General features: G+C 45.6%; 3 protein-coding genes, 1 long non-coding RNA gene and 1 pseudogene across 9 annotated transcripts; 3 read left to right on the forward strand and 2 right to left on the reverse strand.

Moving 5' to 3' along the window:
- Positions 1–47,479: 47,479 nt before the first annotated feature.
- DAPK1 (death associated protein kinase 1) lies at positions 47,480–236,210 on the forward strand. Of its 3 annotated transcripts, none has more exons than XM_047103057.1 (26): positions 47,480–47,561; positions 48,870–49,039; positions 147,186–147,407; positions 175,671–175,809; positions 177,763–177,892; positions 178,079–178,127; positions 178,215–178,241; positions 178,939–179,091; positions 179,458–179,503; positions 180,674–180,763; positions 182,136–182,228; positions 184,485–184,604; positions 185,050–185,148; positions 185,901–185,999; positions 187,333–187,431; positions 188,415–188,612; positions 190,446–190,643; positions 195,115–195,213; positions 202,359–202,436; positions 215,156–215,378; positions 222,680–222,868; positions 224,751–224,948; positions 226,128–226,266; positions 227,683–227,803; positions 230,614–230,802; positions 233,713–236,210. In XM_047103057.1, exons 2-26 carry the CDS (start codon positions 48,978–48,980, stop codon positions 234,943–234,945), a joined length of 4,293 nt encoding a protein of 1,430 aa, XP_046959013.1. In that variant the 5' UTR covers positions 47,480–47,561; positions 48,870–48,977; the 3' UTR covers positions 234,946–236,210. The 3 variants fall into 3 exon arrangements, with proteins under 3 accessions (XP_046959013.1, XP_046959009.1, XP_046959004.1); XM_047103053.1 differs by lacking the exon at positions 47,480–47,561 and adding an exon at positions 47,661–47,741; XM_047103048.1 differs by lacking the exon at positions 47,480–47,561 and adding an exon at positions 47,769–48,016.
- On the reverse strand, positions 146,179–147,251 carry LOC124529212 (uncharacterized). Its single transcript, XR_006966293.1, has 2 exons — positions 147,159–147,251; positions 146,179–146,889 (listed from the first exon to the last, which is right to left on the reverse strand). It is a non-coding gene; the product is annotated as an uncharacterized LOC124529212 (long non-coding RNA).
- A 24,973-nt stretch (positions 236,211–261,183) lies between the features above and the next one.
- Positions 261,184–264,275, forward strand: LOC124525152 (procathepsin L-like). 2 transcript variants are annotated; one of them, XM_047097684.1, is made up of 7 exons: positions 261,184–261,313; positions 261,611–261,726; positions 261,823–261,969; positions 262,151–262,375; positions 262,549–262,711; positions 263,579–263,696; positions 264,176–264,275. In XM_047097684.1, exons 1-7 carry the CDS (start codon positions 261,184–261,186, stop codon positions 264,273–264,275), a joined length of 999 nt encoding a protein of 332 aa, XP_046953640.1. The 2 variants fall into 2 exon arrangements, with proteins under 2 accessions (XP_046953640.1, XP_046953635.1); XM_047097679.1 differs by having other exon boundaries at positions 261,184–261,309; positions 261,604–261,726.
- Positions 264,276–279,416: 15,141 nt separating this feature from the next.
- Positions 279,417–283,497, forward strand: LOC124525165 (procathepsin L-like). 3 transcript variants are annotated; one of them, XM_047097691.1, is made up of 7 exons: positions 279,417–279,542; positions 279,835–279,954; positions 280,055–280,189; positions 280,588–280,839; positions 281,555–281,717; positions 282,345–282,462; positions 283,179–283,497. In XM_047097691.1, exons 1-7 carry the CDS (start codon positions 279,417–279,419, stop codon positions 283,276–283,278), a joined length of 1,014 nt encoding a protein of 337 aa, XP_046953647.1. In that variant the 3' UTR covers positions 283,279–283,497. The 3 variants fall into 3 exon arrangements, with proteins under 3 accessions (XP_046953647.1, XP_046953654.1, XP_046953664.1); XM_047097698.1 differs by having other exon boundaries at positions 280,594–280,839; XM_047097708.1 differs by having other exon boundaries at positions 280,615–280,839.
- A 4,228-nt stretch (positions 283,498–287,725) lies between these two features.
- The window catches only part of LOC124525177 (60S acidic ribosomal protein P0-like), a 1,105-nt pseudogene continuing 1,088 nt past the window's right edge, over positions 287,726–287,742 (reverse strand).

Here is a 287,742-nt window from a genome sequence, read left to right on the forward strand (position 1 = left end):
GTTTATTTTTCTCACTAAATAAGACATCCAGAGGTAGGAAGTCTAGAGTAGGTGTCGTGAATTGGGAAAGCCACCAAAGACCTAGGATCCCCCTTTCTCTTCCACCATCCTTTGCATGAAGTATTCATCCTTCTAGTTGCAAGATGACATCGTGATAGTGTTCAGGCAGGAGAAAGGGGGACAGTCAATGGGCAAAAAGTTCATGCCTATGAAGTCTTTCTTTTCTTCAGGAAAAGAATAGCTTTCCAGAAAACACTACCAGTGGATTTTCATATTTATGTCCCATGGCTATTGCTAGGGAGCCTGAGAAATCAGGTGATTTGGGACACGGTCACATGTTACTCTGAACAAAAGTTGAGTTATGTTAGTAAGAAAAAAGAAGAAAATAGATATTGGATAGTGGAAGATTGGAGTCCCTTCTGGAGCCCCGACCATCAGACCTAACCAGCTGTAAAGCCCTTCTGTAGAGGTCAGAGTTTCCTTCTCCAGCCACAGTCCTAGTTATTAAGTAACCCTTTTCTGGTACTCTTATCTGATTCTGTACTCCCACAGATAAATAAGCCCACCATGTCTTGCCTCTCTGTTAGCTTTGGTCAAAACCCAGAATATAAGTCCCCTCTTAAGCCTAGAGTCCCCTACACTAGACTGTGCTCTCCCAATGCAAATCTCACTCTTTTCTTCTCTCCTGGAACTTTTGGCAGTTCCGTATATCCAGAACATCTTTACTGATTATTACCTCCACCTCCATGCCCTTTCCTGAGGTTGAGGGTGTCCTATGACCTTCTCAAGTGAGGGTACTCTTTATCCTTTACCCAGAGAAGCTCAGGACACTTCCCTTAGTTCTCCCCAACCATCCAAATGAGAAATAAAATTTCTCACATTCTGGGCCCATTCAGAGAAGGTTGTGCCTTCTCTAGACCTCCTTGTCCAAATCTAATCTTTCTCTTTCCAAACTGCTGATCATCTGGCCAGAATCGCCATATAGACCCATATCACTTCAGATAATCCTCCCTTCCAAGAAAGTGGACAAAGAGATACACTGTTCAAAATTCTGCCCACTAGGAAGATTTTCCTTCCTCACTACCCTCAGTTGAAATGCTCTAATTGTCCATTTCTGGTGGAGGTTGGCAAGTCTGGGAGGAACATCTGTGTACAGGATCAAACTGTTTTGTTTTGTTTTGTTCTTTTTTTTATGAATCTTCAGTCATGGGAGCTTTCAATGTGGTTACCAGTGTGGGCTGAAGGAAAGACAGACGAGTGGCAGGAGTAGGCACAATGAGAGTGTGAATTACATGGTCATGCAACCTAGTAATGACTTCAGGGACTACTCAGGCCACTCCTATGATGGCTTCTTATGCTTGAAGACTGAAGACCCGACTTCATGGCTGGGTGAGTCAGACAGTATCTAGGTCATGATCATGCATTTAGATCAAAGCACAGTAGCATCAGATAATATCCAGGTCATGATCATGCATTTAGATCAAAGCACAGTAGCAAGTCAGGAGCTGTTTCTCAATGGAGAATCTGTGCTCCGCCACAGATATTTCAAGAACTGTTGAATGTTCTGAGCCAAAAGAGAAAAACAGGATCAGGCTTATTGTAAAGTCATATCTTATTCTGGGCTCCATAAAAAGCTGACAGCTTTGGAAGCCACATGGTAAATTGGCCCAAATAGGACACCCAATACCCAAAGAGGCTCATTATGTATCCTGCCGCTTTTGGGTGATGGGAGACATAATATTAAGTAACATGTGTTTCCTATTGAAAAAGATAATGACCTGATATTCCCCAGATTATAGGAGCTCCAGAAATGATGTTTAACTTATATCTCAGAACAACCAGAACAACCAGAGAATCTGCTACTTCCTATTCCCCAGCGTCCATCAACATGATGTCATCAGTGCAGGCAGTAGTGATATACAATAGAATGATGGTTTGGGGACGCCTGGGTGGCTCAGTCGGTTAAGCGGCCGACTTCAGCTCAGGTCATGATCTCACAGTCCATGAGTTCGAGCCCTGCGTCGGGCTCTGGGCTGACAGCTCAGAGCCTGGAGCCTGCTTCGGATTCTGTGTCTCCCTCTCTCTCTGACCCTCCCTCGTTCATGCTCTGTCTCTCTCTGTCTCAAAAATAAATAAACATTAAAAAAAAAAAAGAATGATAGTTTGGTTCCAATTTTTATGAGCCAGATTGTGGCACTGAGTCAGAGTCGATACATCGCTGAGGCAAAATGGCAAATGTATATTGCTGACCCTGTCAGGTGAAAGTAAAATATTTCTGGTGTTCTCCATTTATTGAAATAGATGAATACCTGTCCATCAGTAAAAGATCTTCATAAATTTATTAATTTGTTCCAGGAATAAAAGTCTGTGTGAATGAGCATCCACAACGGAAATTACCACCTAGTTATGTTTATAATTAAACTGTTATTACATAGGATCAGACTGTTTCTGATTTTTTGTTTTTGTTTTTAATTTGCCAAACTGAAAAACGCATCAGAAAGCCATAAAGAACCATTAGCCATTCATATTCAAATGTTTCATTGTATCATAATCTCTGAATTTCCCCCAGAAACAGAAATTTGCTTTCCATTTACTCTTCAATGGATTTGGCCAATTATTGTGATCAGCAAACTACAATGTTATTCTATATCACTAAGAATTTATTTAATTTTGGTTTATAATATTTTCCTCAATAAAATAGTCACAGTTACTTTGAGGGGATTCCAGAAAACTTCTTAGATACATGTAGTAATATAGCACAGCTTTTTACCCATGGTACTCAGTTTCCCCTTTATTCAAGAGGCTCTAGATTTTTTAACTGACTCACATTGTGGAGTTGTATAAGAAGTCTTAATTCCTAATATAATAATTCGAGTCAAATTTCTCTTTCCTTCCATTCATGGGCTGTCTGTGGATTTCATTTCTGAGGACCCCATAACTTAAAAACCACAGCCAGATACTTATGCATGTCTGATAATCTCTTACATTCTTCACACCATGTTTTCCCTGCTGCATAATGAAATGATTATACCACTTTGTCTCTGCTGTCATTTGGATGCAGGCACTCTGAGCTTCTTTCAACTACACTGAGATCAAGGAGCCCTATAAGCATTTTACATCAACATTTTTGATCTTTCAGCAACAAACTGTAAAGCTCTTTTTAAATATTGTGTTACTTCTTTCATCAACATGTCTTCATAGCAAAAGTAGAGTTCTCCCTTTTCTTACCCTGCTTACATATAATGTACTTTGATATTCTATTATATGTTATTTTTAAACTTGTTTTCTTTTAATTTTTTAATGTTTATTTATTTTTGAGAGAAAGAGAGAGAGTGAGCGTGCACAAGCAGGAGAGGGGCACCGATAGAGAACACACAGAATCTGAAGCAGGCTCCAGGCTTTGAGCTGTCATCACAGAACCCAATGTGGGGCTTGAATCCATGAACCATGAGATCACGACCTGAGCCAAAGCTAGAACTCAAACTGAGCCACCCAGGCACCCCACTAGTGGTTTTGTTTTAATGTTTATTTTTATTTTTGAGAGAGAGAGAGAGACAGAGACAGAGAGACAGAGAGTGGGGAGGGGTAAAGAGAAGGGGAGACGGAAGATTCCAAGCAGGCTCTGCTCTGTCAGCACAGAGCCCAACACAGGGCTCAAACTCACAAAACACGAGATCATGACCTGAGCTGAAGGCAGACACTTAACCAACTGAGACAGCCAGGTGCCCCTAAACTATTGATTTTACCAACACAATAATGGGTTTCAACCACAATCTCCTAAAAATTCTGAATTTTATGTTCATTTCAAAGTTCAATACAGCTGTTAAAATATCCAGTGGTATTAGGAACAACCATTGTACACTTGTGCTCTCAGTATTTCTCATTCTCTTCTTGGTTATTTCTAAAGATATAATAAGTGGGCCAGTGAGGCAAACATGACAGATTCAGTTCAGCCTCTGTTAAAAAATTCTTGAAATTATTACTCTTGCATTATAATAAAAACTTTATTGGTCTTTCTGTGTCATTAAGTATGAGCCAAAATTTAATCCAAAATTATGTGAGTTAAGCAAGAAAAATGTTAGAATCACAGCTGGTTAGCTAAACCTAGCCCAGTTCATGCTGAATCTCTAGTAAATATACCCATGTAAGTAATTTGAGTCCCATCCCTGGAGAAATATGCTCAAAATTCATCTCAAAACATTTGTCTAGGGGCGCCCGGGTGTCTCAGTCAGTTGTGTGTCTGACTTCGACTCAGGTCATGATCTCCCTGTTTGTGAGTCCAAGCCCTGCATCAGGCTCTGTGCTGACAGCTCAGAGCCTGGAGACTGCTTCTGATCCTGTGTCTCCCTCTCCCTCTGCCCCTAACCCACTCATGTTCGCTTTCTCTCTCTCTCTCTCTCTCTCTCTCAAAAAATAAACATTATTTTTTTTAATTTTTCTAGATTTTTAATGACAGAAATTCACAAATCCTTTTAAGTTCATGACATCTGAATTTTGCTCTGCATCTTCCTGAGCATATTATGTATAAATCCTGATTATCTTGAGAGCGTCAACAGTATATAGAGCATGTGGAAAATTGCTCTGTCTTCTACATAGGAGATGTGACTTCCTCATCTGCAGACAGCATTTTAGAAAGTTCTGAGTATCTGAAAAGCCCATCAAATCTTGCCATATATCCCATTCCAGTCACTAGGCCTGGTCAAAGTCTTAATTTTCAGTTAGAGACCTGGTCAGATTGTGAATTAAACTGATGCATAACTTAGCAACCTGCAAAGTCAGGCTGTGATTTTCTTTTAGCTATTTTAGCTCCACATCTATAAGCCCAAAGCAAGTATAAATGGTCAGTGTTTTTTCCAGCATTTTTGAACATAACCTACATTATCAAGTAAATTTTATATCACAAATGAATTCACATATGCATACAATTGAATCAAAGATTATATGAAACATTTCTTACCCTGACCACATAGAATGTACTTTGATATTTTCTCTTCTCTTCTATGTTATTTTCAAACTGTTGGTTTTAACTACACGATAATGGGTTTCAGCCACAATCTCATAAAAATTCTGAGTTTTATATTTATTTCAAAGTTTGATACAGCTGTTAAAATATCCAGTGGTATTAGAAGAAGCCATCCTCGTCTTGGGCTCTCAGTACTTCTCATTCTCTTTAAAATGATTCCCAGGGGCGTCAGCCTAGCTCAGTTGGAGGAATGTGTGACTCTTGATCTCGGGGTTGTAAGTTCGAACCCCACATTGAACATAGAGATACTTAAAATCTTAAAAAAAAAAAAACTGATTCCCAACCATACCTACCTACTCCTGAAGAGCTTCTCCCTTAGTGGTGCTGTGTGCCCTACCTGAACACAGGTGATAATTAGACTAGCAGTTTTCCAGACCATACCTTGCCTCTATATATTTTGGCACATAAATGGGAACATCACCATATTTTCCCCATACACATTCAATAGCTAATTCTAATAAATCACATTTTCTTGAGGATCTACATCCTGCAAACCATTCTTTCTCTTGTCAATGTTCATATGATCAGGGTTCTTGGAATGCAAATAACGAAAATCAATTCTGGCTGAGTCAACTAAAGAAAACGTTTTTTGAGAGCATACTCAATACCAGGAAATCAAAAAAAGAAAATTATAACAACCAAACTTTGGAGAAAGTGAGAACAGTAAACTTCAGGAACCTCAGTTTCATGAATGTGTAGACTCTGTCCTTCAACCATATTTACTAATGATTCGAATTTGTGACAAAGAGAGTCTAGATGACCCAGCTTGATGTGACACGCCAAGCCTCTGCTGGGCATGGTAATAGGCTTTCTGATGGGCAGCTGTATCAGAGCCACATGGATCAGGAGGAATATGTCCCAAAGGAAGAGACACTCCCAGACACAAATAACAGATGTTCTCCACAGTCAATTGTAATATCAAGGTAGCCACCCAGTTTAGAACCAGGGTTCAAGGAAAAGTCTAATTCAGCAAACTGTACATCCCTTCCCAGCAACTCAGACAGATCTTCCCATTCTCTGAGCAGAGACTCCTCAATGACAGAGCTCTGGGATTCAGGCACTGGTAGACTTCCATATATTCCAGTATTCCATCTTCCAGCAGGCACTGCTACCCTGGGTGGGTTAATGGGAGTTGGGATGGGTAGCATTCTCCATGCTAGGTCTCCCTTGGTTATTTGTAAGATGAGAACGAAGCATTAAAAAAACTTCCCACATTACTCAGAAATGCCTAAAAGCAGTAGTTTATAACACCGAATGCTCCCCAGGATGAGCCAGGATGGTGTTTCAAAATATGCACAAGCATAATACAGCCTCAGAGATTGTGAGGAAACCCAGATACATACATTTTGAACAGAAAGATATTTTGATCCTCGAGCACAGTCAGAGTTAAAACTCACTGACTTGGAAATCAGAGCGGCCGGAAGCCTAGAGGTGAGGAGTTGTCATTTGACCCAGCTCTGAAAATCACAGGAAGGGAGAAAGGAGGCTAACAAATCCACAACACTTGGGAGAGAAGGTGACATCCAGCATGGGGCTCTTTGTTGGAAGCGTATTTACCTCATAATTTCTCCTCCTACACCCCTACACACATCTTCAGATCACCACAGTTACCTGACATTCTGTCATTAGTAGTTTCTCACAGAAGTAACCCTCTCATTCTAAGCCCTCAAGCCACTAACATGTTAGCCAAAAAAAAAAAAAAAAAAAAAGAAAGTCTAGAAAAAGAGCTGGAAATCAGAGACAGGTCAGGTCAGGAAACCTTTGATACGGAGTAGGGAGACGTAGGAATGAAAGCTAATAATGAGTGTGGAAGTGGCATGTGGAAGAGATCACTAGTTGCCCATGCAATCCCATTTTCCCTTCCTCCTCACTAACAGAATGGTATCATAGCCTAAAGACTACATTTCCTAGATTTCCTTGTCACTAGAGGTGGCCTGTGAGATGTACAGGGAGTCCTTGAGTGGTGCTCCCATGCTCCTTCACTGGGAGGCTGACTCAGTTGAGAGGTGTACCCTTTCCACCCATCCCCTTCTCCTTCTTGAGACCACACTCAACTCAGATATGGGGGCTGAAGCTTAGATCCCATTCAGAGCCCTGAAATAATGAGCATAGAGGCTGCTTGCTGAAATTGGAGGAGCAGAAGGAATGATGGAGGCTGGCTACCTCCAGAACCTTCTTAGGTAAGGCAGAAACATACCCTTAGTTTGTTAAGTTGCATACATGCATGTAACTGAATCCTGGAAGAGAATCTGGAATGTAGTCCTAGGCCCAAAGAAGACATTTTCAGGAAAGGCTCTCAAAAAAGAAGGCTCTGAAAGTCTTAATGTGTAAAAAAGGAATTTTAAACTTCCATCAAGTGGAAAGGAAAAGCAGCCTGTGGTCTCTTATTTGTGGCATGTCCAACCCACAGCATAGGACAGGCACCCACACTCACCTCAGCAGGTCACCCATCCCTTGCCAGCACTCGTCTCCCCTCTCACTGGTCCTTCCTGCTCCCTGGTCCCCTCAGACCTGGAGCTCCTGAAGGTCATCCCAGGTGTGGCTGGCTGTTCTTCTCAACCACTCATGCTGCTTTGCATGAGTGCCTGCCCAGCCTGGCATCTTCCCACCTACTCGTGGCACAAGACCTGGACAATATTCAGCAAGAAAAAGTGAGGGTGGTCCTGGATGAAGAGCCACAGATCAGAGCTGACTTATTCTCTTCAAAAGCTTAGAGCTGGAATTAGATTCTATAAGTGAAGATCTTGACGTTGAAACAGTATTTTTGAGATCATTGTTTTGTTTGTTTTACATGTTCTTAGGTATCTTTCTCAAGGTCACATCCTGTAGAAGACAGTTAGGAAAATGTCCAAGATGGTCGGAGGTTTAGTACTAAAGAGTTAAGTTATTAAACTTAAAGAGTTAAGTCATTAAAGAGTTAAGTGATCAATAATATAATTCTGTTGCTAACAGTTGTAAGTCCCAGTCTCTTCTCAAATGTTCATGAGAACCCAGCCATTGACCTCGCAGCCAGCAGGGTCCAGAGATCGTCCTATCTACACAAGGAGCAGATATCCCTGAAAATGGACAGGGTGGCAGCTGGACTGGCAGGCATAGTCATGTAATCCCTTGGGTATGTGGGGTTCCTCAATGTCCCCATCTCTGGCACTATGAGAGGGCCCCTTTCTCGTGTGCTTGCCAGTCCTGTTTCCATGGCTGGGCTCTATTTGCATTCTTCATTGTCCATCGGATGGATGCATAACCAAGACTCTCTTCATGCCCAAAATGTTCCACAGTCTTTCTCTACACCTCTGCAGTATAGCCCCTAATCAGTATCCCACCACCACACAAACACAAATGCCCAACTCCCTGCTCTGGCTCTCAAGGCCTGTCTGAATCTAGCCTTATATTTCTGCACCTCTACCTCGGGTCTCTACCTCTGCTCACATACCCCCCTCCCACTCCTGAAGGTCTGACTACGTTGAGTGGTATTGACTTTGGCGTTGTCCAACTGGGGGAACTTGAATGAATCCCTTAGTGCCGCCCATCTCAGTTTCTTCATCAGAAAATGATGGGGTTCTGGGGCATATGGGTGGCTCAGTTGGTTGAGCATCTGACTCTTGATTTGGGCTCAGGTCATGATCTCAGGGTCATGAGATCGAGCCCTGTGTTGGGCTCCACGCTGGGCATGGAGCCTGCTTGGGATTCTTTCCCTACTTCTCCCTTTGCCCCTCCCCCACTAGCACACAAACAGGAGGAAAGGAAAGGAAAGGAAAGGAAAGGAAAGGAAAGGAAAGGAAAGGAAAGGAAAAAAGAAAAGAGAAAAGAAAGAAAAGAAAAGAAAAGAAAAGAAAAGAAAAGAAAAGAAAAGAAAAGAAAAGAAAAGAAAAGAAAAGAAAAGAAAAATGATGGGGTTGAACAGTGAACTTAAAGATCCCTTCCAATTCTAAAAGCCTGCCATACTTTGTACACAGGTTCTCCCGTGCCAATATCCTTCGTGATTAGGACTATTGATAATAACAGTATTAGCTGACATGTACAGAGCACCTGCTATGCACCAGGCATGGTGCTAAGTGCTTGACAAGTGTTTTGCTATTTGACTGCTCCTAACTAACATGTAAAACTTGAACAAGATAACTCTCCCTGTTCTGCATCAAAGAAAGACCAGAATGTTAGCATAATATGCCCAAAGTAATGAAGACTACAACCAGGACTAGACGTTGAGGCTGACCCCAGAGCTCACAACCACTGCGCTATTCCAAGGGAGCGTCATGAGCCCGATGGTGTTGCGTCAGTGCCAGAGCCTTAGGTTCAAACTCTGACATCACCATTTACAAAGACAGTTTGGGAAACAGTGTCAGCACTTAGTAAACAATCAATTATTATCAGCTGTTACTCTTGTTGCTCCCAAAATTCTTTCCTAAGAAAGGAGCAACAGATTCTTTTTGGCTACAGGATACAGAGATCACCTCTTAAAAACGAACACTTGGTCCAAAGCACACAGAAGGGAGGGCTCCATGAGAAAAGTAACACTAAGTAAGTCCTTGGAAGAAAAATTCTTATTTCAAATCTTGACGGAATTCGAAGAACGGATTTAAGAAGAATTTGATTTCCAATTACTAACCCTGCGCTGGTAATAGTATGTTCTGTAGATAACTGCGCTATTGGGTAAGGAAGTATAGCACCGCTGTTTCTAGGCAACAGACCAGCAGCAACACAACTAAGCAAACAACTCAAGCTCAAGGGCTGTGGATTCCACCTCTCACTTTGCTTCTGTGATCTAGAGCAAGTAACCCCCTCCACGAACCTTCTGCTCCTTATTATGGGGATAACAAGTTCAACCTGTACGCAGAAAGCCACTTCTAAAAGCAACCTGCCAATAAAATGCATAATTAAAATGTGTAATAGAATGTTATTTAGCCATTAACCTAATTGTCTATCCATTAATATACATGTGTGGTCTTGGCTTTCATGCATTAATTATTAAGAATTCTTCAATCAGAATCTGCCTGAATATAAATTGGGCCAAATTTGTGTTCTATATTAAGATTGAAAAATATGTAAATCTCAAGGGATCCTAGGTCTGAGAGCTATAATTTGTATGAGGACAAATAGCTTTGATGTAATTGTTCCACTGTCTATAGTTATTTCAGACTAAATTAGCTTTAATTCAGATAAATCCTGAAAGCTATTTAACATCTCAGCAGGAAGGGTGACCTCTTATGCCTTAAGTTTCATGTATCACTCCTGCATGACTAATTATTATCATCATCCCTATTATCAACCATAAAATAACAAAGACCTAACTAATTACTTAATAGAGTAGTTGAGCGTCAGTAAACATTATTTGATTCAGCAGTGAACATAAAGTTCAACCTCACAATACATCTGCTTTCATTTGGATAGAGATGAAAGGAAAAAAATTCCGCCGAAATTAGAGATAAGACCTGCAGACTTCCTGCCCTTTTCGTCTGAGCAATAGCCGTTGTAAAGCCTGCACGGGGTTTGACCTGGTTATTTCTGCATTTGAGAGACTGGAGAGGAAAGACACTGAAAATGATCCAAAAGAAAACATTGATCCCTAAAGATGAATGGCTAGCTTATCTATTTCCTTTAGTCACGGGAGTAACTTGGATTTTCTTGGATTCCTCCTCCTCAAAGACACATGTGGTGCTTAAAAGCACCTTTGGAAAAAGACTCTCAGGCAGGATGTTCACCTTAAAATAGATGGTTGAGTGGGATCACCTCTGAATAGCGATTGAGAACAGACTGTGCCAGGAGTTCATTTCCTGTACTCATTTTGTTTGTTTGTTTCTCTCTCTCTCTTTTTTTCTTTTTTTCTTTTTTTACAAAATGAAGCCACACTGATTTGGAACGCAAATCAATACGCAGCCTGGTATTTGGAGATTTCTCACTCTTCATTCTAAAGATCTCTCTGGTGAACAGAACGCTGCTTAAATCAAAGCAGGGAGGAGAATGTTAATTATTATTAATGGAGCTGTCCCTTCAGTTACCCAAATATAATTCATAATGGCCACTCAAAACAGATGCTCTGTCATTAGGAGGTTAGTAATATATATGCTGGAGGTATCAAGTTGAACAATGAAGTCAATATTTGTCTTAGTTTACACATCAAACTGGAAAACAAAGCAAACAACTCCTGTTATATTAAGTGAATTGGTCTTGGTAATTTTGTTACGCTATTTTGTTAGGGGTCGGTAGGGCCCCAGAGGGTATTTGCCAAAGAAATCATATACAGACAGAGGTAATACCCTTTTCATAAGACCGCAAGTATTAAGAGTACATGATGCATTACAATCTGCAATCCAAACATCCCATTCTTTAGGTGTCGACAGAAAAAGACAACCACAGTGTATCTAAGGACTGAGGCCGCTGCGCCTGTTTACCTTCAAGTACAACGGGTGATTATTTGCACGCAGGTGGAAGCAGGTATTTCTAGGAGTTGGCGTCTGTCTCCGAGAGGGGGAGCTGAGTTACCTCCCCGGAAACGTCCGCCTGGCTTTCTCCCTTCCGAGTGCAGACTGACCTCATGAGATTAACTAGTGTTCAGCTAATGACCTTTCCCTATAGTGAAGGCTCTTGAAAAGACTCACTTTGCAAAGAAGCAATTCCTCTTTTTCCTAACAAATTCGCTCAACATAACAGCTCGGCCCAAGCCACATTCGTGAGTTTACCCAGAGACTCTCAGGTGGGAGGATTTAGGATCGTGCAGCACTTTGGGTGACCTTGAGACATTTTGCTTTGCCTGGATATGTCAAGCAAAGGACGAAGGGGATAATACTTGATATCCTTCCTCCACCTGGGGTGCACAGCCGCTATCTCCAGGTGTTTCCCCATAGCATTTTGGATTAGTCTCCGTTTTGCCCAAAAGATGTTTTTCTAAGCTATCCCTCTATTTTCCTGTGCATTCTTTTTAAAAGTTTATTTTTTTGTTTTGAGAGAGAGAGAGAGATTGAGGAAGGGAGAGAGAATCCCAAGCAGGCTCCCCACCATCAGCAGAGTCCAACTGGGGCTTGATCTCACAAACTGTGAGATTATGACCTGAGCTGAGATCAAGAGTACAGGTGCCCCTCCTGCAGCTTTTTTAATTGAAGCGTAATTAACATAGTGTTATATTAGTTTCAGGTGTACAATTTAATGATTCAACAATTCTGTACGTTGCTCAGTGCTCCTGAAGATAAATGTACTCTTAATCCCCTTTATCTTAATCCCTTTATCTTGATCCCACCCACCTCCCCTCTGGCAGCCAGCAGTTTGTTCTCTGAATTTAAGAGCCTGGTTTTTGGTTTTGTTTTTTGGTCTTTTTTTGTCTTTGTTTTCTTATTTGTTTTACATATGAGTGAAATCATATGGTATTTGCCTTTCTTTGACTATTTCACTTAACGTTATACCTTCTTAGTCCATCTATGTTCCTGCAAAGGGCAAGATTTCATTCTTTTTTTTATGGGTAAGATCACATCTTCTTTATCCACCCATCTGTGAATGGACACTTGGATTGCTTCCATATCTTGGTTATTGTAAATAATGCTGCAATAAACATAAGGATGCATATCTCTTTCAAATTAATGTTTTCATTTTCTTTGGGTAAATACCCAGTAGTGGAATTACAAGATCGTATGGTAATTTTATTTTTAATTTTTTGAGGAAGCTCCGTACTGTTTTCCACACTGGCTGCACCACTTTGCATTCCCGTCAACAGTGCACGAGGGTTCCTTTCTCTCCACATTCTTGCCAACATTTGTTATTTCTTGTATTTTTTATTTTAGCCACGCTGACATATAAAATATCTCAATGTGGTTTTGATTTACATTTCCCTGATGATGAGTGATGTTGAGCCTCTTTTCATGTGTCTATTGGCCATCTATATGTCTTCTTTGGAAAAATGTCAATTCAGGTCTTCTGCCCATTTTTATATTGGGTTGTTTGTTTGTTTGTTTTTCCCAGTGAGTTGTATCAATTCTTTATATATTTTGGATATTAACCCCTTATTGAATATATCATTTGCAAATATCTTCTCCAATGCAGTAGGTTGCCTTTTTGTTTTGTTGATGGTTTGCTTTATGCAAGATACTCATGGACCCCAAATAGGTTGAAAAGTTGGTGAACAAAATGGGCAGAATAAAAAATATATATTCCAGCATTCCCAAGAAAACTTTCTGGTGTCTCTCCTCCATCAACCACCAGGAGCCATCACCTTTTCTTCTTTTTGAAAAACCATAAAGCTTTACTCTCCATGTATAAACTGCATTAATAACCTTGACATTTTTCTTTAGAACCCATATAAAAGTATCACTGTTCAAATGAAATGCTTTTCTACCTGTGCATATTGTTTAAGCATCGTGGCCCTGGCCTGGAACACACTCTAATTTTTCCTATTAAAACTAATGGATTTTTTTTTTCACTTCATAGTTTTTCACTTAACAGCGGGATTTTCAGGAATGAATGATACTAAGTGAGTCTATATAAATGCATTCTTGTACCTCCTCAGTGGAATCTCTTCTGTCTAATCCCTGACCTGGTATCTTTCATGGGCTTCCCCAAAATGGCTCCATTTCCCCTGCTTCCTTCCCTTAGTTAGGTTATTCCTGTTCCCTGGAGTTCTCTTTCCTTGAGAACACCCTATCTGAATCATGCATGAATAATACTGAATTATCCAGTAGGGTAATCAACCTTACCCTACTGGAATGCCTCTAATGGCCCCTGCTTTCTCCGGCATCCTGACTGTCTTATTGGCTGCACTATTCATTTTCTTACACAAGCACATCTTGTGAATATTTCCAGAAACCCAGAGCACAGCTCCAAGTCCTACCCCCAGTTAGACTTCAAATTCTAGTGTTTCCTCTCCAGCAACAACCCTCCCAACCCTGCCCCGCCATCACCACCCACCCTCATAATACCCAGCAGGGAGCTGGACAAAATATAGATGTTCAATAAATACTTATTGAATTGGAATTCATTGAAAATATTCTCTTTTTTTTAAGTTTATTTATTTATTTATTTATTTATTTAAAGACAGAGAGAGACAGTACAAGTCGGGGAGGCAGAGAGAGGGGGAGAGAGAGAATCCCAAGCAGGTTCCCTGCCTTCAGAAGGAAGCCCAATGCAGGGCTGGATCCCACGAACCCTGAGATCATGACCTGAGCCAAATCAGAAGTTGGATGCTTAACCAACTAAACCACCCAGGTGTCCTGAAATTATTGTTTTATAGTGCTGCATACAAGAGAAGCCAAATCTATGCATACCCAAATCATTTTTAAAGAAGTGCTCTGTTGTACTTCCAGATAATCTGAAACACGCAAAGATATTTTGCCCTATAGACATTGGCAAGGATAGTAATAATACAGTGCTTGAGTGCTTGGCATTGGAGATGGCCCTGAGTGTGAAACCTGGCTCCCCTACTTACTAACTATGGGTCATTGAGCTACTTTTTTTTTTAATTTTTTTTAACATTTTATTTATTTTTGAGACAGAGAGAGAGAGAGAGCATGAACAGGGGAGGGGCAGAGAGAGAGGGAGACACAGAATCGGAAACAGGCTCCAGGCTCTGAGCTGTCAGCACAGAGCCCGACGCGGCACTCGAACCCACGGACCGCGAGATCATGACCTGAGCTGAAGTCGGCCGCTCAACCGACTGAGCCACCCAGGCGCCCCTGAGCTACTTTTTAAGTCTAAGTCTCAGATCCTAAATTCACAAAAGAACAAAATGACACTTCCTTTCCTAGTTATTGTAAGGTTTCGATAAATGCTTGTCCTTCCTCTGTCTCTTAATTTGAAACATACTTACGTTAAAGTCGTTTTTGGATTGCTCCATTATTTTCATGTCCTTAGGAGCAAATTTCTCACACAATTGTTGAGAGTATTCCCCATCCTTTTTAGTGTCAGCTTTTTTAATGTGCCTTGGAGCACACAGAGAGAGAGAGGGAGAGTGCAAGCAGGGGAGGGGCAGAGGGAGAGAGAGACACAGAATCCGAAACAGTCTCCAGACTCTGAACTGTCAGCACAAAGCCCGATGTGGGGCTCGAACTCACAAACCGTGAGATCACGACCTGAGCTGAAGTCGGACACTTAACCGACTGAGCCACCCAGGCGCCCCAGACTTTTTTTTTTATATTTGTCTTTCCTTCTTTCTGGTTTGCCTTCTTTACTAGCAGTTTTATGGTATCTTCCACAAGCCACCTCTGTTCTCCCAGGGAGATCCAGATCTTGTAGGAGACTCTGAGGGCTCCTGAATTAAGATGGTAGTGAGGGTATTATAGAGGCATGGCCTGAGCCACCTCTAAGCAGTTGAATCTGCTTCCTCCCGCCACGAAGGTGCAAAGCTTTATACACACTGCCCTTCTAGACAGTATCAGCACTTCCTTCACCTCTGTTTGCAGGCCAAGGATTTAATAGAATTTCTCAGTTCTAGGCAGTGTGCCTGATTCATTTTTCATTAGGTATTTTGGTTGCAATTACTCCACTGACGTTAAATTGTTCTCTCATACCCGCAGACCAGTCGGCCTGTAGTTTCAGCCCTCCTCACTGCTTTGTATATCTGTCCTGTGTTCAGATCTAGAGAAGTCTTTGTCTTGTCTGCGGGGAGAGGCATGTCTTTATTATTTATTTGTATACTTAATAGTTTGATATTTTCATGTATCACTGGTGTGCATTTGAAGCTAGAGATAGAATGAGACAGAAAGCCAGGGGATCGTGGATGTTTGAAATCACAATGTGACCTTTACCTGTAGGAGTACCAAGAAAGGTAACCTAGAGATGTCCGCTGAACTGGGCCTGAGACAATGGATTGCCAGTGATGAAGAAGGACGAGAGCCCAACACTGGGAAGAGCCATGAGCTCCAATCTGTAGGAAGAAACACATAAACCATATGTCAGAGAGGGTAAAGAGATTCATTTTAGTTGGTACACTGTGTGTGTGTGTGTGTGTGTGTGTGTGTGTCTGTGTGTGTGTCTGTGTGTGTATAAGGGGTTGTTGTGCAAATTTAGCCTGAGAAGGGAGACAAGAGGAAACAGCAAAGCCCGAAGAAATGAAATGACCTACCCCAGGTTGTTGAGCTCTGTCCCCCTGTAGGCACCTGATTTTGAACAAAACCACAGCAAAACCATGGTGGAGAACAGACAGCCCTACAAAGAGGAAGAGAGGCAGAGGAAGAAGCAGAGGAGGAGAAGAAAGAAGTAGAGGGCAAGGAGCAGAACAAGAAGGAGGAATAGAAAGAGGAGTGGGGAGAGCAGAGGAAGAGAACCAGAGCAGTACTCTTTCTGCAGGGACCTTAGCCTTCAGAGCCGAATGGGCAACATTCATAAACAGGATACATGCAAGTTTGATTCTCAACATCTTTTACAAGCAACCAATGGTGATAAGAAAACTGCGATAAATCATGTGTGGGGTGGGGTGTGCCGGGAAGATGAGAAGGAAAAGAACAACCGCCAGACATGTTGGAGACCATGGACTCTCACCTCCTTACTTTATAGCTGCAGAAACTCAGACCCAGAAGGACAAAGTGACTTGCCTGAGGTCCCACAAATTCAGACCTAAGACTAGCCTCCCAGATTCAATATTTGTGCATTTTTCTTCTCATTTTATCCTCAGGGGGGAGTGGGGGTAATTGAGAAATACTCATGTGAACAGATATGTTTTAAACCAAATAAAAGGAAGCAGCATTTATCATGTTGGCTTTGTAGAATACTAAGTTGGTGGGTCTAATGATTTGTAAAATGTAATTGAAATGTCTTTTGAGCAAATAAAATACATTCTGTGTGAATACTCTGTATTCTGGTAAATGGCATAATGAGAAGACTTCATGAAATAAAAATGGGATGGCAAGAAGCCATCCCTAGTCACAGAGAATCAATCATTATGGTCATGAGTAATGATAGACCAAAAAGGCAGTTAACTCCTAACTGGTTTCTGACAACCCTACCTTGGCTGTTGACCTTTGGACTGATCTCCTGAAGAAGCAAATTAACTTCAAAACCAGACCTTGTTTTCCCCTCAAATACAACCTTCTTGAGTAGATAGAGAATCTTTTTGCTTTCTGATCAAAAGCTGACCTTCTCTACAAAGCTTTTATTCATCGAGTGGTATTGATTTTTGACATTTCATTAAACTTTGATTTGGTTTCTAAAGCAAAATTCAACACTTAACACCTCCTTTAGGAGACACTAATAAAATAAAAGAATTTGTTGCCCTGTCCTATCCTTGCTACATTTCTGGAAATAGTGTTATCAAGAGAATGATCTTTTCCCTGGAAAGGCTGTGTGATTTTTGTCATTTTTCAAGTTCTATTTTTTTTTTTAAAGAAAGAAGTTTAGGTATTTGAAGGTAATAATTATGTTTCTAGCAATCCTAAGGCAACAACCAGAAACTCAGATTCATATACAGATATACTCATCACTTAATCATCTATCATAATAAAAAATTAAAATCAGTCTAAATGTCAAACTATAGTATAATAATGATATTATCACATTTACAGACACTGGAATATTAGGTGCTGTGCAATCATCTTTTGAAGAATATTTAAGGACATGAAACGATATCTCCTATAGAACATAAGCTCCATGAGAACAGACACCAAGTCTGAATTTGCTCAATATTGTATTCCCAATCCCTAGCACAGTGGCTCAATGAATATTTGTTGGATGAATGAATAGATGGATGAAAATAATTAAGTGCAAAACGAGAGAAGAATTCAAAGCTATGTGTATATTGTAGATCATACTATTTCTTCTCAAATAAAAGATTCCAAAGAGACACTGTCACTATTATCACAAACAAAAGCAATATTACCAAAAGCATTTCCATCTTGTGGCTTTGTACCATGTAAACATAATAAAAAATGTGTTTGCTTTTGAAAGCAGAAATATGTTTCTTGGGTGCTCAAGTACAGTTTTGATGCATACAATAAATAAGTTGAGACTAAAACAAAAGACGGTCTTTTTTATCCTAATCAACTTTTTTCTCCCCTAATTCTATTATATAGAACCTTATTTTTCAAAATTTGTTCTTTGTTGCCATAGTGATCAGCTCCCAAAGTGAAATTATATCACACTGGCTTTCTTTCAAGTTTCAATAACGTGCTGTCTCCACCCACTTCATTTTCAAAATGTTCAAATCCTCTAATCTCTGAGTACCTTAAGAGCCTTACTTTTGGGGAGTTCAAGTGGAGCTGGGGGGCGGGGGTGGTTAGGAAAGGGTTATGTATGAAGAATGAGAACAAAATGAAAAGAAAAAGTGAGATTTGAAAATAAATGAACTTAACATATAAAATAAAGTTTGACCTTCTCCATATAGTGATCTACTCTTCCCACTTTCTTAAATTTCCATTTTATAAATGATATACCAACAGAGGAAGGGAGCCTAAATTTAAATGAGAGTAATTTGATAATAAAGGTATGTGGTCTGTATTAGAATTTATAGGTTATCCTTAATATAGAAAGAGTTTTTACAAAGCAATAAGAAAATGTTTTCCAATAGAAAATTAGGGGAAAGATAGAGATAGGTAATTTACAAAAGAAAATAATAAATGCTGAATAAGCACATAAAACTATGTTCCACCTTGCTAATAGTCAAGTAAAAATTAAACAAAATGTTACCTTTTGCCTAGCAATTGATAAAAATTTAAAAAGATGATAATGCCAGTATAGCTGGAGTTCATTGGAGAATTGGGCATTTGTCTACACTATGGTAAGAATGTAGCCTTTCTGAATATCTTTTGATTTTTTTTAATGTTTTTATACATTTTTGAGAGAGAGAGAGAGGGAGCAGTGGAAGGGCAGAGTGAGAGGGAGACACAGAATCTGAAGCAGGCTCCAGGCTCTTAGCTGTCAGCACAGAGCCCGACATAGGGCTCGAACTCACAAACCGTGAGATCGTGACTTGGGCCGAAGACGGGTGCTCAACTGACTGAGCCACCCAGGTGCCCCTTTAATATCTTTTGAATTAGGATTTCCACTTCCAGGAGTTGATCTTAAAAGGGGAAAAATGGAGAAATAGGAAATATATTCACAAAGACAGATATGCAATGATACTTAGCTTTGTTTTCGTACAATAAATGGAATCAAACTCATGCCTATCAATAGGGTGTAGTTATTCCAAGCATGATTTAACTATGTACTGGAGTGTTCTGAAGCCATTGAAAATGATGATGCAGATCTGCATTTGTTGACATGAAGTTTTTTTTTTTAACGTTTATTTATTTCTGAGAGACAGAGAGAGATAGAGAATGAGTGGGGAAGGGGCAGAGATAAAGGGAGACAAAGACTCTGAAAAAGGCTCCAGGCTCTGAGCTGTCAGCATAGAGCCCAACGCAGGGCTCGAATTCACAGACTGCGAGATCATGACCTGAGCCAAAGTCGGATGCTTAACCTACTGAGCCAGCCAGGGGTCCCGACATGAAAAGTTTTCATATTGACATGAAAAGATATCCACATAGTATGTGCTGGAAAAAAGGGGGGGATTTGGAGGCCTTCTCTATTTTTTTTTAATTATTATTTTTATTTTGGAATGAGAGAGCAGGAGAGGGGCAGAGGGAGAGAGAGAGAATCTGAAGCAGACTCCATGCTCAGTGCAGAGCCCAATGCGGGGCTTAATCCCATGAGCCTGGGATCATGACCTGAGCCGAAATCAAGAGCAGGGAGGCTCAACCGACTGAACCACCCAGGCACCCCTGGAAGATGTCTGAAAATACCCTAAGAAGAATAAATGCGAGAGTCTCCTCAAAAACAGGTTGAGATGTTGCTACACCAAAATATGGATTGTGATTATTGCTGAGACAGATGTTTTCAAGTGATTTTTATTTTCCAAATTTCTGTGTTGTGTGAATATTTATAATTGGCAAGTTGAAATCAGGAGAAAACAATAGGGATGTTTCTACTTTCGTTACACACCAAGTAAGTTTCTTACAGAATTTTTGAAACCTAAGTCCCCAGACACATAAAGCAGTTAGGACTGAAATGGACCTTGGAAATAGAGATGGCCCTGAAATGAAATAATGATGATTGGGTTCGGGAAGGTTTGTGGAAATGCCTGGCAAAAATCTGTGACTCAACAAATAGTTATGGAATTAGAACCTGAATTTAGCCCCTCATTTAACTAATGCAGGAAGCCCAGGCTCAGAAGCATGAAGGTGCTGTCTCCATCCAGGTCACCAATGAGTGAGAGAGGAACTCAGGTTTTCCCCGTTTCTGGGTCTTTGGTTTTCCCACCCGGACATGCCAATCCCACTACATAAACTGAAGGTGCCCTCCATTAATTTCAAGTGTCTGCCTACTTTGCATAGCAAAAGATGATTTTTTTTTTCTTAGTAGTATGACAAATCTTGAACAAAGAAAGATACACAGCATGACTCAGTGAGCTGAGTTTACATAGAAATTATAGGCTGTGCTGCTGTTTGGTAAGAGTTTGGATCTAATTGCAAGGTATTCCCAAAACAACACCTCTTTGGGTATCATGTGCATTTCTGAAGATTTCCTTGGCTGACTGCTGGCCAAGAGCATTTCCTCCCTGAAAATCCAAACATTGCTTGTTTATTGTTATGCTCTAGTGCAAGACTTCTAGGAATGTTTCTAGGAGCCAAAGACTTAAAAGGATGTGTAGTCTCTCACCACTGACCTGCCCCACTTAGGGACCTATCTGGCTAAGGAAGCATTTCCATTGCTAGTATAAATCACCATTTCTGAATCCAAGTGATTCCAATTTTGCTGTCTTGAACACATGAGATGAGTATAAATGGAGTCATATTAATGAGAAAAGCCCACATTTCTGCAACTCTTGACCTGACCTATACTAGAGACTCTCAAAGGATATGTTTGAGTGTCCTTGACTAGTGGCTTGACTTTCTCCATATAGCAATCTACTCTTCCCACTTTCTCATATTTTCATTTGGTGTCTCTTCTGGGCTCCCAAACCTGACCCTCAGCTACATCACTCAAGGCGGACCACCTTCACTTCTTCCTCTCTGCCTGGTCTCTCCTCTGATGCTCTCTGGCCTCAGAGACCCTTGCCCCTACTGTTAGTGCCAACCAGAGGAAGGTCAAAGTCCATTCTCTGGCTCCCTCTGGATGTTGCCTACTGTACCAAACTTCACTGGGAGTCTGATGACATATTCTCTGAAGATTGAGGACAAAACATCACAGACTCTGGGCCACATTTTGTCACCAGGAGCTGAAGGGAGCCAGTTCATTCACCAATGACTCCACAGGTCAGCAAGGTGAAGGCCTGGCAGGCACCAGACCATCCTTCCTACATTTCTCTCTCTCCCCTAGGCACACCAGAATCTGCCTCACCTCTCCCGAAATAAAAATCAGACCCAGTGCAGGTCACCTCATGCAAATCACCTCTTAATGATCAGTCCTCTGATCTTCAGAAAGGTCTGAATCTTGTAATGGGCTCAAGAAGGGACCTTGGCTACATGCACTTCTGTTGTCATTTTAGACTGCAAAACAAAAAACCTGTTTGGGGAAAATAAAACCAGTTTCCATGGTGCTAAAAAAATTTTGGCATCCAACTACTCTAGAAAGGTCTATTGGTTCGAGTACAGTTCATTGGGAAAGAAATGCAAAGCAAAACACGCACCCAGGAATGTGAAAACCAAGAAAGGCCTAAGAACCAAACAATGAAAACATCCCTTCCTTTTTGCTTAATTTCCTCTTTTGGCTTCAATCTGTCACAGTTGTCAGAGCAAATCAAATCACTGTTTAGACAACTCTTAAAAACTTAGCAGCAGTTTAAGCTCAATTTTATTTCAATTTTCAAAGTGAACTTAAAAACTGCCTTCTGGGGCTCCTGTGAGTGGACGGAGCACTGAGCACGGCCAGCGGCGGCTGAGAGAGAAGGCCAGGCTCCATTCGGAAGATGTATGGTTGGGCCCTAGCGAAAGCACCCAGATCAATCTCAAGCACCAGAGGTCATCTACGCAAACACACAAAATTTAGCACCGCTGAATTTGACCACTCAGACATAAATGCAACTGTTCTCAGAGAAGATCAATGTTTATAGCCTTAAATTCATTCAATATTGAATTTAAATGCAAGCTAGTTAATGCCTGAAGCCAAAGCCTGATATTTCAGGGGTTTTTGTTTGTTTGTTTTTTGGGTTTTTTTTTTTTCAATGTTGATAGGTCAACCCAGCAAAAAGCATCATGCAAATTCCCAGGTGCTAAGGTGTCGGGGCCTCAAGCACAGGACCCACCTGACCAGAGGGGCCCAGGAACAGGGTGGGAAGGCACACCCACATATCTGACCTGGTCGTGGAAAGCCTGCTCACTGGCAGGGCCAGCTGATTGTTTCCTCTGCTTCCCTCCTCCCGGCTGGGGTCTCTTCAGGGGGGCCTACGGGGCCAGCCTTCCCCTGGCAAAGACAGGAAACACTCAACCCACCATTCAATTCAAGGCCAAGTTAAAGACCAAGGAAAACATTGCCAAAGAGCAGAGCAGACATAATTGGTTGAAAACCCAAAGTGGAAGTGCTCCTGCTGCCCACCCCCCACCAAAACATCCAAACAAATCTAGATCCAACTGGTTTTTTTTTTTTAAGTTTATTTATATTTATTTTAAGAGAGAGCATGGGTGGGGAAAGGGAGAGGGAGAATCCCAAGCGGGGCTCAAACTCACAAATCATGACCTCATCGCCTGAGCCGAAGTCAGACATTTAACTGACTGAGCCACCCAGGTGCCCCTGGATCCAACTCTTCCATTCTTTCATTAATTGTGTTTTGTTTTATTATCTTGCATTTCAAATGCTGTGCACTCTTATCACCAAACATTCGGAAAACAGAGACAAGCAAAAAGAACATCTTTGTATTCATTACTTGCGTCTCCTGGGATTCTCCCTGGTGGGCACACATATATAGAGATAATATTTTCTGCAAAACTGAACACCTAAATTATGTGCTGTTTTGTTACCGCAATTTAGGTCAGTGGTGCTCAAACCTAGCTGCACATTATAATCTTCCGGAGAATCTTTTAATGCCTAGATAGACAGGCCTCACTCTTACCACCAAATTAGAATTTCTGGAATGAGACCTGGGCATCAGTATTTTTAAAACTCCCTAGGTGTATCCAAGGTATAAAGAAGTTTGAGAACAACCGTCTTGTGAAGGGTAGCAGCCTTTACCACCCCTGGTACCATATGTATCTCTGGCATAAGGATTATTTTGAGAAAGTGCAGACACAGGAAAAGCTTTGCAAACAGGGTAGAAGTTACTTTTCACTAAGAAAGTAAAAGTAAAAATGTTACTTTTGTAGGGGTGACCCCCTCACTGTACCAGGAAGAGCTGACTAACCCGAATGACTCTTATCAGTGGACAAAACACCCTTGAGATCTGCATAACACTTAGTGACCCTTCACTAAGCTTTTCCTGGTAACCCCCCATAACCAGCTCCCTTCTGGCCCTCGTCCCCACCCCCAACATCTTTCTTTTGTCTTTAAGATGGTATTGAAGGTGGTGGCTTGGGCCACTGTGGGGAGAGTAACTCAGCTTTCATGGGTCTCTCCCGTGTATATGTGAGGTACGCATGTCAATAAACTTGTCTGTTTATCTGTTGTTAACCTGTGTTTTATTACAGGGGTACACAGCCAAGAACCTATAAGGATTGGGGGAGAATTCTTTTTCTTCCCCTACAATCACATGAAGAGCTAGGAGTGAGAAGATCAGGTTTGGGGCAAGGTAGGGCAGTGGTTGTCAAACTTTGCTGTGTATCCGGCCCCCTGGGGAACCTGGTGAGCATGTGCAGTCCCTGGCCAGCTCCTACCTGCATGAGCCTTGGACTTGTGTTCTTTACTAGCCCTCTGGGCAACTCAGATATACACCAACTTGGACAACCATCGGTTTAGGTGACCACTCTTCTATTGTGTGATTACCTTATAGGTGACATGCTCCTTCCTCCTCCTCACCGGACTATAAGCTTCAGGAGCTGCTTTCCTGTATGGTGGGAGCTTCTACCCATGTGTGGCAATGGAACACTTGAAACCGTGGCTGGTGCACATTGAGAGGTGCTGACAATGTAAAAAGAACACTGGATTGCAAAGTTTTAGCATACATTGAAATCACGGTATTTTTGCTGCATTGGGTTCCTTTCTTTTTATTTCTATTTTCAATGTGGCCACTAGGAAATTTAAACTACACATGTGGCTCACTTTATATTTCTTTTTTTTTAATGTTTATTTATTTTGCGAGGAAGAGATAGCGCGTGTGTGAGCACGCGCACAAACAGGAGAGGGGCAGAGAAGGAGGGAGACCCAGAATCTGAAGCAAGGTCCAGGCTCTGAGCTGTCAGCACAGAGCCCGACACAGGGCTGGAACTCAAATGCCGTGAGATCATGACCTGAGCCGAAGTCAGATGCTCAACCGAATGAGCCACCCAGGTGCCCCTCACTTTATATTTCTATGGGACAGGCTGCTCTAGGGGACAGGATCTATGTCTGTTCTCCGCTGTCTTTCCTGCATGTAGCTCATGTAGTGATGTTGCATCAAATAGGCACTCAATCACTGTATTTCTGAAAGACAGAATGAGTCGATGAATGAATGAATGAGTGAGTGAATGAATGAATGAACACAGACATTTGGCAGACCAGGCACTCACAGTGTGATTCCACAAAGGAGAAACTTTGGGAGAATAGTTCCTATTTTAATTTGGATTCCCCCAGACAAGGGCAGTCTGCAGTCCCCAAGACAAGGATTCCAGCACACGTGATCTGTTCGGGGAGGGATCTTCAAAACCCCGAGAAGGGGTGAAACACCATGAAGAACTGGGAAGAAGGAGCAGTGTGTTCTTGAGCCAGTTACCACTGTGGGCGACTGCAACTTGGTCCTGCAGGGAGAATTTTAGGGAACAAGACAGCATTTGTGCCTCAGGGTGGTCTCCCCCACCAGAGTGAGGGAGCCAGGGTTTCTGTGCTCCACTTCTCATCAGTCATTAATTGCAGTCTGCGGGGAGGGCTGGATGTGTGAATCCCAGGCACCCTTGTCTCACTGTGTCGAGCAGACAGAGAAAGCCTGCCAGCAAAGAGCTGTCAGTGCTCATCGTAGGTGGCACGTGCTAAAATGCGATGGCTGCGGGGACCGGGGCATAGCCAGTCACAGCTAATGACAGTTCCTTTATAAGCAAGCCTATTCATTGCAGCATCTAATAATTAAAACTGGCACCATCATCACACAGGTCTACACCTCCCTCAAGGTGGTCAGTAAAGCCCTTTTGGGATTATTAGCCAACTCCTTCCTTGTTGACCCCACTTTCTGCTCTCCTACCCGATGCTAGAGGCGCCTAACATCTTGGGGAGGAATCTTCCAGCAAGGAGCCCAGGGTGGCTTAAGAGTTGCCCAAAATGGGGCATCTTGGGTGGCTCAGTTGGTTGAGCGCCCAGCTTTGGCTCAGGTCATGATCTCACGTTTCGTGGGGTGGGTTTGAGCCCCATTCCAAGAGCTATCCTGACAGCTCAGAGCCTGGAGCCTGCTTCAGATTCTGTCTCCCTCCCTCTGCTCCTCCCCTGTTTGTGCTCTGTCTCTTTCTCAGAAGTAAATAAGTATTTAAAAAAAGAAAAAAAAAAAGGTTTCCCATATTGGCACCTGCATGCCTCAGTTGGTTGACTGTCCAGCCTCATCTCAGGTCATGATCTCACGGTTCATGGGTATGAGCCCCATGTCACCATCTATGCTGTCAGCATACAGCCTGCTTCAGATCCTCTGTCTCCCTCTCTCTCTGCACCTCCCCCCCTTCATGCTCTCTCTCAAAAATGAATAAACATTAAAAAAAAAAAGAGTTGCCCATATTGATTAAAGGTGGCCCCATCTCCTCTGACACCGAGGTCACAGTTTTACCCTTCATTGCCTGTTCGTTAACCCTAGATGGAGGCTGCTAGGCAATTTTCCTTCTTCTGGTTTCTCCATTTTGATGCAAACTCACCCAGGGGTGTGGCTGGCCCTTGTCTTTGAATTGGCCAAAATACTCGCACGCAGGCCTGAAATGGTGGCAGCTGCGGGTTTGAATAAAGCATCTCAAATTTCTAGTTTCAGAAAATATAACTTCATATTAAGTCATTTCACAGAAACCAGACCATAGCAGTTCTGTTTGGGGAGGTTAATTCAGTCTGGTTCTAATTTGAAAGGAATCGGGAGAGGCTCCAGAATAATTTCATTAAGCACAGTGAAGCAAGGCTAATAAGCTTGAAGAGGTAGTAAACAAAATGTAACTGAGAAATGGTTGCTGTTGGACTCAAAGTAGTCCTGAGTTTTTACAGCAATTCAAGGCCTTGATTTCATGCCGGTGGGACCAAATCACTGTCACAACGTGTCATTGCTGGCGTTCTACATTCAAGGCCGTTGCCCCAATCTAAGATTCCGGTGTTCACTTTCTCTCTGGAATTCGGATAATACAAATAGTTAGGTTATTTAAGAAAGCATTTAGGTTATAAATAAGTAGGTTCTTTAATTTAGATAGATGATGGAGGGAGAGAGAGAGAGAGACATGGATGGAGAGATAATCTTAGAGTTCTGCCTGTAGTCGGGCCACCACAACTTTAAAAAAAGCAAACCTATGGGGCGCCTGGGTGGCGCAGTCGGTTAAGCGTCCGACTTCAGCCAGGTCACGATCTCGCGGTCCGTGAGTTCGAGCCCCGCGTCGGGCTCTGGGCTGATGGCTCAGAGCCTGGAGCCTGTTTCCGACTCTGTGACTCCCTCTCTCTCTGCCCCTCCCCCGTTCATGCTCTGTCTCTCTCTGTCCCAAAAATAAATAAACGTTGAAAAAAAAAAAAATTAAAAAAAAAAAAAAAGCAAACCTGGATATTCCAATAAAAATATCACAGGGGCTCCTAGGTATCTCAGCTGGGTAAGCATCTGACTCCTGATTTCGGCCGGGGTCGTGATCTCATGGGCGTGGGACGGAGCTCCAGGTCGGACTCTGCCCTGACCGTGGGTGGCCTGCTTGAGATTCTCTCTCTTCTCTCTCTCTCTCTGCCCCTCTCCTGATTGGGCGTGCCCTCACTCTCTCATTCTCTCAATACATAGATTAATTAATTAAATTAAAAATATCTCAAAAATAAATGAATCCCCCGCTCCTTTTTTGTTTGTCTTAACAAACACAATATGAAGCATCCAAGGGCGGCAAACACAGATGTCCATAACTGGGTATGTTGGATAACAGCTCTTTCTGAGCAAACAGCCCCCATGAAGTTCTACCCAATTGTTGCCATGAGGAAATATGAGCCCCCAAATCTACTGACTTTACAAGAGAAGCCAAACCCTCAAATTTTTATCAGAAGTCTTTTTTTTTTTTTAACATTGACAACTAATTTTTTAGAATGTGTAAATACTGTAGAGACCCAAAAGAAAAGGGCTGGGCAGAGTTGTGACTTTGGATCTACCGTGGAGCAGATACAGTGCTAGGAACCCACTGGGCCAGATACAAAGATCTGCTCTCCAGGAGAATGGATGTCACATACAACTAAAATGTTTATACAAGATTAAAAAGGTAGGAGTGGGGTGGGATGTATTAAGGTTTTCCAGAGAAAAAAACACACACACAGACACATGCATAGATGCAGGGGAGGGAGATTAAGATTTATGCTTTATGCTTTATGCTTTATTTCAAGCAGCTGGAGCAAGGACTGGTTAGCTTGAAATTTATAGGACATTCTGGCAGATTGGAAATGCAGGTAGGAGTTGATACTGTAGTCTTGATGTAGAATTTCTTCTTTTCCAAGAAATTTTAGTTTGCACTCCTAAAGCCTTCAACTGATTGGCTGAGGCCCACCCATATTATCCAAGGTAATATCTTTACCTAAATCAACTGATTGGAACTCTCAGCCACTTCTATAAAATACATTCAGAGCATCACCTAGACTAGTGTTGGACTGAAAAACTGGGTACCATAGCCTAGCCAAGCTGACACACATAAAACTATGCCACAGAATAAGAAAGGTACAAAAAATTACTATAGGAGTTCAGAAGAATGAAAAATCAGAGAACTATAGAAGGTTGAAAAATAATCCCCATGGTAAAAGACTAAAAAAATATGGACTTCTCAATAGGGAAGACCAATAAGAAATAATATTAATCAATAGTGGCCAAGTTGTGGGGCGCCTGGGTGATTCAGTTAAGTGTCCGACTTCAGCTCGGGTCATGAGCTCGCTGTTCCCTAGTTCAAGCCCCACATCGCACTGTGTGCTGACAGCTTGGAGCCGGGAGCCTGTTCCAGATTCTGTGTCTCCCTCTTTCTCTCTCTGCCCCTCCCCAACTCATGCTCTGTCTCTCCCTCTAAAAAATAAGCATTAAAAATGTTTTTTAAAAAATAGTGGCCAAGTTGTTATTATTTATTATTTCATTTACTCACCTCAACTCATTGTAAGAGGGTAGCAATGATTGTTACTTCTGTTTAAAAAAATTTTTTTAAGTTTATTTATTTATTTTGAGTGAGAGACAGTGTGCTTGGGGGAAGGGCAGAGAGAGAGGGAGAGAGAGAATCCCAAGCAGGCTCTGCACTGCCAATGCAGAACCCAGTGCAGGGCTTGAACCCATGAAATGGTGAGATCATGACCGACCTGAGCTGAAACCAAGAGTTGGACACTTAACTGACAGCCACCCAGGTGTCCCTTATTACCTGCATTTTATTTGTTTATTTAAAAGAAATTTTTTTAATGTTTATTTATTTTCGAGAGAGAGAGAGAGGCAGACTGCAAGCAGGGAAGGGGCAGAGAGAGAGGGAGAGATGGAATCGGAAGCAGGTTCCAGGCTCTGAGCTGTCAGCACAGAGCCCAACGTGGGGCTTGAATCCATGAACTGTGAGATCATGACCCGAGTCGAAGTCAGATGCTCAGCAGACTGAGCCACCCAGGTACCCCAATTAGCTCCATTTTATAGATGAAGACACCAATTCAGTGTTTTCAATATCTCACAACTAAGAAGTAAAGGAGATAGGGCTCAGATTCAGGCAGTTTGAAATCTCTGGAGCCTTAACCACTACTTACACTGCCTCTTCAGTGAACTCATACCCCATACACGACCTCATTAATGCTCACAAAACCCCCATGGGCTAGGTATTGTTATTTTCTCCATTTTACGAATGGGGAAACTGAGGCTTGGAGTACACCTGGCAGTGGGTTGGAACCCACTGCATCTGGTTCCGACCTTGGGCTCGGCTCTCACTACCCCCAGCACACCGCACACCTCCCTCCTCAGCTCCAACTATACAAAGAATGTGTCAGAGGGTCTAGTTTATCGTCAAATGTGACCTGCAAATGGGGCTTTAAATTCAAGTAAGAAAAAGTGTTAGGAGAACATTGGGAAGTAATTTCCTGATTTTCCGAAGGGAAAATGCCTACCTTAGCTGGAGAAAGATACGTTTACCTTGGAGATCCTGCTGCTTTCAACATTAAACTCCCCAAAGACCAGGGAGATTTCATTTAATGGGAATGTGTATGGAGACTCCGAATTTTGGTTATTGATTGGCAAGAATAAAAACACAGCACTTTGCACCCACACAGAAAACAACAGCAAAGTTGGCTTCCCTTAAATGAAAATATTTCCTTGGCTTCCTCTTAACTACATATTTTTAGCAAAAATTAAACATACACTGCAAATCATGCCTTCGTTTCTTGGGTAGGGAATAGACTCATCGCAATTGAACTTCAAAGGAGCAGCCGGAAGACTTTTCTTTCCTAGCCCACTTTGAAACACTCCCACTCTATTTTATCCTTTCCCTCTGTGACTTATTTTTTTTTCCCCTCCACAGAACGTAGAGTATGTGAGAAATCTGTACTGTTCTATTTTTGCTGAGGAATGAGTTTTGAGCTCAGAAATTGTTAGCTATTCGATTGTTATTTCTTCTCTAGACCTTTATATCAGAGTCAGTGCCGGTCTTTCCTCTTCCTGTGATTGTACCAAAAACGTGAGATACAGCATAAAAATTTAGCTGTTGTCTAAGACTAAATGATGCCCTGTGACTGTAAATATCATTTTTTATCTTGATTATATCTCTGGAAGAGTAATTATCTAACCCCACATAATTTTGTGTGGCCATCATGACATCACAGAGCAAATAATAAAGATAAAAGCTATATATAGTAAGCCTTACTCTGTGCCAGGAGTGGGCTATCCATACCATTAAGACTCACATTAACCCCATTAGTTAGATGCTAATAGCTGTCCCTATTTGTCTAAGGAGAAATCTAAGGTACAAAGGACTCAACATGGGTATCCTGCCCATGTTTACACAGGGATATTGCTGAGATTTAAAGCTGCAGAGACCATCTGTGGTTCTAACGATGTGAACAATTCCCACTAAAAATGGTAACGTTTTCTTTTCCAGTTTCACTTTTCCTTCTTGGGAGTTCAAACAACATTCTATGGAGATAGACCAAATAAACACAAATGTTCCAAAGGGAAATGCTGAGATCAAGTACATGACCTTGTCCATCATTCAGGGGAGATGCCAGCCACAAGGTTAGCCATGAATCTACTCCTGAGAATAAGATGCAAGGTGGGAGGTGCAGACTTGGGGGGTCCTTTACTCAAACCACCAAACCTTATTGACCCCAACAACATTTCTCTAAGGTAGCAAACTTTATGAGAAATCATACACACAGAATTTGACACCTGTCTTAGTCCGTTCAGGCTGCTATAAGAAAACACCAAGACCAGGGGGCTTATAAACAACAGGAATTTGTTTCTCCCAATCCTGGAGGCTGGAAGTCCAAGGTCAGGGTACCAGCATGGTGGGGCTCTAGCGAGAGCCCTCTTTCAGGTTTCAGAATGCCAACTTCTTGCTGTGTCCTCACATGGCGGACGAGAGGAGCTTTCTCAGACCTTGTACAAGGGCACTAATCCCACTCATGACCCAAGCACGTCCCAAAGGCCCCTCCTCCCAATACCACCGCCTTAGGCATTAGGACTCAATGGTATAAATCTGGGGGAGAGGACACAAATTTGAGTCCATAGCAACACTCCACACAATTCCCTCTTTTTACCAAAGTAACAACAAAGGGCTGAAGTAGGGAAGAATCACAACGTTTTTGGCAAGACTAGAACCACTTATCCATGTAACCAATTTCTCTGCATCTTGCAGCTCAAGTTAGACAACAGCGACAAGAACATCAGTGTACCAGGCGTCCACCTTCTATGTGGCTTTAAAGCAGGTTTCAGCAAAATCTCAGCACCTCTAAATCTCTGGTAACAGGAACTTCTTTTTTTTTTTTTAATGTTTATTTATTTTTGAGAGAGAAAGACAGAGCATGAGTGGGAAAGAGGCAGAGAGAGGGAGGGAGGCACAGAATCTGAAAACAGGTTCCAGGCTCTGAGCTGTCAGCAGACAGCCCTCCGCGGGGCTAGAACTCACAGACCGCGAGATCACGACCTGAGCTGAAGTCCGACGCCCAACTGACTGAGCCACCCAGCCACCCCTGTTAACTGGAAGTTCTATAAAAGATGCTCATAAATTCTTCAAGATCTCACGGTGCTTTCTGGATCATTACAGGAAAGATAAAATTGTGGTCAGTGCCATTTTGCTGTTATGCAATCTATTTTATTCTGTCTCTCCATATGGCATTTTATTTTGTATCTCCTAAACTCCAGAATGTACTTATTAACCACAGCAGTCAGACTGAGCAGAAGCGGTTAAAAGTCGACAGAGCTGGGGCGCCTGGATGGCTCAGCAGTTAAGTATCTGACTTCGGCTCAGGTCATGATCTCATGGTTCGTGGGTTTGAGCCCCATGTCAGGCTCTGTACTGACAGCTCAGAGCCTGGAGCCTGCTTCGGATTCTGTATATCCCTCTCTCTCTGCCCCTCCCCTGCTCTCTCTCTCTCAAAAATAAATAAAAACATTAAAAAAAAAAAAGTCGACAGAGCTGGGTCATCTTGTCGCTCCAGAAAAGTCAGAGGGTTCTAAGTATAACTGAAAGAAAACTGGGGCAAAATAACAGAGAGAAAATAGCTGTAATACAGCATCAAGATCTCTCAGGCAAAAGAAATATTATGATTTCTGCTTTCATGCAGGGGGAAAGCTTCCTTAAGCTTTTACATGAAGCCTCAACAAACTTACCTTCTTTTATAAATGTAAACCTGCAGAACCCAGTCCCATTTCAGGAAATACTTGGAAAGGAGGTGGCCAGAACCTTGTAAGAGAATCTAGGCGGCTCAGAAAACATGAAACCAGATAAGTGGAGGTTGTCATTACAGGAGCCCTGGAGGCCCAGGTACAAGGTCTGGGGCAGGTCGGATCCCCCTGGACTCTGAGCGGAGGAGATTGGCCTGTAGGAGGTCAGTTAGTGGTGCTCTTGGGGTCAACATCTGAGGAAGGGAAGAGTAGGAGATGGGATTGGCAGAGAGGGAGATGATCATGGGCCACAGACAACCCCATTAGGAGATCTGACGCTGGGGTAACAGGTTTAGAGTTGCAGAATGGGCCTCTGTACCCCACCTCCAGTGGTCACTGAGTGTGCTCCACTCCAACTAGGGTCAGGAGGCTCTCTTTAGCCTAGGAAAGTCCCCCAGCGGGCTGCCTGGGCACTCCCAGCAGCTGAGAAGGGTAGTCCCCCACTCCTTGAAGAGACACCTGGGGTGAATCACTGCACTATCCCAGGGCCATGAACAAGCTCCTCTCCTAGGAGCAGGGCTTTGCAAGACCAGGCAAGGGCATCAGGGCTGCTCTCCCGAGATAGAGGTCAGGTAACAACTTCTATCTCAAGAGAGAAGGCAGGGCAGGTGGTACACATTGCATGGGGACTGGAAAATGAACCCATGTTTCACAACAAAGCACACGCTAGACTCAAGGCCAGGCCTGTGATAGGACCAACCCAGACAGGAGGGTGCCAACTGGGGGCTATGTGAGTGCTGGGGGTGCAGCATGGGTCCCCTGCCCTGCTGCCCTCTCTCTTAGGCCAGCTTGGTGATAAGGAAACACACAGAAGTCCCTGGAAGCTTGGCAGGACTGTCTGGGCCACACAGTCACAGGTTGGGGAGTGCAGCTAAATCCAGAGGTACAAGGTGATTTACTGACCCATTGGATGAGGAGTGCAGTGAGCTGGGTGGGGCGGGGGTGTGAGTGGGGAAAATGAGGCAGGTACCTCAGTTTCATCACCTTTAAGGGAAATCAGGAAAGCAGAAGAAATCTGGCCAGGGTGGAAAAATAAGGATTGATAATACTGTACCTATGCTGGGTATTTTACAGCTTACAAAATTCTATGTATGAGAGAGATCCCGCTTTGCTAGTTTGCTCTGCCCGGAGAACGTTTAAAGAACCACTTCGAGTGAATGCGATAAGTACTTGTATCACAGCCGGTCAGAATGTAGCAACCTCACCCCTCACTCCCTCTCTCAGGCCTCCAGGGGTATGAGCAACACCCTGGGGCTATAAGCAACACCCCGGAGCGTGTGGTTTTCATGGTGGCTGAGCCTCTGTAGATCTCCTTGGCTGAGTGCCCATTCTTGTCCAGGAAGACACCCCCAGTAGCCTTTCTTTTCTCTTCATCCTTTTCATTCACAGTGGCGTCACCATTTCTTGGAGACTCACCCAAACTGTGAAGATGACAAGACCATGTCACCATTTTAACGATGATACCGCTTTCCTGTTGAACCGAACTGGCACGGTGCGGTAAGGCCCTTGGAACAACCCTCCGATGTGTCCCCTTGCGTCCAGCCCGTAGGACTGAAATAAGCATTTCGTGGAAGAAAACATAAAACAAGGAAAGAAGAGACCTCAGTAGTTGTCACTGCTAATCAAATGTTGACTCTGCAAGAGGTGTGGCTAGAAGAAACTGAATGGCTACTCGTGTCCTCTTGTTGTGGGGCCAAAGCATAGAGTAAAAGGCAACTCATAGGTTGCCTATTAAAATTAAGGGGTTGCCACACCCCTGTCACTACAGAGTGGTTTGAACACCTGCAGGGAAGGCAGGATGATGGAAAATCATCTCCACACGGCCCGGCCGACGGATGGGGAACTTCCATTGCTAGCTGCTCACGAGTGGGTCTTTGAGGTTCACACCCCTATTATCTTAACAGGAGGGACATAACCCTTCAGTGCCAATTAACAAATGCTTTATTCAGGTGTTTCATGCTTGTAACTATTGAGGAATGTCCTTGCCCAGCAGCTTCCTGCTGTCTATTTTTAGGTACTTAATTAATGGCCTTGCTCGGGGATAAACACATTGTGTTTTCAATAAAATGATGAAGGTTTCTTAAAAAAAAAATGTGTCTTGCATGCCATTATACTTGAAATTGTCCTTCAACAGAAAATTGTGAACAATTATTTTTAACAAAACTATTGTAGTCACAATTGATGAGGATGTTAATTCTGTACATTCTCTGATGACTAATTCAGCCATACCTAGCAGATTTTAAGAAGATGTTTGTACTTTAGGGGCACCTGGGTGGCTCACTAGGTTGACCATCTGACTCTTGATTTCGGCCCAGGTCATGATCCCAGGATCGTGGGATTGAGCCCCAAGTCGGGCTCCGTGCTGAGTGTGAAGCCTGTTTAACATTCTCTCTCTCTCTCTTTCCCTCTGCCCCTCTCCCCCACTTGAACGCTCTCTCCCCCTCTAAAATAAATTTAAAAAAAGAAGAAGAAAATGCTTATATTCTAAATTAAGTGCAAGATGGTATGTTCTATCATATCAGAGCTGTGTTCTCAATACCACTCTGGATAAAATCATGCAACTTTATTGAAATTCCCTTGTTTTCAGCGTACAATTCAATGATGTTTAGTACATTTTATGATTCCTTTTAACAGTGATTATCCCTCATAAAAGCATGTATTGAGTTTTTCCTAATCATGTGAATCATTTCCAATTCAGGTATTTTGGTTGCTCCTGTATCTAGGTTACTCATTTGTACAGAACTCACAGTTCTTGCTGGCTAGGAGATGGAAAGGCCTGGGTTTCCCTGATGACAGATTTTAAACAAATATCTGGTTTGTTATATCTGCATTGCAATGGGAAAACTGAGAAATCTGCCTGGCTGATGCTATTTAACATCACAAAACACTCTAAGGGCAGGGCATGTTATATTAAACATTTGCAATGCTGTGTATAAGTCTGTCTCTTGCAATCATATTTTAAAATGGTTTATTCCATTGTCAAAATACAGTGCATTTAGTTGTCATTAAATACATTTTTCTCTGCTATTTTGGCTGCTGTACAGCCTATTGATCATTGGGAAAGAATGCCATGATGCATAATTTAATGGTTCTGTAAAGTTTGCACCTTAGGAACACCTGTGCATTGGTGTGCTTAAACACCTTGCAATGTGTATTAGAATCCAGCTGATCTAATTTTACACTACTGTGATCCACTTGGAAAATAGGTGGAACTGTGATGCTTTCAATTAACATATATTTTATCCAAAGGGGAAGGAAGAAAGGCAGGAAGGCAGGAAGGCAGGAAGGCAGGAAGGAAGGAAGGAAGGAAGGAAGGAAGGAAGGAAGGCCTAAGAAAGAATTACTGGACAGTTTTAATTAAAAATCCATGTGTGGGCCATGTGTACAATACTCAGCAGTAATACAAGGCACATTCCTAAAGACATGAACCCTACTGAGAGGTGAGATCATCAAACATGGGATAATGAAGGCTATCAAAGGAACACATATTTGGGGGTAAATTGCATAGAAAAAGCTAAAGGGTCAAAGCAGCTTAGAGAAAAGAGATCAATGTAGATAATCAATATCAAGGAAAGTTTCATGGAGGTAATAAGCTATGAGCTAGACCTAAAGAATGGTTAATATTCTTAACAGAATGTTTCCAAATTTGGGAATACTCTGGTATATGTGGTCATAACTTTGATAGATTGTCATAACCTATATTTATATCCACCTCAATTGACTTAGAAATAGCACATAAATAAAAATATATCCATATGGTTATAAACACAACAATGGACCTGAAAGATATAAAAAGTAGTTTGACAACATCTGGTGTTCTGATGATCTGGGCAAAAACGGGGGTCCAATCACTCAGGGACTCCTGGCTCAACAAATTCCTGACTTGGAGCACACCCCACACATTAAGATATTAAAGTTCTGAGAAGTTGTGCTGAAGAGAAACACTTTAGCTCTGTTTACTTGAGAATTCCCCACGCTCACCTGACCAATGCCCTTTCTCACAGAATGTACATGTCAAGGAACTCAACTCCATGGGAAATGGATTGGGAAATCGTAATCCACAACAACAAAAAACAAACAATCCAATGTTTAAAATGGGCTGAAGATCTTAAGAGACACCTCACCAGAGAAGATGTATGGATGACAAGGAACATATGAAAAGATGTTTCACATCGTACGTCATCAGGGAAACACAAGTTAAAACAACAGGGAGATACTGTTACACACCTATCAGAATGGCCAGAACCGAAAACACTGACAACATCAAATGCTGGTGAGGATGTGGAGAAACAGGAACTCTCATTCATTGCTGGTGGGAGTGCAAAACGGTACAGCCACTTTAGAAGATAGTTTCTTACAAATCTAAAAGAGATCGAGCAGCTGTACTCCCTGGTATTTACCCAAGTTGTTAAAAACTTATCTCTACACAAATACCTGCACATAGATGTTTACAGCAGTTTTATTCATAATTGCCAGAACCAGGAAGAAACCAAATGACCCTCAGTAGGTGAATGGATAAACTGTTGTGTATCCAGGCAATAGAATATTATTCAGCATAAAATGAAATGAATTAAGAAGCTATGAAGAGATATGAAGGAAACTTAAATGCATCTTACCAAGTGAAAGATGCCCATCTGAAAAGGCTGCATACTGTAGGATTCCAACTATATGACATTCTAAAGAGGCAAATCTATGGAGACAGTAAAATGATCAGTGGTTGCCAGAGGCTGTGAGGGCAGGAAGGTGGACAGACGAAGCGCAGAAGATTTTTAGGGCGACAAAACTATTCTGTATGATATTATAAAGGTGGATACATGTCATAAATTTGCCCAAATCCATAGAATGTACAACACCAAGAAATAACTCTAATGTAAACTACGGACTTTGGGTGACAATGATATGTTAACGCAGAGTCACTGATTGTAACAAATGTACCACTCTGGTGAGGGATGTTTGATAATAGGGGAAGCTGTACATGTGGTGAGGACAGGGGGTGTCTGGGAAATCTCTGTACCTTTGCCTCAATGTTGCTATGAGCCTTAAAATACTCTGAAAAATAAAATCTATTAAAAACATGCAATTCAGTCAGGCAGGTATTACATTCTAGTGGAATCTGATCTCCCTGCCCCACCCCCCCACATTTTGCTAGTTTGCCTGTCTAATACAAAACTTTGTTTAGAACAAAACAAAACCAAAAAAAAAAAAAAAAAGGAAAAATTGGCATTGAGAGATATTATATGACTTTTTTAATGGCCCAGTGAGCAGTTGAACCCAAATCTGCTCAGTTATAGTCTTGTGCTTGTTCTACAAAGTTCTATCTTACAAAAGCATCCTTATCTACAACCTGAAACCCTCAGAAGACTGATGAACAGATTGAAACAATGTCACAACTGACCTTGGGAGGAAAAAAATAGAAGCCTAAAGTTTAACCTACTCAAATGTGGCCAAATAGAAATAAGGTTTTTTTAATGATGAAAGGAAAATGCTTTATGGTTATAAAAATGTCAATATTGCTCAAAGGCATAGAGATGGTTCCATAGGAATTTGCAATCATTAACCAATTCTGCAAGGATTTCCAGTCTACTTTTTAACCATACAAATCTGTTGTTTCTCCTTAAAGATTGTAACACTTTCACCCAATTCTTACCTTGAAATAAGAGACATTAAAGAGTTGTGGTTGAATGAACACAGTATATGGAGAAAAATCCAACTTAGTCAAACATATATAAGATGTACAGCTCCAGTGTTTCACCTTTTCTTCGGTTGAAGTCCTTGCATTCCATACTGCCTGTCACCTACCAATGCTTCTCAATGTGTGTCTTTGATCATTTTTTTTTTTTTAAAGTAACCTCTATGTCCAATGTGGGGCTTGAACTCACAACCCTGAGATTAAGAGTCACATGTTTTACTGACTGAGCCAGCCAGGCACCCCGTCCTTGATCATTTTTAAGTTTGATTTTTTTGTTAATGTCTTTCCTTATGTTAAATATTGTTTTACTGTCTCTATCCAATTGTTCTGTTATCTGAAGTTCTTGGGAAGGAAGCTATCCCTGTTATGTATGAAATCTGATGATTTGTGATTATGCTGCATTACAGTTTTCAATTGTGAGCTCTTCTTCAGTGGGGTTTAGTATTCTCCATGGCATGGGACAAGAGCAAGTCCCTCCAGAGGAGGTACAGGGCCACTTTCCTGGTATAGGTGATACATGAAGTATCAATTTTAAAGTCAATTCCAGGGGCGCCTGGGTGGCGCAGTCGGTTAAGCGTCCGACTTCAGCCAGGTCACGATCTCGCGGTCCGTGAGTTCGAGCCCCGCGTCAGGCTCTGGGCTGATGGCTCGGAGCCTGGAGCCTGTTTCCGATGCTGTGTCTCCCTCTCTCTCTGCCCCTCCCCCGTTCATGCTCTGTCTCTCTCTGTCCCAAAAATAGATAAACGTTGAAAAAAAAAATTTTTAAAAATAAAAAAATAAAAAAATAAAGTCAATTCCATTTGAGAAGAAGGCCTGAAGTTACAAATTCTCATGCACTTTATGGTAGATCAGCCTTTTGTCATTGGCCCATGTAAATGGTTGATTTTTATCCAGTCCAGCTCTTACTGAAAGTTTGATCTCTTGGAGAGAGTTTGATTCAGAATTGCCAAAAGTCTCAGCTCCTATTGAAAATCCAATGCCTTATATTTCTGAAGCTGACACCCATCCCCAATGCTGTCAAGATCCACTTGTATTTTCTTAATTTTTTTTCTTTGGTTATATCTTCCTTACTCTCTTTTGGGTGCAGATGTGCATTTAAATGGTGTTTGTTATATGTTATTAGTGTTTCTAGTACCTCACAGCTAGAGGGTTTGGGGGTTCCTTATTCCATATGCTGCCGGGTTCCAATGCCTTTTGGCCTTCACTGCATGACTTCTGTCAGAGACTGAGGGAACAGCTCAGGTTGGTTGGATTTTGGTATAGGCCTTGCTTGGCAACTCTGAGAATACATAAAACTACTGTTAAGTTCAAAGTTTTCCAATGAACTCGGAAAAGCTGTTGTGTATTCTTTTCTGGGAGCTTTTCTTACATATCATAATAAAAAGCACTTGTAAATTAATTGAGGAAGCAGCAAACAGTAAAGGGAGATATTTTTGGTCAAATTTGAGATCCTTTATAAAAAACTTCTCTGCGCAGCAACCCTCGATGTCAACAAATAATATGTGTTGAGTACCTCATACAGTTCTTTGAAGCAGGACTGAAGAATTACAAAGACTCTCGTTGCTTTAAGGAACTTTTCTAAAAGGTAAAGGGGAATCAGCTCAAACGTCCTCAGGCAGATATTGGAAACCTGGCCCTTGCCAGTTACCCCCAAAAGTCCTTCCAGACTCTTATTGTCTCTTCCACACAATTGTTAATGATGAACTGTGCAAGCAATGCTTATTTTACTCGCACACAGTTTTATCTAGACTTTATCTGACTGTAACATTGCAGTTTGTGTGATATTGTACACATGTATATGCACACATGCGCACAAAACCTATAAAAATGGAGTGCTGTGGCAGACATGTGCAGTGCATTTATGCCTATTTTTATTAGGCTTGGAGCAGAATTTTACTGTTTTGTATTTTCAGCGTTATAGATGCTGAGCCTTGGCTTTTACGACATAGTTGTGTTTGCTGCCATTATTTATTTCATGCCTGATTCTTGGTCCGGAATGCAACCCCGAATTACCTCGCTCTTCCCATGGAAAAGTGCCATTCTACCATGGGCTGTATGATGCTCTAGTTCCCTGGGATGCATTTTGGCTAAAAGCAGACACTGTCTGTCTATCAGAACACATTGTAGCTAATTCATTACCCTAAAAGGTAATCAATCCAGGAGAAAATGTTCACTGAGCTCTACCATGTGCCTAGCACCATGCTTTTTTAGTATGAGCTTTTTGAGACATTCTAAAAGATGTAGAACTTGGATTTCTAACACTCGAGGCGCCTCCAATTATTTTAAAAGTTTATATAAATGTGGCTTGTAGTCAAGTACCTCATCAAACACCATTTTCGAAGACATGCTAATGTCACTTCAGACGTATTGAAGCCAATTAAAATGCATTTTTTAATATATGGAAGAATCTATTTAGTTAATATTTGAAAAAGTAATCACTTCTGCAAAAATCCCCCATCATGGCTGGGAAATCTATGTTTTTTAAACCTCAAGAGTGCTTAAAGGGAGGGAGTAGGTGGAGGAGTGCAGGACAGGTGGGAAATGCATTTTTAGCTATTTTGCCTTTTTTGGGTAACCTTGATTAGGGACTATTTTTATTGATTGTGGTTGGAAAGCTACATTCAAGGATTTCTTCTAGGAAACCAGCAGGAAATAATAGGAAACCCAAGTAGATGTTTCTTTAAGAGAATTCTAAAGAAATGGAAAATGTGGCTCCTTCTGAATCATCACTGCCTGAGTCTATCTTACCATTATCATTATCAAGCAATAAATAATTACATTAATGGTGAACATTATACTATTAGAAGTAATTCTGGATTTCTAAGATCTTATAAACCCAGTGCAGTGTTCTTGAAGGGTATTTTCACAGAAATTTTCATCATCTCAAAATTTCTTAAAATTGAGAGAAAATTCCAGAAATACTTAAGCAGCAAATTAAATTACACCCATTATTCTTATATAGTTTTTTTTTCAAAGAGTAAATTTAGACTTACTAAATCTATATAAGCAGAAAATACCAATTTTATAGGCGTGTCAATTTAGAGTTCTTGTTGGGAGAATACAGCATTGAACGGGTCAAAGATTACTGCTCTATTTGCAAATCTTCAAACTGACAGAATCTTCTGGAAAGATTTATGACAAGTTTGTCTTTTTAAAAAAGCAACGTTTCTATAAATCCTACCAAACTGCTATGAATAAGGCTGTAAATCACTTCACTGACTTGAATAATGGGACTTGTGTCTCATGAAACCGTGCCAAGAAACCTAGAGGCTTTCATTGATATTGAATCTTCTATAATATTTAATACCTATCTGCCCCTGAAAAGATGAATTCTGATACTGACTGAAAATATTTTTTACCATAAGTTTTGCTGTAAGGAAAAATAAATAGAAATCAATGGCATTAAGTCTGATGGTTTTAAGGAGGTTTATCAGTCACCGGCAGAGAAAAAAAATTAGAAGCAATAGAAAATAAATATAATGCATTCACTAAATCAGTGTGCCTATAGTTTATCTGCAATCATGATTGGTACATCCAGTTCTACTGGTTGATTGATCTTGAGTGTTTCTGAATGACCTTTTTCTTTTTTTTTAGTCTTGCTTTAAATTTGTTTGATGAAAGAGAAACTCCTTTGAAAGTTCTACTCTTTTTCCCAATTATAGCCACACATTCTCTTAGGGAAATGTAGAATCTGGTAACTAATTGCACTAAAAACCCACTAGCAGGTAAACTCCTGTGGGGAGAGAAGGGTACATGTCACATGAACTCCACATTTGCATATAAACGATCAAGTGAGCGAAATGTATATTGCCTAGCGGCAGCTCCATGTGCCTTTAGTTAGGAACCTGACTGCCATTCTGGGCCATGACTTTTATAAGTGTTGTAAAGTGTTACCAATCTTTGTTTCAGGCAGCATCAGAACCTAGAAGAAATTGGGCTGGGCACAAAAGAAATCCTGCTGAGGGCAAGAGTAAACTTGTAACCCCAGAGGCGTATAATGTCCTGTGGCCTTTCAGATACTGGTCAGTGATTTGCAAGTGTTTATTTACGCCCCAGTTGTCTTCACAAGGGATTTGATGAGGGTCAGAGATGCATTCAATACTTCAGGGTACAATAAATGAAAATTGAAAAGAAACTGAGTCGGAGGGAAAGTAGGGGTAGAGGAATAGGCAAAATCTATGCCATGGGGTCTTAAATCTGCGGTCACATAGTCCAGCTCGGGGGACCAGTGCGGTAAGGTGAAGCCCCAATCTTTAAACCCATGCACTACAAAAAAGGTGAGTCTGGAGCAACGGTGGGAAAAGGGGTCAGAAAGTTGTCTCCAATAACTCACAGAGCAGAAGAACGTGTGTAATGTGCATTTGTTCTTGTGTTTGTAAATATTTAATTCTACTATAGAAAAGAAAATAAATGGGATGAATCAAATTCACAAGATGTATTAAGCATAGATAAGGAAGTTAGTAACCTATTAGACCAGGAAGACAGGAAATATTCATGATGCACTATATATATAGGCAGGTAAGGCACTCAATATTCACAAGGTCTTAATTCACTACCCACTGGTGATACCCATTCTGGCCCCAAGAAACACAGGTAAAACCCATACTGCTCATCAGGCTAGTTGTCAATCTATAGCTGCTGGCCAGGCATACTTGCTCCTCTGTATTTGTTTGGGTTAACATCTTATGTTCCCAAGAGTTCTGCCTCTCATGCTCTTTCTAGTCCTGTGTCCTGTGTCTAGGTGGCCTCAGCTACTTCATGCCTTGGTTCCTCTAGTATATACCAGAATCACCCTTGTCTATCTCATGGGTCTCCACCTCCCCTGGACATCATCTAGATGCCCATGGCACCTCAAACTTCATATCTCCAAGACTGACCTCATCTTCTCTTCCCCCAAACAAGTTGTCCACCTATATTTCAGCCTACAAGTCAGCAATATCTATCTAATCACTTAGCCAAAAATTTGGATATCACCCTGACTCTGTCCTTTTCCTCAAATGCAAAGACCTGTGATTTCTACCTCCTTAAGGTATCTCATTCTTGTTCTCTACCTACCATCTCTGAACGTGTGCCAAATTAATGACAACCCCTAATGGACAAGCTTGTCAAAGTCTATGTTGGTTTATCTCTCCACTGTTATCTAAGTCCCGGGCATGATGGAAAAGACCCTTCTTTCTCTGTTTCTACTTTTTGCCATTTCACTGCCTGAGTTCTATTGCTTAGAGATGCCTGCATCTGTGATTTTACCCTCACTGTCTTCCTCTGTCTAGATGCCCTCCTCTCTCACCCCTGGCACCCTCCAATCCTTCACCCCATTGCCCACCATTTTATTCTGCCAACTCTTAATTTTTTTTTCATATGTTTTATCAGGATGTCAGCTCCTCCAGGAAACTCCCCTAAAGCCCTAGGCTCACCCCTATCATCATCCTCCTTTCTTGGTCTTTATCAGAATTGAGTGCCCTCCCTTTGTGTTTTCACAGCAGCCTGAGATTCTGCTCTCATTACACTAGCAATCAGGGTCTCCAAGGAAAGAGATGGCACACTGTAATTAGGATGATTCAAGGAGGTGTGGGGGAACCATAGGGATAGGGTGGGAACCCTAAGGGATGGGGTAGGAACCCCAGGTTAGTAACAATTGATCTGGTACCAACTAGTCCAAACAGACAAGATGAGTGACTGGTTACCAACAGTCTGAACAGAGCAAATCATGCAGAAGAGGTTATCTGATGAGGAGCAGTGACCTTTGTTTTACAGTGACTGAGGCAATCTTTCTGTGAGGAAAATAGGAGAGTGATTCTCCTGGCTTCATTTCTCCTCCCTTCTACTTGACTTCATGCCAGGGTTTCCCAACGGCCAAACCAACCAGCGGGCAGAGGACAAGGAAGTGAATTAAAATAATCTCACAGCCAAGTCTGCCGACCTGTAAGGTTGGAGAAGCACCAAGACTGGCTCTAGAGAAGTGAATGGATGATATCCAGCAAAATCACGCTGTAACAGAACTCTTTACTCATCAGGCTCCCGCATTAGACTGAGTTACTTGAGGACAGAGAATGTTTCTTTCATCTCTGCATCCTCAGTATCTAATATATACTAGATAATAAATGCTTATTGATCGATCCAGAGAATATCGTGAGTTGGACATTACTAGGGGGACTATACTTTCTGAGCTTGCCACATGATTTTTGGAATCCAGGGAAAATGGAAAACAGAATGAACTTTATGATTTTCACTTTCTGAGAAAAAGAAACATAATTTGTTCAAGAGAGACGAGTTAGCTTAGTGCTCAGTACTGGGAGGGACTGGATTCAGTCATGTGACTTCCTACATAAGAGGCCTTCAGCTGCATAACGGGCAATCCCTCCAAGGAAAGCCACGGGTGCAGAAACGTTTTTCACGGGGCTGTTTAAAAATATAAGTGCCTGTACACCTGAAACTAACATAACACTGTATGTTAACTATGCTGGAATTAAAATTAAAAAAAAACAGGCCCTTGATAAAAGCCAAAGACTTGTTATTAAAGAGTAATCCAAAGGTGAACTGAACTAATGTGGACCAATCTGATAGATCTTAGAATATCTTGCCACCAAATGGTTAAGCCTTAGACTTCAAACCTGACCCCCTAAATAAACCTTCAGTGTAGTCTTCTCTGGATTCTCTTTTCTCTTATCAGCCAGCAGAAGAAAAGGACCGACGAAAAAGCTCGTGTGCACTGAGGGACAATGGATCAATCAGAGGGCAGAAACTTGGATCCTTGAGTGATTATGTGGGACCAAGCTCTCTGTCTACCTCCTGCAGGCCTCTGTGCTGAGAGCAAGAAATAGACTTTTAATTTGTTAAAACTCTTAAGTTTTGTTGGGCTTTATAGCAGCAGTTGTTTTACCTTAGTAAAACAATGTTCTAAGTTTTATATTTGAACTTGTTTTAAATGCTATTACCATGATTATCATAATCCACTGTCCATATTCATAATCAGTTATTTTCAGAGAAGCCCTTTCCAGCTTGAATCTCATAATCTGAGGATTACTGTATTGCTGTCTTCCATTTGAAAGATGCCTCATGGAGCCCTTCTTGCTGGAAACATGATAGAAAATATGATAGACAATATTCTGATGTATCTTATAATGTACAAAGCCCTATTTTATGTAATATCTCTCTATATTCTCCCACCAAACCTGAGGAACATTCGTCCCCATTTTGCCGGTGATGAAATTGACACTAAGGTTAAGTATAAAGCGGAGAAAAAAATGGAAACAACTGATATACAGAGTTATTTGAAGATTTATTAAGAGAATGATTTAGTTGGCCTGGCATCTGGCACGTGTTGTTTTCTATCTGAGTCCCTGATAAGTTGTCTATTGCTGTGTAACAAACCACCTCCAAAATAATGACTTAAAACAGAAATAGTCATTGATTCTGTTCACGGAACCCGGTTGTGAAAACAGGAATAGCTGGGGGTGGGGGTGGGGCTGGAACAGCTGGCTTCCTTGGGCTTCTTTCTTTCTGTGGTCTCTCCACATGGTCTCTCCACATGGCAGCCCCAGGGTAACCATGGCAGCTGAAGGCTTCCAGTGTTAGAGAGAATGAGAGAGTAAAGTGAGAAAGAGAGAGCCAGAGTGAGATATGGAGAAAGAGGGTGAAGCAGAAGTTCTTTGTGCCTTATGATCTAGCCTTAGAAGGACGTTATGCTGTGTCACTTCCCTCACATTTTTTTTCAGAAGCAAGACATCAGGGCCAACTCATAATCATGGGGGGAAAAATTAGACTTCACTTCTTGACTGAATTTTTGGCCATGTTTTTTTTTTTAACTACCACATTTTCCTTCTCGAAAATGCTCGCCTAAATTAACGCAGACATGAAGCCTGGGGGTAAGAGACACATCCAGAGTCAGCTGTTAAATGGTTCCACCAATATTAGATCCATTTTTGTGACTCCTACCTCCATGCCCTTTTCACTCCCCCAGAAAATCTCCTGTGATTAGCACACCAAATATGGTAGGTAAGACATGTTATTCCCCAAACAGAGATAATCCTCATTGCCTTGAAAAACATACTTCCATTTATTTTGTAGGAAAAATATTACCCAGAAAGCAGTCATCCATGAGTGCTTTCCAAGTTTCTCCCAAACATCCGTGTTTAAAATTCCCCACCCCCAACAGATGTATTCATTTGCATTCCCTCCCCCCAAGATGAATCACTTTGTTGTTGTTGTTATTTTTTGACTGTATTGCTCACCTCTCAAGATCTTTTTGTATTAATTTTCAAACCCACCACTAAGGTAGGTACCATCTCCCGATTTGGAACCTTCCCTTGTTTCTGTCATCATGAATGTGTGCCCTTCCTGTGGACCATGAATTGAAATGTTCTTTAAGAGGACCATCTGATATAAGGTCTGAGGGGCATTCTTTTCTTTCCTTCTTTCTCTCTCTCTCCCTTTCTTTCTTTCTTTCTTTCTCTCCCTCTCTCTCTTTTTCTTTCTCTGTCTCGTCTCTCCCTCTTTCTCTCTTTCCTTCCTTCCTTCTTTCCTTCCTTTTTCTCTTTCTTCCCTCTTCTTTCCTCCCTTCCTTCCCTCCCTCTTTCTTTCTTTCTTTCTTTCTTTCTCTTTCCTCTTTCTTTCTCTTTCCTTCCTTCCTTTTTCTTTCTTTTTCTTTCTTTCTTTCTCCCTCTTCTTCCTTCCTTCCCTTCCTCCCTCCCTCCTTCTTTCTCTCTGTCTTCTTTCTTTCTTTCTTTCTTATAGGCCAAAATGTCTACAGTTGATATTTCTGTGAACCAAAGAGAGTTTAAACCTTCTCATTTTAGGAAATCTAGATTATTTGAACAATGATGTAAATCTGAAATCTCAGAGGGCTCACATATTTTCTGTCATTCTAAGAAGTAAGATAAATTTCCCTGTAGGAGCTTTCTTCTGTTTGGGGATCCCCAGAAAGTCCCTATGGGGAACCATCCTTTCTGTTCCCCAGACCTAAAAGGGTAGTGGGAGCAGAGTGAGATATGGAGAATGGATGAAGAGTCTCCAGGAAATATGGGGTCTCTGTGTAGACCAGCACAGTCTTCAGAAACATGCTGCAAGCCCCAAAGGTAGTGTTATATTTTCTAGTAGCTGCATTTCAAAAAAGAAAAAAGGTGATATTAATTTTAATAATAGATTGTATTTAACTCAATATATCCAAAACTATCATCCAAACATGTAGTTATTACAAAAATATTCACAAGACTCTTTTCATTCTTATTTCTATACCAAGTCTTGGAATCCGAGATACTTTTTGAACACTTCACTCTTGACTAGCCAGCCACATTTTAAGTCATCAATAGCCAAAAACATATTGAAGAGCACACATAAACCCTTCCTCTCTGTTGCTTCATTGGGCCTGTGAGACGTCAACTCTTTCTTCTCTGGTTGCATGTCTTATCATCCAGATCTCAGCTAGACATACCTATTCCGGAGAGGGACCTTACGACCCATTCCCTCTCTGCCCTACTCTAGCCTGTTCTGTGTTACTGTCTCCATTGAGCCGATTTCTTCCAAAGTGATCTTATTTGCTTACGGCTTTTTTTCCCCCTGTCTTCTCCACCAGAATGTAAGTTTCATGAGGGCAGGGTTTTTTTGTTTTTTGTTTTTTTTTTCTTTTAAATCTATTTTGGTCTCCGAGTTCCCGGTGCCCAGCACCGTGCCTGGCACACGCGGGGCGCTCATTTCACATTTGCAGGACGGAGGAATCGCGTATCTCTGGAACGCGGCGGCCGTGGGGGGCAGCCGAGCGGCGTGCACAGGTGGGGCGCCCACGGCGCGCGCGGCTGCGCTCCCCCGGCTCCCGGGTGGGTGTCGGTGAGTGGGTGTGCGCGGGGGTGTGCGCGGTAGAGCGCGCCAGCGAGCCCGGAGCGCAGAGCAGGGAGGAGCAGCCAGAGCGCTGCGCAGAGCCCGCAGCGCCGGCCGGGCCCGGCAGCTTGGAGGTGGGTGGGCCGTGCCGCCAGCCCGCTCGCGGGGTCCCCATTGGCCGCCCGCCGGCAGCCCTCCGCCAGGAAGGCGGCGAGGAGCCGAAGAGCTGCTCCCGAGCCGGAGGGGGGAGCGCCCGGCCGAGCAGACGCCGGGGCGGACGCGCGGGATCCGCGCCCCCCACCCGCCCCCTCCCCGCGCTCCCGCCGCCGCCCCGCTCGTCTCCGGCGCTGGCGCCCACGGTCGGCCTCCGACAGCTCGGGAGGGACTCGGGCAGCTCCTGGGCGCCCGGGTGAGTGGCCGCGCGCGCTCCCCGGCTCCTCCCGGGCCCCGCCGCCCGCTTTTGCTTTCGCGGCGGCGGCGCGGCGGGGTTTGCCCGGGCAGCGCCCAGGGCAACTGGGAAGGCCGAGGAGGGGGCGGCTGGACTGAGGGGGAGAAGTGGGATCGCAGCCAGGAGGCGCCCCCAGGCCCGCGGGCCGGGTGGGAACAGGTGGCGCGGGCCGGGCCGGGCGCTTTGTGTCGGGGCGCGGAGACCGGGAGCAGGCGGCCGCGCCTCCCTCGGCCGCTCCCTTTCCTCCCCTGCTCCCCCGGGCGGCCGCGCGCCGGGTCGGCCGGGTAACGGAGCGGGAGTCGCCAGGAATGTGCCTCTGGGGACTGCCTGGCTCGAGGGAGGGGAGAGGGTGGCCGCGGCTGCCGGGGAGTGCGGGAGCCGAGAGGTGGCGCGGGGGCCGCCGAGCCTCGGCGGGCTGGAGGGGGATGCTTCCAGCGAGGCGCGTTCCTCCCGGGCGCGGGCTTCATTCTTCCGCGGCGCCCCCGGAGGTGGGGAGCTGGGTGGGCGTGTGTGTGGAGAAAGGGGAGGCGGGGAGGCCAGTCACTTCCGGAGCCGGTTCTGATCGGCTCAGAGCGCCCTGCTTTCGGGGACGCGGACCTTGGGGTGCGGTTGCGCCCGGCCCCACGCGCGCGCGGGCGCTGCGGGGCCGGGGGCGTCCCTGGCGCGGGTTTAACAAAGGGTGCTCCTCTTCGCCGGGCGGGGAGGGGCAGCTGGGGAGAGGTGGGCTTCGGCGAGGCGAGCGGCTCTTAGCATGGGGAGGTCCTCTTCCTTTCCGGGTTGTCATTTTATTATTGTTATTGCTCTTATTTTAAAGGGCTGGAGACTGATGCATGAGGGGCCCACGGAGGCGCAGGAGCGGTGGTGATGGTGTGGAAAGCGGAGCTGAAGTGCGCTGGGCTTTGCTGAGGTGTGACAGTTTATCATGACTGTGTTCAGGCAGGAAAACGTGGATGATTACTACGACACCGGCGAGGAACTTGGCAGGTACAGGGGGTGCCGGAAGCGCATGCCACTGGGTCGCGGGAATGCATAATATCGGGGCAGTGGGCGGTAAACAAATGCAATTTGAATCAGGCGGCTCTCTCTCCCTTCGAAGAGATGTGCAAATTATAGAGAAAGGAGTTACTAGCCCAGCGCGGGCTGGAAACCAGAAATAAACCACCTCATCCAAGGGGTTAGGATGGAGAGGCGATTTCAGTGATTACGGTGCAGAGGGTATTGATCAAGACCCCTGGACAGGAACAGATTTAATTGTCTGCAGTAACTCTTGTCAGCGTTTGCCCTTCCGGGATGAGGCAGACGCTAAGGTATGTTTGCGGCTGGAGTTAGGTCTTCTATGTGATTTAAACAGAGTACAAACTAATTAGTTGGCTTTTAAAATCTTAATACTTTCTTTCTGCATTTTCAAAGTAACACGAGCAAGTAAGTATTGGTAGATCATATTTGGCGACTTGCCAGATGCTGGTGTTGGGTTTGGATTTTGAAACTTCCTCCAACCAGGAATTTAATTACCCCCTTGGTGTTAGTGGTTGCTTTGGTTTCATTTACAATGTTAAATTTTTAACAAATAAATGACGGAGAGTCTAATAGGGCTGTCTGGATTCAGAGCATTGCTTTGGGAGCTGTGTCTATGTGTGTAAAGTCGTTCAGTTTCTGGGTAAACAAAGAATGATTATTTTGAGGCGGCTCGGGGCTGGCTCAGTTTCCCCTTGACTGGGTATTTGACAGGGTGTGTTGGTTGAGCTCTGGTCCAACTAGCAGAAAGCTGTTTTCACACCTACATTTAAATTCAACGTAAGAATTTGATTGTAGTGTGTTTGTACTGACTAAAGGATCTTGAAACAGAAAGTGTGTATTTACTTACATTTGTATCAAAATATATATTTTTCCATATACCCCGGATGTTCTGATGCAAAGCAGTTTCTTTACTAGAAAGAAATTCAAAAATACCCACACCCCAGGTTACCTAATGAGAATTTCCACTGTGGAGCTTAACTAAATTTTTTTACAAGTTTAAGTAATAGTGCAGAATAAAAGCAATTTTGAAAAAAGTTACTGTAATAGAATATTTCTCTGTGTGTTTTGTATCAACTCAGGACATCACTGAGAGCCTGCACTTAAGAGGAGCTTCCCATCTATTGCAGATTTACTGAGTGAATACTTTAGAAAGAAAGCTCTCAAAAGTCATGTTTCCTGGATATGTTTAAGATTAAGGTTTAAGGGTGTGCGGTTGAGGTACTTGGTTTAACTAGAATTAAATCACTCTATTCCTGCGGTTTTCAGCAAGATGAGTGGTATATGGAGTTTTCCTTTGAGAGTAGGGGAAAAGGGTAGAAAAATATATTTTAATTCCATTTGTGTTGTGTGGCCTGCTTATAGAAATTCTCTTAGAAAGAGGAGTGATTAAAATTAGACGAGCTGATTGCTTTATGGATTAAGTATATGACCTTATTTTCAGTAGGATCTTTTGCTAGAATTATGTGTTCTGAGAAAGAAAAAAAAAGTGAAGCCTCCCTGAGGCTGGTGGGGGAGTTTGTAATCTTTATTTTGTGGGCGAGATGACAGGCCCTCTTAGCTGAGCTGGGAGGTGGCCTGTTCGTTTATCAGTGCATTTCGCTTTGATTTGGCCTCAGTCTTGTTTCCGTGAATAACTTTCTCCCTGCTGTGCAACACTAACTGACACCTTGTTTGCTGAATAACTTAATTTATGTGACCTGTGAATTTGGAGGAAGGGCTCTGAAAAACTGGGAGTTGGGTTTTTTTTAAAATAGAGCACAGATGCCTATATCCATCCAATACCAGCTGCTTTTGCTTTGCCTAGAAATGGGGGAAATGGTTGATTGTAGGGGGAAGTTTTTTTCCAAGTGCTGTGATTTTTACATCTGCCTTGGAAATAGCCACTTCCTGAAAACAAGTCCTGACTAAGGCAGACACGAAGAAAAGAGGCTGCTTCGTGTGTCACACAAATGAAAATGGGCAGTTATTTAGCACCAATGCAAGGCTGATCTAAGCAGTGAGTGATACAGGGACCAGCGTATCGATTCAGCACTTGACCTGGGTGTCTTTAGAAGTCATCTAAGTGATAGCTACTCTCCTAGCTTATGAATATGCGGAGACCAAGTCCATAGCGAGAGAAGGGAAGATGGGTCCACTCAGTAGTGTTATTGTTACTACTTTACGTTTAGGAAAAGCAGGAGCGTGTGTATGTATGAGTATGTGTGCATGCACATGTCTGTTGGTCTGTGTATGTTAGTGTGTGTCTACCCAGGACTGTGCTACCCAGGGCTGCTGTAAAAGCTCTCTGTCCCTGTAAAGAACTTTATAAAGTATTCTGGTTATTGCAGTGGTGATCCAGCAGGCAGACCATGGGAAAGATATCTGGTTTCCAAATCTACCTCTGCAACTTGCTAGCTTTATGACCTTAAATAAGTCACTCACCCTTTCTGACCCTTAGGATTCTTCATTTTTATTTTATTTATTTATTATTTATCTATCTATCTATCTATCTATCTATCTATTTTTTGAGAGAGAGACACACACAGCATTCGTGCATGGGAAGGGGCAGACGGGGAGGGAGAAGGAGAACCTTAAGCAGGCTCCACGCTCGGCACAGAGCCCGAAGCGGGGCTCGATCTCAAGACCCCATGAGATCGTGACCTGAGCCGAAATCAAGTGTCTGATGCTCAGTCAACTAAGCCACCCAGGCTCCCCTCCTTCATTTTTGAAGTGAGAGGTTTAGTGCTTGTGTCATGGCTGTTGTGTAACACATGTAAACATATTTTCATCAGCAGTATAGAGTTAAACAAATGCAGATCTCATCTGCAGGCCTGGCTGAGACCTGTGGATGTTGCAGGCAGGCTGCTGACTTGGCCTGCAAGTCAGCGTGCATCCAGGTATCTGTTTACCAATTTGGGGAAGGGAGACCTTTTGGGAAAAGGGTCCTTGGGGAGACACATTGATGTTGCCCTTGGCCTCCCCATCTGAGTCAGAGTGAAGCGGCGCAGCCTCCACGTGGAAACAAATTCCTGTAATGAGCAGGACCCCCGTCCTTAGAAGACTGTTTGGTGACCTTCCGTGTTGACTCTACGAGGCCCTTTGGGGTCTCACTCTCTGTCTCAGGAGGTGGAGCAAAGCACTGCTTCGATCCCATGGAATGGTTTCTGGGAGGAGTTCTCATAAATGCAGATTTCTCCATCTGCTGGTCCGCTTGGGTCCTTTTAACGCCCCAGGGTGCCTCAGCCACTCTTATCAGTTGGCACTTGGAAGGCCACAGGCTGGCTTGTCCCACCTTTGGGCTCTGGTTATGTGGTTGACAGTAGTTCAGCCTAACCTGTGAGCCTTCTAGACACTTCTCTGAGCACCTCTTTCCCGGGGAGCAGGCCTTCCTTCCTCTTCCGCTGTCTCACCTTACACGATCTTAAGACCTAGGTCTTCCCTCCTGAAGAAATCCCACCACAATGATGTGCCCCTTCTAGAAACCAAAGATGTGCCGTCTGAATCATTCTTCTGTGTTGGTACGTGACCGCAGACGGCTTCGTGCCATGCTGTGTCCTTGATCTGTGTTGTCGTTATTCTTGTGTTGCCTCTTGTAGCCAGCTTGAACGTTCTTTTTGGGTGAGTTCCGTGGTCTTTTCTCCCCAGGGCACAGAGTGCACTGTGTAACACCAGGCGAAAGCTTGACCCATGCCTGAACAAACTAATGCAGGTTGGCAGGTGCAATATCGAGACCAGAATGGGGATTTGAGACATAAATGATGATGTGAACGCTAATGCTGATAAGCATGCAGCGTGTGGTGTGGGCCAGCCTTAGTATACTCATTTGGAAAGTGAGGAGACACCTGCCTTTATAGGGTGTTGTGGGAGTCGGAGACAGTGGCTGTAAACATCTGACACACCGTCACTGCCTAAAGTATTATTTTTAATAACCTGTTGTCCCCATCCTGGTGTTTACCATATTGTAGAGTCATTGCTTCTGTGATTATCTGCTTTCCCCACAGGTTGTCACAAGGTTGCGACCTTGGATTTGCTCATCATTTTTTATCTCTAATGCCTAATTAGGTGCATGTCAGTAGGGGCTCAATAAATGCTTGCTGATGGATGAATGGATTGATATATGCAAAGCACCATGAACACACACACGCACCTCCCCCCCCCAACAACATGTACGTACGTATAGCCCTCGATAAGTGATGACCCTGGTGGAGATGAGCTTAGGATGTTAAAGTCTGCAGCTCATAAACATCAAAGCTGCTTTTCCTTTTGTATTGTCTGTGCCTGAACAGTAATATGCACAGCAGCCAAAATTTACAAGCACAAGATCAGTTTTAAACAAAACAAAGTGGAGCCTTAGAGAGTTTACACTGGTCGGATGGTAGCTGGAAGCTAATAATTCAAATTTAAAACATTCTCCCTTTGGCATAAAATCCATAGGCATTTTAATTGAAGTAAGGCTTTGTCCTAAATTCCGAGAGTCGGAGTACATCATTCCTTTGGTTTACTGCGGACTGCAGGGGTGAATTAGAATTCAGGGGTGAATTAGAATTATGGCAGGCCTGTGTGGATGGAAGGAGGAAGGACTTCTTGGGACGTTTCCTCTTTGGAAGTGGGACTCACAGGCCCACTGGGTTGACTAGGAGATCATCCCGTAGGACAGCGCTGAATGTGATTTTTTTTTTTTTATTTGTGTTTCTCAGATGTTTCCTTTGATAGGAGAGGCTGCAATGTTTTAAGAGAGAGAACGTTCAAATATATGTAGCGGAGGTAACGTTCAGCAACTTTTTTTGAAGTATAGTTGACACACAATGTTATGTTAGTTTCAGGTGTGCAACGTAGCGATTGGACAAGTCAGTGTGTTACAGAATGCTCCCAAGTGTAGCTTCCCTCTGCAACTGTCCAACACTATGTTAATATCATTGACTATATTCTGCATTCAGTGATTTTGAATTCTGTGCCTCTTAGGAAGGTCTAATAATGGTTTTCCGGGGTGTGGAGGGAAGGCGTGGTGATGGTCATGAGTGGCAATTGGCTGGATGCTTGCTTGATGCACTGGGAAGGCACCTCTGGATCACTAGGCATAATTTAGGTTGGATGGGGCCATGAACAAAGGGGGTTGAGGTTTTGTTGATGGGGAGCCAAGAAGCATTGAAGCCGACTTTTGGGTCCCCTGTGCCCTGTTACGCTAAGCCTGTATCTTGCCCATCCACTTAGGAACCTAAGGCCCCATAACATTGGCTGCCCCTGCAAAGCCATGAAAAACACACAGTAAGCTTACAGAAATGGATGCTCAGATTAATTTCAGTAATTACATATGGGGGTTATATCGGGAGAGGTGACATTGGCGACATATCCTCTTACCGCCCAGCAAAGTTGTGACTGCTTGAAGGCAAAGGCCATTTCCTCCCGGGTGGGGTAGAGGCAGGGAGGGCATCTGGGTGGAGAGGCACGAGGGTGTGCTGAAAGTGGTGTGGTGCCGAGGCAGGGCTCTCGGAGGCCCTTTGGGGTCTCACTCTCTGTCTCAGGAGGTGACCTGTGAGTTACAAGGTCAATTACATAGTCTGACCTCTTCGAAGACCCCCTGGCTTCCTGCAGGGAATTTCATCCTTAATCCTTAATTCTAGCCATCTGCTGTGTGTGCCTAAGTTAACCAGGCATTTGGTATAAATGCAACAAAGCCTAATTTTGGTAGAAACTTATTACTCATCGTGAGACAAAGAAGCAGCCTACTGGTGGGGGAGGGAAGGGGCTCGCATTGGTGAAGGTCAGCCCAGAGACCCCTGGACACCCAGACCTAGAAGAAGCTGGAGTGATCGCTGGGTCCTCCCTTCTTATTTCATCTAGTGGGTGCTTAGGTCAAGTGGCTTTGTTAAGCAGCTCTTAGTAGGTAGCAGGAGGCGGGCCCCGAACCCTGGCCAGGCTTCCTTAGTGTTCTTCATACTACTTAGGATTTGACAATTTTCCTTTTTTGGAAGCCAGATGAAGCTGATATTTAAGAAAGGTGATTTGGGCAGCCTGCTAAGGCTAATCTGTTTTAATACCTGCATTGGAGAGGGTGGTTAGAAGAGCTAGTAGCCACTTCAATGAAGGTTTTATGCTCCCCTCGCCCCCCACCAGCCAGGGGCTTACTCTGGGCATAGCACTCTTCCTTGGCACTTTCCTGCCCACAGAAACTTCTTTCCTTTTCCCAATGGCTTGTGCCCCACGGTTATGAATGATGTTAGTGTGTGGCATAGTTTGACCCAACTCTGAAAGTTAATAGTTCAGCTTTTTAGAAAGTTCACAGAACACTCTTATTACTTTTTAACCTTTGAGTAGTGTAGTGTGTTAAGAGTCATGGCCCTGCCTAGTGGGCCATCCCCTACATGACAAAGTTTTTCATTTCATTAAGTGGCACTCGTCTGTCTGGTTTGGGGCTGGTATGTGATTGTTTGAGACTTGAGGTGGAAAGTGATACTGAATTGTTTTGCTTCGGTTTATTGAGGTAAATTATCACAACAGAATGCATCATCTCTCAGCCTTGAAAGAGATGATATGATAGTATAATTATTTAGAGTAAATCCAATTTATCACTTTGTTAACATTCTAAATGAATTCCTTTAAATGTGCAGTTAGGAGGGAGAGGAGGGGAAAAAAGTTGCCCTTCGGTTTTTCTATATCATCTAACTAAATGGGATTAAAATAACGTGTCTAACTAGTGAATCTTTCTTAGGTAAACCAGAAAGTGCTGTACCTCTCTCTAGGTTCAATGCACCACGAGGGTTGTTACAATGAAAAAGTTGGAAAGCCTAAAATGGTTCCTGTCTTATTTTCGACCCCAGCCCAAAACAAAACAAACAAAACAAAAAAACAAAACAAAATCGGTCATGTGCCTGTAACTAACCTCTGGTGTAGGTCACCAGTGTGATCCTGGGTGGCTTTTATTTCTCACTTCTGTCCTTTTTTAGGTGACGTTATGAGCTCATGTGGCTTAGGGATCACACTATGGCCATTTGAGTAATGTTACCTCCCCCTGAGAAATGACTGCGGGGCTTTCCTCTGTGTTCTACGGCATTTCGTCGTGAGCTTGAGAAATTTTATTCAGCAACCTAATGTATATTGAGAGATGTCAGGAGAGGAGGTGGGGCGAATGTTGTTGATCTTTTTCCCTTTATAAACACGTTCAACTTCAGACGAGGAACATAATGTTTGAGAAGATGAACGCTGTAACCTGCTGATCTCTGGTGTTTGAAAAATTTATATTGATGGTCCTTATATTCCTAAGCCTGGTGGTTTTCGGCTGGGCAATTTGACTCCGAGTGTGGAGTCTCTTTTGGGACACATTTTCTGTCAAAACTGCCTAATCGTTCTTACTTAGATCTAATGTGATGAACAAGGCTGATGTAGCTCAAATACAGCTGATACTGTAAGGGTTCACCTGCAAGGATGGAGCTGATTTCCATTCTTCCCCATTGTTCTTTCTGCAGCTTCTTGTTTTCTGCCTTTGAAACCACGCACGCTTTTCCTTTGTCACTTAAAAACGGTACTTTTAGTCTTCCATGCTCTTGTTTGAGGCCCCCAAAAGTAGAATTCTCCCATTGAAAGATAAATGTAGGGAACATATCAGTGCCCCTTTTTCTGATCTGTCATGAAAAGGATTAGCTTTTCCACTGAGCTGCCTACAACTCGCATGTCTGTCTTTGAGCAGGCTGTGTATGCAGAGGGTGGGTATGACTTAGGTGAGGCAAGGCAAGGAACAGTGATGGAGGGATATGTTGGGACAGAGAGAGAGTGGCTTGGGGCAGAAGACAGAAGAGGTCACTAGTTCGAGCTGACTCAGTTCTTAGGTTCCCATCCTACTTTGAGACGTTGCCTTGCTTCTGTGTGGAGTCCCATTTTTTTTTTTTTTTTTTGCCATCTGTGGTTTCTGGGTAAGCAGTGTGTGTGTCTCTGTAAAAGTGATGAAAGGCTGCAACCTTTTGAGTGTAGGATTTAATAGACTGGGAGTTACAAGCTGCTGCACTTTACAAACAACAACAAACTAAGCTACGGGCACTGTAGGTATACGGAATACCTTCGAGAATAGACTTTTGACAGCCAACTGCTGCTGTCCGGGATGCTGGGTTGCACTTGATACACAGAGGAGCTGTCTGTAGAAATTTGGTAAGCAAAAACAAAAATGCCAAGAAGTCACTTGCTATCTGACGAATCACTATCTTATTGGTATATAAATCAGTATAATTGAAAGCAGTGCCTGCCCGGGGTTTCTGCTGTGCACCTGGGACATGAATATACAGCGTCGTCTTTCTAAATGTTGTCTTTGCCCCTCCGAGTGTATCCAGAGTCGGCATGCAGGGGAGCCTGGTGGCTCAGTCGGTTAAGCGTCCAGCTTGGGCTCAGGTCATGACAAGCCGGGTTCGAGCCCCGCGTCAGGGTCTGACTGACAGCTTGGAGCCTGGAGCCTGTTTCAGATTCTGTGTCTCCCTCGCTCTCTGCCCCTCTCCCCTTCCCCCTCTCTCTGCCCCCCCCCATTTCTCTCCCTTTCTCTCTCTCTCTCTTTTAAAAATAAATAAACATGAAAAATTTGGGGGGCTGAATTAGCATGTGAACAGCTTTTTGTGAAGCCAGAAACTTCTACTGAGTTTGTCCTCAGGAGCTCCTCTGGCTTCTGATGAGCACAGGTTCGTTTTCCTTCGCCACTGCGGTGTATGAATGGCCTCTCTCCTGGCTTGCACACGCCGCAGCACAGACCGTCATTGGGGTGGCACCAACATGCTCAGGGCAAGGCCTGGCTGATTTAACGGTGCTTCTGCTCCTTTTCCTCCCTAATGTCACGTTTTCCACATTGTGCCAGTGGAATGAAGTGGAATCCTCACCTGTCATCCCGTTTGGCCGTGAGCCTATAAAATGACTTCTTGGGATTCTGTTCTTGGCATTTCTTTGCACGGTAATTCCAACAAGCTTCGGGAGAGCTGGAAGATATTTACAGTTTTCCCATCTAGAATTGATGAGGGCTGGCCCCAAGCACCGTCATATATTTTCCCTTACGTAGAGCTTCAGGCGACTGGTTCAGTTGTTTGGGAGAGGAAGTGAATTAGTACAAATGGAATCTTTTCCAGGATGAAGTTGTGTCAGTCTGTGCTCTCCCCACCCCTCCTCTGGCACGAGGTAGCTGTGCTCGGAAAATACAGCAGTGGACAGGCGAGGGGAGCCTTGGGGGTGCTTTGAAACACGAAGTCCCTTGGTTTTGCTAAATGCAAGGCAGGCGTGGAATGAGTGTGTCCTCTTTTATGAATATTGCTGATTAATAGGGACCATCCTTTGTAGGTCTCATCTTCTGAGCCATGTTCTCCCTTTGATGAAGATAATAAAAAAAAATTATTTATGCTAGAGAGAAGTTATCACCTGGAGAAAAAGAGGAAAGGAGGAAATAACCTGGCCATTTTCAGTCCACATCCTTCCCCAGACCATGTCCCTGGCTATTCCACCAGGAAGACTGTCTTTCTTAGTTTTTATGTTCCTTAACAATCTGGAATATAGAAATGACCATTTGTGTACTTTTGCAGTTGGTTTATGCATGCGATTCTTGGCTCTCCCTCTGGGTTGTAAGTTTCTTCTGAGAGTAGAGAACATGGCTTTTTGTGTCTCTTACATTGGATGGGATTAAATTAAGCACGAATTTGGCCTTGTTTATTTGCCTAATGCAGGTACATATGCAGAAATTAGAATATGGCTCAGAGCTTTGGACCCAAATCCCTCATTCCACAATATACTAGCTGTTACCTTGGGAAACTCACTTGACTTCCATGAGATGCAGGTGTTTTCATCTGTTAAATGGGAGTAGAAATCATACCTACCTCATATGTTCGTTGTGAGGGGCTCCTGGGTGGCTTAGTGGGTTAAGTGTTCGATTTAGTCTCAGCTCATGATCTCACGGTTTGTGGGTTTGAGCCCCACGTCCAGCTCTGTGCTGACAGCTTGGAGCCTGCTTCGATCCTCCCTATCTCTATCTCTCTGTCCCTCCCCCGCTTGCACATGTGTGCATGCACTCTTTCTCTCTCTCAAAAATAAATAAACATTAAAAAAAAAATACGTTCATCGTGAGGTTGTATATAGTGAGCGTAAAGTGGTCTAGTACCCCGCGTGTATTAAATGCTTGAGAAGCAATGGCTGCTTAACAAGACAGAATGAGAGGGAATGGCGCGGTGAGGGTATGGGGACTGTATAACATGCTCTGAATCTATGTATCAGAACCCTACCTCTTCTCCATCCATTCCTTATTTCCCTACTCAGGTTCTGGTCTGGACACCTAGGGAGGGTGGGGGTGAGGGCTCATGTGTCACTTCCTTCCTCCTTTTCTTCTCCTTTCTCCTCTGCTCTTGGCTCAGTCTGCAGTGGCGGGGGTGGGGGGGGCTCATTCTGCCACATTCGACTTTGTTCATCTGATCCGTCCTTGTGGGTGTGCTTGCTCTGGGCTGGTGGGCCCTCACCCAGGACTCGGTTTGTGTGCTGGGCTCCCTCAGCGGGTCTGCCTCAAGTGTGGTAGATGGTTCTTCGAGTTCCTGAGAAACAAATGAGCAGTTTAGCTGGGCATTCAAAAGTTTAGCTGGGCTGCTAGAGATAGGATGCCAACTTGAACCTCCACCCAGACACCGTGGGAAGAAGGAGGGGGGAGCTTCTGTTAAGGAGGTTCTATTTAGATGGAAAGAGATGTGTCCAGGGAAGCCAGGGCCGCTGAAGCTGCATGATGGCCAGGTGTCAGCTGCTCGAAAATGCTCAGAGGGGTAGCCCTCCTGGCATTGTCAGGAACCCGAGGCAGGTCCCCATGCAAATTCAGTTTTCATATGGTGTCCTTCGGTACTTGAAAAGCCTATTTCGTTCTTCTAGCTTCTTTTTAAGTTAAAAATTGTCTCAAGCAGCCAGATAAGACCCTAGGAATTTGATCAGAGAGACACATCACTGATTTTTGTTACAGATCTTTATGGAAAAAGAGGTCCAAAATGAGTGTGTGGGCCCCCGAGTTCCTGACCAAAATGAGCTTGCTGCAGAACACAAGACCTATGGCAGATCCGGGCCTCCATTCAGTTCTGACACGTACTGATTTAAGATGTGAAAATGAGTGTTTGGCCAAGCCCAAATCGCCCGTGCCAAGAAAAGCCTATTAGGATGGTGGCTGAAAGACTGAATTGTTAGGAGGTACTTAATGGCCAGGAGGCTCCGCCAGCTGCTGTGGGTAAATGCCCACTTACACATTTGAGTGCCCGTCCCTGTTCCCCTGGGCCAGGGTCTCGTTTGTGCAGGGAGCATGGCTGCTGTTCAAGAGGCCACTTTAAAAGGATGCTTCCTTATCGAGTGGGTAGCTTTAGTTTATAAAAGCGACATTAGATGCTCGCAAATTTGAAAGGGCAAACACTTGGAAGCTGAGTCTGGGTGGGGAGTCGAGGTAAAATATCAGGGAGTAACACAGCTAACTATAAGCAGTCAGCATACAGAGAAGAGACCGTTGAACCAAAGAGTCTTGTGCACCGTAATATCTGATCAGTATCTCTTCCTTCATCCAGGGTGGGCTGCGCGTCTGAATGGCCCAGCCCTTGCTGACGTGTTCGGCAGGACAGTTTATCTCAACAGGTCTCTAATCCTGTAGAGTAGATGGACTTTCCCCAGCCAATGGTAATAGAAAGCCCAAGTAAGAAGAGAGAGAAACCAAGTATGGAAACTGTTTTTGGCGTTCAGGCAGGGAGAGGTCGTTCTGACCCGGAGGGGTCATTGATTTCTCTTCATTCGTTAACTCACATTCTTGTGGGCATGTAAAAATGGAAGCAGGTGAGCACCTGGGGGATACGTGTGTGTATCTCTGTCCTTATGTTCCTTGGAAGAAAGTGGGAATCAGACATGAAGCAGAAAATAAGGAAACCGAGATGGACTGGGAACCCATGTAGACCGGGGTTTGGAGGTAGGCATTGTAATCCACATTTTACAGATGAGAAAACTGAGGTTCAGGAAGACACTGGCCTTGGATAATGTGTGTAAAATGGCAGAGGTAACCCTTCGAGACCCGAACTGCTCATCTGTGTCTGCGAATTGTGTGGTGGGTGGTGTAGCTCACTTTGTGTCCTGTTCCTTGGTCACTGTCCTGGAGGGGAAGTTTATTTGTTTATTTTTTTGTTCTTTAATGTTTTTTTAAATTATTATTATTGAGGGTTTTTTTAAAAATATAATTTATTGTCAAACTGACTTCCATACAATACACAGTGCTCATCCCAGCAAGCGCCCTCCTCAATGCCCATCATCCGTTTTCCCCTCTCCCCCATCCCCCCACCCCCCCCTCAGTTTGTTCTCAGTATTTAAGAGTCTCTTATGGTTTGTCTCCCTCCCTGTTTGTCACTTTTTTTTTTTTTTGGAGGAGAAGTTTAAAGAACTCTAGAACATCTAGCAGAGTGCCAGTTCCTGTGATGTGTTCAGTGCAGATTTCCTTTGTTCTAGGCACTTCTCGACCTTGGCACCTGTGACGGTTTGGTTGGGATAATTCCTTGCAGTGAGTGCTGTCTGGGGCACTGTGGGATGTTTAGCAGTATCCCTGACCTCCTCCCACTGGATGCCAGTAGCACCTCCGCCCCTGCCAAGTTGTGACAACCAAAAATGTGTCTAGACGTTGCTACATGTCTCTTGAGGGGCACCACCCTCCCCACAGCCCATAGAGAAGGAGTGGGCTATAGGGTCAAGACAAGGAAGTGTTGACTAATGGGCCTGAGGGCTGGTGCTTGCAGTAGGCAAGCCAGGATCCTGCACCCAGTGGGCAGAGGCGATGCCCTTGAAGGAAGCTATTGAAATTGGTGTCCAGAAGTCTGGGGCAGGTGATGTCTGACGTGCTGTCCCGGGAGTGGGTGGGTCTGCTGTGTCCCAGAGGTCTGGGGTGGGATTGGCAGTGAGTAAGACCCGGAGAGGCTGCTGGTCAGACTTCCAGATGTCACTCCCCTGGGCGTGGGTGCCTCCCCCAGCTGACAGCTTGGTTTCTGCCGTGCCCCTCCCTCCTGAGCAGGATGCCGTGAGTCACAGCTGGGATCCCATTGCTGCCTGACCTCTCTCCACCCCACTGTCTCCCGAGGGTGGCATCTGCTCCTGTCTTGATGACTCTGTTTTTAACCTGCTTAATAGGTGTTTTTGTTTTGTTTTGTTTTGTTTTGTTTGTTTTATACTGATTGCTAATTTTAGGTCAAAGCTAGGTAACTCCTACTTTTTATTCTCTTTTCATTTCTTTTAGCCCCCGGTTTCTGCCTGGATGGTATAGCGTGCTGTGTGACAGTTGGGAGCCCACATGCCTTAGTTACTGCTCATAGATCCCTTCCTCCTGGCAGGGGCTTTGAAAGGTAGAAAGTCAGGTGGGGGTGGGGTGGCCCTAGCAGGAGGTGTGAAGAGTGTTTTGCCCTGTCTCCCAGCTCCCTGGGGACAGGGAGACAGGGCGCTTTCACGGAAGTCAGCTGGGGAAGCTTGCCAGTAGGGGAGGGTGTGAAAGGACCCTGGTTTGGGGGATGTTGCAGAAAAGGGAAATGTGTCATCAGGGTGATGGCAGGAAATGAGTCCACTTCTAGCCGTTCAGGTGAAGGTTATAGGACAGCCAGGTACCCACCGTCTGGGGATCTGATAACCTGCCTCAGCTGAGCTGGAGCCACGGAGGAGACCTACCAGCAGCATGTGTCATTTTAGGGAAGAAACACCCTGACCTCTGTCTCCCTCTCTCCTCCCCTCCGACCTCCTGCCAGTGCCTGCTGTTAACCACCTACAGGAAAACACAGTGGTGCCGTGTGTGGGGACAGCCTCCAGGCTGGGCAGAGAAGAGTGTAGAACACATTGGGGGTGGGGGGTGGAGATGGAGGCAATGAAGAATAATCAAGAAAGGGACATCCATTGGTGACAGTAGTGACCTGGGGCCGGGTTTGTGTGTTACTGTTACCCTCTGTTGTGCGGGTGATCAGAATCTCTGCCCTGTCAACCTGTGGGACCTTCCTCTCTACTCTGGATGCTGGGTGTATTTTCCATTTTGTTCAGGAGGTCATCCTGGGCATCCCACTTCAAAGTGATGACCTCTTCTTGCAAACTTCTGGGGCAATTTCTCTTTGGAACATTCATGTAGCATTTAGATTCCCCACCATTGCTTTGCTCACTACCGTGTGTGTGTGTGTGTGTGTGTGTGTGTGTGTCTTCCCTGAATTGTAAGCCCTTCGAGACATCATAATTCTTTTGTTCCTAGCATCTTGTAAGAAGGTATTCCAGAAATACCTGTTGTTTGATGATCAGTTCCCTTAACTGGTCATCATCACAGAAGGACGGTAGCCATAGTTCCTGAGTTTCAAATGTGGACAAATAATCATTAATGGGTTCTTTAAGATGCATAGTGTGTTCTCATCCTTGGGATAACCCTGAGAGGTGACAGCCCCCAAAGGTCCCCATATCACAGTGCTATCTGCAGGGGAGGATGTGGACAGAACAGCTTTGTCTTTTCTATTGCAGTAGAGTGAGGATTTCCCCAAACTCTGCTGGTACTTTTGACCATGTTACATATTCTCAGGGTCATATATATTTAAGAATTTCAAAGTATGGGGGTCGGAGGGGAGTCTAGTGGGAATAAAATGTGGTTGACCCCATTTCAATTACAGATAGCAGAGGCAGTAGGTACCTGGTACCGATCTGTCCCGTGTCACAGCTGGTGTGGTTCTCCGAGAAAGCAGCGCGTGTCTGTGCTGAGCCTGGGAACAGAGCCTCTATGGCACAGCCGTTTGCCCTGGAATATTTGCAGTTTCTAAGTGGAAACTAAGGGACTCATGTTAAACCTTCGCCAGGCAGTTCTGTCAAATTTGCTCTCATTTTTATATAATGCCTGAAAATGGAGGTTTCACAAAGGAAAACGGAAATCTTAATATAGAATCGACTTCTTCCCCAGTAGATTTCAGTTGATTCTTAGTACATGCAGAAAGGTGTATCGTGTGTTCTGAAAGGATAGGGTTTAATTATGGTTTAAAATTACTTCTATAGGAAGTGCGTGGAATTATACCCAGAGTGAAGAAACAGTGCCTCCGGTAGAGTCGTGTAGAAGGGTTGATGGGAAAACAGGCATTGGCAGCAGGAGCCTCCCCTGCCTGGGGCAAGTGTGGGGACGGTGGGGGCCGGGGCTGTGAAAGCACCTGCTGATTACCCCTGAATTACCTCTGAGCAGATAAGGACAGGGACAGCTGGAGACAGTTTTCAGTGCCTAGCTCTTGTTCCTGGGGTTGCACTCCCTTTTGTGGTAATAAAGAGATCATAGGCCGGAAGACAGGTTCTGGAAAGCCACACGACAAGGGGAAGGTTTTTGAAAGCAGGTATTTTAAAATCAGCTACTGTGGGGTGAGGGAAGAATCAGGACGTTGGTAACAACTGGAATTCAATTTTATAGTTTCTTACTGTCCCACGAGGGTGGTGGGAAATGTTTGTTTTTTTTTTTTTTTAATGCTCCTTTTACAGACTGGGGAGCCAGAGTTCATGGCAGCAGAGAGTTCAATTTAGTGGTAACTGAACTGTGAGCGTGCGTGCATATGCATATATTATATGCGTGTGTGTACAACATAGGTACACATGTATGTGTGTACATGTGCACATGTGCATTAGAGATTTTACTGATATAAAGGATGTATAACACAGTTCACAAATACTAAGATGTGTGTAAATTCCATATAGCCATTTGCGTCTCACAGAATGCTCTCCTTGGTTTTTGCTTTGGCTGACCTGTGGTTGACAATATTTTGACAAATGGAGTTGCATTCCTATTTGCTAATTCTCTTCCCAATAAATACATCACCATTAAATCTGACATGCGATCTGCTGTTAGACTCAGCCTCGTACAAATTATATTCATTAAACTGAACCGTTTTTCAACTTCACTGCCAATTGCAGTAGTGGTAACTATCTTTTTTTAAGCTTTCGGTGTCATTGCAGGTTTTGGGACATTGTTTGATTGTATATTATTTAACAGTGGCTGTGTTTAGCAGGCCCTTCAGATTCCTGCAAAATGAACAGAACTCTCTCGTGAGCTGGCACAGGCAGGCTGGAACCTTCCCCTGTGCCACTGTTAAGGTCTGAAAAGGCAGGTGCTTGTTTGTCTTACTCAGTCCCAAGGATGGTGCTGAATGTCGGTGACAGACGCAGGAATTGGTGGTAGCATAGGTGTGTGAAGCTTCGAGGCTGGGCTGCCTTCTGGTGGGACGTCAGCCCTCGAGCAGTGTGACGCAGACAGGAAGGGAGAGGACAGCATCTCCTTCTGTGTTTCTTTCTTCCAGCTTTAAGCTGGTATTTTTCTTCCCCATCTTCTAGGAAAGGGAAGGCTTTTGTGTCAAGCAGTGTGGTGACTTCTGAGGTTCCGTTCCGTTACAGGGAACAAGAGAGTCGTATCCCTTTATGTCTTCTGGAATAGGTGACATATTCACATTGGCATGGAAGTCAAAGGGGATGTGCAGGGAGAGGTAGCCTCCTTCTGTCTGTCTTCTAGTCACCAGCAACTCAGCTTCTTGAGATCCATCCAGATAGAGTCTATGTGCATTTAAGTCAATAAACTTATAAATATTTTCATATTTTTACTGAAATGCTATTCATCTTGTTTTGCGCTTTGTTTTTTTCACCTGGCAACCTATCTCGAAAGTCATTCTGTTACCGTACAAAAAGAAATGCCTCTTGCTGTTCTGGTTGTCTGCCGTAATTTATTTAACTCTCTCCCGATCTATGTGCTCGTAGGGTTCTTTCCTAACTTTTTTGTTACAAATAATTCTGCAAAGAATTCCTTTGTGTAAAATGTTACAGTCATCTGTAGGATAACTATATTCAACAAAGTGGCAAGAACCCAACCCTACTGTCAACAAAGTGGCAAGAACCCAACCCTGCTGTTGCAGCAGGGTTGGGTTCTTGCCACTTTGTTGAGTGTAGTTTCATTAATTTTTAAATATGAATGAGTATAGACTCCTTTTCATGTGTTTAAGAATTTTTTGTGTTTGTTGTGAGCTTTCAATTCATAGTTTGCTCGTTTTTCAGTAGCTTTGTAGACCTCTATTTGTGGGGGCTCTTCATATATTACAAATAGCTTCATGTCTGTGACATGATTTGTGCATCTTTTTTCTAGGCTGTCATTTGTCTTTTGACTTTGTTTCTAGCGTTTTCCATCCCATGGATAAGTTTGTGTATTGTGGTAAAATACACATAAAATAAAATTTTCCATTTTAACCATTTTCAAGTATGCAGGTCATTAAGTGCATTCACATTGGTTGCACAACCATCCCACTAATTCAGCTCCAGAACATTTTCATCAACTCAGACACCTGTTTTTTTTAACATGTCAAATTTATCGATTTTTTTTTCATTTGTTGCGGGTTTTATGTCACAGAGAGTCCTTTCCCATGTTGACTTTGTTAATAAATAATCTCTATGGTTTCTTGCAATACGTTTGTGGTATGTTACTTAAATTTAAGTCTATGATCCATCTGGAACTCATTTGAGTATAAAATGTGAGGTATGGTTCCAAATATATTTTTCCCAGAAAGTGAGACCTTTGATTGCCAGTTGGTCATCAAACATGGTGTGGGGACAAGCTGGATTCAATTGGTGGGGTCATGTCTGGCATTTCAGTAGCTATAGGGAAATGGTAGAGAAGCCATTCTGAGCAGTTTATGTGAATGGTGGGGGGACCTCAGAAATAAGCTTGACCTAGATTGAGGAAATCTCATTCTAGGAAAATACAAGCTCCCGGGTATTTATGTTTGCTAACCTCAAATAGAATCCCAGACATGCTCGTCAGTACTTTGTCTGAACTTGCTGAAAGACGGTCTATTTGTATCCCGCTGACACAGTTGGATGGGATCTGTACAGCCCACAGGACAGAGCTTCCTGTCTCTCAGGCAAGGACGTGCATACTGTGCCCTGACAGAGGCTCTAAAGGAGGCGAGGAAGGGGGGTGGGCGTCGGGGCTGAAATCCAGCTGATGCTCGGGGGCCTCTGCCAGGAAGAGGGGCACTTGTTCATGATTCACCCAAAGGCTCCGAATAGGCCAGAGGTGCCCTGACACTAGAACCCAGTTTCCCGAGTCTCTAGATTCACTCCCGAGTACCCTTCTGGATCTATCCTCCCAGGCTCCTTGAGAAGGGCTTCAGAAGTACCCTGCATTCCAGGTGTGCTTGACCCCTGAGCCCCTCACCCTCAGGGTAGCTGGCAGGGCTGGGGCATTGGAACCCCCGGGCTGGTTATCTCAGGCCGCAGGCAGCAGAGACATCATTGCTGTGTGTTCCGTGAGGTGGGGTAGGAAAGGTTGGGAAGCCTTGAACTTGCATCTTTCTCAGAAGCCTGAGGTGAAGCTGGGTTGGGTTCCCTGCCAGAAGCACCCCCTCAAAGAATTCCAGGGGACACCTGTCACCTTCCATCCACATCCCAAATGGTGTGACTGGTACATCCTGCGGTTTCCCCGGGGTCCCCTTTTATCCCATGGTAGCCTGTGGGTGGCCCTGTGGATGCAGTTGGGGTGGAGGAATATGTCTTCCAGTGTGGGCAGGGAGTTCCAGGACTTACTGCATCTCTATTTTTCATCGTGCTTAGCTCAAAAATGAGTTGAATTAATGAATGACACAATGTCAAGTTCCAAAAATAAGCAGAGATAGTCGTTTTGTCAGGGCAACTGTGTCCAGGCTAGGGACTTCTGGTCTACCTCCTTTTCTGTGTGTTTTCATCTCTTCCCTCCAAGAGCTCTCCAAGACATGGCACTGGGGCTGCTCCCCTGGTTGCCCAGCTGCCTGCCCACTGTGTCTGGTGTCCCTGGAAGCTTGAATGTTTGAGGAGCTGAGTTCCCTGTCCCTGTTGCTCTCATCAGGGTAAGAGGTCATTTGTTCTGAAGGACATGACCAGTCATTTGAGCCATCGCTGTACAGAGAGATGGAAGTTTGTTTTGAAATATTGAAGTGAAATTTACCTAGAAACGTTAAATATTTCAATTCTTTGTTGAGTTTTGCTCTTTTTCCTGATGATTCGATGTTTTTTGCCTTTTTCTCCCAGGTATAATTTGCATACAGTGACATTACACTTTTTTTTTAAGTTTATTTATTTATTTATTTTTTTTTATTTATTTATTTATTTTTTTTTTAAATTTTTTTTTTTCAACGTTTATTTATTTTTGGGACAGAGAGAGACAGAGCATGAACGGGGGAGGGGCAGAGAGAGAGGGAGACACAGAATCGGAAACAGGCTCCAGGCTCTGAGCCATCAGCCCAGAGCCTGACGCGGGGCTCGAACTCACGGACCGCGAGATCGTGACCTGGCTGAAGTCGGACGCTTAACCGACTGCGCCACCCAGGCGCCCCAAGTTTATTTATTTATTTTGAGAGAGAGACAGAGCGCAGGAGCAGGGGAGGGGCAGAGAGGGAGAGAGAGAGATAATCCCAAGCAGACTCTGCACCGTCAGCGTGGAGCCCGAGGCAGGGCTCAAACCCACGAACCGCAAGATCACGACTTGAGTCGAAACCAAGAGTCGGATGCTTAACTGACTGAGCCACTCAGGCGCCCCAGGCATCACACTTTTTATCGTGTAGTTCTGTGAATTTTAACAAAGGCATGGTGTCCTATGACCTCTAGTGTGGTCAGAATGTACAGCAGTTCCCTTATCTCCCCAAACTCCCTTGTACCCCTGGTAGCTAGCCCCTGCCTCCCCCAGCATCTGGCAATCACTGCTCGGTCTTCTGTTCTCATAGTTTCCTTTTTGAGAATGATATAGGAATGGAGTCCTAGTGTATGTGCCTTTTAAGTCTGGCGAGCGTAATGCATTTGAGATTCATCCATGTTGTTGGGGTATCAGTTCATCCCTTTTTATCATTGAGCAGTATTCCCTTGGATGAATATGCCACAGTTTATCCATTCACCCACGGAAGGGCATTCAGGGTTTTCCAGTATATTTTTAATATTTTGACTATTTCCATCTGTTAGTGGGTGGGAAGCGTTCTAGAGAATTGCTATGGTACTAAGCAAGCATGTTTGGTATCTTTCTTCAGGGCAGAGCTTTTGGGCAACATCCTTCAAGGCATCCAGTATAATTGTGCTGAGGGTCCTTTAAGATGACGGTGGTAGCGGTGGTGTCACTGTGCCCGAGTCTGGTTGACACCTCACCAACTCAGCCATCCTTAATTATTCTCTACCACTCTCTTTCGTGAGTGACAATGCCTTCTTTGATGTCCAGGCCAATTAGAAACGTTATAAAAGCATTTCTCTGCAAACTCAGAACTCAAGCTAAACCGTTTCCATATGCTGTTTTCTACTTCAAAGACAGTTGGAGGATAGTTTGACACAATTTCTTCCCTTTAGAACAGGGTCTTAGCATTGGGGCCAAGGAGGAGGGGATAGAAAGAACCCCCTGAGGACATCCGTCTTGGGCAGCCTCACGACACGAACACCTAAAAGGGTGGAGGACCAAAGATGTTGGTTGTCTGTAATTATTTAGCTGATAGAAACAGAACTCTGTAAACATTCTGTGAGAGCAAAGCCTGCTACAAGGTTGCACATCCCGGGGGGGGGGGGGGAACTGATGTCTGCACGCTTCACTGATAGGTTGTATCATGTCCAGCGACCCTCTGCCTCCTTAAGCGTTGACCTCCTAGGGGCTGAAAAAAAGTCCCTAGAGTAGCGTTGAGGAAACTTGGATTTTGACCTTGACAGTGTAGTCTTCAGCATTGTGCGTACTTCGGTTTCTCTTTGTTAGGATGAGGGGCTTGGAGAGGATGGGCCTCTTGGGTCTTTGATACTGATCTCACCGCCTCCAACCCAGCATATGGTTGCTCTTTACATCTGCTGGGTCCGTGAATCTAGAAGCAGCAACTTGGAACCTCAGGGATGCTGGGCTGCCGTCATTGGTCACCAAGCGTCAAGGGTGGCCGTGCACTGTGGTGGGCCAGGCCTTAGCTGGCTGAGTCACCCTAGTGGAGTACAGATGCACTTGCTCCCGTTGAGGTGAGATTCTGGGGAAACTTCTCTGATGCTCTCTGAATCCAGGCCTGTAAGGAGGATGATCTTACAAAAGACCCCTCATGTAAACTTTAAAAGCCCTTCATGTAAATGTGCATGCAATGCTGTCTTCCATTAGCAAATCTATCAAAACACAAACCCAATGGTTGTGTTACCAAACACCGAGCTTCCCTTTGAGCTGTTACTGGCTGCATTATGTGGTTATTTCACATCCTTCTTTTCTTGCAAGTGACATTTAAAATACTTCTCCTTTGAAGCACGCATGTTAGGCCAGGAGGAAATCTGAGAATGGAATGGGATCTTTTATCCAAGACCTTACCTGCAAGTGATCATTTGCCAGCCGGAGTATGGAAATCATTAATCCTTCTTTGCTGCTACATTCCTAGTGACTTTGAAATGGGAAGTCACATTTCAGAAGTATGTTGCACTCATACATCCCACATTATTTCATGCACTTAAAGACAGAGATAGTTTGAATTCCGTACATGGTTACATCGAGCCATGTTTGTATGGAATGTACTGGAAGCTCATACTGACGTGCAGCGTAAGACTAGCATCCTTGCTTAAACACTCACCTACGTCAATCAGACTTTTCGAGAACTTCAGCATGCCTAAGCATAACAACGCTTCGTCCATTTGGAAGCTTATTGTTAGAATACACTGTCTGTTCCTTCTTCTCCGTGTGCCCTTCCTGCAGAGAGCTACGCACCAGCCCTCACCTCCTTCAACCTTTGCTCAGATGTCACTTTCGCAGTGAAGCCAAACTTTACTGCCCTCTAAAAATCAGCTCTCACTCCACATCGTACCCCGTTTTCTGCCCCATGTTTCCCTAGTGCTTAGCACTTCTAACATGCTACTAACAGAACCTAACTATCTTGTCTTTATAAAAGTTAAGGGTATTATCTATTCTGGGACTCTTTCATCAGAGATCTTTGTCTGTTTTATCCCAGGCACCTAGAACAGTGCCTCACACACAGTAGTGCTCAGCAGAAAGTGCACACATGCATGAGGGGGTGCATAGCATAGTTTTTGGCTTATTCGTTTGCTTTCATTTCTTGACTGCAAAGGTGGGGGGATGGTTGCATTGGAGGAGACAGAGCTTTAAGCACATGCACTGAAGGCTTCATCCCTTTTCCCGCAAACACAACTGACTGCCTTGAGGTAGTAAAGAAGCCTCTTGCCTGATCGGGCTCAGGCTGCCCCAGGAGAGCCCAGGAAAAGAGTTCCTGGTCACCTGCCCCTCAGTGCAGGTCAGGCTTGCTCTGTGGTGCTGGGATCTGGCCTCCTGCTATAAATCTCCTTCTTGTCACCTCTGTCCCTTTAAATTTAGGTTTTCGTGAGAAATGTTGGTGTGGGGGAGTATCTGGTGGCTCCCTGACTTCATACAACCCTTGCTTCCTCATCTGCAAAGTAAAGATCAGGAGAACTGCCTTAGACATTACATCAGAGAGCAGACATCACTTCTTTTTTAAATTTTTTTTAATGCTTATTCGTTTTTTTCATAGAGAGTCAAGGCAGAGCGCGAGACATTTTTTTGATCGAGAGAGACAGAGCAAGAGACAGGCTCCAGGCTCTGGAGTGACAGCACAGAGCCCGACACGGGGCTTGAACTCACAGACGGTGAGATCATGACCTGAGCCGAAATCGGACGCTTAACCGTCTGAGCCACCTGGGTGCCCCAGACATCACTTCTTACTGTAGTGCTGTTCTTTCTTTTTTTTTTTTTTTTTAATTTACATCTAAATTAGTTAGCATATAGTGAAACAATGATTTCAGGAGTAGATTCCTTAGTGCCCCTTACCCATTTAGCCCATCCCCCCTCCCACAACCCCTCCAGTAACCCTTGGTTTGTTCTCCTTATTTATCAGTCTCTTCTGTTTTGTCCCCCTCCCTGTTTTTTTGTTATTTTTGTTTCCCTTCCCTTGTGTTCATCTGTTCTGTGTCTTAAAGTCCTCATATGAGTGAAGTCATATGATGTTTGTCTTTCTCTAATTTCACTTAGCATAATACCCAGTAGTTCCATCCACAGAGTTGCAAATGGCAAGATTTTATTCTTTTTGATTGCCGAGTAATACTCCATTGTATATATATACCACATTTTCTTTATCCATTCATCCATTGGCTCTTGTGTCTTGATGATTACAGCTTTGTAGTACAGCTTGAAGTCTGGGATTGTGATGCCTCCTGCTTTGGTTTTCTTTTTCAAGATTGCTTTAGCTATTCGGGGTACTGCAGTGCTGTTCTTAATTTTGAAGCTCTTCCCCTCCCTTCCACTACTGTCTGCTATTTAGAATTAAAAAGCACCAATTTTGCCCCCTTCCCTTTTTTCCCAACAAGAACCTATATGGTTTTTCTCATGTTCTGTTGGTGTTATTACATTTACCACAACTTACACCATAGTGACATAGCATGTTCCAGAATGTGAGAAGTAAGCCGAACTCGGAGGCTGTCACTTTCAGGCAGTGTCGGAAGTCCAGAGCAAGCAGCGGAGAGCTCTTGTAACTCTTGACATAAGCCCCAGAGACACTGTGTTTCCAGTCCAGGTTGTATCCTCAGTTCCTGCTTTCAGTCCTCCCTGGAAGGTAGCTTGATTTTAAATGTGCACATTTACTTCAAGTTTGTACCATTTATATGAAGCATATTAACAACCTCTGGCCCTCTGAGAGTCAAACACTGTCTGCTTTTCTGGGCCCATTTTGAAATTGGAAGAGAGAGTCTGTATTCAGCTGCATACACTCCATTTTAGCTTAAATAATTAATGGATGAAAAGTTCTTTCATCCACGGCACTTCTTTGAAAATTCCAGAATAGTTCTCCTCTGTCCGAGGCATAGTAGTTTGGCTCTTTAAAAAGATAAACATGCTGTTTAATTTTTAAACCGACCTTCATATGCATCTTGCCGGCTTGGGACAGACTGATTGAACTGGTTTCCCTTCATGTCAGCTGGTTCTGGGTGGAGCCCCATGAAAAGGGTGTGCAGAGGGAAACCTTCTTGTGGCAGGTGGGAGCAGACATCCAGGGAAATCCCCCAGGGACCCTTTTAAAGGTCAGCCTCCCTGGAACAAAGTAGTCATGGGGGCCAGACCAGTGACCTCTTCACATTCATGCAGGTCTCCCCTTCAAAGGAGGTTTTTAAATAATTTCCTTTCCCAGGGGGCCCAGAGCAGCTGTGAGCCACGGATTAGCATCAGGCCTTTTAAAAATACAGAGTAATGAATGTGAGAAATTGCTTATCTTTTGGAAAGTAAAGTAGAGTCATGGATATGTTTGAAAGCATCTATCTATCCATCCCTCCCACTCTCTCAAAGACAAAAAAGAGAGAGAGGGAGGGAAGAGAGCAGCAACAGAGGAAGAGAGACAGAGGGGGAGGAGGTGCATTCATGGGAAGAGTGGGGGTGGGGAGAAAAGAAAGAGAGACTTTGGCAAAAACATAATTTAGGGGAACAAATGGTCTGATTTTCTCCCATTGTATGCTGTGGGTGAGGTTCAGTGTGCTTTTCATTTTTACACCATGACGGATCTGGGCTGGATTGCGAGCACCCCTCTTGTGCGTGGTCCCCTCTGAGTGGAAGACAGTGCCCCTCAGCCCACTGCCAGTAGCTGGCTGGAGTTCATTACTGGTGCCTATGTTGCTCTTGTTAATATTATATCAATCCCATTCATATTGTAATGTAACAGTTGTCATTTCGGTAGCACTCACACCCCCCCCCCCCGATATAAATGCGAAAATGCTAGCTGATGAAAGAATGTTTATTGAATATACATAGCCAGGCATCTGTAATATCTGATGCTTTAAGAGAAAAAAAAATCTCATGTCTTCTTTACTACCCTCTTTACTACTTTCTTTTCTTCTAACATGTTATGAAGATTTTCTTTTAAAAAAATTTTTTTTTTTCAACGTTTATTTATTTTTGGGACAGAGAGAGACAGAGCATGAACGGGGGAGGGGCAGAGAGAGAGGGAGACACAGAATCGGAAACAGGCTCCAGGCTCCGAGCCATCAGCCCAGAGCCCGACGCGGGGCTCGAACTCACGGACCGCGAGATCGTGACCTGGCTGAAGTCGGATGCTTAACCGACTGCGCCACCCAGGCGCCCCTAGGTTACTTTTATTTCCACTGTTGATTAGGCATAGCCCAAAGGGTGTGGAATATTTGTACTCCCTGAATGGAATAAAAGGGAAGTGTTAAAAAGAAGTTGGTAGGAAAAAAAAAAACAACCCAAAACCAAAAATAAGATACAAAGTAATTAAAAAATATACATGTGTGTGCATATGTATCTGCACACAGGCATTGTAAAATTTTGTATCTATATGTGTATATGTATACATCTATGTGTATGTTTGTATATGGGTGTGTGTGTGTCTTTATATCACATAAAGGACGAAAATTGTCCATAAAGTAATGGAGCCTTTGGGTTGCAGACTGAGAGGCAGCTGCCGGGAGAAAACTGCACCAGGCAGTGCTCGGATACCAGGGCAGTGTTGTGAAATTAAAGATGCCACAGTCACGTCCGTGTGCAACGCCGTTTCTGGCCAGGCTATGTGGCTTCACCAGTACAGCCTTGACTCTCTTGCCCTTTGCTAGTAAATCCTCAAGGGAAGCTTGAGCTCAGGACAGTTGTGCTGTGGCTCCCTGAACCTGTTTGACTTCCCTGCAGGGGAGTGTCCAAGGAAGGAGGGGGAAAGGGCAGGAAAAGTGGCCAATGTGTGAGGGTGAGAGAGCCCCGTCCCTAGGAAAAATGTTTGAAATGCATTAGGCAACCTGTTACCAAAGGGGTCAGGGAAGAACCTTTGCTTATCAGTCCTTTTATGACAGGAACACTTTCTCCTTCATTGACCCGTTGTGTTCATTCAGTTTCTCCCAGCTGTGCTAAGCTAAGGCTTGTTTCAATGCACACTTGCCTAGTACTTTACAAGTTTTAAAGCATTTTTCATGGGTGGTATTGGCCTTCACTAAGATCCTGTGGGCGTTGTGATCCCAATTTCTTAAGAGAATTTTTTTTTTAATTTTGCAAACTGCTTGGAATTTTGGGGTGAAAAATAGGTAATAAACACCAGGTCCTGTTCATCAGTAAATGTGCTCTCTGCTGTATGTCACATGTAGCCAAAATGCGGATTGCTTGTTTTGGTACTTGTTTTTGTTTTTGTTTTGTTTTAATGATGCTGCTCTGCCGGTTTGGCTTGGAAGTTTTAAAATTGATGGTTTTTGCTGCATTTCCTCCCCCTAGTCCCCCACCCCGAGTTCTTGCTCCTGAGGGGAAGGGTACCATGTTGGCAGATTTAAAGATCACATTGGTTTTATTCAGCCAATTCACCAATCGGGCAGCATTCCATCTAGCAATAGAAAGGCGCTCTGCTGAGCTTAGAGAAGGAAAGGTTTTTAAAGAGGACAGGGAGTGGAAACAAGACATTATTAGCAAAGAACGCATTGTTTTGGGCAAGGGGTGTAGAAGGGGTCTATCAGGTAGAGGAATTTACTGGTGCTGACCAGGTAATTCTGCGTGGACTGGTTAAAGATTACATTCCTGAGGGGCTGAACCTACAGTTAGGTTAGGTTTGAAGTCTTGGTTTGCCGATGTGGGGCTTGGCACAAGTGACTCCATTTTGGGCTTGCTGTCTCCCTTTTAACAGACATTTCACTGGATTCTCCAAGCCCTTAATCAGCACTGAACCCCATGCAGATACTCGGTAAATGTTTACTTTCCAGTGAGTTTATTTTGAGTTATTGGTAGGATGCCTTAGCTTTGATTCCATTTCTGACCCAAGGATCAGCAAAAGCGATTTCAGGCAAACTCCGTGTTCTTATCACCAGGCACTGCTGTGGACAAGTGAAACACTTTCCTGTTGGGTACCCTTATTTTAAAAGTGTATTGTGTTCTTTCTTGATTTATTTTCTATGATTGATTCAATTTTTGCAAATGTATTAATATGAAAGAAAGCTTTTTTAGAAGGCAGGCTATTTGGAAGATTAAAGAATAAGTAAAAATACTTGCCAATTTCAAACTATAATATAAGGCTATCATAATCACAACAGTATGGTGCTGGCATAAAAACAGAGACACGAATCGGAGCACCTGGGTGGCTCAGTCGGTTGAGCATCTGACCTCAGCTCAGGTCATGATCTCCCCATTCGTGAGTTTGAGTCCCACATTGGGCTCTGTGCTGACAGCTCAGAGCCTGGAGTCTATTTGGATTCTGTGTCTCCCTCTTTCTCTGCCCCTCCCCCGCTCATGCTCTGTCTCTCACTCAAAAATAAATAAACATTAAAAAAAAATTAAAAAAAAAAAAAACCCAGATACCCAAATCAGTGGAACAGCATAAACCCTCACATTTATGGTCAATTTTCAACAAATGAGACAAAGGACAGTCTCTTCAATAAATGGTGTTGGGAAAACTGGACAGCCACATGCAAAAGAATGAAACCAGACCACTGTCTTATACCGTGCATGAAAATGAACTCAAAATGAATTAAAGATTTGGATGTAAGACTGGAGACCTAACACACCCAGAAGACAACATGGGTAGTAAGCATCTTGACCTTGGTCTTGGCAGTGATTTTTTGTTTTAATTTGACACCAAAAGCAAAAATAAATACGTGACTGTATCAAACTAAAAAGAAAAGGCAATCTAAGGAATGAGAGCAAATATTTGCAAATCATATATCTGATGCCCAAAATATACAAAGAATTCCTATAACTCAGTAGCAAAAAACAGTCCAATTAAAAAATGGGCAGAGGAACTGAATAGACATTTTTGTAGAGAAGACCTCCAGATGGCCAACAGATACTCGAAACAGTGCCCAACATCACTCATCATCAGGAAAATACAAATCCAAAGCACCATGAGATACCACCTCACACCTATTAGAATGACTGTTATCCAAAAGACAGGAAATAACAAGTGTTGGCAAGGATGTGGAGAAAAAGGAACCCTTGTGGACTATTGGTGGGAATGTCAATTGGTGTCACCACTAGAAAACAGTATGGAGGTTCCTCAAATAATTAAAAATAGGACTACCCTAGAATCCAGCACTCCCACTTCTGGGTATGTATCCAAAGGAAACGAAAATAGGAAATCAGAGAGATATATGCATGATTGTTACTATTTTTGTTTATTGCAGCATTACTCACGATAGCCAAGGTATGAAGAAGTGGTATATCTAGTTGACCCTTGAGCAGTGCAGTGATTAGGGACACTGACCTCTTTTGCAGTCAGAAATCCCCATATACCTTTTGGCTCCCCCAAAACTTAACTATTTTTAAACATTTTTATTTTATTATTTTTTTTGAAAGAGAGAACAAGTAAGTGGGGGCAGAGGAGCAGAGGGAAAAGGAGAGAGAGAATATTAATAATATTATTAATAATAAGTAGACTCCGTGACCCACGTGGAACCCAATGTGGGCCTCGCTGTCACAACAATGAGCCAAAATCAAGAGTCAAATGCTAAACCTCAGTAGGCGCCCTGAAACGTAACTCTTAATAGCCTACTGTTGGTCTTACTGACATGAATTGTTGATGAACACATATTTTGTATGCTGTATGTATTATACAGTATTTTTTTAAAATTTTTTAACGTTTATTTATTATTGAGAGACAGAGAGACACAGAGACACAGAGCATGAGCAGGGGAGGGGTAGAGAGAGGGGGAGACACAGAATCTGAAGCAGCCTCCAGGCTCTGAGCTGTCAGCACAGAGCCCGACACTGGGCTTGAACTCACAAACTGTGAGATCATGACCTGAGCCAAAGTTGGTCACCTAACCAACTGAGCCACCCAGGCGCCCCTATACAGTATATTCTTAAAGTAAGCTAGAGAAAAGAAAATGTTAAAATCATAAGGAAGAAAAAATATATTTACAGTACTGAACTGTTATTTACTGGAAAAAAAAAATCCTTATCTAAGTGGACCACACAGTTCAAACCTGTATTGTTTACATATTTGAATGAATATTGTGTGTGTGTGTGTGTGTGTGTGTATATATGTGTATATATATATATATATATACACACACATATATGAATAGATATTACTCAGCCATGAGAAAGAAGGAAATCTTGACATTTATAACAACATGGATGAACCTTGAGGTCATTATGCTGAATGAAATAAACCAGACACAGAAAGACAGACCTGTATGGTATTGCTTAAATGCAGAATCTAAGAAAAAAAAGTTAAACTCATAGAAAGAGTAGAAAAGTGGCTGCCAAGGGCTGGGGTTTAGGGAAATAAACCAGACACAGAAAGACATACCTGTATGGTATTGCTTAAATGCAGAATATAACAAAAAAAAAGTTAAACTCATAGAAACAGAGAGTAGAAAAGTGGCTGCCAAGGGCTGGGGTTTAGGGAAATAGGGAGAGGTTGGTAAAAAGGTACAAACTTTAAGCTATCAGATGAGTAAGGTCTGAGGATCTAATGTATATCATGGTGACTATAGTTGATAACACTGTATTGTGTAATTGACATTTGGTAACAGAGTAGAAGTTAAATGTTCTCACATACACACAAACAAGAAAAACAAAAACCAAACAAACCCTATTTATCAGTTCTTAGCTTCTGGAAACCACATGATGTAAATGGATAAACAGATGACCCAGAGACCATGCCATTTTTTTTGTGTTCTCTGTGTGTTTCTACCCGCAGGCAAATCCTGCTGTGGGCTTGGCTTCTTATAATGGCCCCTGTTCTGTGGTCACCAGGGCGTCTGAACTGCATTTCCATTAACCCAACCCCCCTTTCCCGGGCTTACTTGACCCTGCATTATTGTTCCCACAGCAGCGTCAAGCAGAAAACCAGCACGGAGATACTTGTGCATGTGCTCTATCACCAGTGTTCTTAAGATTTAGTGTAGTTTTCGATTTTAGTATTTTACATGAAATGAATCTGTTTTTCATACTGAGTTACATGAAAATTGTAAGCCATACTAAGTTTTGAGTGTGGCTAAAAAAAACCCCATATCTTTGAAATTTATATGGGATCAGCATTTTATATTATAAATTATAGGCACTCAGAATAACTCACAGGGTTCAGTTGCTCCTAACTTGAAGTTCTCATGTGTGAAGGTCCCCTTTGATGTCAAATATATAATATTCTTTTAATACAACACTGTCTATAAATATGATTTCCCCCCTCTGGGAAAGGTTGTTAGATTCTGTTCTAGTATATTTTAATATGTAGTCTGTTAGAGTTTTATTTCTCTTTGTATCATAGGAATATAATTCTAGGTATCTTAGAAAGAGTATGTCCAGATCCATAAACTTTCTTCACCAATTCTTTACAAAATTATTAGGTAAAATATATGTTTTTTTTTAATTTTAATGTTTATTTTATTATTTTTTTTAATCTTTTCTTATTTTTGAGAGAGAGACAGAGACAGAGACAGAACGTGAGCAGGGGAGGGGCAGAGAGAGAGGGAGACAGAGAATCTGAAACAGGCTCCAGGCTCTGAGCTGTCAGCACAGAGCCCGACGCGGGGCTCGAACCCCTGAACCTTGAGATCATGACCCGAGCCAAAGTTGGGTGCTCAACCAACTGAGCTGCCCAGCTGCCATTTAAAAAGAAAATTTGTGTGTGTGTGTGTTTTAAGCTTAGTTGAAGTATAATTGACAAAATTATAAAATATTTAAAGTGTACCCTGTGATGATTTGTTATACATATACACTGTGAAAGGATTTCTCCCATCTAGTTAATTCCATTCATCACTACACACACACACACACACACACACACACACACACACACACATTTCTTTTATTATTTTTGTGAGACCATATAGGTTCTACTCTTAGAGAAAGTGAATTATACAGTACAGTGTCACCGACCATAGTCACCACATGGGTTTTAACTTACCTTCCTTATTGTCCTTCTAGGTTAGGTTACTGCTCAGATCAATCCCCAGGTGCTCTGGGAGGTTGGGAGTAACAGCAGTATGGTGTCACCAAAGTGACCCCAATGGCAGAGACACTAGTGTGGAGAAGGCTGCAAGGCTCACTGGATTTTAAGTCAACAAACCCGTTTTGGTTTGTTCTGGGAACCACAGCGTGCAGAGAGCTCAGGCTTTCGGTTCTCCAGCAAAGGTGTTATTGAGAGTAGTCTCAGTGATGTAAATCGGAGCACATGCCTACAAGTAAAGTTGTTTTTAAGACACCCACCATGTGGAATGAGAATGTGACCCAAAGATTGTTTAATAATACAGAGTCTTTTCTCCAGAGAAATGCTAAATAATTAAAGCTTTTGTATGTCTGTACTGATTTTGAAAACCAGGAGCGTTAAGATTTTGACAGCTTAATTAGTTTAAAGAAACCCTGCAGGACATGTGGGAGTTGTAAAAACATAATCAATACCTGATTTTTCCTATCACTCTACCTTCCTGTCGCTCCCTGTTTGCGTTAGGTTTGGATGAAATTAATATTATGCTATATTCAGCTCATTTTGCAAATTACTGCATTTATAGCTATGCTTTCTGAGCCATTTGGCTTTAGGGCAAATGATATCCTCTTTGTGAATATTTTATTCTTATTTAAATTCTGCATTGTATTGAATAGGCACAATAACAATAGATTTATTCAAAATTCAAGGCTAGGAAAGAATTTTAATTAACCTGATCATTTTATATTTTTGTAAGGCAGTAGCAGTGTTAGCTTTATTATCTGGACAATATGGTTGTTTTAAATTAATTTTTACTTTGGAAAACTTAATATTGGAGAAAGGAGGTTTTAAAATGTTTTGGAAGCCCTCTTTAAGTGGTACATCATTGCCCTGTGTTAGCTCACTCCTCTTGGCAGGCTTGGTGCCCAGGGAATGCTTTCGGGTCGGCTATTGTGTATGTTTGTGCGTGTGTTGTATGTGATGTATATGGGATGTGTGTGCCGTGCAGTGTGTGTAGCATGTGGTGTGCAAGGGGTGTGCACCTGCCGTGTGGAATGTGCTGTGTGTCGAATAGGTGATGTGCAGCATACGTGTGTTGTGTGTATGCAGAGTGGGTGATCTGTATGGCGTGTGCTTGTGTGTATGGAGAATGTGGTGTATATGTCGATGTGGTATGTGTATTCATGTGGAATTTGTCATGCATGATGTGTGCATGTCTATGTGGAACGCGGTGTGTGTGCATGTGGAGAGTGGGAGCGTGTGGATGTGTCTGTAGTATGTGATGTAAATGGGGCGTGTATGTTTGCGTGTGTTCAGAAGGAGCAGTGGAAGCAGCCACAAAAGAGGCATTTCTCACTCTCTGCTCTTAATGGAGGTTTTCTGGAAGCAGCAGATGGTATGAAATGTGCAGCTGTAAAGTTAGAAGAAAATCTTCACGGGGACCAGATTGGTTCTGAGGCCGAGGAAGGGGTATCCTCATAAAATCAACGCCCGAAAACTATAAAATCAGATAGGAGAGCCCAGGGGCCACCCAGGGGGTTGAGAGGAGCTGAAATGTGTGCTCATTCACAAAACTAGTGGCTGCCAGCTTTCATCCACAATCCCACGGGAATTACAGTTGTTTTACTGCTCCAGGACGCTTGGTAATTCAGCAGATGGCTTGAGGAATTCAGTGTCTTCCCGGTTTTTACTTTAAGGTCAAAGGGATTCTAATTAAAGCTAAAGCTACAGTCTCAATGCCATTGTTTAAATGAATTCACCAGGACTATTGTGGAATTTTTTTAGAGGCAATTTAAGATGTTAATTGCCCACGGAAGTATAGTGTGCTAATAATTGAGTCAAATAATGACACTGAAGAATGATTTAGGGATCTGCCTTCTCGGAGTACATGTTTTTTAAAGGAAGGGTTTTTTCCCCCCTCATTATAAAAGTAATTCATGCTCACTGAAGAAGAGAGAGAGGGAGAGAGAGAGAGAGAGAGAGAGAGAAAGAAAGAAAGAGAAAGAACAAGAAAGAAAAGGAAGGGGGGGAGGGGGGAGGGCAGGAGAAAGTGGGCGCCTGGGTGGCTCAGTTGGTCTGTCTCTTGATTTCTGCTCAAGTCATGATCTCATGAGGCCCGAATTGGTCTCTGTTATAGCAGACTGTCTATGACAGTGTGGAGCCTGCTTGGGATTCTTGCTCTCCCAATCTATCTGCCCCACCCCCTCTATCTCTCTTTTTAAAAATAAATAAATAAACTTGAAAGGAAAGGAGGAAGGAAGGAAAGAAGGGAGGAAGGAAGGCAGGAAGGAAATCCCACCACTCAAAAGAATCACTGTAAATATCAGTTTCCCAATCATGTATGTAGATGTCTGAATATGTGTGGGTGGGTGGGTGGGAGTGGGCATGGTGGTTTAATTGGCAGATCTGGGGTTTATGTTGTTTGTATAAAGACTAATATGTTTTCATTCACCTTAAGATTATATTATTTTCTCAGTTTAAAGGGCCTTTATCTGAAGTCCACAGTGAAAACCTTGATATGTCACATGTCTCAGAGACCTGCTGTTAGAACAAAAATTTGAGCAACATGCTTTTTAAAACACTGAAATAAGAAAGACCCAGTATTGAGCAAGAGTGACTTTTTTGCCCAGCTGTTTTCTTGCTGGCTGGTTCTATAGGAGTTGCCCACATAACTAAAAAGAAATTGCGAGAGATTAAAAAAACCAGAAACCTCCATCTGGTTAATTAAAAATTTAACATTATCTGTAGTATTAACAACTTAAATCACAAAACAACAAATTATAAACTGTTGGCTTTGTTTTTTCTTTTTTTTTTTTAATTTTAACTCATCTTTTAAAATTAGGTGTTTTTAAAAAAATTTTTTTTAACATTTACTCATTTTTTCAGAGTGAGAGAGACAGAGCCTGAATAGGGGAGGGGCAGAGAGAGAGGGAGACACAGAATCTGAAACAGGCTCCAGGCTCTGAGCTGTCAGCACAGAGCCCAACATGGGGCTCAAACTCACGGACCGCGAGATGACCACCTGAGCTGAAGTGGGATGCCCAACTGACTGAGCCACCCGGGCGCCCCTAAAAATTAGGTGTTTTTGAGTCTTTAGCTGTGACAGATCTTTGTACTTGTTAGATAATGCATTTGGACTCTGAGGAAGGAGTAAAACCAGAATTGGATTGTATATATTCTTGGAGGCCTTTTATGGGGACTCTGTGCGTGTTAGCTTAAATTAAGTCTTCTAAAAGTGATGAGGCTTGTATTAGGATGGTTACTGACATTTAAGATATATAGATTATACATAGATTTAAGATGTATGGATACATAGTTTCCACTGTATAGATTATGTGTGCTAGTGAAAGCTAAGTATTCTTGACTGCTGTTAAATCAGTTTAACGAGGATGGTAGCCGATGATAGGAGATTCAGTGAGACTTCAGTATATAATTCTGTTATTACACACATTATACCCAAATGTAGTTAGTCACTTACCTGGCTTTCCCGTTTGTTAACCCTCTGAGGGGAACCTGTGTCTTAGTCATTTTTTAATCTCTAGGGCTAACATGTACTTGAGATATCAGTAATTGTTGAATTAACGAAAGGCCTTCTCATTGAGCTATCCTCTCTTTAGCCAAATTCTTTTGGACTATGATGGAGATACCACAAAAATCTGTTTTCATGTTCCATACCAACCTAAACCTTATACAGAAATGAGAGTAATTTGAAAGACTTCCCAGGAGCACTCTCATACTTTACCGTATTTTAATTAAAACACTCCAGATTTTCAAAAAGTAATAATATGTATCATGTATAAATTATCCAAAACGTTTTTAGAAAAGACAACGTCAAGAAGTTCAAATAGAACCTCCCTTTCTTGAATGCTAAATATTGGTAACTGTTTTGATTCCTGGGTCAGCAGTTTCTGGTGAGTGTATCTATCCTACATCCAGCTCAAGCATAAAGGGATCTTCCAGCACTTAAAGAATGATGGAGAAAGACCTTGTAATGCGTCAGAGTAGACTGCTTCCCACTAGAAGAAACATAGGACTTTCAGAAAAGTTCCTCAAAACACTCCAGTTAACCACTGAAGAAAAGCAGAAGAGGAAATGTGAGATTTATTTTCAAATTGCAAGGAGAAGTGGGAAGAGTTAGAACCTCTCCAGGATACACTTTTGTGAACTACTATATATTTTTAAATACATATTCGGAGTGGGGGAGGGGCAGAGAGAGAGGGAGGAAAAAAATCCCAAGAGAGAGGGAGCGAGAATCCAATCCGCTGTCAGTGTGGAGCCCCACACAGGGCTTGATCTCATGAACCGTGAGATCGTGACCTGAGCAGAAGTGAAGAGTCAGATATTCAACGGACTGAGCCACCCAGGCGCCCCTCGTGAACTACTATTTACATATTACGAGTCAGTAGATGTTAGTATAATCTATGTGACCATTGCTGGTACTAAGGCGATTGGCTGCTTTTTCTCTTATGTCTCCATCACATACCCGTGCCGTCCCTACGTATTTATGTTTTTCCTGTTTGTTACAATTAGATATTGTTATTTTCTGCTGCTGTTTGTGTCTCAGGTCTGAGAGTGTCTTTGCTCACCTCCAAAATACTGCTGATAGCTCTACAGAATTTTCATGTGAAGTTTTATTTAAATATACATTCAAATTGATATTTAAATTAGTTATTATTAAATTAATTATTAAATGACTCCTGGGAGAAACAGAAATCAGAATGTTTTCAGGCCCCAGACGTAAGGACAACAGCACCGATTATAAGCCCTCAGCTGTCATGTGGAAGAGTCAGGGGCTTAGAGAAAAATGACTTGCAGGGTTGGTCAGCGAAGTTTTATACTCATCTGTAGTTACAGGACTTGAGAATGATTTAGCCCACTTTACTCATGGATTAACAATGAAAAATTAGTAGTGTAGTTTTCTAAGGTTTGGGAATTACTTAGTAATAGCAGTAGGTAACCTTTCCTGAACATGTAAGACAAGTCAGACAGCGTTTGTATGTGGCTGTGCTTTCTATGGATTGTCCCACGTGGCGTCACGACAATCCCAGAGGGTGTGAGGTGTTCTGCCCGTTTTAGAGACGAGAACACGGATGCTTGATGAGGTAAAGGGACTTGTGGGTGGGCACCCAGGATAAGGGATAAACGGTGTCAGTCGATATGAAACTGCGAGCAGTGGGTGCGTGATCGCCTTCTCAGAGCCGCCCTGTGCTGTAGAGATTTCAGCTTGGTTTTCCTGTGCATGTTCATTCCCTCTTTTATAAGAGAAATCAATATTTATCAAGCACCTACTGTGTTGGATGGCTTATACTCACTGACATGGTGAAGCCTCACCAAACCCTATGGGGAGAGAAGGATCTTTCGCATTTTAAGGATGAAAATACCATGACTGGGCGTCAAGTCGCCTAAAGAGAAATGGCCCGGCGAGAAGTGCAACCCAAGTCCGTCTGATGCCAAGACTAACAGCCTTGTCGTTGCTCAGGGTGGCCTAGCTGCAAGGCCATGGTGGAACCTCTCCGCCAGGCCCTCCAGTTTCGACACGGCGCACACATTTCCTTGCTGTCCCCACCCCAGAGCTCTCTGAAATACGTGAAACATCAGCGTGGTCATAAATAGATGCTCGAGTCACTTGGTTCATTGCCAGCACGTCTTTTTATAATTAAATATCTTAATGTGACCGTAGGGGTGACAGATTAGAAAATAAATTTTAATTGCTTCTACAATAGATATAATGTAGACATTTTGTAAGAGTTCTTTTAATAATGAAGTACTTTATGGCGTAGATTGCGGAGAACAAGCCAGGGAATGTTAGCATAAAAGAGGTTTAAAAAGTATTATTTAAGGTTTCACATTTGTGTATAAGATATGTACTTCTTGGCTGGCATAGGTCTGCTTGTCTACAACAACTGATCTGATAGGGAACCTGTCTTGTCTTTGAAGTGGAAGCAGGGAAAGTCAGTCTTTACAAAAAAATAAAATTATGGTGGCCTCCATACGTATGGTGGGCGTACAGTTGAGTCTTTCTCAATGCTCATCATGCACAAATCGGTTTTCACAATTTATATTGCTCACCATTTAAGTGTAACCGTTAAATCATTTAGAATCCAGTTTTTTAAAAATGCGCTCTTGGGGCGCCTGGGTGGCGCAGTTGGTTAAGTGTCCGACTTCAGCCAGGTCACGATCTCGCGGTCCGTGAGTTCGAGCCCCGCGTCAGGCTCTGGGCTGATGGCTCGGAGCCTGGAGCCTGTTTCCGATTCTGTGTCTCCCTCTCTCTCTCTGCCCCTCCCCCGTTCATGCTCTGTCTCTCTCTGTCCCAAAAATAAATAAACGTTGAAAAAAAAAATAAAAAATAAAAATGCGCTCTTATTAATAAATGTTTTCTGATCGTAGATAAGTGGAGTCTGACATAGTGTGCAAAAACAACACAGTCAGCCAAGGATTATCTTTTCATTTTGTGGAACTTTCTGCAATTTCATCATTTATCCTTGGCTGGGGTTTTTCTGAAGTTGCTTTATTAAGTATTGCATTGTTTGGTAGTATAGGTTATAAGCTGGATGTAGTGATTACAAACTTGGGAACAATGTAAAAGCCTCATTTTTTAAAATATCCAGATTAAATGCCTGGTAGAGTTGTGTGTTTGGATTTTATTTGTTATAACATTGTAGATTTAAGGACTGAGGACTTGGAAGGTTTCATGCCACATTTAAAAATAAGTTCGAGTTGACATAATAAAAGTGGAAGTTATAAATACATAATCCCCCCGGAAGGCAGGGATTCTGTCCATAAAATTATTTAAGATCAAGTTTCACAATAGGAATATACATGATTAAGTATATGAATATGCTAGCTTCAGAAAAAAATATAGAAGTTACATAATTCATTATCCAAATTTTGGAAAAACAGGAGAAATCACCCATAGCTTCATTATTCCAATAAATTTCTGGGATGATTTAGTAAACGCTTTCTGACAGTGAAGATGAACCAGTGAACTCACCACTTTTTCATCATTAAATATTGTGTGCTTGAGGGGGGAAAAGGTTTGCGAGTACCATCATACTCAAGGATATATGGTACCTAAGATATATGTGTATATACGTATGTGTGTGTATCCACGATCTCACACACACACATTTCAGAGTATTTGTCTGATGTTCCTTCCAAAACACTATCTGGACCTTTTGCAAGTAAGTGATTTGTGCAATGTATTTAGTGATTAAAGCTTTATTTTCAATGGTAGGACTTGGGTGGTCCCTGCAGGTATGGATTATGTATGTATTGCTTCAAACAGGAAAAGCGGGAGGACTGGGCAATGGTAGCTTTTATTATTTTAAAGGTTTTGTTTTATTAAAAAAATCTTTTTAATGTTTGTTTTTGAGAGAGAGAGAAAGAGCGCACGTGCGCAAGCAGGGGAGGGGCAGAGAGAGAGGGAGACATAGAATCCGAAGCAGGATTCAGGCTCTGAACTGTTAGCACAGAGCCCGACACGGGGCTCAAACTCACAAACTGTGATCATGACTTGAGCCAAAGTTGGACGCTAAACTGACTGAGTCACCCAAGCGCCCCTAAAGATTTTATTTTGAAGTAATCTCTACACCCACCGTGGGACTCGAACTCACAACCTGAGATCAAGAGGCACGTACAACCTACTGAGGATAATGGTAATTTTTTTTTTAATGTTTATTTATTTTTGAGACAGAGAGAGACAGAGCGTGAGCAGGGGAGGGGCAGAGAGAGAGGGAGACACAGAATCTGAAGCAGGCTTCAGGCTCTGAGTTGTCAGCACAGGGCCCGATGTGGGGCTCGAACTCATCAATTGCGAGATCATGACCTGAGCCGAAGTCGGACGCTTAACCGACTGAGCCACCCAGGCGCCCCGATAATGGTAACTTTTAAAGGAGAGTTTAAGATCGACTTAAAGTGGATTTCCCCACCAGTATTCAAAATGCAGGAAGAAAGGCATTTTTCAATAGAATGAAATTGAAAAATGAAGATTTTAATTTGAAGAATGTAATCCCCCCGCCTCCCCCCGCCAGCGGAAATAGGCAATACAGCTTTGCCTTCTCCAGATAAATGGTTTTGTGTACCTTTGCAGCCCATTCTTGAGCTGTGGGTGGTGTCCCCACACATTCTAGGTTATTTTCAGCATTCCATTGCTTGCTTTTCCAATCCGCCTTGCTATCTGAAAGATGGTATCAGCTATCTCCGTACTTTGTATGCAAGGACACAACCAGAAGTGGTCAGACCGCCGCTGACGTGCCAAGCGCCTCTTCTTCAGAAACCAGAGGCCTCCAGTAGCCCTGCCTCCCTGCCTCTCTTGGCCTCTCTGGTGAGGCCTGAGGAAGTGCTTGACTTTGGAAATGGTTCCTGAAGCAACCGCTGAACTGTGCATTAATAATGTCAGCAGTTATTTGGGGTGAAGAGATCTTGATGGCTGGTGTAATTAAAATACACATGATCCTGGAGGATCAGCAGACAACAAGCAAGAATCTAAGTCATTTGTCAGTTTCTTTGAATTTTAGATGAAGGTGCAACCAGCTGAAGAAAAGATGCCAGCTAGACATCAGTCAGAATATTTACGTTTGAATCCTAGCTTTGCCCCTGCCCGTGAAGGTGACCTTGGCTGAGGCATTTCAGCTGTGAAGTGAGGCTGTTTATCTGATCACCTGATAGCTAAGTTCTATCCCTAAGAGGGACCATTCTGGCGCATTCCCAAAAAGTGTAAAAGAAGAGTTTTTTTGTTTTTGTTTTTGTTTTGTGGTATTTCCACATCCTCAGTACCTCTCAGAGCCAGATAACATAATCCAGCTTCTTGGCTGGGAAATTGATTTGCATTTAAAAACCGTTGAAATTTCCTTTCGTGAGACTGGGTGTGGTCAAGGAAATGTTTATAAAATGTAGATTTTATTATTATTCGGTTGTAGTGAGGCCAGCAGGTGGGGAGACGACTGCCTTGGCAAGAGAGTTTGTCACTCACAGTCCCTGAGAGGAGGGGCACAGCCCGCCCTGGGGGCCACACCCGGAAGCACCTGGGTCTGGTGGATCTGGAGGCAGAGGAGGTGAGGGGAAATTGTGGGCATGAGCCTCTCATGGTTTCTGCAGGAAAGAATGAGTGGGTGAGCAGGGTGAGAAGGTTTGGGATCCGCTGGTGTGAATGGTTTCTGAAGGCTCAGGGGCAGAGGGGAGGTCCCGGCTGATACCTGGTGAGGGCCTGACAGAGGAGGTGAGGGATCTTGGCTCTGGATTGATGGGTTTGCATAGGAAAGGTACACTGGCAGGTGACTTGTTTATCTCTAGGAAAGGTCAGCAAGGCCCCAGAGATCAAAGCATCAGAATATAAAATTTAAAAAGGCCTGAGTAGTACAGACAGCATGTTGACTTTGGATGACAAAATGTGTGTCCCCTCTCTCTTCCCACACCCTTTGTCTCTGCGACTCCCTTTCCTTTTTCCTGTCTCATTCTCCCTCCCTTCCTCCTCATCTCTTTGTTTTCCTGCCCTTCCTTTTAACGGAAGACTCAGCAGAAGGCTGCAATGACCAAAGCGATCCGCATTTCATTTTACAAAGTGAAAACCTCAGAGAGGGCGTTAAAAAACCTACTGCGATGATGGTGATGATGATGATGATGATGATGATGATGATGATTATAAAGCCAAGACCCACACTGGCGTCCTAACAAACCTTTTACTTATGAGCCACTGGCTGGCTTCCTTGGGAAGAGGTTCATTCCCTTTTGTGGACGAGGACTGTCCAGTGGCACTTTCTGTGATGATGGGAGTGTTCTCTGTCTTCACCGTGCAGTCCCGTAGCCCCTAGCCACATGTGGCTGTTGAGCATTTGAATTGTAGCTAGTGAGACTACTACTATGAATTTTAAATTTTGACTCATGTAAAGTTAAATTCAAGTAGCCACCTATGGTTAGTGGCCACAGAGGGGACAGCGCAGGTTTAGAAATACTCTGCCCATAGAGTGCCAGACATTATTCTAAGCACTTTCCTTGGGGCTCCATCAGATAACAGCTGTTGTTATCAGTTCTATAGAAAACATTAATGAAACATGGAGTAAGTCACTTGCCGAAGGTCACGCAGCGAGTGAATCAGGAATCTCACCCAGGCAGCTTGGCTGCGGGTCTTACCCTTTACCATCAATTCTGTTGAGCCTCCCTTGTCTTTGAGGGGCAGGCTTCTTTCCTAAACACTTTTTTTTTCCTCACAGGAGCCAAAGAGACCAGGAAGGCCTGTGGACCTCTCTGAACCTCAGTATCATCATCTACGATACATGAATGATCATTTTCTCCCCATGGATTTTTTTTTTTTTTTCCAGAGGGAACCTGTGAGAGGGTCCTGGCATTTTGTTTTCTCTCTCACCCTTTTGTGAACGTTTTTCCTATTCTTGTGTCTCTCCTGCAAAATATAAGCTTGGTAACATTATGAATAAAAGACATTCGGTTATTGAGAAGTTGAATCAATTCACATTTGTTTTTTGAAGTTATCCTAAAATGCTGGAATTGCTTTTTCTATTTTGCAACAACTAAAGTTGCATATTCAGAATTACCTTGCTTACCCAGAGAGGAAGGCATAGCATTGTTTCTCATTTGTGTACATTTTTCCTTTTGGGAAGCCATTTCTGAGCCGGTGGTCCCTGGATCTGGTGTTCGTCCTGGGGTGCACAGTGCTGATTTTCCACTTGCTGCGCATGCTCTGAGCTTCTCAGCCTCTGAGCTCCAGCCGGAGCTTTCTTTCCCCTGTGTGTTTCAGAGTCTGGTTCTGCTCTGGGGCAGGGGTAGGGGTGCTGCTGTCCATGCTGAGCCTTCACACAGGGTTGCAAAGAATGTACTTAGGAGCTCACCGTGTAGTGAAAATTTAGTTTCTATCTAGGTGGTTGGTTTGGACTTTCCTCAGGGTATTTAAGAACAGACACCTCTGAAATGAAGAAAAAGTTCTTGGTACTTTCCATACCCTCTTCTGTTTTTAAACAGGCATTTCATAAAACTTCAGTTAGTCTTACCAATAGATGAGGGTGGGACAGCGTTTCTCATCCTCGACAGTGAATATTTCAGCATCATGTTCTCTCTATCCCATAGTTAAGTTTCCTTTTAGAACACCTTTTATTAAGTTGGCTTTTAGATCCTTGGTAGCATCATCATGCGATCATACTGTCAGCAGAACCTTGAAAGAGATCAGACTGAGGGCAGGGTAACCCTTCCACATTTTATTTTGAAAATTTTCAACTATAGACAAAAATTGAAAAAAACTATCACGAGCACCTATGTATGTGTGACCTGGGTTCACAACTAACATCTTGCTGTGTTTGCTTTACCACATATCTACGCATATCTGTTCATGCATCTAGCCCTCTTATCACACTATCTTCCTTTTTAATGATTTTCAGAGTTGTAAATTATGGGTATCTGCCTACCTCATCCCTTAAACACTTCCAAGTACATATCATACCCTAGAGTTCAGTATTTGTTCATGGTTCTTTTTACGATGGTAAATTTTACGTATAATGAAATACACTAATCCTTAGTGCACCTTTTGATGAGCTTTGAGAATGCACAGCCCTGTGTAACCTGAACCCCTGTCCAGATAGAATAGTAACATCACCCCAGAAAGTTCCTTCCTGCCCCTGATGCATTCCCATCCCCACTCCAGAGGAAACCTGTTTTTTTTTTTTTCACCATACTTTTGTTTAAGCTGTTCTAGAACTCAGTGTAGGGGAACTCATATAGTATGTATTCTTTTGTGGGAGACCTCTGTTGTCCATTGTGTGAGTTTGCTGGGGCTGCCCTAAAAGTACCCGACTGGGAGGCTTAAATAACAGAAATTTGTTGTCCTACGGTTCCAGAGGGTAGAAGTTCAAGATCAAGGTATGGGAGGGCCATGCTCCTGTGAAGGGTTTAGGGAAGGATGTATTTCAGACCTCTCTACTACCTTCTGGTGGTCCCTGGCTTGTGACCGCATACCTTCAGTCTCCTGGCATTCTCCCTGTGCTTATGTCCCTGTGTCCACAGCTCCCCTTTTTATACAGACACCAGTCATACTGGATTAGAGCCCACCTTCCTACACTATGACCTCATCTTAACTAATTACATCTGCAATGGCCTCATTCCCAAATGAGGTCACGTTCTGGGGCGCAGGGGGTTAAGACTTTTAAACATAGGAATTTGGTGGGTTAAAATTCAGCCCAGAACACCAACAGATGATTTTGAGATTGGTCTAGGTGATTGCACGTGTCCATAATTTGTTCCTTGTTGCTGGGTATTTTCTCATGGTAGAAGGAAACTCCAGTTTGTTTTTTATTTTAATTTTTATGCTTTAAAAAAATTTTAAGTGTTTTGATTTGAGTGCAGTTGATACATAATTTACACTAATTTCAGGTATCGAACCTGATGATTCACCAGGTTTATACATTATGCTATACTCACCTCAAGTGTCCCTACCATCTGTCCCCATACCTTACTGTTACCATATCACTGACTATGATCCTTATGCTGTGCCTTTTATGCCCACGACTTACTCATTCCATAACTGGAAGCTTGTAACTCCCTCTTCCCTTCATCCATTTAGCCCAATCCCTCCACCTCCCTCCGTTTTGGCCACCATGAGTTTATTCTCTGTATTTATTGATCTGATTTTGCTTTTTGTTTATTTCATTTTTTGAAGAATCCACCTACGAGTAAAATTATATCGTGTTTGTCTTCTTCAGTCTGAGTTGTTTCACTTAGCCTAATACCCTGTAGGTCCATCCATGCTGTACATGAGTTCATCCTTTTTTAATGCCTGTGTAATATTCCACATCTTCCTTATCTAGTCATCTATTGATGGACACATAGATTGCTTTTGTATCTTGGCTACTGTAAATAATGCTGCAGTAAACATAGGGGTGCATATGTCATTTTGTTGTCGTTGTTGTTGTTGTTGAATGTGTCTTTTTGAATTAGTGTTCTTGCTTTCTTTGGGTAAATACCAAAGAGTGGAATTATTGAATCACATGGTAGTTCTATTTTTAACTTTTCAAGGAAACTCCATACTGTTTTCCAGAGAGGCTGCACCAGTTTACATTCCCATCAACAGTGCATAAGAGTTCCTTTTTCTCCATATCCTTGCCAATGTCTGTTATTGTGTTTTTTGTGTGTTATTATGTGCTTTTTATTTTAGCCATTCTATCAGGTATAAGGTGATACCTCATTGTGGTTTTGATTTGCATTTCCCTGATGGTTAGTGATGTCGAGCATCTTTTCATGTATCTGTTGGCCATCTGTGTCTTCTTTGCAAAAAAATTCAGATCCTCTGCCCGTTTTTTAATTGGATTTTTTTTTTTGGTGTTGAGTTGCATAGATGCTTTATATATTTCATATGTTAACTCCTTATTGAACGTATTATTTGCAAATATCTTCTCCCATTTAGGAAGTTGTCCTCTAGTTTTGTGGATGGTTTCCTTTGTAGTGCAGAAGCTTTGTATTTTGATGTCGTCCCAATAGTTTATTTTTGCTTTTGTTTCCCTTGTCTTAGGAAACATCTAAAAGAATATTACTATGGCCAATGTCTGAGAAATTACTGCCTGTGCTCTCTTCTAGAATTTTTATGGTTTCAGGTCTCACATTTAGGTCTTTAATCCATTTTGAGTTTATTTTTGTGTTTGGTGTTAAAAGGCGGTCCAGCTTCATTCTTTCACACGTAGCTTTTCCATAATCTGCAGTTTTGTTTAACTGTTATCTTGTTGGTGGGCACTCGTTTCGGCTATTGTGAACAAAACTGCTAAGAAACATTCCAGAACAAGTCTTTTTGTGGACATGTGTTTTTGTTTCTCTTAGATACACACCTAGGTGTGGAACGGCTGTGACTTCCTGAGATTCAGTGGTAAATCTCTGGGCTTCTGTGCTTCTGGTTCTACCTCTGTGGGATGAAGATTATTAGACCAAATAAATAATCGCTCAGAAAATAGCTCAAAACTTGTACATTTTTCTATAATTCTAACCAAAAGATGGAGAATTTCCACAGTAATTCTTGAGTGTTTGCTGTGAGCACAAAGGAAAAATGGAAGAAAAGTGAATTTCACATTTGCTGAACGATTGACCTTTGACCACAAATATTTCTTTACAACATGGGGAGTTCTTAATAACATAGTGAAAGGGTCAGTTTCTACTTGATTGATATTGCAGGGCGAGGGGGTGTTCAACAGATGAGGTGGGCCTGTGGGTGAAAGGTGTAGTGCTTAGTGAGGATTAATTTTGCCGGTAGGTAAAGCTTTGGGGGTTCGGGAAGGGGGGAGGTGTGCCAAAACGACCTGCTTTGTCCTTTCCGTGAAAGAACTTAAATGCATTTGTTTATGTTAAATGCAAACTTTGGATTGAAGTTGTGCTTGCTTTTGGACTAAGCAGAGGCTCTTTCTGAGGGGTGTGGGGTAGGGTGAGGAATAGCCTTGTATTGGATCCCCCGAGATCCTGAGGAGGGGCTGGCATGAATGCCCGAAAACAGGGGCACTGGGCTGTGAACTGAAGCTATTTCTCACCTCTGAAATGGAAATGCAGGGAAGGGAGGGCCCTTTGAGCCAAGGAAAGGAGAGACAAAAATGGGCTAGGTGTGGTGGTGACAAGGGACCCCTTAGTTGAGGGGTGAAGGAAGCAGAACCTGAGGAGGGCTGAAGATGTTCAGCTTCATCTGAGCAGAGAATGACTGGGCGCTCCCAGGACCCACACGGGACGAGGGAGCAGGGCCAGAGGAGAAGGCTGGGCGGGCTGCCAGGGGCTCCATACTTCCAGAGCCTTAGAGGAGAGTCTAAACCCCTGTGTCATCTGGGGTGACAGGAGAGATCTGGGACCAGGAGCAAGGATGAGATGTGCCAGCATCCGGAGCAGCAGTGTTTAGGAAGGCAGAGACAAAGGTAGAAATCTTAGGGAGTCTGGGAGAGAGAAGGTCCTCCGCCCACACGGAAGCCAGAGGAGCCGACCCTAGGGGTGAGGGCTTATCTGGGAGTAGATGTGGAAGGGTGTTCCTTCCCAGGTCAGAGGAGCCCAGTGGGTGGGTCTCCCACCTCCCGTGGGCAGCAGCTGAAAGACTGCCAGGGCGGAGTCCATTCAGGCAGAGTCCAGTCAGGAGATGGCCATTACAAACCACAGATCCTACTTCTTAAAACTGTCTTCAGGACCCTTTATTTATTTATTTATTTATTTATTTATTTATTTAACCTTGGGAGAGAGATAGAGAGCAAGCGAGGGAGGGTCAGAGAGAGAGAGACGGAATCCTAAGCAGGCTCTGCACTGTCAGCAAAGAGCTGGACGCAGGGCTCGAACTCATGAACCGGAGATCGTGACCTGAGCCGAAATCAAGAGTCAGACACTTAACCGACTGAGCTACACAGGCACTCCTTCATGACCCTTTATTTAGATCCTAAGCCAGGACCTGTTGGTTCTCCTGTAAGGTTAGCGATGAAATCCTGAAAAACCCAGTGTTTGAGGGCCTGTTACCTGGGACAGCAAAGATGAAGGGATTTGGGGAGATTGTTGTGGTCCCCAGGCCTGTGGTGCCATCTGATGAAGGACAGGGAAGCAGCTGCGATCCCCCAGCGCTGTGGAGAAGAGGGGAGCATGAGGGATCCCGGGCATCCTTGAGGGCTAGCCCAGCAGGACACCCCCTGCAGCCAGCAGGAGAAAGTGATCAGCTCCAGGAACTCCCTTCGGGGCAGCTCGGGTCCTGATACATGGGCACAGAGAAGCTGTAACCAAACCAGAGCTGTAGCCACAGGATCCTAAAGGAGGATCTGGAAGATAAGCGTCAGCGTGTGTTGTCATCTCCCGGTGGGGGGCGGGGGGTGTGCACTGCAGGTAGACATGCGAGCCCCAAGCAGACGCGGGGTTTCAGGTGCCTCTGCGGGACTGCGATCTGCAGGTGAATCTAGACGCGCTGCACTCGGGGTAATCTCAGCTGCCGGTAAGCCTGGGGCCTCTGTGGAGTCTCTGTGATAACCATGATCAAGTTCTGGTCCGACCAAGAGGCCCTGTAACTCTTCTGTCCAAGCCCCCCCACCCAGTGGCTCACTTTTCAGGCTGCTAGTCACGGAAACGTGACACCGTCTGGGGCCCATACTCTCCGGGACCGGCAGGGAGCCCAGGGAGCGGGCAGGAGATGCTGAGGCTGGTGGCCGCTACTGAGCTGTGGGGAGTTGGTTCGACGAGGCTGCCTGGAACTCCAAAGCTCTGGCCAGGGAGCCCCAAGGCTTCCTTCCCGGCCCTGCTGCCATCCCAGAGAAGAGACAGGATAAGAGTGTGTTGGATGGGCAGTGACAGGAACACCACTATCTGGCAAATAGGGAAAAACCTTGTGTGCACCGTCAGAGTTTGTGAAACTCTTCACCCAGCAGAACTTTCTTAGTAGCCTGGCAGATATGGGCTCCGAAAACATCTCCCTTTGCCAAATACATACAGAAAAATCAAGAGAACTTTAAAACAAATTTGTAGGAAGATGTACATTCCATAAAATTTATCATTTTGACCACCTGTTAATGGGTCCAGTTCATTGCCATTAAGTACATTCACATTGCTGTGCAGCGATCACCACCATCTGTCTCCGGAACTTTTCATCTTTCCCACCTGAAACTCTGTACCCACGAAACGCTAACTCTCCATGCCTGTCCTTCCTTCTAGGCCCCGGTAACCACCATTCTGCTTTCGGTCCCTGAATTTAAGGGGTGCCCGGGTGGCTCAGTCAGTTAAGCATCTTACTTCGACTCAGGTCTTGATCTCACAGTTCATGAGTTTGAGCCTGCATCGGGCTCTGTGCTGACAGCTCAGAGCCTGGAGCCTGCTTCCGATTCTGTGTCTCCCTCTCTCTCTGCCCCTCCCCTGAATGAGCTCTGTCTGTCTCTCTTTCAAAAATAAATACATGTTTAAAAAAATGAATTTAAGACTACTCTTGAGAAGATACATCTTGTTCTTGATATTTAAGTTCCAGTCAACTAGGCAAGAAGCCAAGCAAAAAACCCTGTTCATCAGACTCTTCAAGTTATCTTCTTTCTTGACTTTTTATCTGTAACATAGGGTGGGGTTGGGTGACTGGGAGTATTTGATACCTACCCAGCAATCTCTGACCTCCCCCAGCATTCTGTCCTTTGGCCTCTCAGTACTTATAACACGTGGCAGATTATCCACCTATGTGGCCTTTTCTTCCACCTGACTATGCGCTCCTTAAGAACACGGACCTTGTCTAATTTGCCCTCATATACCCAGCAGTGAGCACTATGCCTGGCACATATGTTGCTCAATATTTATTTTTCTAAATATTCATAGATGAGGGTGACAAGGACAGGTTGAGAAGGGGAAAGGATGAGACGTGGACCCTGTGGGTGGAAAGGGGGGACAGGAAAACACCCCCCAGTTTGTGCCTTCCACTGAGCTTTGTCATGGTCAGTGGGATAAAAGGACCGGATTGGGAAATCTAGCTGTAAATTAAGTGAGCTCTAAACTTATTTTTGGAGGGAATGCCTTTAAGAGTAGTTTAGGGCTATACACCCCCTTCTCAGAAAACTCACCGCCGATCCTCAAACACATAGCCCTCAGGTCAGAAATCCTGTGCTAAGGCGCAAAAAGTAGGCAACATGTTTATTTTCATCTGAGTAGCTTAGTTCATGAACATCTACTGATTCATCGAAATCATGCACTTGGGTTTGCCATCAGTAGTCTCTTCAACAAGTGTAAAACAATCAGAATGCAGCTGTGCTGACGCTTTAAGGGTTCTTGTTGCTGACTACTGTTTTTTAAATTATTATTCCCGGTTTTTGCAATGCCTCAAGGCCTTTTTTTTTTTTTTTTTTTTTTTTTTTAGCTCAGTAGCGATCTTTAATTTAAACAATTGTGAAATACTGGAAGAAGCTGTAAAAAGAAAATGTAATATACCAAAAAAAAAAAAAAAGGTCATCTTCACTTCAGCTAGAAAATTTAATTTCAAGGAAAAAAAACCTTCCCTTCTAGACATAACTGACCTGACGAAAGCGGAGCACTCCGTCTGACCCAGCAGGAAGATGGGGGGCCCAGCCTACCAACTCTGTACACCAAGCCCCCCACTGCCGTGTGACTTAGGGGTGCCCACTCAGCTCCCCCATCAAGAAAGTGCCAGTTGGGCCTCGGTTGGGGGCATCCGGGGACACGGCTGATCTCCATGGCAACCTGGGCTCAAGCCAGCAAAGCCCATCAAGTTGTCTGGGAGGACTGGAGGGAGCCCGTCCTGCGGTCCTGCTGGGGCTTCCTCTGCCACATCGTCTCTGCACGCCCAGAGCAAGAGGCTTCTGCTCTCGGCTTCAGCTGCTTCTCCAGGTCTTTATGTTTTGTTTATTTAAAAAAGATTTTTTTTTAATGTTTATTTTGGGGGGGCAGAGAGACAGACAGACAGACAGCCGCAAGAGAGAGAGGGAAACACAGACTCAATCCCCAGCAGGCTCCCAGGCTCTGAGCTGTCAGCACAGAGCCTGACCCGGAGCTTGAAATCACAAGCCTTGAGATCATCACCTGAGCTGAAGTCGGATGCTTAACTGAGGGAGCCACTCAGGCGCCCCTCCAGGAGGTCTTTAAAGAGACACTCAGCGGGTGACAAGTTCTCTGCCACAACCGACAGGTTGTTATGACTCGGTGTGTGTGGTTCCACTCCTGCACAGCGGAGCATGGGGGGTGAGCTGGGTGCTCAGGCAGCCTCACTATTAGACTTGTAAGGCCTGGAGGGGGTTCCACGACATCCCCTTTTCTCAGCAAAGCAAGTTCCTTATTTCTGAATCTCAGGTCCCAGAAGACTCGGTTCCTGATCTCGCTATCCCGTGAGAGCATTTCCGTAACGCGGCACGCGTTCTTGACGAGACGTTCGGTCAGCAAGCACTTGGGTCACAGCTAAGCCTGGTCTTAGCCTTCTAATGCAACGCATCTGTGCTTCGTTTGGTCCCCTGTCTTCTCTCTCACAGACACAGGGAGAACATGGGAGTGACCCCCTGGGGTCCTCAGGAAATACTAGTAATGTGGAAAACAAAAACCAATAAAAAACAATTAAAATTTTTTTAACCCCAAGCTTAAAAAACCAAACGCCGGCAGCACCTTAAAACTTACTGTTAAGCACAAATACGCAATCAGCACACTATTAAAAAATTGCTGGCAACTACAAGGTAGGTGAGTGCCACATCCCTACAATTCAACAATGCGCGGGAGAAGGACTATTCAACGGAATGGAGGTTGTCACTGTGCTCCACTGTGGGAGATGCTGTTTTATTCTCACAAAGACAAATAAGAAAATTAGCTATTATGAGGGAGGAAGCAAGATCAAGTGTGATCGTCGTAATCACAGGAGAGGAGCAGACGAGGCGCTGCTTATCTGCATTCAAATCTTGGTCACTGGGACTCATGATTTTTGGATGCAAGGCCCTAAGACAGGAGATGGCAATTTTGGGTGGACACTTCGTCAACAAGGACCACGCTGGCTGAGCACCTGTGTGGGCCGGGCGCGGTGTGAAGCGCTTTTCCTTGTGTTCCCTCATTTACTGCTTCAAACAGCCATCAAAGTAAAGGATAATGTTCATTTTGTGGTTGAGGAAACTGAGGCATGGAGAGGGGAAGTACCCGCCCCGGCTTCTTCTGTTAAAGGTGGCAGGGCCGGGTTGAGTGTACCCACCATGCAGGTAACGCGCTTCTCATGCTGCCATAACGGGCTTCCGTGTGTTCTCGGGCTCATTGACTTATTCCCTGTGTGTTGATGGAGCCGCTGGGGTTACAGCAGCCGACGAGACCGTCTGACCCCACAGTGCTCATGTCTGGCGGGGCAGAGGTAGTTGGCAGGGGATGAGGCAGGTAAGGCCTGCTGACACCCTGGGAAGCAGCCTCACCTGACTTTTCTCAGAGGGGAGCCTGGGTCTCTGAGAAGTGAAGTCATTTGCCTGAGGCCAGGATCCTTAGAACGTGTGGGGAGGATCCCAGCCCTGGCCTGTGTGGCTCCACAGCCCATCCCTTTAGGAGGAGGAATTGGCCTGCTCAAGTTTTTACTTAAAGAGGTGGCAGAATCGCTTTACCTTGTCATGGCTGCCAATAAGGGACGAGGAGTGGAAATGACTCCAGTGGACCTGAGTCACAAAGGTAGGGCCCATGAGCTTAGTCTCAGGCCACTTCTGGGTTGGTGTCCCATCAGGGAACAGCCCGGGAGGTGGGGTCAAGGCCTGAAGAGCTTCTCGGAGTTTGGTAGAGGAGGTGGGTGGATGATCTCCAGTTTCCCCCTCTGGGGTCCAGCTGCCCACAGCCCCTTACGGTTAGAAAAGAGGAAGGCAAAGGCCTAGCTAGTCTCTACTTCCATTCTCCCCACGCCCTCCTCCCCCACTGCAAAGCCTTCCTTGGCTGTGTGGCTTCTCCAGTTCCGTGTCTGGCTTTTTGAGACCAGTGGTTTTCAAATCCTCTCTGGTTCCAGAGCCCTTTATTCAAAGGGACCGTTACCTGGCAGCCTCACATCCGCCAGGCAGCCCTCTGAGGAAAGCAAGAGTCCTCTGAGAAGAGTCCGGAAACCCAGCATCTGCCATTTCCACCATGGCCGAGCCAGGGGAGAATCCTTGCCCCTTCCCCACCCATCCTGCTCCCCACTTACTATAGGCTGCATTCCTCTCATGAAGAAAAGTGCAGTTTTCTTTCCGTGATTCAAAGAATCCTCTTTTGGGAGCTGTAAAACCATGCAGATTAAGAAATTGTAAATTTAAGATAACATCAAATGTCCGTAGTTCTCTTTTAAAAATTCTTTTTGCTAACGTTTATTTATTTTTTATTTATTTTTTAATTTTTTTAACGTTTTTATTTATTTTTGAGACAGAGAGAGAGACAGAGCATGAGCGGGGGGAGGAGCAGAGAGAGAGGGAGACACAGAATCGGAAGCAGGCTCCAGGCTCTGAGCCATCAGCCCAGAGCCCGACGCGGGGCTCGAACTCACGGACCGCGAGATCGCGAGATCGTGACCTGAGCTGAAGTCGGATGCTCAACCGACTGAGCCACCCAGGTGCCCCTGATTTTTTATTTATTATTTTTGAGAGCGTGAGCCGGGCAAGAGCAGAGAGAGAGAGGGAGACACAGAATCCAAACCCGACTCCAGGCTCCAGGCTGTCAGCACATAGCCTGACACTGGGCTGGAACTCACAAACCTTGAGATCATGGCCTGAGCCAAAGACAGACGCTCAACCAACTGAGCCACCCAAGCACCCCTGTCCATAGTTCTTATTGGCAAATTATTTGGGGGACAAAATCATTAGATTGTTTTTCCTATCACCCACAGAGTCCCCCACTTATTACTTTCAAACCATTCCTCATTGAGAAGGAACTATTAAAAGAAGCGTGTTTTAGGTTTTTAAAAATACCTAATCCTTTAGCCAAGTCTGTGTCTTGGAAAAGTCAGTTAGCAATCCTGTGAGTGTTTTCCTTCCTTCACTTACCCGGCTATCATCAATTTTTAATTGTAATTTTAACAGTCAGAATTTTGAGGAAGAGCCCAGCGTGGTAATTGCTAGTTAGCCCTCCCTGCATCTGCTGATCCTGTACCCCGTCCCTTGGAGACCAAGTGCAGGAGACAGGCGATCTGTCTGCTTTTCACATCATGTTCACAGAATTTGCCGTGGCTGATGTCTTATCTGCACACTGGGTTTCTCAGCCTGTCCATACCAGGAAGATCCGAAACAAAGTGGGTCATGTCCCTTTTTTAAACTTTTTTGAAGAGAGAGAGTGGGTAGGAGGTGGTGGAGGGCAGAGACAGAGGGAGAGAGAGAATCCCAAGCAGGCTTCATACCCAGCACGGACCCTGATGCAGGGCTCGATCTCACAACTGTGAGATCATGACCTGAGCTGAAGTCAAGAGTTGGATGCTTAACCGACTGAGCCACCAGGGCACCCTGGGTCATGCCCTTTTGTCCTGGGCAGCAAAATTTGAGGATCAACCCACAGACCAATGGGAGAAGACAAATAAAGCTAGCCTAAAAAAGAAATTAAGGGATATATTTTAATTAATCACAAAAAGTCTTTAATGAGTGAAGGATCTTGGAATCACTTGAATATGCTCCATACACGTAAACACACGTGTGTCTGCACACAAATTCACTGACCAGTATGCTCACACATGTCAGCATCCACACACATGTAAACATCCTTTAGATGGGAATGAACAGTTTCTGGTCCTAGCCGGTCCCTAGGTTTCTGCTGTCTCTTACCGCAGAGTCCTTGTGGGGAAAGGCTGGGGATTGTAGGGGTTCCTTTTGACCCGGGCAGTAGTTTCCTTCTGTGAATCCCCCACCGGACTCACTGGTAGGCCTGCCAGAGCCACGAGGGGGCTCATTCAGAGCCTGTTCCGGGCTTCACCCACCCAAGTGGGTTCCCACATGTGGTTCCTATTCCCATGCTTCCTATGGGTGGATTTCTGTTGGGCCAGTGGGAGAGAAGGGAGACCAGACCATCCCCAGCCTGGTCACAGTGCCTGTGGGGCTACCTGGAGGTGCTGTCCGCTTCAGCTGTTTGATCGGAACCTTCTGCCCCTCCTGGGGGTGGGGAGGATGGATGATGGTACAGGGAAGTGACTCACTGTCTGCAAGGAGTCACAAGTGTACATGTGTTTGTGTGCATGCGTGCACCAGTTGTGTCCCCCTTCCCTTTCCCCAGAATGATAGCCAGCACTGAAGCCTTGATGCAATGATGCACTGAAGCCTTGTGGTGGGCCAGACCTATGTGCTTTGCAAGCATGATCTCATTTAGTCCACTCAACTACCCTGTAAGTTAGATGCTCATACTGCCCTTATTTGACAAATAAGGAAACTGAGGCAGGGAGAGGTCATATGTCATTACTAGTAGGCCACAGGTTTCCCAGTGGCCCGGGATGGCTTCCTTTCATTACAGCACAGTAATCAGTATGTAGTGTAGAGTCTGTACCAGTCCTGTGCAGTAGGGCTGCTGTGGTTATGGAAATGTTCTGTGCTGTCCCACGTAGTGGCTAAGATGTGCTTTTTTTAAGGCTGACTGATATTCTATCGCATGCATATACCACATTTTCTTTACCCATTCGTCCTTTGGTGGACGTTTGGACCTTTGGTGGACCCTTCTGTCTTTTCCCCCCTTTCCTCCCATTTTCTCCCCCGTGTAATCTGTAATGAAAATACCCGGACAACTATTTTATTTGATGAGGAGCAGTTTGTGTCTATTTCACATTTTAAGAGCAGCAAGAGTTAAGCTTTTATGCTTTTTCCCCTTGTCACCCCACAATATACCAAATGTGTTTACCCAGAATGGGTTTTTAGTCTAATGAAACCACCTGTTGACTTTGAAATTCCCCGGGTCACTGACTTTCCATAGAAAAAAGAAATTCCCCAGGTTTGCCTAGGGGATGCCCTTGATTGAGCAGTAGGTTGGACAGGTATTGTATTTGAGTAATGTTTGAGTATGCGTTACGTAGCGGTGGTTTAGTCAAGTTAAAGGATCAGTTTTTCTCTCTACGGAAGTGGGGAGGCACGTGGCCCTGTGTGACATGACCCCTCAGTGCCATTGGGGAGACTCAGGCTCCTCCTGGGTTTCTGTCTTGCCATCCTTAGAGGTCACTGGCATCTGCGAGGCTCATGTGGCCACCAGAGCTCCATCCACCATGCCCATGGTTTCAGCTGGAGGAAGAGAAGTGTGAAGGGCAAGAAGGGGTGTGAGCCTGCTTCATTGGCCCCCTTAATGGGCTTTTTGGAAGTACCAGTAGAGCTCTGTTCATGTCTCGAAAGCGGACTGTGTCACCATGCGCCCTGCCCCCACCCCAGAGCACGGGAAGTAAAACACCCCCGAATACAATTTGATTCTGATAGGAAGACAGAAGGAGGGGAGCCTGGGGCAGCCAGCCAGCAGCTCCACATTCACGTGGTGGTCTTCACCACCCACCCTCTCGGGGTTTGGGTGATGGTTCCAAGAATTTGGGGCACAAGCCCCTTTCCGATGGCTTGCCCTTGATACTTAGAGGCATCTGGCTGCTTTTCTTTTGCTGCTAGAGCATGCCAGCTTCCCTTTGTGAGTGCAGGCTCTAACTCCTTCCAAAAATAGAGGAAAGGGGTGTGTTGTATCTCTGTCTGGTCTCCGTTTCTTTGTGTGTCTGGTCATGGAGAAGTGTGGGATAAAGTCGCTGCCTGTGAGGACTCCTCTGCCTGGGTTTGTTTTAAAATTCTTCCATTTAAATGGGTTTTAAAATGTGAAAGGGAAAAAAAGGGTTGGCCCCTTGAAGGAGTCCCTTTCAGATGGTAGTTCATCAAACTGCAGTTTATTCATAGCGATTAAGACCTTTATGAGAAAGGATGGGGGAGAGTTACTGGAGCTGGTTTGCAGAACCTGTGATAGCACAGATACCCAGGGTTTGCGCAGATGCGTAACTCAGTATTTCTAGATGCTTCGGTGTGGGTCTGTGAAAGAAGGGGCTCGGGGCTTGTGGGGACCGCAGAGCATCCTGGCTCCTAACAGGAGAGAAGTAGGAGCTGGGTGGTTGGGTGGGGCCCTGAGTGCTCAGTGGGAACACCGGAGAATCCAGTCACAGTTTCATTTCTGGGTGTCTGTAAGCAGAGGCTTTGGCCATCCAGGAGCTGGCCTTTGGGAAGATGTAGCTGTAGAACCGGCAGAAAGAAACCTCATGGGAGAGCAGAGGAGATTCAGGCCCAGGAGCCCACAGACCAGCTGTACAGAGGCAGAAAAGGCAAGTTGAGATTCCAGGGGAGGAAGAAGGCAGGCAGGAGTTCATGCACAGTGTCAGGGGACAGTTCATGCAATAGTGTCAGGGGACGGGCTAGTCTACAGGATTTTGCCTGGAAAAACAGTGATGGTTTTGGACCTGGGTTTGCTACTTACTCTAGGCAAGTGGCCCACTCTTTGTCCCTCAGGGTCAGGATTATGAATGATACGGTCTCAAGGGGCAATATAAATATCCTCTGGTCCCATGACTCAGACTTGGAGATGGCTATCAGAGGAGTCAAGGCAAAGGTCCTGTGGTAGGTAAGGAACTTAGATATGCCCCAAGCTCTCTCCCTTAACCCAATAATTTCTGTGGCTTTCTTGCAAAGAAAGGAAAGAAAGGAGTTTCCTAACCTCAAGGCAAGCAAGAAGAGAGAAGTAGGACTGACTAGCCAGAGGGAAGTGAGAAGTCGGGTAGTTACTAGCATTTAAGCTACTCTAAAACCAGGAGCCATCTTGCTTAAAATGAACCATCGCTTTATTCAGCATAGCAGTTAACAGTAGTTACACGTTTACTGTAGTTGTAGTAAGTTAGGATGGACAAAGTTAGGCCACGGTAAGAAACAATACCGATGGCTTAAGTGAATTAGATGGAGGCTCTGTCACACATGTTGTGACTCCAGGACCACAGCAAATGAAACCTTTGCCATGTGGGAAATGGCAGTTGCGTTGTCAAGAGACAGCATGTGACACACTGAGGAGTGGCTCTCGAAGCTTTCATTGGGAGTCAACACAGATACTCTGGCTCCCATTTCATTGACCGAAAGAAGTCACCTGGCCACACTTAACTTGGAGAACATGGAGGTGCCCTCCTACCATGTGCTGGAACGAAAGGACTCTGACTGGTGATGGATAATAGCATTGTCATCGTAGTTATTTTTGTAAAGATTTCTATTTTTACAGGAGAAGCGTATAGGAACTGGGTCATTTGCTAACCCAGGAATCCACATTATTTACACGTGAAGAAAGTTGGGACTGCCCATATAGTCTCTTACCATGTTATTTCACTTCATCTCAGGCACAGTGTCCAGAAGGAGATAAATCTTGCCAAGTCCAACTCATGAAATGATAGCTTGTCAGCTGCCCGAATGAGGAAGACAGATTGAAAGAGTGGTCTGCTCCTGTTGGAGAGCAAAGGCAGTTTGGTCTATATTAAGCTTAAAGAGTGATTTAAAGAGGATTCTGCCTGGACACGATGACTTGGGCTGCTTTCTTCTGGAACCTAAAGCAGATGCTGACCTCTTCAACTTTTTTTTATGTCCTTCCTGACAATGGGATTTGGACCGAAGATTGGAAAACGGAAGGAGAGCAGCAGTCTGCCTGGAGCTTTGTTACTGGTGAATTTCAGGCCGGATGCTTTTTGTGAAATGGTCCTGTTCTTCTTCTAAGTCTTCTTGACATGTTTTGTAAGCAGGAGAGACTTTTTATTCTTTATGAATTGTATCTTTGAGCATTCTTGCTTGGTAAACAACACTTCCCAAATTTAGAAGTATGTGCATTTGTGAGAATTTAATTAATCCACATATGTTTATTAAACACCCACTGGAAATGGTGGGAGTTGCCATTGGGGGGGGGCATAAAGAGAAGTCGGATTTTAAGTTCCTTGAATGCTTCTGAATTTAAGGGACTTCATGGACAAAGTGTGAACACATGCACTAATCCTATATCTTACCACGTGGGTGAGCTGTAATATTCACGGTCCCCAAGGAACCGTGCATCCCTGGGCCGCACACTGTGGCAGTTCGGTTTTGTTGTCCTTCCCTACCCCTTGAATCATGACTTACTCTGACCAGAGAGTTCTATGGAAGGGACGTTGTGTGACTGCGAAGGCTAGGCCCTGCTCTCTTGGAACACTTCACCACCACGTAAAGATGATCTGAGTAGCCTCCCTGGAGGAGGAGAGGCCTGCCTGACAGCCAGCCTATACCACCAGCCCTAGCCAGTCCCACTGAATTGTAGACATGTGGATGAGCCTGGTCAGCATCTCGAGGGGTGGAGGACCTGCCCAGCTGAGCCCAGCCCATACTGCAACCCAGAGAACTGTGAGCCAGCCACTGCCCACACAGACCTTCTTGCCACTGTTATTTGGGCCACTAAATTGAGTGCTTTTGTGCCCAGTGATTGACCACGGTGGCCACACAGACCTTCTCACCATCCCCCAGTATGACGTGATTTTGTCATCTTGCACGTGTTATTCCTGCAGTCTAGAATGCCTGCCTCTGCTTCCCTTCCTTGGAACTTCTTCCTGTCTTCCAGACCCAGGTGCCTCTCCTGATTCTCCAGAGCCCTCGATACATATTTCTGTCACTGGCCCTTTCTCCATTGCCCTGTGGTTGTTTACAGGTTAGTATCTCCCATTGGATGCTAACCTCCTAGGGGAAGAGGCTGTTTGCTATCCTTCACTGACTGTTGGGCCCCTATGCAGATCCTGGCACAGAGTGGGTATGGTGGCCCTTCAGGTGACAAGGTGTGGGGGATAACTACTGCATGAGGGTGAGCTCTGCCCTGGGTGTTGGGACGTGGCCGTCACGTCCTGGATATAAATGGATACCACTCATCAGTGTTCCCAAACTTTACTAACGTGCACGTAAGTCACCTCGTATCTTGTTAAAATGCAGGCTTTGATTTAGGAGATCTGGAGAGGGGCCTGAGAATCCACATGTCTGGAAACTCCCACAGTTCACACTCTGAGAAGCAAGGCCACAGAAGATAACTCACATGCCCAAGAAGGATGATCAGTAGTAACATAGGGCCTCAGTGGTTTTTGGAGAAAAATAATAGAGATGAGCCTTGGCAGTAGTGCCCTGGGCACCGAGGACAGAAGATGCCGACTAGAGGGAGCCTGGTCATTTTGAGGGGTAGAAGGAGATGAGTATTTTGGGGGAAAGGAGTGCTCTCAAAAAGCTCAGATTGTGCAAGGGTCTACCAAAAATAAAGTGGGGAGAATCAATTCTATAAGTACTGTTCACTGCACAATTAGCCTAGACTCTACCTGGCTGATTGTGAGAAATACAGAAACAAAACAGTTCTCAGACCTGTGTTCTGAACAAGAAAAACTAGGGTAAGATGGATAGACACACACTGGTTGGGGTTGGAGAAGGATGAAAGGGAAGCAATGAACATGAGGGAGTGGTCATATCAGGCCAACCTGATACTCTTTCCTTTTCTTTTTTCCTAAAGAGATTATTTAGTTTTAATTTATTTTTCAAGTTTATTTATTTTGGTGAGGCGAGGGGCAGAGAAAGAGGGAAAGAGAATCCCAAGTAGGCTCCATGCTATTGGCACAGAGCCTGATGCGGGGCTCATTCTCACGAACCCTGAGATCATGACCTGAGTTGAAATCGAGTCAGATGCTTAACTGGCTGAGCCTCCCAGGTGCCCCCAGGTTTTTGCTTGTTTGTTTGTTTTGTTTTTTAAGTAATCTCTATACCCATCGTGGGGCTCGAACTCAACAACCCTGAGATCAAGAATCACATGCTCTGTAGACTGAGCCAGCCAGATGCCCCCAACCTGATTTTCTTATTTGAAAACATCAGTGGACTGCTGAACAGAGTCATGGAGTTGTGGCACACAGAGGGTGTCAGGAGGGTATCTGACAATGTCCTTCCTGGGATAGATCCTTGTGATCTGTATGGAAAGAGCATGAGCTGATACTGGTACATCTGGGTGACTGGTTAAAAAGCCAGATAGCAAGAAGCTGGTCAGTGATGGCTTACCAGCGCAAAGTGTCCAGAATTCATGTTGGTAGTTTGTCTGAAGATACAGATGGACTACTTACGAAGTCCAGAGTTCCTTCCAAGACAAATTATTATGAGATTAAGATATACTCTTTGTATTGGCAAAGCAAGTGAAGGCGGAGTGGAGGGGACATGGCGACTTTAGAAATGCCTGGTATCTCCTCCCCTGGTTGCTCGTGCCAAGTCAATCTGTAGCTGATTATTGTCTTGAATATGTACTCAAATTAGCTGTGTAGCAGGCCATCTGCTGTCTCCTCCAGACGCGGTGGATAGGCCCTGGGAAGGGGAAATCCTGCCAAAATGCAAATAACCTACTAAACTGATAATATAGAGAAAGATAAGGTCTGTTAGGGGGAGGGGGAAGGAATAAGGGACTATGTTCTTAGCTCTTTTATGTGTTTTCTTCCTCTCGTGTTTCTGTTGGGGAAAGACCAGGTGTGGATCAGGAGACCCTGTCTCAGTCAGAGATGATGGGTCAAGTCCGGGAGTAATGAGGGAATTAGGAGGCTTGGTTTCGAGAATACATTTTGCGGAGCCTCATACTAGTTTTCTTTGAGTTCAAGAACGGGCAACCTCTTGATTTCTACTGGTGGGCTTGCCGTGCTCAGCAGATTTGCATTCTTCTAGCATCTTCTTGGGGCTACAGTCTCTGCCCTCATAGGGCTACCGCCTAGATTGCCCAGGTTGCCTTCTCATTAATCCATGACCCACTCCACTGGGACTGCCCTCATGGTCTTCCCACCCAAACATGACTCACGTTTTCAGAATGGCAGCCTTGAACTGATTGGCCAACTGTCCTTTACACGTGCGTACTGCTTTATAGTTTCCAGACACTTGAACACTCACATGTAGTTACTTTTAATACACATAAACACACCCAAGAAGCCATCACTGTCCAAATGGAATAGAAAGAAACTGAGGCTCCATCCCAGGAGGAAATAGTGGCCCTTCAAGATCTTATGGCTGATGAGTAGAAGGTCAAAAATGTGGCTACGTATTCTGTCGCCAGTTCTGCCCTTTTAGGACCATTGATTAAAACAGCGTTTGCAAACTCAGATGCCTGTAGTGAAGTAGACTCAGTGAAAGGCAATGGGGAACGGTGAGGCATGCATCCAGCTGGAGAGCACAGGACCATCCAAAGCGGGTAGCCATTTTGCATTGTGTGATGGTTATGCCAGCTCTTCCAAGTCTAGGCAGTGCAGGGAATTGGACTGTAAAACGTGGACAGTGGGCTCAGTTCTTTTCAAAATACTCTGTGGCTCAAAGCAAAAACCATCCGCAGAACCCTCCCGTTTTGATCAGTGGGTTAAAATAACACTCCCTGGTGAAGGAAGCTTAGCTGCTTTTGAGGGTTACTTGCATTGTCAGAGTTGGTTGAGGCAATTTAGTTTCTAATTAATCCAGTCCTCGGGGGAGAAGTTTTGTCATCCGTGGCACCTTCTTGCGCCAGCTCTGGGTCTCCCAGCTTCAATGAATCTTGGCTAAAGAAAGTGGGAAAACGAGGCACAGCCTGCATGGTGTTGCCTCACAGCTAAACCATGCTTCCCCCATCCTGTCTGCGCACAGGTCTGGACCCAAAGGTGGCAACCTGCCAGGATACGGAAGGGGAGGCTATCTAAATATACTTTGGGTGATGCACAGAACTCGTTAAAAAACCAGTTTCTAAAATTCCTTGGGAAGGGGGAAAAGAGCTGTCTGAGCCATAGTTTATACTTTGGGGTTGTCACAGAGCAGGTGCGGTTTCAAACTGCGGTTTGTTCATGATCTATGCTCTGCGTTTGAAGGGGGGGCTCTCCACAGGAAGGGGCTCCTTCTGATCCTGGGCTGTGGCTGTGGACTGCTTGTGGCAGGCTTCATACAGAGAAAAGGGTTATAGGTCAGCTCCTGAAAGGAGGCACCTAGCGGAAGTGATTAGAACATTTGGGGAGAGGGGCTCCTTTTGGTGGAGAGATCGCATTAGGCCCGTCTTGTTTTTTGCATCAACGGTGCTGTGCTGGTTGGTGTTACCTCAGTGGTTCTCAGCTGGGTCCTCTGGGGCAATCTGCTGGGAGCTTTCTTTTTTATTTTATGTTACTTATTTATATATTTTTTATTTTTTTCATTTTTTCCATTTTATTTATTTTGAGAGAGAGAGAGAGAGAGAGAGACAGAGAGAGAGTGTGCTCACGAGTGAGGGGGAGGGACAGATAGAGAATCCCAAGCAGTCTCCCTGCTCAGTGCAGAGCCCGACTCGAGGCTCAATCCCACAACCCTGGGATAATGGCCTGAGCTGAAATCAAGAGTCGGATGCGCAACCGAGCACCCAGGTGCCCCTGGGAGCTTGAAAAGCCACTGCTTCCTGGGTCCAGCCTCAGAGATTAGGATTTCATGGGGCCCAGGTCTGCCTGAGCACCTGCGTTCTCAGCGGCTCCCCAGAACTCTGGTTGAGAACTCCACTCCAGGTCAGAGCACGTTGTGAAAATGCCCAGTGCTGGGCCCCATCCCATCCACGGAATCAACACCTCAGGGAGGCCCTGGAATCTGTATGTTTTAAAGGTTCCACCTCCAGCCTTGCCCCAGTGATTGTTGGCTTAGGTTGTGGGCGGCCTTTCCTACTCCCCAGAGTGGGCACCCATCTGCAAATACACATACGTGCTATTGGCAGCTAGTAAATAGAAATTCTTTAGTGTTCCACTTTGGGCACATACTTGAGGAGAAGCCGGATTTCCTGAAACAGATGTCAGTTAAGGTACAAAGGCTGCAGCACCCTAATTCTTTACCTCTGGGGAGTGGGGTCGGACAGGCTGTGTTTTGTGGAGGGGCGGGCGCAGCTTGGATCAGGGTGGGCGTGAGGCAGTGGCTTTATGTTTAAACTTAGGCTTTCCCTCTGAGAGGTTTTCCAATCCGTTGACCTCGTGTCCTTGCTTCCTGCCTGGAATGGTGGTGTATAGAAATGGTGCCAAACAGCTGTAAATGCAAGACTGAGAGCTGTTTGTTCCTTTGCTTTGTTCTTTTTAAGACTCCGGACAACTTTGACCAATCATGTTTTAATTATTCTTTTTTAATGGAAGAAATCACCATAAAATACAACTTGGAGACCTCTGAAAGTTGTGCGTTCCATTCTGGCAATATCATGTTTGTGTTTCTGTGTCTGAATGAGTTAGAAAAGCTTATAAAAGGCAAGCAGTTTGTTTTTTCTGCATCTGATTCTTTTACCCCTTATCTTGAAACTTGCATTGTACTTCTAGTGTTGGTCTTTACATAACTGACTCACTTGCTAGAATTTGTTGTTGTTGTGACTTTGTGATAAGAGAAGAATTTTTGTGAGTTGCAGTCCAGGAAGGAGCAGGTATAAACACTGCAGATCAAATATCACCCAAGTCCATATGGACTCCTGACCTCATTTTCCTCCTGTGTCTGAAGGAGACAGACTTTATCCTGTCCGTGTAGTGCTCTCTGTTAGATACTTCCCTTCTGATTCCAACCTTGTCTAATTATTAACACTGAGAAGTACTGCAAGTTGGTGGTTAGAAAAGGAAAGAAAACTTATGTTTAAGGAAGTGATTTTATATCTCAAAATGGCTTTGATGTAAACCTACCATATGTGTCTTTTTATATATCGTCAAACACTTTGCTTTAATGCCAATAATCACATCCTTTAGATGCGCCATACTCTTTTCCATCTTTGCTGTTGTTTTGTTATGCAAATAAATAGCCAGTTGCACATAGCATAAATAATACAGGTTTTGGGGCGCCTGGGTGGCGCAGTCGGTTAAGCGTCCGACTTCAGCCAGGTCACGATCTCGCGGTCCGGGAGTTCGAGCCCCGCGTCAGGCTCTGGGCTGATGGCTCAGAGCCTGGAGCCTGTTTCCGATTCTGTGTCTCCCTCTCTCTCTGCCCCTCCCCCGTTCATGCTCTGTCTCTCTCTCTGTCCCAAAAATAAATAAAAACGTTGAAAAAAAAATTTAAAAAAATAAATAAAAAAAAAAATAATACAGGTTTTATGCTGTAGAGCCATGGCCCTGTAAGCAGAGGGCTTCGGTGTGGGGATTGAAAAGCTTGCTGAACACACCCACTTCTCCCATGTTTCTTGATGGAAAACAGTCCCCATTTATGGCAGCCACCTAGGAGATTTGATTCCAAAGACTGAATTTCCTGTTTGAATGTCCGAAATGCCCGATTCTCCAGATACTGGGGAAAGGAGAGGAAGAGAGACCATTCTGGAACACACAGCGTCTTGGGTATGAATCTCAGTGATGTTTTTTCATCCAAAGTGTCATATGCTCAATTTGTTTTCCTTGCTTACATGGGCAACTGACCCCTAAACGTGCTGATAACAGAAGAATAAGTAAGTAAACACTCTCAGCGTTTGAGGCTGATAGAAAAGTCACTGGGTTTCAGGGGACTGGACTGGAACACGAGCCTTTTGTTTGCTGTTGAAAGTTTAGCACTTGAATTTCGGGTTGGGCTGTTCATTTCATTAAGGAAAATGTGGACACCTCATGCCAACGCCTGTTTTCTTTAGTCCCTGAGAATGGAAGGTATTGTGTATTTGGTACACACACACACACACACACACACGCACACACACACACACAAAGTGAACAGTGACTTGATTGTGCCCTGGGAACAAAAGCTATTACCTGGGGACAAGATGGGAGACCCTAGGCTTCAGCTTACCCTGTTTCACTCTTTATAAAGGCTGCATTGCTGGGAACCCCGGAGCAAATGCCTGAACTGTTGCTGGTGTTTGAAATTGTAACCCATGGACTAGTTTCTCCTGGCACTTAAAAATTAGATGAACTTGGCAGAGCGGGGCTTGGCTTGATTGGAAGAGACCAAGAGTCCAGACCCTACGCCCACCGACAAACATGAGGTGTCAAACAGAAGGAGGAGACTGGAAAGGGAAAAGAGGGAGTTTGGTTTCCCCCACTCAATCTGCCTCTCTGCAGAGGCCCCAGTGACACAGACTGATGATTGTGTCATGTGGCTACCCATCTGCTTTCCCGCAGTTCAGCTTTGGTTAAATCCATTCAAAAAAGCATTTACCCACTGATGTCTGCAGGCAATGGGTGCATGCCAGTGTGAGAATAGGGGGGCATTCAGCATTTCAGGTGCATAACGGCAGTCCCTTGATTTTTCTGTCACATGAACATGATGTCACTGTAGCTCCTCGAATTGTGGTGTAGGAAGCCTCTTTTCTCCTGAAGTGGCCAAGAAGTTGGCTTTGCCATTGGCTTGATCCAGCGCTTTGGTTGATGACCCCGAGTCCGAGGCTGTTGTGTTTTCTTTTGCCTTTGGAGTATCAGTCAAGACAAGATTTCAAGTGTTTTTTGTTCACTGGGGAAGAATGTTGGCTTGCTAGGGGTTGGAAATAAAATGTCTTAAATAAGAAGAGTTGCTTCAAAATTTGAAATTCCTATTCCCCACAGTGGTTCTCTTGAGTTTTGGTAGATTGAGACCAGTGGATATGGCAGCTAATAATAACAGTGGTAGCAAAAGCAAAGCTAGAATTTATTGACCTTTCATGCCCTCCATACCAGGACTTTTATAACCATTAAGACTTATAACCTCACAGTAAGTGTGTTTTGTTTTTAAAATGAAGCAAAATGAAAAGCAGGTACAGCTTAGATTGGGTCCCAGGATGATGACAAATATGTTCTTGAAGTCATGATATCATACATGTAAGCCAACATTTTCCCAACTCCAGTGTGCACATGAATCACCTGGGATCTTGTTACCATGCAGATTTTGATTGAGTAGGTCTGAGTGGGGGCTCAAAGTCTGCATTGCTACTGAGTGTGATGCTGTGCGTCCACAGAATATGCTGGGTGGCAAGTTTCGAAGTCAGAGAGCACCAGACCTGGCGATCGTTGGTTTCGCCTGGAGATTCTGAAACACACAACCCTTCCCACCTTCACAATGTCGATACTTAAGACATCAGCCTCGCTCTTACAGTCAGCCAAGTGGGGGCCCTGCGAGAGTCTGAGAGCATCTGTGACCTATACGAGATCACACAGTGAGAACCCAGCCTCCAGGGCCTGGGAACGCGCGCCTTCCTCGCACTACCTGCTATCACACGCTGAAAAGTACACAGAAGTTCACACCCGTCCTCCTCTCGGAGCCTGCACAGCTGACAAACCCCCCTGGCTGCCTGGGAGGAAGGAGTCTCCCTCCCTGCCGAACAACCTGAGCTGGTCTCCCCTCCGGCAGGCCCATCGTGTGCTGCACATTTTCCCCAAGTGGCAGTACAGCTAATGCTGTCTCTCCAGGATGGCAACGCTGCTCCTCAAAGAGCCGGTGACTCTTGAGTTCTGTCCTTTGCACACAGCCTTGGGGAGGAGGAAGTGAAAGTGGGGCGAGGGAGTCTGGGGTGGGAACACGTGGCTCTGAAGGAGGCCCGGTGTGTTTGCAGAGGTGGGCAGTGCAGCCGGGGGCTTCCTCCCACCCAGCTGCGTGGTTGCTGCACATGCCTGACCGGGAAGGCTCAGGCTTCCAGAAGTGCTCCCACCCCTCGCCTGCACTTCATCTCAATGTCCTGTGGCTGCAGGACTCAGACCTTCTGTAGTCACTTCTGTATTCACTTCATGTGTCCCTAATCTCTGTGATTCTACCCTAAGCTGTCCCCTGGTCATTTGAAGTTTTAAAGGTTTCTTTTTGTTTTTAAAAATCTTTTTTTTTAAAGTTTATTTATTTTTGATAGAGCAGGGAAGGAGCAGAGAGACAGAGGGAGAGAATCCCAGACAGTCACTGCACCATCAGTGTGGAGCCTGATGCAGGGCTCGAACCCATGAACTGTGAGATCATGACATGGGCCGAAACCTAGAGTTGGTCACTTAACCGACTGAGCTACCCAGGCACTCGGACGGTTTTAGAAGTATTTTCATTACTGGTTGTTTGGTAGGATTCGTTTTGGCTACTTGTGACAGAAAGCCCAAGATGGTAATGGCTTGAAGAAAATAGGAGTTTCTTTGTCATGTAAAGGAGTCCTGAGCTGGTGAGGCAGGTCTGCAGTATTAAGGACTTTGCCTCTATGATGTGACTCCTGAGAATATGTCCTTCATTTTGTGGTCTAATGCGGCTGCTCGTGTTCCAGCCATCACATCTTCATTCCACTCAGGAAGAAAGGAGGAAGAAGGGTATGCCCTCTCTTATAAGGACATTCCTTGAATGTTGCACACAGTACTTTTCCTTTTTTTCCTGTTGGCCAGAACATAGTTATATGGCCGCAGCTAGGTTGTTACATGGCCATAAGAAAGTGTAGAAAATGTAGTCTTTATATCAGGTGGCCAGATCCACAGCTAGAAATTGATAATTCTAGGACTCAAGACAAAGGAAAGATCAAATATGGAATACACAATTCCTGCCTCACTTGGGTCTTAAGGTCATTTTCAAACCCAGGTAATGTTTGGATTAAGTCCGAATGTTTCAGACTGATGCTTTCAAGCCACTTTATGTGCCACAGGAGGTTTGGGGTCATGCTGGATCTCTTAAGCATTCTTCCAAGAGGAGCCAGAGCAGGCCTGTTATGGATTGCACTCAACTAATTATGGTTTAATAATTTAATTAACTAGGGCTGATGAGGATTGCAGATATGAGGAAAGAACTGCTATCTATAATCAATGCTTAAAGGCAGAAGGAGAGACTCATAGAGTCATGGCATTTCACCTGGTACCATCTTCAGCTGGCAGTGTTCGCACCGGTGTTTTGAGCCAGGCAAAGAGATTGCCCACCGTGGCCATGGCAAGAATAGAAAAATGGACCAAGTCTCTCAGCTCTAGAAGGATGGTTGGTTCTGAGTCAGCACTGAGGGCTTTCTGGGGCTTGATGAAGCCTATGTGTCTTCAGGAGTGTTCAGATTCTCTTACTTTGTAAGAGAAAGCCAGGAACTGGAGGTACCGGGCATGTCAGTCTTCTCTGGACGTACTGGAGCCCTTTGAGGAGTGGCATCCATATTGTTTGAACAATGATAGTTAACTAGATTTCTAGAGCTAGTGTAGTGCTGATAGGGCTATTCTGTGTGTGTGTGTGTGTGTGTGTGTGTGTTTTCTTTCCTGAAACGTTCCACCTTGTTCCTAGAAAATACCTAGAATATCTTTCGTACAGGTGAAGACTCCTAAGCGGGCTGAAGGTTATCACCTCCCCCGCCCGACCCCCTCTTTTTGGCCTAACAGCAAACAGAGTCCTCCCTTTAGAAGAGCATGTGCCAAGACAGGGAGAAGAATAAGAATAATTTTCTTCAACCTAATCATCTCGTACTTGAACAGAACAACGCTCACATTCACAGGCATTAAGGAGCTCCCCTGGGAAGTGAAATCTGGGGCAGGACAGAAGGTGTGGGTGGGATGTGTATTCTGTGGGTGTGGAGGCGGACCTGGCCATGCTCTGGGAGGGAGGACGAGAATATAAGGTCCTGAAATCCAAGCAGCCGCCTCTCACAAGTATACAGAAGCTTTCCACGGTTGGGCGCTTTGCTTTCTGTAACTAGCTCAGGATGTCTGTTTCCATGTAGTCTTCTTCAGCGTTAGCATTCAGTGTATTTTAAACTTGACCGGAGTTTGAAGGGTTCATTCTTCACACACATGGACACACAGAGGCCAGAGGCAAATGAAAGTATGTTTGAATTTGTGATCAAGCCAGGTTGAGCAAATGTTTTCTGGCACTGTGTCTTTACCGGTACTAAGAGTTGTAAGAATAAAAAACAAAAAGCATAATGAACTCAGATATTTGCTCCTATGTTTTCCCCGTATTATTTAAGTGCTGTCTTTTCAGGCAGCATGCTATTTGCTAATAGGCAAGGTTTTATTTTAGTTAAGTAAGTCTTGGCCTCCACCCCTCATGGGCTGCCTGTCCCTGGCAGATTACCATTACTCTGGATCTCACTTGTCATTTTCCTATGATAGAAATGGCTATGCCCTCCTCACAAAAGGATGGAATGAGCTGTAGAAGATGGGAAGGGCTTCCTGGAACGCCTGGTTCCCTACAACTGCTCAGTGAACGCTCATTTCCTCTCTCTGCCTTGATTTTCCCTTTGCCTTCTTTGGTAAAGAAGTCATTGTTTAGGGGCAGAAATAATCTGGTTTGTCACTAAAATTTATCTGGGAACCTGTTGTGGAACTCAAGGTCACCAGGGCAAATCCAAGTTCACAAAGTGTGGTCCTTGGACCAGCAGTAGTAGCATCATTACTCGGGAACTTGTTACAAATGCAAATTCTCAGGCCCCTCCCCAGATGTAGCAATTGGAAACCAACAGCAGAGCCTAGGAATTTGTGTTTTAACTAGACTTCTGGATGATTTGAATGCATACTAACATTTGGCAACCACTAGTGTCTACATCTGGGTTCTTAAGACCTTAGATTTCCCCAGAGAGCATTTTAAAATACCGTCAGGGCCCTGCTCCCAGAGACTCTTAACTCAGCAAGTTTTGGATAGAGCCCAGGCATGGGGATTTTAAAAAATTTCCATGGGTGATTCCCAGTGTACCCAGGAATGAAAAATTCTGCTTTAAAGTGTTTCTGTCTTGTCTTCTTTTTTAACAAATAATATTTTAAAATGATTATTTTATTGACTTTTGAGAGAGAGAGAGCACACTCGAGTGGGGGGGGGTGGGCAGAGAGAGAAGAAGAGAGAGAATCTGCACTGTCCGTGCAGAGCCTGATGTGGGGCTCGAACTCACAAACCACGAGATGATGACCTCAGCTGAAATCAAGAGTCAGATGCTTAACTGAACGAGCGACTCAGGTGCCTTTGTTTTTCGTCCTTCTCCTGCCTTGTTACCCTCCTTGCCTCCTTCCTTTCCTCTGCTTCTTCATCTAGTCTTTTGGGGTGCAGTTTTAGAAATAGGGGAGCGGTTCTCTTGTGATAAGATCTCAGTGGGACTCCTGGGGACAAGGTGAGATGTTATCCACAGGCCATAGAGAAGTTCCACTGCCTTTGCTTCATTCCTGTAGCACTCGGATACCTTTAGCTGGCGGTCTTCTAATTTTAAATGTAACACATGCTTATGTAAAAAGTTTGAAAAAAACCTCTGAAACTTTGAAAGAGAAAATAGAAATCTCCCATAATCCCATTCCTCCAAAGATCCATGAAATGGTAACATTTTGCTGTGTTAGCCTCATCTCTTGCACTTATATGTCATTTTTAATATAAAATTAGGATCGCATCGATAGTTGCATGTCTTGCTTTTTAAACTGACAGTATATGATGATAGTTTTGCAGGATGTTTTTTGAATTCCATTTTCAAAGCTGGCATCAGATTGCACTATGTGGATTTGTCGTAACTGGCTCAGTCATTTCTCTTTCTTTAATTCCAGTCTTTTTTTTCCCCCAAAAGTTCTGATATCTTTGTAAATAAATCCTTGCTTTTCTGATTATTTCCTTAGGATAGATTCCTGGAAGTAGGGTCACTGGGCCAAAAGTGATAAATGTTTCAGAGGCTCTCATTACTTATGCTCCATTTGTTTCTGGAGGAGCCCTGCCTGCCATTTTGACTTCTGCTCTCAGAGCTGCCTGTCTTCCTGTACTTTTGCTGGCATTGGTTATTATCTTAACAAACAAACAAATAAAATGTATCATTTTGCCGAGCCAAGTGGTGGAGTCCTTGTTCTCTAGCAGCAGAGATTTCTAAACCCCTGTGTCTTTATCTTTCTTTCATCCATCTTTTGGAATCACATTTATGTCTTAATATCCGACAGCTCTGGTTTAGGGATTTTCATCTTATCTGGGGATTTCAACTCTGCTGTCTTGTAACTCTGTCTTGTTGTATCTGGGCTTCATCTTTAATACCTTTGTATCTTTTAACCCATTCACGTCATGCACATCAGCACTTACCAGGAAGACGCTTAGTGCACCCTCAAGACCCTTAATAAATGTTCTGGGATATTGTAGCAAAGCATAGCATTAGAATCAAAGCTAAATTATCCTAGATCCCAAGGTGTATGTTATCTCTTAAAGAAGTGGTACTGCACCCCACCTAAAAACACACACACACACACACACACACACACACACAAAGGTGCTTCTTCAGTGCATCAAGCAAGGAAGTCTTTTTGGACCCCCAACTAAAACAATCAGAGAATCTGTTTCCTTGGCTTTCCTTGACACATGATATTTGAGTGAAGCACCAAATGACTTGTAATTGTACTTTCCTTTCAAACCGAATGCACCTTAATTTGGTAGATGAAGCAGTTGAGAACATTTCCACTGTCCACATTTAACATCTTATAAGCATCCCAGGCTGTCACGATGGTTAAGCCATATTGATCAAGCCCAGATAACATGTCTCTAGGTTTGGGGAAAACTTCATGCGGGAAGTGCAGTGGAGAAGTAGTGGATTATCATTGTTCTAATCCATGAGACTTTTTCTGGTACCTTCTTATCCTGGGGGCTCTACTTTCGAAAGTGTAGATGTCTACCTGCCAGCCTAGATTCCTGCCTTAGCTTAGAGGACCTGGGGTCTGGGAAGAATAACAGCAGAAGCCCAGCTGTTAGTAAATTCCAAGAAGTTGGCATTATTTGAGAGGTGGGGAGGTTTGGAAGGTACAAGAGCAGCAAGAAGGATTGAACTCGTCTACTGCAGGGTCGAAGCCACAGATTTGCACATTTTCTTCTGTTTCTTTGCAGAGTGATTCCTCTTTTTTAGTTTGGGGAAATCAATTAATGCTGCAGGAATGAACTCGATGGTCTTACTTTTATCGAGAGGCTCTTAAATGTGTCCGTCTGTCCATCCATCCATCCATCCTTCCAGTAAACGTGTGTTGAACACCTACAACTAGAAAGTTGTCCATGGTTTTCTAAAGCATAGGGATAATGTGTGTGCATGTGAGTGTGTGCTAAGTATCCATAGACCAGTGATGGCCTGGGGTAGACTCACTCATATATGCAGATTTGTTTTCATTTAAACCAGATGAGATGATAAACAAATAGAGAATTTAGCTAATAATAAGCCCTTCTCCATTCAAAGACAGTGGTAATAGCAGGTAATAGTTACTGAGGAAGCAGGCAGGGAAAACATTTACCTCATGGTTATAGGTAGAAATGGCCCAGTCTGCTTTTCCTTTTAGAGAACTCCTTTTAGTTCCTAACTTTAAAAGGAAATAAATACAAAGGTCTGTGATTATGGTTAGCTCATTTGAGGGCTGTGGTAGGCTTAGATAATGACCCTTGGTGATGTCCTCCTCCTAATAATGCCTGTAAATAGGGACCTTATATGGCAAAAGGGAGTTTGCAGAGATGGCAAGAAGAAACTGACATGGGGTGGGACGTCCAGGGCAGAAGCAATCTCAAGGATTTTGTCCTCGTAAATATAATTCGAGTTTTTAGGCTACATGCCCTGGTTTGGGTTTGGCAAATGAAATCTCCATAGTTTATACACAGTTATGAATTCTATCCTTCATCCCTTTACCTTTGAGGAATTTCTTACTCCAGAGTTTAGTTCATCAAATATCGAGCACTCACTGTGTACAAGGCTGTCTACAAGGCTAGTGTAAGCATGATCACACAGACCGATATCTGCTCTTGATGTAAGACTTCCTTTTGGCTCTCTGTGGCATTCCAGTCATGATCAGATGCATCTTCCAGGTAGGATGGAGAAGTTAAACTTTTTTTTTTTAAGTTTATTTAATTTGAGAGAGAGAGAGAGAGAGAGCACAAACAGGGGAGAGGTAGAGAGAGAGGGTGCATGTACACATGAGAGAGAATGGGGGGAGGGGCAGAGGGAGAGGAAGAGAGAGAATCCCAAGCAGGCTCCACACTGTCAGCACAGAGCCCGATGCGGGGCTTGAACCCACAAACTGTGAGATCATGGCCTGAGCCAAAACCAAGAGTCGGAAGCTTCACCAACTGAGCGACCCAGGTGCCCCGAGAAGTTAAACTTCTAAAGAGGCTTTCTGGAGTTTTCTGGAGAAGCTGGGGTCAGAGTGTGGTTCTGACAGCCCGTGAGACATTTAATCTGATACTTGGCCATCATTTTGGTATGTGGCCTTTATATATCTTGGCTGTGGACTAAGTGTAGATGACATACCCCTGTGTGGGGCTGCTACACCTATTCCCCTATGTATAGAGTCGGTGCAGGGTGAGCGCGCCCCAGTTAGATAAAAATCAGGAAAGTTAGCTGAGTTGTCTGTCTCTACCTCTTTCAGACTCCTCATGTAACACTGGGGCAAGCTGTGCTCACTGCTGTTCAGACCAGCCTTCAGAAACACATAGCTTTTGGAGATCCATGGGCATATTTATTAATTCCTTGGACACAAACTGTATTCCTCAAATTGGGTCGTTTGATTGTGCCTCTGTTTTCTTTTTACTGTCTAAGGCGTAGGAGCTGGGAATAGCCATGAGTGGCAGACTGGCCTGGAGTTTACTCCGTGTGTCCCGATTAGCATCCTTAGAGCTCTTGTGTCTGTAGGCAGATCGATTCGGGCCCACCTGAGCACAAACCATGATAACAGAAGCATGCTGTGACCTTTTCAAGAACATGGCTAATTTTACTTACGACCACATCCTGAAATCAAAATGGATTTAAAATCGCACGCTTATCATTATCTGTAATAGAGAAAGTGGACTCTGAAGCCTGTGTTTTCGGGGGCGGATAAGCCCATTACAGTGGTGAGGCCCATGTATTTTGGGTGTACTTGTGGCAAGGTTGGGATGTAAATTAGAACTGGATTCTTTTCCTGAACTACCCCAATTCCCTTTGGCCATGTGGAAAATAAGCTGCTGTGGGTCAGAAGCAATGTGCTCACATGACCAGCCTGCAAAAAAGAGCCAGCCTTAAAACCGGCCTGTCTGAACCAGCCTGCAAACTTGGAGAAGCTTCTCCCGGTGGGAGAGGGTCTGTGGCAAAAAGAACAAGCCAGCCTTTCATTCTCTGCCCTTCACCTGGAGGAAATCACGTTCCCCTGAGGTCATGTGTATTTTTTAAACGTTCATTCCCCCTCATTTTCTTTCATTTGAAACTCTTGGGCTTGATGTAATAAGAAATTTCAACTGAAATTTAATTTGGACAGGGCCTCACGTAGAGTTTGGTACTCTACAAAAAACAACTGCACTCCATAAGAAAACAAATCTAGGAGCCCTTCAAAGCTATACCACTTAAGATGATCAACTTTATGTTTTCCATGAAGATGGATGTTGTGCCCTGCTGGAATGTGGCCCCATACCAGGTACACCCTTCTCCTCGGGTTCCTTTGTCAGTGACCTAGACGACCTAGTGAGATCCGAATTCGGCGGATGTAAAGTCATAGTGAAGGAATTGTTAGAATCTTGGCACCCTTTCTCATTGTACCAAGAAGTGATTTAAAGCAGAGTAGAGTGAGGTTCGACGTGAATGTCAGTCAGCTTGGGCTGCCATAACAAAATACCACAGACTGGGCGGCTGGAACAACAGAAGTGTGTTTTCTCACAGCTGGGGAGGCTGTAAGTCTGAGATCAGGGTGCAGGGTGGTCAGGTTCTGGCGAGAGTTTTCTTTCTGGATTGCAGATGGCCGCCTTCCTGCTAAGTCCTCACGTGGCAGAGACAAGGGGAGGGAGGTGGCAGAGACAAGGGGAGGGAGAGAGAGAGAGCAGATCTCTTTCCTACTACGGGCCCTAATCCCAGACTCTACCTCTCAGAGGCCCCACCTCCAAATGCCATCACACTGGGGTTAGGGCTTTCATACATGAATTTTGGGGGGTGGGGGACACAGTTCAGTCGATAACAAGGTGGAGTGAGTTAAAAGGCTGGATGTGTCATAAAAACACCAGGAGAGAAATGGCAATCATTAGAGGCTCCAGGACTGTAGCATCTAGCTTTTTGGGGCCCAGTAATGGTTGACGTTCCGTGACACTCTTCACTGCTCTTCAGTAGAGAGGACAAATCCTAAAAAATGTGGCCAGGAGTGGCTGGCACGTTTGTTGAGACTGACACTCCACTTCTGTTCCTTCTGCCATGTTCACGACCATGAAGATTTTCTCCCTACCATGGGACCATTTTTTCCCCTACCATGGGACTATTTTCTCCCTACTATGCTGACTGCCCCCACCTCTAATGGGGTCTCTGTGTCATAAGGAGTATTGTTGATCAGAGCTATAGCCGCATAGAATGTTCCTGCTCTGTCAAGAAGTAGCCCAACCCTAGGATCTTGGGACTGTCTTCTCCAGATCAGTGGTGCATAATAGTTGGCTGCCTTTAGAATGGCATGACACTTATCTTTCTATTATTTAATAGGGAGAAGGAAGGAAGCAAAGGAATGGTAAACAGGGAGAAAGACTCCTAGAGATTGTGATTCTCAGCCAGGAGAGGGAAGAACAACATTTCGTTGTTCTGCATTCCCCCTTTTTTTGGTGGTATTTTGGATGTTTTAAGACATTTTAGGAAATATTTTAGGGGGGGGAAACCCCAAACACCATGCTATGTCTGACACAGAGCCAGTGCTCAAGAAATGTTCATTGAATGAAAGCAGGAATGAATGTGGGTAGCAATCACCTGGATTTAGGTAGAGAGTAGAGATCCCTATTGTACCTCAGCATATTTAACCCTACCCTTTGGGTGGAACGTGAGGCGCTCTCTGCAGAAGTGCCTGTGAATCTCACCTCATGGGTTTGTTAATGCTTATGACTTTCAGCAGCAAGAAGTCATGGGCATCAGTACTGTGATGTCTCACAAGTGAGGGAGAAATGAATCAGCCCTGTATTTAAAAAATATGGTGCAGAGAGAGGGCAGATGTCTGTGAGCAGTGAAAATCTGGGCATGCAGACTTCTCTTTCACCTCCCCCTGCCATCCTGTCAGCAACTTTTATTTCCTTGCAGATGATGTAACCATTACTCTGCTTCCTAGTTTGGGGCTGCCTCATTACCAATAACTCTTCCTCTGCTCCACAGCCATCAGCCGAATAACCCAAATCTCCATTTCCAACAGCTGCTCACATGGCTCCTCCCCCCCACTGACTTGTCCGCCCTTTCTGCCCTGACCAACTTGGCCTCCCAGGAAACTTCCAGTCCATCCACCATTTTCTCACTATCATGCTCTCCTTCCTTTGCTTCAGTCCTTGGGCAGGAGGATGGGGAAACTGAAAAAATAAGATCACATACAAAGTCAGCTTACCAAATAGGATCAAACTTTTAAAGTTAGTTGGATCATAATCTGTATTTCTCACTGGGGTAAGAACTGTGTAGGAATCTGCATGGAAATCTTGCTGCATAGAAATCCTTCCTGGAGCCATAAGCTTGTCTGCAGAAAGAAGAATTTGCTAGAGAAGCTGAAAGGAGATTTGGAAAATGCCTTCAAGTACACGAATGCTTGTTAGAGCATGTGGGTTGTCCAATTGACTTCCGTGCTCCATACGGCTGAGTATGTTTAAAAAGAAAACCATTTTAGCACAAATAAATGAAGAGTTGAAAGTGTAATCATGTATTTTTAAAAATGTTTATTTATTTTTTATTTTTGAGAAAGAGAGAGAGAGAGCGCATGTGTGTGCGTGCCTACGAGAGAGCAGAGAGAGGGAGACAGAGGATCTGAAGTGAGCTCTGTGCTGACAGCAGAGAGCATGATGTGGGGCGTGAACCCATGAACCGTGAGATCATGACCTGAGCCAAAGTCAGATGCTTACCCAACTGAGCCACCCAGGCGCCCCAGTATAATCACATATTTTTAAGATAAAAATACCTAGAATACATAGTCTGGGTTGCCAGGATACTTTTTGGTCCCTATTATTATTCTAATAAGGTCAGCGGTAGTATCTTTCATCTTTCAATGATTCATGTGCTAAATTAGCAATGTTTCACCTCCCAGTGACTCCACAAGTATCCTTTCCACTTTCCTTCTATAAATAAAATAATCAAGCTATGTCCCAGTTTTATATGATAGCTATAAAATTAGCCTGAAGCTGGGCTGCTTGACACAATAGTCACAGGCCGCTTATGGATGTGGAGTACTTAAAAAGTATGGAGAGTCCAAATTGAGATGTACGGGGGACACCTGGGTGGCTCAGTGGGTTAAGCATCCAGCTTTGGCTCAGGTGATGATCTCATGGTTCGTGAGTTTAAGCCCCATGTCGGGCTCTGTGCTGACAGTATGGAACCTGCTTGGGATCCTCTGTCTCTCCCTCTCCCTGCCTCTCTCTCTCTCTGTCTCAAAAATAAATAAACATTAAAAAAAATTAAAAAAAAAACACCAGAGATGGCTGTGGGTGCAAAGCACACGCTGGGGTTTAAGCCTCATCCCCCCCCCCCATGAGATAAGTAAAATATGGCATAGTAAATTTTTAAAAAGTTATTTATTTATTTAATTTGCTGTTTAGTGCAGAGCCTGACACGGGGCTTGTTCCCATGAACTGTGAGATGATGACCTGAGCTGAAACCAAGAGTTGGATGCTCAAGGAACTGAGACACCCAGGGGTCCCTAGAGATAAGAGTTTAAAGTTAATTCAGCATCCTAAAAGTTACATTCTATAGTTTGTTAATACAGTGATTGGGCCAATGCATCAAAAATTAAGCAGAAAAATTTGGAGTTCCAGGGCTAAACAAATCGATTCATCCATCCCTTCAGTAAACATTTGCTGGAGGAAGAGAGAGGGAAGGCATGAGTTCTAGCAGGTTCAGAACTCCCTCCTCACCCACACCATGTGAGTTCCATGGATTTTTAGGCAGATCGAAAAGCAGGGATTTGGGAAATATGAGATGTTCTAGTAGCTGCCTGATTCATCGTTGTCAGGCTCATGTGGACAGTTTCAAAGCTAACTCTCAGGCATGAAGCTTTCCTTGGTGTTTCCTGCCTTCATAGTCAATAGATAGTAGCATTTCACATTTATGTTAATAATAATGGAAGAATTGGATTTGGGGTTTTTTGGTGTTGAGTTGTATAAATTAATATATTTCTTGGAAAACAATAACTTGAAAGGATATATGCACCCCTATGTTTATTGCAGCAATATTTACAATAGCCAAATTTTGGAAGCAACCCAAGGGGGTCCATAATGACGGTAGATGAATGGATGAAGATGATGTGGTATATATATATGTGTGTGTGTGTCTGCGTGTGTCTGTGTATACACACACACACACACACACACACACATGCGCACACACACACACACACACACACCCACGAATATTATCCAGCTATGAAAAAGAATGAAATCTTGCCATGTGCAACAACATGGATGGAGCTAAAGAGTATAATGCCAAGCGAGATAAGTCAGAGAAAGACAAATACCATATGATTTCACTCATATGTGGAATTTAAGAAACAAAACAAACTAACAACGGGAAAAAGAGAGACAAACCAAAAAACCAGGCTCTTAACTATAGAGAACAAATAGATGGTTACGGAAGGATGGTGGGTGGAGGGATGGGTGAAATAGGTGATGGGGATTAAGAGATTACACTTACCTTGATGAGCATGAGTAATGTATAGAAGTGTTGAATCACTGTATTGTACACCTGAAAGTAATACAACACTATGTTGATCATCCTGGAATTAAAATAAACACACACGCGTGCAAAATAATAATGGAAGAAAAAACAAGATTAGGTAATTCCCTACTTTCTTTGCAGACTTAAATTTTCCTTTCAACGCTTTGTTTTCCAACAGGGAGCATTTCTGGAGGACGCTGATCTTATTTTTCTGGTGCGTGATAAATGTTAGGCTTGAATGATCAAAGTCGCAAAGTTAACTGGAGGAATTTGAGTCTTCTTGGAACACATGCAAACTTGAGTTAGCAACAGCCCCAGATGGCCTCAGTTAGAACCTCTGCTCCATAAGCTGTCCAAGAGATAGATCAATAGCCTATAACCCTCCTGGGGTAAGGTTGCCTCATAGAATTTGACCATCCACTCACTCTGGAGGCTGTTAGGCCAGAAAGACTTCACAATATTAATGAAGGACTCCGGGTGTAGAAATCTGCCGTTCATGGTTCCCTTCTCTGTACCCTGAATATTTCAGTATTTCATTAACCCAAGCTGTCAGCACCATCCCCTCATGCTGAGATATTCTGAAGCCAGCAGGCTTTGTGGGAGATAGACTCAGCAGCATGTGCCCAAGATGGCTGCTCCAGAACAGGATTGGGAAGAACTGGATTGGTTTTACCTCCTCTAATTTTCTGTAAAAGGACAATATATGAGCCTCAGCATGTGCCTAAGAGATGTAGGTGGTTTTAAGCAAACACATACAATAACAATAATTGTAGTCACAGTAGCAAGCAGGTGGTCTCTATTATGAGTCAGGCCGTATTGAAAGATCTTGACTTGTATAACTGATTTAATCCCTTACAACAACTGTTTAACGTAGGTACAGTTATTATGCTCAGTTTACTGATGAGAAACCTGAGCCACAGAGAGGTTGAAAGTTTGCCCAAGATCACACAGCTTGTAAGTGGCAAAGCCAGGATTCAAAACCAGGCCCACTGCCTCCACAGTTTATGAGTCATAATGTCATGCAGAAGATTAATTTTATCTATCTAGATATTTAAATTAGTATTGGAAGACTCGAACTGGCTGTTTCTAAATCCTATTTAAAAGAATCCTTTTCTTCCTTCATCATCCCTTATTAGAGACTGACTGGATGGAACCCATTTAGGAATCTTTGGAAATGGAGACAGTGGTTTTATTCCCAGCTGTGAGGTTATTCAATATTTCCAAATATTGATGTTATATTTGTTTGGTAGTATGGAGTACATAAGACACAATTACATCTTTTTACATCTTAGAGCAGTCCTGTAAGTTAAACATTATTAATCTCAATGTTTTTTTTTTTTTTTTAATTTCCTAAATGACCATGCTGAAGCTCAGAAGAGGTACAGAAGGGTCAGTGTTCCCACTGATAGATGGCAGAGGGGGGTCAGCATCCGGTACTGCTATCTTGTGGCCTAGCACTCTACCCTGCACACAGTACATTTCTGCTCAGGTTAAGGGGACTCTCTGTCACATTGCAAAGTTAATCTTAAGGCACATGTGTATCAAATCTATTTCTAAAACGAATCTAGAGAAGTTGATGGCAATATGGATTTTCAAGTTTCAATCTGGGAAGATCATTAGGATAATAGAGATTCAGGAAATGTAATTCATCATAGGATTCCAACACTACTGAACGATATGTTTCCCTTCAGTTAAGTGAGGAGAATGGTAAGGCAGGGCCTTGATTTCTGTACCGCATCTTGAAGTTGGGAGGGACCTAAGAGACCATTATCCCACCTTCCACTCATTCCTGGCTAATGGCCCAATTCCTTTTGACAACCTTACAGATAGCGACAGTTCTCGTGCCCAGAAGCAGAACCTCCCTGTTGCCCTGTCCCCGCCCCTCCCACTGCCACCTACACGGTTTCCATCTTTCTTACCATGTGGAAGTGCCCAGTGTGGGGCCCAGACAGGCTGAGTGCAGGAGTGTGGTACCCCTAAAACATGCTGGTGCTGTACCCATGATGTCAGTAGGGATGTGGCTTGTGTCATTTGTGATCAACTAGTTAGGTATTTTCTGTATGAGCTGCTGTCGTGTGAGGTGAATTTCTCTGAACTTAGATATAGGGATTTCTGTTTATCTCTCTTATGAGTTTGGTTATTCAGTCAGCTGGGATAATTTAGATCCTAGGTTCTATCAGTTCTCTAGCCATTCCTCTTAGAGTGGTTATTAAAAAATGCAGTAAGTATGCCTTCATCTAATACACTGAGAAACAGCTTATCTAGGACAGTGTTAAACTCAGGAGCCCTCTCTCCTGCCACATGGTGATTCACCATTTCATCTACAAAAATATCGTGAAGAATTATGTCACAGGCCTTGTGGAAATCAAAATATTTTTTGGCCTATATTATCTCCCATTCCTGCCTGTGTTGTTACCAACCCAATCAGAGGCAGGGAGAATGTTCTTGCTGATTGTGCTGTTGATCACCTGCTGTTTTTAATTCATCTGATCAATAATTGATTCTCAATTTTTGCTGGAGACTAATGAACAAGCTGATTGATCTTAGAGACAGAGCCAGTTTGGTCCTCTTTTGAACATCAGTATAGCGTCATTCCTTAATATTTGTCCAAGATTGCCAGCAAAGATTTGAGACTGCTTCGGCCACCCTCGGGTTTGACTTGCTCAGACCTGCAGACTTGAATTTCTTGTAAATGCCCAACCAGACAATCTTTCATTATCTTTTGTTCTAAACTCAAGCTTTAGTTAGTGCCGCCTTTCCTAAGTAAAGTTCGTTGACCCCACACATGAAAAAAATGGAAGCTCAAAAGAATTCATTTTTTTTCCTACATGTCTATCACATCATCGACTCTGACCAGCCACTCTTAGTCCTTTCTGTCCATCTTCTGTTATGTGTTGTTTTTTTTTTTTTCTTTCTTAAAGCTTAGTTTATTTGAGCTTCCTGAATAATGTGTGCTGTTTTATTGTATTCGTACAAGGTCATGAGTCTTGCCTTCCCATTTTCCATTCTTTAGAAATCTGACCTCATGGGCTTTGCAGATTGCATTGATTTCTCAAGGGCCAGTTACAGATTGCTTAATGACTATGGAAAATTCTTATTTAAAAAATATTTAGGTTGTGCTTCAGTTTGCCCACTTACCTAAAGTTATGGCATAAGGCATCTGCTTATGCAAAGCACTTAGCCCTGAGGAGACCTTAGCTCCAAGGAGCCCGGGAGAATTCCCTTAGGTATCAGTAGCCCATATGAAGACTATAATATACCTTTGGTTTTCAAATGAGTGTACAAGATCAAATACACTGATTGTCCCCTTGACGAGCTTCTGAGGCAGGTGGGCAACTCCTAGGGGGCCTATCCGGACCTAGCACATGGCTGGAGCCTGGTGAATGCTGGAGAAAAGTGAATGCACAGGGACTGCCCAGAGCTAGAATGTTCTTAAACAATGGACATCTTTTGTGATACTTCTAATTACTGGAGCAACTGTTCAACCACGTCCAGAGGTTCAGTGGAAATAAATGTTTCCATAGGTAGGTAGTCAGCATATAGTTTTAGGGTGACAGATAAGGCGATTGAGTCAACCGGCACAGCCAACCCTTGTACAACACGGGTGTGAACTGTGTGGGTCCATTTATGAGTGAGCTTTTTTCCCCCCCCAATAAATACAATGCAGTACTAGAAATATATTGCCTCTTCCTGATGATTTTCTGAGTACCATTTTCTTTTCCCTAGCTTACTTTAAGAATCCCGTATATGATATCCCAAACGTGTGAATCAACTGTGTGTAAGGCTTCTGGTCATCAGTAGGCTATTGATAGTTACGTTTTGGGGGAGTCGAAGTTAATACTTAGATTTTCAGCTCTGTGGGGGTTGGGTTGCTGTGCCAATTCCTGTGTTATTCAAGGGTCAACTGTATTAATTCAGAAATTGTTTCGAATGCACCATAGTAGGTTCTGGGGTGTTAATTTTCATAAAGAATCATATGCACAAATATGATATGAACATTTTTTTTTTAATTTTTTTTTTCAACGTTTATTTATTTTTGGGACAGAGAGAGACAGAGCATGAACGGGGGAGGGGCAGAGAGAGAAGGAGACACAGAATCGGAAGCAGGCTCCAGGCTCTGAGCCATCAGCCCAGAGTCTGACGCGGGGCTCGAACTCACGGACCGCGAGATCGTGACCTGGCTGAAGTCGGACGCCCAACTGACTGCGCCACCCAGGCGCCCCGATATGAACATTTTTTTAAGCTCATCTATTGGTAGAGTGCAGTGTAGGTAAGCCCAGTGTAACTTCTTTGTGGTTCCAAACAAAGTAACTGGTGATAGAGCTCTCATAAATGCCTAATGACTCCTGATTAGCTGGAAACATGGGTTCTTTTTTTGTGCCATTCACTTGCCTATTAAGCGGAAAATAAGCTTCATTCAAATCGTATGTATTGGCCTTTTACAGCTTTTTAGCCAGCACCAACTCCCTCCCAGAGCTCACTGATGCCATGATGCCACCCAGCTTTAGCGGAGACGGGCAGCCCTCACTTCTGGAGTTGATCTAGAAGTCCCAGAGTGGCTAGAAGCCACTTCTGGAGTTGGGCTAGAAACTCCAGCACCTAGAGTGGAAATCCTAAACTAGTGGCCCGGGGTGGTGCGCCTGCCTTAGGGCATCATGAGTGCGTTAGATTGTTTGTTGCTCTAGGCCCGTAGCCCTTGTTTTCTTTGGGCCTCATTACCTGCCTGGGAATTGTGGTTGGATCTTTAAACTGTTTTCATGGGAATGCAGATAGGCACAAGCTGGTGAGACCATGCAGGCCCTCAGGGGAGGCTCTGCAGAGTCAGAGGCCATGGGTGTGGGGAGGGGAGCAGGGACCCGCAGCCCCCCATGCCACAGGCAGCTAAGGAAGGACTTCCCACCACACCTCAACAGAGGCCTTTGCAGAGGTCAGCCCCCCTTCAGTTCTGCAATACCTCCCTCCCCTGCCTGCCAGAAATTTGTGTTTTCGTAAGACAGAGCTCCCCCTGAATTCAGATTCCACATTTTCTTAGGAAGTGACACCTCCCCGCCGCCCCCCCCCCCGCCCCAACACACACACACACACACACACACACACACACACACACACAGAAAGGTGAATGGGTTTGCAATCCCTGCTTCAGGAGGTATCACTTTCATACCTCATACACGCGAGGTGTGTTCATTTTCTGTAGTGTTTGACCTAAGACCTGGTTAGTGTCACCTGCGCCTCAGAAACGCCACTTCCTGGGAGAAGTGACGTCATCTGTGTGTTGGGTCTCCTGGCCGTGGGATTCACAGCCCTCCCCTGCCTCTGATAATAAGCTTTGTGCTTGCTCGGGTCCGATCACAGGGGTGAGGTCAGCCCACGTGGCAGGCTTCCAGGGTGTTCTGCTTCCCCTGAGGGGAGACTCAGACTTCCCGGGAGCTCTGGTTTCTCCTTAACTTATCATCTTTCAGTTTTATCTTCGTGGCTGTCTCTTCAGGTAACTCCAGCAGTGACTTTCCCTGCTAGCCTCTCCTTGCTGGCCTGAAGTGACCCCCTCAGTGCCTGTTTTCTCCTCTCCCTAGACTTCCTCTGTGAGGTGAGTCCCCACCTGATTCAGAGCCAAGGTGATGGATCTGTAGGCATCACGGGAAAGGACTTGGCCAAGAGCGCTGTGGAAAGGATTCCTCTCGGCCGGGCTGAGAGCCAGACAACTGCTAAGTGCCTCTTAGAGACCTGGGTCCGGGACTCTTGCAGGCCCTGGGAAGAAAAACCATGAAGAAGCCATTATCCTCCGCTGTAGTCAGTCTCCTGAGCCAGACAGGCCTGTGTCCAGCGTCTCCCAAGCACATCGGTCCTCAGGCTGTGCCGAAAGCCACATGATGCCAAGCTTATTTTAATTTCTCCTAAGGTCACTCAAGTCCATATTCCTCAATATAGACCTGGCTTTTGGGGATAAGGCGGAGCTAATTCTTCTGATGACAAAGCATGGCAGAGGGAGGGGGGCCCAGACCTGCCCGTGACGTGCTCCCCTTGGCAGCACGTCTACCAGGCCTGTCCGTGAAGGCACACAGGCAGATAGAACTTCTGCCTAAGCTGAGAAGGAAGATGTGCAAACGTCCAGACATCTTTGTGAAGCGTCTCACATGCTCCAGAACCGGGCAGAGTCCATGTCTGGGAGGATTATCACAGTTTCTGGAAGCTTCGTTGAATCTCTGCAACTGGGTGCCATGGCTGTACAATTACAACCTGTGCCCATTAGACTCGGCTGAACTTTACTTTTCATGTTACCTTTGGCTGGCTTTCCCCATCTTGAATCTCCACACGAATGAAACTGACTTTCTTCTTCGGTCACGGGAGAAGGGACTTCAGCTCAGCTCCTGTATTTCTTCTCTTTCCCCATAAAGTTATATGAACCTACTGCTCTCTTTTTCAGCTCTTTCCCCCTGAGAGGAGCTTGCTGCCTGGAGGACAGATCGTACCTTATGACCCAGTTCACTTTAGCCCAGAAGCTGAATAGGGATGATATGACAAAGTCAGGGTGAACAAACACTGGGATTGATCCCAGGGGAAGCATGCCAAAGTCAGAATGAGCAAATAAGGGACTGACCCCTCTGAGTCTCAGCGGGGCACCCAAACCCCCACTGTGGTTTGAACACACTCTGGGGGCGGGAAGCCCACGTCTGCAGTCACCCGTCGAGGTCACCATTGATTAAATGGGAGGGCTGATCCTGGCCTGGCATGACAACCTTTCCTTATAAGGGCCTTGTACTCTCCAGAATACTGGACTCGAAGGGCAATCCTGGTCCCACTGTGGGACTTAACTATATTTGGAGCAAATGTTTGGAGTGTTGTTGTTTGTTTTATTTGTCTGGTGAAGGTCCTCTTTAGATTGTATCAGATGGCACTGTCCTGATACTTGTTTTCTTCCTTCCTTTCCCTTCGGCTTAAAAAAACAAAAAACAAACACCAAGCACATGTCTGTGTCCAGCCCTGAGTTTGGTAGCCCGGGTGGTGCTGAATGGATTAGGTGGAGTTCCCCCCAGCCCTCAGCTAGAGCGGGGCCCCCACTCATTCTACACACCTCCGTCCATCATACAGAGCACTCGCAACCCTGTTATATGGAGATGTCCTGTTCGTCACTGTGAGGTACAAATTCCAAAAGTCACAGACCGTATCTGAATCAGGCAAGATGACGTATGGCCACAAGTGACAGTAACCAAAGGAAGGGCCCCCAGGACAAGATGGCAGCGTTGCTTCTAGGCACGTATAAATCAAGGGCCCGCGAGGCTGCTGAGGACTCACTCTAAGGGGTTTGCAGGGTCAGGGCTCCTTCCCGTCATTGCCACACCCTTTTGGTGGTGGCTCCCATGGTCCAAAGTGGAGTAGGGTCAGGAGTTGTCCTATAAACCCACCGGCAAATAGTACTGCACTCTGCCTCGGGGCCTCTACCCTCCACAGCTCCCCTGCCAGCTCTCAGTTCCTATCAAAACTACCCAACCCAATGGACCACCTGAAAGAACAGAAAAATTCGTCTCAAATGGTACTGGGCCTGTGTCAGGACTGAGACCATCGTGCATTTGCCTGTCTCCTCTAAGCTGCCAGACCAACAGCCTGAAGGAGGCAGAGGGACAGCCACCCCAAAGCAGTGGGCGGCTTCCTCGCCCCGGCCTGACTTAGTGGGCCCCCACCCTTCTGAGGGTCTGAACGCTCCCAGTGCCATCTCTGCACGTAGCTCTGCCTGGCACCGAGGAGGAAGCGGCCTGACCGGGGCCACGCCTTAGGAAATAACCTCAGAGTGTGGCTCTGTGTTGAAAATTAAAGGGAAACTGTGCATACAGAGTCCAGTCCCAGCTCTGATGAAGAAACTAACTGGGAGAGAAGACTAAAGCAAACTTTCCAAAGAAAACGCGACTTCAAAATGCTCCATGACAAAAAACAAGCAAGGGGCGCCTGGGTGGCTCAGTCCGTTGAGCGTCCGACATCGGCTCAGGTCATGATCTCACGGTTGGTGGGTTGGGGCTCCACGTCGGGCTCTGTGCTGACAGCTCAGAGCCTGGAGCCTGCATCACATTCTGTGTCTCCCTCTCTCTCTCTGCCCCTCCCCCATTCACACTCTGTCTCTCAAAAGCGAATAAACATTAAAAAAAATTAAAAAACAAAACAAAAACAACAACAACAAAAACAAGCAAAACAATCACAAAAGGGTTTTGTGGTTATTGACCGAAAGCCTCTGAAACGTTGAATGCTGTATACCCCCTCTTGGAGACAGCAGTCAGCTGAGTCTTTTCGTACAGACCTGTGGGACTCTCTTCACACAGTTTTCCTTCACCTGCTTGGCTGTGAAACCCTTTCTCCGAGTAGCATCTCTTGATTTGAGAAACGCTCTTCCAGATGGATCTCAGACCTTCCCCGTCCAGAGAGGTGTCCTAGGGACAAATGGGGTGAGTAAAAACATGCACTGCTGACTTTCTAATCTTCCTTATTTCTGAGTCCTCACCCGCTTGGGGTTGCTAACTCCTTAATTATAAGGAGGCTGCTCGAGCCGCCCGATATGCTGGCTTCTTTGACCCACCGGCAGCACCGTGCTTCTGCTAGAAGCCAGGTCCTTGGCCACCCTTGCCTTGGGTCCAGGCTTTTACCGTCTTCTCCTGGGCGTGGGTTTCTCTGTGTGGTCCTGGCTTCCAGGGGGGTGCTCTCCCAAGGGGTCCACTCTCTGCCCCGGGCCTCCTCCCGCTGCATTGCTTTTACATCTCCTGGCCTCCCGTAGGCGTCACCTCGCGTTCTGCATCTCACTCCTGACTCCTGTGTTGCTCTGGTTCCCGGGGCGACATGCTGGTGTTTATGCCCTTGGTAAACTCTGCCCCTCCCCTGTCCGTACCCTGGCAACCTGCGCTGCTTTCTCATTGGCTGGGGGAACCCCGTTCTTCCAATCATGTGCCATTTTGACCGAGCCCCCGTAGCAATGTCAAATAGTTTTTGAGGGGTTGTGTGTTTTTGATCGCCCTCACCATCCGCATCAGCAGCATCATCACCAGCTTTGAATTTTTCTAAAAAGTGTTTTGCCTGCCTGTCGTGTGCAGCTTCTCAAAGGGCAGAGAGAGGCAGTTCGGAGTGTGGGCTGCACCCAGAAGCCTTCCAAGGGAATTGACCTTGGTGCTGAAGTATGCGGTCCCCGGATGGGTTAGCTGTCATCATCTGCTGAAATCCGGGCACTGGTGGGCTGGGATGGAAGGGGAGGCTTCCACCGGGCAGGGCAGTGTTCTTTCTCCTCACATGTGCTCATCTCCAGGCGGCATCACCGTGGGAATTCCCTGGGCACGTGGACATGAGGGAGCGGCGTGTGCACTGAGTCTTGTCGGGGCAGTAGGTTCTGTGTTTCAGGGTGGGGCCTGCGCTCAACATGGCCTGGGCCTTCTTGTGCCTTCCCATGCCTTCCCGTTAGGCCGGTCTGGGATCCTGGTCACCTGCTGGCCTCTCACCCCCAGTATCGAATCCTTCCTCCACACGGCTTTCCAGGTCATGGGCCAAACCCACATCCGAAATATTTTATTGGCTGTTCCACCTGTCCGTTGCTGTGTAACAGCCCCCCCCCCCACCAAAAAAAAAAACGTGGAAGCATAAACCAGCAATTTGCTACGATCTCTTACGCTTCTGTGGCTTGCCTGAGCATTCCTGCTTGGGGTCTCTCATGAGGTTGCACTAAGTGGTTGGGTGGGGCTGGAGCCATCTGAAGACTTTTTTTTAAAATTTTTAAAATATTTATTCATTTTTGAGAGACAGAGAAACAGAGCATGATCAGGGGAGGAACAGAGAAAGAGGGAGACACAGAATCTGAAGCAGGCTCCAAGCTCTGAGCTGTCAGCACAGAGCCCGATGCGGGGCTCGAACTCACAAACCGCAAGATCATGACTTCAGCCGAAGTCGGACGCTTACCTGACTGAGCCACCCAGGTGCCCCACCATCTGAAGACTCAATGAGCCAGATGTTCAATAGCCACTCACTTGGCCAGCCTGTTAAAGCTGCTGTCAGCTCAGAGGGAGCTGTTGATGGGAACACCTCCACATGGCCTCTCCACACAGCCCAGGCTTCTCCCAGTATCGTGGCGGGGTTCCAAGTGGGAACACCCAAGAGTGTGTGCTCTGAGAACCAGGCAGAAGTCCCAGAATCATTTCTCCTGCATTCTATTGGTCAAACAAGGCTCAGATTCCAGGGGACAAGGATGAGAATCCACCTCATGATAGGGAGAGACAAGGTCACACTGCGGGAGAGCACGTGAGCTGGAAGGCCATCTTCGGCCATCTTTGACCGAGGCCATCTTCGCAATGGGTGGTTTGCTTCCCACTGCTTTGCCACAGACAAAAACTTCAGCATCAAAGCAAAGCCACAAGGTCCTTTGGGGGCCAAAGGGGACAAATCAAATAGGCCTCATCCAGAATGGTTGAGTCCTAACAGGAGAAAAAAGGCATAGAGATTTAGTACTTAGATTGCACAGTTGTTGCATAGAAAAATGCCAAGAAGAAATTTGGTGCTACCTTTCAGCTGCTGAAACAATGCCTTCTGGGCTCCTTTGAGAAGTATGAAGCTGAGACATCTTGTTAATTTTCATCCTTTACACCATCACGATGTGGTTCAAGAACCCAGCTTACACTCACATGCATGGCCTCATTTTGTGTTGTAATTACCCTCACATAGATGGGGAAACTGAGGCTCAGAGAGGTCACTGCTTTCTCATGGTGTTGGCAAAGTTAGGGCTGGCATTGTTGTATCCTGGGCATGGCCCAGTTTGTGGGGCCTGCCCACTTCTCCACCATTGCCTCATCTCTCAGAAATACGAAGCAGGCTCTTTCCTGCCTCCCTGACTCAGCTCCTGTTTTCTCCTCCTGGACACTGTTCCTCCACACATGCTTTCTTCACCCCTTGGCTGGCGCTCAACCTTCAGGACACAGCCTGGGCCTCCTGACCTCACACTCTCCCCTGGGGTGGTTCAGAGTGGCCACGTCCTTTTTTATGGCCCTTCCCGTATTCTGGTGTTACGTGCTCGTCTCCCCCATTAGTCTGTAAACGCTTTGGGGTCTTTTCTCCTGCCATAAATGTTAACTCATCCTTGAAAAACAATTTCTGTCACCTCATCTCTTATTTAAGACCTGTGATTCCAGTGTTCAGGCAGGATTCAAGCCACTACCACTCTCTCAATACAGCTCTTCAAGAAAAACAAATGACCCATAAGCCAGCACTAAAATTGTGCTGAGGTTGATACATGAACTGAAAAGTAGAAAATATTTTGCCTTAATTAGAAACCTTGTTGCAGGGGCGCCTGGGTGGCTCAGTCAGTTAAGCATCCAACTTCAGCTCAGGTCATGATCTCATAGTTTGTGGGTTTGAGCCCCGTGTCAGGCCCTGTGCTGACAGCTCGGAGCGTGGAGCCTGCTTCGGATTCTGTGTCTCCCTCTCTCTGCCCCCCCCCCCCCGACTGGCACTCTGTCTTCCTCTCTCAAAAATAAATAAACATTAAAAAAAAAGAGAGAGAAAAAAGAAATCTTATTGCAAAGATTTGGTAGGAGGGAGAGATGGAGCTTATCATCCATTGTATTGAAACCAGATCTATTTACAGCATTAATAGAGGGAATTCACAGCAATAGTTACCATAAAGAATGTTTTAAATAACATATACTGGGAAGAGACATATTTAAAATCAAAGAAAAATTTGTATGCTGGTTTAGCCACTGTATTTTTTTTTTCAAATATTTATTTATCTTTGAGAGAGAGTGCGCGCAGGAGTGAGGGAGAGGCAGAGAGAGAGAGAGGGAGAGAGAGAATCTCAAGAGGCTCCTGGTCAGTGCAGAGCTCCATGTGGGGCTCAGTCCCAGAAACTGTGAGTTCATGACCTGAGCCGAGATCAAGAGTTGGTTGCTGACCTAACTGAGCCACCCAGGTGCCCCTGTTTTAGCCACTTAAAAAAAAAAAAGTCTGCACCCCCCCTTCCTGGGTGGGAACTTGTTCTAATGTGGTGTCTAGATCAAGGTCAACAAGTAAAATGTTAGACCCTGGGCTAGGTGCCCACCCAAAGGGAGAGAACACATCGTCACGTGGGGCCGGGTTGCTCTTTCTCCATTCTGAATGTGACGCTTCTGTCATTGTACATTGATGTCATCTTTCCCCAAGTGAGCAAAACTCCCATGGACAAATGAATTTGAAAATCAAACCCGACTCAATTAAACAAAGTTCAACAGCTTCATTTTTAATGCACTACATGGACCTATCAGAACCCACCTGCTTCACAAATGTGTGCCTGCCATCCTTGTGCGCTGACCTTGAGAACCTTCTGTGGTTCTTGCTAATTGTTAGTATAGTGCTTCTGAAGCACACACACAAACACGAGTTGCTTTTTATTGCAGAGAACTTCAGAGCATGTTAAAACAGTGGTTTTCATTGGTTAAAACACTTAATGAGTTTTCAGTGGGGAGGAGAAGTCCACACTCCCCAAACGTATTTAACCACAATCCTCCTCTCTTGTGCCTCCAGTTCCCAGAGCCCTTTCCTAGAATGATTTCTAGACCTGTCTGTAACTTCACAGGGGGGTGGCCTGTCTTTCAAACAAAATGGACACAAGCCCAGGGCAGCAGCGAGGTTCAGTGGATAGAGTGTTGGAGGCAAATACGCTTGGGATTCACCTCTCAAGTGTGGCACTTACTTGCTTGAAAGATTTGAGGGGAGTAGAAAAAAAATCGCTCTAAGGCTTGGTTCTTTCCTTGACGGAAGAGTTGATGATGATATGAATCTCATAGGGTTGTGATAATGAATAAGGTAATTATGTGTAAAGCTCCTTGCATAGAATTCTGGTTGTAATTCTTCGAGTGACTACAAGGTGATTCGATTAGATATACCAGTGAGTCAAAGACATTAGGTATCAAGTTGTTCTTTCTGAAGTTTTGCTCCTTTTATCCAAAGTTTTCTCCTTTTTTTTTTTTTTAATTTTTTTTTTCAACGTTTATTTATTTTTGGGACAGAGAGAGACAGAGCATGAACGGGGGAGGGGCAGAGAGAGAGGGAGACACAGAATCGGAAACAGGCTCCAGGCTCTGAGCCATCAGCCCAGAGCCCGACGCGGGGCTCGAACTCACGGACCGCGAGATCGTGACCTGGCTGAAGTCGGACGCTTAACCGACTGCGCCACCCAGGCGCCCCAAAGTTTTCTCCTTTTAATAAAATCTGTGATTATTTTTGAATCAAAAAAATTTTTTTAGTATCAAACTCTTTAAAGTAGGGATGTGTCTCATTGGTTTTGTATAGTCTGGCCATTGGTAGTTAATACATGTTTATTACATTTAATCGAAAGTGTTTATGTCAAAATGAATTTGGATGGCTGTTCTGTTAGTTATTAGGTGGCAGAGAATATTAGTATATTTTTATTTTATCCATTTGTTTATTTATTTATTTATTTTGGGAGAGAGAGAGAACATGCATGGGGGGGAGAGGAGCAGAGAGAGAGAGAGAGAGAGAGAGAGAGAGAATCCTAAGCAGGTTCCACACTTAACACAGAGTCTGACACGAGGTTCAATCTCACAACCCTGGGATCATGACCTGAGTCAAAATCAAGAGTTGGATGCTCAACTGACCAAACCACCCAGGCACCCCAATACATTTTTTAAAAACAACATCCAGTCGGATTCTCATTATTTGTGGTGTAGTGATGTTCTGTGACTTTACCACAATCACTGAATTAGCGAATACTGACCCATTTGTTCTAGAGAAAATACAGGGTTAAGTTTCTGTGAGCCTCTGGTCATAGCATTTCTGTCATCGGATCAGTGTACAACCTTGTTTTCCGTGTGTTTCTGCTTAAAGGGACTTCTGTAATATGTATTGTTGATTCCTTAACATTGGACTCATGGCCAACAGCGCTGATACTCCTGCCCAAACAAAGCTTATCTATGTGGCACATGTTTTCTCCGTAAGGCCATCACAGCCTCTGTGCCTATGAACAGTGGACTTCACACTTCGGGGCTGATTTTAAATAGCGGTATCACCAACAATAAGCAGAAATGCAAAGACATGGCACTAAACAGACCGTTAAGAGGACATGTGTACATGGTACAGAAGCTGAGACGGAAGGCGGAATGTCCCCTTGATCTGCCTCAGCTGGGAATGTTCACGTCGGGCACCTCAGATCCACAAATGACCGTGAACGCACTGCCAAGTGTTGATTATGCAGTTACGCGTGCATTTTAGCAAGTAGGTGAATTTGCAAATATGGATCCCGCTAAAAGCGAAGATCAACCCGTATTCTGTTTTGTCAATTTACATGTGCAGGTACGCACTGATTTTCTACCACCCACTGACCATCGCTGCAGCCGTCTGTGGGGCTGTCAGTCATGGAGGAGCCTGCAGGGTTTGTAACAGGAGGGAAGCTGGAGCTCAGGCCATCGATTCCCCCCCAACCCCCGACGGGCGATGCAGGTGGCCTTGCTCCTTTGTGTGCATTTACTTTCTTCCCTGCCCGGAGCTCACCCCGGCAGCTGTTATCAGGTTGTTTCTCTGGGATCCCATGATTGAGAAGCCCTGGCCCAAAAAAGCCCAAATGAGTCCTTTTTTCAGTTGTTTTATTGGGGGAGGGGGATTGGAGAAGAGAAACTGTCCCCCCCCCCCAGAGTGGGTGTGGCAGCTGGTGTGCTGAGGGCCAGCTGCCCAGGAAGGAGAGAGGTCAGGAGCAGCCGTTAACTGCCAGTCCAGTTCGAATTAGTCCTCATGAAGCAAATTACAGTGTTTAGAAAAGAATTTCTTCTCCGAGAGGTCTGGCTTCCGTTTGCTCCCTGCCGGAGGAGATCTGCTGTGAAAGCTCCGGGCACGAGTTACCGAGTGCACACTAAGGCCCAGTAGCCTCGCGTGGGCCTCCTGCCTGCCCTCGCTCAGCTGTGACTCAGTTTCCCAGGCTGCGGTGGGCAGCAGCTCGCCCTCCACGTGGGGCGGGGGTGGGGACAGCAGGGATGCTGTGTTTGGAGGATGAAGCCGGGTGCCAGGTTTGCCCGTAGTTTTACGCACTTAAACACAGTACGGCCCTGTTGTGCTGTTCATTTTCTTTTTAGGGCTCTCTTCCCCCAGCAGTTTTGAGAGGTGATACTTTGTTGTGTTTGTTTCTTTTGTTTTTTAAAGCATACATTTTCATGGTGAATTGCAAATCATTAAAATAGGGAACACTGCCTCAGCCCAGAGGGTAAGAAGGTTGAGCTTTCAGAGAGAAGCCTGAAGATTGGGGGTGGGGGTGGCCCTCAGGGCCACGTAAGCCAGGACCAGGGCCGGCCAGACCACGCCTACTTCCCCAATGTGTCCTCTTGTCACAGATAACAAAGCCGGACACTGGTTAAAGTGGAAAGGACCAATTTTAATCAGCAACGTACTGTCACAAAAGGGAAGGGTCCAGTGTGACGTGCGCGAATTTTGGTTTGTGCAGAGGTGACTGACTGGGTGTTTTAAAGGGAGAATGAGGGGTTGGAGAGGGGGGTGAGCAGGGGCTCAGGACAGTCAGGGCAGTGAAAACTTACAAATAGCTGGAGGGGGGTCGATCCATGTGAACCCCCCCCCCCCAAACCAACGCTGGAGACCGGAGCCCTATCGCCAGATGTCCTCTGGAAGAAATGGTCAGTTCTTTTGGAAGCCTTGCGTTTTCTCCGGCAGGCACTTTAAGGGGGGGCTAGAGTCATCTCAGGGATGCAGCCTTGAGTATGTTAATGTTTGTTCAAGTCTTTATAGGCCAAGCTGGGGGTGTCACTGAGCAGAGGGCTTAGAGGAGCCTGGCTAGCGTTTGGTCAAGGAGAGAATGTTTCACCTCTGAGAGGGTCTCGGGCTAGCCAAGGCACCACGAGAGGTGATACTTTGAAGGCAGCACCAGTGGCACTTCGGGCTTTTAAGCACAAACCGTAAGCCCATGACAGTAGCACCAGTTGTCGAAGGTTAACAATAGAAAACAGTTATTGAAGACTTAATACTGCCAGGCGCTGTTCTTAATTTTTTTTTAATGTTTATGTATTTTTGAGAGAGAGCGAGAGAGAGACAGAGCATGAGTGGAGGGGCAGAGAGAGAGGGAGACACAGAATCTGAAGCAGGCTCCAGGCTCTGAGCTGTCAGCACAGAGCCCGATGCGGGGTTCAAATCCATGAACTGGGAGATCATGACCTGAACCAAAGTTGTACATTTAACCAAATGAGCCACTGAGGCTCCCTGATAGTGTTCTTTAAAAAAAAAATTTTTTTAATGTTTTTATTTATTTTTGAGAGAGAGAGAGAGAGAGAGACAGAGCATGAGTGGGAGAGGGGCAGAGAGAGGGAGACACAGAATCCGAAGCAGCCTCCAGGCTCTGAGCTGTCAGCACAGAGCCCGACGCGGGGCTGGAACCCATGGACTGGGAGATCATGATCTGAGCCGAAGTTGGATGCTTAACTGACTGAGCCACCCAGGCACCCCTGCCAGGCACTGTTCTAACCACTTTCCATGATCTATAGGCTCATTTAATCCTTCCTTTCCACCCAACAACCCTCCCAGATAGGCGCTATTATTCTACCCAGTTGGCAGATAAGGACACTGAGGCAGAGAGTGTTAAGTCAGATGTAAGCCCACAGGTAATACAACTAGTAGGCAGGGAACCAGCTCAGACAGGCAGCCTGTGCTCCCAGCGCCACACAATTCTGCCGAATTACAGGCAAGCGTCTTCAGGTAATGCCTCGGGTTTTTAGGATTCTAGACTCAGAGGTCAAGAGCAGCACATAAGCATCCTGCGTGAACTCCTGGAGGAGCTCTGCATCCCCTGCCTCGGGGGACGAGATGTCTGCCAGACAGGCCTCTGTTCTCATGGAATTGCCCTCTTGGGAAGGGTGGAAATGGGCAAGAAACAGGCAGAAATCATCAGAGGTGCTCCGTGGACTCAGGTGCCAGAGAAAGCACCAGTCGGAGCATGGTGGGGGTGGGGGACAGGCAGAGGTTGGTAGTTGGACATAAACAGGAAAAGTGTCTTTAAAGAGATAGCATTGAGATGAGTCTAGAAGAGTGGTCCTCAAAATTAGTTCACACCCTCTCAACCACCTGCAGCCAAGGTTAGTCAGGACACTGGCTGCGGCCGTGGGCACTAAAATCACATCTTCTCTTGGGTGGGGGTCCTTTCCCACCCTCTGGCCTTTATCCCTGCCTGCTCTCCCCTCAGGGGACGCAGAAGTGTGAGTGAGGGATCAATTGTCTGGTGAGGGAGTAGGTTCCAGATATGTCGCTGCAGATGGGGGCAGCGCGGTCAGCTTAGGCCTGTTCACACACTCCTGGCCTTGACGTGTGGATTTCTGAGTACCTCACCTTGGCCCAGTCGCTAGCGTGGGCGGGCCTTGATGCTTTCACCTTCCCATAGTTAAAAGGGGAAAGGTCGGGGCGCCTGGGTGGCTCAGTTGGTTAAGCGGCCAACTTCGGCTCAGGTGACGATCTCGGTTTGTGAGTTCGAGCCCTTCGTCGGGCTCTGTGAGTTCAGAGCCTGGAGCCTACTTCAAATTCTCTGTCGCCCCCTCTCTCTACCCCTCCCCTGCTGGCACTCTGTGTCTGTCTCTCAATAATAAATAAATGTTAAAAGAAAGTTTTTTTTTTTTTTTAAATTTTTTTTTTTTCAACGTTTATTTATTTTTGGGACAGAGAGAGACAGAGCATGAACGGGGGAGGGGCAGAGAGAGAGGGAGACACAGAATCGGAAACAGGCTCCAGGCTCTGAGCCATCAGCCCAGAGCCCGACGCGGGGCTCGAACTCACGGACCGCGAGATCGTGACCTGGCTGAAGTCGGACGCTTAACCGACTGCGCCACCCAGGCGCCCCGGTTTTTTTTTTTTTTTTTTTTTTAAAAAAGGGGGAAAGGTCACCATGAACATTTGGCACTAAAAACACATTTGGAATAGTCTTTGAATTTAGGCTCGCATTTAAGTTCTTTGTGGCTTGCCTGGCTTTTTGTTTTTTTTTTTTTTTTAATTTTTTTTTTTTTCAACGTTTATTTATTTTTGGGACAGAGAGAGACAGAGCATGAACGGGGGAGGGGCAGAGAGAGAGGCAGACACAGAATCGGAAACAGGCTCCAGGCTCCGAGCCATCAGCCCAGAGCCTGACGCGGGGCTCGAACTCACGGACCGCGAGATCGTGACCTGGCTGAAGTCGGACGCTTAACCGACTGCGCCACCCAGGCGCCCCTGGTTTTGTTTTTTAAAGCACCATGATTCAGACCAATGAGTCCACCTTGAATCTTGACCGCCCTGAGAAAAGTCGCAGTGACCGTGTGAGAGGCACGCACAGGCCCAGCCCCAGGAAGCACGAGCTGCCTGTGGGTTGGAGGTCCTGGGTTGGGCCAGGGCACTGTCCCACCCTGCATCCGGGGACCTCTTCGGGGGTACTCGGTTGGGAGAGGGGTGTTTTATAGTCAAGCTGTTTTGTTGGTTTTGTTTTTTTTTTCCTCATAAGTCCCATCTCTGCTGCTCACCTCCACCCTCCAAGAGAGAGAAGGCCCAATTCTTTACTCTTCAGAAAACCCAGAAAATGTTGTAATAAAGTCATAACAGATCCCATGGCTCTTTAGGGTCGTGAGTTTACAGGCAGTTGGTGCTAGCTTTCTGGTGTGATTTATTCTTCAGCCTCTCTGCTCTTCTGCTGCGGGGGGAGAGAGAGTATTAATAACCTGTCATGCAAAAATTTGGCAGTGGTATAAAAATAATCCTTTACTACGTGTTTTTCTTCGCTGACCTCTGCTGCTAAAGTAAATGAGTAACGTAAAGTGTCCCTTCTTTACCATTGAAATGTTACTGTTAATTTGATTTTCTCTCTCTCTTTTGTCTTCATGTGAGAGTAAAGCTAGTGAAAAGTAACCGTGACAGTTTTCTACATATCAGTTCCCCAGCACCTGCCAAGAAATACACAGATCCTGTCATGGGTGGGCTCTGGGGAAGAAGTGTGGGTGCCAGCTTTGACACGGGAAGGGGTTTTGTGTTGTGTTGTGTGTGCGTATTGTGTTTGTGTTACTTTCAGGGTAGCTTACTTACCTCTCAGGACTTTACCTGCTTATGTGTTTATTTTATTATTTTTTGTTAAGTTCTGTTATTGTACTCTTTTTTTATGTTTTTCTTTTTTTTAATGTTTATTTGTTTGAGGGGGGTGGGGAGAGGAGGGGAGGGGCAGAGAGCGAGGGAGACACAGAATCTGAAGCAGGCACCAGGCTCCAGGCTTTGAGCTGTGAGCACAAAGCCTGACACGAGGCTTGAACTCACGAACTGAGAGATCATGACCTGAATCAAAGTTGGACGCTTAACCGACTGAGCCACCCGGGCGCCCCTGTTACTGCACTCTTTTATATATAAGCAGGAGGCTCTGGTTACATGCTGTGGCATAGGGTATATCGATAGGATGCTTTCCTCTGCAAGAAATTGAAAACCCAGATCAAACTGGCATTAGCAGTAAAGAGAATTTATTGGCTTCTGTTGCTGAAAAATCCAGGGGCAGATGGCTTTCAGGGTAGGGTTGATCCACCATTTCACAGTGTTACCACAAATCTGGTTTCTTTTCTTCTACTGGCTCTGCTTCTGCAATGGTTGGCTTTAAACCAAGAGTGGACCTCCTCCTGAAGTCCTAAGATGGCTGGAAGTGGCTTTTGGGGTCATATAGTTAAGTATTAACATCCAGAAGAGAGTCTCAGAAAAGGTCTTTGTCTCTGCATCCTCCAAAAGGTCTTACTTAGGTCGTGTGCCTGTCAGTGGAGTCAGGAAGATATAGTACACTGATTGGCTTAACCTCAGTCACCCTATGCATATCTATATATGGGGGTAGAGTCAGCTTCCCCAGAAGTGCAGGGTCCCTAGTTATAGATATTTTTGGGAAAGGAGGGAAGTGTGTGATGCTGGAAAAGCCACCAACAAATGGTAAGTATATATGGCTTATGGCTTATCAATCCCTGAAGTATGAACAAATACATAGCTTTCATTGTTGTTGTTCTGGATGTTTCAACTGATAAATACTGGTCCTAGAAATATGTCATTGAAAGCAGGGCCCTATGTATTTTTCTCTCAGTTCCCCTGTCTTGATCCCTTGTTTTTCTAGCCATATAGGAGAAGGCTTGTCAGAAGGAGGTCAGGTCGGGGAGCTCCTTCCTGCTATCCCAGAATCTGAAACGGGAGGGAGGGAGGAAGCACAGAAAAGCACATTATTAACCCATTCAATAAAATATAGTTCAAGAAAAGAATTTGTATTGCTTGTAACTTTATTCATAAAGAAACAGGTTCAATGAAACCAAAATGTCATAAGAAATATGCCTGCTTAATTTGTTAATTTCCCACACTGTGGACTTTCCTCCTCGCAGTTCCACAGCCCCTCCTCCCCCATGCCACATCCTTGCTCAAATCCTCTCTTTTCCAGTGAGCAATAAAGAAATGACCTGTAACCTCTCCTCCTCTGTCTCCAGTGGGCAGTTTGCAGTCGTGAAGAAATGCCGGGAGAAAAGCACTGGTCTGCAATATGCCGCCAAGTTTATCAAGAAGAGGAGGACGAAATCCAGCCGGCGGGGCGTGAGCCGCGAGGACATCGAGCGGGAGGTCAGCATCCTGAAGGAGATCCAGCACCCCAACGTCATCACCCTCCATGAGGTTTATGAGAATAAGACGGACGTCATCCTCATTTTAGAACTGTGAGTGCCGCCTTCGTGGCTGTGGCTGGGCCGAGGAGGCATGGGGTGGGGATCAGAGTGGGTCGAGGTCAGCCCTTGGCGTCCCTGCAGCTGGACAGCTCGGGGGCGAGCACTGAGCCTCAGGAAATAACTCTGCTTTGCCTAGTTCGAGAACAAGCGTGAACCGCCTGCCCTGAGGCCTGGCTGCGGTTTCCTAGAATGACGCTGAAGAGCAGCTGCCGTGAATGTGGTCCTGCCCGACTTGCAAAGAGGCCCCCAAATCTTGGGGCTCCTCTTCCTGTGTCATGAGGCCATCCGTCTGCTGAGTTTTATGATAAACTTTAAGCTTATGTTCTTTTTCTCCTCTCGCTGTTCCTCTGCCTTCCCTCTGTTTTTCTACTTCTCTTCCACCTCCCTTGATTTTAACCCCCATCCCCATTTTCAGCTGTTGGAATTGTCAACACTGATTATATAAAAGGGTAAAATTGAGCCAGAGGTGATTATAGGACTTGTTTTTAAAGCATTTTGCTTATTTTCTTAGGCAGGCCCTGCCTGTAGGATGTTATTGTGGGAAACTGATCTCAGCCTGTTGTTCTGTGTTGTATCTGTCTGTTCCCAGGCCCCTGCTTGAGGGCCCCACTCCTCTCCTGCTGAAGAGACAGGCTGGAGGAGGCAGGGGTGGGGGGTAGGAAGCTCTCTAAGAGAGCCTGGCTGGGAATGCCTCTGATGTCTCTGGGCTGCTCCCATGAAGGTGAGGGCAGGAGCCATGGAAGGAGCAGAAGACAAAGGGACAAACAGTCCTGGGTGGTTCTCAGTGATGCCAGGCTCCACTCGTTTCCTGGGTCCTCCCGAATTCACATCTGCCCTGGGCCAGCCAAACAGCTCCCCTTGTTTGCAGACCAGTTAGGGCTAGGAGGCGATTTCTAGACCAGAAGGGATGGAAGGAAAGAGGTTTATGGAGGGCCCAGCCTAGCCCTGAGGGCATCATACTCTAGGCTCCCTGGGCTTTGCCATCAGAGGGGCCTGGGGCTGCCCACAGATTCTCATCTGTCTCTGGTGTAGGGGCACTGTATTTTAGTGGGTCTGAGCAGCAACTTTCTTAACTAGAAATTGGGGTTAATAATAGCTATCTCAGCAGGGTCTTGAGGAAATACGAGAGTTAAGAATTTGATAATACTTAGCACAGTGAGCCGTGAACATGTTTCCTTCCTTCCGTTCAAACAGAAGATCCCAACCTCTGCCCTAGAGACATTTGGGGCTGGATAATTCTGTTTCAGGGGCTTGCCCTGTGCATTGTAAGGTGTTTAGCCGCATCTCTGGCATCTGCCCAGTAGATGCCAGTAGCACCCTGCCCACTGTCTCCTAGGGGACAATGCCACATGTCTCCTAGGGGACAAAATATCCCCCTTCTCTCCATGGAAAACTCCTGCTTTAAGGAAGAGCAGGGCCTTAAGAACATAGGGGATTAAGGGGCCCTGCTGGGGACGGCAGAGAAAAGAGAGGAGTCAGAGTGTAATCCTCGCTGCGGTTTCGTGTGGTGACTCTCGAGAACCAGACGGAACTGAGATCAAAATCCAGGCCAGTCCTTGACCATCCATAAGCCTGCATTTTCCTCTCTTTAGGCTGTTGTAAGAGACCATGAATACAAAATTCCTGGGGGGGGGGGGAACATTACAAATCACAGCTGTTTTGCCTTTTCAGAGAATTCCAAGGTTGTATGCAGTGACTCAGGAATGTCTCTTATCTTCTCTATACACTGAACTGTTGGCTGCTGCCTGAACCCTTCTGGCTCCCACCTGCCCATGCACATTCTGGATTCAGCTTGACCCCATCCTGTAGACATTTCCCGTTAGGTCCATTTATCCTATGCATAAATTGGGTGATATATAGGTATTTTTTTTTTTTTTTACCATTTGATTTTCACAATTTAAAAAATCTCGTAACGGTAAATTTGATGTCGGGGGAGGGTTGTGGAAGTTAACACATGTTTAGATTTGTGTAACCACCACCCAAATCAGGATTCAACACAGTCCCATTACCCCGCAGGCTTCCTTGTCTTACTCCTATAGAGTCACACACACCTTCCGCCCCCCTACCTCCTGGCCACCGCTGAGTTGTTCTGTCTTCTCAAACGTGTCCCATAAATAGAATTGGACAATATTCAGTCTTTTGAGACTTCTTTCACTCAGCACATTACTTTTCAGTTTCATACATGGGTGCTTTGCTCTCTTTTACTGCTGAGTGGTATTCTGCGTGGATACTTGTCTGTCCATTTACCCCTGGAAGAACATTTGGGTTGTTGCTGGTATTTGGTGATGGTGAACAGAGCTGCTATAAAAATTCACTTGCAGGCTGCTGTACGAACTTAAGTTTTCATTTCTTTTGGGTAAATACCCACGAGCCGTGAGTGGGATTGCTGTGTCACACAGAACTGCGTGTTTAACTTTCTAAGAAAGTGCTGAGCTGTTTCCTGAAGCAGCTGCACCGGATAGCAGTCCCTTCAGCAAAGGATGGGAGTCCCAGTTGCTCTGCCTGCACTGGCAAGTGTCAGTGACTTTTATGTGTCAGTTGGGGTGTCGGGAGACATTTGATCCAGTATAATTCTGGGTTGTGTCTGTGAGGGTGGTGCTGGATGAGATTACCATTTGAATCTGTAGACTGAATGAAACCAGTTGCCTTCTCCTGGGTGGGTGGGCCTCATCCAATCACTTGAGGGCCTCAATAGAACTAAATGGAACCTTACCCTGAGTAAGAGGGCATTCCTTGGAGCCTAGGACATTGGCTTTTTCCTGCCTTAGGAGTGGATTGAACCATTGGCTGTCCTGGGTCCCTAGCTGGGTCCCGCCCACTCACCCTGCAGATCTGAAGACTTGTCAGTCTCCATGATTATGTGAGCCAATTCCTTAGAACGAATCCCTTCTCTCTCCATGTACTCATATGTGTCTCCTACTGGTTCTGTTTCTCTGGAGAACCCTGACTGACACAGTCAGAGGGGAAGTGTAACCCATGTTTAAGTATCACAAGCCTGCCCCATTTGTATATGTACTTTGCTGTGAAGAAGTATTTGAATTTTTAATAGATTCTTCAAAACATTAGGTCCGCCCGGAAGACACAGCCATCTTTGTCTTTGAGGAAATTATCGTTGTTCTAAATTCTAATAGCTTTAAGGGAAGATTAGCCATCAGTGACATATTACATCCCCTCTTTTCTTTCTTAAGAATGCTGAGGTATAGGGTGGCTTAGGAGAGAATCAACTTTAAGAATTTGTGAGAAAAGAGCCGTGTGACATGATAGTGGCTACTTGGCTGAATCTTCTGCTTCAATAGTCTTTCGGTGAATGTATTTGTCCGATTGATTGCTTTGTGATGATCTCCCAGGTAAGTAGTACTTCCGTTCAGGCTTTCTGTGAAGCTTGCTCCCTCCTTGAAAACTTGTCCCTGACTCCACTTGTATGTGTGAGTTGTCACTTGCAAACTCCAGGCCCATCCGTACAGCTGGGGTGAAGAGACCCCAAACCACCACTCAGTTCCCCTTTTCGCAAACTGCCTCCCATGACCTGGATAAGGTACAGAAATGGCATCTTCTCTGTCCTTTGTAAAGAAACTATTTGGTGTCTGTGTCAAAGGCAAAGTTGTCAAATCCTAGCCCAGGATCTGCTCTTAAACAATTTTGTAAGCCATGGGACGCCTGGGTGGCTGATTCGATTGAGTCTTGGCTCAGGTCATGATCCCAGAGTCATGGGATTGAGCCCCACATCGGGCTCCATCCACACTGAGAGCGGAGCCTACTTGAGATTCTCTCTCTCTCTCTCTCTCTCTCTCTTTCTCTCTCCCTCTCCCCCTCTGCCACTCCCCCTCTAAAATGTGTGTGTGTGTGTGCGTGTGTGTGTGTGTGTGTGTATAAAAGAATTTTATAAGCCTTGAAAGTAGCTTTAAATAATGGCTTCTCCAGTTGTTTTACTGGGGAAGAATCATTTGTTTCATAGCTGATCTGCTCAGCACAGCAGGCACACAAAGGCGTTAAGTGATGTCTCATCTAGGTTTCATGTCCTCTATGTCCCACTGTCCCCTAATGAAGCCATGCCAATATGAAGCTCTCTTCTCACTGTGCTATTACTCACCCTGCATTGTTGCATGGGCAAGCCACTTTAAAACTTTGATCGTCAGTGTTTGAGTCACTTCATAAATTCTGTTACCTGGTAGAAAGGGAAGCTAAGCTCTCAGAACTTAAAGTCAGTGCTGATCAGAGCCACCAGCTTCTAGAATTTCATTCCTAAACTTGCTGCTTAGAAACAGCTAAGTATTTCAGGCTGTGGATGGTGATGCATTTTTCTCCCTAACTCTCCTCCGGCCAGATATGGTTCAAGCCCAATCGCAGAGGCCAGAGAGGGGGGATATGTAAGCAGGTATCATGTGCATGGAGCCTCGCGGTTGGTCAGACATCGGGAATAGTGGGGACTGTGACTCAGCCAGAACCCTGATGCCTCACCTCCGTGGGCAGCCACCCATCAGTTGATTGTTGCCACGTGGAATGTTGGATCTTGTGTTGCCAAATCTTGCAACTTTTTTTCCAAGAAAAGTCTGTAACCTAGGCTTTTAATGTTGGCAGCTCACAGTAGTCATAACAAACAAAAATAAAACCTGTCTGAGGGCCACATGTGACCTGTGACCTGAGACTCCAGTCTGTTTTATCACAGCAGTATTAGTTGTTCACCACTGTGGGGGAAGCAGTGTGTGATAGGTATAGTCAGAGGCAGCCCAGAAAGGCAAGACGCACACTTGGTGTCATCGAACGTCACACACAAAATCATTGAAAATGATTTATTTTTTTAAATTTTTTTAAATGTTTATTTATTCGAGAGAGAGAGACAAAGACAGAGACAGAGACAGAGCATGAGCAGGGGAGGAGCAGAGAGAGAGGGAGACACAGAATCCGAAGCAGGCCCAAGGCTCTGAACTGTCAGCACAGAGCCTGACGCGGGGCTCAAACTCACGAACCGTGAGATCATGACCTGAACTGAAGCCGGATGGCTAACCAACCGAGCCACCAGGAGCCCCGAAAATGATTTTTTAAAAAATGGGCAATGTGGTTTAACACAGTGGTTCTGAAATGTCAGCGTGCATCAGAATCTTCTGGAAAGCCTGTTAAAATATATATTTTTTGGGTGTACTTCCAGAGTTTCTGAATCAGTGGGTCTGAAAATTGTCATTTTAAACAAATTCCCAGGTGATGCTGATTCTGCTGGTTGGCGGTCATCTTTTGAGAAGCTGTTTCAGGTTGAATCGTGAAATGTTGAAATCCTAACCCCCAGTACCTCAAAATGTGATCTTATTTGGAAACAGGTCTGTACAGATGTATTTAGTTAAGATGAGGTCATTTTGCAGTAAGGTGCGTCCCTCATGTATGACGTACGGTGACTGGTACTGTTATAAGAAGGAGGCCGTGTGAACACAGAAACTGGAGTATTGGAATGATGTGTCTATTAGCCACAGGGGAGAGGCATGGTCCAGCCTCTCCCCCAGAGCCTTCGGGAGGAACGGAGTCCACCGATACCCTGATTTTGGACTTCTGGCCGTCAGAACCTCGACAAGGCAATAAGAGTCTGTTGTTTTAAACCACTCAATATGTGTACTTTGTTAAGGCAGCCCCAGCAACTAATACAGAAGGGCTGGTTGAACAGAAAATGGTAATTCCTAGACTGGGAGCCCACTCACATGCTAAAGTTCTGTAAGCTGGTCAAAACCAGAACACAACGCCTAATTACGGTGGTGGCTCCATCGGGCACCTGAGCCACGATGCGATGCATCAGTCTTACTCTCTGCAGAAGGCCTGGGCAGAGGAGGTGATAAGGGTCTAACTCAAGGCAGGAGAGACGTCACCCCATCCCCACCTGCTCCGGGGTAGTCATCCTGGTAGCTTTGAATCACCTTTCTGGAAGTTACCAAGAAAAGATTTATGAAGTGAAAATGCTGACCCTGCCATGTAAGTATCAGTGGATTGTAGCAGAAAGTAAACCAGTTTGGGTTTTCCAGCCTTAATTTTTTCTCCTTATCTGTTTTGTTTGGAACTTAAAGAGGAGCTTGAAATCAGCTAGCTAGCGTGTTCACTTTTCTCTCTCTCTTTTTGTGATAGGAAATTCAGTTTAATTAGTACATTAAATATTAGTGCCTATATACATTGTTATATATTTTTTTAATTTAGAAATTTAAATTTTATTTATTTTTATTGTAACAAAAACACATGAAATGGACCACCTTGGCCATTTTTAGGCACACAGTAATGTTAATTGTGTGCACCTTGTTGTACAGTAGTTCTCCAGAATTTTTTTCTCTTGCAAAACTGAAACCCTATGCTTCTGGAATAACAGCTCCCCTTATTAGCTTACTTTTTGACTTTGGCCAGGTTAATAATTGCTGGGATTCAGCATGCCCATTGCAAACAGCCCCTGAGTTATAGTCAAACCTTTGTGCAATATTAGATTACTTTAGTCAGGATCACTGTTAAGTTGGCTCCCTCTCTCTTTCACCACCAAGCCAAGATGAATTTTTTTCATTGTACACCAGCACAGGGTATGCAGATGAGCTCATGCCACACTGACGTCAGCTCAAACCTAGAAGAATCACAAGAGCTTTTCAAGAAAAAAAAATGCAGTGGTTGGAGTGACGGTCTCAAGATACCTTTAAAGGGGCAAAGTTGTATCAAGCTGACTGAGTTGTAGGGATGTAGTCGATGCTGGTAGGTGAGGCGTATCTGATGCTGGAGACCTGTCAGCCCCCAAGCCCCACCCCTGCCTGTCCCCCTGCCCCCTGCTCTCTGCTCCACTCCTCTCCTGGTCCTCACAAGACACAAAAGCACACTCAGATTGCTTCAGTGCTATTTTTTTTTTTCCTAGCTACATTTGTTCCTTCTTTTTGAGCTTGTGCCAGCTCTTCTGACTTTTTGAACTTTTGGTTTTATTCAGAAAGGTAATTTCAAGATCTGTTCTGGTTTACAGTTTTGGCACCTTGCTTCTCAGATATCTGCTATTAGGCAAGAGCGGAGAACCGAAGTGCATTTGGCAGCGGCTTCCCCTTTCACAACAGAACTAAATCACACAAAATTGGTTATTTTCCCGTTCAGGCGCTCTCTTGAGAGACAAAACCCTGAGTGTTATGTCTTCCCCCACACCCTCGCTTCTTGCCAGTTCAGTCGAAAAGCATTTCCTTACTGTTTATTCATTGGGCATTTTCACTCACTTATGTGGATTATTTGGTTGCTGGATGGTCTTAGAAAACTTGGGAAAATGGCAATGATCAAAACAAACCAGATGTGGCATCTGAACTCATAGATCGTGGGTTTTTTTGTTTTTTTGTTTTTTTTTTTTAACCGGATATGCATTGTCTCAATATCTGGCTTGGTGTTCCCTGTGCTGTCTACATGAGTTGTTGGTATTTGCAATCTTTCTTACCTCCAAGAAGGACCTGTAGTTGCCGTGGTCTGGTGAACGGGTACCATTGCTGCCCGCCAGCCGGCCTTCGGGATATCCGTGGCTCCAGTGACAGGCGATTCTTGAGCCCCTCCCCAGGGACCGCAGACTACTTTAGGACACTCTGGGGTAATCCAAATCCCTGGGAACCGTTCATGCTTCCTCTTGGAAGCCATGTCGCAAAATCTCTTTATTCTTCCTGTCTTGGTCACCCACTGTCCTAACCAACACTTCGGGAGGATATGACAGGAGAATTCCGTGGGATTGTGGCTTAACTGGCCCTTCAGACGTTCTGATTTCCTCTCTTGCCCCATTCCCTCTTCTTGCTGCCCCAGTTTCTTTTATGCATGGCTTGGCCATCCCAGTCACAGGTCCCGGCCTCTCTGTGCTGCTTGGCTTCCCCTCTGCATCCAGAGCCCGGGTCCCTCCCAGGTCAGGGGCTGCCATTTTGGTGCTCCAGGCTCGGCCCAGACCTTCCATCTGGCTTTCCTCCATGCTGATCCTGTGGCGCCCACATCGAGGCACAGTGCATTCAGGTTTCTGGGACCGTGGTTGGTGGGATGGTGGTTCAGCTTGGAGACAGGAGCCTGGGGGGACAGAGCAGCCAGACCCCAGGACGTGGGTGGGATTCCCTTCTTAGGCCAGTGTCTAAGGCAGGTCAGTAGCAACCTCTCCCGATCAACCATCCTCCAGTCTCTTAGAACCTCCCTTCTGCCTCACATCATTGCAAAATGCTGCTTAAAAACGAATGGAACACTTCTAAGGCAGCCTTCTATTGCTTTTTTTCTCCTAATTTGTGTTTCGAAGTAACTGAATATTACCTGACCTTCCCATGTTTGCCCCACCCCTTTTCCTTCCATGTGTGTCACTTGTTTTTCATACAGTCAGAGTCACTGTAATGCAGGTGAGGGACGCCAGGCTAGCAGGGTGGCAGTCAGTATTTGCATGTTCCGTGTGCTCAGAGGCCACTTGCATCTCCGGTCTGTGAACCAGCACAGTTACCAGGTATGGCCGCAACGCCACCCGAGTGCCGTGTTGACAAAGTCGGCTGTCAGACATGGGCTCAAAGACCCTTCCCTTGGTGACAGCAGCGTCAGTGATTTTAGTCGCCTGATATGCTGAGGGGGAAATCGAAGTAGAATTGGTTGTTTCGGAAACAGGGGGTAGAATGTTCACTTCTCCCGAGGTACTTCCAGTTTGCTGAGGATCTTCGCAAACTGTCTTGAGAAAGAGGATGTAGGTGAAGGACGAGACAGGCTTTTCGTGGAGAAGGGAGGGAAGCTACACTTCATCTGACTCTCCGGGTTAGCCACCGTGGGGCCCCTGCCTTCCATACGTCATGTCATTTAATATTTGGGTGCAACTCCAGGGTATGGTCACCACCCTGCAGGTTCAGAAAGCTGGCCCAGTGTCTCCGGATATAGGAGCCAGGGATTCTGATTCTCAGACAGTAGCTTTTGGGGGAGGGGATTTTTTTGTTTGCATCCTGAAATTCTGCTAAGCCCATGTAGGATTTAACCTACAAGGCCCATTGCCCATCTCTTATAAAAAAAAAAAAAAATTAATGTTTATTTGTTTTTGAGTGGGGGGAGAGAGAGAGAGAGAGCGAGCGAGAGAGAGAAAGTGGGGGAGGGGCAGAGAATCAGCTCAGAGCCTGGCGTGGGGCTTGAACTCGTGAACCGTGAGATCATGACCTGAGCTGAAGTCAGGTGCTTAACTGACAGAGCCACCCAGGCGCCCCCTCCCCCTTGCCCATCTTTTAAACGCTGCTGTCTTTGGAGGTTGTGAGGGAGGCAAATGAAATAAAGAAGACCCCCTTGGAGCACCGAGGACTCTCCAAGCCTACTCCACTCACTGTCCTCCTCATCTGGGGCTTGGCCAGTCATCTCTGGCCAGGGCAGGCCAGTTACCCCCCAGGGCACCGATTCTCATCTTCTGTGAATCTAGAGCTGTATTTGCTCCTCTTTAATTTCCAAACAGTAATTTATCAACTTTTGGAAGTGAACTTGGACTTTCAGGACCTTTCTGTTTCTCTGCTGCTTCTCCAGCAGCCATGTTGTTCCTCCCCCTAATTTCTTAGCATTTCTGTGATGCTAGGAGAGGGCAGAGCACGTTCTACTGTAGCTATGGGAATGGTGAAGTTCAGGAGGTAGGATGGCGTTGTGACGGCTTTGGTATTATAGCTCCACGTGCGTTTTCTCCCCACCCTCAATATGTTTCTTTGAGGGCAAGACCGTGACCTGCTCTGGCGCCCACAGAACTTAACACTGTGGTCCAGTAAATGTGTGGAGAATCCAAATAGAGCGAGAAGAATATCATGATGTAAGGGATGGGTCATGTGTGTCTCAAGAACAGTTGACCATTGATGTAGACGTTTTTTCTTTGTGAGTTGCTGATCTACTTGCTTGGGCTTCAGGAAACATACTCTTGACCAAGTCTCCTAGAGGGTAAGGAATAAAAGCTTGAATACAGTAGCCAAAAGAGTAGAAACAACCCGATGTGTATCTCCTGATGAATGGATAAACAAAATGTGGTCTGTTTGTATGATGGACTGTTACTTGGCCATAAAAAAAAGAATAAGGTGCAAATACATGGCACAACATGGACGGATGAACCTTGAAAGTGTTGTGTTAAGTGAAAGAAGCCAATCTCAAAAGACTGTATATCATATGATTGGATTTATATGAAATGTCCAGAATAGGCAAATCTGTAGAGACAGAGAGTAGATTCGTGCTTGCCTAGGCCAGATGAGGTACTAGTGGTGGAGAACGGGAATGGCTACTGTTGGGCACAAGGTTTCTTTTGGGGTGATGAAAATATTCTAAAATTAGATTGTGGTGATGGTTGCACACCTCTGTGAGTGCACTAAAAACCATTGTAGGGGCGCCTGGGTGGCGCAGCCGGTTAACAGCATCCGACTTCAGCCAGGTCACGATCTCGCGGTCCGTGAGTTCGAGCCCTGCGTCGGGCTCTGGGCTGACGGCTCAGAGCCTGGAGCCTGTTTCCGATTCTGTGTCTCCCTCTCTCTCTGCCCCTCCCCCGTTCATGCTCTGTCTCTCTCTGTCCCAAAAAAATAAATAAACGTTGAAAAAAAAAATTAAAAAAAAAAAAAAACATTGTACTGTACACTTTAAAAGAGTCAGTTGTTTGGTACATGAGTTATAGCTCAATAAAACTTTAGAAAATATCTCTGATGGCTCCCTCCTTCTTGTAGAATGAGGTCATGATCCATAGAGTATATAGGATCTTTGAGGGTGTCCAGCACCCTCCTTATGGACAACCACTTCTCCTCTACACCTTTTGCCTTTGCCCCTGATGCTCACGCTGCAGAGAAGCTCTTGCCTTTACCACATTATTCCATGTTCTTACCCGCAACCCATTGTTTATGCTCCACCCTCTCCTTGATGTGCCAAACCTTGCCCACCTGTAGAACTCCTGCTCCTCTCTTAAAGTCCAGCTCACACATCCTCCTCTCTCTCTTTGGCTTTCCTACCTACCCCATTAGATTTCATTGCTTCCTTAATGTGTGTTTTCATCACCTCGTAGAAGTGTGTTGATTATAACGTTTACCATACTATATTTTAAATGTTTATGTACATTTCTCCTGCAAGGGACTGTGAACTTTCCAGGAGATGTGCCAGCATTTTACTTACCTGTCTTTCTGCCTCTGCCTCCCTCCCTGTAGGAGAGGGTGTGAATACAAGCACCTGGGGCTGGTAAGAGTGGCTGAAGTTGAATTCCGTCAAGGAGACCAGCTGGGAGATCCTGATGGACAGCAGTGAGGGGCCTTTCTAGAGTAAGGACAGTGGGGACGACAAGAGGGGACAAAGCTAAAGCTCTGCATCATTTGTGACCTGCCAAAAGTACAGAGCAGTTTGTCACCGTAGCTGATTTCCACGTTGGGCCTGAGAGGGCTGGGCTGTATGTGTCAGCCAAGTGCCTGGGATGGGGAAGTAGAGTAGAAGGGTAGCTGGTGGGGTTCTGAGGGACAGGAACTGAGAAACTACTATGCGCCTGGAATTATGATGCTGGACATCAATGACAGAAGTGGGCACCTAAAATTCCAGCTGCTGATCGTCACTGGCATCTAATACTAATCTAATAACGCCTGTAACAGGGTAGGCACTCAATCAACATGTATGCAAAAGGAAAAGGAAGGAGGGAGGGAAGGAAGAAAAGGAAGGAAGGAAAGAAGGAATGAAGAAAGGGAGGAAGGAAGGGAGAGAAAGAAGGTGAGCTCTTCAGACAATCAGAAGTCACCTTTGCCCAGTGTGCCATTCTGTGTCACACTGACCCGGCTCAAACTCTGGCAGGGTCCCGGGCTGACTATGCTGTTGAAAAAGAGATCCAGGTCTCATCTCTATCTTTCTTAGAGGTCTCGGGTCACCCACCCCCCTTCTTGTCACCAAGGTGTTCATTAGGAGGCACTCGGCTTGATGTCTGGCTTCTGCCAGTGGCCGGGTTTGTTAGAGCTCCTGGAGGGAAACTGTGGCAGGAGATGGTCTGATAGCATCTCCCTCTGCTGAATGAGTGCCATCTCTTTCACCTTTCCCACCTCTTCCTCTTCCCACTCTTCTTCCTCCTCCTCAAATCCATCCTCAGACTCAAGGGTAGGACCACTCTGCTTTAAGCCCATTTTAAATCACAGCTTTCCACGTCTCGGGGGCTGGCTCAAGAATGGGCAGCTCCAGGGGCCCCTGGGCGCTCAGTTGGTTATGCATTCGACTCTTGATTTCAGCTCGGGTCATGAGTGTCAGCCCTTCATCGGGCTCTGCACTGACAGCGCGAAGCCTGCTTGGGATTCTCTCTCCCTCCGCCCCTCCCCCTTCTCCTCTCTCTCTCTCTCTCTCTCTCTTTCTCTCTCTCAAAAATAAATAAACTTAAAAAAAAAGAAAGAAAGAAAAGAACGGGCAATACCATCCTTCAGATTGGCGAGTATCCCCTATCTGATGGGCAAGTGGTCTTTCATCCTGGGATTTCTGAGTTGTCAACAACAATTAGAAGCTTTCATTTGAGCCCTTTGGGCTGGATTGTCAGGGAGAATAGACCCAGTCAAGGAGCAGGAGGAGAGATGGGTCCCTGTGTTTCCCTGGATAATAATAGCCTTCCCTTGTTTTCAACTAGATGAGACTGATTGGTTTTGGAATAAACCTCCATCTATGGCTGTGCTAGCTTGGTTTACTTCCCACTGGCCTTTTGTTCCAGCACCTGTTATGGTGACCCAGGCCGAAGCGATGTCTGGCTGCCCCAGCTTTTCGTTTGCTCCAATTTTCATTGGCCTCATTATTTCTGTGGGTCTCCAAAGCTTGGACAGAAGCCATTAAAATAAAAAGAGACTTGGTGTGTGCTGTGGTCAGTCTTGCTGTTGCCTGTATTTCCCTTTATGTGAGTACTTTCTGTACTTCTGGAAATCGGTGTGGATCAGTTGGAAGGTGGGGCTGGTTTCTCTCTCAGCCCTCTCTCTATCACCCCCATCCCCACCATATTGCCTGTGGGCGTGCTCCTCATCTCTTGTCACATCATGCCAGTGTGCGGTGCACGTGGTCATTTGTTTGGAGCAAGGACGGGGGGAAACAGCTGAGGCTATTTGTGGCCGGAGATGGCCACCCTCAAGGTCCAGCCAGGCAGCTCTGGCCTCCATCCAGACACCTAAGGGCTGGGGCCCCTGGGCCTCTGAACACTTGTACCCCGTTCGTGGTAACCAGGTGGGCGGGTTTGGCCACTGAACTCTGGGACACCATACCCACAAGGCCATATGCGGCCTTTCTAGTGGGCTTCCTGCCGAAACCAGGCCAGGCAGGGAGTCCTCCGTTCCTGGGGCCACATGTACCCAGCATTCCTGCATCTCCTGGCCCCCCTAAACGTCCCAGGGAGTGGACAGTCTTTATGGTCAGCGTCGTGTATATCTCTCTCATTGTTGGTGTGGCGTTTCCTGAATGTTCTCCAGGCTCCACATCTCTCTTGAAATATAGGGCCCATTACTGTCTGCAGTCCTCAGGATGTTGACTGATGGGGGGGACAGGCCTTGGGCCTCAGGCTCTAAATCCACACTGCATTCCCAGCACACCTGTTAAGGATCTCCTCTGACCCCGCGTTCCCTCTCTGGCATGCTAGCATCTGCTTTTTCTCATCTGAATTTGCTTAATTTCACCGAATGTAGACATTTCTGACACTCCCTCTCTACCTTCCCTTTCTTCTTCCCCATCTGGGTGGTTCCAGATCCAGGACTCCTCATTGCTCTAACCCAGAAACCCAAGAGTCTACAAATGTCCACACTGGCTCCCAACACGGCCCTTTCTTGCACACTACTACCTCTCTTCAAGGGTATCCTTTGGTCTCGTGGAATTATTTGGGAAGCAGATTGAGCCATCTTCCACAAAGGTTTCCATTCTTGTAGTCTTACACTTTTCTCCTCTTTACCTTCTTGAACTGATGGACTCCATCGTTTGCTTTTTGTCTCTAGAAGTTTTCTGGATGCTTTAAACTGCTTTTTATCACTTTGGCATATTTTTATGCTACCTCACTCCATCCATTCCTCTTTCCCAGGTCTCTTCTCGCTCCATCCAGTATGGAAACAAAAATGCAAGTAGGGAATCAGGAAACAAGCAAGTGTTCAGAGTTGGGGGGGGCACTATGGTGTATGGGAATCCACTGTAGGAGTGACGATCACCCTCATCAGACATGCTGTAGGCGTCACCTGTCACCTCAGTGCCTGATCCTGCAAAAAACAACCATCAGCATTTTCTTCTCCAGAGAGCTGGCTCTAACCAACCACGTCTCTGAACCACTAGCATATTTTCATGCGTTGCAATCATTTTGATCTGGTTCATGAGCAGAGGACAAGTAGATTCTATTCCCAGAAACAGGAAGAGAGAAACAAAAATGTTTTCGGTTTTGGTTTATTGGCTTGTGTTATAAATGTCTCATTATATTCCTCATAAGTCTTCTTCAATGGGAATCTTCAATGTGAAAAAAAAACAGAACTTTCCCCCCGCCCCCAGTACCTTGTCTCACTGGGAACTGCAGCCTCTTGTTTGAAAATCTGACTCAGAAAACTGTGCCTCCGTTTTCTGGCCTTGAATTTAGCATGCCGTCATTTAAATGAGGGAGGTGGATAATCTTATCAGGGACCACTTGGACTGGAGCACAGTTGCCTATTACACACCATCCACAGCCGCTGCCATCTTCTTAACAGCTGAGTAACGTGGGCAGCTCATGTCTGCTGGGATTGATAAGGCGTGGTGTGGTGTTTTTGTTTTTGTTTTTGTTTTTGTTTTTGTTTTGTTTTTTGTTACCAACCCAGCATTCTGTTTCCATCTCGGATACTGGTAAAATTTATGATTCTGCTCTTTCATCTATGAATGAAAGTGATTGCTTTAAAATCTTCATTTTGCCATGGTGGCAATGCTTTATTTTTATTTATTTATTTTTGAGAGAGAGAGAGAGAGAGAGCGAGGGAGGGAGCGTGAATGGGGGAGGGGCAGAGAGAGAGTGTGGGAGGGGCAGAAAGAGAAGGAGATAGAGAATCCCAAGCAGGCTCCACTCTTAGCACAGAGCCTGATGCAGGGCTCAATCTCATGACCGTAAGGTCATGACCTGAGCCAGTATCGAGTCTGATGTTTAACAGACTGAGCTGCCCAGGTGCCCCCGTGGCTATGCTTTAATTCAGCTTCACAGATGAGTCCTTCATGGTGGTAGAAGACAAGATTTTTGAGGTAAGGGGATCTTGGGGATCTCAACTTATTTCCAAATGTGAATCTTTCCAGATCAGAATCTTGCTTTCCCTACCATAGCTGGCAGAACTCATGGGTTTGGTCCTTTACGCACAAAGCATGCATGCCCCAGAGCATATAAACCAACTCTCCGTTTGTTCAATACCATGTCCTGTTTACTTACCAATCACAACAGTCTGTCCCCCTTGAATCGAGGAGTTCCCATGGATCTGAGGAGTTCACCTGGATGCAAAGGAACTAAAATAAAATGGGTAGTTCTCGGAGAGTTTGGGGGATCAGGCAGAGCCACCCAGATGGAGTGGTTTATGTGGTGGGCCGGAGGCGGGTTGGGAGTGGAGGTTTGAGACGAGTTAGAACTTCTGTGGAGGTTTCTGGGCATCAAAGCGGAAGGATTTTTGACATTTCCTGAGCAATTACTATATGCCTTACTCTGTGCTAAGTGCTTTTCATTTCATCTCGTTTAATGGAAAAGCCGTAAAAAATGTCAGCCTCTTTTGAAAGCTTGGCCTTAGAAGCAAAACCCCTAAGATAAGGAGGTGAAACATTTCCCCTGTGTGTGGAAGGTAACTTAAGGGTCTGTATTTTTTTCTGAACGTTTGCCATTCATTGAGGACATTTTATGTGTCAGGCACGTAGCTAAGTACCTGGCATATCATTCAACCCTAACAAAAGCCCAGGGAGTTAGGACTCTGAGGCCCCATTCTGGGTGTCTTCTGCTGTGTAACAAACTACTTGGAAGCTTAATGACAGCCATCATTTGTTTTGATTTTGAATCTACGATGTGGGCAAGGGTTAGCTGTTCTGGCTTCTCTCTGTTCCCTGGAGCATCCGCCTGGCCACTGCATGAGGCAGGATGGCCCCTTCGAATATGGCTCTCTCACTTGACCAGCACGATGGTGCTGGCTGTAGCTGGGAGTTCAGTCAGGGGTGCTGGCTCTTCTCCATGTGCACCAGTCATAGTGCTGCTTGGGTTCACCCACAGCATGGCAGCTGGGTTCCCAGGCTAAGTATTCCAAACAGGAAATGGAAGCTGCCAGTGTCTTAAGACTGACATGGGATCACTTTTCTCATCTGCTATTGGCCCAGCAGACACAGAGCCTATTTGGGTTCGAGGTATGGAAAAAGGGACCATGGCTCTCAGTGGGTCATGTAAGAATTTGCAGCTATCTTCATTCTACCAGAGGCCCAGAAAGGTTAAGTGCCTTACCCTGTATCGCACAGCTAACATATGGCGAGGCCCCCTGAGCTCTGCTTCTTAGGGATTCTGTGACACTCCTGAGTTGGTCAGAACACCTGACTGACCTCAGTCCAGGTTTCTGTACCTTTTCCTGCCATTAACTTGGCCTCTATATCAATCCCACCACAGCTACAGAAACCCAGTAAAGCACATCCTAGAAACATTCCTAAATCACTTTACTTGGTTTTGGAATTGCCTTTAGGAGCAAACTTGGAAGAATCCTAGACCTGAGAAGAAAAGACCGAGGGGTATGTGAGAACCATTTTTGGATACAGGAAGGATGGTGTGTAGGTCCCAGAGTGCCTTGTGTTCTGTTGGCCGTGTTGTTCTTGAGCAGGGCTTGACCAACTACAGTCGGGGAGCCAAAGCCTGCTGCCTGTTCATGCACAGCTCTTGAGAAGAAAATGGCTCTACATTTTTAAACGGTTGAAGAAAAAGGCAAGAAGACTGTGGAGCAGAGTCGAAAAGTTGCAACAAAGACCAAATAGTCCATGAAGCCTCTTGCACAAAAGTTTGTTGACCCTGGTTCTAGGCAGGGTCAAGGCCTGTGTTACCAGAGGCCTAGGTAAGAATCAGGACCTGTGTTACCAGAGCTACATTTCAGGTCTGCGTAAGAAGACATTTTCCGACTAGACATGAAGAGGAATAGCAGCCCACAGCTGGAGGTCATGCAGGCAGGTGGCTGTGCCTAGGATACTATAGGTCAGTGGTGTGCTGGAGAAAAAAAGTGTGTAACATCTAGCTCTCCAGGCAAGAGGAGCCCTGATTTGTAAAGTTTGTCTATTTCTATGGTACAAATCCCACCGTGGCCAATTTCCAGTTCCGATATAACATCACTCCAGGAGGAGTTGGGAAGAGAGACACATAATCTGCTCTTGGAGCCCCAGTTTCCCACCATGACAGGTTCAGGGGACCGACCGTGTGTTACACTGCCCCTCAGGTAGCTCCTAATCTAGGGACACACCTGGGTTTGGGGAGGAACGAAAATGCTGGAAAACCTTTGAAATTCTACCTGCCTCTCTGGGCTCACGGGGAACCGCTATTAGTATCTACAAACGCAGGAAGACTAAGTTCTTGCTCTGGCTTCCCAGCGGCTACACCCCACCTGCTATTCCATTGTCCCCACATTTGGTTCAAAAAATCTTGATTTCTTCAAAGAGTGACAAGTGTGACTGCGTCCAAATTTAGAATTGGTCTAACAAAGCATCACCTGAAGCAAAGTTACAAGACGAATCACAGATCGGGAGAACACATTGGGAATATAGAAGAGATCAAGGTTTTGTGTGGAGAGGACGATGTAGCACTTATCAGCCAATTAAAATGGAAAAACAATTGACAGTCCAGTAGGAAAATGGGCAGAGTGTAGACAGTTTACACCCATTCAGATACAAAAGGCGGAAAAACGTGGAAAATGAGCAGTCTTTTGATCCGAAAGGGCAGCAGTCTCTCTGTTAGCAGGGACAGGTAGGATACAATGGTGATTCATTTATGTCATCCATTGGATTGGCCAAAGTAATAATACCAAGCGCATGAGCTGGGAAACCATGGCACGTTCACCAGCTACAGCTGACGAGCATAAATTGAGACTAAAAACAAGCCTAGCCTATGACCTAGAAATTCCAAATTGGGCTATACATCCAAGAGTCCAGAAAAACTCTCACCTCTTCAAGAGGCAAGTACACACACAAAAATCATTGCGTTACAGTTTGTGACAGTGAAAAATCAGAAGCAGTGTTAAGTCCATCAGTCAGGGAATGGCTGAGTAAAACTTTGGTCTGGAAAGCCCCATGGCCATTGGGCAGCAATGAAAAGGGAGGGCGCAAGAGCTGTTTCCCAGCGAGCATTGCCAAGGTGAGATCGCTAATTGCACAATGACGCATACAGTCCGGTATCATTTCTGTTCTTAAAATGTAGATGAAACAGTGCTGTGCAGTTCACAGAACATACTGAGAAAGTTCTGGAGGGCTACAGGAGACGATAGGTGGAGAGAGAGAAGGCCGGGACCCGGCAGGAGAGGGATAGTCAGAAGGGTCTTTAGTTTTATGTATGGGTGTGTTAATTTTTCTTAAGGAGAGTATATTGATGTATTTCTTGGATAATATTTTTAAGAGATATTTATGTATTTCTTGGATAATATTTTTAAGTTAAAAATGGAGTGACTTCTGTAAGAGAATGTGCCAGCTAACTGGGTAAGCACAGATCTGTGGGGTTGGCCATCTGGGGGCTTCATGGGTGAGGTGGGGGAGTGGCTGGGTGTGGTGGTCCTTTTGGCCCCGTGAGATTGAACTTCCCTTGAGTACTGCCCCTCATCACCTCTCTCAGCTCCATACAGGCCTTGGTATTCTCTCCACACTCTTGACTAAGCGAGAAATCACGTCTTTAATCTCCTGTGGCACAATCTAGACAGGGCCATGTTACGTCTTTATTTGACAGGAGAGAAATAGTCACATTAAGTGGATGGTGTTGGGACTGCCAGTGCTTCCTCTTGCTTGCAGGTGCCTGCCTGCCCCATCAGGACCCGCTTTCTCCCATTCCCTCCCCCACCTGGCTGCCCTCAGGCACATCTAGATTCCTCTCTGTCCAGACCCAAGGAAACAGAGGCAAAGCCCACCTTCCCCCACCTTTTCCCCAGGTTTGTGCCCCAGGAATGACTACTCATTTCAGGGAAGCCTTGGTGTATAACCAGTGAGCAGCCTCACGTCCCTCCTTGGCATGGCAGCCATGTCCAAATCCCACCCCGTAGGCTCGCATCTGGACGTGATACACAGAGGGCAGCTCAAGGGTTTTCCTCACCCGGACACCTATGGTTAGGTGGAGTGAAGGCGAGGGACGGCTGCCTGGAATATTGATAACACTTGTCGAGTGCCAGATGCTCTTAACTGAAGTCACATTTTCTCCTTTCATCCCCGGTAGTAATAATGAACAGTAGGTTTTATTATCTCCATTTGATAGACAAAGAAACTGCCTCTGAAAGTAACTTAACCTATCTGAAGTCATGGAGCGCAGACTGAAACCCAGAATGTCTGCCTCCAATTTTACCCTTTCGGTGATGTTCCTCCCATAGGGATTTCATTCTAGAAACCCTGGGAAGGCTCCTCCCTGTTTCCTGCACAGCCTCTTTGGGTAAAGTGAAAGATCACTTCCCCCACCCCACCCCCACCGTGAATTTTGGGTGCCAAGCATGCTGTGTTGTGAGGATCCCCAGAACTCCTCTTAAGTTGTTACTTGAACTTGAATTTGAGGTGAAACAGACAGAAAATGTATTTTCAGATATAGTTTATGTTTTGGATTCAAAGGAGGCAGGGCTAATTCAGAGGAGGTGTGAAGTTAGGAACTCCTTTGATGCTATTTATAAAGTGCCTGGGGGATAACACAGTATCTAAGCAGAGAATGTGTTCTCAAGCCCCCAGGCTACTGCTGACCTTAAATTCACACCTATTTCACAAATTCCACAAGGAGGGGGTGTTGTGTTTCTTTCCCTTCAGATTACCAGCTTTGCATTCCTCAAAGTCTTCAATTACCTGGGGGATTTCCTTTTGGACCCTGAGAGGTGACAGTGTGAAAGCCTTCCAGGGCTTCCCCCTAGATTAGCAGGAAGGAACCTGATGGTGACAGTAGAGCACTGAGCTCTAATTTTTGTTCAGAGGCAGAGCCAGGAAGAAGGCGGGTACTTGCCTTCAACACCTTCACATCACGTCCTGCACGATGTAAGAGAAGGATCGTCTCAAAATGTTGGGGAAGTTACTTCAGGACAGGACCAGATATGCATTTTTCATTCACATTTGTCTGATGTGAATTATTTTTCTAGTTTATATATTTATTTTGAGAGAGAGAAAGAGAGAGAGCGAGCACGCGCGCGCGAGCACACAGGTGAGGGGCAGAGAAAGAGGGAGAGAAAGAATCCCAGGCAGGCACTGCACCATCAGCATGGAGCCTGATGTGAGACTTGAACTCATGAACTGCGAGATCATGACCTGAGCCAAAGTCGGACACTTAACCGACTGAGCCACTCAGTCGCCCCCTGACCTGAATTTAAAAGTTTTTATGACGGTGCATGAAGGGACCCTTCTGTCCTAGGAGAATCTGAAAACAAGGCTAACAAAAGACATGAGCAGATTCGGATTATCCTCCCTCTTACTTCCTCCACTGGTCCTGAGACGCTGTAGCCAGCCTGTGACATTTTGCTTGCAGCCTGTGAGCAGCTACTACCTGTTATGGGTTGAGTTGTATCCACCCCCAGAAAAAAAAAAAAAAAAAAGAGACAGAGATGTTGAAGTCCCAACCCCCAGTACCTCAGAATGTGACCTTCTTTGAAAATAGAGCCTTAATGGACATAACCAAGTGAAAATGAAGCCACTAGGGTGGGTGCTAATCCGGTTAGACTGGTGTCCTTGTAAGAGGGGAAATTTGGGCATCACACACAGACCTGTGCATGAGGGCAGAGGCCTGGAGTGGTTCATCTCCAGCCAAGGACACGAGAGGTTGCCAGCAAACTGCTAAGACCTAGGAGAAGCAAGGAAGGTCCCCTTAGAGAGTTCAAAGGGATCACAACACTGCTGACACCTCGATTTCGGAGGTCTAGCCTACAGAACTTGAGACAAGAAATTTCAGTTAGTTTGAGCTAACCGTCCCCCTCCCCCATTTGTTGGTGTGGTCCTAGCACACTAATACAACTGCCTCTAACCCAGCCTCGTAAAATACTCCTTCAGGTGAAGTAAGGTTGAGAATTTCAGTTTGTCTGTCACAGGTAATGTGACGTGTGTTCCGAGGAAGATTGCAATGTCCTCTCCTGTCCTACGTGCTGTGTAGAATGTTGAAGTTCCCCCCCATCAAGAGATGAATTCTACATCTCTCCTCTTGAATCTGGAGGAGACTTCGACTTGCTGTTGAGGCTGTGTGACTGCTGAGGCAGCTTCCACCCTGGAACACTTACCCTGAAGCCATGAACTTCCACGCAAATGGTCTCCTTGTCTTGAGTCTGCCATGCTGTCAGGAAGCCGAAACCAGCCCACATGGAGCCATGACTTTACATGGAGAGAAATGCCCAGAGAGCCCCCCGGTGGTCCATCATCCCTGTGCTTCCAGCTGCAGCTACTGTCTGATTGCACCTTGGTGACAGACCCTAAGCCATAGCTACCCAGCCAAGCCTTCTTGGATTCCTGATTCACAGAAATCGAAGGAGACAACAAAATGATTGTCATGTTTAAAGCCACTAAGTTCAGGGAGATACGTTGCACAACACTAGATAACCAGAATAGTTACTGTACTCTGTGCTTTGCATTGGTCGCTTTCCTTTAATTTAAATTTAAAAAATAGATTGTATTCTTACTTCTGGTTAAATAGATTGGTATTCACAGAAGCGGGAACACAACTGCAAAATCTCAGTGGCTTAACATAATAGGATTTATCTCTCCCTCAAGTACAGTGTGGATGTTACAGGTTGGGTGGGTGGCCTCCAGACAGTGGCTCGGGGATCCGTATTCTTTCTTCTTAATGTCTCTGCTGCCCTGGTTCTCCTCAGGGTCCCCTGCCGGGCCATCGGTGTTCAGGTAGCCAAAGAGACAGGGGAAAGAGTGAGTGGAGAATAGTGCAGGATATTTCAGGGGCCAGGCCTGGGCCTGAAATCCACAACCTAGGGCCAGAGCTGGGGTTGGGGGCCTGTGTGCTGAGGCCTATCCAGTGCTAGCAGGCCAAGACCTGAGTGTGTGTCCTGAATTGTTCCAGTGGCCCCCTCTTCACCAAATGGGGAAATCCAGCCCAATGCTGATGAATTCTAGCATTTACCTTGAAATGCTCATCAGATATAGTTATCTTGTAGCCAAGAGCCCCTGCAGTTTAGGTTACGACCAGTCCTCTTCCAGAACAAGTCCTACTATATCTTGGACAATTCTTAGCAAAAGTCAGGGACCCTGAATAGTGTTATAATTCAGAAATCGGAATTCTGTAATAGTTTCTCTGTGTCACTCTGAAGGCACTGTGTTTTTAAAATTCTACATTCTGTGGGGCGCCTGGGTGGCTCAGTCGGTTGAGTGACCGACTTCGGCTCAGGTCATGATCTCACAGTCTGTGAGTTCGATCCCTGCGTTGGGCTCTGTGCTGACAGCTCAGAGCCTGGAGCCTGCTTCGGATTCTGGGTCTCTGTCTCTCTCTGCCCCTCCCCTGCTCATGCTCTGTCTCTCTCTGTCTCAGAAATAAATAAACAAAATTTTTTTAAATTCTACATTCTGTGACAGCAGCCTTTTAAGGGAGGCATTGGCGGCAAAGGAAGGCATGGGGAGGAGAGGAAACCTTCCTATTTTCCAGCTTTCTTGGTGAAAACAGCAATGCTTATTAGCATGCATCTCACACAATTTCCATGATAATGCTGTAATTTAAAACACTCTGAGTCAAAGACCTAATAAAGGAGGTTAGACTTGCTTTCTAAATTTGCTGCACAGATTGCTCATCTCTCTCCCCATCAATCTTCTTTCTCTTAAGCAAAATGTAAAATTTGGAACGAAGAGTGGAAATACCAAGGTTTTGGCTGATCTTGTTAGCATTACGCTGCTGTTCCCCAACAACATTGTAAGCCTTTCAGTTCTGGTTCTAAGCCTGTATATGGAAAAAGTCCTCAGGTTACTTTTTGCCCTTCTGAGATTTGGGGGCTAAGTGGGGTAAATTATCCAGTGATGCTTATAATGCCCCCAAATCTTTGCCAAAATCATGTAGTGTTGATTTCCTTGGTTAATGACTAAATAATTGATGAGTTTTATCAAATTTAATATTTGATAAGCCATATTTAAAATTGATGGCTAGAACATCTGCCTTTCCGTGTGAAGGAGAATGAATATATATGTACGGCCTTCAGGGCAGTAGGAAACCAGTGATGGGTCCAGGCCCAGTGAGGTGGGGGCTCTCCCAACACTCCTGAAGTCCAGCTGAATAATTCCCTGGACGAACCACAGCATGGAGCTCATCATGAATGCCATGAGATTTGAACAGGGCCTGGAGAAGGATGATGGAGAAACCAGAGATGATTCAGGTCTCCTTCCTCTCAGTCTTAACCAGGCACTGCCACGTTGCAGGCTGGTCCCTCACTGTCCTTCACTCTGGGGGCTCCAGGGTTGTTCTGGTTCTCATCTCTGTGATCAGGAGGCACTATTGGAGTTAAGTTGCTTGAGAAAGGAAGACTGATAGGGTAGAAGGTGACCGGGCCCAGAGAAAGACAAACCTGGTTTCTGTTGGCTGAACCAAGTGAACAGACCCAGTTCAAGATAGTGTTCTGTCATCTACTGGTCTGTAACAAACTACCCCCAAATTTAGTGGGGTGCAGGGTAGGTTCCCAGGGAAGCGGACGTGTGGAGGATGATTATTAAGAACTGCCCTTGGGATCAAGACTTGGAACAGAGGGGAAGGAACAGTAGTGGACAGAAGAGGTCGTGCTGCCTTGCAGCTCAGTGGCAGCCCCAGTGGGCCCAACAGAAAATTCTGAAGGAATTTTAGAATTGCTCCAGGTTGGACTGAGTTGTCCTGGCCTTTATGTCAGGGTAGGCAAACTACAGCCTATGAGCCAAAACCAGGTGGTCACCTGGTTTTGTAAATAAAGTTTTATTGGAACACACCACACCCCTTCATTTACAAATTATCTAAGGAGGCTCTCACCTTACTTGGGCAGAGTTCAGTGGTTGTGGCAGAGCTATATGGCCCCCAAAGCCTGAAATATTTATATCTAGCTCTTTATAGACATTTGTTCAGCCCAGCTTTATGTTCCTACGCTCAGCAGCCATTGGATGTGACCTTGAACGGCAGCTTGTAGCAGAAGGAAGTTCTGGTATCCTCCTAGTAGTTGGATAGTGCGTCCTTCCTCCATGGGGAGCATGGGTGGTATTCATGGTGCCCTCCATAGTGGATCAAAATGACCGTTTTATTTTGCGCATGATTTTGTGGTCAGGAATTCTAGAAGGGCTCAGAGTCTGACCTCCATGGCCTCTGCTAGACAGAAGGATCCACTCCCAAGATTTCTTTCTTGCTCAGTGCCCCTTGGCTTCTTTCTCTCTTCATGGGGCATCTCATCTTCCAGGGTTTCTTCATACCGCATGGTGGTTTCAGGACCATCACACTTCTTACATGAGGACTTCGGGATGTGGTAGCCATAGGTCTATGAAGGACCACATTGAAGCTGGCACAGAGTCACTCTGCTATGTCTTATTGGTCAAAGAATCAAGGGGGTGGAGCCACAGAGGCACAATCACAGTGCAGAAGAGCACGTGGCATGACATACTGTGGCGCCATCCTTGGAAAATACCAGAATGTGTCGGTGGGCCAGGTAGCTGGTTCGCCCAGGTCACAGAGCTTCCCAACCACACGGTCACCATCATCACTTGGGTGGCTTGAAATGACCATGAGAGGAATAGGACAGCTCAGGAATGGGCTTTGTCCCTGCCCCCAACCCCAGGGAGTCCATTGTTAAACATGCACCTGCACACCATGCCGCTGTGGGAGGGCTTTTACTTTGAAGCCAGAGGACAAGAAAAACAGTGTTTAAGTGTTTATTGAGCGCCAAGGGGCTCTACATATCCTGAAATCTCCAAACAACTCTGTGGGGTGTGATTGACCCTTATTTTACAGAAGAGGAATCCCAGGCTCAGTGGAAGTTGGGTAATGGGAGAGAATTTGAACTGGGGTCTTCTCACCCCTTGCTGTCCCGCTTCACAGAGCCTGGAGCCCAAGGAGAATGAAATTAACTGCTTCTCCAGGACCAGAAGGAAGCTCAGGTCAGACACGAGGCAGGGAAAGCTACCAAAGGGAAAAGGAGCAAAGACCTGGGTTGAAGTGGCAGTGGGGTTTCTAGGAAGGACCCAGGCCTCTGCCCTGTGCTGACGCTTTCGATACTGGAAGGTTTTCCCCATTTCCAGGCAGCCAACCCCCAGCCATTTCTCACTGTCAAGAAACTTCTGATGTGTTGAGAAGCGTGAGTGGTCTGTGTGAGCGAGGGGGAGTGGGGACGCCCCTGAAAGTGGGGCAGAGGGAGGAAAGGTGGGATCAGCCGCCGCTATCAAGCTGCACCCCCTCCTTGAGAGCGCACTGGTCAGGCCAGTCAGTGGGTTTGAGGGAAAGCAGGGCAGGAAGGGGGCTTTCCTCTTGGAGCCCTGGGGCAGGTGGCATGGCAGTCCACAGGGACGGTCTGTCCCTCCTTTAAATGGCATCCATTCCACTTCCTGGACCTCAGCCTCATGCCAGACCTGGCAGCCGCATCATGTGTATTTATTACCTTTCATTCTCAAAATCCTCAAAGGAGTAGGTCCTGTTGTACCTGTTTGGTGAGAAAGTGAGGCCCAGAGAGAAGGCATAACCTTGTGGCTGCAGAATTAAGGTTTGCACTGGGTGTGCCAGCTCTGGACCTCACCCTAGCACGTGACCCAGGGCTGCGCAATGCACCTCGACGACGCCATACAGCCCAGAGAGTAAGGAAGCACCCAGGTGATAGACCATCTTGCTCCAAATTAGTTGGTTCGTTTCCCTGTTTTCCCCTGGAGTTGAAGGAATCCCTCTCCCTGTTTTGTTGTTTTTAAGAGGAGTAAGGAGACAGAAAAGTGAGGAGTGGTGGGGAGCCAGTGTGGGGTTCACGGCCAAGGGCTCCATAGAGAGGAGAGGGCAGTAAGGCTAGGAGGGTGCAGGCAGCGAGGCCACTGCTGCGGGAATGTCCTTGTCACCTGCAGGTCTCTGTCCCCCGGGCCGGGCTCCAGGCCTCCCTGGCTGGCTCAGGCTCTGTGGCTCATGGCATATCTGCGCGAGCCCTCTGCTGGGGTCCCAGGGGCGGAGGAGCCACCTCGCCTTCAGGATAAACATCCAGACCTTAAATATCAGAGGGAGGCCATGCAGCAGGAGGATGCAGTTAAAAGTTTGAAAAATGGCCCTCACTTTTTAGTGTGCTAAGAATCCCCTGGGGGCGCTGGTTAAAAATTCTGCGTTTCTTGGTGCCCATCTTGGAAACTCTCAGGTAGCAGGCTGGAAGGGAGGCCCAGAACCTGTATTTTTAATTTTTTTTTCTTTAACTTAATGTTTATTTATTTTTTAGAGCCTAGAGAGAGAAAGAGACAGAGCATGAATGGGGGAGGGGCAGAGAGAGAGGGAGAGACACAGAAGACACAGAATCTGAAGCAGGCTCCAGTCTCTGAGCCGTCAGCACAGAGCCCTACGTGGGCTCAAACTCACGAGCCGTGAGATCAGCCGAAGTCAGACCCTTAACCACCTGAGCCACCAGGTGCCTCAGACTCTGCACGTTTAAAACACCCTGAGCAATCCTAATGCTAGTGGAGCTGGGGCCAGGTTAAGAAAAACAACAACTTAGAGGGTGAAGGGGCAGGATCTGACCCTGTTCTTTAAGACACAGACTTTTGTCATTATAGTTTAATCTCGTAAGCACTGTTTTTTTTTTTTTTTTTTTTCCCCTCTGGATGTAGAAGTGGTATGTATGTTTATGGAGCTGTCTTGCTGAAAGAAAGATAATGAACACAGCAGTTATGTGCGTAATTACAGTTAATTATTATGTTGTGAATGTATGGTTAAACTTGAGAAAAGATGAACTTATAAAAACTCTTATTAAAAGTTCCCTGTTATTTGCCATTAATTACTGCTGTAGATTTCTTTGGGGAGTTTGTTCATTTATCCACTGGATAACAAAGTTTTGAGCTCTTGCTCTGTGGCTGGGACTGTGGGAGAACCTGGTGGATGGCCGGGGGCCGACCTCTGTCCTTTAGAGATTTACAGTCTGGCCAGGGAGACTGATTGATAAATCCCCAAACAACCTCATGCATTTCAATTTTGTGTACATGTATTCTTTTTTTTTTTAATTTTTTTTTAATGTTTATTTATTTTTGAGACAGAGAGAGACAGAATGCAAGTGGGGGAGGGGCAGAGAGAGAGGGAGACACAGAATCTGAAGCAGGTTCCAGGCTCCAAGCTGTCAGCACAGAGCCCGACTCCGGGCTCTAATCCACGAACCGCAAGATCATGACCTGAGCCGAAGTCGGACACTTAACCGACTGAGCCACCCAGGCGCCCCTATTTTTTTTTTTTAACATTTATTCATTTTCAGAGACAGAGTGCAAGTGGGGGAGGGGCAGAGAGTGGGGGAGGGGCAGAGAGAGGGCGAGGCACAGAATCCGAAGCAGGCTCCAAGCTCTGAGCTGTCAGCACAGAGCCCATCGTGGGGCTCGAATTCATGGACCGTGAGATCATGACCTGAGCCGAAGTCGGACGCCTAACTGAAGCCCAGGTGCCCCAGTGTACATGTATTCTTATTAGTGAAGGTATTTGTTAAATTCATTATGAAATGTGATTTTTTAATAAATATGTAAGTATATATAAATGGATATAAAACAACAACAAAAAATTCTTGTAGGCCATATATTGTGATTTGGGGTTTAAAACAATTGATTAGCATACGGATTATGAACTTTCCAGGTACTTTCTGATTGTGCTAGGAAGATCTATTCTATAAATGCTGCCCAAAGTTGGCTTATAATTTGTTTTTTTTTAAATCAGTGAATTCAGACTTCACCTGTAAGTATGTGTAACGAAGATGTTTTAAATATACATTTCCCCCCTCCCCCTCATCACGTCTCTGCTCCCTGCCTTCATGTGTGAACATAGCACATCAGGAGAATGGTATCCAGGTGCTTTCAAGTACAAATGGGCAGAATTGTCAGCCCAGTGGTGAGAAGCATGAATTCTAATTCCTTGCTTGGCAGTTTCGGCTTGTCCTTAGGCCATTCTTTTGCCTGAAATTTGAGCACACCAATAGTCTACAAGAGAACAAATCTGTATGAAACAAGCATCCTCAGTAACCTCTGCTTCCTGGTTTTCAGAGTGGCAGGTGGCGAGCTGTTCGACTTCTTGGCTGAAAAAGAATCTTTGACTGAAGAGGAAGCAACTGAGTTTCTGAAACAAATTCTTAATGGTGTTTACTACCTACACTCCCTTCAGATTGCCCATTTTGATCTTAAGGTACGTTGCTGAGTGTAAGCCGGAGAGAAGGTTATGCAAATCCCAGCATTGGTGGTTGGCTATGAAAAATTGAAGCATCTGAAAGAGATACATTTTTTTTAATCCTGTATGGGTTTGTTTGTTTTTTTTTTTTAGGTTTATTTATTTGTTTTGAGAGAGAGAGAAAGGGAGGGAGGGGCAGAGAGAGAGGTAGAGAGAGAATCCTAAGCAGGCTCCATACTATCAACGTGGAGCCCGGTGTAGGGCTTGAACCCATGAACCGTGAGATCATGACCTGAGCCGAAATCAAGATTCAGATGTGTAACTGAGCCACCCAGGTGCCCCTATCCTGTATGAGCTTAACAGATGGAATTATGAAGATAAATTACCAGGTATATAATGAATGCCTACTCAAGGATTCCTAACCTTTTGTGGGATAGAGGCTTAGGACGAATGATTACATTCAAGAATCCCTGGGGAAGAATCAAAGGGGTTTACCAGCCAGATCTCTAAGCTGCTATTGGTTATGGAATGTTTTCAGCTTAGAGTGGCCACTGGCTGTCCAGTTTGCATCCCCTGTGGCTGCAGGGCATGTAAGGTGGAAGATGTCTTGATCTCTCCTCTCCCTCTTGATGCGAAGGCCTGATTTTGTCACCGGCAATCAATCAAGACAGACGCGGAGATTGGCTAATTGGGGTCTTTGCCTGTCTGGAGGCACAGCACTGTGGGGGATATAAAGGCACGTCCTAGTTCTAACTGTCAGAAAAGCTATGGTCTCTCTAGGAAGGAAAGGCATGCACAGGAGCAACATACAGTGACAACGGAAGAATCGAGGTACAATCTGAGGCATTGAGAAGGTAGTCACAAAGAAGCATGTGGTCGACTGACAAGTGAATGATTCAGATCGTTGGAGCTAGGACAAGGCTTCAGAGGAGGGAGGACTTCCTCCATATTTCTTGTAGCAATGCTGTCAACACCCCATCCAGATCCCCCCAACACTCACTAACACACGCCCTGAATACCGCTGCTGCACACACCTGCGGCTACCTGCCTGATGTCTGGTTTCTGGCCCTGGGAGCTGGAAATGCCAGAGTAAGGCCCCACAGAGGCCGCTGTTAGCAATGGAGGATGGGGAGTCGGTGGATAAGTACCCCGGCTCCCTCATGCTCCAGCTGGAAAACTCAGTGCTGCTCCTCCTTAAGTTCCCCAAAGGGATTGTACTCCAGTCACCTTCACCTTGACAAGACACCTTGTGTGGGTTTACTTCCTTCTGTTTCCTGTCTCCCCATCCTCTACCAACTATTCCCTGGAGCCTGCTCCCACACAAGCCACTTGCACCCGAATCTCTGTCAACAAGTCTGCTCCTGGGAGAACCTAAACCACAACATTTATTTTTCCTGGTGTTCTCTTACAACTACCCTCTTACCCCTAGGCTTTGGTGGTTTTTCCGGGGTAGGGTGGGGGGCAGGGGACAATCCTACCACTCTGTCTTCAGCATAATATATCATAGCTCTTTGTTTTTATTGTGGTGAAATAAGCATAGCATGAAAATTACCTATTTAACCATTTCTAAGTGTACAGTTCAGAGGCATTAAATATTCACACTGTGGTGCAAACCATTGCCCCGTCCATCTCGGGAACTAGTGGATCCTCCCAGACTGAAACCCTGTATCCGTTAATCCCGAGCTCCCCATCCCTCCTCTCACAGCTGCTGGCAGCCACCCTTCGGCTTTCTGTGTCTCTGAATTTGCCTATTCTAGATACTTCTGATAAGTGGAATCATACAATATGTGTCCTTTTTCGTCTGACTTGTTTCACTTAGCATAATGTTTCCAAGGTTTATCCATGTTGTGGCATGTTTGATGAGTTGATGGACATTGGGTTGTTTCCACCTTTTGGTTTTGTGAATATGTTGTTTTGAACACTAGTGTACTATTTCTCTCTCTCTCTCTCTCTCTCTCTCTCTCTTTGAAGCCTGAAAACATAATGCTTTTGGATAGAAATGTCCCTAAACCTCGGATCAAGATCATTGACTTTGGGTTGGCCCATAAAATTGATTTTGGAAATGAATTCAAAAACATATTTGGGACACCAGAGTTTGTTGGTAAGTTTTTTTTTTTTTTTACTCCTGTGCTCATTTATTTCTCATCAATAATATGAATTATACTGGCAGAAACTCCCCTGCTGTAACATCATTTATTTCCCTGGTACATATTTCTGGTTTATACGTGAAGATAGAATCTGTTGATTCACTTTCTCTGAAAACTAAAATGCGTTTATTTCCTCTTAGCTCCTGAGATAGTCAACTATGAACCTCTTGGTCTTGAGGCAGATATGTGGTAAGGAGCATGTCCTTGATGCTTTCATCTTTCCGCTTTAGTGTACTATTCTTCTGACATTTGTTTCTGTTTTCATTTTGTGTCTAGGAGTATTGGGGTGATAACCTATATTCTGTAAGTACCAAAATCCACGCCTTGTATTCTTTTCATCTTTCTTTGAGACCATATGTCTTATTAACCATCTATATGTCATGTTGATCTCTTCAGTTTATGCATGCTTTTTATGTAAACATATTCATTTCACACCCCCAGAACACGTGTAGTTTATACTAATTAAACATTTTCTCCTAATTCGCAATGAGTCATCAGAAACTACAGCCTAATCACTGAAGGAAGCGTGGCTGTCCATCACTGCTGAGAAAATAGGAAAGCGGTGTTTTTTTAAATTTTTTTTAACATTTATTCATTTTTGAGAGACAGAGAGACAGAACATGAGTAGAGGAGGGCAGAGAGAGAGGGAGACACAGAATCTGAAGCATGCTCTAGGCTCTGAGCTGTCAGCACAGAGCCCAATGCGGGGCTCGAACCCACAAACCGTGAGATCATGACCTGAGCCAAAGTCGGAAGCTTTTTTATTTTTTTTTAACTAAGAGATGCTATTCCAGATTAACTTTTTAAATGCATCCTATGCATTAAGCTGGAGCTGTTGTGCGTGACAACTAAATGCCCTGTAAAATGTAATCGGATTCTGAAGTGACTGCCCAAGGACAGATTATCATATTATTCCTCACTCCCCTTATTAGATATGCTAGGAATGACATGATAGCCCAAGAGGTAATCATTCATGTTCTGCACCCCACTTTATTAACAGCCTCAGTGGGGCCTCCCCATTTCTTGGAGACACTAAGCAAGAAACGTTAGCAAATGTATCTGCCGTCAACTACGAATTTGAGGAAGAATACTTCAGTAATACCAGTGCCCTAGCCAAAGATTTCATAAGAAGACTCCTCGTCAAGGATCCAAAGTGAGTGTCCATTATTCCTGAGGGGTACTTGGCCATGGCTTCAGCAGGACCAGGGCTAGCACTTGTATTGTGCATGCGGACCACGTTTATGAGAGCCTGGTGGGTTCCACGTGGCAAAGGAAAGCATGCCATGTGGAACGCTTCAGAAAATGCAGGCGGGGCCTTTGCACCTGCTCAGTCAGTCCCTGCAGACACAGTAAGATAGTCACAGAAAGACTGACTTCTTTCCAGCTTTCTTCCACGAAGCAGGCCCTGAACTGCATTTTCCAGAGCATCTGCCTGGTAGGCCCAACTGGCATGGAAACAACCTCAGTGTTTGCTTCTATGGTCACGGCATTTTTTTTCTTTCCCCTTCCCCCTACAAAGGAAGCGAATGACAATTCAAGATAGTTTGCAGCATCCCTGGATCAAGGTAAGTTGCATATTGTGATTGGTTTGGTATTATAGGACATCCCGGAATGCATTTGCCTCAGGCCTAGTTACTGTGGGGGTCTCACCACAGGTCACATCTGAAGTATTGGTTTTGACATTGGTGCCCTATTTTAAGATGGTGCACAGATGAGAGTGTCCTAATGATCACGGAGATGGAGGAGAATAAGCTATCACAATGCAGGATTGTAAACGGGGAGTTGAAGGTCAGTTGTAAATGGGTCAGGTCTACTCAACAGCCATGTTTGGTTTCACCTGTGGGATGTTGGCCCAGAGAATATTTTAATTTTTTGGAATTAATTGCCAACATTTAAATACCGTATCAAATCTGGATTTCCAGCGTCTGTTGAAAAATCTGAATGTCTACCAGTACTGAGCCCTCATTCCATAAGGCCACCCAAACCCTGCACAGCTGCCTTTGGGCCAGGGCCAGCGGCCGCCCCCTGGCACAACGTGTACCTTTACATTACCTGCAACACCCATTGCCATTTGGGTTAAAGAACTGAAGTGCTCCGGCTAGAACAGAAAGGACCAACGGTGAGGGAATGTGGCAATTACAGAATAAAGTCATGGAACTGGTGAGGGGATTATGGTGCAACAACTTGCATCGCAGAAGTAGGGTTGGGGCATCCAGAGAGCTTTGCTGCATGAGCTCCTAGCAGTTGCGTGGGTGCCCTGAGGAGGCAATGGTGTCTCCTCTCATCAGTAGAACTAATGGCCTCCCAAAAAAGATGCGGTACAACGGATACTAATTCTATCAGCCAGGCCAAACTTGCTAACCTCTGAGTTCTTACCAGCTCTATATTATTACTTGATGATATATTAAGTTCAAATGCCTTATAACATAACCTCACCACGAATCTTGCCATTCCCAAACTCTCAGTCCAGAAAGTTGAAATTTAGCCTGTTCTGAGCCCAACTCTTCAGCTTTTCCCAAGACCCAGTCTTTATGGATTTTATCAAACCCTTAGCCCTAAGAGTTGCCCTCTGGAGACTAGGTTCCTAGCTTTTGCACGTTATCCCAACTTGTTCTGTTATTTTACTAAGGTGAGTGTGTAAGCATCCTAACTAACTACAGGTTTCCAAAAGTTGTCATGTAACCCATTTCCGTCTTGGAGTGTTCTAAATTTGCTTTCTTGGACTTTGATTTTAGCCTAAAGATACCCAACAAGCACTTAGTAGAAAGGCGTCGGCAGTCAACATGGAGAAGTTCAAGAAGTTCGCAGCCCGGAAAAAGTGGAAAGTAAGATTGTTTGATAGGGAGGGATAACTAATTTATTTTCTCCGTGGCACTCCCTGTGGCCAGGCTCATCTCTTCTGACATTGGCCTTCAAAAGTGCATCCTTTTTGTTTGTTTCAATTGACTCTATAGTCTTCTGCACCATTAAACACTATTTTCAAAAGATAAGCAAAAATAGTATTTCGGTCCTCTTTAAGTCTTATTTTTGCACGTAATTTTGCATTTGTTTTAAATCAAGACCATTCCCAAGGCAAATTTTTAAATCAGTGCAACAAAATTATAGTGTAATCTTTTCCTAAGTTCAACAAACCACATTTTGAATAACTCTGTTCTTTGTGGTAAGCAGCATGGGAGTGCATTTATAGTAGAACTTGTGTAAATGGTTCTCTGAAACCAGCCTTGGTCTATGAATGGTTGGGATGGGGGTTGGGGTGGGGCCATGAGCATTTGTACTGTGGTCTCGTGTTCTTTTTCAGTGTGAATGGCTTCTGCAGGGGCTGTATGGGGCATGGCTCTAAAGGGCATTCCAGTCAACCTTGAACAAATAGAAATTCAAGGTTGAGAAGGTGACAGGATGTCTTCTTATGCCCAGGATCATGTGAAGCCCGGAGGAAGCAGATACCTGCCATGTCTCTGAGCACTGGGCCAGAAATGTACCTCATTTTCACACCCATCAAGTTTAGGGTGCCATGACAGGGATGAGGAGGACCACAGCACTAGGGTTACTTAAGACTTAACACTTAGGCTGAAAGAAGCCCTTATACTAGGCTTAAAATGTAGAGAGAACACCATAAGTTTCTCTCTTTTTTTCTCTTTTTCACACACCCACACTCACCCCCCCCCCCACCCCCAACACACACATTCTTTTACCTATTGTTGTTCTTGCCTTTGAGAGTAAATGCAGGGGTGTTTGTCCTATAGGCTAAGGAGTTCCCCACCTGTTTGTTTCTAACAACTGTATGAGTTTTGATAGTCACGTTACTATTAATACCAGCTTGCCTGGGCACAAGGACACAGGACAGGACCCTTGAGTGGGGATGTGCAAGGGGTTTGTTAGGGTAAGATTCCATTCCTCAAAAAGTAGAGAAGAAAATATTAAGAGAGAAGGGGTATAGAGTATACAGTTGTGTAGTTAATAATGAATTGCGGAAGGAGAATCTCTATCCTGTTGTCTTAATTTGTAAGACCTTTAGAAATTTCTTTAGGCGTATATGATCCAACCTGCTTGGAAGGTCTCCCACCCCTAAAGAACATGCTGTCAGCAGTGAACGCTGTCTCAAAGACTTTGTCATTTGTACTAATTTGAATATCCTTACGTAAACTCTCTCTCTTCCTCTCTCCCTGCCTTTTTTTTTTTTTTTTTTTTTTTTTAAAGCAATCCGTTCGCTTGATATCACTGTGCCAAAGATTATCCAGGTCGTTCTTGTCCAGGAGTAACATGAGTGTTGCCAGAAGCGACGATACTCTGGTAAGCACACCTGTTTGCCTTGCTGAAGTTCTTTCTTACAACTGTGTATTTCCAATGTTTAGGTTGTTTGATTTGTTCAACAACCCAGAAAACCTAAAGTCACGGAAGTGTCAGGCCTGTTCTTCCTCTGCTCAAAGTAGGGAGTTAGGTGGCTGATTTGATGTACCGTATTGGTTCTTTCGTTCTTTTTTCTCTTTGTTTGGATTGGCACCATGCCCAGTCCCACCCACTACCTCTGACACTACCACGCCCTGCCCCACTCCTCCCACACTCACAGTTTGGTGAGAGAATGACTGGCCAGCAGAAGAGGAAAGAGTTTATTCTAATTTCCATGAAGAAAATGAGAGTCCTCTATTGCCACTGACCTTGGAAAATACTTGGTCATAATACCATAAAAGAGACAAATACTCCTACCAACACACACCCCCCAAAATCAAGGCAAATACTGTGGAGCTTGCTGGGGGGGGGGGGGAGTTTGTGGTAGACCAGAAGGCTAAACCTACTTGCTCTGTTGACATTGTATTGAGTGCCTAAAACCCTTGAGAACAATTCCATACTTTTTCCCGTAATGAACACTGAAACCTAATCACAGATTAACTCTTCAGATATGACTGGACACATCCGAATTCAATAAGACTGTCCCCTGACAGTCAGACAACAGGGCTTTGGGAGCCCTGGTGGTAAAGGGGATGTCAGAGAAGGGAGAAAGGTTGGTTCTGTGGGAACCAACCTGCTCCCGTGACTGCATAGTCAGTGTTTCATGAATGACTCCAGGGACTCCATGGGCAGGATCACACATCAGCAGACACGAGCTCTATCCCCGCCCCGAAGCTAGTTGCTTCACTGAGCCTCCAGGTGTAGCCTTGTAGAGTCAAAGGAGAAATGTTAAGGAGAAAACAGGAATGGGAAAGAAGCAAGGTCGGAGAAGGAGGACATGGAAAAGAAAGTCTAGGTTTGGGAATTGTTTGAGGGTAACAGTGGAACCAGGGACAAGACAAAATCTGTTAACCTAAGGAAGATGAGAACAATTCAATGTTATAAATTAAAATCATCTTGAATAAGCACTTAGAGGAAAACATGTGTCACAGTGCGAAGTTTAGGGAGGGAGAGGGCCCCAGGGTGCATGGGGGTTCTAGGTGGGATGACCCCTCCTGGAACTCATGTTCCCTCATCATTCTGATGTCCTACTGATCATGAGGACCTGTCGTAACCATCTGCTTATCCCCCCCCATTCACCTCGTTTCTCTTGACTGTCCCTTTCATGCAAATGTCTCTTAGGCATCAATTGGAATTGTAATGGAAAAGCAAAACCTATGACATTCTTAACATGGAGTCTGTCCAAATATTATTAAAACCCTCATGAGGTTTGGATTCAGACCCATAGAGAAGAGAAAGCAGAAATCAGAGAAATGCTTTCTCCATTCCACCCCACAAGCAGAGACTCAGCCTCTGTGATAACGCTTTTCCAGATTTGAAATATGAGGAGCCACACCTCTGTGAGTCCAGAGATATTGTTTGGGATTTTTCTAGCTTATTCTTTAGTTTTAATGTACCATATTTGGTAAATATCTTATTATAAGAAAACTTTGACAAATTGGCAAGGATTTAACTAGTTTGACATTCTCTATTTTCTCTTTGTAATTAGCAATGCATCTGTTTTCCTTTTTCTGGCCTTTATTTTTACATTACTCCTCCTTTAGGATCTTTAAAATATACATATATGTATATATAGTGACTAGCTTTCAGAGAATTTTGCCATGTTATTCTATACTTAGAGGAGGAAGAAATTCCAGTGATCAAAAAATAACAATTCTATAATTGGACAAATTACAAATTAAGACTGTAAAATTCAGAGGTATCATTTCTTTGGTTCTATGGTTTTTAGACTCTGAGTTATGCCTGATATTTTCTACAGTGGTTTCTGGGACTATATATTTTGAAAGGTTTCCAAGATAAACACAGAAGATAAGTTGTTATCAGTTGTTCTAAATCTGAATCTTGAAAGGTGTTTGCCATCTGGGTTATAATGCAAGTGACATTAAGGCACAGGTAAAAGAAGGTGGCGTTAGTTTCCTACATGGAAGGAGCAAAAAGTAACCTCCTGGTTCCTTTCATGACTCTGTGGATTTGTAGATTAAGTGGCCTACTTTCCTCTAGATGCTTCTCTTGACAAATGAGCATTGATTTCTCTTATGTTGATAAGAGGATCATGGCCAGCAAGCTAACTCTTTTTCCGTCTTCACTGTCCCTCTCAAGGATGAGGAAGACTCCTTTGTGATGAAAGCCATCATCCACGCCATCAATGATGACAACGTCCCAGGCCTACAGCACCTCCTGGGCTCATTGTCCAACTATGACGTTAACCAACCCAACAAGGTCTGCTACTGCTCTGCCAGGGGTAGTGGGCGGGGGGTGGGGGGTGGTCACCGTGACTTTACACCTCCAAGTTCACAGTGAAAAAGATCCCTTCTGCTTCTCCATCCCCCCCTTGCTGTTACAAACTCCATACTGTGGAGAAATCACTTCTGCGTAGAGAGTGAATTGAGTTAGAAATGAGGTCGAATGCACCGAGGGCCTTTCTGCACGCAAAGCCTTTCCCCACGACACTGTGAATGTGCTCATCCTGGAAATGAAACTGTCACCTTTGAGTGTGAATCCAGCAGAGGAAGGCTGGGTGTTCCCCTGGCTGTCCCCATTCCTGTTACACAGCAGTGGTTGTGCGTCTGTTGAGACCTAAGAAGCTGTGTGGTGTTGGACAACGGTGACAGTTGCTTTTCCTTGCCTACCAAACCTCAAAAAATGTTTTTCTTGTCTCTTCCAGCACGGGACACCTCCATTACTGATCGCTGCTGGCTGTGGGAATATTCAAATACTACAGTTGCTCATTAAAAGAGGCTCAAGAATTGATGTCCAGGACAAGGTCATAATTCTGTTTTATTGCCACTGAATTACCTCCTAAGTGTTTCCAAATGTCTTCCTATCACAGAGGTAACAGAGGAAAACCACATGTGCCCCTTACTTCATTTCTCAGTCTCCTACAAAGGAAGATGACCTGTCCCATAGCCTGGTCCAGTCTGACCCGTGTTACAAACAAGAAGGCAAATACGTCCCTTTCTCTTGGCTCGGTTGCTCAGCATCAGCCTTTCCTTGCGCGCTACCCCAGATCTATTCCTTACTCATCACGTGTACTCAACAGTGTTATGAGATGTCACATCCGGGAAAATTTTCATCGTCTAATTAATCTCATCAGAGATGTATTTGTCTGCATGTGTATTAGGGCAACAAAGTCAGGATGGTCCATGTGGCCATAGATTTTACAGAACTGTACACGGACTAGAGCCGATCCTGACTACGGAGGAAATTTGAACCGGAGATTGAAATGAAGGTTTTAAGAAAACAAAAACATGATTTTGAAGTAATTCTAGATTTACCAAAGAAAGGTGCAAAGATAGGACAGAGGGCTCCTGGAGCCCCTTTGCCCCACTTCCCAGAATGTTAACATCTTACATCACCTTGGTCTTTTTATCAAAACTAAAGAATAAAACGAGAGTTCGTTCCTCTTGGAAGTTGCTCCTTTGAAGTTTGCCGTCACACAGGAAGGGAAATGGAGTGAGTCTGAGTGACGTGTGCATTTGGATCTGGAAATGTGACTTCACGTTGGTTTTTATGCAGGGGGGATCCAATGCCATCTACTGGGCGTCTCGGCATGGCCACGTGGACACCCTGAGATTTCTCAATGAGAACAAATGCCCTTTGGATATTAAAGACAAGGTAAGGCTCCTTCTCTTCTTAGGGATAGTGGGAAGAAATCTGAGGCGACGTTTGAGTGTGGACATGCCACCTGCATCTGGATCCAAAGCAAAAGGGTCCGTGATGAAAATCGTCCTGCAGGGAAGTTCAGAAGTGTCTTTCTGCTACTGGCTGAGTCTAATATTAAAATCTGCATTTAGCTGAAATCTGCCAGCTAGTTGGCATAATATGCAAGCAGTGAATTATCTGCCCCATAACCTGGAAACTCAAGGTTCTACTAGAAAGACAACCAGAAGCAGATCCGAGTCCTGATCCTTGTATTGAATTGCCATGTGTACATCTCTTTACCCTGCTCCTCCCCTCTGAAGTAGCTGCCAGTGCTGACCTTACAGTCCCTGGCACTAGAAGAATTCATGAGACAATGCATATAAAATAAGGCTTTGCGGAGCAAAGGTATTATAACAAAAGCTGTTGATTTAGCAAGTTACCTTATTTTCATGTATCTGTGTTTCATTCAGTCCACACAAGAACCCTGTGAGTTCATTGGCAGGGCTCGAACATGTACCAAGGATTCTTACCTCCTCATTCGTTATACGTTCTACTGTGCAACTCCTGTCTGCTCCTAGTGCTTGTAGACTGACTTTTCATGTTTAATCGGAGCTGCCATATACAGTTGTATGGACTGTGCACTGCTCTGTATCTAAGGGATGATATTCATGTCAAAGACACACACACGCACACACACACACACATGTATGATGGCAGTTTTCGGTCAGGTAGCAACAAGCATCTTGTTTTGTATCAATCAGTTTATACTCACAGTTTCTGGACAGGTATAAGTAAAATATCATAAGGAAATCATAGGGAAATTGCACCTATTGCAAATTCAGAGAATGCCACTGTGGGCTAATAGTGATGGTTTTTTTTAATCTCTGAGAATGTAAGAAATAACATTCTCAACATAGACAATGAAATCAGAAACTTGCTCATAAATAAAACTGTGTTTAAGTAACTTAATATTAAAACAGGAGTTTTGTGTTTTGAAAAGAAAATCACATGGCTACAAGCATCCGTACATAAAGAAGATTGAGAACCGCCATGACAGAGAAGGAAAACATTCTCATGTAGGAGGTTTTATGACACGCAGGAGGGGCTACACATGTGGGTTTCACGCTAGCTGTGTGGTGGACCCTCCACCCCAGGACCAAAGGGGCATGTGGCCTGAGGGTGGTGGGGGCCCCTTCAGGGCAGGACTGGAGCCAGGCGTGCATGGGAGTGGGCCTCCAGTCCTGTGCATTTAGTTTCTAGAGTCTGCTCCCGGAGAATGCTCTGAATTTGGCTGTTTCTTTCACAGTCTGGAGAGACAGCCCTTCATGTGGCAGCTCGCTATGGCCATGCCGATGTGGTTCAGTTACTGTGCAACTTTGGCTCTAACCCCAATTTCCAGGACAAGGTAGGTCACGGTAGCCGACCTCACTTCCTTTCGCCTGCTGGGTGGCTGTACCCGTAGCCGTTTGATATGGTCGGGTCCTTTGGGGTTTTATCCAAGGTAGGTTTTCTGCTTAGATTTCTGAGGGCAGGGACTCAAACAGGAGCACTAACATTCATTCATTCATTCATTCATTCATTCATTTACTCTTCTGGACAACCCTGTGAGTGAGTTGCTATTATTTTCACTCCTTCTTTTACAGAAGAGAACATCCAGGCACAGAGAGGTTCAGTAACATACCGAAGCTCACACAGCCTGTAAATGGTGGAGCTGGGGCTCAAACCCAAACAGTCTGGTTCCAGAGTCATCCTGTAAACACTTCACTGTACTAACCTCTCGTAGACAGACATCTGTGTCTAATGATGTTCGTTGTGAATATACAGTCCTTACAATCCTATAGATCTCGTGGCCAGCCATCACCCTGACTTGTTAAAGCACAATTATCTCAGCACGTCTTTGCCAGAGCAATAACAAATTATGTGAGTGATCTCTATGTTATACACATGACAGAAATCCTGAGGTGTTAAGCTTGTTACAAGAATTCCCGCTCAGATAAGTGCTCTCCTCCTGTGAGGAGTCTCAGATGAACTGAACGAAGGCACTTTGATAAGAAAGATGTTATAAATCCATCCACCCCGGGGTTCTCCTGTGTAGAAGAGCTGAACCAGTGGTTCCAGGGGGCTCCTAAAAGTCAGTTGTTAGTAAACTGCAGGGGAAACTGAATTTATCCAACACCCAAGTGTTGAGGAAAGAAAATTAGTGAAGGAGAGACATCAGACCTGCGTCCATTATTTCAGATTTTGCTCTTTTTTTTTTTTTTTTTTTTTGCCACGAGCTCTTTTTTCTATACTGCCTTGACTCGGCTGCTGATGTTGGCTGGAACTCACTGCGTCTGTACTGGTGTGCTCTTGTGTTCTCTTCCTTTACCTGTGTGTCTTTTTGGCCAGGAAGAAGAAACCCCCCTGCACTGTGCTGCCTGGCACGGCTATTATTCTGTGGCCAAAGCCCTTTGTGAAGCCGGCTGCAATGTGAACATTAAGAATCGAGAAGGAGAGACGCCCCTCCTGACGGCCTCTGCCAGGGGCTACCACGACATCGTGGAGTGTCTGTCTGAACACGGAGCCGACCTCAATGCCTCCGACAAGGTGGTTTGTGGGTAGATGTATCACACGCACTGGCAGGTGATCCGGGGGGCTGATGGGACCACAAGACTCCTCCATTAATTACCTACAATAACAAACTCGAATATAGCAAATTACAATGGTCCTTTCTCTTCTCTGTTTGATAATTAATTATTAATCTATTAATATGAGATTCTGTTTGACAATTAATATTCATTTGTGGCATGTTAACACTTTATGGTCAGATGGCTCAGCTGTCTATTTTATGTTCCGCCTTTTTAGCTTTGAAGCAGGTATAGCAGTGATCACTGGGCCTAAGACAATCTTCAGTTAGGACCAAAATTGGCAACTCTCTATTACTTTGTAGCGAAACAGAGAAATAGATGGTTTATTTACTTTTATCGCCCGCTGTTTCGTTAAAAGATAAAAACCACTCTTAGTTGGCTGATAATTGCAACTCTAGACCAGGTGCTCCTTTATTAATTAAGCAAATTCAGCATAATCTGTTTTTGTTTGTGAGCTTGTACTTAAATGAGGCTATGGTGTTCCTTGTATCGTCAAATTTGGGATATTGTAGGTAAGTTAGGAACTGCCATTTGTGGAGTGTTTTCTTGGTGCAGAGAAGTGGTTCTCAGTTGGGAGCAAGCTTGCCCCCGGGGGGCATTTGGTGGTGGCTGGAGCCCGGTTTTGGTTGTCACAGCCAGGAGTGAGGGTTACTACTGGCATCTAGTGGACGAAGATCCGTGTGCTTTTGTTACACATCTTACGACTCCCAGCACAGGCCCCAGATGTCAGTTAGTATACTGAGGTAGAGAACCCTTAGAACAGATAAGTTACAGACATGTCCCCAAACTCTCTACGCAGCTCATGAAACTCAACCTGTCTATTCGCCAGGGGTTCCGTAACAAGTGGAGGGAATTCCCAGGCTGGTCTTTTTTGGGATGCATCGATTCAGCATGTTTTATTTGCCTTTGATATGTATGACAGCCCTTGAGCCCATCACTTCCCGTGGCTTTCCCAGTTTCTCCCTGGGTAAGAGAAAACAGGCTTTTTTTTTTTTTTTTTGAGAGAGCAATTGCGAGCAGTGGGGAGGGGTAGAGGGAGAGAGAGAATCTTAAGCAGGCTCCATACTCCGCGTGGAGCCTGACTTGGGGCTTGATCTCATGACTCTGAGGTAATGACCCACGCCAAAATCAAGAGACACTTAACTGACTGAGCCCCTAGGTGCCCCAAATGATAGGCTTTCTGCTTAGGAAGTAAGTGAAGACTGCTGAGCAAATGTTTTTAAAAGTGGTTTTCAAGGCACCTCGGTGGTTCAGTTGGTTAAGCATCCGACTCTTGATTTTGGCTCAGGTCATGATCTCATGGTCCTGAGATTGAGCCCTGTGTCGGGCTCCACCCTGGGTGTGGAGCTTGGTGAAGATTTTCTCTCTCATTCTCTCTCTGCCTCTCCCCTGCTCGTGCTCTCTCTGTCCCTCTTTCTCTCAAACAAGGATTTTAAAAAAATAAAAGGGGTTTTTAAGCGCTTGATAAAACAGGCCGTTGGAGAGCCAACAATTATGTAAGTTCTATACATTTAGAGACAAGAAGAAGTGTTGGGTCTTTCTGTCTGACTGTTCGGGCCACGCCCGAATTAGTCAGGCTGATGGTCAGCTTAGTCTGTGGTTGTTCAGAGTGGGGCACACGAAGCCTCTCCCCCACTCGCCAGGAGTAAAGAATGTGTTGTAATCCTTCTTCAGGATCTGCAGTAACAATGCCATTGGCCAAGTAAACTTGGCCCAGTGGTGGCTGGAAAGGCAGGTGGCCAGGCCCACGTGCATAAGGGAAAATGCTCACGGCCCCTGGTGTTTGTTACAGGACGGACACATCGCTCTTCATCTTGCTGTGAGACGGTGTCAGATGGAGGTCATCCAGGCTCTCATCAGTCAGGGGTGTTCTGTCGATTTCCAAGATAGGCACGGCAACACCCCCCTCCACGTGGCCTGCAAAGATGGCAACGTGCCCATTGTGGTGGCCCTCTGTGAAGCCAGCTGCAATTTGGATATCTCCAACAAGGTAACGCTGGAGGGGATCCCTGCAGGGGGCCAGCAGGGCATGTCCCTCCACCTGCTTCTGGGTTCTCCAAGTTTCTCTTCGCGTCTCTTCATTGTTCAAAGCCAGTGTTACTCATAGGGACCTGTTCTGTTCTGGCTTGTAGAGCTGTCTACATTAAATCATACTTTACGTTGGACTTTTGAATAACTTCGTGAAATAACAGAAAATCATTACATTATTAAGTACTTCCTACCTAGCCAGGTTGTTACGGATGAACATCAAGAGAGGGAGAGAGAGAAAGGGGGAGTGTGTGTGTGTGTGTGTGTGTGTGTGTGTGTGTCTGTGTCTGTGTGTGACCTCTTGTAGAAGAATCCCAGAACATCAGTCAAATTAGAACATCTTTTTGCAGTACTAAATCTCCAGGAAAACACCTCATTGAGATCCCTAGGACCAGATTTCTCTTGTTGGCTTTCTCCCTTGAGAGTTTTTATGGTCAAACATTCAGAACACCTTTTTTGTGCTAAATAAATTTAGTAAGACCAAGGGAATGCTACTATTTGGTGAATACTAAAGAAATGAAAATAGTCACACGATGAAATGAAAAAACCCCATATGTTGACTTCTAGAAGTTAGCTAACACCTTTCCTTTTCCCTGAATACTATAGAGACTTTCATTACCAAATAGGACAGAACAGTTGTATATTCATGTGGTTTCAGGCATGTAATTGTACAAAAGGCAAGCACTACTCTTTCACGATTGTGTTGAAGACCAAGTCCAAGTTGAATTAAAATTTTGATTGTGGGAAGTGTTTGTTTATAATTGGCAGACACGATGCCAGCAGAATTTTCTCACGATTTGTTTGAGGTAAGAGAATTAACAGCTAAAATAGCTGGAAAATTACACGTCTACAAAAAATTATTCCTCTTGCCTATTATGTGATTAATTCTCATGAATCTTGAAATCGGCAGTCTTCACATTCTGGAAATTTGAAAACGCAGGATCATAGGTCTTAGGCATTAGCTGCTGTGCTGGTTGCTTTCTTTGTTTATCCCATTCTAATCCTGCCAAGTCTGTTAGGTAAAGTGGCTTAAGGGGAAAGCCAAATGTAATATTAAGCAGCATCAAGATCTTGGCTTTCCTTCTAGGAGTCTTTAAACGAATAAAAAATGGCTTCAGGGAACATCATGGTACTTATTTGAATACCTTTGGACTTGGCCATAGTCCACACAGCTGGCCTACTGTGTGCACAGAATCTGGGATGAACTGTCTCCTGGGAAGGTGGAGGAGCAGAGCGGGTGACTCATGGTACTGGGCACTAAGTGAAAGAAGGGAATGGGTGTTCACCCCGCGCCTAAGTGCAAGCCGTTTACTTGCTAAGTCTGCTCTTTAAAATACCCAGCAAGATAACCCTAGACCTCATGTTTAAAAACAACTGACTTATTTTTTTTTTTCAACGTTTTATTTATTTTTGGGACAGAGAGAGACAGAGCATGAACGGGGGAGGGGCAGAGAGAGAGGGAGACACAGAATCGGAAACAGGCTCCAGGCTCTGAGCCATCAGCCCAGAGCCCGACGCGGGGCTCGAACTCACGGACCGCGAGATCGTGACCTGGCTGAAGTCGGACGCTTAACCGACTGCGCCACCCAGGCGCCCCAACAACTGACTTATTTAACGGGAAGGCCTCTACGTTGTTGAGGCTGCAGATGGTAGTTCACACATACCCACACACACTTGCTTTTACCATATTGGGCCACACAGCAGCACAGAGAGGGCATTCCGTAGGTGATTTTGTCACTGAGTTGAGCTCAGCTGGAGCTCCACAGTGTCACCCTCCTAGAATCAGCAGCCTCGTGCAGTTACTTGGGACCCTCTTGGTGCAGCAGCGAGCTGACTGGCAGCTCCACGTGGAGCCAGAGACGAGGTCCCCAGGCCACCATCAGTGTTCAGGGACTCGGCACACCGTCACTCCGTGGGCCTCACGCCTTCTTCAGTGGGTTGGTGACATCTTCGTTTTTTTCTTCCTCTTCCCAGCGAAGACAGAAAGCATGTTGTACTCATGCACGCGTCCGTGCACACACAGACACACACACAGAGATGCACACACAGACACCCGTGCATGCATGCACGCAGACCAGCACACAGACACATGCACCCACACAGTTACACAGACACACGCAAACACACAGATGCGCGTACGTGCACACGGGCACATGGACATGCACATAGACACACACAGATTCACATCTACAAATGGGCACACATACACACACACGCGCGCACATGTGGACATGTACACGGACACACACACACATGTACATATCCAGGCATATGAGTGACAATTCCTTGCCCAGTAAGTGTGTGTTAGTGCCTTTCTCTGACAGTACTGTGCCAGAGCAGGATGAGGGGCTTGTGGATAGCATAGTGAATGGTTCGTGCCCCCAGGTGTTTTTTGGTGTAGCCGGGCTCATGTTCCAGTCACTGCTGTGAAAGAGGCACCAGGTGCTATGGAGATGCGGACATCTGCACATGAAAGAAACAGAGAGAGCTTTTGGATGAAGGAGAGAGGAAAGTGTGTTTCAGACCAGGGGAAGTGTTTGTGTATGTTTGGGGGCTGTCTGGCTGCACCTGTAGCTGACGTGGGTGTAGGCATTTAGGGAGGCCGGCAATGGGGCAGAGAGAGAAAATGCAGGTGGAAGGGGACATTGGGTCCAGAAGGTGCAAGACCTTGACCGTAAGGCTCGGGAGTTTGGATTTGGTTCTGCCAGAAGTCGGGGCCTTCAACATGTAAACTTCCTAGTCCTTTTTCTTTGTTGTCCTTTTCCCCTTCCATGAACGATACCTCCCATTGCCAGGCTCCTCTTCCTTACACAGAAATCCAAACACCTTGCTACATCTTCACAACTTCTTTTCCTTCTCACTGTGTCTCTAGGGTATTTGATCTCTGCTCCCTAGATCACTCTAGATGATAGTAAACTAGCACAGACTGGTGCACACATTGCAGCATTATTTGTAAGGGGCAGGAATGGAACCGCCTTAAGCGTCCATCTTCAGTGGGCTGGCTGAGTGAATTGTGGCACATCCACATGCCAAGTGTTATTCAGGTAGCCGAAAGGACAAATTAGATATCGTCACAGGCCCCGCAAGGTGTGTGCCATGTATTACTAAGGGGAACGTAGCAAGTGACAGGCTAGAAAGTGGAATATGTCTTGGCTTTTCACATTTTTTCTTTCCTCTCGTGGATTCATAGCTAAAAGCTTGGAAGGCCGGGCACCAAAGTGTCGAGACGGAAGTGCTCTGAGGAGGGGAGCCTGGGGAAGGGGACAGAAGGAAAGGAGCGCCTCTCTTCTCCACCACGGATCCTATGCGTCCTGCCACGTCCTTTGCACTTTCTCTGTCAGCATGTGTTCACTTCATAACAAAAACTTACATTTGCAAATAAACAGCATAAGACAGACACCTGAACTTCCTCTGCTTCCAGTATCCACCAAGGACACTTTTTTTTTGTGGTTCCCCCAGGGCAGAAGAAATACCTAACAGTTCTGTTTATTAAGAGGTTCAGTCCGAACAACCTAGTAAGCATGTACGTCCTAACGACTCAGTAGGTGTTGGGAAAAAAACGATGCCCACAAATGGAAAGAAAATGAATATTTTCATTTCATTCTTCCATAACCACACTTGCATGCTGGTGGGATGTGTGTGCTGATTGGGCACCTCACAGCTCCTCAGACCTTGGACCCAGCCAGGCTGGACACTGCATTATACCTATTCTACACCCGTGTTCTCAGGGTACTTGTTTCTTGTCACAGTAACCACCAACCCCCCGCTGTGCAGATACGATGGCATTGAAAGGAAGGCAGTGTGATCTAATGCTGAGACCCTAAGCTGCCTGGAGCGAGTAGTTCACTTTATGTCTGAACCTGCTGGTTCCATCAACAATGTAAAATATTCCTCAGTACCCCATGGATTCACTGCAGCGCCCTGAGGTGCCTTGGCACACAGTTTGGGAACCACAGACATAAACAGTGGAGAGCATGGTGGGCATGGCCTTGCAATGTCACCTCATTAGAACGACTTCACTGCTATCGTTCCATCCCTTTGTCCCTTGCAGTGTCTAATTTGAACTGTGGTGCAGATCTTTCTGGAACCTTGGGCCCCTTAATAAGAACCCTGACTCATGCCTCCTTTCTACCAGCACAGGAGGAGACTCGATTTAGTTATCTTATGATAAGCCTCCTACTCTTTCATCCTTTGCAGTTTTCTTTCAAAGTGACTCTTTTAACTGGAAAATACTTCAACACATTCCTCTTGGCTTGCCTCCCCCCAGGAGAGGGAGGGTTTCTGGAGAAGGGAGTCCACACGTCCTATTTCTTCTGGGGGATCCCAGATCCCGCACACAGTACCGGCCCGTGGGATAGACTCCCGTCAGTGCCATCCTCAGCAGCCATTGTGAGAAGGACTCTCTTTGGGCTTTTTTTTTTTGTGTCTTCCAGTATGGACGAACGCCTCTGCACCTTGCAGCCAACAACGGGATTCTGGACGTGGTCCGCTACCTCTGTCTGGCGGGCGCCAACGTGGAGGCGCTGACCTCGGTGAGTCACTTTCTGGCAGGAGAAAGCCACGGAAAGCCGTAGAGAACGTTTCGGGCCTCAAGGGCATCGGGGAAAGGTATCGCTTGGCAACTGCATCTCAAGCAGACAAGCTGCTCTTAAGCTTTGCTCCTGCAGTGCCGTTCCGTAGACAGTTGCCCACACAGAGCCAGGGTGATAGCTGGTTATGCTCATTGGTGCCAGGGCCCTTGGCGCTCTGGGGCCCGCACTGCCAGGAATGCCTGCTGTTTCCCGTGCTACACAGCAGCGCCTTTGGGTGTTTTGTTAGATATGTGTGTTTTCCTTTTCTAAATGCTCCCCCTCCCCTACAACGGCTCTGGAGGTGCCCTGGGCTCTGGGGGAGGAAGGAGGAAGGAGTCTCAGGTCTCAGGGTGGGGAACTGCTTACAAGAGCTGTTCTCTCTTGTTTAAAAAGTCTGCCTTTCTTATTTTGTTCCCGGCGCCTCCCCACCCCTCATTCCGTGCCTGGCACCACCCTCCGGGAGGAGCCCTTTGATTTACAGTTCATGAAATACCAAAGAGGGAAAATACATGGACTGATGCGATAAGATGGTCATTTTACTGCTACAGTGAAATTTTATCATTTGACTTGTTTCTGGCCTAATGGTAGGTTGAGTCTGCTAAACCTCACTAATGCTTTGCTGATGTAAAGTGTGTATCTGAGGAAATCCATTGGGATTTTAAAATATGGCAGCCAACTTTGGGAAAATCAAGACCTCATTTCTTGGAGAGTCATGTAGGGGTTGGCAAACCATGGGCCGCAGGCCAAATCCAGCCCGTTGCCTGGTTTCTGTAAATAAAGTTTTACTGGGACCCAGCCATGCTTATAGTTTATAGCCCACCAGCTGTTTCTATAAATCAAACTTTATTGAGACCCACCCAGGTTCATTATTTACGTGTTCGTGGCCACTTCCACGTTATAAGGGCACAGTTGAACAGTTACGACAAAGACCCTATGGCCTACAGAGCCCGAAGTTATCTATTCTCTGGCCCCTTATAGAAAATTACTGACCTCTGGTCGGAGACATTGCCTCCCTGACTGTACTGATGTTCCTTTGATGTCATTCTGTCCCCACAAGTAGTGGGCCCATTCTCTGTAGTGTCGAGCCCTGTGCTGGGCTTTTCTGCAGGCCCAGTGAAGGCCAGTGCTCTAGATGGGATTGTCCCTTTCTCAGGGTACCTCCTTGCCCATCACAAAACCCTGCATGGCCATGCATGGGCTTCTAGGCCTCGTGTGCCATTATCAAACCCTGCCCAGCCATGTCTCGGCACTCAGTTCAGTTACTCCACAATAGAGTATTTATGTGCATTTTTATGAGGAGAAGTTTTTTTTTTTGTTTGTTTGTTGTCACAAATGTTGCCTCATAAAAAACAAACTGTCAGGGATGGCTCTGAAGATACCAGCTGCTGATTCTGCCACATCTCACAGGTTGGGGACGCTAACATGTGTGGCCCTAGGCCTCTGCTGGGTCCTCAGTGCTGCCCCACGACCTTTGTGAGCCCTTGCCCACAGCAGCTATTTCTTTGCCTCCCGCGAGTGGCTTCCCCCTCCAGTGAACCCTCAAGTGTATCTCCCCACTCATTCTCTGCTCACCACTGGGCCTCCCTGCTACCCGGGAGTCCACTCACGCGCCTTACTCCTTTCTTCATTCCCCAAATACTGGGCATGTACTGTGCACCAAGCACTGCTAGGACCCAGGAACACAGTGGGGCACAGGCACAGGAGGGATTTCTCCTCCCTCAGAAAACTTCCAGTCTTCTGACAGAGAGTCAGACAGACCCACGAGCCATAGCAGTAAATGTACAGTTAATGGGGTCTCCAGAGGGTTACACACCAGGGCCCTGAGGGAATTTCCGCGGGTCGGGAGTGCTCCTCAGGGAGAGTGTATGGAGCACCCTGTGAGAAGCCACAAGGCCTTCCAGGAGCCTGAAGGACGGTGGGCTGTAGTACAGCATGGCGGGCCGGGATGCACAGGACCGGATTGCGCCCTGCCTCCCAGGCCGTGCAGTGGAGACTGAGGTCTCCCTCTCCCAGTTGTCTTAGGTGTCCAGCAGGAGAGGGGATCATCATGGAGACACCGTGCTCCCTGCTGACGACATCTCCAGCAGAGCCCTAACAGGCGTAGTAGGTGCCGTCCTAAATGTGCCAGAAGCCATATCCAAAAAGAAAAGCAACGGAAGAAATTAATTTCAGGAATATATTTTGTTGAGAACAAAACATGCAAAATGTTATCATTTCGATCTGCAATCCGTATTTTAAAACTATTGAGATCTTTCACATTCTTCTGGGCCTCATTTCAAGCACTGAGTAGTCAGGGCTGGGGAGCAGGCGCCTCCTTATTGGCAGAAAACAGTGCGGGGCGGGGGGTGGGGGGGTGGGGGCTTTCCTCTGCTTCTGTCCCCGCTGCCTGAGCCCCAGAGTTCCGGTCCTTAACCTCAGCTCTCGACCCTGCAGCGCCCCCTAGTGGTCGCCTTACCTCTTTTTCCTGGGCTCCGGCCTCTAAGTCCAGTCCCCAGTCACCTCCTGGTCTCTCTCTCCTTCAAAACGTTTTTATTGTAAGATATAACACAGATTTTTTTTTTTTTTTTTTGCAAAGCACATGAACAAAAGTAAAACTTACTGAATTGTTATTATAACATCAGCACCTTTATAAGCACTCAGGTCAAGAAATAGAACCTTAAGGTCACCACCCCGGGGCCTGTCTCAGTCGCTGCATCACCCTCCACACAGCATAACCCTGCCCTGACTTTTGGGGCAACCGTGTCCCTGCCTGTCTTCGCGCCAGCAGCGTTTCCTGCCTCTGCTCGCCTCTTCCAGCCGTGCGTCCATCTCGGTGGCCTCCCCCCTTCTCACCACCCAGGCCTGCAGCTTCTCCTGCGCTCAGGCCCACCTCCCCGGCTCTAGCCCCACTTGTCCCGGGGCGCCCCCTCAGACTCCTTCTGGGGGGCACCACCGTCACAGGGTCCCGGCCCCCGCATTCGTCCTCTCCCTCTGGCTCTGCCCGTCTCTGTCAGTATCTGACCTTTGCAGGGGACGTCAGCATGTGGCACGTCGCCCGGTCCGAGGAAGGGGAAGCTCTGCTTGCCTCTCCTCCCCTGCATCCTCCTGGGGACCACATCCTGGGTTCCTCTTGGTCTCCTAGCACTGTGTTCTCTGGCCTCTGTCTGGTTGAGGACCTCTGTGCTTCCCCCAGGACCAGCTCATCCTCAGATCTGGGTCTGGATCGCCACATCTATGGTTCTGGAAAGAGCCAGTGAACTCCGACCTCCACTGCCCAGCCTCACCCTTCACCCCTGTCCCCCCTCAGCTGGACCTGGCAGAACAGGGCTCTTTGCAGGTCATGGGAATCCCCTCGCTCTCTCCCACCTCATCGAATTGGCACATGCTCTTTTTTCCCTCTGGAATCTCATGCGTTTCCACCCCCTCCTTCCCCTGGATGTGGTGCCTGTGCACACACACCCCTGTATAAGGTAACATGATGTGCTCCTTCTTTCAGAGTAAGAGACTTTTTTAGTGTTTATTTTATTATTTTTGAGAGAGACAGACAGACAGAACATGAGCAGAGGAGGGGCAGAGAGGGAGAGGGAGACACAGAATATGAAACAGGCTTGAGGCTCTGAACTGTCAGTACAGAACCTGATGCAGGTCTTGACCTTGGGAACGACAAGATCATGACCTGAGCTGAAGTCGGACACTTAACCAACTGAGCCACCCAAGCGCCCCCAGAGTAAGAGACTTTAATGCCTCATGGCAGGCACCCAGGCACACAGTAGCAGACGACATTAGTGGCAGGAGGATTCTGGGACACTAACTCCTTCTCATCTTTCGATATTAAACTGGAGCCCCAGACAGCCTCCTCTTTCCCAGCCCCCTCTGGCAGGTGTGATTTGCTCTCCTTTCTTGCTCTGTTGGGATTGGCTGCTGGTCCCCCATGAAGCTGTGAACCCTTGGCCATGATCATGTGCTATTTGTTCTGGTCTCCTAACTGATCTCCTTGCTTCTACCCTCACGTGTCCAGTCTGTTTCTCAGGCAGCAGCTTGTGTGACTCTATTCAGATATAAACCAGAACGTGTCCCTTCTCTGTTCAGACCCCCCATCAATTTAGAAGTCCTTATGTTGGGGGTTCCCTTAAATATCAGCCCCTCGCATTGCCTCCCTGACACCCATCTCTTGCTCCATCTCTTCCCTTTGACCCCCCTGCACCACATGAGCCATATGAGCTTCTTTGAAATTCTTCAAACATGGTAGCCATGCTGCTGCCTCAGGGCCTTTGCACTTGCTCCTCTTCACAGGACTTTCTTCAGGTATCCAAATGGCTTGCCCTCTCATCTCCTTCAGGTTTCAACTCAAAACATCACCTTCTCAATGAGGCCCTCCCAGACCACTGTTTGTAACCAAGAAGACACTAAAGGTTAGAATTGCTTGTGGGAGTCAGCAGAGGCCCACGGTAGAGCAAGGCCAAGAATGCAAACTTCCAGCTTCTACCCCATTCCCTCCGAGAAAGGCTGAATTCTCAGCTCTTTAATTAATAATTATTGCTGCTTCCTTTTCCATGACTGATAGTCTGTTCTTTCTATTTGGTTTTCTCTAATCTGCTCAAGTGGTGAGGGTGTCTGTTTCCGCCATACGGATGAAGAATTTTCCAGGAGGCCAAGTGACTGGCCACGTAGCTGGTGAGGGACACATTCAGGACTTCAATCTGGTCTATCTGACTCCAAAGTTCTTTCTACTACACTGACAGGCTTTTCTTTTGGGAGCCTGAATAGTGTCTCTTAGGGCAAAGCATTTTGCAAACTGTAAAGTGCTGTATAAATGTAGGACATGTGGTTGATGGGGGTTTTCCTGTTGTTTGAAAGGCTCTGCGATGGACACTAACTTTTGCCAGTGAAGGTCCTCTGCCCGTGTCATGTGCAGACCTGGGGTCTCTGAGAGAAGTGCTGTGGCCAGAAGGCACACAACTTCAGTCAAGGCTCAGTTTTTTCCAGTGGGGACAGTGGTTCCCAAAGTTTGCCACACGATGGAATCACCTGGGAGCACTCACAACCGCAGTGTCCAGGTGGCATCCAGACCTAGGGAAGCAGAGTGTCCAGAGGGAGTGGACATGTGCAGGCACCAGGAGGTGCTAAGGACCCCAGTGATTCCAGTGTGTGGTCAGATTTGGGAACCACTAACCTGAAGCCTTTTCTTATGTCAGTAAGGATCTGGGCAGTTGGGCATGAATTCCTGGTTGGGCTGTGGTGTCCGACAAGGTCCCTAATTGACCCCAAAGCAAATGAGAAGCCCTCACCTGTCCGTTGGAGACACCTGGGGACTTTAAGGGAGAGCGAGAGATGGGTGGGAGACTGCCTCCCCGGAGCACCCACGTGAGCTTCCAGCTTCGGCCCAAGGCAGTGGTTCTCAACCGGGGCCATCTCGCACCACCCAGGGAACGCTTGGCAATGTCTGAATGTTACTGGACCCCCAAGACCAGGTTTTTGAGTCTCAACCCTAAACTTGAGAGAAAGTAGGCAGGCAGAACTTACTAGAGATAGCCTGTGTATGAGGGAGCCAACAAGCAGGAGGAATGTTGCTCCCAGAAGGGACAGCATGCAAGGCTTATAAAGGCACGTTTCCAAAGGGTGAGAGCAAGCAGTGGGGAAGCATCCTTCAGTCCCACAGTCATTATCTGGTGGTTGTTACTTTTTAGTGGATACGAGACAATCACAGGATGCCTTTCCCCATGTTCAACGTTCCTTTAGAACTCCTGGAAAACAGAAATACTTGTGCAAGGAGGCCTTAAATTGCTACTTCTAATTTTGCCCAGACCACCGTTACTCCCTAATGGCTCTTATCTCTCCCTTGTCTCCCTTCCAGAAGGAGATTTTTGTCTCTAAGCCTATGGAAACATTTAACCCTTGCCTTAGACCAGTGGCTTTATAGGAGTTAAGTCCCTTTTGCTTTCCCTATACTGTCTTATGAAGACACTGGGTTGTCACGTGTTTGGGAAGGCGATGCTGCTGGCATCTGATGCGGAAACCAGAGATGCGCTAAACATCCCGCATGCGCAGGACAGCCCCGCCCGCACAGTAGAGATTGATCTGGTCCCAGACGTCAACAGTGCTGAGGCTGAGAAACGCTGGTCTCGTGAAACCCCGCGCATGGCTCAGATTATGACTCGAGTTGAGAAATTCAACGATGTGCTGTGAATCAGATTCGGGCGTCCGTGAGCTTCCGTGGGAATGGAACTTTAACTGTTACTGATAAACATTGAGAGAGGGGCCGAGATGCTTCTAACTCTTGTTGAAAAGATACTGCTTTTATTGGCATGGAAATTGCAATTTTCTACTTTTGAATTTGTAATGTCTTTAAAACTGCAGCAGAACAGTCCCAAAGCCTCCATTTCCTCCTTGGGGGCACGTGAACAGCCTCCGTGCCTGCCTCTCCCAGGCGACTCCGAGGGTCAGTGCAGGCACAGCCCTGAGAGCTGGACCAGGCGCATGGTATCGGGAGGTGCTCCGTAGGTGTTAGCCAGTGTCGTGCTTATTCATGGCACAGAAATGGAAGTGAATTTGCTCGCTACGAAACTGCAGCCCTATGAAAATTCTTTAATTGAAAGGTGCTGCAGACTCTGATGTCCTTCTTTTATGTTGACTGAAACTCTTTAGGTCAAAATGGTCCATAAAACTAAGCCTTTTCTTTGAAATGCACAGTTATTACCAGTAACTAGCATCCTATGAGTGCTGAGGTTTGTTCTTGGAAGGAATTTAAGTCATTAGCTAGCACTAACTAGAATTTGGCATCTGTGAAAGTCTTCATTGTCTGCTTTATTGGAGAGGGGTTCAGGATTTGGGGTAATCTGCTCGCCAACGAGGTGCCAAGTGTGATGAAAGCTTGTGGGTCTGAAACATCGCACCGATGGACTTCAAGGCACCAGTGCACAATTTTTTCCTAATTCTCCTCTTCTTTTCCTGGGCAGCCCAGTGAAATAAGGATTCTATAGAAGAAAAAGAATCTAGGACACACTGTTTATCCACCTTCTTTGTTTCTGACGCCTGTTACGCCTGTTTCTGCCTCCGAAGGCAGAGCTAATGTATGGAACAAACAGCTCTTGTGCGAAGGAAAGAAACTAATCCTTTTTCTCCAACAGGATGGGAAGACAGCAGAAGAGCTGGCTAAATCAGAACAGCACGAGCACGTAGCAGGTCTGCTTGCAAGGCTCCGGAAGGTGAGAAATGCTGTTTATCGGTCTGAAATTCTCTGTTTTATATGAAAAGGTCTGCCTTTTTCTTTGTAAAGAATGAGATGAACAAAATGAGGCTTTGGGCACACGGGTTATTTGAAAGGTGTCTGTCCCTGTCCTGTGGTTTGCATACAGTCAGCGTCAATGCATCAGCTACCTATCAGTTTCCTCTTCTGTGTTTGGACTGGGAAATCATGTGACCTCCTTACAGTTGCTATGCCTGGTTTCCCTCCTCCCGCCCTCTCTGTAATAACCGTCCCCACAAAGTAGACAGGAAATGAGAAGGCTGACTGCTTCTTTCCTTCTTAATGTGTTGAGCTCCCAGATATCACATGATACGCTCTGATCCAGGAAACACTGTTGCTCTAAGGTTTAAGGACACAGGACAAAATGAAGTAAATGGCAGGTGTGTCTTTCCAGCCCAGATCATAACAATGTGTATCAGGAGTCCTCAGAATTAGTCACACCCTTTAAGGTAGGAACTCTGTGTCTGAGACTCTATCCTAAAGAAATGAAAGAAATGCAGGAAAAAGTGTTTTATGCATGCAGGTTTCATTGCAGTTATATATAGTTATATATATATATATAACTATATATATATATATAGTTATATAGTTATATAGTTATATATAATACAATAATAAAAATCGGAAACAGATGACCAACAATAATGTCTAGTAAATTGTTATACAGCTACAGGGTAGAACCGTTTTTGACCACTAAAATATTTCTGAAGAGGTTTTAGTAACAAAAGTTCAGTGCTTAGGATGTTGCAGGGTTTCAAAGCAGAAGATAAATTATACATATGCACATTATACTCTCTCCTGTATACATAGAAATACATAGAAAATATTAACAGTGGTGTTTTGGTAACTAACATTTCCTTCTGTAAACACTACTTTATTTTTTCCAAATTCCTTATAATATAGGTGACCTAGAATAATACAGATTTGAACCGTACAAAGTCCACCTCTATGCACGTTTTTTAAAAACAGTACAGTGCTGTAAATCTATTTTCTCTTCCTTATGATTTTCTTACTTACATTTCCTTTTCTTTAACTTACTTTATTGTAAGAATATAGTCCATGGTCCATATAAACATACAAAATATGTGTTAATCACCTGTTTATGCTATCAGTAAGACTTCCAGTCAACAGTAGAGTGTTATTAGCAGTTCAGTTTGGGGGGGGGGTCAAAAATATATCTAGATTTTCAACTGTGTGGGGGTCCAGCACCCCTAATCCCTGTGTTATTCAAGGGCCGACTATAATCATGTAGTAATTTTTCAAAGACAGACTTTCTAGAAATAAGTAATAGTTCAGTTGATTTAAGTGCTCAGTGGAAAGGGATTATCGAAAATAAGCTTGGGGTATCCCATAGATGTCCTGCCATATGAATTGGAAAGTGAGGGGGCGCCTGGGTGGCTTGGTCGATTAAGCAACTGACTCTTGGTTATGGCTCAGCTCATGATCTCACAGTTTATGGGATCAAGCCCTGATCAGGCTTTGAGCTGGCAGCTTGGAGCCTGCTTGGGATTGTGTCTCCCTCTCTCTCTGCCCTTTCCTCAGTCTCTCTCTCTTAAATAAATATATATTTAAAAAAAAACAAATTGGAAGTGTCCTGGGAGGGATGATCACCTCTTACCCTCCACAGCTACTGAGAGTCTGAATTTTCATAGTGGTCCCAGGGTCCTGGCCGTGGGGTGGGGGAGAGGACATGGGTGCAGTAATTTCCTTCCCGGCCTTGGAGTTGAGCTGGGGGAGATCATTCTTCTTCACACCTTTGTGCTTTGGAGTCTGTGAGCTGGCTGCAAAAGCAGTAGGAAGACGACCCGTGAAAACAGATGTCCCCGGCCACTGCAGGGATTCAATGTGCCCTTCCTTCTGGAAATTCCAGAAAGAGAAGTCTGGGAAAATGTCCTTAGCCTTACTCAGATGTTCTTTTTTTTTAATCTTTAAAAAATGTTTTTTGTTTATATATTCCTTTTGAGAGAGAGAATGCAAGCAGGGCCGGGGCAGAGAGAGAGAGGGGGAGAGAGCGAATCCCAAGCAGGCTCCACATTGTCAGCACAGAGCCCAGCATGGGGCTTGAACTCACAAATCGTGAGATCATGACCTGAGCTGAAATGAAAAGAGTCAGAGGCCCAACTGACTGAGTCACCCAGGCACCCCTAGCCTTACTCACATGTTCTTACAGGAAATGCATGTGTTAAATGTAGACATTGTTTTCTCCCACTCTGCACTGCCGTGCACTGTCTCACTGTGGAGGAGAATTTGGACTAGAAAAACAAGGGAAAGTGTTTTGTTTACAAGCAGAAAGAGAGGGGGTGGAGCCTGGGAGTCACTATCAGCAGACCAACCAGGAACTTGCCCACAAAGTCTCCTGATCTCCAAATTCCCTTAAGGTAAAGCAGTGTGTCAGTCAGCACATGGAAGAATGGAACAGTCTGGAACACAACAACCGGCCGGATTGGCTCAGTGTTTGCAACCTTTGACTCTGGGTGGACTTTATAGCAAGGTGCCCTGCATGTGAGTGCAGAGCCTATGTTTGTAGGTGACATGTCACAAGAGAAGGGTGGTTGTAAGTCGATCACGCATTGTAGTATCCATCAACAGCAAAAAGAAACTGACCTGAAATCTGGCCTTCCCAACTCACTTGATGAGGACACAGTTTTACTGTGAATTGTTAGATCTCTCTTACAGTCCACTGGTAGAGAGGAAGGTTTCATTAGGCTGAACACCTCACGGATCAGGGATTCTCAGGCTTCCCACATTCCACGGAGGAGGGTTCTCACACATGCGGGGTGCCACCACCCGAATCTGAGCCCTAGTGATGTCCCTGCCGTGTGTACAGGGCTCAGCGGTCACGGTGGGCCCCATTCCTCACAATGAAGCCTCTGGCGAATCTTTCTGGGCCTGGAGTGCTGCTCACCATCTCAGAGACTTCTCACAGAGCTGTGACCCTGGGATGGGACAGACACTCATTTTTAAGCAGAAATCAGTGGCAAACCATGATCCCCGCCTGTCTGGTGGATCACCCAGGGAGACATCCTCTTCGGACAAGGTGACACAGCGTTTCCTTGGGCTGTGCCGTGTTTAACACACAGGAAAGGTCCGTTCTTTTTTTTAAAAAATTTTTTTTTTTTCAACGTTTATTTATTTTTGGGACAGAGAGAGACAGAGCATGAACGGGGGAGGGGCAGAGAGAGAGGGAGACACAGAATCGGAAACAGGCTCCAGGCTCTGAGCCATCAGCCCAGAGCCCGACGCGGGGCTCGAACTCCCGGACCGCGAGATCGTGACCTGGCTGAAGTCGGACGCTTAACCGACTGCGCCACCCAGGCGCCCCCCGTTCTTTTTTTTTAAAGTGGATGGCCACACTGGGTGCAAAGCTGGAAGTTATTGTGGTGACAGGTCTGAAACAGTGAGTAAAGCCCAGACCGAAGTACATGAAGGACAGGCTCTCCAGTGACAGCAGAGAGGGATCAGACTGAGGGGCTTAAAAGTATTTTCTCCCTTAATCTGATCCCAGATTTCCTGCCATGTGCTTACGTTGCTTTTATGATTGGAAATACAAATACAGCGAAGTTACGGGGCGCCTGGGTGGCGCAGTCGGTTAAGCGTCCGACTTCAGCCAGGTCACGATCTCGTGGTCCGTGAGTTCGAGCCCCGCGTCAGGCTCTGGGCTGATGGCTCAGAGCCTGGAGCCTGTTTCCGATTCTGTGTCTCCCTCTCTCTCTGCCCCTCCCCCGTTCATGCTCTGTCTCTCTCTGTCCCAAAAATAAATAAATGTTGAAAAAAAAAAAAATTCAAATACAGCGAAGTTTGTGTGGTGATCCTGCCAACCCTGTGTGCCCAGGGGAGGCGGTAGGCTGTCTTCCAGTCTAGAATCTTTAAATCACAGTAGCTGCGTTCTTGCACTGTCCCGGTTTCAGATTTCCTTTATTTTCTCCCACCAATTGGCGCCCTTGTATTTTGGTGCCTAGCTTTTCATTTATTTATCTTTTACATATATATTTTTTATTTTTTTATTTTTATTTTTTTTTCAATATGTGAAATTTATTGTCAAATTGGTTTCCATACAACACCCAGTGCTCATCCCAACAGGTGCCCTCCTCAATGCCCATCACCCACCCTCCCCTCCCTCCCACCCCCCATCAACCCTCAGTTTGTTCTCAGTTTTTAAGAGTCTCTTATGCTTTGGCTCTCTCCTACTCTAACCTCTTTTTTTTTTTCCTACCTCTCCCCCATGGGTTCCTGTTAAGTTTCTCAGGATCCACCTAAGAGTGAAAACATATGGTATTTGTCTTTCTCTGTATGGCTTATTTCACTTAGCATGACACTCTCCAGTTCCATCCACGTTGCTACAAAGGGCCATATTTCCAACTCCACACCTGAAAAACAACCCAGTGAACAAATGGGCAGAAAACATGAATAGACACTTCTCTAAAGAAGACATCCAGATGGCCAACAGGCACATGAAAAGATGCTCAACGTCGCTCCTCATCAGGAAATACAAATTAAAACCACACTCAGATATCACCTCACTCCAGTCAGAGTGGCCAAAATGAACAAATCAGGAGACTATAGATGCTGGAGAGGATGTGGAGAAACGGGAACCCTCTTGCACTGTTGGTGGGAATGCAAACTGGTGCAGCCACTCTGGAAAACAGTGTGGAGGTTCCTCAAAAAAATTAAAAATAGATCTACCCTATGACCCAGCAATAGCACTGCTAGGAATTTACCCAAGGGATACTGATCAGGAGTACTGATGCATAGGGGCACTTGTACCCCAATGTTTATAGCAGCACTCTCAACAATAGCCAAATTATGGAAAGAGCCTAAATGTCCATCAACTGATGAATGGCTAAAGAAATGGTGGTTTATATACACAATGGAGTACTACGTGGCAGTGAGAAGGATGCCTAGCTTTTTAAAAGACGGATGGGAGAGAGAATATTCCAATGTCTGATATTTTGCCATTATCCTGGGATTTTTCTTTAAGGAGAGGTCAGAGCAAAAAAAGTCATTTTAATACCTGTGATCAAAGGACATCATCCCTGTTAGTGCCCAGAGTCCACAGAAAGATTCCTCTCTCCGTTTGCTTTGAGAAGCAAAAATATAAAGTGATGGCTGGGTGCACAGACTCAGGAGTCAGATGGCCTGGGTTCAAATCCCAACACTGCTGTTTTCTGGCTCGGGAAATAGAAAGCTGCTTAGCTTCAGTTTCCTGTTTGTCAAATGGGGTAATTGTAGAGCTGCCTGACAGTATGGTGATGACGTAAATGTTGTCTTTACACCAGTGTCTGCACACAGTAAGCACCGTGTGTTTGCTGTTGTTGCTGGTAGCCTGCAAACCACTCTCTGAGTCCCAGAGAAACATAGGGATTTCCCTGTGGTGGCCCCTCCTGTGACCCAGCACCCAGGAGCAGATGTGGGAGTGTCAACAAGGCAAGTGGGCCCCCTTGAGAGCCAGCGTTACAACAGCCATCATTCAACCGTCCATGTGTGGCAGGTGCTGTGATTTTACAACATCCCAAAGATGGAGACGTTCCTGCAGGAAAGCGGGGCTCAGTGAGGCTACGCACACGCTCATCAGTGCAGCACCCAGAGTCAGTCCTGAAATAAGAATGTCCCGTGGCCTTCAGTGGGCTCCGGGCTTCAGTGCCAACTCCTCACCAGCTGTGGGGTGGGGATCCATCCCCGTGCTGAGCTCACCTGCTGGGCGGTGAGCCCGATCTCCTTCCAGGGGTCCACACGGCCTGCTCCCTTCAGCGGAGTCTCCTGGACTCCGTGTTCACTGAGACCCATGATTTGTTTGCTGCAGTCATTCCCTCAGAAGGCTCTAGACTCAGCTTCCTGATGAGGCAGAAAGGGAGGAGTTGGCTGCCCCGTATTTCTAACCACATTCGTGTCTTTTAAAATAAATATATTTTCAAATAAGTAACTGCCTGGAATTGGGGATGCCCGGTCCCGGAATCTGGTTCTTGAAAGTGGTTGAGGTGTCACAGGAGCGACCCTGGAGAATATGTCAGCAAGGACTTGTAGTAGGTTGTCAGGAGGAGCAGGTGATACCTACAGAGAAGCCAAGACAGTAGATGTATTTGCAGTTATAAGTCAGGTCACCTGGAGGAGAGTGATCACACCAGGATCCGCGGATAAGGGAAAGGAAGAGGGCAATCTCTACATAGGAGCATCGTGTCACCAATTTCCTTTCCATGTCATTTCTTCTTGATGTTCCCAGTCTTTCTCACCAGGGTGCAGTGGGCAGTTTGGGGTGGTGGGACTTCCTGTCCTTACAAGATAAGAGGACCCCCAAGCAGCTCCAGTCATCTTGGCCCCTCCCGCATTCATTGTGAAATCAAAAACTGCACATTTCCTGACACCCCTGGGAGAGAACCATCCTCTGTAAGACCCCCCTCCCTGTGGATAAACACATTCATGGGGATAAGTCTGTATCTGCACAGCAGGGGGGTGGCCTTGAAATAGGTTTCCAAGTGGACCAAATTAGCAACAGAAATGCCCCCTTGAATTCTCGTCTAATCAGTTGACAAGCCTAGGAACAGATTTTTAAAGGTTTGCTGGGGAAGCCAGGGGCTTCCTGTTCCAGAAATAAAACCTAAGTCATCTTGTTGACCTGCAGGGGGCAGCAGAGGACTGGCCAGAGCACAGCGAGAGGCTACTTGGGTCCTTAGCTCAGGGGGGCTGACCCTGGAGAGATGAGACCTTGCAGCCAGTGCATCTGGGCAGGGTGGGGGTGGGGGTGGCCAGGCCAGAGCTTGTGGGGAAAGGAAGAACCCGGGACAGGCCTGAGCTGGGCGAGGTGTGCTGTGACCCAGTTCACCACGAAGTGATTGGGGGGCAGCCGTGTGCTGGAGCCTCTGGTGCCCTCCGCAGAGCCCACGACACGTGTCTCTTCCCACCTGCGTGTTCAGTGCCCTCACACTGGGGGGCTTGATTGTCCTTCCAATTAGATTTTAATAAGCTGACATTAAAATAATTGCTGTTCTTACACCTAAGATGAGACAGTGAAGAAAGGTGCCTGGGAATATTTTGGAAAATAGGATAAAGTGTAGAATTTACCCAGAATTTAAAATTCAGCACAAGGAAACTACATTTGCATAATTAAGACTTGCTGCTCCTTCCCTGCTGGGTCTAATTGCATCCTGCCATGTGGGGAAAGCCACATCACCTCCCTATGCTCTTATCTGGCTTTCCCAGATTTCAGATGGTCTTCCCTGTCAATCTGCTGATGTTTAGTCATCTTTGCTGATGGGAAAGTGGAGCTAAATTGCCAGGGGTAAAGGTGCAGGAAGAAAGTTAGCTAGAAACCAGGATTCCCCAGGGCATCAAAGAGCAATGCAGTTACCAAATAATATTCATTTAAAAGATATTCACAGTGTCTAGATATGCTAAGAACTATTCTAGGCACAGGAGAGACCACAGTGAACAAAAGAAGCAAAACTCAGCCAAAAAACGAATAAAGAAAAATACCAGATGGGTTAAGTCAGGGGTTGGCAAACAATGGCCTCCCAGTCAAAGTGGGTCCACCACCTGTTTTTGTAAATAAAGCTTTATTGGAACACAGCCACACCCATTGACTTTCTACTATCTATGGCCGGTTTCTGGGTACAAGACAATCATAGGAGAGACCACCTGGCCCTTTATAGAAGGATCGTTGCCCCTGCTGTATGTGCAGGGATTCAAACAGGGTGAAATTAGAGAAGGGAGGGGAGTTACTTTCCACCCACTCTGCTGGTGACATTTAAACCAACACATGAAAGATTGGAGAGGGGAGGCAACCAGAGAAGGTGGTGGGGAGGAAGCAGAGAGAAAAGTGAGTGCAAAGGGCCTGGGGCAGTAAAAAGCTGGGTGGGTGTGTCCTAGAAAACAAAAAGGAGGGGGATGGGCCTGCACCAGGACTTGACCTTGGTGGTCTGGGAGAGAATGGTGACTGATCAGAGTGGTAGGAGGCTTTACAAACCTAGGTCAGGAGACTGGGTTTGGTCCAGTTGTGTTCAGCAGGTGGGAGCAAAATCTGACTCTCATTTTGGGAATTGCCCTCTGACTGCCCCGACAGAGACCAGGTAGGAAGTGGTCTTGGAAGCCAGGTGAGATATGATGGCACTTGGATGGGGTTTTCCAGGCTCACTTACTTTGTGAGCCGTGGGCAGGAGTGCAGATGGAGGTGCCCATCCCTGGGTAAACATTTAAAGTATAAGGTTAGAGTGAACAAACAGGAAAATAGCACATGTCCTGCCTCCCACTTACACAAATACACCTTCTGACCACCTGGAAGGCAGGACTGGTTCAGAATTCTGATCCTCACGTTCCTTGCTGCTTTCCCCACCTCTCCCCAAGCCTGGCAGACTCACCTGCTAGAGGCTCACCGCCATGGCCACCCCAGCCCTCACCTCCGCACTAACCACAGGAGAATATTCCAAGGCAGGAGCCAGAATTTAGGAAACACGGTAGTCCTTGGTGTTAATGCAGGAAGGTCTGATGAGGCGGGGCTTTGTGGCCACCAGGGCACAGGTGGCCTTGGATCTCCTGGTAGGTAGAGACCACAGAGGGACTTGTGAGCTCCCTCCAAAGAAATCGGTGTTCTCCCACCTTCAGAGCTGTGGGGCGGGGGGAGGGGGGGCAAACTCACTGTCTTCCTCAGGCCCTCTCTGCGTCAGAACCACAGTCAGCCTTGGAGAGCACGCCTGTCTGGTGATGGCAGCTGCCTTCCCTGGGACACTGCTCTAGGCCCCAACAGTCTTTGTGCCACCGCCTACTGGTGACAAGAGAAAATGCGCCACCCACCTGCAGTCCGGGAGAGATTTCAGCATCTTCTGTTGTACTTCTGCATCGAAATCGGTTGTGTTCAGATTCTCCAAGGCTCTTAGTGAGCAAGAGGAGGGATTATCCTGCAGGACCAGGTTGGGTCTCCTTAGAAAGGAGAAGACTCATATTTTGCTTTCTTGCCTTGTGGCAGATCTGTCCATCTTGATGGGGAGCTCTTTCCAAACTTGTCTTCTTTCCAAAGAGAAGGTGAAGGGTGGATGAGTCAGTCCCAGCACAGCCAGTGGGTGGGGAAGCAGGGAGAACCCCTGGCAAGGGCATCATGGGGGAGCAGCGTGGGGTATACAAGGAATGTCATTGGGAGCATTTGAGTGTCCCTGGGTCAGATTTGGGGGTTAGAAGGAAAACGTGAGGCATGGCTCACCTTATCACACTGGCATCCCAGAGCCTGTGTGTAGGGACGTACTCAACAGGATTCTTGCCAAAGCAGGCCAGGTGGTCAGATATAGGGGAGAGGTAAGAAATTTCCTCACGTAGGAAGGAGTGGGATTTTTACTAAACTGACCGAACAGGATTCTTGCTAAAACTAAACTAACTTGGCCAAGGACAGGGCAAGACACAGAGAACCTTGACTAGAGTTAGGACCAAGCGAGAGTTTTCATCCCTGCCTGCCTCTGTTCTCCGTCTGGCCGGGGAAGCAGCAAACACATTGCCGGCAGCTTCTAGCCCCCAATACCCTGCATGGAATTTAAAGGAGTGAACTGTAGTCATTTGAGGGCAGCACTGAGCAAAGCATATACATGACTTCCCTCAGCTGCCCTGGAGCAAGCCAAAGAAACTTCTGGAAGTTTGCTGGGGCTGCAGCAGTGTGTCATGGTTACCAAGCCTCTAGGTCTTCAGACTGCAAGGGCCTGAGGGACTCAGGCAGAGGGGACACACATACCCTCAATCTGGCACACAGGGCACGTGATGGCCAAAGTCAAGGTGCCAAGATCAGAAGTGCACAAAGCAGAAAAGGGCCACAAACCAACTAATTGCACACTGTCCCTGGGAGCTGGTGGTTGGATTACAGCCAGAAGCAGGTTTTCTGCCTTTCCCCTGTCACAGGAGAAGAGGACACTGGTGTCCTCAAAAGAATCAATATGTTAGTAAGCTGTGTGTTACAAAATAAGTGGAGAATGTTCTATTCCACTTGGTGAGATACTCCTAGTGGATGGTGATGCTCACAGGACATGGTGACTGCAGTTTAGATGCTTCCTGTGCAGGGGAAGGGAGTGCCAGGGACTGATTGGAAAGGAAGGGGAAAGGGCAGGCTTTGAAGGATAAATTAGAGGGTTGGGAGGCAGATTTGCTTCTGGTGTCAAGGGCTTATCTGTAACACTACATGGCATCAGGGAGAGATCCAGGGAGCGCCCTATCTCTTCCCGCCTGGTGGGCAGCTCTGGGATGAGTGACTGTGTCACAACAGAACGTCTTCAGCCTCTGCACTGACTTGGGTCACAATTCAGGGGTCCCCCAGCCCTTTCCCTCCCCTGCAGGGCTTTGTGTCTGAACCTATTGGAATTTGCGGCTAAGGGAGAAGCTAGAATAAGGACAGCGTCAAGTTCTACAGAGCACTGGGCAGGGGGAGGAGTGCACGGGTGACAAGTACCTGCACAGATTATGTTAAATGTGAATGGAATGGCCTCCCTGTGATATACCAAAGACATCAAAGGGAATATCTATAGTGGAATATAATGTGTTGCAGTGTATAAATGCTGGGGCCCAGGGCATGAGGGTTGTAGTGAAATTGGCAGGTATGGGGACCCGTGCACGGTCACTATGAAGTGCCTGCAGACACCCGTGCATCCTGGAGTGCTGGGATGGCACGCGGACACTGTAGCAGCTTGTCGACCTGATTTTCGCAAGTGAGGGTAGGAGCTCGTGAAGGGTTATATATATATATATATATATATATATATATATATTTTTTTTTTTTTTTTTTTTTTTACCAATTTATTATGCATTTGCATTCTTGGAAACCTCAACTATTGAGATAACACAGTCTCCAAAACAGGCTGGGTCATATGTGGCATGCAGTTAAGCCTAAGGTCATGTAATCATAAGCAAGTTTTTCTCTTAAATAAATGCTCAGCAGACACTCAGCGCTCAGGTGGACCCAGGGAGTTGTTACCGTCCAGGACATGTGTAAACGTGTGTGGACACCTAGCACCCACATCCACGAGCACCCCCAACATCAAGAACTGAAAACGTAGCGCCCATTCCCACCGTGCCCACTAGGAGGCAGTGTTGCCATGTGGAGGAGGAAGGTCAGGGTGACACAGAGAAAATGGGGAAGGAGTGGAGTCTGACAGGTGAGCCTGCTGGGTGGTCAGTGGAAGAAGCCACCGTGGCTCAGCGGGAAGAGGCCAGCAGGACATCCCCCCTCCCGGGGTGAGAGCTGGAAGCAGAGTCTGCCAGGCCTGAGACCACAGGAGACTAAAAGCAGGCAGCAGCCTCTGAGAGGCTCCTGCAGGTCCCCCTGAGTCCTGCCATTTCTACACACCCCTTTATTGAGCACCTCCCTGCCAGGTGCTGGGGACACGACTTTCTCCTCAAGTTGGCTCCCAGTTGAGCGGGAAGATCATCCCACCACACCCTACAGTCTAGCGGGGTCATGATGGAGAACCCCACCTGGGCTGGAGCCTCCTGGGGAGGAACGTTCTGGAAGAGAACCCAGTAAAAGCGGTCCCCGGATGTATGGAAGTTAACAGGTTAAAGCGGAGGGACCATCCTGGGTCGGGGAAGGACCCTGAGCCTGCACCCCACACTCCAACAGGCCCCTGTTCTGGGGCCAGGATCAGGCTGGGGGTGGGAAAGCAGGCTGGCTGTGAGGGTGGATGGAGCCAGGGCGGCGAGAGCCGTGCCTGACTGTGAGGTGTCCAGGTGGGCTCTCTGGGCGCACAGAACACCTGCCCACACCGTCCTATCAAAGTGCTCTTGTTGTCTTTGGTGGCAGTGTTCACGTGTCTCTGTGTCCCCAGGACACGGATCTGGGTCGGGTCTACACCTTCCTGTTCCCTGCACTTTGCTCAGCTCCTGGCGCCTCCATAAATGTGTGCTGATGAGCGAGTGAGTGAATGTGTGAATTATCCTGCTTCTCTCTGCAGGACTGAGAGAGGACAGTGGGAAGGTTACGGGGTCCCCGGCCCCACCACAGCATCATGTATGTACTTCCTGATGCCCCTTCTCAGCCTGTGGCGCCATCATGGTGTCGTGAGGGAACGGGGCCCCTCCACACAGAGGAGCAGGGGTCCCCGGCCACTCTTGACGGGCTGGCCCTGGTTCCCCTTTAAACTGACGGCTTCACAGGAGTTACTCCACCCCATTTCTTGTGCACCAAAATGCCATGGACACGGGCACCTCCCTGATGACAGAGAGCTCAGTGGTGGTTGCCAGGGCCCGGGCAGGGAAAGGCGGTGACTGGTTATAGCTACGGAGCTTCCTTAGGGGGTGGAAATGCTCTGGATCCCAATGCAGTGCTGGTTGTACACATTGTATATGCAGTAAAGCCTCAGAACTTTGGTCACTCGGAAATGGTCAGTTATATGTTATGTGCACTGTACATGAATCATTTTTATAGATACCATGGGACGGAATGAAACTGCAACACAGGTAAGCGTCGCAGACCAGGGTACAAACTTCCAGGGGTAAAATAAGTAAATGCCAGGATGTGCTGTACAGGATGGGACCACAATTCATAATACTGTATTGCATATTTAAAAGTTCCCAAGCGAGTAGCTCTTAAACCTTCTCATCACCAGAGAACTCTGAGGAAGGACACGGCAAGAGTTCCTAACTGTAAGAGTCGGCATTGGCTGTTTGCTCAGAGCCTTCTCTTTCTCTGTGGCTAATTCGCCCCTTTTCATCTGTGTGCAGGATACGCACCGAGGACTCTTCATCCAGCAGCTGCGGCCCACACAGAACCTCCAATCCAGAATCAAACTGAAGCTGTTCGGCCACTCAGGCTCGGGGAAGACCACCCTGGTGGAGTCTCTCAAGTGTGGGCTGCTGAGAAGCTTCTTCAGAAGACGCCGGCCCAGACTTTCCTCCGCCAGCTCCGCCAGGTTCCCGCCCTCACCCCTGGCATCCAAACCAGCAGGTAGGCGCCTCCTCCCCTGCCCCTGCCTCTCCACTAGGTGCTTGCTTTTGTGCTCGTCTCCGTCACGGTCTAGGAGGAGTGCTAGCTTTGTGTTGGTTACCTGGCCTGGGGTGACCAGATCTCACTGTCTTGGTGGCTTTAGGTGTTAGTCTGCCCCGGCTGTGGGCCATGTGTTGGCCTGCTCGTGCAGATGCCCCAGTAATAGCAAGGACAGGGCCTCACCAAAGTCATGGTCACTGACACAAAGATCCAGACTGCAAATGCGCGGATCACAGAATGGTGTCATGTTCTACTCTAAAATGGGTAATGTGGTAAATTGTATGCTATGTGCAGTTTATGTGAATGTATTTTAAATGCAATGGGACAGAATAAAACATATCTGCTACATGGGTAAAAATACAGACCAGGGTACCCGGCCCTTGAAGACACAAGTCAAATGAACAAATACAGGTTCCAGATTGTACACGTCGAATATTGGCCCCAAGATGGGTTCTCCCCCTTAGGCTTTCTTTTTGGAATGCTGGGCACACCCAGTGACTCAGGAACACAGCAACAAAATTCGGTTCCATCCCTGTGCGACTCCAAGTAGGTTGGTGGTTTCGAAAGGCTCCCTAAGGATTTTGCGGTTGGTCCATCCACTCACACGCAGCCTGATTGGGGGAGTCCCATTTTGCAAAGATAAGAATATAACCCTTCACAGTTTCCTCACTCTCCATTTTGTGCAGGGACTCAGTTTCTACCCGTGATATTACAAGGTGTCTTATCAGTCCCCCCACATTGAAAACAGCGGTTTTACCGTTTTGTTTCTACAGAGTCTCTCTGTCCATGAGGAGGAGTGTCTGGGGAGCATTCGTCAGGGCTGGGGGACAGTTGACTGAGATTTACACGCCCTTTCAACTTCTTTACTCTGAACAGCAGTGGAGTTACAAGCAGGCGCTGAGATAATAACCACAATGGATTTATAATTAGTATGACTACAGTGTCGCTCACACCTATTGCTTGTGCTTTCTGAGCACTGAGTGTGTGCCAGGCACTGGACAAAATGTGGTACGTGTGACACTTCCTTTGATCCACACGACAGCCTGCAGGGTATTTCACTGAAGCCCTGAGGGGTCAAATGGGCTGCCCGGTGTCACACAGCTGGCATTCTTGATGTGTCTGACTCCCAAGCCAGTGCTTAGGGACGATGCTTACAACTCCGTCTGGAGTATAAGGGCATTTCAGACACACATTTTCCCATTGTCTCCCATAATTTGGGCTCAGTTTGTAAGATGGGTTTCACCTTGTCTGAAGCCAGTAGTTTTCCAGATTTAATGATTAGGTTCAGCCTCTGTGTGTGAACCACGCCCTTGTTTGTGAGTGTGTATCTGTGTGTGAGAGAGGGAAAGGGGGAGAGACAGAGACAAAGACAAAGACCTCTATTTAGACCTGGGATCTGCAATGTCTGTGAGTCCTCTTTGGGTATGAAGATTATGCCCTATAAGCCCATGAGCTGAACTGAACCAGCCACAGATTCTATCTCCTGCGCATCCCTCACCTCTCCGAAGTAACGTCTCCACTCATCTTCCACATCTGGAAGAATCTGGAAGTAGATCCTTGATAAAACGCACCTCAGGAAAGCTGCATTATCAGCCAGGGTCACGGTGTTATAGCAGCGTCCTCCAGGCAGCGCTGAGGGAGACTTGGTCGTGGGGCTCGGTCACAGAAGGTTCTGTGGAGGACGAAGTCTGCTCTGGACCAGAGAAGCCACTTGGCCGCAGTCGGCAGAGACACAGAGGGTCTTCCTCTGTTTAGAATTGTTCAGAGCTGTCTCTCCAGTCCGAACCCTCAAATTTCTGTCAAGATAACAGGTTAGTGGGGTCGGGCTTCCCCCACAGGGGTGGTAGGAGGTAATCACTGCTCGCTCTTGTGTCCCACGTGACTCAGTTCTTTAGAATCTTCCTGGTGCCCTGGCGTCGATGCTGGTTTTGTCACCAAAAGCAGCTGAAGGGAGGGACCATCACGTGGTAGTCCCTTTTCCTGGGAGCGGGCGGCTTTGTTCTCTCAGGAGGCACAGGTCTGCTCTCCCTGGTCACTCGTGTGAAAGAAAGTCCCCTTGGGGATTCGCAAGAGTGAAGAAAGTGGCAGATGCTGGAAAGACACAAGAGCAGGCCAAGGGGACACCACAAGGAGATCCAGCTGGCAAAGTGGCTGCCCCTTGGGGAGACCACAGTAAAACCTAGAAGCAAGAAAGAGTGGAGAGCGACCTGTGGTTGACCTCCTCTGTGCTGACCTGGGTTCAGGTGCTGCACATATGTCATCTCACTGGATTCTCACGAACCTATTTTAGAGAGAAGTAACCCGGGCCTCAGAGACATAATGTGTGTCTAAAGCAGAGGCTGAAACCCAGCTATATGTGATACAAGAGACGGGGAGGAGGAAAATTGGATTTACTGCTGACATTCAGAACTCATTCACCAAGAAATTTGGATACGGGGCTCTTTGTGGAAAATTGGAAGCTCTGGGTACACTGATTCACATCCCCGATATCGGATATAAATGTTCCATGCAAGTGCATTTATATCTCGCAGACAGCAGGGAGCTGGTTCGTGTTAACAACTTGGCCCTTTCCGAGGTCATCTCCTGAACATGCTGGAGGTTGGGGGCTGACACCAGCCAGAAAGCCAAGACCAGGGGACATGTCTGCCACCCCTGTCTGCAGGCACTCAGGTCACTTGGTCCCTACCCCACGCTGTGTGGTCTGGCCACCACACATACACTCACTCTGTGGTCAGCTGAGTATCACAGCTGTGGCATGTGGGGCTGCAGGAGGAAGGAGATGACCCAGAGCAGAGGGGGGCGAGTGTCCAGGAGCCACCCTGCAGGGGCTGCTACCTGCTGTCCCCAGAGAAGAACAAGTGGGAAGAAGTGTCTTTTTCATTTCCTTTTTAAATTAGATTCAAGTTACTTAACATGCTGTGTAGTATTGGTTCCAGGAGTAGAACTTAGTGATTCATCACTTACGTGTAACACTCACTGCTCATCCCAACAAGTGTCCTCCTTAAAGCCCATCCCCCATTTAGTCCATCCTCCCACCCACCTCCCCTCCATAATCCTCAGTGTGTTCTCTGTATTTAAGAACAAACTCCAGGGGCGCCTGAGTGGCTCAGTCGGCTGAACGTCTGACTTCGGCTCAGGTCATGATCTCACAGTTCGTGGGTTCGAGCCCCGTATCGGGCTCTGTGCTGACAGCTCAGAGCCTGGAGCCTGCTTCAGATTCTGTGTCCCCCTCTCTCTGCCCCACCCCTGCTTGTACTCTGTCTCTTTCAAAAATGAATAAACATAAAAAAAATTTTTTTTAAAAATAACAAACTCTCAGGGTTTGCTTCCTTCTTTGTTTTTATCTTATTTTATTTTTTCTTCCTTTCCCCTATGCTCATTTGTTTTGTTTCTTAAATTCCACATATGAGGGAAATCATATATTTGTCTTTCTCTTTTTGACTTATTTTGCTGAGCATAATACACTGTAGTTCTATTCACATAGTTGCAAATTGCAAGACTTCATTCTTTGTCATCGCCAAGTAGTATTCCATTGTGTATATATAAACCACATCTTCTTTATCCATTCGTCAGTTGATGGACATTTGGGCTGTTTCCATAATTTGGCTGTTGTTGATAGTGCTGCTGTAAACATTGGGGTACATGTGCCCCTTCAAATCAGCATTTTTAAATCCTTTGGATAAATACCTAGTAATGCAATTGGTGGGTCATGAGGTAATTCTATTTTTAATTTTTTGAGGAACCTCCATACCGTTTTCCAGAGTGGCTGCACAAGTTTGCATTCCCACCAACAGGGCAAAAGTGTTCCCCTTTCTCTGCATCCTCGCCAACACCTGTTGTTTCCTGTGTTGTTCATGTTATCCATTCTGACAGGTGTGAGGTGGTATCTTATTGTGGTGATTTGTATTTCCCTGATGATGGGTAATGTTGAGCATCTTTCATGTGTTCGTGAGCCATCTGGATGTGTTATTTGGGAAGTGTCTATTCATGTCTTCTGCCCTTTTCTTCAGTGGATTATTTGGTTTTTTGGGGTGTTGAGTTTGATAAGTTCTTTATATTTTGGATACTAACCCTTTATGTGATCTGTCATTTGCAAATATCTTCTCCCGTTCCATTGGTTGTTTTTTAGTTTTGTTGATTGTTTCCTTCGCAAAAGCTTTTTATCTTGATGAGGTCCCAGTCCTTCGCAGAAGCTTTTTATCTTAATGAGGTCCCAGTAGTTCATTTTTGCTTTTGTTTCCCTTGCCTCTCGAGACACGTCTAGTAAGAAGTTGCTGCGGCTGAAGTCAAAGAGGTTGCTTCCTGTTTTCTCCTCAGGGATTTTGATGGCTTCCTGTCTTACATTTAGGTCGTCCATCCATTTTGAGTTTATTTTTGTGTATGGTGTAAGAAAGTGGTCCAGGTTCATTCTTCTGCATGTTGCTGTCCAGTTCTCCAAACACCATTTGCTGAAGAGGCTGTCCTTCTTCCATTGGATATTCTTTCCTGCTTTGTTGAGGATTAGTTGGCCATACATTTGTGGGTCTATTTCTGGGCTCTCTATTCTGTTCCATTGATCTACGTGTCTGTTTTTGTGCCAGTATCGTACTGTCTGGATGATTACAGCTTTGTAATGCATTTTGAAGTCTGGAATTGTGGTGCCTCCAGCTTTGGTTTTATTTTTTAAGATTACTTTGATTATTGGGGGTCTTTTCTGGTTCCATACAAATTTTAGAATTATTTGTTCTAGCTCTGTGAAGAATGCTGGTGTTATTTTGATAGGGGGTCCATTGAATATGTAGATTGCTTTGGGTGGCATTGACATTTTAACAATATTTATTCTTTCAACCCATGAACATGGAATGTTCTTCCATTTCTTTGTGTCTTTTTCAATTTCTTTCATAAACTTTCTTTAGTTTTCAGTGTACAGACTTTTTACCCCTTTGATTAGTTTTATTCCTAGTATCTTATAGTTTTTGATGCAATTGTAAATGAGATTGATTCCTTGATTTCTTCTTCTGATGATTCATTATTGGTGTGTAGAAATGTAACAGATTTCTGTACATCGATCTTATATCCTGCGACTTGGCTAAATCCGTGTATCAATTCAAGCAGTTTGTGGAGTCTTTTAGGGTTTTCCACATAGAGTATCATGTCCTCTGTGAAGAATGTAAGTTTGACTTCTTCCTTGCTGATTTGGATGCTCCTTATTTCTTTTTGTTGTCTGATTGTTGAGGCTAGGACTTCCAATACTATGTTCAATGACAGTGATGAGAGTGGACATCCCTGTCATGTTCCTGACCTTAAGGAGAAGGCTCTCAGCTTTTCCCCATTGAGGATGATATTAGCTGTGAGTCTTTCTTATATGGCCTTTATGATGTTGAGGTATGTTCCTTCTATCCTTACTTTCTTGAGGGTTTAAAAAATTTTTTTAAATGTATATTTATTTATCTTGAGAGAGCGAGCCAGGGAGGGGCAGAGAGAGGGGGAGAGAGAATCCCAAGCAGGCTTTGCACTGCCAGTGAAGAGCCCAACACAGGGCTCAACCTTATGAACTGTAAGATCATGACCTGAGCTGAAATCAAGAGTCCAGTGCTTAACCAGCTGAGCCACCCAGATGCCCCTTTGAGAGTTTTTATCAAGAAAGGATGCCATATTTCCTCAAATGCTTTTTCTACATCTGTTGAGAGGCTCATGTGGTTCTTATCCTTTCTTTTATTAATCTGTGGTGTATCACGTTGATTGATTTGGGGATATTGAAGAAGCCCTGCATCCCAGGAATAAATCCACTTGATTGTGGTGAATTCTTTAAATGTATTGTTGGATTTGATTTGCTAGTATCTTGTTGAGAATTTTTGCTACCGCGTTCATCAGGGAAATTGGTCTGTAATTCTCCTTTGTAGTGGGGCCTTTGGTTTTGGAACCAAGGTAATGCAGGCCTCATAGAATGAGTTTGGAAGTTTTCCTTCCATTTCTATTTTTTGGTGTAGTTTCAAAAGAATAGGCATTAAAATGTTAGGTAGAATTCCCCTGGGAAGCCATCTGGCCCTGGACTCTTGTTTTCTGGGAGATTTCTGATTACTGATTCAATTTCTTTACTGGTTGTGGGTCTGTTCAAATTTTCTATTTCTTCCTGTTTCAGTTTTGGTAGCTTATATGGGTCTTCTGTCCAGGGTGCAAAGGTACCTTCTCCGTCAGGCCTGCCCTGCCACTTTTCACCACTAGAGGTCAGCAGTTAGCAAAAAATCATGTTTTCTTTCTATGATTTCAATCCCCGTGAAATTATTTTTTTAAGTTTATTTATTTATTTTGAGAGAGAGAAGAGAGAGCAGGGGAAGGGCAAACAGGGAGGTACAGAGAATCCCAAGCAGGCTCCATGCTGTCAGCATAGAGCCAGATGTGGGGCTTGATACCAGGAATAGTGAGACCATTACCTGAGCCCAAGTCAAGAGTGGGTCGCTTAACCAACTGAACGACCCAGGCACCCCCCACCATGAAATTATTATTTTAAAAATATTGTATAAAAACTCTTTCCTAATGAAAACTCACCGAGGTGTAGGAATGCCTACCTTTTACCAAATCCTGTCAGCTCTCCCTGGACAATCCTAGCCTGTCACTGTGTAGAATCTATTTGCAATCAACCTAACACCATCTCATGTACCAAGTGGTACCGCTTTACCTGCATCTGTCAGGGGCCAGGTGGGGACATTAATGGAAGGGCAGTGTCCTGGGCAAAAGTCAGGGGCTCATTCTAGAGACGGTGAAGCATCCAAGGCCTGGAACAGAAGGAAGCCGTTCCTCCCTTCGGGCTGTAAAGACAAGAGGAAGAAATCGTGTTCCTGGGAAAGCTGGACCCCAGGGGTGAAGCCGCTCGGGTGTCTAGAGTCACAGACACACAACTGGAATCAGAGAAGCAGCCTGGAGTGATGGGGGTTGGGGAGGACGCCTGGGCCTTCTCTCCCTGCAGCCTGTCCAGGGCCTCCCATTGGTTGACCCCAACCAGAAGCCAAGTGGCCGGGGGACCCCAGAGATGCAGCCCATGGGATCCGTCTCTGGGGCCCAGAGCAGCTCAGGAAAGGCACGTGGGAGGTGCAGCAGCCAGAAAGAATCCAGGCAACATCCCTGAACCGCTGCCGCATAGCACACGGGAGGGGTCCACACAGCCCAGCAGGGGGTGGGGACGAGAGAGTGTCGTGGGAAGGGGCAAGGCATGGTGAGGAGGGAGGGGCTCACGCACACACGCCGCCCTGGGCGGGGTCTCACTGCCTCCTCTCCTCCTGCAGGCTCCGTGAGCATCAGCAACCTGTACCCGGGCTGCGAGCACGTGAGCGTCAGGAGCCGCAGCATGATGTTCGAGCCGGGTCTCACCAGGGGGACCCTAGAGGTGGTGGTGGCCCCACCCCAGCACCCGCACTGCGCGGCCGATGACCAGTCCACCAAGGCCATCGACATCCAGAACGCCTATCTGAATGGTACAGTAGCCCCCCCATCGCACCGGGGAGCGCGCCCAGAGTCCCTTTGCCCGGACTGTAAATCACCCCCCCAGGGGGCCTCTCCCGCTGCATGTGTCACAGCCCCACGAAGGACAGAGGAAGAGCCGCACAAAGTGACCTTGGGATGACCCAGTGAAGCGTGGCTGGTCAATACCCCTAGTGAAACCAGACACCCTGCTGTCCTGGGCACCTAGCAAAGCCCCAGGCACACAGTAGGTGCTTAATAAATGACTGCTGAGTAAATCAATACATTTTCTAGGCAGAACCAAACATCCACTTGGATGAGAAAACTTATAAAATATAATCCCATTAGAAGATTGACAAATGCAAGTATGAGAAGAGTGATTCTTGAATACATCTCCACTCATGGCTGATGCTATGATACAGGCCAGGCAGTTTTTTCCCACAGGCAAAATTTCAAGTGCTCTCAATCATTTCCAAGGGGGTGAAGCTTTAAATGTTACCAGGGAAGGTTTACTATCTCCATCAACCACTGAATCCTTGGTGCTGCACCTTCCGAGCTCCCAGGAACCCCAGTTGGGCCCATGTCACTTGAACACCAGCTTCTGCCCTGTTGAGATGCAGTTTAGAGCAGGGATCAAGCATTTTCTTCGAGACTCATCTGTGAAGAGTGTATGAGCCGATGTTCATTCGAGTGCCTGGTAGAGTGGCACAGGAGAGGCGCTCAGAAAATGGCACTCGGGAGCATCTTCATGGAGGTTCTGCTGGCCCCAGTGAGGTGGCATTGAAGTCCATGGGCATTGTGCTATCCTAAAAGCTGAGTACTCTCCGAGGTCCCGGAGCTGAGTTGGCATGCTTCATAGGGAGAGGAGAAGTGTGTCCTCAGCACCCCACAAGCCTTCACCCAGCTCCTCCATAACTCCCTCCTGCCCCAGGTCTGGCTCTCAGTGCTCCCCATTCTCAGAGGACTCAAGACCATATTCCAGAACCCCTCACTCCAAGGTCTCAGCTGCCAGACTTAGAGAGTCCTATCCCCAGGAGTGTGTGTGCTCCTAGAGGGGGCTCCAGAAGAGCCACGGATCTTCCAAATTGTTGACTACAGAATTTCTGGCCCAAAATAAGCACTGAGGGTAGAATTAGGGAAAGAGAGCCTGAAATCCTACAACGTAAGTGGTCCTGCCATGTCCCCCCAGAGGCTGGTGGGTGGGTGGTCACTGTCTTGCTGGGGTGTGGCCATGTAGGGGTGGGGCGGTCCTGTGTCTGGATGGTCACTGCAAGGTGCCAGGTGCCTCAGGAAGTGCAGTCAGAGTCTCACGCACAGACACTTCTACAAAAACCCTCTGCACCCACACTCAGGTATGTGGGAGCAGCTGCCCCCCACGCTGGGTGACCTCACGGACCCCCACCTCCTCACGCTTTCACCCACATCCTTCAGGTGCGGAACTGCAAATCAACTGTTGTGTCTTTCCCCTGTGCAGGCAGCCTGCTGGCTCCTGACCCACCTGAATAGGTCACTAACTCACCTGTGGAAGGTGAACATGGTCATCACTAAGCCAGAATTAAGTTACATGTCGTAGTGACTTTTATGTTCAACGTCGTATACCCTGTCATGTTCCAAAAAGAATTTATACGTATGTGAGGATACGGAATCTTATCATGTACGTTCTCTGTGTGAGTTTGTTGACGGGGAACCCAAGGCGGCATCTTGCCCTGACTCCTTCCTTGTGAGGAGGAATCCCTGGGGGGAGAGAAGGAATGCATGTGTCTCCGAAGATGCAAAGATAAACAGGTCGATGCTACGGACATCACTCTTTCCCTTGGTGGTCACTAAGGTGCAAGCAAAATGGTGATTGGCACTTGTTGGTGCTGTTTCAGACAGTAATCTTCATTCTGTCTGTAGGAGTTGGTGATTTCAGTGTGTGGGAGTTCTCTGGAAATCCAGTGTACTTCTGCTGTTATGACTATTTCGCTGCAAATGATCCCACGTCCATCCACGTCATCGTTTTCAGTCTGGAAGAACCCTACGAGATCCAGTTGAACCAAGTGATTTTCTGGCTGAATTTCCTGAAGTCTCTTGTGCCGGTTGAAGAACCCATAGGTAAGCCAGCACGTCCTGGTGGAGAGTGCCCTTCCCGTGGGCCGCTCAGCCACTTGGGGGATCTACAGCTCAGGGCTAACAGTGAGGCTTCCTTGGTGGTTGCTTCCTGTGACAAGATTCCCACTCTGGATGTTTCCGCAGGGAATTGTTACATGATTGCATTCTCCTGCCTCAGAGACCAAGTCTGAGGGATTTCTAGAGAGCTGTTTTTCGCTTTCTTCCTATACTTTAGAGCTGTGGTCACTTTTGTTGGGTAGAGGTGGACTCCTCCCAGAGATGGCCTCTGTGTCTCTCTACCTAATGATACGTAATTAATAAGCAGAATGAACCCCCTTCATTCTGTGTTTCCATCCAGAACGGAAGGGTCCCTATTGACTGAAGGCATTATCTTAACTTTATTCCTAGAGCAGAAAATAGCGCGGAATACGCTTTTGTTCCTTTGTACAAAACAGAGGGGTGCCTGGGTGGCTCAGTCAGATGAGCATCTGACTTCGGCTCAGGTCATGATCTCCTGGTTCATGAGTTCGAACCCTGCATCTGGCTCTGTGCTGACAGCTCAGAGCCTGGAGCCTGCTTAGGATTCTGTGTCTCCCTCTTTCTCTGCCTCTCCCACCTCCCCCTGTCAAAAATAAATAAACATTAAAATTTTTTTTTTAAAAAACAGAATTGGGCAGCCTTTCATGGTGGAAACACAACTGGGCTATCAATTTTTTTTTTTTTTTGATTTCCTATAAAAGTCAAATAAGTGGACTTAACCCCCTCAGAGTACATCCACTCTGACTCTCTTTCTCATTCTTTCTGGTGTTTTCTTTCCAAAACACTCTCCCCACCAGAGGCTATCTGTGTGCACCACCACAGTCCCTGTTTTGGACATTTCTGGGTGTAGCTGCACTCACAGAGCTTTCTAGGTCTTAGAAAGGTGCCTTTGCTCAGAGCCATATTTCCTCTCACTGGGCAAGCAGGGCCACTTGGGGGGACATCTGAGAAGCTGTCTTGAGTTCTGGTGCTGGTCCACTTCTGAGCTGCCCTCCCCGAGGACCAGGAAACCCACTCTTGGCTGGGCCAGGGCCTTCTTGAGGTGACCCTGCACACGGGCTGGCCAGCACGCCCTGTCTTACCTGCCTTGGAGACAACCAGGAAGGACAACCCGCCTGTGAAACGTCTGTTCTCTGCCCTCAGCCTTTGGTGGCAAGCTGAAGAACCCGCTCCACGTCGTGCTGGTGGCCACCCATGCCGACATCATGAACGTGCCTCGGCCGGCTGGAGGCGAGTTCGGGTACGACAAGGACACGTCCTTGCTGAAGGAGATCAGGAACAGGTGAGGGCACTGCTGGGGACAGGGGCCATCTCACAGAGCTCACGGACACTGGAGGAAGGAATCAAAGGCCTCCTTTGCTTGGTTGACTTTGTGGCGTAGATTTCATTTTTTATCAAAACGCTGAAAACACAACAAATGCAACCAAAGTAAAGGCCACGGGATGTAAAACAACAGACTTATCACCTCCTTCCTCACCTCCCGGTACCACTGCCCAGGGGACCTTCTGTTAGGAGTTGCATGCGTCATGTCTCAGCTTTGTGGAGGCAATTATAATCGACAAATCGTATTTTAAGATACTTGAAGTGCGTGTCACGGTGATCTGATGCACATTATGAGAGGACGCGCCCGTCTAGTTAGTTAGCACATCTGTCACCTCACATGTTTCTCTGTCTTTGCTTTTTATTTATTTTTTGGTGAGAATGGTTTTTGTTTTTTGTTTTTTTGAGACTTCAGAACTGATCATGTATTGAGTCACTAAAAGTAGGCAATAAATATGTCCCCCGCCCCCTGGAAAATGGTAAGAAATTTCCACAGGCATGGCAGAAGTTTGAATTCTGGGTGAGAATGTTTAAGTTCAACCCTTAGCAAGTGTTAGTCGTATAATACAGTGGCTTCGACTGTTGTCACCATGCCTGACACAGATGCGCGGTTCTTTTTGTTGTGTTGGCTCTCAGTTCCTCTGATGACTGTCATCTTACCACCGAGCAGTACTTCTCAAAGTCTAAGTTGCCACTCACCAGGGGCTCGTGACAGTCACCTGGGGGTCCTGACCTGGTCACGAAAGTGGGATGGACAGGAGGGGAAAATACCAGAGTGCCTTTCCTGGCAAGCATTTATGGAAAACTTTTGTTTCACTGAGCAGTATGAATGTGCATGGGTCACGGTGTAGAAACGTGTGGTTTTACTTCGTGTTTGGCCAAAAAACGTTGAAGCTGCATCTCTATATAATCCTCCAGTAACACAAACTATTGGTTTATCTAATGCAGACACTTCCCTGTTGTCCTCCTGATAGGAAAAAGAAGGCTCATGCTAGTATTTTCCATTGAGGGAGTGGCCTTCATGCCTACCCTCTGCTCTTACCCGTCCCTCTGTAGTGGCCTCCGTCCTCCCAGCATCCGAGGTGAGAGCATGGGCCTCACCTGTGCTGCATCAGGGGACCTGAAGTCTTCCCATACTGTGTCCCTGCCAATTTGTGCAACCTGAGCCACCCCCCCCCCCATCCATAGGACTGGGAGCTCAGGGGTCCCAGGCCTCACACCACCGTAATATGACCAGCCAGTGGACAGTGGGGAGGGGGCAGCCTCTTCAAAGTCACCAGGACATTCTGGCTTCAGATCAGCTATACAGGAGCCTGGTGTCCATGGTGACACCTGGTGAGACCGCATCACCCTGATGAGGCCACTGCCCTTCCCTTAGGTTTGGGAACGATCTTCACATTTCAAACAAGCTGTTTGTTCTGGATGCCGGCGCATCGGGCTCTAAGGACATGAAGGTACTGCGAAGTCACCTGCAAGACATTCGGAGCCAGATTGTCTCGGTGAGTGTGCTGGAGAGGCGGTAGCTCCACCTTTGCCCACACCATCCAGTCACCCCGGAGCTGGCCTCTTCGTGCTCCTCTTGGTTAGATTCGGTTCTCAGGGGACCCAGCACGAGGCGGATGCATGGCTGTGTTTGTGTCCCACTGGTCTACAACAAGGAATGAAAAGTGAGAAGCAAGGACGTGGCCAGGAGATGAGGGAAGTTAGGAGCGAGGGCCCCACCTTAGAGCATATGGGATTCTGACGGTGTTAATGGTTAGTTTATAAGTGACATTGCCTTTTACAAATCATAAAAACTGCCCAGAAGTGAGTTACTGTGAAATGCTTAGAAAATGCAGAACAATAGAAGAACCATCACCAGCAAGATTTGTTGAAGGACATAAAGTAATAGATACTCAAACGAACTGAAATGTGCTCGTGGAGGGCAAGATCTTACTCAACGTTTCGTTTTCACAAGTTATATAAACTTAGTCCGGTACCGGCCAGCAACTCATGGGAATGAGGAAATTGGGTGTTTTGTCTTAAAATTTCAGCGGAAGGATAAATAAGGCATATTGTAAAGGCTGTGTAACTAATAAATCCAAAATCAAGAAACCAATAGATGGAATAAATTAGTGAATACAGAAGTAAAGCACAACATCTACAGAAATTTAATAGAAAACAAAGGTGTTATTTCAGTTTGGGGGAAGATGTTTATTTCATCAGTGATCTGACACGACTGGCTATTAGTCTAGAATGAAGTGAGATTGAATTCTTTTCACTACAAATCCCCAGAATAGATTGTGGGTGGATTCAAACATATAAATGTAAAAAAGAAAAAAAAAAAAAACACAGCAGTATCTTGAATGTGTATTTAAAATAACTTGATTGTGCTTTGGAAAACCCTTTCGGCAATATCGAGGACCCTAGAAGTTTTCGCAGAAAATATACCTATTTGACATTACAAAAGCTAAAATTTCTTTTCTGGCAAATAAACTCCATAAACAAAGTTAAAAGGAGAAATCGGCTGGAAAAATTACTCTCAGTGCCTCTGACACGTAAGTTTCTAATGTATAATATTCAAAAAGTTCTCCCCAACTGATGAGAAAGGATAAACACCTCCAAGGGCAAAATGTTCCCTGGAAAGTTCCTGCTGCCCCAGCCTGCGTGTAGATGAGGAGGCTGTGTCCATCCTTCCCTGGGTGGGGAGTGGCCCCTCCAGTTACAGCTTACTCCTTCTCTGCTGGGAAATGCCCCCCATTCACAGCACCAGGCTCCAGTTCCAGACGTGCTTTTGGAATCTTCAAGAAACCTCTGGGCTCTCCTGAAGCCTGCCTGGCCCCTGCCTTCTGATGGGGGCCCCACTATGGCATAGAGGGTGAGTGGGGAGTAGTCTGGGGGAGCTCAGAGGAAGCCAGTCGCAGAGAGCAGTGGCCAGTGATCTGGGACAGAGGTCTGTGAAGGACCAGCACCTCCCCACCTGGTGGTGGTGGCGTTAGGGCCTCTATGATAGGCTGTAGGGCTTCCCTGAAGTTTTGAGCTGAGGTGTGGTGAGATTGTCTGCTTCCCAACCCCAACCCTCAATTCCTGAGGCCAAGCAGGCAGAACCCACCACAGACTGCCTTTATCCTTGGGAACTTTGTTTTAGAAACAGGGAGTGGAATTTAGCTGACATAAAGGTGGGATTCGAGAAGAGACTGCCTGGTTAATGATGTAGAGCAGCGGTTGGTTTTGTTTTTGTTTTTGTTTTTAATTAGGATGGTGTGCGGATTATATGGGCCTGTCACATAGATGATTTATTTCATCAAATTAAAAGATTAAAAACCTATTTCAAGGGGGGTGAGGGGATGGGCAAAATGGGTGAAGGCGGGTGGGAGATACAGCCTTCCAGTTGTGAAATGAATAGGTCACAGGGATAAAAGGCACAGCATAGGGAATCTAGTCAATGGCATTGTAATAGTGGGAGGTGCCATAGCTACACTTGTGGTGAGCCCAGCATAGCCTACGGACTTGTCCAATCACTGTGTTGCGTGCCTGAAACGCATGTAACCTTGCATGTCAACTATACTCAAATAAGAATTTTAACAAATTACGAAAAAAGAAAGCTGTTTCAAGCCAATTACCAAGAATTAGTCTAATTTGAAATAGTATTTCCACAGCAATCCCACAAATACTTAATATACTGGTAAAAACCCACTACAGTATTGCTGATGACAGTTCATCTCTTTTCCTCTTCCTTTGCTCATAAAATTAACCATCATCTGGCTGAAACAGTCACTCCCGAGGAGGGGGGAGGGGGCACACAACTTTAGGAGTTGGGGAACACTGTGATTGAGTCCAAGAGCATTATTGTGAAGCCTTGCCACCTGTTTAATCATTAGCAATAGAAATGAAAGCATCCATGGGGTGCTCGGGTGGCTCAGTGGGTTAAGCGTCCGACTTCGGCTCAGGTCGTGATCTCCCAGTTCATGAGTTCGAGCCCCGCGTCGGGCTCTGTGCTGATAGCTCTGAGCCTGCAGCCTGCTTTGGATTCTGTGTCTTGCTCTCTCTCTGCCCCTCCCCCATGCACATTGTGTCTGTCTCTCAAAAATAAACAAATGTTAAAAAAAAAAGGAAGAAGAAATGAAAGCATCCATACCATTTTACCCTCGCAAATGGATTTTGTTTAGAGGCAACACTTTAACAAAAGAACCGCCCGGTACCCAACCAAAAAGCACTAACTCATGCGAAGTATTTTTGCAATAGTGCAGGAAAGAGCGCCAAGCTTTCTACCATCTCCAAGGGAGTCCCCTCAGCTGCAAATTGACCTGTCTTGTGCTGCGTGTCCTAGGTCTGCCCTCCGATGACCCACCTGTGTGAGAAGATCATCTCCACGCTGCCTTCCTGGAGGAAGCTCAACGGGCCCAACCAACTGATGTCACTGCAGCAGTTCGTGTACGATGTGCAAGACCAGCTGAACCCCCTGGCCAGAGAGGGGGATCTCAGGCGCATAGCCCAGCAGCTCCACAGTGCTGGCGAGGTAGGGGGCTGGAGACCAGGCAGGGGTCTGGGAGGGGCTCGGGAGATTGGTTTCTGTCCCCACTGTGAAGGTGGTTTGAGCCGGGAGAGGCAGAGTGGAAACTGCCCGATGACCCATAATATATCCAAACATGTGGCGATCACAGAGGCTTCGGTGATCTTCTGAACTGTGGTTCTCTGCTCTCCCATGCACCCTAAGAGCTGGTGTTTGGTTTTCTTCTGATGCGTTTGTTTTCCAGCTTGTGTCAGGGAGCACAGTTTCTACCACACTGGGCATCTGGGCCTCTCCTCTCCTCCGGGGGCGTCTGTTGCTTAGCTGTGGTTCCTGCAGCCTCTGGCCTGGGCTGTTATCTGCTCCACACAGACTCCTGGGTTCACAGATGGTCCAGAAAAGGCAATGACAAGAGCCTGTCCAGAGACACTAAGGCCCAGCAAGCAGTGTCCCCAGAAATGACAGCCTTTCCCAGAAATGGGAATCTTTGCTCCCACTCATGTGGCATCCAGATCGCTGTTCTATTTGCATCCCGGGAGAGGGGAGCTGGCCTTTGTATCCCTCTGTCCTGTGACATCCGGGGACAGTTTAGGCTAGTCCGGGCCATAAAAGGCAGTTCTGAACGTGAAAGCCCAGAAGCAGTTCTGAGATTTTTAGACCCCAGGAGCTTCTTTCCTGTGCAGTCTCAGTCCCACCTCTGACTTGAGGCCAGTGCGTGTAAATCATAGAGACTTGAAATTACAACTGAAATTACAACTGAACTAGAGTGTCATGCAGTGACAGCATGAGCCTCTGAACTTCACTGAAACTACCAGTAATCTATAGACCTCTCCAGCAGTACTTTAAAGTCATTGAATTTGGGGCGCCTGGGTGGCTCTGTCGGTTTAGCGTCTGACTTTGGCCCAGGTCGAGATCTCACGGTTTGTGAGTTCAAGCCCCAAGTGGGGATCCGTGTTGACAGCTCTGAGCCTGCAGCCCGCTTCGGATTCTGCGTCTCCTTCTCTCTCTGCCTGGTAGATTTCCCCGCCCTTGAGACTTCAGTGAGTGATGAAGTGAAGACTTGATGGTAGGAGTAAGGAAGGGAGATATCGGTCAGGTGGCCCCCTCTGCTTGGCCACCAGCCTCTCCCCCAGTGCTATTACTGCCTGCTAGTGAGGAAGGCCCGAGTCCTATGCACATCTCACCACTTATCCTCATGATGCCTGTTTCTGCTCCCGGATCCCTCACTGCCCTTGGTCATCTGTCCCCTTCACCTCCTCCAGTGTGGCCAGTGTCTCAGCCTGTCTCCCGTGATCCTGAGGGGACGGCAGTGCCCAGGGTTGAACTGCAGATGATGTCCCCACCAAATGCCTTATCAAGAAATAGATGCTCTACCCTCCAGGAACTGTCAACCTAGGGACCGGTTTGAACAGAATCATATGCAGAGGGTGTTTCAAAGCTGTCACCGGAGTGTGGACCAGAAAGTACTCTTGGTACAAACAGTGAAGAGCCTCAGACTCTGTGTGAGAACAGAGTGTCCCTTGGGTCAGCACTGTGTGTAGACCTGGCCCTGAACAGGGAGGGAGGAGAGGAGGGTGAGTGTTGCAAAGAGACCAAAGTTGTCTCTGCTTTTTGTCATATTTCTTTCTTTCAGGCTTTTGCTTTCTAAAGAAATAAAGGGGTCAGGTAAGCTCCAAGTCTCCTCTGGCCATCTACTATAGTCTCCTTCTTCTCTGCCCTCTCCAGGGTGCTTTCCAGACCTTTTCTCCTATGCGTGTTAAAATTTTATATCGTGGACTCATATAACAGTTTGAATCTCTCTTTGAAAAATCTCAAGCCTTTAGGGAAGTTGCAGGAGTAGCTCAAAGAATCTTCATCTACTTCACACTTAAATTAACCAGTTGTTTACATTTTGCTCCATGGGCTTTGTCTCTTTCTCTTCTATTTATTTACTTATTTATTTTGCAAATATCCTGACATTTCACCCCTCAGTACTTTAGCCTGGATCTCCTAAGCAGCGGGGTGTTTTCCCACTGTTACAGGGTGGAGGACGGACAGTCAAGTATCCCCCACATTGAGACCAGAAAAACAGAGCAGGTGACTCCTTATAGTTTACACAGTTTTAATTGGGGTAACTTCCTAACCGGGGAGATATGGCAGGCAATGATCTTGCTGTGCTGCTGTTCTCCACAAAGTCTGGACCTTACTCTACAGATGTGATAGAGCGAGGGTTGCACAGAAGGGCGGTGCGGTGAGATCAAAGAGTCCGTGTGCAACTTACTGACCTCTAACATCGAATTAGATCTCCTGGCTCCACCTGTGTGTCAGGAAAGGGAGAGACTTTGTTATCTTTAACAAATCTCCCGGGGTTGGGGCGGGGCAAAGCCAGCTTCTCACCCTCCTGGCGGTGTCGGGCACGTCTAAGGTATGTATATCAGTCTCCAAGAGCCCCGGGAACACGTAGCCGAGGGCGTCAGCGAGTGGACGTGAACAAGATGGAGTGCTGAGGATAACCATACAATGATCACATCCCAGAAGCACATAGATGTGACCTTGTTATTGAATGTATAGTTCGCTCTCCAGTGTTTGCCACTTGTCCCAATAATTTCTCTTTTATTCGTGTATTTCGGGATGTAGAGCCCCGTCAAAATTTACTCATTGCATTTACCTGCCATCTCTCTCTCTTTTTTGTCTTTGAATTTATTACCTTGACCTTTTTTTAAAAAGTCAAAGGTAGTCCTTTCAGAATCTCTCTTATGACCTTCTCAAGCTGGCGTTTTGGCTCAGTGTTTGATTTCTGAGATCCATGAATGCCCTGGGTCGTTTTTTGCAACATGCGCACAGATTTTATCATTGCTCGCCTCCTTCAGTGCTCTGAACAGCTGGTGCCTCTGGCCCTCTGTGTTCCCTTGTGTGACCTCCTGTTGTCCCTTCTGGCAGATCAACATCATGCAGAGTGAAACGGTCCAGGACGTGTTACTCCTGGACCCCCGCTGGCTCTGCACCAATGTCCTGGGGAAGCTGCTGTCCGTGGAGACCCCACGGGCCCTGCACCATTACCGGGGCCGCTACACTGTGGAGGACGTTCAGCGCCTGGTGCCTGACAGCGATGTGGAGGAGCTGCTGCAGATCCTAGATGCCATGGACATTTGTGCCCGGGACCTGAGCAGCGGGACCATGGTGGACATCCCTGCCCTCATCAAGACTGACAACCTCCACCGCTCCTGGACAGATGAGGAGGATGAGGGGAGGGTCTACGGGGGCGTGCGTATCGTCCCCGTGGAACACCTCACCCCCTTCCCATGTGGCATCTTTCATAAGGTCCAGGTGAACCTCTGTCGGTGGATCCACCAGCAGAGCACCGAGGGAGATGCGGACATCCGCCTTTGGGTGAATGGCTGCAAGATTGCCAATCGCGGGGCCGAGCTGCTGGTGCTCCTGGTCAACCACGGCCAGGGCATTGAGGTGCAGGTGCGAGGGCTGGAGACGGAAAAGATAAAGTGCTGCCTCCTCCTGGACTCCGTGTGCAGCACCATGGAGAACGTCATGGCCACCACTCTCCCAGGGTTGCTGACAGTGAAGCATTACCTGAGCCCCCAGCAGCTGAGGGAGCACCATGAGCCCGTCATGATCTACCAGCCACGGGACTTCTTCCGGGCGCAGACCTTGAAGGAGACCTCGCTGACTAACACCATGGGCGGGTACAAGGAAAGCTTCAGCAGCATCATGTGCTTTGGGTGTCACGACGTGTACTCACAAGCCAGCCTAGGGATGGACATCCATGCATCAGATCTGAACCTCCTGACCCGGAGGAAACTGTGTCGTCTGCTGGACCCGCCCGACCCCATGGGGAAGGACTGGTGCCTTCTGGCCATGAACTTGGGTCTCCCCGACCTTGTGGCAAAGTACAACACCAATAACGGGGCTTCCAAGGAGTTCCTCCCAAGCCCGGTCCACGCTCTGCTCCGGGAATGGGCCTCCTACCCCGAGAGCACGGTCGGCGTCCTCATGTCCAAACTGCGGGAGCTGGGGCGTCGGGACGCAGCAGACTTTCTACTGAAGGCGTCCTCAGTGTTCAAAATCAACCTCGATGGCAATGGCCAGGAGGCCTATGACTCCAGCTGTAACAGTGGCACATCTTATAATTCCATCAGCTCCGTCGTGTCCCGGTGAGGGCAGCCTTTGGCTTGGGCAGGGTGTCTTCGGACTGCAGAGCAGGGGGATGCAGCCCATAGTCCCGGCAGAAATTCCGGCATCCCTCCCTGTGCCCACATCCTGAAGGTCCCCGCCCTCCCTCCTGCTTCACCAGTTTCTCTGCCACTACCTCCCTCCTCCCACACATTCCACTGTGTGTGAACGGTCTTTGTAGTTGCAGAGCAGACTGTCCTTTGGCCAATTGAGAAGCCAGTATCCCTCCTCCCTGTGTCCTAGATCATCTCTCTTCCGCCAGCACCTTGCTTCTTACTGATAATTTTACTGGAATTCCTAACTTTTCAATGAAATTTTTTTAACTACTGTATGAATTGTCCTAAAAAAAAAAAAAAAAAAAAAAGCACATGTATCCCAAATGTGTTTCTTATAGTCTTTTCCTTGTCAGACCATGTCCTCGTCTTATCCCTTTGATATTTGTAGGACAGACTCCCATGTGTGGAATCCCACTGTCTGACTGACAGACAGACAACGTGTGAGGCCTTTGCAGAAGAGGCTGTGTCTGAGACCATCCAGGGAACGCTCCCTTTCTGTCCCCTGCTGTCTGCTGATCACCGCCTGAGGTGCTCCCCCCTGAGTTGTGGTTTTTCCAGAAATTTTTGTGTTTCATTTCACACGGAAAGGCGAGGAAGGAATCCTCTTCTAGAGTGATTTCACACACAGTGTTGTTTTCATGGTAAGACACGTCCTTGCTGCTCTTGTGTAAACGTCAACGTTGCGCGTCCACGCGGAACCCGCAGAGTGTCCGCTGATCATTCCCGCTCATCTCAGGTAGAAGGTGACACAGCTGCAGGAAAGGAAGGTCTGCGGGAGGACTCAGCAGACCCCTGACTCCTGCTCGGTGGCAGTCCGCTGTCATTTGCGCGGAGCAGATGGTGTTCACATGTGGATCCTGGTTCGATGACTTCCTGTCTGTGAAGTCCGACAAAGAAGGCGAGGAAGCGAGATTTCCTGCGGTGATTTTAAGTAGTGATGGAGTTTTAGGTTGAAGTGAGGGAACACGTCCTAATTCTTCTGTCCTGAGAAGCGTGTAATTTTAATGTTACATTACATGTGTGTATATGTGTGTATATATATATATATATATGCATTATGTATATACATATATATGAATACAGGTATTTTTACTTAATCTATACAATGTAGTAAAAAGATGTTGGTTTTTCTTTTCTGTTCTCTTTTTTTTTTCTTTTCTTTTTTTAAAAATATAAATAAACTATTGCTTGTTGCATTTGATTGTTGGTCTTTAATTCAAAAGGAATCCTTTATTCTGTTTTTTTCTTCAGTCACCAAAACCCCACATGGCGGGGCAAACCAAACTGAAGTCCAGAAAGTCAGTTAACCTAAACTCCGGTGTGGAAACAGCTGGCTCATTGGGGGGGGGGGGGGCATTAGTACTAAAGTTGGGGATGGTAGGGGGAAGCAGGAGGAGCCCGGATGGTTTTCACACTGTTGTCACTTGAAGAAGGGAATCCCTTCTGTTGTCCTTGGGTGACCCAAACACCACTGGAGTCCTTGAGTGCCGCCCCGGGCCTGTGGGGAGGTTCCTCTGTCTGTACAGAGGTGCGGGGACCAACCCACAGGAGTAAGAGATAAACCTACTGCCAAAGACGCGTATCTTCTGTCCTTCCGGACAGAGCCCGTGGCCCAGGCCATGTATTGGAAATGCCAGCTTTGACCTGCATGGAAGCACTCAGTGACAAAACCCGCATTTAGTAAAACCTCAAGACTTTTTAAAAATACATTGACAAAGAAAAACGTTTGGAAGGAAAAAGATTAAAACGGTAATGATTTTCTCTGTGGGGCTCATTTCCATTTTTCCAAATTGTCCACAATAAACACGGTCTAGTTACATTAGGAAAATAAATGAATGAAATAAAACTAAAAGCTACATAGACACGCCTGAAAAGGATGGCACTGAGATCGAAGCTGTGGTCACCTTACAAAAGACGCGTTTATCCTGTGTCACCTCTGTCCAGAGTGGCCACTTCACTCTCTCCTGCTTCAAAGAGTGTCACGGGAGTGACATGACACCAGGCCACTGAAACCCCCAGGCACAGAGTAAGTCTCTGGTATCACCTGTATGTAAAATCTCAGAGAAGGATGTGACTGGGGCAACCTTGGGTCCCAGAGCAGCCCTACACAAAACACGGAGGGAAGGGAGGTGGAGTTCTGCAAGGGCCTGGCCCCGGGGACCCTGGGTCAAGGTGAGGAAAGTAGCCATTCTCCCCGAGAAGGGAGTTGTGTTAATAGGAGAAATAGGCAGAGGCAGGATGCTGGACAAATAAAAACAAAGTACTGGGGCACCTGGGGGGCTCAGTCAGTTGAGCATTCAACATTGGCTCAGGTCATGATCTCACAGTTCGTGAGTTTGAATCTCGCTTTGGATCCTCTGTCCCACTCTCTCTTTGTCCCTCCCCCGCTCGTGCTCTCTCCCTCTCAAAAATAAATAAACATTAAAAAAACACAAAGTGCTGCAAATCTTTGTACTCTTGTTTTATGCAGGTGCCAGTGTTCTTAAGGATCTGGGCCACCTGGGCTCCTGAAATGTTGAAGCCATAGTAAGAATCATTACGACCCAGATCTGAAGAGATTATGGGCGACTGAGCTCAGTGCCACATCCTGGGATTAGGTGGTGGCCGGCATTCCTGGGGACTTTTGGGGTCTTCAGGGACATGTATTCTGGTGAGACTGGAACTGTCTGGCGAAGTCCCATTGTGGGTAGCCGGCTCCACCCCCTGCATGAGGGCCAGAAAGAAAAGCCTCTCATGGAACCATTGCTCTGAGCGTGGATGTGAGATGCACAGGGAACGTGTTCTCTGTGCTGTGCTGCCTGTTGGTGCAAAGTCCACCTTGGGCTGCCCTGCGGTGCCTGAGGTCTCCTTATGGACAGGAGCTTCCCAGGGACCCCAAGCTTTTATGGAGTGGTGACAGACTTTTGTGGCTCTGATTTGTTCAGAAACCTGGATTCCCCACCTTTCACAAAACGAATCAGAACTGTGGGTGGGAATTCTGGCGGACAGTTTGCAGAAAGGGGTATCATTACAACTACAGGATTCACTGAAATGTCAAAACTGATCGGCTCCCCCTAGTGTCCTGAGTCTACCCTGGTCTTACTGAACCCTTGACGGGAAGGAAAAATTCTTCTCCACCCTCAAGTTCACCAGGGTGGACTAACAATTAAATTTACACCAGACAGATTAACAAGAGAGAAAACCAAAGTTCAATTATGTGCACACTGAGGCCCAATCGTGAGACTGGGACCTACGGAAATGACCGAGGTGCAGTTTTTCTACTTCTCTACTTTTTTTTACTTTTGAGAGAGAGAGTGGATCTGTGAGGAACTGACAGAATCAGGAAAAGCTAACTCCGGGAGCTTCAATTAGTAAGGAATTCTGAACGGAATTTGGGCTGGTTGAGATTTGGGAAAAAGTAGCAGGGTTGTGGATACAGCCTTCTGGGCTCTGGTGACGAGAATATCTCTATTTCCTGGCACAGGGAGGGTGTCTCTCACAGCCAGAGTTCTTTCCCATTCTCAGGGGCACAGGGAGGCCCTGAGTGCCCTTCTTGTACAGGCCGTCTCTTGCGTAACTTTTATTTATTGTAACCAATATACCAAAGTGGCACATTTTGGGGTGGCCTGCCCTTGGTCATGGTGTGACCCTGGAAAAGCCCCTCCAAGAGGAAGGGCCAGCCTGGCTGTTCCTCCATAAACAGCCCCTAGATGGCAGCCAGGCTATAAAACCCACAGGGACATCAGGAGAGCTGAGCCTGGAAATGGAATGTCTTCCTGACGAGTTGAATGTATTTCCAGTTTTCCAAGGTGAAAACTGTTCTGGAGACGGATGCTGTGCATATAGTCACCACCCCTGCACGCTGCAGGGAGGTATCGTTAAAGTGAGTGATTTTATGTTCTGTCTCTCTTACCACAATTTTAAGAAAAGGAGATTTAAAAACATGAAGCTGAAACCTAACAATATTCCCTAACAGTTAAGCTTGCGGAGGAACACGCATGATTACCTACTGTGTTTAGTGCGTCCAGAAGACAGGGCTCTAAAGTGCGGTGGAGTGGGGGGATAGAAAAAATGATAGATTGCTGTTTGGAAGAATTTGGTATTTGTTATTTCAAAAAAAAAATCTTTAAAGTGCTTATTATAGGAAAAAGGTAAGAATTTGATTTGGCCACTTTTCTATTTTGTTTTTCAATTTTTTTTTTCCAGTTTGAATCCATATGTGGGATGGCACCATAGTCTTGTCCGGACTCTGGATTCTTGGGGACTTAACTGAGCCAAACTGTTTATTAGGTGCGCAGTTATCATACTCATTGTCTCCAGACCATGGCTGAGCAGGTATCGTGAGTGCCAGCCCCAGGTTCACAAGAGGGCACAGAGACAGGTTCGCCCATGTGCCTGGTCACCCAGGGGGGTCACCAGGCTCAAGTCAACAGTGCCTGAAAAGTTGGCTCTGGGGGCTACTTTCAAGGATTGTACCTGTGCTTTGGCTGGCCACCTCAGGGTCAGAGCAGACTTTAGCTTTGCAACCAAAAGTTGCATGCTGCTGAGAGGCTGGAGCCACAACCCCCTCAGGCTGGGGACTCAGCAGCTTCCAGACATGAGCCAGGACAAGGACGGGAGCGCAATTCCCCTCTGAACACCCTGGAGGAGGGATGGCCAGGGAGGAGCCCCTGGAAGGGGTTTTAAGGAGTGGTCAGTCCCCTCTCATGGGCACCTCTGGAAATGTGGAAATGTGTGTGGCAAGAGCGAGAAATGGCCCAGGGGACAGCTGCTAATCTCCCAGAACCCTAGCCTCGGATGCTTACTGGTCATGACTATTGCTCACAGGGCCAAGTCTTTGCTCCAAAAGGGTGAAGAGTGTGGGTGTGGGGAGGAGGGGCAGGAAAGAAGTTGCACAAGTTTCTACAGCAGAGGTTCCCCTGAGATGGCCCTTCCCTCTTGGGGCTGATGTTTGGTGAGGGGGCCTGGCTGGGTGCCCAAGGCTGTGACTCCAGCCTGCGGGACTCCTGTCAGGGGCAAGAGGGGACTGAGGTCAGCTTTTGGTGGATGATGTGTCTTATCCCTCTGAAATCAGTTTTACAACTGAAAGAGACTTACAGATGGTCTGCTTCAACCTCACATTTAAGATCTAGAAACAGAGGGTTTAGTGATTTAGACAAAATTGTGCAATCAATTACTAACAATTCAGACTAAGTGCCAGGACATCTGCCCACACCTGGGGATCCATTATTCTTCTGTGCTAAGTATTTGTATGGTAATGTAGTGTGTGTGTGTGTGTGTGTGTGTGTTGAGTGTGTGTGTGATGACTGTGCATATATATATGTGTAGCATGAAAGTGTGTATGCATACATGTTTATTTGTCTATAAATGTGTGTGTATGTGTGTGTTGTGTTTAAGTGTGTGTATATTTGTGTCTGTGTTTCATGAGATATAGGATTCTCTGGCTCTGGTGACCTGTTCTCCTGGCCAAGAGCCATGACCCTCACCGATTCATCCACGAGTGCCTGTTCCCCACAGTTAGGGAGACTCACAGAGCAGGGTGAGTACTGTCTTCTGCCCCCCAACTCCCCGCCATCCCCGCCCCTGTGTGAGCCCCACGGGGTCCTGCAGAGTCCTCGGGTTACACGGAAGCCAGTGCGGAAGATAATCTTTCTGTCTTCCAAGAAGGGAAGGCCAGTCACCCGAGAGCGATTCCTATGAATCATGTGATTCTGTGACCAGTCCTCACACGGGAAACTCTTCAGAAAGTACAGTTTTAATGGCTGCGTGACACCAGTAGTGTTGTCATATCCCTGTTGACTTAACCTGTCCCCATCATGAATATTTCAGTCATTTCTCTATTACACATAAAGCTGGAGTGAACATCTTCATGCACATTTTTCCCCTGTATTTTGGATTGGACATGAAACTTTGGAGGGGGGAGGCTTTAGTCACGTGCTTAAAATCCTAGAGAAAAGGATTGATTGCTGAGTAAAAAAGTGCATTCGTGTTCTCTCTGCTGGTTTTCCTTCCCCCAGAAAACATTATTTCATTAATTAAGTGTTGATACAACTTACGATACTTTCTTACCTCATTTTTTGGTACATATAAGAGCTTTTACAATATCACTCTGAACAGAATGGGAAGAAAGCTCAATCATTCCCCCACCATGAAAGACAAAATACGTTAGTTAAGAATGTAGTTATAGTTATTGATAGTTTAGAACTTTTGGCTTTAAACTCATTCTTGGTAATGCCACACACATTTTTAGGGTTGGTTTCAAATCCCAGGTACTTCCGTCATGTTTGGGGTTTTTTTTTCATATCTAAGCTGCACGGTTTTCTGACACATGGAGTTCTCACCTGCTGACTCATTTGAATGCTCGTTTAACTGACAACACTCTTAGCCAGTCTGTGGGGGTCCACGTCCTTCTCTGTCTGGTTTGAGGGGCTGAGATCCTCTGAGGGCTCCCCTTGCTGGGGATGCAGCCTCACTAGTGTTCTGGGCTCTTCTCTGTGTGAGGCTCCCTTGCCACCCGGCCAAGGTCCCCACTTCTCCAGCCTCCTGACCTCTCTGTGCCTGGGAGCCTGCTGTCCGGCTGAGCCCTGCCCGCCCTCCCATTGGGAAAGCACTGGGGGGCCTTATCAGACAACAGGGGCTGTAATAGTGGGGATGCCGTTAAAGACCCCTCCATGTAGAGCATACCCAGCCCCAGAGCCAACATGCAAAACTGGTTATCTTGTAGAATGTTCAGATTTGTGGCTTTATCTGATTGCTTTTTCCAGGTGACATTAAATTATCCCCCATGAACAGGACAATGATAGACTTCAGGCTTGATTAGGTTTCCTTCACCATTTTGGTAAGAATTCTGTCCTCAAAATAAGAAATAAATGTTACCACTCTTTGCTTCCAAAATCTAGAACCTGATACCATTTTCCAATGAAGATGAGACTCATTTCCTGACTCCTGAATGCTGATCAGCCCTACTGTGTGTCAGTGGTTCCCATGCTTTGGAAATTTCATGGAATAGTCGGATTTCATGAAGAACATGGGGGACTGAAACTATTTTCCAAAGTAAGACCACTTAGGAACAGCATAGCTGCCTACTGTTGTCACCATCAAAGTACAAAAAAACACTTCTAAAACATTGTAATGCCATAAAAAAAAGAATAAATTTTTTTAAATGCAGAATGTTAGAGTCTTAAAATAATGGATATTTCTCTCCTTTGAATGATTTAATCTTGTTTTTAATTTTTTAAGTGTTTATTTGTTTTTCAGAGAGAGACAGCATGAGCAGGGGAGGGGCAGAGAGAGAGAGCGAGGGAGACAGAGAATCTGAAGCAGGTTCCAGGCTCTGAGCTGTCAGCACAGAGCCTGACACGGGGCTCTAACTCATGAACCATGACATCATGACCTGAACCAAAGTCACATGCTCAACTGACTGAGCCACCCAGGCACCCCTGAATAATTTAATCTTAAAGATATCATCCAGTGGTCATCATTAGTGATCAGAGATCATTGTGGGCAGTTGGGGCTCTAAAGCTTTTTATTGTATTATTTGTCCCTAAGCGTTTGTTCTGTGTTGTATATAGAAATGCAGCCGGGCGCGGTGGTGTGCGCCTATAGTCCCAGCTACTCGGGAGGCTGAGGCAGGAGGATCGCTTGAGCCCAGGAGTTCTGGGCTGTAGTGCGCTATGCCAATCGGGTGTCCGCACTAAGTTCGGCATCAATATGGTGACCTCCCGGGAGCGGGGGACCACCAGGTTGCCTAAGGAGGGGTGAACCGGCCCAGGTCAGAAATGCAGAGAAAGCCCCACAGGCCCCTGCCCATGAAATATTTCGTGGCCACGTGGATCCCATCCCCTGACACTGTAAAACTCACCCTGTGTTCGCAGGCAGGGCCTCCCTTTGGGAAGACCAGTGATTCTGGCTGTACTTGAAATGTGCTCACAGATCCCAGCGTTAGTAGGAAACCTGGAGTCATGCACATGTCAGACCATGGCCCTGTCATGAAACACAAAGGTCAGTGCGTCTCTATTCCATAGACTCGAGGATGGAGAATGGGAAGAGCAGGTTTTAATTCATAAGAGTGCTCATATTCCCGCCTGAACTTCCCATCCCTGTCTTTCCTTCCAGATCACATAGACACCTGGATTTGTTGTTTGTCTTTTGTTTTGTGTATTCTTTTATTTACTTAGAGAGAGAGCATGAGAAGGGAGGTGCAGAGAGAGAAGGAGACACAGAATCCCAAGGAGGCTCCGTGCTGTCAGCTCAGAGCCTGACACGGGACTCGAACTCAGGAACCATGAGATCATGACCAGAGCAGAAATCTAGGGTCTGATGCTCAACTAACTGAAGTACCCAGGCACCCCAGCCAAGTAAACATTTGTTAACACAGTAATGATGCTGTTTGCTGACTTCTTTCATCTAAAGATGAACAGTGGAAGACAAACTAAGCATGAGTCAGTATATCCTAGGTACCCACCAAAGATAGGAGCTTCTGGCATTTAGAACAGTCTGTCTCTCTCTATAAAGCCTGGCTTTTTATTGAAAGACAGGAGCTCAAAATCTGGTTTTGGAAGCTAAAGTTGGAACATTTGACTTTTATTTACATTTCTTCTTTACTACTCCTAATCCTTCCCTAGGCAATGGATGCTTCTGGTTGAATCACGGGCAGGTTACATCTAAGAAAGTAAATAAAAATGAACATAAATAAACCTTCCAAAAATATTATCCTCATCACAGTTGAAACTGAGGGGCTGGGAGGAAAGTGAGTGGGGAGTTAGTATTTCATGGGGACAGAGTTCAGTTTGAAATGAGGAATGTTCTGGAGATGGATCGTGGTGACATTTGCATAATAATGTGACTGCACTAAATGAAAATGGTTAAAGGGGTCACTTTTATTATGTATGTGTTACCAGGATAAAGAGAAATCAAGGTTGCTTCCCAGTGAGCAGGTGAGTGTCTCACCCCCTCCTGGAAAAAGAACAAGGAACAAGTTGGGCATGATGGTGGTGGGTGTTCTCAGAAGGGCAGTGCTGACCACCTGGGGTCCAGCTCCCTGGTGCAGTCCTGTGAATGTGACCAGCCAGCCAGGACCCTGTGCCTGCCCCACCTGTCTAGATCATGAGCTCTGAGTAAGTAGGGGTGCAGCGGGCTGTACATCTTCCCTGCAGCAGCGTATTTCCTGTCCGCCCCCTGCAAACACTTGTGTGCTGTGTAGACTGCTCTCAGTTCCTGGAGGTGGGGGGGAAGATGGCATTCATATGACACTGGCATTCAACCCACTGAAATTTTTTTCAACCCACTGAAATTTTAAAGTAACTATTCACTCATGTTTACTAGCAAGTCCAGTTTCCCAGGACCAGTTGGAGAGTGAACCCACTAGAACTTGAGAGAGTCGTTTTTGACTTTGTTATTATTGTTCTGAGAACATGAAAGAGAAGAAGGGGAAGAACACTGGCTTCCCAGATGGATCACTGATGAGCAAAGTTCACCAAGGCAAAGCCTGGACTCAGCATTGCATTTTGCCAACATTCTGCCCACAGGTGACTTATTTCAGTGCATTGAGCACATTTGGGGGCCGACTAAGCAAAGAAAAGCATGGCAGAAAGCCACGAGGATTGGAAGCTGGTTTGGTTGACAGTCTCCAAGGTCACCTTAGTCCTTGACTCTTCATCCAGCTTTGCACCATTGTTAATTCCCACTAGCAATGTAAAAGAATTCCAGTTTTACTCTACCCTCAGCAATGTTTGGTCTTGTCAGTCCTCTTAATTTTAGCTATCTTAGTAGTTGTAGTAGGGATGTCAATGTGGTTTTAGTTTGTATTTCTCTAATAACTAATGATGTTGGGTAGTTTGATGATGCTTATTGGCCACTTTTCCATCTTCTTTTTTTTTTTTTTAAATTTTTTTTTTTCAACGTTTATTTATTTTTGGGACAGAGAGAGACAGAGCATGAACGGGGGAGGGGCAGAGAGAGAGGGAGACACAGAATCGGAAACAGGCTCCGGGCTCTGAGCCATCAGCCCAGAGCCCGACGCGGGGCTCGAACTCACGGACCGCGAGATCGTGACCTGGCTGAAGTCGGACGCTTAACCGACTGCGCCACCCAGGCGCCCCTCCATCTTCTTTTGATAAATATCTGTTCAAGAGGGAAATCTTTGTAACCTTTAATGTACAAACTAGAAAGTAATTACTTGTCTATTTCAGAACAAATTTCTCTGAATGTCTGTAAAAGAATGCCATAGGGGTACCTGGGTGGCTCAGTCAGGTAGGCGGCCGACTTTGGCTCAGGTCATGATCTCATGGTTTGAGGGTTCGAGCCCCACGTCGGGCTTTGCACTGACAGCTCAGAGCCTGAAGCCTGCTTCAGATTCTGTGTCTCCCATTCCCTTTCTCTCTCTCTCTCTCTCTCTCTCTCTCAGAAATAAATAAACATTAAAAAACAAAAACAAAAACAAAAGAAGAATGCCATAGAGTGTAGTTCTAGGGAGAAAAAAAAGGATTGGTAATAATTCTATCTGAAGTTAGGTCAAATTTGCCCTAAACTTGAAGGCTTCATACTCCTTCAAATAGTTGCAGAATTCTTGACCATGATCGTGCTGTATTGACCACCAAGTATAATGCCCTGCAAGTTTGAATTTAGAGGCCGTGGTCACTAAACTCTTTTGTTTTCAATGGAACTCATGGTAAATGTCAGCTTACCTTTCCACACCTTACATCTGAGACAATCCTGGGTGATCCTGATAACCGGTAACCAGCAGAGTGTGACCCCAAAATCCAACAACCTGAATGTATAGTTTTCCCTCTAATAGGAGCCTCTCAGCTCTGGCATTCTGGCAAGGTGATGATGCCCATGGATCTTGTCTCACAACAATGCTTTTAGGTGTCTGCCATAAAATACTTAAGTCTATAAGGCGATTGGGCATTGAAATGTATTTATCAAAATATAAAAATGAAATAGGGAACATGATAATATGAGTGCCTCCAGTAGAGGATCTTCTAAGTGCTGTAACTTGGAAGTACTGAAAAGCATTTATAATTTTGTAAGTTATGTGGATTTTGTAAGTTATGTGATTTCTCATGATCACAAAGTCGTGGGTACTACAAATACTACCTCAGTCTGTTGGTGACAAACACACTTGAAGGGAATGCCAATTTTCAGTCAGTGCTTGATAAAAGAAAGATGCACTTTTCACCCATATAAATTTGTGTTCTCTGCCATGAATTCTGTACCACCCAAAATTCATTGTTAAAGATCTAACCTCCAATATGATTGTGTTTGGATGTAGGGTTAAAGGAGCCCAGGGCAGGCGGCCCTAAAATGTGCCACTTTGGCATATTTATTATGATGACTAAAAGTTACTCAAGAGACAGCCTGTGCAGAAGGCCACTCGGGGCCTCCCCCGGTCCCCTGAGAGCAGGGAAGAACTCTCCTTGTGGCAGGCGCCCTCCCTGCACCAGGAGATAGAGACATTCTCATCACCAGAGACAGGGGCATTCAGAGCTCAGAAGACTGTATCCACACCCTGTTACTTTCTCCTAATTTCTCACCCCGCCCAAATTCTGTTCAGAATTCCTTACTAATTGAAGCTCCCAAAGTTAAGCTTTCTTTGTCTAGTCAATTCCTCATAGATTCATTGTCTCTCTATCTGAAAAGTATAAAAACTGCCTGTCTAGGTCTTTTCTTTAGTTCCCTATTTTATTTATTTTTTTTCTTTAATATATGAAATTTATTGTCAAATTGGTTTCCATACAACACCCAGTGCTCATCCCAAAAGGTGCCCCCCTCAATACCCATCACCCACCCTCCCCTCCCTCCCACCCCCCCTCAACCCTCAGTTTGTTCTCAGTTTTTAACAGTCTCTTATGCTTTGGCTCTCTCCCACTCTAACCTCTTTTTTTTTTTTCCTTCCCCTCCCCCATGGGTTCCTGTTAAGTTTCTCAGGATCCACATAAGAGTGAAACCATATGGTATCTGTCTTTCTCTGTATGGCTTATTTCACTTAGCATCACACTCTCCAGTTCCATCCACGTTGCTACAAAAGGCCATATTTCATTTTTTCTCATTGCCACGTAGTACACCATTGTGTATATAAACCACAATTTCTTTATCCATTCATCAGCTGATGGACATTTAGGCTCTTTCCATAATTTGGCTATTGTTGAGAGTGCCGCTATGAACACTGGGGTACAAGTGCCCCTATGCATCAGTACTCCTGTATCCCTTGGATAAATTCCTAGCAGTGTTATTGCTGGGTCATAGGGTAGGTCTATTTTTAATTTTCTGAGGAACCTCCACACTGCTTTCCAGAGCGGCTGCACCAATTTGCATTCCCACCAACAGTGCAAGAGGGTTCCCGTTTCTTCACATCCTCTCCAGCATCTATAGTCTCCTGATTTGTTCATTTTGGCCACTCTGACTGGCGTGAGGTGATACCTGAGTGTGGTTTTGATTTGTATTTCCCTGATAAGGAGTGACGCTGAACATCTTTTCATGTGCCTGTTGGCCATCTGGATGTCTTCTTTAGAGAAGTGTCTATTCATGTTTTCTGCCCATTTCTTCACTGGGTTATTTGTTTTTCGGGTGTGGAGTTTGGTGAGCTCTTTATAGATTTTGGATACTAGCCCTTTGTCCGATATGTCATTTGCAAATATCTTTTCCCATTCCGTTGGTTGCCTTTTAGTTTTGTTGGTTGTTTCCTTTGCTGTGCAGAAGCTTTTTATCTTCATAAGGTCCCAGTAATTCACTTTTGCTTTTAATTCCCTTGCCTTTGGGGATGTGTCGAGTAAGAGATTGCTACGGCTGAGGTCAGAGAGGTCTTTTCCTGCTTTCTCCTCTAAGGTTTTGATGGTTTCCTGTCTCACATTCAGGTCCTTTATCCATTTTGAGTTTATTTTTGTGAATGGTGTGAGAAAGTGGTCTAGTTTCAACCTTCTGCATGCTGCTGTCCAGTTCTCCCAGCACCATTTGTTAAAGAGACTGTCTTTTTTCCATTGGATGTTCTTTCCTGCTTTGTCAAAGATGAGTTGGCCATACGTTTGTGGGTCTAGTTCTGGGGTTTCTATTCTATTCCATTGGTCTATGTGTCTGTTTTTGTGCCAATACCATGCTGTCTTGATGATGACAGCTTTGTAGTAGAGGCTAAAGTCTGGGATTGTGATGCCTCCTGCTTTGGTCTTCTTCTTCAAAATTACTTTGGCTATTCGGGGCCTTTTGTGGTTCCATATGAATTTTAGGATTGCTTGTTCTAGTTTCGAGAAGAATGCTGGTGCAATTTTGATTGGGATTGCATTGAATGTGTAGATAGCTTTGGGTAGTATTGATATTTTGACAATATTTATTCTTCCAATCCATGAGCAGGGAATGTCTTTCCATTTCTTTAAATCTTCTTCAATTACCTTCATAAGCTTTCTATGGTTTTCAGCATACAGATCCTTTACATCTTTGGTTAGATTTATTCCTAGGTATTTTATGCTTCTTGGTGCAATTGTGAATGGGATCAGTTTCTTTATTTGTCTTTCTGTTGCTTCATTGTTAGTGTATAAGAATGCAACGGATTTCTGTACATTGATTTTGTATCCTGCAACTTTGCTGAATTCATGTATCAGTTCTAGCAGACTTTTGGTGGAGTCTATCGGATTTTCCATGTATAATATCATGTCATCTGCCAAAAGCGAAAGCTTGACTTCATCTTTGCCAATTTTGATGCCTTTGATTTCCTTTTGTTGTCTGATTGCTGATGCTAGAACTTCCAGCACTATGTTTAAACAACAGCGGTGAGAGTGGGCATCCCTGTCGTGTTCCTGATCTCAGGGAAAAAGCTCTCAGTTTTTCCCCGTTGAGGATGATGTTAGCTGTGGGCTTTTCATAAATGGCTTTTATGATCTTTAAGTATGTTCCTTCTATCCCGACTTTCTCAAGGGTTTTTATTAAGAAAGGGTGCTGGATTTTGTCAAAGGCCTTTTCTGCATCGATTGACAGGATCATATGGTTCTTCTCTTTTTTTTTTTTGTTAATGTGATGTATCACGTTGGTTGATTTGCGAATGTTGAACCAGCCCTGCATCCCAGGAATGAATCCCACTTGATCATGGTGAATAATTCTTTTTATATGCCATTGAATTCGATTTGCTAGTATCTTATTGAGAATTTTTGCATCCATATTCATCAGGGATATTGGCCTGTAGTTCTCTTTTTTTACTGGGTCTCTGTCTGGTTTAGGAATCAAAGTAATACTGGCTTCATAGAATGAGTCTGGAAGTTTTCCTTCCCTTTCTATTTCTTGGAATAGCTTGAGAAGCATAGGTATTATCTCTGCGTTAAACGTCTGGTAGAACTCCCCTGGGAAGCCATCTGGTCCTGGACTCATTTGTTGGGAGATTTTTGATAACCGATTCAATTTCTTCGCTGGTTATGGGTCTGTTCAAGCTTTCTCTTTCCTCCTGATTGAGTTTTGGAAGAGTGTGGGTGTTCAGGAATTTGTCCATTTCTTCCAGGTTGTCCAATTTGTTGGAATATAATTTTTCATAGTATTCCCTGATAATTGTTTGTATCTCTGAGGGATTGGTTGTAATAATTCCATTTTCATTCATGATTTTATCTATTTGGGTCATCTCCCTTTTCTTTTTGAGAAGCCTGGCTAGAGGTTTGTCAATTTTGTTTATTTTTTCAAAAAACCAACTCTTGGTTTCATTGATCTGCTCTACAGTTTTTTTAGATTCTATATTGTTTATTTCTGCTCTGATCTTTATTATTTCTCTTCTTCTGCTGGGTTTAGGCTGCCTTTGCTGTTCTGCTTCTATTTCCTTTAGGTGTGCTGTTAGATTATGTATTTGGGATTTTTCTTGTTTCTTGAGATAGGCCTATCTTGAGATAGGCCAGGACTGCCTTCGCTGCGTCCCAAAGCGTTTGGATTGTTGTATTTTCATTTTCGTTTGTTTCCATATATTTTTTAATTTCTTCTCTAATTGCCTGGTTGACCCACTCATTCGTTAGTAGGGTGTTCTTTAACCTCCATGCTTTTGGAGGTTTTCCAGACTTTTTCCTGTGGTTGATTTCAAGCTTCATAGCATTGTGGTCTGAAAGTATGCATGGTATAATTTCAATTCTTGTAAACTTATGAAGGGCTGTTTTGTGACCCAGTATATGATCTATCTTGGAGAATGTTCCATGTGCACTCGAGAAGAAAGTATATTCTGTTGCTTTGGGATGCAGAGTTCTAAATATATCTGTCAAGTCCATCTGATCCAATGTCTCATTCAGGGCTCTTGTTTCTTTATTGACCATGTGTCTAGATGATCTATCCATTTCTGTAAGTGGGGTGTTAAAGTCCCCTGCAATTACCACATTCTTCTCAATAAGGTTGCTTATGTTTATGAGTAATTGTTTTATATATTTGGGGGCTCCCGTATTCGGCGCATAGACATTTATAATTGTTAGCTCTTCCTGATGGATAGACCCTGTAACTATTATATAATGTCCTTCTTCATCTCTTGTTACAGCCTTTAATTTAAAGTCTAGTTTGTCTGATATAAGTATGGCTACTCCAGCTTTCTTTTGGCTTCCAGTAGCATGATAAATAGTTCTCCATCCCCTCACTCTCAATCTAAAGGTGTCCTCAGGTCTAAAATGTGTCTCTTGTAGACAGCAAATAGATGGGTCTTGTTTTTTTATCCATTCTGATACCCTGTGTTTTGGTTGGCGCATTAATCCATTTACATTCAGTGTTATTATAGAAAGATACGGGTTTAGAGTCATTGTGATGTCTGTATGTTTTATGCTTGTAGTGATGTCTCTGGTACTTTGTCTCACAGGGTCCCCCTTAGCATCTCTTGTAGGGCTGGTTTAGTGGTGACAAATTCCTTCAGTTTTTGTTTGTTTGGGAAGACCTTTATCTCTCCTTCTATTCTAAATGACAGACTTGCTGGATAAAGGATTCTCGGCTGCATATTTTTTCTGTCTAGCACACTGAAAATCTCGTGCCAATTCTTTCTGGCCTGCCAAGTTTCAAAAGAGAGATCAGTCACGAGTCTTATAGGTCTCCCTTTATATGTGAGGGCACGTTTACCCCTTGCTGCTTTCAGAATTTTCTCTTTACCCTTGTATTTTGCCAGTTTCACTATGATATGTCGTGCAGAAGATCGATTCAAGTTACGTCTGAAGGGAGTTCTCTGTGCCTCTTGGATTTCAATGCCTTTTTCCTTCCCCAGTTCCGGGAAGTTCTCAGCTATTATTTCTTCAAGTACCCCTTCAGCACCTTTCCCTCTCTCTTCCTCCTCTGGGACCAATTATGTGTATATTATTTCTTTTTAGTGTATCACTTAGTTCTCTAATTTTCCCCTCATACTCCTGGATTTTTTTATCTCTCTTTCTCTCAGCTTCCTCTTTTTCCATAACTTTATCTTCTAGTTCACCTATTCTCTCCTCTGCCTCTTCAGTCCGAACCGTCTTCGTTTCCATTTTGTTTTGCATTTCGTTTAAAGCGTTTTTCAGCTCCTCGTGACTGTTCCTTAGTCCCCTGATGTCTGTAGCAAGAGATTCTCTGCTGTCCTGTATACTGTTTTCAAGCCCAGCGATTAATTTTATGACTATTATTCTAAATTCACTTTCTGTTATATTATTTAAATCCTTTTTGATCAGCTCATTAGCTGTTGTTATTTCCTGGAGATTCTTCTGAGGGGAATTCTTCCGCTTGGTCATTTTGGATAGTCCCTGGATTGGTGAGGACCTGCAGGGCACTTCCCCTGTGCTGTGGTGTATAACTGGAGTTGGTGGGCGGGGCCGCAGTCCGACCTGATGTCTGGCCCTAGCCCACCGCTGGGGCCACAGTCAGACTGGTGTGTGCCTTCTCTTCCCCTCTCCTAGGGGCGGGATTCACTGTGGGGTGGCGTGGCCCGTCTGGGCTACTTGCACACTGCCAGGCTTGTGATGCTGGGGATCTGGCGTATTAGCTGGGGTGGGTAGGCAAGGTGCACGGGAGCAGGAGGGGCAGGCTTAGCTCGCTTCTCCTTAGGTGATCCACTTCAGGAGGGGCCCTGCAGCAGCGGGAGGGAGTCAGATCCGCTGCCGGAGGTTTGGCTCCGCAGAAGCCCAGAGTTGGGTGTTTGCGCAGAGCGAGCAAGTTCCCTGGCAGGAACTGGTTCCTTTTGGGATTTTGGCTGGGGGATGGGAGGGGGAGATGGCACTGGCGAGCGCCTTTGTTCCCCACCAAACTGTGCTCTGTAGTCCGGGGGCTCAGCAGCTCTCCCTCCCTTTGTCCTCCAGCCTTCCCGCTTTCCGAGCAGAGCAGAGCTGTTAACTTATGACCTCCCAGACGCTAAGTCGCGCTTGCTGTCGGAACACAGTCCCTCTGGCCCCTCCGCTTTTGCCAGCCAGACTCGGGGGCTCTGCTTGGCCGGCGAGCCGCCCCTCCGCCCCAGCTCCCTCCCGCCAGTCCGTGGAGCGCGCACCGCCTCGCCGCCCTTCCTACCCTCTTCTGTGGGCCTCTCGTCTGCGCTTGGCTCCGGCGACTCCGTTCTGCTAATCCTCTGGCGGTTTTGTGGGTTATTTAGGCAGGTGTAGGTGGAATCTAAGTGATCAGCAGGACGCGCGGTGAGCCCAGCGTCCTCCTACGCCGCCATCTTCCCTCCAGCCAGTAGTTCCCTATTTATAATTAGGCTTCTGAGTGCAGGTAATAAAACTTTGGGGTTTTTTCTTCTATTGATTTGTCTCCTAGAAATGTAATTTTTAGTCCCGCCTGAAGACCTCAAGGGTAGAGAAGAGTTTTTCCTTCTCTTTTCTCACTATAGCTTCAGCAGCAGATTTTGTAATAATATTAAAATTAAGGAGAAGTTTTTTTTTTAATTTTTTTTTTACATTTATTTTTGAGAAACAGAGTGAGACAAAGTGTGAACGGGGGAGGGGCAGAGAGAGTAGGAGACACAGAATCTGAAGCAAGCCCCAGGCTCTGAGCCAGCGGTCAGCACAGAGCCTGATGCGGGGCTCGAGCCCAGGAACTGTGAGATCATGACCTGAGCCGAAGTCAGGCACTCAACCGACTGAGCCACCCAGGCGCCCCAAGGAGAAGTTTTTGATCACAGCCTCTTACATTGGTCCCTAACCCGGGAAATGCGTATATGCCTGCCCAAAGGCGTGAATCTTGGGGAAAGACTCCTGGTAGGTCCTTTCTAACTAAACAATGAGAATTCAGGGGAGTCGACCAATGAGATGTCTTATTTTGCCTGTGCAAAGTTAGGGGGCAGTTAGATTCTTCCCTAGCCTGAAATAAAAGAGGTCACCTACCTTCCTTTAGCCATGGTCTGGGAGACACACGAAGAGGGCCCCATCCTTCAAGGCCAATCAATGCCAGAGCAGAGGAAAGGAGACTCAGGAGAGAAAGCTTGCTTATGGTCAGTGAAAGTGTGAAGTGTTAGCCCACTGTCCTGGGCGGAAGCGGTGGACCCTCCGTGTCACTCCTTCTCTTCCCCGGGGACCTGACTTCGATGCCTCAGCATCCTTGAGTTCTGCAGCAGCATCAGTGTGGGGAGCCCTCAGTAAGGTCCCCTTTACAGACAGGAAGCCTGTCTTCCTCTGATGAGGTTTACAATACCCCATCACCTGCTCTGACAGTGGCCTCCAGGTTCCTTTGAGTTCAAATGCAAGAAGTCTTCTTTATCCTGTTGATGACAGGCGTGAGCATCAGACATGAGACTGACAGCAGCTGGCCCCCAGCCCGAGACAGCAAGGGTCCGCAGAAGGTGTGTGCTAACAGGATCCCAAGACATTTGTAAGGTTCTTGTTAAGGCTCCTAGGGTTTGTCCGGTGAGGGTTTGTCGAGGGCCTTGCTCACTGGAGAGAGAAGGAAGTGCACCCCAAGTGGGAAACACATTTTAACTTGGTTGGTCACTGTGAAAGCATCAGCCCTGTGACAAGGACAGGCTCTAACCCATCTGGAAATGAGTGTACAATAACAAGAACCTATGATCACCGGTCCTCAGTGGCAGTTCAATCAAGTCCTGTTGCAAGTGTTACAATTTTACGGAAGAGTCTACACCATTGTCTGTTTCTAATTTGAGTCATCTGGGGGAAACACCTGAAAAAGGAGGTTTGTCAGGGAGCCCGGAAGAACCGAGCTGCTGTGTTGGACTCTCCCCAGCCCTGTTTATTGAATTCACCACTGTTATTTGTCTGGGTTAAGGTTTTTTTTTTTCCAAAAGCTGACTGTGTGCATGTCACCAGGACAGTAGGACAGCTAAAGTCTGGCAATGAGGGGCTATTTTTGCGGAAGCAGAATTAAATTTAGCTACAAGTGACACAATCTTACAGATATAACCTAAAGGCTTAGTATTATTAGTATATGTAATCAGCCTATGTAGTGTAACAAATCTTTGGGAATATTTCTGTGCAAAAGAGGCTATCAAGCACTTATTGGAATAGGATCACAGATCTTTATGAAACTTAGACAAACTAATTAAATTAAAAAAATTTTTTTAATGTTTATTTTTTTTTTAATTTTTTTTTCAACGTTTTTATTTATTTTTGGGACAGAGAGAGACAGAGCATGAACGGGGGAGGGGCAGAGAGAGAGGGGGACACAGAATCGGAAACAGGCTCCAGGCTCTGAGCCATCAGCCCAGAGCCCGACGCGGGGCTCGAATTCACGGACCGCGAGATCGTGACCTGGATGAAGTCGGACGCTTAACCGACTGCGCCACCCAGGCGCCCCTTAATGTTTATTTTTGAGAGAGAGAGGGAAAGACAGAGCATAAGCAGGGGAGGGGCAGAGAGAGAGGGAGACAGAATTTGAAACAGGCTCCACGCTCTGAGCTGTCAGCCCAGAGCCCAATACGGGGATCGAACACACAGACCGTGAGATCATGACCTGAACAGAGGTCAGACACTTAATGACTGAGCCACCCAGGTGTCCTACTTTCCTTTTCTTAATAGCAGAATGTATCTCTATTTCTTATGTCCTTTTTTCCTCTGAAAACGTATCTCATTCTCCTGACATACGAAGATATTTCTCTTATCATTTTTAGTAGTTTTAATTACTTTTCTCAATTACATTTTTTAACTTTAGAAACCTAGACCTCTAATGAAAACTAAGTAGCAATCCATGGTGATCAATCTGTCATCTCAGCATTTTTTAATTTGCAAACTTAGGAATGTATTTAAACATTTCTAGAGGCATATGCCTTTTTAAATGTCTTTAATGTAACATGAACATATGCAAATATTTGTAATTTCTCTGCAACAAGAAGCCAATAGTAGATAAACCTATGTTTAGTAATTAATATCCTAGTGTTTTGTGTTATTTGGGAATGATCTAGATTTTTAATGAATTTAACTTAACTCATTATTTAAAGTAGCAAACCTTTTAAGGTTTTATGTTATCAAAAAGATTAGGGGAGGGGCGCCTGGGTGGCGCAGTCGGTTAAGCGTCCGACTTCAGCCAGGTCACGATCTCGCGGTCCGTGAGTTCGAGCCCCGCGTCGGGCTCTGGGCTGATGGCTCAGAGCCTGGAGCCTGTTTCCGATTCTGTGTCTCCCTCTCTCTCTGCCCCTCCGCCGTTCATGCTCTGTCTCTCTCTGTCCCAAAAATAAATAAATGTTGCAAAAAGATTAGGGGAAACTATTATTTATTCGGGAATGTTAAAAAAAAAAAGCCCCCCAATTTTGTCGACTGGGTTCCCAATCTGGTGCTTAACACAGAAACTAACTGCAGTTTCAACCTCCCCAGGAGTGTAGTTGTAACCTGTCGGCAGGGAGTTTGCTGTCTGGTCCAGTGAGTCTGCCACTTGGGCCATCTCTGTCCCCCCCAAGAAGGGGAAGTAGCTTGATAAGACAGTCTGCCCTGTCCCCTAGAAAGAGGCATTGCCAGGAGCAATCCTTTTCCATGGCTAATAACTCTCTGGCCACCCCCTTCTTCTATAAAAACCTTCCATTTTGTACCACTCCTGGGAGCACACTTCTACCTGCTCAGTGTGGTCTTGCCTGATTCGTGAAGCATTTCAGAAAGCCATTTAGATCTCCAAATTTACTTGGCTGATTTTGTTATTTAGCAGGAGGAAGAATTTCCTCTGTTTTTAAGTTCTTTGAGTTGTGCAGGTTAGTTTCTCAGGTAGAAGGATGTTAAGGCCCTATTTCTGCTAAGGCAGGAATGTGACAGGGAGGTCGAGTTTTTCCTGAATCAGCTGGGTTTTGATTGCCTTAACTCAAAATAATCCTTATGCCTCAGTGGCCCATCTTGGGACAGCCTCTCCTTGGCCTCTGTACTATTTAAAAAATTTATCCCCAAACTTGCTATTTATATTTAATCTGCCTGTTTTAAGCACTATGTGTAGATTACTTACAAAACAGGTTATTAAGCATTAGACATAGTCCTTATCCTAAGCTATGTTGTTTTTTTTTTTTTTTTTGCTGATGACAGATTCTATAAGAAATAACAAATTTATTTGGCTAGTCACCTCATGTAGAATAAAACTCTTTGTATTGATTGTTGATAACTCTAAAGACAAGTTTGGGTTAATTAAACCACCAACCTTAAAGTAGCTTTAATATCAAATAATTTCTTAAATCATGTGAACTTGAAAAGCACTTGGGTTAGTTTCTACCTCTTAGCGTTTTAGAATGCCCAGTGCTTACTGTCACTTGCCTTCAAACCAACTAAATAGAGGTCTTCACAAAGTAATTTTAGCAATGCCATCCGAATATAGAAGCATTTATAACACAGATTGCAGACCTCCTAGATTCTGTTGTAAAATTAACTGCCATGAAATTTACCAGTTGTAAAGGGTGTATCTACTTTTATTTTTTCTGTTCAATGGAATAAGTTAAGGTTATTGGTCTAGATGGCTAAAGCCTGTTTTCTTTTTAATATTTGTAGAGAAGACCCTTTAGAATTGTATTTGTCGTTGGCAAGTCGGGTTTTCTGGCCTTGCTCGCCATGTTTGCGTGGTAACGACGATCTCCCTGGAATCTGCACTGTGAAGAGATGCACCACATAAGAAATTCCTGGAGAAGACCGGCAGAACACTGAATGTTTATATTTTGAAGGCACAGGGGGAAAACGCAAGCACTTTCTAGAAGGACTTTTCATCTCTGTAGGGCAGAACTTTTACAATACTTATAAGCCTTTTGAGATAAATAAGGGAGGTTTGAAGATTGATAAAAAGGATTGGAGTTCTCTGAATTGTTTTTGGAACCAGACTTCTGGTCCAGTAAAGACTAGATTCGTAAAACAAGGACAGCTGTTTTTAGCTTCTGAAAGAATTGGCTTGTTGCCTAAATAATAATAAAGGGCTAACACATCCATCCCTATGAGGAAGTCTTCTTTTCCTCTGGATGGTTTGCTTAACAGAGAAGCTGCGCCCCTTCCCCCCCCCCCCGGCCAAAAAAAGTCTATCAGGCTCTGATCATCAGTTTTTAATTTGGCCAAATTTTTTATTATGGAGTTATTAAAATTAAAAAAAAAAATCTTGTCTGATTTTAGCCGGGACAAACAGTAAAGATTTCTGACAGTGCTAAACAAGCCCAGGGTCTCACACGGCATCTTTAGACAGTGTAAACAGCATGGTACTACTTTTACAAGCTCTGGAGCCACCCCCAAAGATCATTGAAGACAGAGCCGAGGAAGTGGAAGGCCGAGCCAGGAACCAGAGGGACAAGAAGAAAATGGTTTTTCCCAGGAAAAAAAAGATCCATATCCAATGGGTCTGGACTTGGAAAGGAAGGGATAATGTGAGTGTTTATTTCCCTTTCTCATATAGGCTCAGGAGGAATTGATTTAAAAATGAAACAAACTCAACAAACTCAAACAAACTCTCAGGAACCCTGCCCAGGTTTACGAAATGTTTTACTGTGGGCCTCGGTTCAGTCCTTAACCAAGGATGAAAGGCATCTCAGGAGGATCACCTGTAACCTCAGGTGGTGTTCCTGGACAAAGGTGAGTGTCTCGAAAGGCACCTGGGACAGGGAAGTAGCAGATGGAGTGCTCAGGGAAAGGAGGGTTGAGGAGGTGGAGGACATAAGTCAGTCTTACAGTCTTCGGTCTTAAGCACCTCTCATGTTTCTAATTGTTCAGTAGCCTTTTGTAATGAATCTTTCAATGCAACTATTTTGGAATACTGAAGGCTTTTGGAGTCTTCTGCATACGTATTAAAGTAGGCCCCCCATTCTGTTTATTTAGATTGGAACCCCTGACTTTCATGTACACTCCTTGAAAGAACAGTCCTATCTAACTGGATTGTTTCCTGTAATGGCCAGTGTAATTCTAGGTTATTTTCTAATTATTCTTTTCCATCTTTCTAGATATGTTTATCATCTGGGATTATAATTCTTAGACTTAAATAAGCAAGTGTGCCAGAAAGGATTGCAGTTGATTCTTTATATATCCAGTTAGCTAAGCCTTTGGGTTTCTAGGAGCCAAACTAATACCTAAAAGGGAGGTACCACGGGTTGGGGACTGTGTGGTGTTTCACAGGGTATCTAGTGGCATGAAAATTTTCTTGATGCTGGTGGGTGACCTAGTGCCCATGTCACTTGTTTCATGGCTGATTTATCCTATCACAGGAGACTTCTTGAGGTGGTGGGCCCTCTAACAGCCTTTAAATGCTGAACTCATGTCAATCAATTTTTGTGGCTTTTTAACCTCCAAGATCCGGCTGTTAGCAATAGCCTTTATTTACACAAAACAAGGCAAACAAACATGTACCTTCATTTATCAGCAGCACTGTGTCTCGTCACTAGGAAGGCCCTATGAGCACCACCACCCATTCCCTTGGGAGCCTCTTGCTGAGGAATGTGGCATGAAAGGCAGGGGTTGCCTCAGGGCGACCCTTCTGTCAGCTCAGTGGAAGTCCTGGCAAACACACCAGCACCATTGGGCTCCTGGCATAACCATCTGCAGCTCAAGCTGGCCTGACCTGTAATGGAAGGTCAGTGGGATCAGGAGCTCCAAGGCAAAGATAGAGACAAACAGAATGGAGCTCTGACCCGGAGGAGCTTACCCACAGCGCTGGGAAAGGGGGAGAAGGCCATGAACCTAAGGCTTGTGGGCACCACACCTGTTCCTCCTTGCTGGGTATGTTGCCAGAAGTTTTCTCCAGATCTCGTCCCTGCCACTAAATCAAAATTCAAGTAAAGTTGAGAATTGAATTGGATTTCTTAGAGGATTCATGAATCAGGCAGCATCCCATCTAGCATATAGAAGGAAACTCTCCTGAGCTAAACAAAAGAAAGGTTTGAAAAGGTAAGGAAAAGCATAAAAGGAAGAAAGGAACGTATTAGCAAGGAATGCATTGTTTGGACAAGGTGGCCCTGTTAAAGGGGAGCAGAAAGGCTCTCAGTAAATTCCCCAGCATGGACCAGGAAATTCCAGGTTGACTCTTGCAGGATTACCTTGCTGGAGGTTGAACCTGCAGTAGTCTTGGTTTCCTGACCTGGGCCCTTAACCTAAGCAACACCATTTTGGGCCTGTGGCTTTCTGTTCAACAGCCCTCACAAGGAAGCAGTATTAAGTTAGCCCTACTCTATGCTCATGCCTGACACGTATTATCTCATTTAATCTATCTCATTTAATCACAAGAATCCTCTGAGGAAAATCTAATTATTGCCCCATGTCCTCACTGAGGAAACTGAGGCTGAGAGAACCTGCCTGGGCCCACACCAGGAGAGCTGTAGAATGGGCCTGCTGGCCCAGCCCTGACTCTGAGCCCATGTGCAGAGTCCCTTTGACCACTGCTTTCCTGGAGCAGAAAAGTGCTGGAAAAAATGCATGAGGAAGATCACTGGGTGTCTCACTAAAGTGGGTCCAGAGGAGGTGCCGACCCACTGTTTAGATGTGTGGAATCCTGTTTCTAAAGAAAGCAACACCGGTCATCAGAGGGCAAATTCATGGTCTCCTGATAAATACATCCTTGCTTGAAATAGCTATTTATCTTAAACTCGTGAAGTTAAATCTCAAGAAAAGCACTTTAGACACCGAGAAACATAATATCCATACAGAGAGTGGGGAAGTGAATGCAGTTCCTATATTCTGATTTTCCTTCATCTCTTAATCCAGTTTTGTTTTGTTTTTCAATAACTCGTTTCTATCTGTTTTGAGAAGGAAAAGGAAAATAACTGTGAGGGGACTGGAGAGGAACATAACAAACTGCCACTCCATCCCTGGACATCCTGCTCATCTGTCTCCTTCAGTCCAAGGATTTAGGTCTTGCCCATCATATCCTGAGTTTTGGAGATTTCCATTCCACTACAAATTCTTCCAAAACCCAGAGGCATCCCATTCTGAGACATTGATAACACCTCTCTCTGTGGGTGCTGCATTCCTCCCCCTCCCTCACCTTTGCTTGGAATAAATAGGAACCACTAGGCTAGATTATCCTGCTCTCAGCCCTCCAGGAGACTTTAACCCAAAACTCTAGGACTAAAGGACATGCAGGCTGATGCTGAAAATCAATCTGGGGCTCCCGGTGAGCTTCTTCTCATGGACCACCTGCCCATCTCTTTTAGTCTGGGTAATTAGTAGCTTCGGGTCCCAGGGATGAGCTGTACCCTCCCTTCTCCCTCCAGGGTCTTGTTCCCGTTCGGCAGGCTTGTCTCCCTGGGGGCCACTGGGCAGATACTACCTACCCTAGGAAAGGTGGGAACGCTGCCAAGAGGCCCCGCCCCCCGGCCGGCTGAGCCAATCACCTTGAGGACAGGTGGTCAGCACTGGGCGATCCGGCGGAATCATGGGCCTTAAACCGACAGCCTTGGACCCACTTCCCGACCCAGTGGACCCCCAGCCCTGTACTTGGGACTGTGCCTACACAGCTACACCTGCCACAGGTGAGGCCCAGGGTTGGGCTTGAGTGGAGGGCCAATCTGGGAACGAGGTTGGCCACCAGCCTTAGGATTTGGGGTTCGGGGCTTCCAGGTGGTACTGTCCCTGGCCTGGCCCCACCAGACGCTGAAGCCAGATCTCTGCACACCAGGTTGTAGAGCCCGCTGAGTCATGGCCCCTTGTCCACATGCCTTAAAACTGGTGGGCAGGTTCCAAGGCGGGGAGTGGAGCATCAGGCCCCTCGCACGTCCCACATCCTCCACAGCCCTGTGTAAACATTTGATAAATGCAATCTTTTTACCCTACCACAGGGCTCTAACACCTTAGAAGAAAGGAGGATGCCCTTTTAAATGGATTGTTCTAATCAGAATCTCATTTCTTTTCCCTTCCTAGGTTTTTGAAACATGCATCCTTCTCTCTTCCTGGCTGCCCTTTGCTTGGGAATAGCGTCAGCTGCTCCACAAGTCAATCAGAGTTTAGATGAACAATGGTCCCAGTGGAAGGCAACACACGGGAAGCTATATGGCATGGTTGGTAACATCTAACCTGTCCAGAGGGACCCCTGCAGAGAACAGTCTGTGCTGTGGGAGTTCATAGCAAGGAGTAGCTTCTTGAGGCCGCTCTTACCAAGGCAGTAAGCAGGGCTCCTTGACTGTACACAACGTGGGCATATGTCCTGCTGTGTGGTTGCTGGAGAACAGCTCGCAGAAGCATCAGGCCATCCCTGGCTGTGGTTTCTCCTCCTTTCTGTGAGCACATCCACTTGGTGCAGGTGAGTTGGTTTTAAATAGAAATAAAGACGTGTGATTGTATCTTCCCTCTAGAATGAAGAAGGATGGAGGAGAGCAGTGTGGGGGGAAAATATGAAGATGATTGAACAGCACAATCGGGAATACAATCAAAAGCAACACAGCTTCACGATGGCAATGAATGGCTTTGGTGACATGGTGAGTGTGGCACGGATTGCTGAACATTTTGTTTTTCTGAGTACTTTGCCAAAGTAATCTCAAACTTGTCAACATCCTACTTTCTTTTCCTTGAAGACCAATGAAGAATTCAGGCAGGTGATGAATGGTCTTCAAATCCAGAAGCACAAGAAGGGGAAAGTGTTCCAACCACCTCTCTTTGCTGAGATCCCCTCATCGGTGAACTGGAGAAAGAAAGGCTACGTAACTCCCATGAAGAATCAGGTGGGACAATATTCAGCAGGTTCCTCTCAAGAGTACAGGCAAAGGGGATCAGTGTCCTTGCTGTGGTAGACTGAGAAATAATGTGCCATTTGCTATGTTTTAGAAGACTTTGAGATGTGTGCTCTGTTGTCAAGTCCTGCTATTTGTTTTGTAGGCTGAGAACTTTTTACTTGGGTTTCAGGGTCAGTGTGCTTCTGGCTGGGCTTTTAGTGCAACTGGTGCCATCGAAGGACAGATGTTTGGGAAAACTCACAAACTTGTTTCACTGAGTGAGCAGAACCTGCTGGACTGTGCTTGGTCTGAAGGCAATGGGGGCTGCAGTGGGGGCAACATGGATAATGCCTTCCAGTATGTTAAGGACAATGGCGGCCTGGACTCAGAGGAATCCTATCCATACCATGCACAGGTAAATGGAGCTCCTTATCTTGTTATAAACTTGAACACATTCAGGGAAAAAGAGATGCCATATTTAATTTTCACAATTTAGACTGGAGCCTTTATATCTGCAACTGTCTTGATCTCATGTTTCCCAGGATGTAGGTGGTAGTAATAAAGTCTCTACCCCTTTACCTTTGAAAGCTCCAATCTTGCAAATACAATCCAGAAAATTCTGCTGCCGACATAACTGGGTTCTTGACAATCCCTAAGACGGAGTACAAACTTATGAGGTCAGTGGCAATTGTGGGTCCCGTCTCTGCTGCTATAGATGCAAGCCTGGATACCTTCCGGTTCTATGACCAAGGTAAGGATTTGTCTGTGTAGAAATTTAGGCAGAGAAATGCAAAGACCATCATCACATACAGCAAGACTGACTCTTTGGCATGTCGAATTTCACATAGAATTTTGGGGGGTGCGGATTTAACACAATTGTTTATTGTATACATGAAATATTTGTGCCTAATGTTTCTATCTGTAATGACTGGAGACACAACCTCATGATGTTAATCACTTCATAAATATGTGTAAAAGGCTACATAATTTACTACCTGATTTTGGAGTTACTAGAACTTTCAAGTAATTCAAATGACTCTACTACTGAAATTAAAACTTAGTTCAAGTAATTCTGTGTTCTCTGCTGTTTCCTTAGGCTGACATCCTAAAAGTAGATTTCTGTGAGTGGTCTTTTATGGCTCGTGACTAGTTATTTACAAAACAGATTGTGCCACTTCATATTCAGCTGGTATTAGACGAGGCCCTAAGTCTCTAGCCTGGCTCAAAAAAGATCTGGCTTTCATTTTTTAATTTTTTTTTCAAAGTTTATCTATTTATTTTGAGAGAGAGAGAGAGAGAGAGAGTGCATGCTCACATGAATGGGGGTGGGGGGACGCAGAGGGAGAGAGAGAATCCCAAGCAGGCTCCACACTGTCAGTGCAGAGCCTGATCTCACAAGCTGTAAGATCATGACCTGAGTCAAAACCAAGAGTCAGATGTTTAACCCACTGAGCCACCCAGGCGCCCCTCCCCGCAAAAGTCCTGGCTTTTAAATCATATCTGGAATTACGTCATTTCACTGCATTTTGAAATGCCTCCCTTACAGCGGTGGATAGGCTGAGTTACTGTCACACATCATGTGGGAATCCTCACCCCAGCACTGAATTTTACTTTCCAGGCATTTATTATGATTCAAACTGCAGCCATGAAATCCTACACCACGGCGTTCTGATAGTTGGCTATGGCTTTGAGGGAGCAGAGTTGGATAACAAAAAGTATTGGATTGTCAAGAACAGGTATAAAAGCCAAAAATACCCTTAAAACTGAAAAGGGAATCCTTTTTGGAATCAGGGTTTGGGTACAGGTCCTCAAACCCCTGAGCACACTTGTAAAATCTCAGGAACCCAGAACCCCACTTAGGGAAAACACAGACATATTCATGTAATGATAACAACAGTAAGATACTGTCTCAAGCTTGCTAGGGTCTTGATATAGTTTTGGTACCACTGGTTTCTAAACTGGGATTTTTATGAATTCTGAAATACATCTGGCCCCAAGAGTTTCTTCTTTCTGTGTCTCCATTTGCAGTCTGTTAAAGGTCTGGGGATAGAATTCTGTGCAGGGTTAGAACTCAACGATGAACAAGAATGGCCTCTCCTATTCTTCCTGAATCTGCTGTAGCCTCTGGTGTACTGCTCAGTATCAGGTGCTGTCGTTCATAAAGATAAATGTGCTTGATTGTGTGAGTAAAATAGCAAATGCTGTCTTCTTTCAGCTGGGGAGAAGCCTGGGGCATAGATGGCTATATACTGATGGCCAAAGACCGGGACAACCACTGTGGTATCGCCTCCTTGGCCAGCTTTCCTACCGTGTGAGACGATGCAATAAAGAAGGCCTTGACGGGGGACAGCATATGCAGAAGAGGATTTTATCTTAACACTGACCAGAACTTCCTGTGTGGGATAAAACACTTGAAGGACTGAAGATCCAAGTTATGAATTGATCCTGTGACACTTTATACTGGGAATGTTCCCGACTCTCTCATTATTGTTGTAAACAGCCTTGTAGGAATTTGTCTAATGGCATGTAACATTTCATGTTTTAAAATGAAGTGTGTAGTTTTACTCTTTAAAATAAAAACATTTCAAGGTCTTCAAGTTTTTAATACACTCAATTTTTATAGAGCCAAAAATGTCACTGGGCTCTAGGGACATAACTGAATGTGCCAGTGGCCCACTAGGAGAATGCTGGATGGTGTCTGTTTCTTGTAGTTGTAAATAGGCACATGTCATGGCAGCTGCCCTTTGACTGTGTCCATCCCAACGCTTGAATAGAGCAAAATATGAACAATGATCTGTAAGGACAAAGGTACGTTCTTTCAATGAGGAAAAAGTTGACATGTTAGAAAAGTAACATACATACATTGAATTTCCAAGGTAGAATAGTGCCTTAAAGATCATGGTCATTTGACCCCAAATGGTTACAACCCACCCAAGTACAGGACAGATGTCACGGTCAGTTTCAGGTGCATCTTCCCCAAATACCAGAGAAGATCATGTAACCTCTTTGCGGATGAGGAAGAACTGGACGCAGTGGGTTGTAGGAATGTGTATCTTGGGTCCACAAGGGTTAAGGGTAAACCCCAGACATGAGGCCAGCTTCAAAAATAGAACTGGGCCTCAGAGGTGGCAGACAGGTGAGGACATCCAAAGCGATCATCTGAGGCCTCATTTACACCCAGCCACTTAAGCCTGGAATTGATTAAAAGAAGACATTCTGCCTACTGTTCGCTGGCTAAAGAAGCACATAGTTCCATTTTCTCTCTGCAGGTTAATTGACTCATGTTCCCACTCAGAAAGCATGAGGAGAAGATGTAAGGTTGTAGTTAATAGACCCCATAACCGGTCATGAGCACATGAGGTGGAAGACAGCAGGTCTCAGCCCACAAGACCTCCAGCACCTTGAGACAAGTCCCTTTGGACTGGGCCACTTGTCATGGCGGAAGGACCCTCCATGAGACTTCCCTCCTAGACGCTTACATTTCCAACTGTTTAACCTAAAATGACAAATGTGGTGTGTGCAGAGAAATTTTATGGGCTTCCTGACAGTGCTGTCAGGGGCAGTCACAGGAGAGGTGGGGACTCCCCAGCGGAATCCCTTCTGCCAGGGGGAAACTGTATTGGAACAACCAGAACTGATGCAGCACCTGCTGGGTCTCAGCCATCACCTGGTGGAAGGCACATCCCCAACCGCCAGGAGGAGCGGGTGCTGGGAGGGGGAGGAGGTAGCTCAGAACAGCAGGAGGAAAAGGTATCTGATGAGAACCCAGAGGAGCCAGTCAGGGGGACAGGAGAAAAGAGGGGTGTCTGAGCAGAGGCTCGGGCTCAGAACCCCGGAGAAAAGAGACAGTGTATCTAGAGAACATGGAAAGAGAGTGAGGTGAGGGTGTGGGGAGATGAGGCTGGGTCCACACGAGGGTTTTAGGACAAGGGGGCACGACTGGGGAAGCAGTGGAGAGACTGGTTATCTGTTAATGTAAACACACTCTCGGAATCCTCGCAGCTCTGTGATTTTGTCAAAAATCGTCTCTCCCGTTTCCCACCTGGGCTCAGGGGCATGGTTCTTCCTGGAAGTCTCTCCAAGAGCTGGAACCCCCTGTTGCTTGGGATGGGCTGGTGTCTACAAAGGCCCACTGGTGGGATGTCCTAGATGCAGGTGTGGGCGGGGCGTTCTGCCTGGGCTCGTGACCAGAGCGCTTGCCCAGCCCTCCCCATTGCTTGGGCTCCCACAGTTTGAAGGCGTCTCTGAGTTCAAGTCCCAACAACAGGTGTGCCAGGATGCTCACAAGGAGCTCCAGACTCCTATGGCCTGACCTTGGTCCTTGGTGAGACTCTGCCTCTGCAGGTATTTGGAGCCTGTCACCAGGGATGGCCCAGGGACCCGGAGACGGGCTGAGACCCTACTTCATGATGGGGAGAGCCAAGGCCACTGAGCAGAGGGGCGTGTGGGATGAAGACAAGGCTGGGGCCGTCTTTGGAACACGCAGTCTGCCACAGTTGGTCTCTGAATATCCCTTAGAAAGGACTTCTTGTGATTGTCATCTTGCTTCACCATGCCAGGCTCGCTCAGCCTGCTGTCCACACTGTCCTGGGAGTTCAGACCAAGACCCTGAGAACATGTGCAGGTGCCGATGTGAGGGAAACCAGGAAGAGCTGGCTGATGTGTGAACTTCAGATATTAGAAGCTTGTGTACTTTTCAAAGTTATGTATATTTTTTAAACTTGTGAAAAGTTCCGAAGTGCATCTTCGGAGTTTTCAGAATGGTTGTGTTTTCTAAGTTTGTCTCCCTTTAGACTGAGTAGCTTTTCACCAGCACTGCCTTCAAGGTCATTTGAACGAGTGAGCTGGAGTCAGTGGAGGGCAGCGCTGGGCGGGGCACAGACATGCCCTCCCTCAGCTGCCCAGGAGCAAGCCAGCCTTGGGTCAGAGAGGCTTCTGGAAGTTCTCTGGGGCTTCAGCAGTGTGCCATGGCTACCACGCCTCTAGGGTCTTCAGAGTGCAAGGACCAGAGGGGCTCAGGCAGAGGGGATCCCCTCAATCCTGCACACCGGACAGAAGTGCTGGCCAAAATCAAGGTGCCAAGATCAACAGCACACAAAACAGAAAGGGCCACAAGTCAATTATTGCACAGTGTCCCCCCGGCACCTGGTGGTACAATTATAGCCAGAATTAGGTTTCTGCCTTTCCCCTGTCACAGGAGAAGAGGACACCAGTGCCCTCAAAAGATTCGGTATGTTAGTAAGCTATGTGTTACAAACTAGGTGGAGAATGTTCTATTCCACTTGGTGAGATACTCCTAATGGATGGTGTTGCTCACAGGACATGGTGACTGCAGTTCAGATGCTTTCCCTGCAGGGGAGGGGGAACCAGGGACTGACTTAAAGGGAAGGGGAAAGGGCAGGCTTTGAAGGTTAAATTAGAGGGGTGGGAGGCAGATTTGCTCTGGGGTCAAGGGCTTATCTGCAACACTACATGGCATCAGGGAAAGATCCAGTGACCCCATTTCTTCCCGCCTGGTGGGCAGCTCTGGGATGAGTGACTGTGTCACAACAGAACATCTTCAGCCTCTGCGCTGACTTGGGTCACAATTCAGGGGAATTACTGGCAGGCTCCCCCAGCCCTTTCCCTCCCCTGCAGGGCTTTGTGTCTGAACCTATTGGAATTTGCGGCTAAGGGAGAAGCTAGAATAAGGACAGCGTCAAGTTCTACAGAGCACTGGGCAGGGGGAGGAGTTCACAGATGACAAGTACCAGCACAGATTATGTTAAATGTGAATGGAATGGCCTCCCTGTGACATACCAAAGACATCAAAGGGAATATCTATAGTGGAATATAATGTGTTGCAGTGTATAAATGCTGGGGCCCAGGGCATGAAGGTTGTAGTGAAATTGGCAGGTATGGGGACCCGTGCACAGTCACTATGAAGTGCCTGCAGACACCCGTGCATCCTGGAGTGCTGGGATGGCACGCAGACACTGTAGCAGCTTGTCGACCTGATTTTCGCAAGTGAGGGTAGGAGCTCGTGAAGGGTTTTATGTATATATATATATATATTTTTTTTTTGTTTTACCAATTTATTATGCATTTGCATTCTTGGAAACCTCAACTATTGAGATAACACAGTCTCCAAAACAGGCTGGGTCATATGTGGCATGCAGTTAAGCCTAAGGTCATGTAATCATAAGCAAGTTTTTCTCTTAAATAAATGCTCAGCAGACACTCAGCGCTCAGGTGGACCCAGGGAGTTGTTATCGTCCAGGACATGTGTAAACGTGTGTGGACACCTAGCACCCACATCCACGAGCACCCCCAACATCAAGAACTGAAAACGTAGCGCCCATTCCCACCGTGCCCACTAGGAGGCAGTGTTGCCATGTGGAGGAGGAAGGTCAGGGTGACACAGAGAAAATGGGGAAGGAGTGGAGTCTGACAGGTGAGCCTGCTGGGTGGTCAGTGGAAGAAGCCACCGTGGCTCAGCGGGAAGAGGCCAGCAGGACATCCCCCCTCCCGGGGTGAGAGCTGGAAGCAGAGTCTGCCAGGCCTGAGACCACAGGAGACTAAAAGCAGGCAGCAGCCTCTGAGAGGCTCCTGCAGGTCCCCCTGAGTCCTGCCGTTTCTACACACCCCTTTATTGAGCACCTCCCTGCCAGGTGCTGGGGACACGACTTTCTCCTCAAGTTGGCTCCCAGTTGAGCGGGAAGATCATCCCACCACACCCTACAGTCTAGCGGGGTCATGATGGAGAACCCCACCTGGGCTGGAGCCTCCTGGGGAGGAACGTTCCGGAAGAGAACCCAGTAAAAGCGGTCCCCGGATGTATGGAAGTTAACAGGTTAAAGCGGAGGGACCATCCTGGGTGGGGGAAGGACCCTGAGCCTGCACCCCACACTCCAACAGGCCCCTGTTCTGGGGCCAGGATCAGGCTGGGGGTGGGAAAGCAGGCTGGCTGTGAGGGTGGATGGAGCCAGGGCGGCGAGAGCCGTGCCTGACTGTGAGGTGTCCAGGTGGGCTCTCTGGGCGCACAGAACACCTGCCCACACCGTCCTATCAAAGTGCTCTTGTTGTCTTTGGTGTCGGTGTTCACGTGTCTCTGTGTCCCCAGGACACGGATCTGGGTCGGGTCTACACCTTCCTGTTCCCTGCACTTTGCTCAGCTCCTGGCGCCTCCATAAATGTGTGCTGATGAGCGAGTGAGTGAATGTGTGAATTATCCTGCTTCTCTCTGCAGGACTGAGAGAGGACAGTGGGAAGGTTACGGGGTCCCCGGCCCCACCACAGCATCATGTATGTACTTCCTGATGCCCCTTCTCAGCCTCTGGTGCCATCATGGTGTCGTGAGGGAACGGGACCCCTCCACACAGAGGAGCAGGGGTCCCCGGCCACTCTTGACGGGCTGGCCCTGGTTCCCCTTTAAACTGACGGCTTCACAGGAGTTACTCCACCCCATTTCTTGTGCACCAAAATGCCATGGACACGGGCACCTCCCTGATGACAGAGAGCTCAGTGGTGGTTGCCAGGGCCCGGGCAGGGAAAGGCGGTGACTGGTTATAGCTACGGAGCTTCCTTAGGGGGTGGAAATGCTCTGGATCCCAATGCAGTGCTGGTTGTACACATTGTACATGTAGTAAAGCCACAGAGTTTCAGTCCCTCTGAAATGGCTAAAATGGTCCATTACCTGTCGCATGCACTTTACATGAATTGTTTTTAGATGCAACGGGACAGAATCAGACATGGGTAGCATCGCTGACCAGGGTACCACTTCCAGGTGTAAAATAAGTAAGTCCCAGGATGTACTGTACAGGATGGGACCACAGTTCATAACACTCTATTGCATATTTGAAAGTTCCTAGGGAGTAGCTCTTAAAAGTTCTTATCACAAAAAGCACAGACCAGGCTGGAGTTCTGAACCTGGGGCAAAATTTAAAATCTGCTCAGGGCCTTGCCTTTTTCTGTAACACAGCTTCGGTCACCTGTGTTCAGGATACACACTGAGGACCCTTCCTCCAGTAGCTGAGATCCTCCCAGAACCTCCAGGGTGGAATCAAAAGCAGCTGTTGGCCCCCTCGGGGTCTGGAAAAACCACCCTGGTGAGATCCTTAAGTGTGGGCTGCTGAGAAACTTCAGGAGACGCGGGCCCAGACTCTCCTCCACCAGCTCCGCAAGGTTCCTTCCCTCACCCCGGCCCTGCAAGCCAGCACATAGTTGCCTCCTCCCCGGCTCCTGTCTCTCCACTCCGTGCTTGCTTTGTGCTGTCTCCTGTCACAGCCTAGGAGGAGTGCTGGCTTTGTGTTGGTTGCTTGGTTCGTGTCTCCTAGTGCCTTGGTGGCCTTAGGTGTGGTCAGCCTGGCTGTGGGCCTTGTGTCCACCCCCTTCCTGGCCTGCACTTGCCGGTGTCCCAGCAATAGTAAGGACAGGGCTCACCAAAATCATGGTCAAAGATCCAAAAGTCCAAACCACAAATGTCAAATTGCAGATGGTGTTGTGTTCTACTTGAGGGGCTATGAAGGGATCAGCCCTTGAAGACTCACCGAGACAGTGAGCTTGGTCGAGCACAGCTTTCAGATTGTACAGATCAATATTGGCCCCAGGATGGGACCTTCCCCTTAGACTTTCTTCTTAGAATGCTGGGCATACCCAGTGCCTCAAGACAGAGAGAGAGAGACAAAGAAATCTATTTAGATCTGTTACCTGGAAATTTCATAGGTCCTCATGGGTAATGAAGATGATGCTCCAGGAGCCTAGGAGTTACCCCGAACCAGTCGCACAAGTGACGCATGGTTCCTGGGGAGAGAGAAATGTTATTTGCTACTCACCCCTCACCCCTCAGAAGTCGTGTCTCCATTCATCTTCCTTCTCATCGATTTTCCCCAACTTGAAGAATCTGCAAGTAGATTCTTGATAAAATGCAGCTCAGGGTGGCGGGATTATCCACAAGTGTCACTGTGTGTGGCAGCATCCTTCAGCCACTGCTTAGGGAGACTTGGGACTTGGGGCCTGGTGACAGAAGGTTCTGTCAGGAGGATGTGCCCTTTGACCCAGAAGCCACCCCAGCTGCAATCAGCACAGAGATGCAGCGGGTCTCCCGGGGAGGCTGCTGACCTGGTCCAGGTGCCACACATGTGTCACCTCACCGGATTCTCTGGACTTGGTGAGCTTGTGTGATAAACCCCCTTCAGGGAGAAGTAACCCGGGGCTCAGAGACATAATGTGCCTGTGACGAAGGCAGAGGCTGAGACCCAGGGTCTGGCAGTGCTGTGCACATGGGTGAGGGAGGGAGGAGGAAAACTGGATTTGCTGCCACCATTCACACTTGAAGAGATGTCACTGGACAAGTTGGGTATTTGGGCATCTTGCAGAGGGCTGCTGCCCTCTGTCCCCAGAGAGGAGCACAAGGGAGGGTCTTCTGCCCAGCTTGCAAAGGGGCTTCTCCATCAGGCCACTAGGGGCCAGCAGTTAGCAAAAATTAATGTTTTCCCTCTGTAATTTTAATGTCTCCACATGAAATCATTATTGTTGTAATACTGTGTACAACTCTGTCCCAATCTTTTATCCTCCCGACAAAAAATTCCTGCAGCAGGTGCCAGAATGCCTTTCATTTGGCAAATCTGGTCTGCTCCTAGGAAGCCGGAGGCCATGGTGCCACTGAGACAGTCCATCCCTGACGGTGCTTGTCCAGGACACAGGTTTGATGCCACGGGGAGTGGACAGACCCCTTCTCGGGAAACCCGAGAGCCTTCGCCACTTGGACTAAGAGTCTGCAGAGAAGCACACTGCGACGGGGCCCACGTTGCCACTGAGGGTTGCGTCATTTCTTCTTTACATTTCTATTGGCCAAGTGTCCTACTTGTATAATGAGAGAGACCTATTCACTTAAGAGTAACTGTTCCTGCTTTTCTCCTTCCTGCCTTGAATTTTCCCATTGGGCTTGTCCTCAGTCTGAAATCTTTGCTCTTATGCAAGGGCTCACTTTGTGTTTGGATCACCGACTGTGAAAGTCAGGCAGCCCGGGGGAAATGGTCAATTCTTCAGGACTTTGCAATGTGTGTTACTATTCCCTGCAAACCTAAGGTGCTAACTACAGCTGTATCTCAGCTCCCCGGGTCCCTCCCCCAATGCACTTATGGGGAACCGCCTCTCACCACCCAAGTCCCAGCCCTGAGGCAGACAGACTAGCTCTGCCCTCAGGACAATGGAGGAGAGACAGGCAGACGCGCTAGTAATGGGGCCGTGGGTCCATGGGCACCACTCCTGGGGCCCCCAGGCTCTAGGTACAGACGCAAGGGACCCAAATCGTGTTTCCAGCTAACCTCACAGGTCTCACCATACATGTTCATGCGATATTTCAAAATTGATCCATTATTTCCATTTACTAACAGACATGGACTTGAAAAGTGGATCGTTAATATCCTTCCCATAACGGAAAAGCACTATTGCTGCCATTGATAGAAATATTGCGTGAACCGCCAACCACGGGGCTGACATCTGGTACGTGCAGTTGCTCAGTCCTGCTTTCTCAGCAGTGGAGATTAGCCGGGATGAACTTCAGGCCACAAACCAAGACCTGCCCCTAGAGCGACCGAAAGCCCTGGAGGGGATTCCATAAAGGAAGACCTTTCTCACTGTGACACTCAGTGGCACCGAAAACCACGGACAGCTCCTGTGTGCACTTATTGTTGCCTTTGACACAAAACGGTCTCTCGGACCTGAGTGGTAGTGCTTGATCCACATCAGTCAGGGTCCTGGTGGGGACATTAATGAAAGGCAGAGTCATGGGCAAAATTCACAGGAAGACCCAAGAGACAGTGAAACATCTGGAGGCTGGGACAGAAGGAAGCCATTACCTCCCCTGGGGCAGAAAGACACAGGGATAAATCCTTTCCTGGGGAAGCTGGGGCGGTGCTGGGAAAGGAGCCATCCTTCCCACGGGGAGAGTTCTGTTAACAGGGAAGGGACCAGAAGAGCTCTGGGCAAAGAAAAGCAAAGGATGGCAAGAGTCTGTCTACTTTTCTCAGATGCAGGTGCCAGGACTGGGCACATGTTCATCAGGATGTGGGGCTGCCTGGGCTCCAGAAATGTTAAAGTAAAACAACGAGGCATATAACCCAAACCCGAAGGGCTTAAGGACCACTGCGCTCACTGCCCCATCCTGGGAAAGCCCTCGGGGGAGAGGCCAGGGGGGGCCTTCAGGGTGTTCTGTTCCTGAAATCAGGTGAGGTGGGAACTGCCTGGTGAAGTCCCACCATGCGTAGCTGGCTCCACCCCCTGCAGGAGGAAGAAACCAGAACATGGCTCTGCCCCTGCAGCCAAATGAGACTCATCAACGTCCAGAGTCCACGGGGCTGTCACTAAACCTGGATGGCGTGACCCTGGGAGAGCCCCTCCAACACCAAGGGCCGGCCTGGCTGTACCTGCACAAGCAGCCGCTAGATGGCAGGCAGGCTGTAAAACCTGAGGGAGGTTGGGAGACCTGAGGCTGAAAATGACTGCCTTTGTGAGTAGTTTCCAGGTTTGCAAGATGAGAAACGTTCTGGAGAAGGCTGGTGCTGAGGGTGCACAGGATTGGCTGCTCCTGCACCCCGCAGGTAAATGTTCTAAAACGACCAATTTTGAGGTTTGTCTCTCTTACCACAACTTCTTAAAAACAAAGTAAAAAGACCCATCAAGCTGAAAGTTAAAAATAACCAGGTAAGAGAAAAGCTTGCAGAGGAATATGCAAAATTACCCAGTGTGTAAGAGTATGCAGAGAAGCTGGGCTCCCAAAAAGGGCTGAGGTAGAAAACATGATCCAATGCATTTTGCAAGTATTTGAGATTTGTTACTTTAGGGAAACATCTAAAGTGGTATCAGAGGAGGAAGAATTAAAAATTTTGTTTGACTTTTTTCTTTTGTTTTTCCATTTTTTCCCCCAGTTTGAATCTATATGTGGGGTGGCATCATAGTCTTGTCCGGACTTTGGATTCTTGAGGACTTAATTGAGCTAAACTGTTTATTAGTGTGCGGTTATCACACTCCTTGTTTACAGATCTTGATTGACCAGCTATTGGTGAGCTCTTGTGAACGCCAGCCCCAGGCTCACAAGAGGGCACAGAGACAGGTTCACCCATGTGCCTGCTCACCAAGGAGGGGTCACCAGGCTCAAATCAACAGTGCCTGAAAAATTGGCCCTGGGGTGTTATTTTTAGGGATTGGAGCTGAATTTTGGGTGGCCACCTGAGAGTAAGATCAGACTTCATCTTTGCAACCAAAGGTCATGTGCTGCTGACAGGCTGGGGCCTCAACCCCCTCAAGCCTGGAACTCAGCAGCTTCCAGACACAGGCCAGGACCAGGGCAAGAGCGCAGGGCCCCACTGAACACCCTGGAGGAGGGAGGGCCGGGGGAGCCCCTGCAAGGGGATTTTAAGGAGAATCCATGGGCACTCTGAAATATGTGTGACAGGAGCAGGAAATGAACCAGGGGACAGCTGATACTCACACACACACGCACATACACACACATTTGTATTATCGTGTGTGTGTGTGTGTGTGTGTTTCATGAGGTAAAGGATTTTCTCGCCCTAAAGACTTGATCTCATGGGCAAGAGCCTTGACTCTCACCCATTCATTCATGAGTGCCCGTTTGCCACATTCAGGGAGTCTAAGCATCTTGAGAACTTTTCCTAGAAAAATATAAATTTATTAATAACTGTTGACATACCTTGTAATACTTTTTTACAACATTGTTTTACTACTTATAACAGTCTTTACAATACCACATTTTTACAAGAATAGAAAGAAAATGCAATCTTCCCACTATCATGAGAGACCAGTATGATTGGTCAATATTATAGATATTGGTAGTTTCAAAACCTTCAGTTTCACAACTCATTATGGGAAATGCCATATGAATTTTTAAGATATTTTTCAAATCTCGAAAGTCTCTTTCAAGTTACATGTTTTTTATTCATATGTAAACTTTAGATCTTAAGACATGTGGAGCTTTCTCATCTGCTGACTCATTTGAATGCTCCTGGAATTGACAACACTATTAACCAGTCTGTGGGGGTCTACATCTATCTCCCTCTGGTTTAAGGGGCTGAGTACTTCTGCGGGCTCCCCTTGCTGGGGAAACAGCCTCATTAGCGCCCTGGGAGCTTCTCTGTGTGAGGCTCCCCTGCCACCCGGACAAATGGCCCAAACTCGAGGATGGAGAATGGGAAGAGCAGGATTTACTTCATAAGGGTGCTCATGTTCCCTTCTGAACTTCCCATCCCTGTCCTTCCTTCCATGTTACATAGAAGTCTGGATTCCTTGTCCATGATAGCCACGTAAACATTTGTTAACACAGTTATGATGTTGCTTTTGGATTCCTTCGTCTCTTGTCTTCCACATGCACAGTGGAAGACAAGGTGATTGTGAGTCGGAGGTCCTCAGTGCCACCCAGCTTCTCCTGAGCGTCTGGCATTTGGAAGGACAGTGTATCTATCTATAAAGCCTGGCTTATTATTGAAAGCCAGGAGCTCAAAACTCTGATTATTCAAGTTAAATCCTGAACATTTGACTTTTATTTTCATGTCTCCTTTACTACACTTCCCAAGGCAATGGATGCTTCTGGTGAATCAAGGGTGTGTTGCATATACGAATGTGAATCAAAAATGAACATAAGCCTTCCAAAAATATTATCCCTATCACAGTCGAAATTGAGGGGCTGAGAGGAGAGGGGAGAGGGGTGTTAGGGTTTCATGGGGACAGAGTTCAATGTGAGATGAGGAACATTCTGGAGATGGATAGTGGTAAGGGTTGCAACAGTGTGACTGCACTAAAGTAAAATGGTTAAAAGGGTCAATTTTGTTGTGCATATTTCACCACAGTAAAAAGCGATTCACCTTGCTTCCCAGTGAGCAGGCGAGCGTGGGAAGCTGTCTCACTCTGTCCTGGAAAAAGAGCAAGGAACACATTGGGTAAGATGGTGGTCTGTGGTCTCAGGAGGACAGTGCTGACCTCCTGGGGTCCAGCTCCCTGGTGCTGTCCTATGAGTGTGACCAGCCAGCCGGGATCTTCTGCTGCCCACCTGTCTAGATCATGAGCTCTGAGCAAGCAGGGGTGCAGCGGGCTGTGCATCTTCCCTGCAACAGCGTACTTCCTGTCCAGTCCCTGCAAACGCTTGTGTGCTGTGTAGACTGCTACAATGTGCTTGGAGGAGGGGGCCGTGGGGCCCACGTTTCACCTGCATTCAACCCAAGCCCTGTGTGGTTGGGGTGGGATCTCCTCCTGTACAGGTGATTGTTGGCACCAAGCCTGACCTTTCTAGTAACACCATTTGGCACAGTCCATGTTGGATTATTGCCCAGACTGCTTGGATTCCTCTGATTCAAGTGCTCGCTGAGCCTCTAGTGTGCAGATCATGGGGCAGTGACCTTAGAACAGTTCCCCTCTGCAACAAGAATCTACACAAGTCAGGTGGAGGACAGTGGGGCGTGGGGAACGAGTTCCCAGCCAGGACGCAGAACCCACACCTGAGCACACATGGCTGAAAAATGTTTTCCTCTGCTCTTAAGATCTCTGGACTAACGTGAGATTAAACTGACATAAGGCAAATTCATCAGAGGAAGCATCCAAGTTGAATTAAATTTTTATATTCAATGTGGGCCTTCACAATCAAATTAAATACCCCAAGGAGTGACCACAACTGGAAACTTCTATACCTTTAGAGAAAGTCTTGATAAATTTGTAAAGAAATGACAAGAAAAAGCGCAGTAAGTTGTGGGGAGTGATAATGAGATACTTTGGGGGGCAGGGGACGAAACTAGTGGAAGAACAGGATTATTTAGGAATTGTTTGCATAGATGCGTTCGGTGTTGACTCCCAGCCTCCATTGGTCAGGATGCTCTCTTGCTGGATCCTTTCTCAAGGGAGAACACCTTCCTCGGGGAAATTTTATGACCTGCTTCTGGAAAGCGGATGTTAGAGAGTCCTTCCTGCACCTGCTGCTTTTCAAGTGCCTGCAGCTCAAACAACCAGTATGCCACAGTCGCTTACTTTGGGGAAGCGTGTCCCAAACCCCTGAAGCCTCACCGAATAGTAGAATGTCTTAGGAACAAAACTGAGGTTTCTGCGGAAGAAGGAATGCTGCATCTAGACTGTGACACAGTGTGTGTGTGTGTGTGTGTGTGTGTGTGTGTGTTTACATGGGGTGGAGGGGTTAAACTCTGTTCTGTTTCTCTGGGGAACTCACTGATACTTGGACCCATCTTAGACCCACAGACCATCTCCTACTTACCTGTATATCTTTTTCATGCCTCTTTCCATTCTTTGCAAAAAAGAAAGAAAGAAGAAGAAAAGGAAGAAAGAAAGAAAGAAAGAAAGAAAGAAAGAAAGAAAGAGGTTAGATTTCATTACATGGTTGTGAATAGAGAGTAAAGATGATGTTGTCATCAGGTTAGGCGGAAGGAAAAGGCCTTAGTATGGAGCCAATGTATTTATTTCTTCCTCAATTTCTCTATTGTGATGTGAAGAATGCCTTTGTATAAAACCAGGTAAGGGATTTATTTCCAAGCTCATAAAAGCTGGAGTGGGTTTCTAAGTAATTCCCAACTTTCTCAAACCACTGAAGAGCTTTCCACAGTCAACCATCTCCCTACTACTGGACACTTGGATCCTTCCCATCTTTTTGCTCTTACAGACAATATGTAACTTTAGAAAGGCTCATCTAGGTTTCCCTGCTGACCCCGCAGGTCAGAGGGCCTGCTTATCTAAACTTCTCAATGTCCACAGAGCTGCCACGTTGCCGTCCCATGGCTGTCCTGTGATCTGTCTCTCCATCAGGCAGAAGAGGGCCGTGTTCCAGCACCTGAGGACATCTGAAAGGATCAGTCGCTGCTGTTTATTGTGGATCTGCTGAGAACAGATGGGCCATGTTCTTCTCATTTCCTGATCTCAGGGAGGCTCACCGTCTCCCATGGCTTCATCTACTATTTGTATTTTCTCTTCACAAACTGTAGTCTTATATCCTTAGTTTATCTCTCTGAAGTGATTTATCTTTTCCTCCTTAATAGGTATGTTTCTTGATGTGCGCTTTGTGTTACATGTTACAAACATTTTTCTCCTGTGCTGTGGAGTGTCTTTAACTTTGTTCGTGGGGTGTAATTCCCATTTTGACGTAATCACATCTATCTTTTCTTTACACTTTGTGCTTAGTGTCTTTGGTCCCGTGTAAGGTCATAAATACATTTTCTTTTATGCTTTTAATACTTTCATACTTTTGTTTTTTTATGTTGAATTCCGGAATCCATCAGTAATAACGTTTTGTGGATCTGCTTCTAATTTTTCCTAGATGACTAGCTATTTATTGACCATTCTCTTCCCACTGATTTGAAATAGCATGTTTCTTTTTATTTTTAAAAAGCATCTATTAAAATAATCATATGGCTTTTCTCCTTTTGATGTGTTAATTGCTCAGCTTTCCAGTTGCTGAAGCTTATTTTCCCAGAGTCCAATGCAACCCAGTGAATGCTCCCACGTTCCCCAAGTAGGGCCAGAGCTCTACAGAGTACTTTAGGGGATGCTAGAAAATGGAAAGCACACCTGGATTCCCCCTGAGACAGGCCCAAGCATGTAACCTTCCAGTGGAAAGGCAATCAGGAAAGAATGAGAAACAGAAGAAAGGGGTTTTCAGGTCACAGGCTAGAGATCCCAATAGTTCTTCTGTCCCCTGCCTATGGAATGACGGTCACCCGGGTGCCATTCCACCAGTGGCTTTGAATCTTTGATATGTAGCCTCTGAGAATGAAATGAGAGGAGTCCCAAGCTCCTCCCAGCTTCCTGTCCTCAGATTTGACATGCAGGGACACAGATCACTAAATCACCACTAAATATATTTCAGTGTGCCTTCAATACACACTTTTTTCATATCTTATAATGGCATCAACTAAATGGAAGTTTAACATTATTTTCTTTGTTGAATAAGCATCAACTTTTTCTTTTGGACCCTTAGCTGGACCACTGCAACTGCTCTATTGTTTTAGTCAAAACATCTAAGGACCATTTGACAGGGAGTTGACCCCAGACCATGGTCAACAAGTTTTTCTTCTGTAAAGAACAAGCAATTATCACCAAGAAAACATCAGAATAGAAGTCATCAGCTTGGGAAACAAAAGCAGATTGGGAAGATTACAGTGTACTGGCGGTATGGACAGGCCAATCAGGCCAAACCCCAAGGCTTTAAGTGGGTGGCCTCGGAGCCCCCACCCACCATCAGAGAGCCCTGGGGCTACATCTGCTGAGGGCATCTGCACAGCTGCATGATTAGGTGAGCAGCCCCAGTGGGGCTAGACTAATCCTTGTGTAAGTATTTGGGAGGATAAATTCAATGTTTTTACTCCACCATAGTGGCTCTAACATCTAGAAGAAAGGAGGATGGATTTTTAGACAGATCAGTCTAATCAGATTCTCATTTTTTTTCACTTCCTAGGTTTTGAAACATGCATCCTTTTGCCTTCCTGACTGCTCTTTGCTTGGGAATAGTCTCAGCTGCTATAGAGCTTGATCAAAGTTTAGATGCACAGTGGATCCGGTGGAAGGAGACACATGGGAAGCAATATGGCATGGTTGGTAACATCTAAACTATCCAGAGGACCCACAGAGAATGTCCGTACTGGTGGGAGTTTGTAACACAGAGTTGCATCTTGAAGCCGCTCTTACCAAGGCAGTAAGCAGGGCACCGTGACTGCGCACAGTGTGGGCATATGTCCTGCTGTGTGGTTGCTGGAGAACAGCTCCCAGAAGCATCAGGCCATCCCTGGCTGTGACTTCTCCTCCTCTCTGTGAGCACATCTACTTGGAGCAGGTCAGTTGGTTTTAAATAGAAATAAAGGTGATAAGTTATATGTTTGCCTCTAGGTTGAAGAATGCAGAAGAGCAGTGTGGGAGAAGAATATGAAAATGATTATACGGCACAATCAGGAATACTATCAAGGGAAACACCGCTTTTTGATGGCAATGAATGGCTTTGGTGACATGGTGAGCGTGGCATGGATTTGCTGAATATTTTGTTCTTTCTCTCAGTACTTTCTCCCCAAAATCTCATGTTTGTAAACATTCTACTTTCTTTTCCCTGAAGACCAATGAAGAATTCAGGCACATGATGATTGGTCTTAAAATGCAGAAGAGTGAGAATGGGGAAGTGTTTAAAGTCCCCTTCTGTGCTGACACCTCTGTACCTGTCGAGAGAAAACAGAAGTCCACTGTAAGTCCTGTGAGTATCAAAGATGACTACTCATCAGGTCTCTCTCCAAGAGGAAAGCCAAAAAGAAAGTGGCCCCCTGCTATGGTTTCCTGCTGTGGAACAATATGGTGTTGCTATGTTGTTGTTTTTAATGTTCATTTATTTTTGAAAGAGAGAGACAGAGAGAGAGAGAGCATGAGCAGGGGAGGGGCAGAGAGAGAGGGAGACGCAGAATCCAAAGCAGGCTCCAGGCTCCGAGCTGTCAGCACAGAGCCTGATGCAGGGCTTAAACCCCCAAGCCCTGAGATCATGACTTCAGCTGAAGTCAAACGTTTAACCAACTGAGCCACCCAGGCACCCCACCATTGCTATGTTTTAAAAGTTTTTGTATAGATGGTCTGTTGTCACTTTTGTTAATTGTTTTGTAGATTGAGACCTTTATAATTTGTTTCCAGGGTCGGTGTGCTTCTGGCTGGGCTTTTAGTGCAGCTGGTGCTCTTGAAGTACAGATGTTCCGGAAAACTGGCAAACGTGTTTCCTTGAGTGTGCAGAACCTCCTGGACTGCTCTTGGCCTCAAGGCAATGAGGGCTGCAATGGTGGTCTAATGAGCAATGCCTTCCAGTATGTTAAGGACAACGGAGGCCTGGACACAGAGGAATCCTATCCATATGTTGCAAGAGTGAGTGGAGCTCCTCACTTGTCACCATTCCAGCTCTGCCCTTAGAGCTAAATGCTTTTGAAGAAAACAGACACCATATTTAACATTCTCATTTTCAATTGTAGACTATCTACAGACTGTCAGGACTGTCATTAAACGGTATTTGCCTGACACAGTTCTCTGCTTAGATGGTTACCATATAGCTGTTTTTATTTCTACGTTACATGGAGATATGCATACCTTTCTAGATAGGGTACAGATTTCTCCAGGGTGAAAAACTTCTTATGGACAGGTAGACCACGAGTGTTTCATTGAATCCACACCAATTAGCTTTGCTTTTTTTTAAGTTTATTTATTTATTAATTTTGAGAGTGAGAAAGGGAGAGAGAGAGAGAGAGAGAGAACATGAAAGGGTGAGAGGTACAGAAACAGAGAGAGGGAGAGAGAGAATCCCAAGCAGGCTCCATGCTCCGTACAGAGCCCAACACGGGGCTGTATCCTACAACTGTGAGATCATGACCTGAGCTGAAATCAAGAGTTGGACACTTAACCGACTGAGCCACCAGCACCTTTCACACCAGTTTTTCAATTTTAAAATAATAAATACCCTTTCACCTCCTGGGTTGCTTCACAACAAACTTGACGTGGAAATCTTTCACCTGCAACCTGTCTTGAAGTCATGTTCCACAGGAAGTGGATGGCAGTAATCAAGTTTCTTTTCCTTTACCGTTCAAAGGATGGACCCTGCAAATACCGGCCTGAGCATTCTGCTGCCAATATCACTGCCTTTCACACAATCCCTCAGCGGGAGAAGATCCTTATGATGGTACTACGAAAGGTGGGGCCCGTCTCTGCGACTATTGATGCAAGCCTGGATACCTTCCGGTTCTATAAACAAGGTAAGTATTCGTTGATGTAGAAATATAGGTAGAAAAATTGGAAAACCACCCTAAGAAACAGCAAGCATGACACTTTGGTATGTAGAATTCAGTGTAGAATTTTGGGGTGTGTGGATTTAACATAGTTGTTCATTCTGTACACGTAATATTTATGCCTGCTGTTTCTGTATGCCATGACTTGACCAAAATCCCCATGAGTTTACGTATATCACAAATATATTTAAATGGCTACATAATTCGATGGGTAGAATTTACTTCACCTTTTTCCAATTGTTAGACCTTAAAAACTTTTAAAGAATTTTGCTATTGAAGTTAACACTGGAAAGAAGCCCTTGGCTCAAGCAATTTTATGTTCTCTGCTGTTTCCCTAGGCTGACATCCTAGGGTAGATGTAGTATTTTCAAAAGAGATTGTGACTGTTAGTATTTCTCCTGGTGTTAGATGAGGGCCTAAATCCCACCCCCACCCCCAAGCTAAACAAAAGTATCTGACTTTTAAATCTCATCTGAATTCATATCAATATCACAACTGAATTTTGAAATGCCTCCCCTACTGTGGTTGATAGGCTGGGTTACTATCACATGTCACGTGGGAATCCTCACCTCAGCACTGAATATTACTCCCCAGGCATTTATTATGATCCAAAGTGCAGCAGTGAAGACCTGAATCACGGTGTTCTGGTGGTTGGCTATGGCTTTCAAGGAAAAGAATCCGATAACCAAAAATATTGGTTTGTCAAGAACAGGTATGAAAATCCAGGAATACGTACTTTTGAATTTGAAAAGGGAATATTTTTTGGAACCAGTGTTTGGACGCAGGCCCCCCAACCCTTGAGCACACTTCTGAAATCCCAGCAGTGTTTACCCCATCTAGGGGGGAACACAGACATAGTCATATAATGACAACGTTAAGATATTGCCTCACCTGCTAGAGTCCTAATATAGTTTTGGTGCCACTGTATTTTTTTTTCAATTTTTTAAAATATTTTTATTTATTTTTGGGACAGAGATAGACAGAGCATGAGTAGGGGAGAGGCAGAGAGAGGGAGACACAGAATCTGAAGCAGGCTCCAGGCTCTGAGCTGTCGGCACAGAGCCCGACATGGGGCTTGAACTCACAGACTGTGAGATCATGACCTGAGCCAAAGTCGGACACTCAACCGACTGAGCCACCCAGGCACCCTGGTACCACTGTATTTCTAAATTGTAATTTTAAAAAATTTCTATAACACATCTGGGTGCCAAAATTTTCCTTTTCCTGCTCACGTTGCAGTTTTGTGAAAGGTCTGGGGATAGAATTCTGTGCTGGGTTAGAACTCAACCATGAACAAGAACAGTCTCTCCTGGTTCTTCCTGAATCTGTCCTGGTCTCTGGTGCACTGCTCAGTATCAGATGTTCTTGTTCAAAAAGATACATGTTTTCGATTGTTTGTAATAGTTGGAAAACTCTCTCTTCTTTCAGCTGGGGCACTGACTGGGGCATGGATGGCTACATAAAAATGGCTAAAGACCGGGACAACCACTGTGGAATCACCACCAAGGCCAGCTTTCCTATCGTGTGAGACGATGGTGATGAAGAAGGCCTTGACTGGCAACAGAATATCCAGGAAATGGATTTTATTGTAGAGTTGATCACATCTTATTGTGGGGGATAAAACACTTGAATCACTGAAGATCCAAGTTGTGGTTGGATTCTGTGACTGTTCATTGGTGACGAAACTACTTTTTTAATCCCTGCTCTAATCAGTGGTGTGTGATTAACTTGCTTAATAACTTTTGAATGTTCGTGTTTTAATTTTTTTGATTTATTTTTGAGAGAGAGAGAGAGAGGCATACAGAGTGTGAGCAGGGGAGGGGCAGAGAGAGAGGGTGACACTGAATCCGAAGCAGGCTCCAGGCTCTGAGCTGTCAGCACAGAGCCCAATGTAGGGCTCGAACCCACAAACCAAGAGACCATGACCTGAGTCAAAGTCGGATGCTCAGCCGACTGAGATACCCAGGCCCCTCTGAAGGCTCATGTTTTAAAACATTGCATAAAATTTTTACCTTTTAAAATAAAATTTACTTTCATATGTTGAGGTATGATTTGGTTTTTAATACAAAAACTTCTTTACAGTAAAAAATTCAATGGTTTTGGAGGGAGGATAAAATGTCCTCATTTCCCCCATAATTCTTCAAACTGGTTTAAGAATTTAATTGACATAAGACAGGTAAACAGTAGAAAAAAATCACTCAAAGTTTTATTACACAACTAGGGAAGCCCAGTAATGAATTTGAGCCCCCCCAGAATGGCCAAGGCAGGTAGGTGTTTTTTTGGCAGTTTTTATACATTTTAGACAATGACAATTATTTGTGAGGAATTGACAGGAAAAAGAGAAGAGGTGTGTGGGAGCTTTAAATTGCAGGAATTCCAAGTGGCATCTGGGCTGAGTTTGTATATGAGTGAAAAAGTAACAAGGTTTGTTTCTACAACTTTCTCAGCTTTGAAGCCCATCTCTGCTGATAAGGATGTCTCTTTACCTTGTAGTACAGGGAGGGGACCTTTCATATAGGAATGCTCATTTTCTGCTTTCAGGGGAGACATATGACAGCCTGGGTGTCCTTGCAGCATCTGTGTCTCAAATAGCTTCAACTCAAGATTGTCAATATGCCATGTGGTACCTTCTGGGGTGACATCCCTGGGCCCCCACAATTTCTTCCTCTGAAACTCCCCTGGAAGTTCACATACTATCTGAGCAGGTGACTGTGGAGAGAGAAATCCAGTTCATACATGAGCGGTAAAAAATCTACAAAGAATAAGAAAAGCATAGATCCCCTGGAGGATGAATGAATGGGTGAACGAGGGTGGGGTTACAGGCTTCCAGGTACGGAATGAATCAGTCACAGGAATCAAGGGCACAGCAAAGGGAATATAGTACACGGTATTGTAATAGCAATGTAGGGTGGGGGTAGATACACTTGTGGTGAGCACAACATAATGTATACAGCTGGCAAGTTACTATGTTGTACACCTGAAACTACGGTAACATCATGTGTCATTTATACTCAAAACATTTGAGGAAAAAAAAGCAAGAGGATGAATAAACAGAAGAGAACACATTTCCCCACACCTCATGAAACGAGTCCCACAATCCTGGAAATAGATCTGCTCAATTAAATGTGTTTCATTTATCTGATGGGAAATATTAATTCCTTTTTAAAGGAAGATTTGAGTAGACATTATATGCTTCATTTGGTTTAGATAAAAGCAATATTTTCCACTGATGATTGCACGAGCTCCCCCTGCTGGGCAGTCACGGTATCTAGAACATGATGACTTTGGAGACCCCCAGAGGCCAAGCTGTTACCTTCTGACTGGAGTGTTTTCAAAGCATGCATAGTGGTATTGAACCCTCTTTGTTCCATTATCATAGACAGATTTAGGATTGCCTTTTCTAATTCACCATCTCTGAAACTTGGGAATAAGATCTTTAATGCTGAAGAGAACCTGGAATTCTGATGTATCATCCGATTTTCTATGATTCCTCAACAGGCATGTTGTGTGGCACAATTTTCTGAACAAATTCTGTCACCAAGCACAGTGACAGAAGAGCCAGGTATCCAAGTCAATATGATTCTGATCATTTTGGTGGGAGCCCTTTATATGCTTTGTTACCACATGAAATAAAGGAGCAGGGGTGCCTGGGTGGCTCAGTCCTTAAGCATCTGACTTCAGCTCAGGTCATGACCTCACAGTTGATGAGTCTGAGTCACATATCATGTGAGCTCGAGCCCTGCTTTGGGTGAGACCCCCATCTCTCTCTCTCCCTCTCTCCCTCTCTCTCTCTGTCCCTCTGTTGCTCAAAAATAAATAAATAAATAAATAAATAAATAAAGCAGTGGGGATAGACAAGGTTAGCTTGAAACCTGTACTTTTCAAGTCTGGAGTGTTAATTGACAGTGTTAATGTTCATACGTCTCCTTTTTTCTTGTTGTCCTGTCAGTCTTTAAGAGAAGCACAAGTTTTAAAAGTAGCTAATTTCAGAGTCTTCTGATTTGGCTCTAGTAGCTAGAAAGCTTGGTTTTGTCACCCAGCCAAGTAAGCCCAGATTTTTGGTCCACATTTTTAGGTGGTTCCTTCCTCTGTAACTTTCTTGGAAGATTCACGCATTCAAAGTTGAGCTGATAGATAGTTTTATCTCCTTAATCCAGTCTCTTTGTTCTGACAGTGAGTCAGTTCAGTCAAATTCATTTTGGGAAGAGGCAATGCAGGTATCTTCCTAGAGGGAGGCCTCTGCTTCAAACAATCAGGTAATAAATAAGAAGAAATTCTATGGCAGTACAAGAAAGATAATGTTTCTTAATAAAAGGATCCAGTTATAAACCAGTTTCTGAGTTCCAAGGATAGCCAGTTGAAAGAATCTCTAGATGCTGGGCTTAAAGCATCTTTAGGCAGATAAGGTAGGTAGGTAGTGGCAGGCTGACAGACTTTCTGAGAGGCTCACAGAGGAACCGGCATGAAGATTGTCTACATATGAGTTTTGCAGTGATTTCTCAGAAGGTTACATCAAGTTGTTCATATTCCATTTGCAGGGCTTCAGGAAAAGGGGAGTTTTGGGTATCCAGTGATTCCAAGTCAAAAGGATAGAAAAAAAGTGGAAAATATTAGTTTGGAGATTGTGGCCAGGCTTCAGAGGAAACTAGAAGAAATTAGGATCTCGTCCAGTTCATAGTGAACTCTATTAGATTGTAATAGCCACAATGGTGTGTTATTGAAACATAATGTTTCTTTCTATAATCACCCTCATTTTTACCAAGGACAGCCAAATTAAGACCAATTTGCTTGCAAAGTGTAATCGTTGCTTTTTTTTTTTTTTAACGTGGCCTGATGATGAAACTGCTGTAAAGCATAGCTTATGAGAAAAAGTTTCTTAGGATTTTTTACTAATTAACAGTCCCAAACATCTGTTTTCTTCATCCTGTTAATTCATCATGAATTTGTTGTCTCTTTGTCACAATGTATAAAAACTGCCTGCTTTGCTTAAAGACTCAGATATAAGTATCAGGCTGTTTTTCCAATGGGCTTTATTGGCTCCATAAAGTCTGCCTGAGTTCCTTCAAGAAGTCTGGTCATATCTGTGTCTGTGCAAGTCCCCACTTGAATATGACATTTCTGTCAAAGCCTTGGTGATGTAACCAGAGTTTCTGAGTGTGTCCTGTTACAAGGAGAGCAGATCCTTATTCAACTTATGCAAATTAACATATTGTCATGAACATATAAGAATACTTACTGAAAGTTTTTGAATTCTGGACAGATCAGGTAGGGAGAAAAAGATAAGTGTCCCAGTCTTTTCACAAAGGCATGTTTTATGAAACGGCTGCTTTTTTCAAGTTATAGCTTAAAACAGTTTTTTTAATACTGGAAAAAACATTTAAAGATCAGAAATGCTTCAAAATATATATATAAAAATGATAATCATCCACTGTTCATCCAGTCTCATGGTATTAATTTCTCTTCTGTTTGAATCTAGATCTTCCATTCATTCTGGAAATTCTTACCCAGTTCAGCTTTATGATCTTGAGGTTATCAGAAATCTGTACGCAAGAGTTCCTTCCATCGGTCTCATTGCAGATGAAACACATTTGCAGAAGCTTTCATAAAAGCATTTGAGTAAAAGTCTAACTGTCTATAAATGATAAAAGACTTAAAATGTCCAAGGTTAAAGATCTGATGAGAGATCATGACAAGGCTGTTGACAAGGAAATTGGTGGTTTCTGTGACACACAACAAACATCTCAGGACATATCAGATTTCTAGGAGTTGCATACAATTTCTAAAACACTTATTTTCCTAACATATTTCTACGTAAATATAATCTAGGGGTGTTAGTATCCATTATTTGACATTGCTTCCTATGTAATTTAACATAAGAAATAAGCCTAATTTGTGTAATATCTTCCTTTTATAAAAAGACCAAATCTCTTGAAAACGTTCCATGGATCCTCTGGAATATTTTAATTGCATTGTGGTCAAAATACTTCATTTT

Source organism: Lynx rufus, unplaced genomic scaffold, assembly GCF_022079265.1.
Source record: "Lynx rufus isolate CCGP_SWC_20201006 ecotype Redwood Valley unplaced genomic scaffold, mLynRuf1.p SCAF_10, whole genome shotgun sequence".
Classification (NCBI taxonomy): domain Eukaryota; kingdom Metazoa; phylum Chordata; class Mammalia; order Carnivora; family Felidae; genus Lynx; species Lynx rufus.

What these genes read in the sequence shown, in the direction of transcription:
- DAPK1 (XM_047103057.1), top strand. Translation starts at nt 48,978, where the DNA reads ATGACTGTGTTCAGGCAGGAAAACGTGGATGATTACTACGACACCGGC. An exon ending in GAATTGATGTCCAGGACAAG is followed by an intron (nt 185,149 to 185,900) that starts GTCATAATTCTG and finishes GTTTTTATGCAG; the next exon opens with GGGGGATCCAATGCCATCTA. An exon ending in ACCTCAATGCCTCCGACAAG is followed by an intron (nt 188,613 to 190,445) that starts GTGGTTTGTGGG and finishes TGTTTGTTACAG; the next exon opens with GACGGACACATCGCTCTTCA.
- LOC124525152 (XM_047097679.1), top strand. Translation starts at nt 261,184, where the DNA reads ATGCATCCTTCTCTCTTCCTGGCTGCCCTTTGCTTGGGAATAGCGTCA. An exon ending in TAACTCCCATGAAGAATCAG is followed by an intron (nt 261,970 to 262,150) that starts GTGGGACAATAT and finishes CTTGGGTTTCAG; the next exon opens with GGTCAGTGTGCTTCTGGCTG. An exon ending in CTTCCGGTTCTATGACCAAG is followed by an intron (nt 262,712 to 263,578) that starts GTAAGGATTTGT and finishes TTTACTTTCCAG; the next exon opens with GCATTTATTATGATTCAAAC.
- LOC124525165 (XM_047097691.1), top strand. Translation starts at nt 279,417, where the DNA reads ATGCATCCTTTTGCCTTCCTGACTGCTCTTTGCTTGGGAATAGTCTCA. An exon ending in CCTATCCATATGTTGCAAGA is followed by an intron (nt 280,840 to 281,554) that starts GTGAGTGGAGCT and finishes TACCGTTCAAAG; the next exon opens with GATGGACCCTGCAAATACCG. An exon ending in CTTCCGGTTCTATAAACAAG is followed by an intron (nt 281,718 to 282,344) that starts GTAAGTATTCGT and finishes ATTACTCCCCAG; the next exon opens with GCATTTATTATGATCCAAAG.